Source organism: Sturnira hondurensis, unplaced genomic scaffold (genome assembly GCF_014824575.4).
Source record: "Sturnira hondurensis isolate 20B ecotype Veracruz unplaced genomic scaffold, ASM1482457v3 Scaffold0004136, whole genome shotgun sequence".
Classification (NCBI taxonomy): Eukaryota; Metazoa; Chordata; class Mammalia; order Chiroptera; family Phyllostomidae; genus Sturnira; species Sturnira hondurensis.
Window position 1 is genome coordinate 19,263,430 of NW_028076767.1, and position 249,021 is coordinate 19,512,450.

The window sequence follows — 249,021 nt, forward strand, 5'->3', positions numbered from 1 at the left end:
ATAGTTTTAAAAATAAAAACAAAAAAACAACATGTCCAAATATGTGACAGGAAAATCCATGGTCACTTGAGGATTGGGGATCAGAGAGGAACTACAAAAGGACATGAGGGAAATTTCAGGGGTCATGGGTATATTCACTATCTTGATTTCACCGTATAGTTTAAATATGTACATCAATTACCTCAATAATACTATTAACAGTGTGCATAGTGTTTAACCATTAGTGTCAAAGAAATATACACACTAATCACTGTCTATACAGAAATTATCTCTGAAAATGCATATTAGAAAATGCTGGCCTTCATAAAAGGGAATTAGGGGACTACGAAAAAGTGGTAAGAGGGAAATTGACTAATTATAGATACCTATTGGATTGCTTGAATGATTTATGATGTGGATGCCTTTTTCATAAAAAGTAAAATATCAAAACTTGTTTTAAAATGCCTATTGACTAGAGAACGAAGGTGAAGAGCCACAACAAATGTTTTCCTCAGTAGAAGGTGAACCTTGAGCAGAAATCAATCTTCCCAGGCCAAACCAACACCTGAGCAAGAGGTTCCCAGGCTGGGTTCCCAAAGGCTTCGTGCAGGTCAGTGGAGAGTCGAAGGAGATGAAGGGCAGACACATAATAAAAGCCTCAGGACATCCTAATATATGCCACCTGTTTTAGAAGCAAAATTATTCAATGATTGCTCCCATTTGATAAGAATTACCTATGTTCCATGGATAATGCTAACTAAACTCTATGAGTATAAACTCACTGGACTCCAGATGAGATAAACATTTTATTATTATACCCATGTTGCATGAGAAAACCCAGGAACAGAAGAATAAAGTAACTACTCAGGTTCATACAACTCTTAAGCAATGGAGTGGGGAGTTGAACCAAAGTCCTTCTGACTCCAAATAGTCCATGCTACCATCTTTTGGATTTTTTTTCATGACACCCACAGAATGACACAATCTTAGTAGTGGCTGGGCCAAGAATGAGTGTTCAAAGCCTACTAGTAGCTAATGGTGTCTCCTAAAACTCTAAGTGCCATCAAACCTGAAGGCAAAGAATGAACTGAGGCTAAAAAAGAGGTCCCTAAGTGAAATCTTGAGGTAGAAAATGAGAATAAAGTGAGGAGGTAGCAGGTGAGTCAGTGTCATCAAACCAAAATGTTAGAAAGCTAAAGCAGTTTTTCCCAAGTAAATGGTTTTCCCCACCTTCCTCTGCCCTCAGTCTCCAACTGCTTGCTAGGGTCCAGGGGAGAAAACCAGGAAGGTTAGCAGTGTCCACAGCAGAAACTGGGTTGGGAAACACTTAACACAGACACTCTAGAGTCAAGAGAAAATCCCAGGATCACTAACCAAGGCAAAAATGATAAAAATGTAGAGAGAGAGACCACTTTAGTTTAGATAAATTTAATGATTGTAAAGACTGCTCATATAGCAACAAAGAGACACATTTCCCATGTGAAATAAAGTTGCTTCACCACGTGCAGCTTGTCTTCAAGGCTTCAGTTACCTCTTTCATTACTGACCAGCCATACCTCCCTTTCTGCTGGGAGGGACTACCCAGCTCAACTCTGAAGCCATCACTAGCAGGAGCAATGCGCTGAGGAGTCCTTCAGGGTGGTCCTGCAGAGAACGTGTCCTCTAAGTGTCTGAGAGCTGGCGGAGGTAATCTGGAAGAAAAGCAGTCAGGAGAAGGCAAGGTAACCAAGACTGCACCACAGGGATATAATGTGGGGCCTCGGAGGAAAGGCCACTAACAGGGACCTGAGGGAAAGGACAGGGCAGCAGAGACTGCATGGTCCCTGTATGCACCTGACCCTGAGGGGACAAGATGTCTGACACAACGGTAATGCGTATAATTCAAAAAGTTCAAAATTAGTCAGTCCCAAATAGCCACTTCTTTCTTTTCTCTTGGAAGATGGCTCCTCCCCAGCACCAACTGTACAGGTTCAGGAGTGAGCTGCCCATCACAGACCCTGCACTCCCAACTCCAGTGGCAAGCTGTAATCTAGGTGGGACCTGTCGAATCCTTCCTTAGGATATTTATGCCCAAAATTTGGTGAGAACCATTCTCTTTCCTCTCTAGTTGAGAACTAAAAGCATGTGACCCCAAAGGTACCAGCAGTCTAATTTCTTACCATAAGAACAAGTCATTCCATTAGTAAATATTTATTGAGTATGTATTACATTCTAGGAATAGTCCTAGGTGCTAGAGATACTAAGATGAACAAAAGAGATATTTTCTCTGACCTCAAAGGAGCTTTCAGGAAAAAAAAAAAAGATGATAAATATATAAAGAAACACACAGCCCTGGCTGGTGTAGCTCAGTGGATTGAGCGCAGGCCTATGAACCAAGCAACCGTGGTTCAATTCCCAGTCAAGGCACATGCCTGGGTTGCAGGCCAGTTCCCAGCAGGGGATGCACGAGAAGCAATCATACATTGTTATTTCTCTCCCTCTCTTCCCCTCTAAAGATAAATAAATAAAATCTTTAAAAAAAAAAAGAACCACAAGGATGATTTCAGGCACTGAAAAGAGCTATGAAGATAAAATGGGCTAACGTGGTCAACAGTGACAAGAGCGAGGTGGAAGGAAGCTGCTCTAGCACTACCAGGGCCGGAGGTCTCTCAAGAAGGCAACATTTGAGAGAAAACCTGACGCAGGGGTGTCCAACCCACGGCCCTCAGCTACATGTGGCCCAAGATGGCTATGAATACAACTCAACACAAAATCATAAATTTACTTAAAACTTTTTTTAAATATTTCATTTTATTTATTTTTAGAGAGAAGGGAAGGAAGAGAAAAAGAGAGGGAGAGAAACATCAATGTGTGGTTGCCTCCCACACACCCACCAGGGACCTGGCCCACAAACCCAGACATATGCCCTGACTGGGAATCGAACCGGTGACCCTTTGGTTTGCAGGCCAGCATTCAATCCACAGAGACACACCAGCCAGGGCTTAAAACCTTTTTTTGCTCATCAGGTTTCATTAGTGTTTGTGTATTTAATGTGTGACCCAAGACAACTCTTCTTCTTCTAGTGTGGTCCAGAGACAGCAAAAGGTTGGACACTCCAGTAAGAATGCAGCCGGGCAAAGATCAAGAGCCTCCCAAGCTACACAGCATGTACAGTGTTCCTGACACCGACCATGTTTGAGGGACAAAAAGAAGGCAGCTACAGCTGGAGAAGAGGAAACAGAAGAGTGGAGTAAAGGAGAGGTTGTGAAGGCAGCTGGGACAGTTCACACAAGGCCTGGACACCTTGCATTCCATGCTGGCTCAAATGAGAAGCCTGTGGAGGGTGTTAAGCAGAGGACTACGTAAGCTGACTTTTAAGGATCACACTGCCTACAGTAGGACAGACAGACTAGAGGAGGGCAAGAATGAAAGCGGGAAATATGAAGCCTCTGGAATTCTCATGCACGGCTGGTGGCAGTGTAAAATGGTACAATCACTCCAGCTATTTTATTAAATCAACTCAATTTTAAAACACAGAAGCAGAAGACCAGTAAAGGGGATACTGCAGAAGTGATGGTGGCTTGGAGATGGAAAAAAAGGGTCAGGTTCAAGATATATTCCGTAAAAGCTGAAACAGATGGACTGGATGGGAATATGGAGAGCAAGTATCTAGAATGATTCCTAAGTTTTTGGCTTGAGCAACTAAGTGGTGTCATTTACTGAGGTGGGGACAAAAACTGCAGGCAAGTGGGAAGAAGTCATTCTATTTTGGCCACATTAACATTAAGATGCAGGACAGAGAGGAGATAAATGCAAAACCCTTGAGAAGATGGGGAGGGGTGGAAGAGAAGGCACAAGGAGCAGCACTGACAGAAGATGCAGACGCTTCCTACACAGGGCCAGGCAGGCAGACAGTATGCCGGGGTGGAGATGCCAGTGAGCTGGAGGCCATAATGATGAGACACTGCGGTTTCACCTGACTGTACCTATTTTCTCTGTAGAACACAAGGCAGACGTCAGCTCAGACTAGTGTTTAGAGAGGTAGATGAAGATTTAACAAGAGAGTGGGAAAGTGAATTTACTAGGAAAACATCACAGGATCAGGACTTCAGAGCCATGCTCAGTGCTCATTTGAGTTTTGTGGTCATGACTTTCAACTGAGTGCAGTCACTTTACGTGGGCCAGACTGTTATTGTTACTTTTTCCCCAACACACCTCCTCTTCTTCCTCAAAAACAAGACTCCCAATTTCATTTATTTATTTATGTATTCATTTATAGAGAGAGGGAAAGGGAAGGAGAAAGAGAGTTAGAAAAACATCAATGTGTGGTTGCCTCTCACATGGCCCTCACTGGGGACCTGGCCTGTAACCCAGGCATGTGCCCTGACTGGGAATCGAACTGGCAATCCTTTGGTTCACAGCCCACACTTAATCCACTGAGCTACACCATCCAGGGCCCCAATTTCTTTTTAAAGATTTTATTTGTTTATTTTTAAAGAGATGGGAAGGAAGGAGAAAGAGAGGGGGAGAAACATCAATGTCCAGTTACCTCTCATGTGCCCCACACTGGACACCTGGCCCACAACCCAGGCATGTGCCTTAACTGGGAATCGATCCTGCAACCCCTTGCCTCGCAGGCCAGCACTCAATCCACTGGGCCATACCAGCCAGGGTGAAAACTCCCATTTCTAACTGGACACATGGTCACTCAGAATGAAGACCACATTTCTCAGATTCTTTGAAGCCTGGTGTGCTGTATTACTATGGCAAAAATTGTGAGTAGAACTTCTGCAGTATTCTGAAAGGAGGAGGAGGGCACGCCCTTCTGCCCTTCCCTTTTCTTCTTTCTGCTACTGAGAATATGGACAGGCAGCTGGAGGAGCCATCTTGGACCATGAGGCAACCACGAGAATGGAGGCCACACACTCAGAGAACAAAAACAGAAGGAGCCTGGACCTGTGATGATCGTGGAACCATCACAATCATCACACCTGACTTCCCGTATCTAGGTTCTTATGAAAAAGAGAACTCTTACCTTATTTAAGCTACTATAGTTTGAGTTTTCAATCACCATCATCTGGCCTAATCTATGTAATACAGATGAGCTTTGTGTTTTTTCTCCAGCAATGTTCAGCTGAGAGGGTGCAGATGCAGAGGAAGCAGGTAACTACTTTGACCAGAACTGGAGTTTAGCCAAACTAAGCACCATGGAAGAGAGGGAGACAAGAAAGTGAAATTTATGAGGGAGTGGCCCTAGCGCAGCACAAAGACTTTAAGTGAAGGCAAATGAGAACAGCAGAGATGCGCAACAAAGAGAACGAGCCTACAGACCCCTGGTGCCACAGCCCGGCCTTCATTTTGATCCTTGCACTAAATCTCACTCGAGGGGCTTATGACACTTGGGAATAAAAGACAGTACCGAGTAATACAGCACAACTCTCTCCCTTTCTTAGCAAATGGAATTTTTATATTTTAGAAAAGAATGTCATACTAACACAACAACCCAACCCACCAACCTCATTCCTTTTTTCAAGTAACCCTTAGCTGCAGTGTAAAAGAACCAGGAGGAGGTATGGGAAGGCAACTAAAAATCAAGGAAACAAACATTCAGAAGAGAGAAAAATAATAAGACTGTCAAAGAATACAAGAATAAGCGGAGAAGCCTATGTCAGGTTATTTCTAGATCAATCACATCGCTGCCTCACAGGAATGATGCTACCTAGGAAATTCTAGGTGATGTTTAAACAATCCCCAGCCAGGACAAGGACAGAAAGAACATAAAGTCACCAACCAGCAAGTTGATTGCATTGTAAGTTTTTGTCAGATGGACAGAAGAGTTCTAAGTGTTGGTGAAAATTTCCAGACCAATCCACAAAAGTCATGTGCTGGGATGGGGGTGGTGAGCCTCCCTCAGCTGTAAGCCATGGACCATGGCTCCCATGACTCAAGATAGAGGTGACAGTAAGGGCAAATACAGAAAGCAAAGAAAAGAGTAATGCACTAAGAAATAATAGGTAAGAGGACAAAACACTCATCAACACAGGCAGAAAAAACCCACTCTCTCTTTTGCAGATGCTCCAGAGCTCAGGGTTGGAGGAGCAGCTTTGCTCCCGCCTACCCCATCAGCATGCGTCCTGCCAGCCTCTAGGTGGACACGAGGGCCAAAAGAGAAGGAAGACGGCAACAGCAGACCTGTGACAGTGTAAGAAGAAAAGAAGGAAAGAAGAAAGTGAAGGCAGGAGGGAAGAAAGGATGACCATCCCCAGTGAAAGGGGGAAAAGAAGAAAGAGGAAATTCCACAGTCATTTAGTTAGAGCTGCTAGTCCAGGCAAGGGGCCCAGGAAACTGGAGCACATGTAGGTTAGCGTTGCCTGGAGCATCAGAGACCTTGAAGGGCATGCTAATCTGACAGAAAGAACTTTCAGAAAGGATGAATTATACAATGGTTAAAAATGTGGACACAGACCGGGGCTGCTTCAGTTCCAGTCCCTACTTTACCACTTGCTAGTTGTGTGACCCTGAGCTAGCTACTTAAATTCCTGGTACTTCAGCGAACTATCAACTCACTAAAAAGCACTTCCTGGACTTTCAGGAGCAGGAGGAAACTATATGCTACTATGTACTCCAACCTCACCAAACTCCCAAAAGAACCCTTGCAGGGTAGAAGAGAAGAAAAACAAAGAAGGCATTAATTAAAAACAATCTAAAATTCAATTCAAGGTGTCCTTTCTATGTTCAGGTTGAGGAGAGATTTTTATTTATTTTTATTTATTTTTTATTTTTTAAAGATTTTATTTATTTATTTATCTTTAGAGGAGAAGGGGAGAGAGAGAGAGAAACATCAATGTATGGTTGCCTTTTGTGCATCCCCTGCTGGGAGTTGGCCTACAGGGAACTGACCTGCAACCCAGGTATGTGCCCTGACTGGGAATTGAACCCCGATCCTCTGGTTCGCAGGCCTGTGCTCAATCCACTGAGCTACGCCAGCCAGGGCATTTTTATTTTATTAAAGAATTTCTCCAGGAAAAAAATTCTGTTCCCTCAAATTATCCAATGCAACACCCCATTTCACAGTGCAAGCCAAAAGCCCAAAAGGACATTTTACCTTCACCAGCACATAGTCCCCAGGCTGAGCTCTGACCCTGAGCCCAGAGTTAGTGGCATCCTCCATCTCTGTATCAGGGAATATCACTTTAAGGTTTCCATCATTCCGGCCGCACAGGTCAGTGGCAGCGCGTTTACTGAGCTGCAGAAAGAACAAAAGAGACTTTATGAAACTGCGAGTCATCAGCCCTCGGAAGGCATATGACTTCCGTATCTCTCACAGTCTAAGACCCCAAGGGTCTGACTCACAGAGCATTCCTTAACCAAGGAATCTCTGCAGAAGACTGTTGACCATTGCTCCACCAAAGTACATGGCATACAACAGCAATTCAATCAAGTTTCGCTGACTCTACATTAGTGAAATGACTCAATCAATGACTCTGATCACAAAATTCCCTTCAGCAAGAATGGACCTCCAAGAGGCCTAAAACCAAGGATATATGGGTGATGCCCTTGGCAAAGCAACTTTCACCTTACCCAGCTTCACAGTAATAAGTCAGGAATATCCTGGGGTTGTTTGGCCTGGGTTACTTGCCCCTAAATAATAGGCAGCCTTGAAATCAGAGTCTCCATCACAACACGCAGACAACAAGGTTAGGAGAGTAGTAAAACCAGAATGATAGAATTAACCTCTAGAATATACATAAGTCTTTCTCTTACAGCCATGATGAAGTGACAAGAACCAAATTTATCTGCTAGCCTTAAATAACCAGGAAACTGGACAAAAGGTCTGAAATAACTATTTTCAGACATTGCACAACAGAGACTGCGTGAGACTGTGATCCCCAAGAGAAGGGAGATGAATGAAATGAGTGCTCCAATTACCCCTGTCTGCTGCCAGAAGGCACATGCCAGACAGAGTATGCAAGGCAGGGAGGAAAATCTCAAAGCAGAGCATCATTATTCTCTTTGGATTGAGGAATCGGGGTACAGGGAGCCTGCATAACTAAAAATTGTGTAACAAGCTCTAGACAGGAGGGAGATAAGCAGAAAAAGAGCTATAAAAATGTGTAAGGGGATCCTTTGGGTCTTTGCTAAATATTACTACTACATGCTTCTCTGCAGAGAGAAAGTCAGGCAAAGAAAGTACCTGGGAGCTGTCCCCTGATCAGTTCCCAGAGCTAACTGCTCACACGGGGCTAGGAATCGCTTGATCTACCACCAAATAGTCTTCATCGATTCCCTGGGATATGCAGTACTGACTCCTGAAGAGCCACAAAGTAGTAATGAGGCTAAACTATCCCCACAATAAAAAAGCTTTTCTACTTCTGGTCAAGATGGCACCATAGATAAACACAGCTCGCCTCCTAGCACAACCACATCAAGATTACAACTAAACTACAGAACAACCAACATTCAGAACCGTCAGAAACTGAACTGAAGTCCTGCAACTACAGAATTAAAGAACAAACTACATTGTGACTATTTGGAGAGGCAGAAACACAGAATGGGCTGGTCCCACACCCACATGTGGTGGATAAAAATTGGGAGGGATATGTCAGGAGCGAAGGGCCCCAGGCCCACAACAAGCCCTCCAGCCTAGGGTTCCAGTGCCAGGAAGATAAGTCTCTATAACTTCCAGCTATAAAAATCAGTAGGGACTAAGGCTTTGAAAGACAGAAAATGCTAGAATCCCCAAAGTTGTTCTTAATGGGCCCACACAGACTTACTCAGACTCATACTCACTCTGGGACAGCAGATTAAAAGGCACCAGAAATATACAGGGAGGAACTGAATTGTCCAGCATCAGGGTGAGAGCTGGGAGGCAGCTTTCTCCCAGACAAAAGTGTTGGCAGAGGCCGCTGTTCCTTTTTTGAGCCCTCCCTCCAGAGCCACAGGGCTGGCAGGCGGGCTACAAATGGGAGACTCCACCAACCTGGCTCCCCGTTCGCTCTACCCTGGTGATTCCCTGAGGCCCTGCCCCATTCATCCTGTGAGACAACCCAAGCTGTTTCTAGTGGCTTTTCCATACAAAAGGCTTTGTCTTGGCCCATACTTCAGACTTTCCTAAATGCTCACAAACAAGAAACACCTAGCTTCAGCAAGCTCCGTATCTCTCACTAAGTCACCCCAGACCCTGCAATAACAGCAGACAGCCTTGGTTCACAGCTTGGCCTCGTCTGGGCATCTCCAAGCCCAGCACAAGCAGCAGACATCTACAGATCAAATTATAGCTTATGCTCTGTGACCCAGGACAGAACACAGGCAGTAGCTGACCCTGAACATGTCAAGAGCAATCCAGGCTCAACTATAATAGAAGAGTGTGTACAACCCACAGAGTAGGTGTACCTCAAGTACCCTGCTGGGCAATAGGGGAGGCTGTGCCACTGGGCCGTACAGGACACCTAGTACATTAGGCCACTATGCCAAGCTTGGGAGACATAGCAGCTCTACCTAGTACATAGAAACGGACACGGGAAGACCACCAAAATGAGAGGATAAAGTAACATGGTCCAAATGAAAGAACAGAACAAAACTCCAGAAAAAGAACTAAACATAATGGAGACAAGGAAGCTACTAGATGCACAGTTCTAAACACTGGTGATAAGGATGCTCAATGAACTTAGGGGAAGAGCAGATGAATGCAGAAAGAACTTCAACAGCTTAAAAAAGGATGAAGAAACAAAAAAAAAAAAAAAAAAGGAGCAGGATACACTAACTGAAATGAATAACAATTTACAGGGAATCAATAGTAGATAGTATAAAGCTGAGAATCACATCAGCTATTTGAAATATAAAGAAGCAAAAACAACCAATCCAAACAGCAAGAAGAAAAAAGAATCCAAAAAAATGAGGATAGTGTAAGGAGCCTCTGGGACAGGTTCAAGTACACCAACATTCGCATTATGGGGGTGCCAGAAGAAGAGAAAGAGCAAGAAATTGGAAACCTATTTGAAAAAATAATGAAAGAAAACTTCCCTAACTAGGTGAAGGAAATAGACATACAAGTTCAGGAAGCACAGAGAGTCCTAAACAAGATGAACTCAAAGAGACCCAGAGCAAGATACATCATAATAAAAATGCCAAAGTTAAAGACAAACAGATAATCTTAAAAGCAGCAAGAGAAAAGCAGTTAGTTACCTACATGGGAGCCCCCATAAGACTGTCAGATTTCTCAAAAAAAAAAAATTTGCAGGCCAGAAGAGAATGGCAAGAAATAATTCAAATTGATGAAAAGCAAGAACCTACAACCAAGATTACTCTACCCAGCAAAGATATCATTTATAACTGAAAGACAGATAAAAAGCTTCCCGGACAAGAAAAAAAAGGAAGGAGTACATCATCACCAAACCAGCATTATATGAAATGTTAAAGGGTCTTCTCTTAGAAGAATAAAATCAAAATATGAACAACAAAATGGTAACAAATACATATCTATCAATAACTGAATCTAAAAAATAAACGAACAAGCAGAAGAGAAACAGAATCATAGATATAGAAAACATTTTGATGGCCTGGCTGGTGTGGCTCAGTGGATTGAGTGCCAACCTGTGAACCAAACGGTCACTAGTTTGATTCCCAGTCAGAGTACATACCTGGGTTGCAGGCCAGGTCCCCAGATGGGGGCGCACAAGAGGCAACCGAACATTGATGTTCCTCTCTCTCTTTCTCCCTCCCATACCCTCTCTTTAAAAATAAATAAATAAAATCTTTTAAAAATATTTTATTTATTCATTTATTTTTAGGAAGAGGAGAAAGGAAAGAGAAAGAGAGGGAGAGAAACATCAATGTGTGGTTGCACTCCATTCTGAGGACCTGGCCTGTAGCCCAGGCATGTGCCCTGACTGGGAATCGAACCAGCAATGCTTTGGTTGGCAGGCCCGGGCTCAATCCACTGAGCTACACCAGCCAGGGCTAATAAATAAAATCTTTAAAGAAAACATTTCGATGGCTGCCAGATGGGAGGGGTTTGGGGAGTTGGACAAAACAGATAAAGGGATTAAGAAGTACAAATCGACCTGGCTGGTGTAGCTCAGTGGATTAAGCATGGGCCTGTGAACCAGACAATCATGGTTCGATTCCCAGTCAGGGCACATTCCTGGGTTGCAGGCCAGTTCCCAGCAGGGGCCAGTTCCCAGCCGGGGATGCACAAGAAGCAACCATACATTGATGTTTCTCTTCCTTCCTCCTTCCCTTCCCCTCTAAAGATAAATAAATAATTAAAAAAAAAAGAAATAGAGTAGCCAAAAAACACATATGCATGACCCACAGACTTAGGCAACAAGGTGGGGATTGCCTGAGGGAGTGGGGGTGGGGAGCTGGGTGGAGGAGGGCAAAGTGAGAAAAATTGGGACAACTGCAATAGCATAATCAATAAAATATAATTTAAAGAAAAGAAAAAATTATCCATTATCCATTGAATTGTCTACATACCTTTGTCAAAAGTCAGTTGGTCATAAATTGTATGCTTTGAAATGATTAAAATGGTGAATTTTATATTATGTGAACTTTGTCTTAATAAAATAATCCATCTTTTTTTAAAAAAAGCTTTTCTAACAAAGCTTAAAAACAAGACTTGAGCCCTGGCTAGTGTGGCTTGGTGGATTGAGCACAGGCTCGTGAACCAAAGGGTTACAGTTCAATTCCCAGTCAGGGGATATGCCTGGGTTGCAGGCCAGGTCACCAGTAGGAGGTGCTCAAGAGGCAACCACACAAGCCTTGAGAGGATCAAACTGAGCTGTATCATCACTGCCTATCAAAATAAAGCAAAATACAGACATTCAAAAATAAACACTGCAATGTCCAACATCTGATCAAAAATCACTAAAAATGCCCTAGCTGGTGTAGCTCAATGGATGAAGCATGGGCCTATGAAGCAAAGGGTCACCGGTTCAATCCCCAGGCAGGGCACATGCCTGGGTTGCAGGCCAAGTTCCCAGTAGGGAACACATGAAAGGCAACCACACATTGATGTTTTCTCTCCTACTCTTTCTCCTTCCCTTCCCCTCTCTCCCTCTCCTACTCTCTAAAAATAAATAAATAAATATATTTTTAAAAAAATCACTAAAAATTCCCAGAAGCAGAAAAATGTGACCCATAATCAGGAGAGAAATCAGTCAACAGAAACAGACCAACAAAGTTCTGATCAAGATGGCAGAGTAGGTAAATGGATGGTCACCTCCTTTCACAACCACACCAAAATTACAGGAAATTAGCCCTGGCTGGTATGGCTCAGTTGGAATGTCTTCCCACGAACTGAGAGGTTGCAAGTTTGATTCCCAGTCAGGGCACATGCCTAGGTTGTGGGTTCAGTCGCTGGTTGGGGAATGTATAAGAAACAACCCATCTATGTCAAATTGATATTCCTCTCCTTCTCTCTCCCTCACTTCCCCTCTCTCTAAAATCAATAAGCTTGTCCTTGGGTGGAGCTCCAGAAAGATGGAGCAGACTTTTCCCTAATGCTTTCACCACTAAGTACAAAAATGTCCTTCAGTAATGAATGGGGAAAGCAAGACATTCTAAGATAAAGGAAAACAAAAGGAATCTGCTGCCATAGTGGTTAAAGGAAGTTCCCTAAACAGAAAGGAAAGAATAAAAGAAGGAATCCTGGATCATCAGAAAGGGAAAATAAACAAAATGACGTGATTACACAGAAAATCCCAAGAAAACTACTAAAAAAACTCCTGGACCTAGTAAGTGAATTCAGCAAGGTCAAAGGATGTAAGATAAACACACAAAATTCAATGTTTTCTATATGCTAGCAATGAACACATGGAGACTGGAAATTAAAAACGATAGTAATTACAATAGTTAAAAAAACACCCTGAAATATTTAAGTGTAAATCTAACAAAACATGTACAGAATCTGTACAATGAAAATCACAAAAACCAATAAAAGGAATCAAAGAAGATCTAAATAAAGGGAGACATATTGTGACCCAAAAAAACAAATAAAATATATGTATATACATATGGTCTCACCCCCTCCACCAGCACCAGCTGGGTACAACCCACAGAAGTCTTGTTGGCTTTTGTTGCTTCTTCTCGGAAGACAGTGATAAGTTCCTGCAAACGCCTTAATTTTACGTCTTCCAGGACATCATCCTTCAGCCTGTGATATGCCCGTGTCTTCTATAAAAAAGGAAAAGGAAGAGAGAGAGACAGAGGTCACCAAAGACCTGTAGAATCCATCTTGAGGCACTGCAGGGGACCATGTCCATTCCACCTGCAAGTTACAGGCATATGCACAGGAAACCCAAGCCACACCCCTAGGCTTCTCTCGTTCTGAGAGCCTCCTAAGAGAAAAAGGTAGCTATGCAGTGCAGTCACCATTTTTGCAAAGGCTAAATTCTAAATTTAGCACATGAAAGTCATAGGCTCAAAATTGTTCTTGATATTTTTATAGAATGTCCTAAGGATAAAGGTTACATTTGTACATATACTAAGTAACACATGTACCAGGTTACTCAGCCACAAGGTGCTAAGTAGCCTAAATGTTTACCAATAGGTCACTAGTAAAACAAATGATCGTTTATTTACACAACAGAATATCACATAGCTGTTAAAAAGAATGATAGCTTTATACATACTGATACGATTGGTCTCAAAAATACACCCTGAACAGAAATAAGGTACAAATGAAGCTGTGTAATAACTTTGGTGTAGAAAAATACATATAAATATGTTTTAAATACATGAAATATCCTTGGAAGGTTGCAGAAGAAATTGCTAAGAGCAGTTGCCTTCAGGGAAGGGACTGAAAAACTAGGCTACCTGGGAAGAAGAACTTCCCACTGCATATGATTTTGACCTTTTGAATTTTAATACCATAAGCACATATTAGCTCATCCAAAAAAAGAACATTTTTCCTTGAAAAGCCTTCACATCACCCAACACCAAGTATGTACACACGTTTATATGGACACACATACAAGCTCATAACACAGTTGGGAAACCACTGAGCTAAACAAAAGTATGGAATAAGAGAAAAATCAATAAACCAAAATCTGAACATTCATATCAATCTGCCTCTGAGAGAACTACCAAATCAGAGAGAATAATAGAGAATCCTAAAATAGAATTCTTACAGGGTTTAACTCTGTTGTCTCATTATTAGCAACAACTTGCCACTATTATACACTTACCATTACAAAGCACCATTCTAAGTGCTTTATACATACTATCTTATTTAATCCTCAAAACAATGCAAGGTTGGTTCAATGAAGAACCAACCATTTCACAAATGAAGAAACCAAGGACCCTTCCCAAGGTCACATAGTTATATGAGGGAAGAGCAATTTAAGTGCTTGGTCTCATTTACTAGGCTACTGGATTAAGTCTCTATAACCTTACCCCTAACCTAGGAATTAGATCCCAAAGTGAACATGTAATAGGGCACAGCCAGGGCCCCCCAATGGGGGATCTGTAATGGGGTCCAGAACTTGGGGTGTGGGGGAATATGGGATATCCCCACCCTGACAAGTCCGGCAAGGGATGGGACACGTGGAGCAGGCCTTTGAGTTATTTTGAATATCAATAACAGCAGGATAGCTTCATACCTGATATGCAAAAAGTTATTTTGCATATCAACAAGTGTAGCTAGGGAGATGGGAGTGACTTTGACTCATGATTTAGCTGGGAGGCAACTCACCATTTACACCAGTTACAGTGCCAGCATGAGAGTTTGGAGATGGTTCGCTCTGCCAGGGGCCACACCTGCCTGGGCTTACTTTGCCAGCCAAGAAAGGCTGAAAAGAAATGCATGAGTGCTGGCAGGTGTAGCCCATTGTGGGAGGAGTTGGAAATGGGGTACAGAGGAAGATCTGTGCTTGGGTTTAAACCTAGGTGCAGCAGCCATGCTGGAGTCTTATCCACGTGGTTTTGGGAGAGGGGAGGGGGCTCCCTTGACCACAGGGCTTAGGAAGAAGGAAAGCAAAATGTAGCAACCATGCAGAGCTCTTTCTTAGCAGTTTGAAAGAATGCAGAAAGACAATGCAGGACTAGGGACAGGGACAATGCAGGGCTAGATGGGAAGGACAATGCAAGAACATGCAGGAAGAAAAAGGGTGAAAGGACTCTTGCTGGTGGGCCATGAAAAGGTGCCATGTGGTTTTGGATTAAGAATTGGAGATCGCAGCAACCCAGCTGATGGTGCTGGGACTGTGGGAGACCTGCCCAGTGGAGCACAGATTACTGGGAGGAATCAGGAGTCTAGCTGAGCTAAGGACTTCTATTCCTTTTTCCTGAGATGCGGTACCCCTGACTAGCCCGGTTGGGCAAAAAGGGCAAGGCAGTACTGTGTATGTTCGTGGGTGTTTTAAGGGACTTTGGGATTTTAACAGCAACATTCTGCCATTACCTGTATAACTTTTGAATAAATAGTTCCTTCCCTTTTTACCAAACTCTGGCATTGAGAGCCACAATTCCTAAGGGCAGCAGGCAAGACAAACCTGTCCAGAAAGACCCGAGGGAAGGGGCTTGTTTTTGGCAAACAGTAGCTGGGCCCCCCATAGGTTCATTCTGTAACAAACACTCATATTCACTGCCCACAGAATAGACTTCCACAACACAATAAAAACCCATTTCCCAAATCTAGCACTATAAAGAACTCCTGTGGCATGTCTGGGTGGAAAAGAAGCAAAATAGAACCCAAGAGCTCCTCTGAAGCTTCATCCCTGAAATACTTTTGTAAGAGATATGAATATACACATTGGTCCACTACACTGCCTATAAAACACTAGGCCGTGGGCTTTAAAAGACATGAATTAGCTTGATTGATGACTGCTGAGTTGACAGTGGCTAAGGTCTTGGGTTCACTCAACCATTAGTCAGCTTTCCTGAGCCCCTGGACACAGAAGTTTCTCAGCCTCCAGCCCAAACACAAAGCAAGTTACCCCCAGGGTGACTGTGGGGATAAAACACTGACCTACGCAATTCACCCCTACCACCAAGAAAATGGTAGCGGACCAGGACTATCCTCCCCTCTCTTCAGGACACAGACACAAGATACAGGATAAACATACAAAACTCCTCATCTCCTCCTGCATTGTTTACCTGGGAATCTGTTATAGGAGAAACTACAAAGTGGGTATAGGTGAGTTCACTTGGCCTACAAAAATTAAAAATAAAAATAGCTGAGGATGGCTGGGGGGTGACAAGGAACCTCTGTGAAACAAAGGTCTGTAAGCCAGAAAAGAAGTTCTGCTTGTTGAGAAATGATTTTAGATTTCCCATAAAGAGAATGTCTCCCCCTCCACCTTTCCAATTCTAAATAACCTAAACATAACTTAAAATATTCTAATAAAGAGAAATCTTGGCACAGGTAATTATTTTCATCTTCAATCGCTGAATTATGTAAAACAGCAGACTGGTTGATTAGATAAAACAAAGAAAGAATGGTAAGATCCTTGTGGTTTCTCAAGGACTGCTTTGCTCCCTGACTTACTTTTCTCCCCCATTTTCTCCAGTCAGCCCCGAACTGGTCAGGAATAAGGTCAGTCTCAGCACAGAAGTAGCTCCTCCCCCAACCCCCAGCTCACCTGTCTCATGCTGTAGGCAAAGAGGAAGCCCATGTTGTACCCAACTTCCCGAAGCAAAGACACTGTCTGGAGGTGATCTTCCTCTGTCTCACCACAAAAGCCAGCAATGAAATCACTGCTGAGGCTCACACCTGCAACGCAAAACAAAGGACAAAGGGCGGCATGTCCCTGCCACTTACCAAATTCAAGAGAGGCCTTTGGCACCCATGGGCTACAGAGGGAAGGACCAGGACTGGAAGGCATTTCCTGGAGCTATTCAGCCCATGCACAAGCGTAAGAGCAAGAGGGACATGCCTGTTTACTCACAAAGTTCCCATGCCAGAGCCTGTCTTCTCAGTCTACATTCCCCCCAGTACTAAAAGAAGTATTTTCACCTCAAATGTGGGAGTTAGGAACACAGTAGGAGTTGACAGTTTCAAATTGGTCCTGCTTTTACTGGTAAAACCCTTGCAGTGCCCCCATACAAATATACTTTTGAAGTTAGCTTAACACAATGTTCATTTAAAATAGTGACAATAGCCCTGGTTGGTGTGGCTCAGTGGGTTGAGCCCTGACCTGAGAACCAAAGGGTCACTGGTTGGATTACAAGTCAGGGCACCCGCCAGGGTTGCAGGCCAAATCCTTGGTAGGGGGCACATGAGAGGCAATCTCACACACTGATTATTCTCTCCCTCTCTCCCTCCCTTCTCCTCTCTAAAAAAAAATAAATGAAATCTTTTAAAAAATAGTAACAAGCCCTGGCTGGTGTAGCTCAGTGGATTGAGTGCGGGCCTGCGAACCACACGCTTGAGGTTTGATTCCCAGTCGGGGCACATGCCTGGGTCGCAGGCCAGTTCTCAGCAGGGGACTCACAAGCGGCAACCATAGATTGATGTTTCTCTCCTTCTCTCCTTCCCTTCCCCTCTAAAGATAAATATATAAAATCTTTTTTAAAAATTAAAAAAAAAATTTTAAATAAAAATAAAAACTTTTTAAAAAATTAAAAAATAGTAACAATAACTATTTACTGAATACTTACTAAGTACTATACCTTACTATCTAACTTAACCTATTTGATTATCCCAATAATCCAATGAGGTGAGTACTATTAACTGCATTTTACAAATGAGGAAACTGCAGCCCAGAGAACCTCCACACTATCCTGTCTCATCAAAATGAAAGTATTTATGCATAATACAAGTTATAATAATTAGAAATTTGGAAAAAAATGTAGACATTATTAACCAAATCTAAACTAAAGCAGAAGTACCCAACCTGTTGGCGTCTCTGGGCCACGCTGAAGAAGAGTTCTCTAGGACCGCACATTACATACATTGCAACACGTAATCACACAAAAATCTAATGATGTTTTAAGTAAATTTATGATTTTATGTAAGGCCACATTCATAGCTAGCTGGGCCATAGGTGGCCTGCGGGCCGCAGGGTGGACACCCCTGGCAGGGTAATTCTGTCAGGAGGAAAAGAATAGGGTTAAGATAAATAGGAAGGGAATTACCTCTAAGACACATTTTTTAAAGATACCAATTGCCCTCAAATTGGAACTAATTTAGACCACATATAACTTTGCTAACAAGAAAAAACAAGGTCTCTCCCATATGCTCAGAAATGCAAAAACTATAGAAAATGAATCTCTTTAGCCTTGAAGCCACAAGCTGATCCACACCTCTGAGTATTTCTAGCAAGACCAAAATATTTTTAAAAATCAAGAAGTGAAAAGACAAAGAGACAGACATGAGGAGGAGCAAAAGCAGTGTGAGCGGTGTCACAAGGTGCTGCCACAGGCGCTGCCTGTGTCGGACGGCGACTGCAGTCACTGTGATGTGCTCAGCAGAACACATTCCGTGGATGTACCTGGCACAGACTCTCTGATATGATGAACTAACTCCACATAAGCTTCTCTTGAATAGCTGCAATAAAGAGCAAAAAGACTTAGTTGAACCAATCTTCTTTAAATGAATTCTATAAAAGGGTAACACTAAGAATTACCACATATAATCACTTTCTCACCCACTGTAGGTTACAGTATCCAAAAGGTCTCTTATGAGTCAAATTCTATACTGTAACATAGGCCCTAATCTAGGGCCTATGAATTTTTAGTTCAAGAACATGAATTATTTTAACCTTCTGTATTTAACTAATAATGAAGATAGATTAAATATTTAAAAGGATCTCTAAAACTCTTTGCCAATGTCAAAACAAGGGGAAGCACTAGCTCCATATGGCTTGCCATCTGTCACACTCTTTCAGTCTTATCTTTGCAATATTTATTATTCCCAAAGTGAACACATAGAGTGTACACTTAAATTCCAAGACCTAAAAAACTTTAATGTTAAAAGCTAAAGGATCGTCCTGTCCAGTGGGGCTCAGTGGGTTGAGTGCTGGCCTGCAAACTGAAAGGTCACTAGTTCAATTCCAAGTCAGGGTACATGCCTGGGTTGCAGGCCAGGTCCCCAGCTGAGGGTGTGTGAGAGGTAAACAACTTATGCATCTCTCTATCTCTTTCTCCCTCCCTTCTCCTCTCTCTAAAAAAATAAATAAATTATTTTTAATTGCTTAAAAAAAGCTAAAAGGATTAAAATCTCAGAGTGTATCACATAGTACGTGCTTAATAAAAAGCATGCTAAAGAAATGAAATGAGTGATCCAGTCCTTAATCTATACTTACAACATCCATGGGTTTACTCATATAACACATATTTATTGAGCAATTACTATTTGCCACACATTATGCTAAAAATTTAGACACTGGTTCTTAAGACATTGAAAGGTATGAGATACCCCCTCCCCAAGCAAATCTGACCCCCTCCGCATGGCTTCCAGTACACGGCTACTTCCACTCTGGGCTGGTAGGTGGATCTGTTTACAGATGTTGTCTCTCTCATGAATCAGCTGCAGAACCTGATCAAATAGAATACATTAAAGGTCATCAAAGTCTCACCAAAGACTCTTGCAGAAAGGAATACCACCCCCACTGTTCTCTGCCAAAATTAATTTTCACGTAATTAAGAGGCTAATTAAACTAAACACATGGATTACCGAAATCCCTTACTTTGCTCAAATCACGTTCAGTCTGTCCCAGACAGAAATGCTTAAGAACACTGCCACCACTTTGCATACTTACCTCATCGGGAAAATCCTTGGGATGAGGAGAAGTAAAGCGGATCCTCATCTCAGGATCTATTCTGGAGACCTGATCCAGAAGATACGAAAAACGAAGGCCCCCTTGCTTGGTTTTATAGTTGGTGGAGAAGCCACGGCTGAGGTTGGTGGACACTGCATTGTTGAACTGGACCTCTGAATTGTCCCGAAAACTATTAACATTCTGACCAAGTAGTGTCACTTCTTTCAGCCCCTGTAAAGGAGGAAATAAATATACTGAAAACAATTTAGAAACTAGTTTGGTCATTTCATGCCAAATCACTAGTTAAAATTAGTGGAATCTACCAAGAGCCACCCATAAGCATGTTCTGTCTTTAACCCAATAATTTCATGCTTGGGCATCTTATGTGAAGACTGGACTTCAGAACAAAATCTTATGTAAACATAAGATTTCAAAAAGTTTTTTAGAGTAGCAAAAAACTAGATGCAAACTGAATGTTCAATAATGGTTAATTCATAACACCCTAAATCAAATTAATTAAATGCAATGTGGAACCTGGATTGGATCCTGAAAAAGAAAAAAAGACATTAGTAGGGAAACTGGCAAAATCAGAAAAAATGTCTGAAATTAGTTGCAACTTTTGTGTAAACTTAAAGTTAGTCCAAAACAGAAAGTTTATAAAAACAAACAAAGCAGGATATAAAACTAAGTAAAATATACACACACATATAAAAAGACATAGCAATCAAATGCAGAAGACTAACAGTACAAGTAAGAAAACTTAAGTATGGGTGGGCTAGGATTAAGATAATACTTAGCAATTTTTGTTAGTCTTGTTAGAAGAATTAATGGTATTAAAATTTTTCTTATTTTTTAGACATGCATCATGTTAGAGTGAAATGCCATGTTATACTTTGAAATACTTTACAAACAAAAAATAGATAAAGCAATCACAGCAAAATGTAACAATTATTAAATTCAAGTAAGGGAGATCAAAATACTATTCTCTCTTTCCTGTGTATTTAAATTTGTTTCATATAAAAAAATAACAGAGGCTTTAAAAAAGACTGCTTACTTAAATGACTTCCAACTAGTAACCACTGTTTGAATGAATAAACAACATTCTGTTAAAGCACCATTTTCAACCCGTGTGCTGCAAGAACTGTTTTTTTTTAATTTATTTATTTATTTTTAGAGAGAAGGGAAGGGAGAGAGGAAAAGAAGCATCAATGTGTGGTTGCCCCTTGCACGCCCCCTTCTGGGGACCTGGCCTGCAATCCAGGCATGCGCCCTTGACCAGGAATCAAATCGGAGACCCTCTGCTTTGGCAGGCAGGCCCATGCTCAATCCACTGAGCTACACCAGCCAGGGCTGCCACAAGAATTTTGGAACATGCAATACCTATTTAGTCAGGGACATTGACCTCTTTTCCCTTAGATTGTCAAATTTAAAAATGACAACAGTCAATATAATAGTCATCCAATGTGAATGAATCAAAAGTATATTTTTTTCTTTTTTGTCAGATCAGCAGAAAAATGTATTTTCTGGTGAGCCACAGAATTTTAGTAATTAGTTTATGTGTGCATGAGATAAAAAAGGTTGAATCGCTGTGTTAAAGGAATGATATCCTATTCTCTTTGCAACTGTAGTCTAAAAATTGAACGAAAGAAACATCTTTTAAAAAGTTGTTCTACAAGTAAAATAAATAAGTGACGAACAGATACTTTAAAACACAACGCAGAATCATAATTTTTCACAGTCAACAGGCTTTGAATTCACTAAGATTCACCTTAATGTTAAGTTCCTCCTTTTATAAGCAAATACCTTAGAAAGGTTAGGGAGTTTTTGCCATCACCTCGACCTACTTACACAGAATGTCTCTATGGCTGAGAGAGTGAGTTTTGGTACTGTGAGGGACATGGAAAGAGGAAGGAGACACTAGACCAAGGAGCACTTGCAGAAGTAGACCTTAGAGAATACCTCACAGTACCTGTGTGAGCAGCCAGGGACCAAACCAGGAAACTGAGAATCTGGAGACAGAGGAAAAAGAAAAGAGCATTGCCAGAGAGTAATAACAAAGGCATCCCTGACGGGTGTGGCTCAACTAGCTGGGTGGGTCCTCCCGCAAAGTGAAAGGTCCCCAGTTCGATTCCTGGTAAGGGCACATGCCTGGGTTGCCAGTTCAGTCCCCAGTTGGGGTGTATACAAGAGGTAACCAATTGATGTTTCTCTCTCACATCAATGTTTCTCTTCCTCTCTTTCTCCCTCCCTTCCCCTCTCTCTAAAACTAAATAAATAGCCCTGGCTGGTGTAGCTCAGGGGACTAAGTGTGGGCTGTGGACCGAAGGATCTCCAGTTCAATTCCCACTCAGGGCACATGCCTGGGTTGCAAGCCAGGTCCCCAGTGGGGGCCAGTAAGAGGCAACCACACATTGATGTTTCTCTCCCTTTCTTTCTCCCTCCCTTCCCCTTTCTCTTAAAAAAAAAAAATCTTTTAAAAATAAATAAATAAATAAAATGTTTAAAGGGGGAAAAAAAAGAACAAAGACAAACTGTTGACTTAAAACTGAAGCAGGAGCTATCCTCCCTGGCTCCTGAGCCAAGCAAGAAGGGAACTAGGGAAACTATAGCAAAAGAAAAGCTCCACATCCCCACCTACTGTCCTGTTCTGCACAGATAGAAGATTCGGGCCTAGGGGTAAGGAGAGACCTCAAGGGCTCAAGGGACCAGCTCCCAGTAGGAGGAATGCACTACGTATCTCTCCCCTCTAGCCCCTGATCTGGTTTGCCATCCTCAACTATTCTCAGTGAGCTGGCCCATGGTAAAACGAAGAAGAGATTTGGGAGATTTCCCTAGAATAGACAGACTAATAAAATAAATCATTCTGTAAAAAAATTACTCTGTGCCAGGTAGTTTAAAAACACTTAAACTACCACATCCTCCCAATAACAATCCTTCCCATAACCTGCCAATGAAGGTATTATTTTATCCTCTTTCATGGATGTGGGAACTGTCTCGAAAAAAGAAGTTAAAACCAGTGCCAGGGCACCAAGCCAGAGAAGAGTGGAGCCAGAACTGATACACAATCATCTGATTCTAAACTCACCCTCTCATGCTCTCTCCATTCTACTGTGCTGCCTCCTAAGCAAACTTCCCAGCAGATCTGCCTATATTTTGTGGGTAGCAAACTGACCCGGATCCCAGCTCCTGGGGTCTGTGGTGTTCGGGATGAGACAAGACACATTCACACAGACTACCAAGTGTGTGGAGGACAGTGAGGCTGCTGTCTCGGGGAGAGAGCATCTCAGAGTACCTCAGCCACTCTCTCAAGAGGAGAGCGCCTGGACCCTTGCCTTGACAAGTTTTATTGTGTTCAATTTTCACTGGAATACTCGGTGTATGAGTAAAGCTCATCAATCACTGTCAGGCAAAAATGATCAAACAATAGATAACATTCAAAGAACTCTTGAGGGCTTATTCTGAGTCAGGGTCAGATAGTTAAAGGGCCACAAAACTTTGGGGAACAAGCTCACTTCCTGCTTAGATCCTTATCATTTAAATTGAGGGTATTAGCAAAATAGGTTTCATAGGATTTTTTGCATTCTTTCTTATGCCTGATCAACCTAGGGAACCTGCCCTTTCCAGCACAGGGCCACACCCATCTCCAGAATTGTTTTAGGCTTAAGGCATTGTTTCAGGCTTAAGTCAGGCAGGGGAAGTAAGGCAGCCAAGAGATTAGGAGATTTATAGCAGACAAAATGAGGACTCAGGCTATGTCAAAGCCGAGGGCCGAGGGTCCATCACCCCCTTTTTCTATACATCCCCAAGTCCTTCCCTGAGGGCCCCTTCAAGACCACGCCTGTCTTAGGTCATCCCTCTTTTGAGGAATCTTACCCGTCATTGGCTAACCAGTCATCTGCCCGGGTTCAAGCAGGATGAAGAGAAAAGGGGCAGAGGTAGTGCCCTATAAGGAAGATAAGCTTTGTCTCCTAAGTGGCTTATGGTCCCAAGGTCCTTTACTCAGCCTTAGCCACAGGGAATTACAGCTTCTGAAACCAGGCAGGGAAATTCCCAACATGTCCCCCTTTTTTGTTTGTAGTTGTTAAGCCTGTGAAACCCACTATTTGCTGTTCCCAAATGCAATCTTAAGAAAACAATCTCCAGGCCCTGGCTGGCGTAGCTCAGTGGATTGACGGCGGGCCTGTGAACCAGACGATCGCGGTTCAATTCCCAGTCAGGGCACATGCCTGGGTTGCAAACCGGTTCCTTGCAAGCTAACTACCAGCAGGGGATGCATTGATGTTTCTCCCCCTCTCTCCTTCCCCTCTAAAAATAAATAAATAAATAAAATCTTTTAAAAAAAGAAGAAAATTAAAAAAAAAAGAAAACAATCTCCATATATATATATAGTAAAACACAAATAAGGATTAAGACAAGGAAGCATCCAAGGGCTACCACAACCCAAACTCATAAATTCAATCCATTGAACCAGTTTTAGGCTTCAGCCATTGTAGATTATCGTGGAGAGTCTGGAAAACTTTGTTTGATAAGGCCTTTGCCCTTTTGGAAGCCAGACAGGACCTGTAGGGTTGAAAACACATGCATACCCTCTTCCCCAAGTTAAGAGATCTACAGGGCCCTGCCAAGAGCCATCTCCCAGCAGATCTCTATATAAAACCTGAAGATAAGATGACTTTGGCTCTTTCTTCTGAAAATGTTTCTCAATCAGAGTACAAAGTGATTCATCACAATTTAGAAAATTATATGTAAACATGGCTAACATAATCAGATTTTAGGGGGAGGACTCATGGCTCCCCCTTTTTTGTTTTTTAAGAAGATTTTTAAAAGTATGATGAGCCTGTTCTACAGTTGCCTGACTGGTTGGATTGTAAGGTATTCCTGTCTTATGTTGGTATTCCAACGCTGAAGAAAAACCTGAGTAGAATGGGCAAGGTATCCAGGGTCATTATCAGTTTTAATTTGCTGAGGCCGTCCTAAATGACTAAAGGCCTCAGCCAACCAAAGATGTACACCCAGGTTTTTCTTTCTGGCCACATTCTAAATTAGTACAGCTTCGAGATAGTGCAAGCTACAAAACTAGAAAGTTGTCCTCATCCTCCCACAAACCCACTCTCTGTAAGAAAACCTGGAGAACTTTCACCTGCTCAGAAAGCTTTCTCACTTCCTCTAGAATGGAGGCAACAGGCCGACTCCTCTCCCGGCCACGCGTGAAAGGAACAATGCAGTAGCTGCACATGTTGTCACAGCCTCTCATGATAGACCTGGAGAAGAAAACACCAGAAGTTAGTAACAGCAGCAGGATGTCTTGGTCCAGCCGAAGAAGCAGGTCACAGCCGCCTTGGCATTATCCTGTGGCTCTAAATTCTCTTGGCAACATGCTTACACTGGTCCAAACTAAGAAGAACCAAGGCACCCATTTTTTTTTATCTTTAAAAACTAGCCTTTAACCCCAGGATATGAACCAAACCACTCTCTTCAACAAATATAAACTATTTTGTCAACTACCTCTTTTTTTAATTTAAAAAGATCAGGGAAAAGAGTAAGAATCAGGAAAGTGTAAGGTATTTTCTTATGTGAAAAAATAAGAATATAGAAGGAAGGATAAGAAAGGCCTCATTTTATGTACATGAATATATATGCAGAAAAAAAAACACTGCTCAAAGATTTATACAAGAAACAACTAGGCTCTGGCCAAGTAGCTCAGTTGGTTAGAGTGTCATCCCAATACAACAAGGTTGTAGGCTTGCTCTCCAGTCAGAGCACGTACAAGAAGCAACCAATGAATGCATAAATAATTGGGACAACAAATCGATGTTTCTTTTCTCTCTCTCTCCCTCCTCCCTTACGTTCTCTCTAAAATCAATTAGTAAAAAAAAAATAAGACAACTAACACATCACCTATGAGAGGTGGCCTAGGAGAATGGGGTTGATAGATATAAAGGAGTTTTATATATCATTTTTTGTCTTTTGTACTGTGTACATATATATCAATTTTTTAATGTAATAACATTAACATGTTATTTTAATTTTTGTAATCCTTACCCAAGGACATTTTTTCATTGCTTTAGGAGAGAGAGAAATATCAATGTGAAAGAGAAGCATCAATTGATTGCTTCCTATACGCACCTGGACCAGGAATCGCACACGCCTGCACCAGGAAACGAACCCGCAACCAAGGTATGTGCCCTGACTGGGAATCAAAACTGCAACCTTTTGGTTACCAGACAATGCTCCAACCAACTGAGCCACACTGTCCAGGGCCTAACATGCTATTTTTAAAAGTGAGAGAGAAGAAATTTACTCCCTGTCTCTTGGTCAGTAACTCACACAAAAGCAGAAGTAGCACTGGGGCTCGTCTGTACTGGCATGACATCGGCATAGGTCTCATCCAGAGAGAGCAGTACATTGGCAGCTTGCTGGCCTGACTCAGCAACAGCCAGCAGCCGAGGAAGGTCCCGATAGGCATCTGGACCAGCCAAAATATCCACCACTTTCTCCCTATTGAGGATCTCCTCCTTCAATCTCTCAGCCATGCAACCTGGGAGGAAAAAGAAGTAAACACCTGTTCCCAAATTCATATGGTCACGCCTTCTTAGTATACGTTATCTCCAGCTGGATGGGACACCAGGGCACAGAAACTTCCCTAAGAGTTTGCATCATCCCCTAAATTTGCCCAGCACTCCCACAGCACTGGAACCTCCATCCCCCTGTACAAGAAAGCAAGGGAAAGGGCTTAACAGCAATTCAATTAAATGCCCAGAAAAATTAAACCACCATCGAAAAACCTTTCTGATATGAACCATCTCTTTTTTTTGATCAAAAATTACTCGTTGCGCCCTGGCTGGTGTAGCTCAGTGGATTGAGCGCGGGCCTGGGAACCAAACAACCACGGTTCAATTCCCAGTCAGGGCACATGCCTGGGTTGCAGGCCAGTTCCCAGTAGGGGACACATGAGAGGCAACCATACATTGATTATTTCTCTCCCTCTCTCCTTCCCTTACCCTCTAAAGATAATCTTTAAAAAAAAAATTACTCGTTGCTACAAATAAAAAATATTTTGCATCAGGAATTTATTTTAAAAATAAAATTTAATATACAACTGCACTCACACTCTTTTATTCCCCTCTTCCCCATAACATTTGCTAAAACCTCTAAGAAATGAGTCAACCACCCATACTGGTATCTTCCACAGCCTAAAAAACCACTGTTTTTAGTAAGACTCTCAAATTAATAAAAAGTCCATTTTATTACAAATGCCCTTTGAAAATACTTGTTTAAGAAGTATTCTTGGTTGTACACCCATGTTCATAGCAAAAATATTCACAACAGCCAAAAGGTAAAAGCAACCCAAGTGTCCATCAGTGGAATATTATTCAGACTTAAAAAGAAAAGAAATTGCGTCCTGGCCGGTGTAGCTCACATGGTTGCAGCATCGTCCCACAAACCAAAAGGCTGCATGTTTGATCCTGGTCAGGGCACATGCCTAGGTTGTGGGTTTGCTCCATGGTGGGGGTGTGTACACAAGGACCTGGTCGCGGCACCCACAAGAAGTGGCCAACTGACGTTACTCTCTCTTTCTCCCTCCTTCTACTTCCCTTCCTATCTAAAAATAAATAAATAAAATCTTTTTAAAAAGTAAAAGAAATTCTGACACATAATTGACCATAATTCTAAGTGAAATAAGTCAGTCCAAAAAGGATAAATACTGTATGACTCCACTTACATGAGGGGCCTAGAGTAGTCAAATCCATAGAGGCAGAAGGTAAAGTGCTAGCTGCCAGGGGCTGAGGTGAGGGGGGAATGGCAAGTTACTGTTTAATGGGTACAGAATGTCAGTTTGGAGGATGAAAAAGCTCTGAAAATGGATGGTGGTGACAGATGCACAATAATGTGAATGTGCTTGATGTCACTGAAATGTACATTAAAAAAAGTTAAAATGGTAAATTTTATGTTATAGATGTTTACCATTAAAAAACCTCTTTTGGGGATTTCTAAAATTCCTGACCAAGATTTACCTGGAGATTTCTATAATGAAGGAACTGAAATGGCACAAAATATTTTAGCTAATCCTTCCATCTTCCTGTATCACTTAATACAACAGGATATGCTCCAACTGTGTTTTGAACCACCATCAAAAGGAATTTTTTTAAAGATTTTACTTACTTATTTTTAGAGAGAGGAGAAGGGAGGGAGAAAGAGAGGGAGAGGAACATCAATGTGTGGTTGCCTCTCATGCACCCCCAACCAGGGACCTGGCCCGCAACCCAGGCATGTGCCCTGACCAGGAATCAAACCAGTGACCCATTGCTTCACAGGCTGGCATTCAATCCACTGAGCCAGAGCAAAAGGAATTTTGAATTTATATATTCTACAAGAGACACAGTCCGTTTTAAGGTTAAGTATATTAACCAAATTCTAGAAACAAGAAGGTACAGAATATTTATTTTTATTTTTTTTTATTATTTATTTATTTATTTATCTTTAGAGGAGAAGGAGAGAGGGAGAGAAACATCAATGTATGGTTGCCTTTTGTGCGTCCCCTGCTGGTAGTTAGCCTGCAAGGAACCAGCCTGCAACCCAGGCATGTGCCCTGACTGGGAATCGAACCGCGATCGTCTGGTTCGCAGGCCTGCGCTCAATCCACTGAGCTACGCCAGCCAGGGCTCAGAATATTTATTTTTAAAACATGCTATCTAGATCAGAGCTATGATGACAGAAATGTTCTTTATCAGCGCTGTTCACACTGGTAGCCACTAGTCAAGGGTGGCTACTGAGCAGTCACAACATAGCTAGTGAAACTAAAAAGGAATATTTTTAATATTATTTAATTAAATTCAAATAACCACATGTGGCTACTGGCTACGATATTGGTCAGCACATATCTAGATGCTCACTTGGATATGCTTCAGGAGTCGAGATGAAACATGCCTAGACTGTAAATTTATGCTTGCTGCCCCCTCAGACTCCAAATGCTGCCCTAGCCACGACTGTGCCACCACGAGCCGCATTCGACTCCAGGAAGGACAGACCACTTTCTCAGTACCCATTACCTCAAGGCACTATGAAAAGACCTTTTGTGAGCTTTATCTCATTTTACCCTCCAGCCCTAACATTTAACCTTCACATTTAAGTAGCAGAGTTGCACAGAGTATGTAAAATTTCTTCGCACACTGAGAACCTGGCCACTGAGGAAAACCCCAGCACATAAAGCCCAAGCCTCCAACTCACAAAATTTGCCAAGCACCAGATACCTAGAATCCCAACCTTCAGGGGTACTCGGGAACGGAGCCGTTTGGTCTTCAGCGCTTTAAGCTGATGTAAACGATTCCAGATGGTCTGTTCAGCCTTCTCCCTACAGAGATGAAGAAGTAGACCTGAACTTGCAAATAAACTACAGAGTAATCTAAAAGGGTAGAACAATGGGAATAAAATAAAAACCTTCAATGCTTTAAATAAATACCCAACCTTTAGGCTTAGGGAACGTAGGCAGGGGGCCAGTTGAAGAAGCAACACTTGCTGTAGTAGTCCTGGAACAACACCCTTCCTGCCCATCCTGAAATCCCGACAAGCCTTTAAGCCAAATTCAGAAACAACCCACTTCACAAAGCCTTCCCCAACTCCACTGCGGGAGTTTATTCTCCTGCCTTCAACTACCATATCACTTTAACTATACTTTCCCTGTGCTTAGCATTTACCATTTTTATTGTTTGATTTTTTTCACCTAGCGCTTTTCACCAGATATGGTATCTATTTGTGCATCTGTCTTAGTCCCCATATCAGACTAAACTCTGTAAAGCCAGGTTCCATAAAGAAAGGGTTCATTTCTGAAACCTCCCAAAGCACCTTGTTCTGTGTCTCGTAGCAGAGACTCTCAGAACAAAGATGTTGGATTAACTGATAACACAGCCAGCTGAGGAAACATTAACATGCCTCGTACATAGAAACAAACTTTAAATAGGGTATGTTCACCTCTGACAGATGCCACTGACCTCTGCTCAGAACGCTGTCCCCTAGCCACTGACTGCACGCTAGTCCTTCTGATGTAAACAACATCACAAACATGTGCCATTAGCTACAAGAGAAACCTTAGGAAAAGTTGGGTGACTCAGTACACTCCCAGTTTCTCCATCTATACGATGGGTTTGATAACACCACCTACCTCACAGAGTTGTTGTGAGAAGTAAATTACTTAGTGCGCATATAGTACTCAGCACAGCACCTGACACACAGCACATGTTCAGCAAAGGTTAACCAGTTCTATCATTACTATCTACACTGCGAAAAACTACAAATCCATTGGCCCATCTCCATAGGTAGGCCAGCCTGGCACTACCTATGATCTGGCATTATTATTTAAGATATATTCACTCCTAAGTAAAGAACAAATTCCGAGCCCTGGCTGGTGTAGCTCAGTGGATTGAGCGCGGGCCTGCGAACCAGACAATCACGGTTTGATTCCCAGTCAGGGCACATGCCTGGGTTGCAGGCCAGTTCCCAGCAGGGGCCAGATGAGAAGCAACCATACATTGATGTTTCTCTTCCTCTCTCCTTCCCTTCCCCTCTAAAGACAAATAAATAAAAATATTAAAAAAAAAAAAAAGAACAAATTCCTACCTGATAGAACATGTGACAAGGAGGATCACATCAGCCTGAGTAAAGAGCAAGGAAAAAAAATTATGATGTTTGAAATCAGACTTGTAAAATCACTGCCCACAGCCCTTTTTTTCAATTGTGAGAAAACATACATAACATTTACCATTTTAACCAATTTTAAGTGTGTGGTTCAGTGGCATTAAATACATTCTGACTGTTGTGCAACCATCACCACCATTAACCTCCCAGAACTATCTCATCTTGCCCAATTAAAGCTCTGGACTCATTAAACACTAATTCCCATTCCCACCTCCTTGCAATCCATTTTTTTAAAGAATTCTTTCACCTTTAAAAAAAAACATGTATTTATTTTTAGAGAGAGGGGAAAGGAGAAAGAGAGGAAGAGACTCATCAATTGGTTGCCTCTCACACATGTCCCAGCTGGGTGCCGGGCCTGCAACCCAGGCATGTGCCCTGACTGGGACACCACTGATTAACCTTTTGCTTTGCAGGATGACGCTCAACCAACTGAGCCACGCCGGTCAGGACATGCAGTCCACTTTTATCTTAGTTCCTTGCTTGAAAATGAGTACCACTATAAATTTTTCAAAAATAATGAAATAAATGTACACCTTGGTCCCACGCTACACACTTCATGCAGGGAGCTCATTCCCTGCAGGCCATACTCTGTTCCCGAAACTGCGTCTAAGGACTGGCACAAATGCAGTCTCGACCAGGCCCAGAGAACACAGGGAAACAGGAACGGCGTACCTCTTGGAGGTTATCAGTCCGCAGGTAGCCACTCTTCTGTAAGATGGACCAGGCTATCTCTGTGTCATTCACGTTCATCTGGCAGCCATAGGTCTCAAGGTAGACTGCAATGAGGAGGGTTCCATGGTAGACAGACAAAAAGGGACCACATCTCATAAAGACTCCTCTGCAAATGCCCCATAAATATTTGACGCAACTGGTTATTCACTAAGACCCCAGTTGTCTCAATTCTAAGACACCATTAATTGCAGATGTACCACAAAATTAATGACAGCCTTTCAGAACAAAAGAAATGCTGTATCATTTATACACACCAACTATACACCATGCCATTTAAAATATGGGGAAAACGTGTACCTAAGGAACAAGGAAATACAGTTATAAAAACAATCAGAAAAGGGGGGATTAGCTGACAGCACTGACTGTCAACCCAGAGGAAAAGTAAATTTTTTTAAAAAGATTTTATTTATTTATCTTAGAGGGGAAGGGAAGGAGAGAGAGAAAGAAACATAATGCATGGTTGCCTCTCGTGCGTCCCCTGCCGGGAACAGGGAACTGGCCTGCAACCTAGGCATGTGCCCTGACCAGGAATTGAACCACGATCATGTGGTTCGCAGGCCCGCACTCAATCCACTGAGCCACACCAGCCAGGGCGAGGAAAAGTAAATTTAAATGCCCACATTACACTCCTCCTTCTCAAATGAGGTTCCCCAGCCTCTGGAGGTAGTATCAGAGGCAAGAGTGTACATAAAGCCACAAGATAAAGATGAGGCAACTTTCTAAAGTAACTTCAAACATCTTAAGTGAAATCAAGCGCAGTAATAATCACATAAAACACATTTGCACAAAGCTTTAAGAACAACTTCACACTCGGACTAGCCCCTTACAACTGAATCCCTCTACCAACCCCTGCCCTCAGCAGCATACTTTCATTTACAGACTCAAATAAATTCAAATAAAGTTAAAAGTTGAGTCCTGGCCTGTGTGGCTCAGTGGATTAAATGCCGGCCTGTGAACCAAAAAGGCTGCCAGTTCGATTCCCAGTCAGGGCACATGTCTGGGTTGTGGGCCAGTTGGGGGCATGGGAAAGGCATCCAACTGAGCCCTGTATCTCTCGCACATTTATATTTCTCTCCCTCTCTTCCCCCTTCTCTAAAAATAAATAAAATCTTTTAGACAAAGAATTACATAAAGTCACTAGAAAATAGCAGTAATTTTAAAAAAAGAAAAGGAGGAGGGAAACCATGAAGGAGGGAGGGAAAAGGAAAGATCAGGATTTTTTTTAAACCTTCCTTGGCTTACTTCCCTTGTCTAAAAAAAGGAAACACTAGTACTTACCTCAGAGAGGGACTGAAGGAAACAACAAATTATAAAGGACTGGAAAATACCTAGCAGAGGTCACAAAGCATACATACTCCATGATTTACTAATTCAATTCCTAGAGATTTATTCTGGAAAAAATATTTAATGGAAGCAACTTCTATCTATCTACTCTGTCTACATATGGAGAAAGGGAGAAAGACATAGATGTAGACATAGATACAGATGAGACACTTAGACCACTATTTATAATATAAAAACTTTTCAGCCCTGGCTGGTATAGCTCAGTGGATTGAGCACGAGCCTGTGAGGCGGGTTGCCAGTTCGATTCCCAGTCAGGGCACATGCCTGGGTTGCAGGCCAGGTCCCCAGTAGGGGACACCTGAGAGACAACCACACATTGATGTTTCTCTCCCACTCTTTCTCCTTCCTTTTCCCTCTCTCTAAAAATAAAAGCAAAATATTTAAAAATTTTTTTTCAAACAACCTAATTTCCAACTATAGGGTGCAGGTTGAAAAACAACATGGTTTAGCACAATGTGATATTATGTACCAATTTTTAAAAATTTGCCCTGGCTGGTGTAGCTCAATGGATTGAGCATGGGCCTGCAAACCACATGATCATGGTTCAATTCCCATTCAGGGCACATGCCTGGGTTGCAGGCCAGTTCCCAGCAGGGGACTCACAAGAAGCAACCATATATTGATATTTCTCTCCTTCTCTCCTTCCCTTCCCCTCTAAAGATAAATAAATAAAATGTTTAAAAAAAAAACAATAAATAAATCTTTTAAAAAATAACTATAAAAGGAAATACTTTTCTGAAACAAGGTAAACAGGGAAAGGTCTGACTGTCCCATAATTTCTCTCCAAATTTTTTAATATTTTATTTATTTATTTATTTTTAGAGATTGGGGAAAGGAGGGAAACATCTATGTATGGTTGCCTGACACACACCGCCCCCATCAGGTACCTGTCCAACATCCAGGCATGTGCCTTGACCAGGAATCAAACAGGCCACCCCTTGGTTTGCAGGCTGGCACCCAATCCACTGAGCCACATCAGCCATGGCTCTCTCCAAACTATTTTTAAAGCATTTAATTTGTTGCATAATGTTTCTAAGAAAACCTCTGCCTAAACATAGAGTGAATTTCTACAGCACCAATTGTGAAAGCTGCCTTATAACTTAAAACAAACTAAAAATTAGAACAGAAATTACAGGGTTTCCAAAGATAACCAAAGGGAGGACTACCAGGACTCTACTCCCCGCCCCAGTCATGTGTATCAACAATATAAGTTGCTTCATATTAATGTTACTTGGTGGAGTTTGATGATACCATAGCTTAGCAAGCCTTCCCACACTGTTAACCCTCCAAAGCCAAGTCTGTAATAAAAGCACAGTTAAGAATCAGGCCATGGATACTGGGAAAGAGCACTGCAGAAAGCCCACAGAGAGACAAAAAGTGAAATCAACCTTTTCTTTGTCTTCCTAAAAGTTCATCCACTGTGAGATACGGGGGTGGGTCCACCACATCTGGAGAAGCTGTCTTCTCTGGAGGAACTGAAGAACTTCTTAAAAAATGCTGAAAGGTCGGTCCAGTGGCCAGTCTGGAGCTGAAATCCTTCTGAACTCCATCCTCCTGCTGCCCCTCTGGACTGGGACGTGTGGTGGTGGAGAAACTGCTGTGTGCCCTGCAGGCCCGGAGCAGCAACCAGGACACAGAGGCCAGCGGCCCCCACCCCAGACACCTCTGTGCTTGGAGGATATACTGTAAATGATTCATGGCACCAAAACAGCCAAAGCCTGCAAAAGAATGAGAGACATCATCAACATTTTTGAACCCCGTGTACAGGGCACTATAAGTACTTCAAATATAAATACATTTAATCCTCACAAAACCCAAGAAGAAGATACTTTTAACAATAGTGTCCCTATTTTTACAGGTGAAAAAGATGGAGGCAACTTGCCCAAGATCACCCAGGAGTGCCAGAGATGAGATGCAAACCCAGGCAGCCTGTTTTCAAAACAAAGGGGTGGTAGAGATGAGATGAGGAGCCCTGACAAAAGAAAGTACACCATGTGTAGGAACAATTCCAAAGGCTTTAAGCATATTTACTCTTTAAATCTTCACAGCAACCCTAAGCAATACAGGCAACAGACACTATGATTGTGCTGCACAGAGATGAGGAAAGACACAAAACGGCTGCGGTACCTACCTGCCTGTCACAGCCAGTAAGCAGCAGAGCTGGCCCCCTTGCTATACAGCCTCCCAGTACTATGAAAAGCACTTACTCTTTGAAGGCATCTTCCTTTGAGTTCCTTCAAAAGGAACATACCTAACATGGGGGGCACCATAATGCCTGATCAGTGACTCCTACCCTCCAAGAGTCTCAAGTTACTGCCTTCACACTTCCCACTGGTGGCTGGAGGGATGGAAAAAGACACAACCTTTACAGAGGGCAATTTGCCACTTTGTATCAAAATGACACACACACACACACACACACACACACACAAACACACATACCCTTTGACCAAGCAGTTCCATTCCTACATATTCATCCCACAGATATACCCTGACATGTGCAAAATGACCTCTGTATATCTGTTGCAGCAGTGTTTCTAATAGCAAAAAAATGAGAGGTATAATATCATCAATAGGGGACTCGTAAAGTAAGTTATGGTACATCCACACAATGGAGTAAGACGCAACTGTTAGAAGGTGAGGCTGAACTATACATGACAAAAGCAAGGAAGCAAAGTGCTAGATACTACCTGCAGTATGCCAGCCTGAATCTGTGCAGGAAGGAAAGTGGGAACATTAAGGTACATTCTGTAAGTGCACACAGTATCTCTAGAATGCATAAGAAACAGTGACTGCCTCCCAGGAGCAAACCCAGGTGACTCAAAGTGTAAGATTTGGAGCCCTGGCTGGGTATCCGAGTTGGTTAGAGCATCATCCCAATACATCAAGGTTGTAGGTTCAATCCCTAATCAGGGCACATATAAGAAAGAATCAATAAATACATAAATAGGTAGAACAACAAACTGATGTTTTTCTCTCTAAAAAAAACCAATCAATAATTTTTTTTAAAATTTGGAGACATACTTTCCACCATATTCTTAGTGGACTGCTTCACTCCAACTATACCAGATATCTTTATACTTAATTTCACTCGCTTTCTAGGCTTTTACACATGCTGTTCTCTGGCTGGTATATCTTCTCTCTACTGGCTTGGCCAACTCCTATGCTACTTTTTAGGTCTCTGCTTCCCCCTGGAAGCCTGTCCTGGCCACCACCCTCAAAGTCTAGGCTGGGAGTCCTCCTCTAGGTTCCCAAAGTGTCCTTATAACTCTCTAGAAAAGTTATTACACTTTACTGTTACTACTTAACACTTTGTCACCTCTTATACGCTGAGAGGGCCCTGAAAGCAGGAAACACATCTCATTCATATCTACATCGAGTGCTGTACATGTAAAATGTGCAGATGTGGCCTGTTGCCTCTGGGAGCTGATCGCCTGCTGCTCATGCTACCAGTACTTGAGGCAAAAGCAGTGCTAACCCATGTTCAAGTGTTAGAGAACAGCAGACTTCAAAGAAAACTCACATTAAAAGTGTTCAAGTCATCAATTTCTGCCCCTTGTTATGTGACCTTGAGGAAGTCAAATTCCTGCCCCTGAGCTGTGAAATAAGAAAAGTAGAATTTACCGCCTAGACATGTTGTGAGAATTAAAGATTTTTTTACTTTTGCAAGAGATTTTTTAAAAGATTTTATTTATTTATCTTTAGAGAGGAAGGGAAGGAGAGGAAGAAACATCAATGTATGGTTGCCTCTCAAGAGCCCCCTGTTGGGAACTGGCGTGCAACCCAGGCATGTGCCCTGACTGGGAATCGAACCGCGATCATGTGGTTCACAGGCCCGGGCTCAATCCACTGAGCTACACCAGCCAGGGCAGAATTAAAGATTTTTAAATCCCAACTTGGCATACGGTAAATTTTCTGCAACTTCACTTCTGTAGCCCACACTCCTTCTCATGGTGAGTTTAGAGCATTGTGGTTAAGACCCTACAGTCTGATCCAACTGCTCCCTAGCCAGGTAACTTTGGGCATCTGGAAGCTTCTTAAACTCTAGGAGCTTCCATTCCTTCACGTGTAAAATAGGGATAGTCGTACTACCTCCATGTCCGCTGTAAGATTCAAATGTGTTAATGCAAACAAAATGTTCACATAGCACAATGTAGTGGACTCTGGGGTAGCTCAGAAATTGGTAGTCAGCAAAAACCTTGAGACAACATCTCAGTATAAGTAAACATGTTAAAGGGGCCCCAACATTTTACTGGGCGGTTACAATGTGTCAGGCGTGGTGCTAAGCGTGTCCCGTTGATTACAGTATTAAATTCCCACAGCAACTCTGTGAGGCTGATTCTATGATCCCCACGCCATAGGTGACGAAGCTACAGCGCGGGGTGAAGAAGGGTGACTTGTTTAAGGTCCGCCACAAGTGAGTAAGGACTGGGCTGCGACCCCAGACAGTCGGACACCAGGGTCTGCGCCGTGGCCACCACGCCACACTCCCCTCGAGCACCGCGTTTTCCCGGACTTCAGCCGCCCCTCCTGCCCGCGCGCGGACCCTGGGCGGGTGCGCAGGCCTCCTTCACCCCGCACGCCGCTCACCTCCCGCGGCTCCAGCGCTCAGCGTCGCGCTGCGAAACCTCCTTTCAGCGCCTCTGGCTGCCCTCTCAGTCCACAGCTGCGCGCGCGACTTCCGTTCCGTCGCGATTTCCGTCCGGGTGGTTCTAATGGAGGGGGTTCTAATGGCGGCCCGCCTCTGTAAGTTCCGTATGGACTCAAGTTTCCAGCTGTGTTTTTAATTTTTTCTTAATTGGCTCTAGAGAGAAACACCAAGATGTTGCTCCACCCAAGTCATACATTCATTGGTTATTCCTGTATGCGCCCTAACCCAGGCTCCTTGCTTGAAAAACCTCCACTGCTCTTTGAACCACACGGTACCCAGTAGCAGGCGTGTGGCGAGTGAGCGCTTGTTAAATGGGTGAGTGCGAGTTAAGTGGGCTCTAAATGGGAAACACGACGTCGAAGAATGAAAAATGTCTCATCGGTAATTTTTATATTGATCACTTGTTGAAATAGTATTTGAGATATGTTGGATGAAATCTATTATTTTAATTAATTTCACCTGTTTTACTTTTTAATATGGCTACTGTGAAATTTTAAATTACGTACTCGACTCATTCTATTTCCATTGTTCTGGGCGGCGCCATAGGTTAAAGACTTCCAGGTTCAAGTCTCCAGCTCCCACTTCCCCACCTTCCCTGGAGTTACAGATCCATAGTTCAGTTGCCTACGTGCACCTCCCCTTGGGCGTCTAATGACCATTTCTGACTTTATACAAAACTCTTCATTTCCACACGCACACATCCTCATCCAAAACCTGTACCTGCCCAGTCTGACCCATCTCCGTGAATGACCCAAGCATCCCCCGAGTTGAACTAGGAGACACTGAGGAGTCATTTTTGTTTCCTTTCCTTCAATCTCTACGCCGAATATCTGTCAGCAGATCCTGTCAATTCTAACTCAAAAAAGGCTCAAATCTGACCACTGCCCATTTTTCCATTTGTCTCTTGCCCTTGGCTCCTACAGACTTATTTCCCACACAGAGCCTAAGAGGGTTTATTTTGTTAACGCAGATCACATCACCCCAATGCTGAAAACTCAAGGTGGCTTGTCATTTCCTTTGTAATAAATTCAGATTTCCTGTTGTGTCCCAGAAACTGCATGATCTGGCCTCTGCTTACTCTTCTCCAACCACTTCTTACTACTCACTTCTCTGGGTATGTTTTCTCTGACTAAACTGCAACTATGCAATTTTATTTTACTCCTTCAATACCCCAAGCACATGTTTACCTCAGAGCCTTTGTACTCTTTCTGGAATGTTCTCCCAAGTTGTTTTATGGCTGGCCCCTTCTCATCGTTCATGTCTCAGTTTAAATATCATCTCGTCAGAGAGGCCCTCTCTGAGCACCCCACACCCACTGCCCCCATCACCATCACATCATCATTTTCACAAAACTTATCACTATGCAGGATGATAGCATTTTTTTTTATTTCCCATTGCCGATCCCCAGACTTTTAGCTCCTTGAGAGCAGGGATACATTGTCTTGTTTACTGCAATGTCCTCAGGCCCTAGTCCAGAGTCAGGTTTATAGGAGGCTTTAACANTTAAATATCTCGTCAGAGAGGCCCTCTCTGAGCACCCCACACCCACTGCCCCCATCACCATCACATCATCATTTGCACAAAACTTATCACTATGCAGGATGATAGCATTTTTTTTTATTTCCCATTGCCGATCCCCAGACTTTTAGCTCCTTGAGAGCAGGGATACATTGTCTTGTTTACTGCAATGTCCTCAGGCCCTAGTCCAGAGTCTGGTTTATAGGAGGCTTTAACAAATATTTGTCAAATGAATAAATGATTGCTTTATGTCTTTGCTTGTGTTTCCCAGAAGCAGATCCTGAGACATGGATTTGAATGTGTATAGGTGATCTCAGGAAAAACACCATGATGGGCATCTCCGTCTTAATTCTGTTGGGGAGCTCTAGGAAACACTGTAAAACAGATGCCTCATAATTATTTCACCTAAGGGGAGAGGAAGCTGGGGTAGTTACAGAATAGCAGTCACGGTGGAAAGATGTTGCTACATGTGCTAATTCCTGTGCTCTGCCTACGCAGTGAGGTTGTGGTTGGGAGAAAGCCCTCTGTCAATAAGATGCAGACACTGGCCCCAGCACTCTGAATTTGTAAGGCTCCGGGGACCCTGACAGCCCCTGTTGCAACTGACCTCTTTGGCTCCTTATTAGGACTTTGAGGTTATTGTTGGCCCTTTTTATAGGCAAGAAAACTGAAAAACAAAAGGTAGTCATGGGCTGGAGCTCACACAATTAGTGCATGGCAGAACTGAGATCCACCCGCAAGCCAATCTGATCCCAAGGCGCTATTCTTACCACTGACTGACTAATTCAAAGTCAGACTGGTTGGGTTCCCCTTGAGACCCTGATGCTTACCATGGTAGCCATGGCCAAGTTAGTTACCCCTGCTGAATCCCCGTTCCGTTGCCTATAAAGTGGCTACTGCGTGGAGGATACACTATTTGGAAGTAGGAGGACATGGAAGTAAATCAGGAGAGCATTTGGAGGCTGGGGCAGTTGTCAGAGTGTGGAGTCCTGGACTAGTGCAGTGTCTTGGGGCAGTGAAGATGATGGAAACAAACCTGGATTTCAGGAGTTTAAGCATATTGAAATAAAATTTACACTCTCTGCTTAGATGATTGCCAGGTGCCAATTCAGTCACATATACGAGGGCAAACACAGGCCAGGAATTGTACTATGGTTCTTTTTTATTCACTGTGGTTCTCTAGATAATGGAGATCTGATCATTTGAGGGAATCATCAGCACTGTTGGGAACCACCCTGCCTGGTTTCAGAAGCTGTAACCCACCCCCATGGCTAAGGCTGAGTGAGCTACCTTCAGACCATAAGCCATTAAGGAGACAAGGCTTATCTCCCTGGCAGGGGCACCACCTCTGCCCCTTTTACTTCACCCTGCCTGGCCCCCACTGCATAATCAGTTAGCCAATGACTGGTAAGATTCCTCAAGGGAAGGACAACCTAAGACAGGCACAATCACATGGGCCCCCAGGGAAGGACTTGAAGGGCTCTAGCAAAAGAGGGTGATGGACCTTCACCCCTCAGCTTTGACATAGCCTGAGTCCTCATTCTGTCTGCAAGAAGTCTCCTAATCTCTTGGTTGCCTTACTTCCCCTGCCTGACTTAAGCCTAAAACAACGACAGAGGGTGGTGCAACCCTGTGGTGGAAAGGGCAGGTTCCCTGGGGTGATCAGGCCTGAGAAATAATTTATAAAATCCTGTGAAACCTGCTTTGCTAAGAATGCTCTCAATTAAATGACAAGGGTCCTAGCAGGAAATGAGTTTGTTTCCCAAAGTTTTGTAGCTAACAGACCCTGACTCAGAATAAGCCCTCGTAGTTCTCTGTATGCTATCTATTGTTTGATCCTTACCACCTAACAATAATTAATGAGCTTTACCTGTATTTCTGTGCAAAATGAACCCAATAAAAGCCCATTGAGGAAAAGGCTCTTGGCCCTTCTCCTTTGAGAGATCAGCCATCTTTCCTCCCCAAGCAGATCATGTCTTGGTAGACTTACTCTCATATGTAGTGGCCAGGGGAGCACTGTGGGCAGAGCCCACCCACCCACAGCACCATTTTGAAAGTACAAAATTTCAGAAGTCCTCTTGGAAAACTCTTAGTCTCTAGAGACAAATTCCTGGACACTCTAGGATCTAAAGATCCTCAGTGGAAAAATATTCAGGTTTACTGACAAAAAATTTTTTTCAAGATTTTATTTATTTATCTTTAGAGGGGAAGGGAAGGAGAGAGGGAGAGAAATATGATTGTATGGTTGCCTCTTGTGCATGCCCTGCTGGGAACTGGCCTGCAACCCAGGCATGTGCCCTGACTGGGAATCAAACCGGGATCCTCTGGTTCGCAGGCCTGTGCTCCATCCACTGAGCTATGCCAGCCAGGTCATGGTTTACTGTCAATTTGTTTACTGCACACAGAAGATATCCCCTCCTCATTTGGCCATGGGGAAGCCCCATCACAGGAGCAGCACCTACAACCCAATGGAAGTTATGTTGAGGGCGTTAACCTCCCACCCACCACACCAAGGGAAGAAAATGTTCCTTCTCCTTCTCTGGTGACCCCAAGCACAGACTCTGTCCTTCTAGGCATAGCAGTTCCCTGTTTCAAGTCCTACCTATTACTTCACCATGATCCTTCCCTCTTTACTCTCAGTCTTGTCCTCTTACAATCACAAGAGGGGAATTTTAGAGCTGGTAGAAAGCCACTTTTTAGTTTCCAACCTGGGAATCAGTGAAGAGTTAGGATTTGAATACAGGTCTCCTGGCTTCTTAAGAATGTGCTTTTTCAAATCTGGATCTTCACCCTAACAGCCCCATGAGGAGGTGTCACCTCCTTCCTTTGTGCCTGGAGCAGGAGGCAGCTGGTAAGGGGATGTTTGAGCTACTGTTTTGCTAGTTCTAATTACCCATGGGACAAAGCTGGCAGCATGAGGGATGTCCTCTGGTGCCCATTATGCTACCCCCGCCTACACACTTGCACACTCACATACCCAACAGTCATTCCTAACATCCTTAGTATCCTGCCCCACACACACACCAGCCCACATGAGTGCCAGGGACCATTTCCCACCACCACCCCCATCACTCACCACAGTCCAACCACAAGGATCTACTTTCAGTTGCCATGTAGTGGAGTCTTGTACTGTGTCTTGAGTAATGAAAGTAATAAAAACAACCCCCCGCCCCCGATTCCAGGTGTTTGGGGGCACCATGTTCCATCCCACCTTGGGATCTGTCACTTGGGATGCTACTACTCCTTCCACCTGACTAACTCCTACTGGTTGATGATCATTCTAATTGCTACTGAGCAATTAATCCTCCCCTCCTCCTGCCCCACTGATGTCAGACTCAGTTACAGGACTCATTTTGGCCAAAGGAATGAGTGTGTATAACGCTGAGAGGACATACATATGTTTGTGCAGTTTGTTTGTTTTTGAACACCAGTGATTTGCCATGAGAAGAGCCTGCCCTAAGAGCTTACACCCTTCATTCTGGGCTACAGAAGGACCGAACATAGAGGAGACCTGGGCCCTACCCACAGCCTGGACCAAAACCACCCAGCAAAACCAGCTTCTAATAGTCAAACTGCAGTCAACATGTAGCTTCAGGGGCATAAAAATAAATGCTTGTTGCTATGGCCACTGAGATTGGGTTGTGTTTTTCCACAGCATTATTGCAGTAGTAGCTGATCTTGAGCATGCTCCTTCAGATGGACATCAGCCTCAAGTATCCTTCTATAAACCTTCTCTAACCCCTCCAAGCAGGTCACAGTCCCACTAGCCTCTCTGCTATTTTCGTGTGTCTGTCAAATCTGAGTCACACATTTGGTTGTGAGAGGTGCTGACTTTCTTCACCCTATACATGGAGACCTGTCAGTCTGGCTACCAGAAAATTAGCTCCTGGCTCCAAGGACAAGCACAGAGTAGGTAAGCACTAGATATCTCTCAAATAAAGAGTGGATTAACAGGCCCTGGCAGGGTAGCTAGGTTGGTTAGAGTGTCATCCCAGTGTCCCAAGGTTGCAGGTTCAATTCCTGGTCACAGCACATACAAGAATCAACCAATGAATGCATGAATAAGTGGAACATGTTTTTCTAGCTCTCTCTCTCTCTCCCCTCCCTCTCTCATAAAATTTTTAAAAAAGAATGGAGTAACAGATGGATAGGTAGATGGATGGATGGGTGAGCAAAGCTGGAATATCTCTGCTTACCTACATTTCCCTGGGTTTCTAGAACAAGCTGTAGCTCTTGCTTGTTATGTGACTCCATGTGGGCATAAGTTTCCTCATAGGGAGACTTGATCAGAACCACTTAGCCTAATATTGTAAAATACCCTCTAGCCACATGTGGCTACTGAGCACTTGATATACAGCTAGTATGAATGAGAAACTGAATTTAAATTAAATTCAACATAAAAATTGACACTAAATTTTAGCTACTGGAAAACTTTGGTATGTTTAAAACAAGTTAGGTATGTGAATCTACTTTTTTAAACTGCAAATTTTATGGAATGTAAATGCAAATCAAGTATTTCCTTTGAAAATTTGGCATCGAAATAGAGATGTGTGTGAGTGTAAGATATACACCAAATGTCAAAGACTTAATAGAAGAAAAAGAATGTAAAACACTTCATTGATAAATTCTTATATTATGTGTTGAAGTGATAATATTTTAGATCTATTGGGTTAAACTAAATAATCAAATATACTATTAAAATTATTCTCATCTTTTTTTTTACTTTTTTTAACATGGCTACTAGAAAATTTACAATTACATGTGAGGCTCACATTATATTTCTGATGGGCAGTGCAGGGCCAGAAAGTCTCTAAGGTGAACAAGGGCTTACAGTCAGAAAGACCTGCTTTGAAAATTCAAGCTCAGACTTTTTAGTTGTGAAACTTTGGGCAAGTCACTCTCCCCCTCTGAGTCCCAGTTTTCTTAGTTGTGAGATGGAGAGCATTGTGCCTACCATAAAGATGTGTGGTGAGGATCCAGGGAGGCAACACACATACGGTATCTGGCTGAGAGCAGGCACTGTGTAAATGTGCGCTACCAATACTGTTGTCACTGTGGTTTACTGCACAATGCAAGCAAACAGGTTGTTGCAAACATGGCAAACCCACTTCCAGCCAACACGGTACAACTTCCAGAGAATGTTCCACTAAGCAACTCCAAGTATCCTCCCTTCTGGAGGAAAGGGGCCTAAGATTATCTATGATGGTTTTAAAATAGGTCCATAATGTCATTGACATTCTTTTTCTTCAAGAGATGGAAATAAACTCCCCTCCTCTTGACTGTAGGCTGAGCTTAATGACTCACTCCTAATGAACAGGATAAAGCAGAAGTGATGGGATGTGACATCCAAGACTAGCTCATAAAAGGCATGGTGGAGTCCCCTTGGCCCTCTCTTCCATGTCCCCCACTCTGGTGGAAGCCAGCTGCCTTGTCATGAGCATGCTCAAGCAGCCCTATGGTTAGGTCCAGCTGGTGAGGAGCTGGGGCCTCCAGCCAACAGCAATGAGTGAGCAATAGTGGAAACAGATCCTCCAGCCCCAGTCGAGCTTTTAGATGAGAAGAGCCCCAGCTGACATCTTGACTGTAACCCCACGATCTACACCCTCAGCTTAGCCCTCCTCCAGGTCCTAGTCCGCAGGACTTGAAAGATAAATAAATGTTTGTTGTTTTAAACTGTTAAGCTTTGGGGTAATTTCTTATGCAATAATAGATAACCAGTACACTTTCTGGCCCTATGGTTAAAGGCCTGCTTTTCTCCCAGAAAAGGGGCCCCAGTCTCCGGTCTGCTCCACCACAGGACCCAAAGGCCAAGGCACAAAACACAGACACTAGGCCATACTGCCTATGTGCTCGCAGGCCCTTTATTTAGCCAAGAATATGGAAGAAAGAGAGAATGAAGGGGAAAGCCACATGCCCCAAGGTGATGGAGCTGAGGGTAGAAATGAACAACAGCAAGGCTCCTCCTCTTTCTCTTGCCTCAGACCCCAGGGAACTCTTCCTTCAGATGGGGTCTCTGCAGGTGGCTTGGGGGCCTATAGGAGGGTTGGCAGTTGTTGGCTGGGTCAGGATTCCCACAGGGGCAGGTCCCAGGCTTGGAATGGCTTCTGTGTACACAAAATATCTCTCTGCAAAAGGCACTGGTGGGGAGACAGGGGCAGGGGCAGCAGGGAGACTACCCCATCACAGGCAGGATCCACTGTGTCCTGAATCTGGGTCCCAGTCCCCAAGACTATCCCAGCCTCCTCAGGGGCTGGGTCTCTCTGTATTCTTGTTCCTTTCCTCTCCCTTCGCTCAGCCCAGTAGTGAGCAGACAGTCGGTGGAGGGCCAGGTCAGGCCATGGAGTGGACACCCCTTCTTTGGGGCTAATGCATCTGGCGACCTCTAAGCCAAGAGCCCCAGGCGGGTGACTTTAGCCGAGAGGAAGGAGTGGATGATGAAGACCATGGTTTTGGGGCACGAATGCAGGTCCAGCTGCTGCAGGATGGATGGAGAGAAGGGTCAGGAGCTCTATCTAGCCTGGCATCCAGGAGAACATAGTCCCCTCCCCTGCCACTCACAATCTCTCCTTCGGCACTCCCGAAGTCCAGGAATAGGAGACTGGCACCATCGTCTGAGGACATCTGCAGCTTCTCGAAGGGCTGTCGGAGCAGCACAGCTTGGGCAGCACCCGGCTCAGCTGCCCACAGTGTGAAGCCCTTGTCAATGTGCACGGAGAGGCTGCAGGGACGGCCATTCCATGTGCAGGCTGCAGAGAGGGCACGTGGCCATGGGGAGGGCACATGGAATAGGCACAGCTGGCCCTCAGAGACATAAGCCCCACTTCAAACCCCAACTGACAGCTCCAAAAGTGGGGCTTGAATACCACCAGGGAGGGGAGGCTCACTGTCTGTCATGCCATCTGTACACCCACTTGGCAGTGAGTCACCCCCACCCTAAAATAAGAAAGGTGGGCCCACAGAAAAATTACACCCCACTCCTAGTCCCACTTCCAGCAACACCAAAGGTGGAAAGGGGGACAGGAGGCCCACTCCCTATAAAGGCATCAGCAGATTCATCCACATCACCCTTGGAGACCTTAGAAACTCATAGAATTACCCAGTTAAATGTGAATTCCAGATAAATAATGGGTAATTTGAACATATTTATACTAAAAAAATTGATGTTTATCTGAGATTCAAATTTAAGCAGGTATCCCACGCTTCATTCTAGAAGCCCTACTCCAAAGGCCATCTCCCAAATTCTCATCAGTGGAATCACAAAGTCAGGGCAAGAAAAACCCCAAGGAAAAGAGTCTCTCTACCTACCAGGGCAGCTACACACCCAAAACAAAGGGCCCTCGGAGACCCCAAATCCTACATTCTCTCTCCCTCCTAAAGCATCCTCAAGATGGAAGCTTGAGTGTCTCTAGGGATACAAGACTCACTACCAGAGAGGCACTCCCACACCCACCAACCCACCTGTAGACACCTCCTGCACACCCTCCGCAGCCCGGTGACAGCCATCCACTAGCTGGCGGGTCCAGGCAGCCAGCTCCTGTGGTGACTCCACGCTGAACAGGTGAGTGTCCACACCATGGCGTGTGCCCGTGCGCAGGGCAAAGGAGAGCTCTGCATCATAGGGCACCGAACCCTTGGAAGGGCCTGAGTGTACCAGCCTGGGGCAGGGAATGGGGAGGGCAAAGGGCTAAGTAGGAGGCCTCAGGCAGTAGGGAAATAGTTCTTGGCCAAGGGCAAGTTTTGGGAAGGGACCCTGTGACTCCTTCACCACCTGATAAGGGGACAGGACTTTCCAGACCAGCACTGATTGACTTATAGGAGACCATTTCCTGCCACACTCCCCCTCACTCCCACAGCTCCAGCTGCACCAGTGTCTTCAAACACACCAGCACACTCCTGCCTCAGCACCTTTACACATGCTGTTCCCTATACCTCACACACGCTTCCCTGATTATCTGCATTGCTTACTCCCTCACTTCCTTCAGACTTTGCTCAAATGTCATCTCCTCTGAGAAGCCCTCCCTGACCTCCCTGTATAACACAGTCCTCCTACCACTCACTAGCCTTGCTTTTCATCATGGTACCAGAAATTATACTTGGCTTTTTATTGTCTTTCTCACTAGAACATCATCTAGGGTACAAATTTTTATCTGATTTGTTCATCACGATATTCCCAGCAACTAAAACAATGCCTGTCACATAGTAGGTATGCAATAAACATTTGTAGCCAAAATTAATGAGTCACTTGATCAAGTCTGCAATCCATGACCTACTTATCCCTAGTAGGCAGCAGGCTTCTGATACATGGGCCACGGCATAGCCCAGGGTGAGGAGACATGGGTGACAAGGGCCCAGACTCTGCTTGACTCCTACTTGCTGTGTAATTTTGGGCAACTCACTGACCCTCTCTGGGCAACAGACCTCAGAGTTCTGAATCATAGCTCTCTTAGCTCCTCATTCTATACTCCTCTCTCTCTTTTGGCTTCAGTTTCCCCTTGGAGCCGATGGTGATACCTGGCCCCCCACTTTCCGGCCCTGAGCTCCAGACCTGCAAGTCCCCAAACTTCCTATTCAAGCTCCCTATCCATCCCCCCCACACTGTGGACTCAACTTAGCATTTTGCTCCAACCCTCTCCCTTTGTACTCTCACCCCCAGCCCCACTGCCTGCCCAGACACAAGTTCCTAGCCTCCATTCATCTGAACACCTCACTCACCCTCCCATCTGGCAAGTGCTAAGCTGGGCTAATTTTACCACCCAAGTGTTTTTCAATGCAAATGCGGCCTTTCTTCTCCATCTGCTGCCTCTCCCCACCTCCACAGTCTCTCTGCAGAAGCTGCCCAGCTTCCATCCCACCCCTCAGGTGCATTTCCCACCTGGCAGCCACAGGGATTCTTTGAAAACAACCTCAGTCATCACTCCCAGGCTAAAACTCTTCAACTCTGCCACAACTCTTAAGATAAAGCTAACATTTCTCAACTAGGCAACAGAGGATCTGCAAAATCGAGCCCTGCCAACTCCCTGTCTCATCTCTCTCCATTTCCTGTGTAGTTCTACATGCTGGTTATAGCACACTCATCACTTCGTGAACACACCATGGCCCTTATGCTTCTGTACCTTTGACTATGTTGTTCTTGCTCTGTGAGGTGCTCTTCCACCCTTTCTTCAATAAGAAACTTCTACGCATCTGTCAAAGTTCATCTCAAATGTCACCTGCTTGAAGCTTTCCCCCACAGGCCTCGTAGAGTTAAGTGGTTCCTGCTTCTGCATTGTAAGGGCTGTTCCTAGGTCAGTGTCCCTCACCAGACCTGGTGTTCCCTGAGGGCAGAGACTATGGAGTCAGCTCCCTATCTTCCAAACCATTCAGCCCAAGGTTGGGCCGAATAAGTGTCAATGAATGAGTGACTGGTAGGACTTCATGTCCTTTTGTTTCAAGCCCCTGTTTTACAGATGAGGAAACCAAGGCCCAGGCAGGGTAGAGATAGCTTCAGACCTCCAGGGGATAACTCAGGGCAAAATGGGGCTGAAGTCTCCAGCTTCTAAAGCCCATTAAAGCATCATCCCCTCAAGCTCCGGACAAGACACACACTCCTGCCTATCTGTGGGTACCTGGTGGTGATGAGTGGGGCAGTCCGGGCTGGCTGGCTCAGGGCCTCACGGGTCTGGGGGAGACAGCAGTAGAGGAGCAGCTCCTTTTCAGTCAGCAGGGCCAAGGTGGGTGCTGTACCCCCACTGGGCAGCTGCAGGGGACAGGGCAGAAGTAAAGGGGCAGGGAAGGGGGAGGTCAGAGGGCCAGGGTACAGAGACAATGGGAATAGAGTCAGCTCCAGGGGAGGGAAAGAGAGGGAAAAATAGGTCCCCAGCCCAGCAGGCACCTGCTCAGTCAGCCAGCCGATATGCTTGATGTCCTGGCTCCCAGCTGTGCTGGTAGCTGCCAGCAGTGCCTGCAGCTCGTCCTTGACCCAGGGCATTAGAGCACTGATCTGGACTTGGATGGCAGTTGCCCATGACCTTGCACTAGCCTCATCCGTGGCCCTCAGGAAGAGGGTGTCTTGACCATCTGCTGAACAGATCTCCAGATACCTGCAGGCACAAGGGAGGTAGAGGGGAGCATCTGTCCACTGTTGCTGCTGAGCAGTGGAGATCTGGCCCAAGAAACCCCATCTATCGCAAATCAAAACAAACCACAGTGGTGTCCATGAGAGAATCAGAGGGATACTCACTACTAGGAACCCAGCCACAGTTGTTGGGGCCTTACAGGGTATGGGGACAAGAGATTAGGAGATATACAGACACGTAGGTACACACACACACTCAAACACATGTAACGGGGCCAAGTTATTGCTGTGCGAAGATTTATTATCTTGCCTTTTTTTCCCTGGTTTCTAAGGAGAAGGATTGCCTTGCTGAGCCAGCTCCCAGGTTCTCCTTTGTGGAACAGAACCAAAGTAATGCACTAATTAGAGGGAAAAAAAATACAGAAACCAAAGAGGCTTGATAGACCAAGTTGGTCTACATAAAAAAGCTAGAGTAATGGAGCAGGGGGAAAGGAGGAAGAAAAAAGGCCATACAGGCAAGTGTTGGGGAAGGCTCCTAGGGAGGTACTGGGGGCACAGTGGCAGGGAGAAGATCTTTAAATGTTTTGTGAGACTTTAAATATCAACCCCCCTTTGGTCTTTCTGTAACAGATGAGGTGGGGCCGAAACAGGATGATGGCTCAGGCAACACCCACTCCAACCCCATTCGCCTTTGTTTTCCTCTACTGCACAGCTACAAAGCAAAATACTTTCATTCCCAGACTCCATTGCAACCAGGGCTGGCCACACGACCCAGTTCTGAATGAAAGGCAATGCTTTCCTACATGTGGCAGTTAGTCTCCAAAACTGGCCCTCACCAAATCTATCTCTTCCTGCATACATGGTCCACTTCTCCTCTCCTTGGCTTTGTGACTTAGTTTGACCAATAAAATGTGCCAGAAGTGATACTTTGGCACATTTCCAAGCCACCATGAAATCCAACTACCCCGAGTCCAACCACCCTGAGAAGAAAAACAAGCCAGCCCCCTGGAAAGACCATAGAGAAAGAGGAAGACCCAGCCGGCCCCTAGCTGCTCCAGCCATCCCAGCTAAGGCAGCAGACAGGTGAGTAGAGCAGCCAGCTTGGACCTCTAGCCCCAGCGGACACCACGTAGAGCAGAAGAACTGGACAGCTGAACCAGACAGGGTTGTGAGAAAGGATGAACCATTATCTTCTAAGACACTAAAATTTAGGAAGGTTTGGTATGCAACAATAGAACAAAATTACGGGACAAAAATTCCCTTCCCTTTTGCGCTCATCCTGTCAGGAATGTGGACACATGCTTGGAGGTGCAGCCACCGTCCTGCTTTGGAGTAGAAAATACACAATAAAGGTGGCACAGGAGCAGGCTTTCCCTGGAGCACACCCACGCCTTCCTTCCCGCTCAGGCACACATCTCTACTTTTCTCTCTTAAACTCTAAAGATCCCCATGAGACTTGCAACAAGAGGACAGGCAGCAGCGGCTCCTCCTGGGCTTATCCCTTCAACCTGTCTCCAAGTCTCCCTTTTCTCCGACTTTTCAGTGAGCTCACAGCAGCCCTGCCTCGGCTCACTTCTGCTGTTATGAGTGAATTTTTTGTTCACAGCATACTTCTCAGTGAATTCACGCAGCCCAGCATGGCTCACTTCTTTCCTATAATATTTCTGGAGAGGCAAAGCAGAGCACTGCTTAGGCTCCCTCCTGTTGTTTCTCTACCCCAAGCCCTTCCTTTATCTCACTGACCCCAGCTTTAATAAATATACTCTCAAAAAAATTTTTTTAAATGCATTGCAGAGGAAAAAGCTGGAAGCCTGATTCCTTGAGGGCATTCTTGAGCAGTGAGAGTAGCCTAAATAAACAGTTGCCTCCTGAACTTTTTTAATATGTGGGAAAATAAACTTCTCATTTATTTGAGCCATTACTTACTGGGGTTTCTGCTACATTGCAGCCCAATGTAACCCTAAGTAAAAGTGAAATGTTTTTCATTATATTTTAGTTCCCATATTGTGTTCCTTTGACTGAGATATTAAACTGATATGGAACCCCAGTTATATTCAAGTTACACATGTAGTTACAGATATATTTCTATGGCCAAGCACATGTATATACATGCATAAATATTAACATAAACACACAAACACATATGCACAAATCTATGCCAATACCCTTGCAAATGCTCACACATACACACAAAAATTTGCATTTACATGCCATCTACATGTGCACACATATAAAAATACACGAACAGCCCTGGCCAGGTAGCTTAGTTGGTTACAGCATCATCCTGTTACACCAAGGTTGTGAGTTCATTCCCCTTCAGGGCACATACAAGAGGCAACCAATGAATGCATAAAATAAGTGGAACAACAAATCAATGTTTCTTTCTCTCTCTCTCTCTCTCAAATCAATAAAGAGGTCTTTTTTAAAAAAGAAAGGAATATATGTACACACATGCTTCAGATGATGTCCAAGATCAGGCTGGAAATCATGATTAACCTAAGGTTCTAGGAGTTTCAGGAAGGACTAATACCACATCACCTTCATTCAATACAAAAGGCCCCTTTGGTGGAACTCCTGTAAGTGACCCGTGAATTGCCTCATGGGGCAGAGTAGGGCTAGATCATCAAGTAGGGCCAGGAGATTTGGATGCTGAACACTAACTGGCCCTCCAGGCCAATGTTGGGTATTGACAGACATTGAACCTTGGATGCAACTAGGACCCACAGCTTTTATGCCATGCATACACCACCCCTAATACTGCACACCCCATTGATCAACATGGACTCCACTCAACCACCCCCATCACTCAGGCATCTGCAGCTTCTAAAGCAGAGAGGGCTACCTGGAGAGAGGCCAGTTCCATCCCTTCCTGGTTGTGAGATTAACCTTGGGTAGTTTACTTCCTCTCTTTGTCCTCATCTAATAAATGGGGTAAAATAATAGGACTTTGCTCATAGGGTCGCTGTGAGAGTTAAATAAAGTTACGTGTGGTAAACACAATAATGTTGGCTGGTTTCAATCATATCATCAATGAACTTTTAAGGGCTGCTCAGGTGTGAAGGATGATAACCTTCCACGGCCCTAACACAAATGCTACCAGAGACAGCTCAGAACCTCAGCAAAGTTGGAAGAGAATTCAGGGTTCTCCACAGACCAAATTCCTCCTCGGATATGAACTGCCCAGAGGAAGAGAAAAGCAAAGCACACCCTCAGCCACATAACTTCACTCTTGTACCCATTTAACAAACTTTTCTTCAGCACCTACCATGTTCAAGCATTGTATCTTTCCTTTGGCCCCACCACATAGCAACATCAGAGCTTGTTTGTCTGAGGTGCTCCCCACACAAAGCTTACCTGGGCTCCGGGTCACTGGGGGTACACCTCCTCGAGACATACGCCATCTTCAAGGACAAGTGTTTGGTATCGTTGAGGTCTCGGGGTGGGGGGCCAGGGGAGGAAGGCTGCCGCTGAAGGGGTGAGGCAGGAGGTGAGTCCCAGCCAACCGAGGTCCCGCTGGCAGAGTTCTTGAAATGTGGTGAGACCTCCTTCATGTACTTGACTGGTCAGGGGACAGGTCAGCAGTTACCACTGTGACATGGGCTCTCAGGAAGCACACACCACAATTTTCACTAATTCATTAAGAGTTTAATCTATGTCTAATGTCACTATCCTCCTCTAGGCTAAAGTCTGACTTTATGGTAGAAAATACTAGATGCGTTCCAACATCCATTCTCTCATTTTTCCTCTGGATTGTAGACACAAAACCACCTACAAAACTACATTTCCCAGCCTCCTTTGCAGCTAGATGTGACCATGTGACTATTCTCTAACCAAGTAAGTAGAAGTGTTTGTACATTTGGGGTGGCTGCTTAAAGGTAACAGAAAACAGCTGCAGCAAGGCAGTAAAAGTGCACCGAGATGTGAGTCAGGAGATGTGACTGCGCTGCCACTGTCCCATTGTCTGCCTTTATCTCTTCAGTCTTCTCATCTGCAAAAAGGAGGAGTTGAATGAGATAGTCCTAATTGTCCTCCAATATAGTGATAGTCTCCCAGCTTAAGACTTCATTTTTCAGGCTCTATTGCAGCTATGTAAGTGCTCATGTGAACAAGTCTGGCCAAGAGGATCAGAACAAAAGGGATATGTGAGACAATCAAGTTCTGTCTATTAAAGAAAGAGGCATACTCTTTCTTTCCCCCTCTGACTCCTTGGCAGGGGCTGAGGTGGCTGGAATACAGATGGGTTTAGAGAGAGGGGGAGGGAGGGAGAAAGAGAGAGAGAGAAACATCAATGTATGGTTGCCTCTTGAGCATCCACTATTGTAATCCAGGCATGTGCCCTGACTGAGAATTGAACTGGCAACCCTTTGGTTTGCAGGCCACTCAATCTACTCAGCCACACCAGCCAGGACACTTTCTATTTAATTTTAACTACTTTAAAATTAAATTCAAGCAGTCAGATGGAGCTAATGGTGCCCACATTATGCAGTACAGTTCTAGAACAGCAGTCCAGATTTACTTCTCTGCCCCACTGACCCATAAGTCACGTTATGATACATGGTGCCTCTTGCCTGTCTATGCCAGCTGGTCCAGGGGTGAACACCTGACCCACACTTGGCTTCCCAAGTTGAGACTGGGAGACATTCTAGACTGGTGTCTTGAGCAAAATTGCTATGGAGATCAACCACCTCCTGCTGTGGGGACAAAGAGGAGGGGAAAGCTGGTTGTGGAGAGAACATCAGTGGAGATGCAAGTTGAGGAGCAGTGTCTGGAATGCCTGGCCAGGCACCTGCTAATGTTCCATTTTCTGATACACATCTTTTAAAAAGTCAGCCTGCCATGTCAACAAAAGTTCTAATATTTGCAATCAAAAAAGTCTTGATTGGGGCCTGGACGCCATGCTTTTCTAGAAAAGGAAGATCTCACTAACACTGGCAGCTGAAAGTGAAAGGTAACATGATGACAGGGTTGAGCTGAGAAGATCTTGGTGGGAAGAAGAATTCGGAGACAAGTGGGGAGGCAGGGTGGTGAGCACCTGCTATGTTCCAGGTATTGGACTGGACCTAGGTAGGACTCTGTGTCAAGATGATAAAAAGACTTGCACTGCCACTTCTTTACCCCTTGCTCTTGGAATACATCATGAATCACTCATAGTGTTCTACAGCAGCCATTATCATACCAATCAGTTGAAGCTGATTGGTAATCAAACATTTTAGTCACTCTTGCTATATAAATTAGCTAAGTCTGGCTGCAAATAATAGAATATATGACAATAATGCCTTAAGCAATAAAGATATTTATGATATCACATAATAGTAAGTCTAGAGGAAGTTGATTTCAGGATGGGTTCAGTGGCTCAGTGACACCAGATTTGGGGTAAGCCTCTCCACCATTCTCTTGGCCCTCCCCTCATGACCACAAAATAGCTGCCACAGCTCAAGACAGTCGACAAAACCCAAAGTAGGAAGGGAGGAGACAGATAGAGAGAGGGTTGTAGTCCTGGCTGGTGTAGCTCAGTGGATTGAATGCCAGCCTGTGAACCAAAGGGTCACTGGTTCAGTTCCCAGTCAGGGCACATGCCTGGGTTGCAGGTCGGGTCCCCAGCTGGGGGTGTGCGAGAGACAACTGATGGATGTATCTCTCACACATCAATGTTTCTCTCCCTCTCTCTTTCCCTTCCTTCCCCTCTCTCTAAAAATAAATAAATAAAAATTAAAAAAGAAAAAGTGTTGTCGCCTAATACCTCCTTCTTATCAGAGAGGAAAATATCTCCATGAAGCTTTAGTGGCCCCTATGGGCTGCAGGACCACTTCTAACACAATCATTGCCAAGAGGGAATAATCATGACTTAGACCAATCACAGTTCAGCCTCTGGGACTGTGCACATTCCTACCCAATAAAATCAGGCTTCTCTTAGCAAAGAGGAAGGGGAAATAGTTGGTAGACAGGCAACCAATAGTGTCTGCCACATGTGCCCTGGCATCTGGACTATTCCCAGTTCTCACGAGCAGCAATGTCCTCACCTCTAAAATGAGCTACCAGGAAGACAATCTGTATACCAAGGTGGTTAAAAGACTCGCCCAAGCACTAGTCTCTCTTCCCCCAGCCAGGCTGTCCCCTATGCTGCCCTACTGAAAGGTGCCTATCCCTGCTAGCCCTTGGGCAGGCTCCCTTCCTCGCCCCTCTGCCATCTGGCTTGCTACACATTTGAGGTCTGCTGTCAAGACCCAACCAGTATGCTCTGACTGTGAACAGACAAGCCAGGATGGGGTGAGAAAGCAGTTCTTGGCCAAGCTCCCTGGGGAAAAAAAAAAAGTAAAGCTATTTCTGTCCCAGGAGACTGTCCTGGGAGGCTCAGACAGGAACCAAGGCAAACGGGGGTGAAAGTGAGAGGGAAGTAGAAATGTCTGGGGGTTGGAAGAGAAAAGTTATGTTGAAAATAAGAGCAGGTTATTGTGAGAGAACTAAGGTAATTGTGAGAGAACTAAGCCTAGACCCAAAGTTTTGGTGAACTAGGACTACACATGACTCATCCTCAACATTATAGCAATGGCTTACCCCAAGACTGAATGTTGGATTACGTCTCAATGATAGAGGTGGGACACATCAGTGTCCCCCCTCAGCCACTCCTCCCCACACTTCTCAGAACTCTGTTGTTGTTATTTTGTGTGTTGGGGTTGCCTCTCACCAAAATGGGAGGAAACTGGATTCGATTCAAACCCAGAGTCAGTTTCTGTAACCAGAGAAAGGAATGCCAGCATAGAACAGGTTCATTCAGCAGGAGGAAGAAGGGGCTACGGCCCAGGAGGCCCCAGCACAGCTCATACATCACCCCTCTAGGAGGCCTTCCCAGACACCCACGCTGGATCCACCAAAGCCGTCAATGTGCAGTCTCCTAGAGCCCAGTCCCCTCTGTGTGAGGATCTGCGTCCTCCACCAAACTGGGAGCACTGTGAGGGTGGGGACTTCATCTGACTCATCTGTGTCCCCAGAATGCAGCAGGGATCTCCTATGCTATGTGTCCCACAAATGAGCATTTGGCAACTTCTAAGCCAGAAAAACTGCTAGAGCCCCTGTGCACCCAGGCTGTCCCAGAACTATAAATGGACAGACAGCACACCAGCTGGTGCCCAAAACAGGGCTTGGATTTCACAGACTAATCAGCCTGTCCCAGAGCGGGGGTGAGGTCCTTGGGGCCCCGGAGAGTGACCATAAATAGCCCAGTTCTGGGGCCTCCTCTCTGCTCTGGTTTTTACCTGAGTCACCCTACCAAGAAGGGCAGGGCTGCCCAGAGGCAGTGGACTGAAAAGCTGAGGGCACAACCGTGGCCCTGTGGCCAGCATTCTTGAGACACCATGGATAGACCCATTTGGTAACCACACCCTCCCCAGTCAAGATCCTGGCCCAGGAGCCTGATAAAGTAGCGACACGTGGGCCCTTCCTCCTCGGGGAAGCTGAGACAGACACAAACACTGCCCGTTCCAGAGGCCCCGATTCCCGGCTCTGCCAAGGAGACAAGCCAGGACCCAGGAATAGGTTCCACTAAAAACAAAAGGCAGGACCATTGGCCTGGCCCAGGACAATTGGGAGGGAACATATGTGTTGCAAAGAAAGGAGAATATATCACTTTTGGATCAATGCAATATCCCCAGTACCTATCCCAGTGCTCAATAAATTTCCCAGTTTCTGACTGAGTATCTTGGCTTTGAGTCTTGGCTGAAGACTGTCCTCTAAGCTCAAGCTGTTCATTGTCTGTTCAGTGGGTGATCACCTACTAGCCCCTGCCTGAAATGACATGATCTATCCGTCTGTTTACTAATCTATAGCCTTTCTTGTCCAACCAAAATGGCAGTTCCGTGACAGCAGGGACCTGTCTTCTTGTTTAGTAGGGTATCCCCAGCATCTGGAATAGTACCTGGCATCTACAAGATAATCAGTAAATTTAAAAAATCTGTTAAATGAATGAATATTGACAGGCCTGGGGCTTCTCAGCTTGGAGAGACCATGTAGCATTAAGCTCAAGTGAGGCAAGCTTGGGCTTAAGTTCCTTGCTCTGTGACCTTGGACAAGTGACTTGACTTTCTTCGAGCCTCTATTTTCTCATCTTTATAATAGGAGCAAAATATATCTACTGCCCAGGATATTGAGATTTTGTCCCTGAAAGGCACTTTGCCCCACCTGGCATAAAATAGGTCTTCGATAAGTAGTAGTGTGGTTATTATTTCTGTGGCTGTTCTCAGTGCAACAGCATAAGGGGATAGATAAATGAGGTGGTGACAAAGATTTCACTCCAGGCCCTGTCACTTGCTCTCTGGTCTTGGCAGGTCCCAAGGGGGTCCCTCTGAGCCTCAATTTCTTTGCCTACATAATGAGCACTGATATACCAGCTCTCTGAGTAAGATACTATAACAATTCAAATCCAGGCTGTCCACCCTGCCACCCAGGATGGTACAGAGTGGACGTGGAATTCCAACAGGCTCTGGAAGGAATGACCTTTAAAGTCCTGCTGGTCTAGCTAGGCTGGACTATAAATAGTCCGAGACCCTGGCAGGCCCTTCAGTAGGACTGATCAACAGAGTCTAGGTTGCCATACTCTGGAGCAAAAAAAATCTCACCTCACCACACCCTCATACAGCATGGGGGGCACCACCTAAGATCCTAAAGGCACATAAACTCTTTGAACTAACAATACCCCTTGAAGGAGCCCGGCTTCAGATTAATGCTCATAGGTGCACAGAGGTCACAGCACCATTGCTTTGGTTCAAGGGGCTAGGAACAAGTAGGAAGTCCGTGGGTAAGGGCTGCTAAATACAAGCTATAAGCTTCCTGACTTAGTCTTGTTCATGGCTATGTCACCAGTGCCTACACTGAGCCCTGCCACAGACAGGCCTCAATAAATACCTGTGAAGTTAATGTACAAATCTCAATAATGGGATGTTATACAATCATTAAAAATAATGAGCCCTGGCTGAGTAGCTCAGTTGGTTAGAGCTCCATCCTGATACACCAAGGTTATGGGTTTGATCCCCTGTCAAGGCACATATAAGAATCAATCAGTGAATGTATTAAGTGGAACAACAAATCGATGACTCTCTCCCTATGTGTACTGAGTTGGAAATATGTCCTCAACTTGTTAAATAATAAAAACAAATGTGGAGCCCTGACTGGTGCAGTTCAGTGGATTGAGTGCCAGCCTGTGAACCAAAAGGTTGCCAGTTCGATTCCCAGTCAGGAAACATGCCTAGGTTGTGGGCCAGGTCCCCAGTTGGGGCATCCAAGAAGCAACCTATCAATGTATCTCTCTCAGTCAATGTTTCTGTCCCTCTTTTTCTCCCTCCCTCTAAAAATAAAAGTAAATTAAATTAAATTAAAAAATGTGGAGTGCTGGCTAGTGTGACTCAGTGGATTGAGCACCAGCCTGCTAACCAAAAGATTGCTGGTTTGATTGATTCCCACTTAGGGCATATGCCTGGGTTGTGGGCCAGGTCCCTGGTAGGGGGAGGATGAGATGCAACCAATCGATGTTTCTCTAGCACATTGATGTTTCCCTCTCTCTTTCCCCGCCCTTTCCCCTCTCTGAAAATAATAAATAAAATCTTTAAAACAAAAGAAAAAAATGTGGAAACTTTTTAGAAGAATGTGAAAATATCAACAGTGGCTACCCCTATGAAAAGATGATTGCTTTATACTCTCCTGGTTTTTTTTAATAAGCATATATTACTTTTTACATGTTTTTAATCTAGTTTTTAAAAATGCATATATACCACCACATTCCAAGTCATCTAAGCCAGCATTCAGGAATGAGGCCCTCATCAACCCTTCTAGAAGCAAAAGGTTCTAGGATCTTGGAAAGAAGCATTCATTGAGCACCTACTATGTACCCAAGCACCGAGCTCAACCCTCACAAACACATCTTCAACTAATTGCACCATTTCAGTGAAATGGATCTGTGTCCTTATTTGACAGTTGAGTAAATTGAATAAACAGAGTCTCAAATGGGTTAAATGACTTGCAGTACAGTATAAACATTTAAGAACATGGGTTTTTGCATCTGACAGATCTGAGCTCAAATTCCATTTCTGTTGCTGTGTGGCTGTGGACAAGTAGCTTCACCTCTCTGAGTTTCATTGTTCTCATATGTACAATGGGATTAATAACCTAATTCACAGGGTGGTTTTGAGGAATCAGAGATAGCATATGGAAGGCACCTCACACAGTGCCTAGCACATTATAGATATTTTATGAACAGCAGACACTACCATCACTATAATAATCATATTATCATTATTATTTCCTTTGTCACTCGCAGAAGCCAAGCTCACACAGCTAATTAAGGCCAGAACCCCCTCCAGAGCCCTACAAGAATTTTAATCAAGATCCAGGGAACAGGCCAAGGCTGCATTAAGCCAAAGTTTGTCTGTGGGGAGTCACATGGCCCATAGCTGTGTGTGTGTGTGTGTGTGTACAGGCAAATTATGTTCCCTTGAAAACTATGATTACAACAGGTTCTTGCAGTCATGGGGGTACTGAACGGGAGCTACATTCATGACTCTGGTCCTAGGACAAGAGTCCCACAGGCACCTCAGGAGCATTGCATCACTTGGCAAAGTTGACTCGGGTGACCTCAAATTAGATTCAGCCATTAATAACATCCCGCTTCTGATGGTGGTGATGCACTGAGCCAAATTTGGGCAGGGCACCTGGCAGCGTCCATCTCTCAGGGGAGAAGTCTGGCAGGAGCCTGGACTTGGAGTTACAAGAACTCATGACAGAAAGTCTCAGGAGTCAATCATGGCCAGCTTGAGCCTTTGGCTGCATCTTAAACATTTAGGAAAGTAAACTGCAACTGACAAGGTTAAAGACAGAGTGGAAAAGGTCAGAGATGTACACTAGTGATCATTCCCCAAACACGCACCAAGAGCTAACATGCGCTGGGCTCAGGGCCAGGCCTGGGGCCGTGAGACAAACTGCATGTGATTTCCCGCCCTCAAAGGCCCCTGAGTTTACTGAAGAAAACAACTGCTGATACTGATATGACGATAATAAAGGCTGACTTTTATTGAATGCTTACCACGTGGAAGACATTGTGCTATGCACTTCAAACGCATTGTCTCATCCTTATCGAAAGCAAATAAAACAAATAACTAAGTGTTTACAGTGGGCACTGGCCTCAACATATTACATGCACCTTACATGTATATTTCTTAATTTTAAGAGAGTTTATTTGATCCCTGGCTAGTGTAGCTCAGTGGATTGAGCTCGGGCCTGCAAACCAAAGGATCGTGGTTCCATTCCCAGTCAGGGCGCATGCCTGGTTTGCAGGCCAGTTCCCAGCAGGGGACACACGAGAGGCAACCATACATTGACGTTTCTCTCCCTCTCTCCTTCCCTTCCCCTCTAAAGGTAAATAAACAAAATCTTTTTTAAAAAATATCAATGTAGCCCTGGCTGGTGTAGCTCAGTGGATTGAGCACGGGCCTGCGAACCAGACGATCGCAGTTCGATTCCCAGTCAGGGCACATGCTTGGGTTGCAGGCCAGTTTCCAGCAGGGGTCAGTTCCCTGCAGGGGATGCACGAGAAGCAACCATACATTGATGTTTCCTTCCTCTCTCCTTCCCTTCCCCTCTAAAGAGAAATAAATAAAATATTAAAAATATATATATATCAATGTATGGTTGCCTCTCATGTATTCCCTGCTGGGAACTGGCCTGCACCCCAGGCATGCGCCCTGACTGGGAATTGAACCACGATCCCCTGGTTCACAGGCCCATGTTCAATCCACTGAGCTACACCAGCCAGGGCTAAACAAAATCTTAAAAAAAATTTTTTTAATGTTTATTTGAGCCAAACTGACAACACATGCTAGACATCAGGATCTCAAATTCTCCACATATTATATTTTAATATTTTATTTAATTATGATTAATTTTATTTTTATTTACTTATTTATTTATTTATTTTTATTATTTTTAAGATTTTATTTCGTTATCTCTAGAGAGAGGGGAGGGGAAGGAGAAAGAAAGGGAGAGAAGCAGCAGTGTGTGATTGCCTTTTGCATGCCCCAGCTGGGGACCTGGCCCGCAACACAGGCATGTGCCCTAACTGGGAGTCGAACTGGCAACCCTTTGATTCGCAGGCTGGCATTCAATCCACCGAGTCACACAAGCCAGGGCCTTAGTTATTTATTTTTAGAGAGCAGGGAAGGGAGGGAGAAAGAAAGGGAGAGAAACATTAATGTGTACTTGCCTCTCATGTGCCCCCCACCAGGAACCAGGCCTGCAACCCAGGCATGTGCCCTGACTGGGAATTGAACTGGTGACCCTCTGCTTTGAAGTCCAGTGCTCAATCTGCTGAGCCGCACCTGCCAGGGCTCCACATATTATTTTTTAATCTTGCAAATAACCATAAAAGGTAGGTATTATTCAAGGCTGAGGCAACACTGGCCTCTGCAGCCAGATAGGCCTTGGTTTGAATTCTGAGTTCACCAATTTATTGGTTGTATGACTTGAATAAAGTTATTTATTCTCAGCAAAGCTTGGTGACTGTCTGTAACACAGGGATCACAGCAGTTCCTATTACTGTATGTGCCTTTTATGTACACATTAACTCTACTCCTGTATCTTTTTAAAGTCAGGGGGGATGTACTTTCCTCTTGTACAAAGTACCAAAATTAATTTTATTAATTTTTACTGTCCTTCAGTATTATTTTTTTAATGTATCACAGGCTCAGTGTTGCCCATCTCACCAGCTACATTGGGGGGGGGGGCATTTGGCCATCTCCCCTTTTCCCGCAGGCCTGGTCTTCAAGGGCCCCGCTAGCTCTGGCTCCAGTTCTGTGCACACGATGGGCCTCTCTAAGCAGCAGAAGGAGATGTGTTGGCTGCCAGCTTGGGCTCAGACTCTGGTCACAAATACATCCCTGTGATTGAGAACAGGCTCAGACATTTGTGCAAACCACTGACGTCCCAGAAAAAGGTCCAGGAGGCAGACTGGGGTTGCTGATGCCCAGCTTGGGCCCGTGACTTAGGCCAGAGAAGTAGATACCTGGTTGGCACCCAGAGTTTGCCATGACTTTTGTTCTCCTAGGACATTGTCCAGGAACTCTGTACCCTTTAAGACCCAGGCCTCAGGAAAGATGCCCAGCTGCCCTGCCAAGTTCTCATCCAAAGGACAGGCGCCTTGGAGGCAGCCTTCTGAGTGGGATGGAGGCAGAGAAGTTCTAAACAATGTGGCCAGTGACTAGGCTCTAGCAGAGAACTTAGGCCCAGACAGGCTCCCAAGAGCACTGGCTCCAGACTCAGGCCACTGCCCAGCCCTTAGCTTCTCCACAGACTCCTCCGAATCTCAAGGATCAGCCACAACTCAGGATCTTAGCTCCCTCCCATCCTCAGGCTTCTCAGACAACCCACACAATTAAAAGATTGATCTTTTAAATAATTAAAAGATTCTTGACCCCAGTACCCACCCCCACCCTCATCACTTTGCTGCCTTCGGTGAAGTTACCTCCTTCCATAAGCCTGTTGGGCCCAGAAAAGCAGTTCAAAAAAGACTTCATCTATGAAAAAGCTGGGAAAAATCAACAAAGCCACAACTTCCAGATTCTTCCTCTTACCCACACCTGCTTAGATCAAACCATCTCCCTCCTGTTCATGACTCCAGTCTCCTCATCCATCGCCTTCTGCATCTATCGGTGCCTCCCTCCAAACCAGACTGATGCTGCTAAAGTTCAGAGCTGACTGTGCCAGCCCCTGCTGAGAAACTTTTAACGGTTCTTCCTTTCCCTCCAGAGAAAGTCCAATTCCTTTAGCCTGGCATTCAAGGCCCTGCGGGATCCGTCAGTCTGGTCAGCCTCCTCTTTCCACTCCCTTCCTCACAGCAGAGGCTCAGGTAAAGCTGAATTACTTCCCAGGCAAGTCCCCAGGTAAGTGAAGTCACTTCACCCCTCTATGGTTTTGTTCCCACACCTCTCCTGCCTGTAATGTCCTTCCTCCGCCCCATATACACATCTGCTTATTGTTCATAAAGTGCTAGCTTCCTCTCCTCCAGGAAGTCTTCTCTGACTGCCCAGACAGAAGTGACCACTTCTTATTCCAGTCCCTGGGCAGATCCTGTCTCAGTACCTGTGACATGTTGGTGACCTGGTGGGTTTGCTCAGCTATGAGACTGACAGCGCCCTCAAAACCACTGAATAGAGAGAGCAGGTAGGAAGGGAGGGGAGAGAAAGAAACCAGATGCGAGAATTTGTCTAAAAGGGAGGAATGATAAATGACTTTATGTCAATAAATCTGAAAGTTTGAATGAAACAGATAAATTCTTTGAAAGACATAAACTATCAAAACTCCTTCAAGAAAAAAATAGAAAAAGGATTCATGAACACGGACAACAGTATGTTGATTGCAGGGGAGAGAGAAGGATAAGGGGGATAAGCAGTAATGGAAGAAACTACAATAAATTAAGTGGAAGAGGTAAAACTAAAAAATTTAAAAATAAAGTTATTATAGTATTGAAAAAAATAGATCCTCTAAATCCCCCTATTAAGGACATAAAAACCAGCCTTGGCCAGGTTGCTCAGTTGGTTACAGCATTGTCTGGATACACCAAGGTTGCAGGTTCAATCCCCTACTCGGGCACATACAAGAAGCAACCAATGATGGAAACAAGTGGAACAATGTTTCTCTCCTTCTCCCTGCCCTCTCTTTCTGAGATCAATTGAAAGAAAGAAAGAAAGAGAAAGAGAAAGAGAGAGAGAGAGAGAGAGAGAGAGAGAGAGAGAGGGAGAGAGAGAGAGAGAAAGAAAGAAAGAAAGAAAGAAAGAAAGAAAGAAAGCTTTATAAAAAATCAACCAATGGGCCCTGGCTGGGTGGCGCAGTTGGTTATAGCGTCGTCCCCACATGCCAAGGTTGCAGGTTCCATCCCCAGCCAGGGCACATACAAGAAATGCATAAATAAGTGGAACAACAAATCAGTTTCTCTTTTTCTAAAATCAATAAAAATTGCCCTGGCCAGGTAGTTCAGTTGGTTAGAGCATCACCCAGATGCACCAGGATTGCTGATTAGATCACTGGTCAGGGCACATACAAGATTCAATCAATGAATGCACAGATAAGTGCAACAAAAGTTGATGTTTCTCTCTCTCTTTCACCTTCTCCCTTCCCACCCTTCCTCTCTGCCTCTCTAAACTCAATTAAAAATGTTTTTGTTAACTAAAAAATAAATAAATAAAGGTGGCTAGCTTCCTTAGAGAATGCTACTAAACACTTAAGGAGGAAATACTACCAATTCTATGTAAATGCAATGAAACAAGAGGTGAGTTACTAACATTTCTAGAATGCCTACCATGTGTCAAATCCTATCCTGGGCAAGAGAGAGGTCCAGCCTCAGCTGGAGACCTGGGGTAGGGTTTACCAAGAAAAGTTCTTGCCCTATGAAAAGTCTCAGAGAGCAAAAGCATTAGCAACCCCCAGTCCTGGGATGGTACACATGTTACCTCTCTTCCCTGCTATATTCATGGTAGACCTTGCTAATCAACTCCAGTTCCTTTCTGCTGAGTCCAGACAAGAGCTCCCAATCTTTCTAAATGTGGAACTCCCAGTTCCACCACAGAAGCTGAAACTCAAAATGAAAGCTATTGGTCATCTCTGTTCCAGTCTAACCCCAGCTGATATGAAAACTGAGGCCAAGAGAAGGCAAGGGTCTCACCCAAGGCCAGAGATTCACCAGAGAGCAGACAGGTTTTTAGAAACTGATTTTTAAATAGTTTCTGTAGAGGAGTCAGTGTTTGTGTTTTATCTCTCCCACCATGTAATGAGTTACTTCAGGAGAGGACCTGGGTCTAGTTTCGCTTCTGACTCTTGTTCTGCACACCAGATACACAGTAGGTATCCACAAATGTTTCTTGTCTTAGGAGGGGATGGAATGAATGAGTTAGATGGAAGGTCTGGGTATTAGCTCCCAAACCAGGAGATGCTTCAAGTGTCTAACAGATATGCTACCTTCCCAGAATGATCCACACTGAGAACCTAGAGATATTTTCAACCTAAAGATGAGGAGCTGAGGGTCTAAGGGGGACCTCAGTGTGTATTAGAAATGTGTCTACAGTAAAAATTTTGTAACATGGCTGGTGTGGCTCAGTGAATTGAGTGCCAGCCTGTGAACCAAAGGGTCGCCGGTTTGATTCCCAGTCAGGGCACATGCCTGGCTTGTGGGCCAGGTCCCCAGTAGAGAGCACGTAAGAGGCAACCACACACTGATGTTTCTCTCCCTCTTTCTCCCTCTCTTCCTTCCTCTCTAAAAATAAATAAATAAAATCTTTTTTTAAGTGTTGCCATCTATGGAGCAAACTTTCAAATAGCAGAAACTAAAAAAGCTTTTCAAGTCAACCAAAATATGACATTTTGATGAATTTCAATTGTTCTGAACTGCATTATCGGCTATAAATATCAAAGTAATGAGGCATCAGGGAGGAAAAGTCTCTTACATCCATATCATTTATGTGTGGTTTTGTTATTGAACACTGCTGTTAAAATATGATTGATGTACTTAAGCCTTTAGGGACCAATACTGCAGAGTTGGCTTTTTAAAAATATACATTGTATATATTTAAAGTGCACCAGTATGTCTTGCCTGGTGTGGCTCAGTAGATTGAATGCTGGCCTGTAAACCAAAATGTCGCCAATTGATTCCCAGTCGGGGCACATGCCTGACTTGTGGGCCAGGTCCCCAGTTGGGGGCGTGCAAGAGGCAACCACATGTTGATGTTTCTCTCCCTCCCTTTCTCCCTCCCTTTCTCCCTTCCTTCCCCTCTCTAAAAATAAATAAATAAATAAAATCTTTAAAATAAACAAAAATAAGAAAGTTCACCGGTAAAATATAAACAAATAAATTAAAAGTGTACCAGTAAATAATAATTATTATTATAACTAAAAAGTACACCAGTAGCATTTAAATAGATACAACTAAAATGTAAAAATAAAACAAGACTGAGAGAGAACTGAGGCCTGGGCCACAAGATCACCCAGAGACCCAGAGGCTATTTGCTCCTGTGGCCTCTTAACCAACCCTCATGGGGAAACAAAGGTAACCTGTCAGTATCGGCCTGGGGCTCAGCCCAGCATGGCATTCGCCATCACCCCCACCACTCCCTGTGCCTGTTCTGGGCCAGGAGCCAGACACATTCCTCTGGCCCCCACAACTTCCGGAACTGGCAGCGTGGAGTTTGAAGAAAGGGCTGAGCAAAGCAGAAACCTCCTGAGACAGATGGCGGAAGGCAGATATGCAACAACCACAGCAAAAGGTCTGCAACAACCAGTGAGGAAACTGAGGCCCAGAGAAGGCAAAGGTCTCACCCAAGACCACACAGGGAAGGGATAGTAGAGAGAAACCTCCAAGGTTCTCCCACCCCCCCAAAAACCAAAAACACAAAAACAAAAATAAACCTCCTCTTTGATCCTTACTGGATTTGATATTCTGCTACATAAAGGCCAAGTCCTCTCCCAAATGAGGATGGGTCTCAGGGTTTTAGGACCCCTGAGTACCAGAAGAACCTGAACTTAAGAGCTCTTTTGGTTCCTCAGGAAAGAATCTGAGTGGTCCCATTCTCTCTAGTCTTTTCCTCTCTCTTTGCTCAAGTCACTCACTCACCACAAAGGTAGGGAGTAGAACAGAGGGAATGAAACCCAGGTCTGGCTGGCTGCAGGCTGACCCTCCCACCCCCACCCCTGCTATCTCAAAGCAGGTCCCCAAGTTCTGTTTCTGTTTTCAACTTTGCTCACTCCCAGTCCCCACTGCCTGAGGCCTGAGCGGTAGGGAACAACTAAAACACCCTAGGTTCCCCAGTGCTTACCCTCCAGTACCACCTCTTTGCCTGTCTTCTTCAGAACCTGCACCGCCTCATCGTGGGTGGCGGAGGAAAGGTCTTCCCCATTCACGGACAGGATAGCATCTCCCACAAAGAGGGCCTCTGTCTGGTCAGCTGCCAGGCCCTTGAAGATCTTGGAAATGAGAATAGGCATCTTGTTCTCCCGGCCTCCTGCACAGGCATAGAAAGAGGATAAAACTGAAGTAGACACTCCAACATTTGGGAGTCATGTCAAGGCAAAATTATTTCTGAAGGCCTTTTGATGTGCCCAAGCCAGTCTGGGAAAGCATAGATGGGAGGGTAAAGAGAATTTCAGCAAAGAATCTTATGAGTCTGAACAACCATTTAAAAAAATAAAAAAGGAATTTTAGAAGTTTAAGACATTAATAGTATTAATAAGTCATTTTCTTTTTGAAGGCTAAAAAAACCTTTTATTTATAAAGACTGAAATGATTATATGCACATTTGAATGGCTAGATTATACAAGAAATTGCCTGAAAATTCCTTTTTTGATCTCTTCCAAGAGTTGGAGTCCATTATATATGCCTTGTTCTTTCTTTAGACCTAGAAAAAAATATGCGATCTTTCAACAGGTGATTTATTCTTCCCTTTCCACGTATAGAAATCCTTATGATCCCCCAGACAGTTCCATCTGGAACAAACTTTCCTCTTCTCCCCCAGCCAGCCCCAGTGGGTTCATCTTCACAGGTTCTGCAGCTACAGCAGGATTAACACATGTGGATGTTTTCTCACTGGGAACAAGTCATTTTCTAAATTCTTAATATTATAATTTGGTCACTGGACCTTTTGGTCCAATGCTTTGGGTGTTCACTAGTGTTTGACTAACTTATAAGATGCTTCAGTAAATTTCTCTTGAATATTTTGCATTTTAAGCAATTTTCCCACAGTGAGGGAAACCCATTGATATCCCATAATTTGGCATTATGATAAAATTAGCTATTGCCATGGTTTCAAGTTTCACAATTCAGGATCCAGGCTGGAAGCCAAGGCCATAAAGTCTAGAGATTTCAAAGGCCTATGTGAATCACATCTCTGATGAAAAAACAACAACAACAACAACAAAAAGCTAATGCATTTTACTGAATTGCTTTATTGCCAAACTCTTGAATATCCATCTAAAATAAGAAATAACAGTTCACATTAGTGCCATGTACCAAGTGCCAAACTGTGCTAAATGCTGTCAATGATGTTTCATAGCATCTTCACAACACCCCAATCACATACACCTGCTCAGTTTCCTATCAGGAAAAATTGAAGGGTGGAGAGAAATGTGGAGAGAAGCCCCTTGTCCAAGGTCATCCAGCTGGTAAGTGGCAAAGCCAGTATGTATTTGAACCTAGGTCTCCCAGCTTCAGGACCAAAACTGTTGACCCTATGGCAGACTGAAAGTAGGACCTTCAGATATCACATAGTGGTCCATCTCCAAAATACTGAAGATGGGGAACTAGTGGCCCAGAGAGGGTGGTCATTATTCCAAGGTTACAAAACAAATCAGCGGCAGATGCAGGATTGAAAGTCTCTCCAGACCCCCACTCGGGCCCAACAGTTTGCTTATTGTACTGCACAGAGCTTGAGGCCTAGGAAAGGAAGGGGTTTCTATTTATATCTGCCCTGCTCTGCCTGAAACTGGGGACTTCAGTTCAATGTGAAACTATGATCATTCCTGGCTGCCTGGGCTGGGCTGGACCCCAGAGGGGAGGTCATCGTGGCAACAGCAGCCCAATCTACATATACAAGGACTTGAATGAACCTGGTACTTCTCCCCCACCCCCCATGCCTCCTAAAAGGAAGTTCACCCCCACCTGGAAGTATGGGGCTAGGGTGTAGCTTTATGTGACTTTGGAAAGTCTCTGCTCCTTTCTAAATTTTTTTGTCTATCTGCAAAATGGAACCCTGTATTAACTGTAAGTTCCTGCTTAGACAACATTAAGTGTGCAATATCTGGATTGATCTGTTGCCCTATCCTATGCTGGAGTTTGGGGGTAAGGCTGGTCCCCAATCCCTGGATTCCCCATTTTTCTCCTTTATACCCCTTAGGTTGGCTACATAGGGATTTGCCCTTCTACAGAAAAGATCAACTCCCCAGGGCACTATCTAGCAGCCTGATAATTAAGATTCAAATCCCAGCTTTGCCACTCATCGACTGTGTGATCCTGGGAAAATCGTTTCTTTTCTGAGTCTCAGTTTCTGCACCTGCAAAACAATAATTATGCTCCCTATTTTTTACTACTTGTTGCCTGGATGAAGTGGACTATGAGCCTAGAGTACTGAGCACAGCACTTAGCACACACCACCATACCCACCCCCTCGCCCAGGCCAAAAGGTCTAAAAGCACAGGAACAAAGCTGGCACCAGGACAATGGGACAGTGCACATCCAGGATGATACAAAGGCTGACACCCTTTTCCAAGGCAGACAGCAAACACACAGCTGGGAGCTGAGCCCATGAGAAGTAACTGGGACAGGAATTGTGAACCCAATACCTGGGGTGTGCAGGGATTTTAAGCACTACATCTAGTTGTTTTGGAAATCACTCCTGGACTCCATTTTCCCTCTTACCTAACAGCAATAGCTAACCAGGCACCTACTATGTGCTGGCAGGGTGAGTGCTTTAGACTCCTTTCCTCATAGAAACATCACAACTCTATCATAAGCCTTTGGAAATTGAGGTCCAAAGATGAGAAGTGACTTGAGTTCACACAATTGATCCTCAAATACAGACTAGTTGCACCCTAAAAAAGCTGTATTGGCAGCTGAGAGCTCACAGAGACAAATAACAATTACGTTCACCCCTCTCAATTCTGTTCAAAGTGGAGATGGTCGGATCGAGAAACTCAAACAGCTCTTTGCCTAGGTACACAGCATTCCTGGGTCCTCAGACTTCTATGTCCTTTCTAGCCCCCTGTCTGTAAGCCCAGGCGGTGCCTCATTTCCATGCACTCCCCTACTTTGAACTCAGGCCTTACCCCTAGCCTCCGGACTTCCCCCTCCCTGCCCTAGTGACCTCCCAGGCCTCAATCCCTTTCCTCCACCCTTTGCTCTTCTGGAGGCCCCTCTAGTCCTTCATATCCATACGACCCCTGAGAGATAACCTCTCTCTGATCTCTGTGCTTCCACACAGAACTCCCACCCACGTGTCCTTGGTGCGTCCCCAACCCCCTCCACACCTCTTGCTTTTCCACTGAGACCTCGGACTCTCGAAACTCTCCGACCTTGGTGCTCCAGATGCCCTCGGTTGCCTCCGCTCCCTCAAACCCCCTTACCCCCGGACAGAAGTCCTCCAATTCCATGTCCTTGGTACGCTGCCAGCCCCTGAGACCCATGCGCCCTTGGTGCCCCCTCGCCCACCTTTGATGCTGATGCCCAGCCCGCCAGTGTCGGCCTTGCGCACAGTCACCCGGCGCCGCTGGAGCAGCAGCGCCTCAGGCAGCTGCGGGGGCGCCGCGCCCGGCTCCGCGGCGCCGTTGAGCTGCGCGGGGTCCGGCTCCCGCTGGGCGCCCGGCTCCAGGCCGGCCTCGCCGTCGGCGGGGCTCACGGTCAGCGTGTCCTCCGCCAGACTAAGCAGAACCCTCTGCCACCGCTCGCTGCCGGCCCCCGAGCCCGCCCCGGTGCGCAGCTCCAGCAGCCCGGTACGCGGGGCGCGCCTGCCTGACGCCATCTTCGCCTAGGAGCCCCCGGACCGCCGCGTTCGCCCTGCCCTGCAGTGCCCGGCCCGGTCCAGCGAAACGCCCAGGACAGAGGGCACCGGGGGCCCGGCTGGGCCCGCAGCCAACCTACCCCCGGCCGCTGGGGGTGGAGCCTCTGGGGGCGGGGCTATCTGGGAGTGTGGCTAAGGGTGAGGGGCGTGGCCGCGGGCAAGCTAGCTGCGGGGTGGGGTGAGCCGAGGATGCCAAGGATGTGAAGCGTGGGACAGTTTTGGGGGGTGGGATCACAAGGACGTCGGGGCGAGGCCACGAAGTAAGGAAAGGAGCCGGTGAGATGCGGGAGCTTGGAGGGGCCATAAAGAGGGCAGAACTTCGTGTCGGGATCCAACCCCAGGATCCTGGGGAGGAGAATTTGCTGGGCTTGGCCGTCGGAGTCCGGGTCCGTAGCTCAAGCACGTAGGAGCACAAGAAAAGACACCTGAATCCTGAGGCAAGGCTTTGGGCTTCAGGGCAGGGCTATATATGGTAGAGCCCTCGATCCCAGGGACCCGTCTTGAGTTTCAGGAGTAGACCCGGAGCGGCGGGAGCGGTTGCTGACTTCCCACTGTGGGGCCAGAGCTCTGGTCTGTGGGCGTGGTTTTGGCGTGGGCGTGGCTTTAACGCTTACAGGCCACGCCTACTGGGATGAGAGTGAGCTGTCTAGGGTTCTGGGATGAGGTCGACACAGTCCCCACTTCCACGGGAGTTTAGAAGATTAACTCCCTGGTGTGTTCACGGTCGCATACAGAAAGAACCTGAAGTCCTACACTAAGAGACCTATCTGGAAAACCCCAAACTACTCCTGGTGTGAGGGGAGAGGCCTGGAAGGTGGGACCCTGTGTCAGGAGACCTGGTTTAGGATCCCTGCTCAGACTCGGTTAGCTCCACGTCGACCTTGGTCTCATCACTTCAGTCCCCTAAGCCTAAACTTTGCTCACCTGTGAAATGGGAGTCATGATAGTGCCCACCTCATAGGGCTTGTGTCGGGATTAAATCCATGTGAAGACGTGTTAAAAACTAAATCCCCATGGAATCAATACCATCACTTTCTCTTTTTTTACCCCCCAAAAGCTATTAATTTATTTTTAAATTTTTTATTTTTATTAATTATTTATCAAGTACAGTTTTCTATCTTTTACTCCCATCCCAGCCCACCCCACCCTGTGCTCCCACTTCCCTCCCATTTCCACCCCCCTTAGTTGTTGTCCGTGTGTCCTTTATACTAGTTCCTCTAAACAATACCATCACTTTCATTTATTGAATGCTTACTATTGGCCAGGCATAGATCAGAATATTTTTATGCATTATTTCATCTTTACAGTATCCTCGCAGTGTAGCTATGAATAACCCCCTTCTACAAAAGAGAAAACCTGGACTGAGAAGCTCTAATCGGCCCGGGTCACACCGACCTACTCTGCTTGACAGCTGCCAAATACTGAAGTGAGGCACAATAGTTCTCAGAGAAATCCCACTACATCTGCGCACGTCAGCCAGCCCTCATACCTACTCCTGTCTCCATCCTCCACCCCTAGCTGGAGTGTGTTCAGTAAATAGTGAGGGTCACATCAAGTATGTAAACTCCCTGCATCTTCAGGAAGCATCATCCACAAAAGATACCATCAAGAAAGAAAAACTCACAAGAAAACAGGTGTGTATACAAATTGTCCACAGCAAACTTATGTTTGCAAATAACCAGAGATGAACCCAAGTGTGCGACAATAGGGGAATGGCTCTATACCACCAAAACCCTCTGAGACCACCTACGGAATAACCAATTGAGCTACCTGGCCAGGGCTATGCACTGATATTTTAAAAGCATGACTGTGCTTAAAGATTTCAGAACAGCCTGAGAAATATGGGGGTAAGCACTTGTGATAAATGAAAATTACAATCTACTCAGCTTTGGAAACTTCTCATTATGGTAGGAAAGGAGAGCAGACGGCATCAAGCAGGAAACAAGGGACTGGGGGAGGCAAGACTCTCCCCAGGACCAAAGCCTGGAGCCAGATCTTTAAAAGTCCCCCCACGTACTGCCCTGCTTTAGAAAGACTTAATGAGCCCCAGACAAACTTAGTGAGAGAGCCCTGATACAGAGCTCCTCCCCTGGGGGACTGTTTTCTGTGGTTATAATGGGAAGGGAGGAAGGAGAGGGGTGATGTGTGCAGAATAAGAGTAGGCTAGCAGAGAAGAAGGACGTAGGGGCAAAAAAAAAAAAAACAGTGGTGTGTGTGTGCGTGTGTGTGTGTGATCACACAACATGGCAGTGCCAATCAGCTATGTGCCTGTCAGCCCACCCACAGAAACCCTGTAGCTGGAGGAATGCTCTACTCCTCCCTCCACTGTGGTCAGCTGATGCCTCTCTGTGGGCTCAGAAATTGTCCTCCCAAATGCACACAACACACACAGGCCTGGCTCCCCACCAAACCCCAGGGCAGAGCTTCCAGAGGAAATCAGTTCACTCCCAAGGGATGAGAGAGGGGAAGGGAAAAGGAAGGAGGGAGGGGAGCTGCCCAGCTCACCAGTTTTGAGTTCTCTACTTCAGGCCCTGCAGGCTCAAGCCTTTGGACTAAGAATCAGACAGAGAGGCCTCTATGTACAGGTTCCAAGGCAAGGAGCAGAGATTCCTATACCCCTGGCCTCCCAGACTGTATCATGGCATCCGTAATGACGGTTAACAGGACTAACTACTTGGATCATCTCAATTAACCTTCAAGATAGTCCTAGGAAGTAGGTCCTGTTATCTTCACTAAGCAGATGAGGAAACTGGGGCTCAGGTAAATGATGTAAAGCCCAGTCAGGCACCAGAACTCACTCTGACACCATACTGCACCCTGGGAGAGGTTTGGATCTTTGTGGAGGGTGGGAGGCTTTCAAAGTCTAAAACTCCATTGGGCTCTTTGGGATGAAAACCAAATCAGGTGGTTCCCTTAGATGTCACCTTCTAACCTTCATTGCAGCCTTGTAAGTCGGGCACTATAATCTCCATTTTACAGGTGAGAAAACCCAGGCTCAAAGAGGGAAAATGACTTGCTGATGATCATACAGTCTAACTTAGATCCCAGCTCCTGGGATCTGCAGCATTATGGATGAAGCTAGACAAATTCACACGGACTACCGAGTCCTGTGGAGGAAGAGGGATGGCACAGCTGCTCTCCCAAGAGCAGAGTGCCTTGACCATCCTCTCCAGAAAAGAGCACCTTGACCCTTGCCTTGACAAGTTTTATTGTATTCAATATTCACTGAATACAGGGTGTATACGTAAAGCTCATCAATCATTGTCAGGTAAAAATGATCAAACAATAGATAACATTCAAAGAACTCTGAGGGCTTATTCTGACTCTGGGTCTGATAGTTAAAGGGCCATAAAACTTTGGGGAACAAACTCACTTCCTGCTTAGACCCTTATCATTTAAATTGAGGGCGTTAGCAAAGTAGGTTTCATGGGATTTTTTGCATTCTTTCTTAGGCCTCATCACCCTGGGAAACCTGCCCTTTCCAGCACAGGGCTACACCCACCTCCAGAATTGTTTCAGGTTTAAGGCATTGTTTCAGGCTTAAATCAGGCAGGGGAAGTAAGGCAGCCAAGAGATTAGGAGATTTATAGCAGACAAAATGAGGACTCAGGCTATGTCAAAGCCAAGGAGCAAGGGTCCATCACCTCCTTTTTCTACAGCCCCCCCCAAGTCATTCCCTGAGGGCCCCTTCAAGACCATGCCTGTCTTAGGTTCTCCCTCTTTTGAGGAATCTTACCCATCATTGGCTAACCAGTCATCTGCCCAGGTTCAAGCAGGGTGAAGAGAAAAGGGACAGAGGCAGTGCCCCTACAAGGAAGATAAGCTTTGTCTCCTAAATGGCTTATGGTCCCAAGGTTCTTTACTCAGCCTTAGCCATGGGGAATTACAGCTTCTGAAACCAGGCAGGGCGGTTCCCAACAACGGTCAATATGAAGCAGACTATCTCTGATTCCTTTAGCTTTAGCCCTTTGTACTGGGCTACTCAAGACCCTAGGTAAAATCAGAACGAGAGAATCTCAGAGAATTCAAATCATAGGCTTGTGAAATTTATAATAAAACAATGTTAGCGTGGTAAAATCTTCTTGTGTAGGAGGGGACCCACCAAACATCACCAAGCTGAATTCCCCCACTGCACCCTAAGTAAGAAGAACCTTTATACACCTTTAGAATTCTGCCTCTAGCCTGAGTTCAGATGCCTCCAGTATTAGGGAGTTCACCTCTCCTCAAGACAGCCTATCTCAGTTAAGAAGCCACACCCACCCTGGCTGGTGTGGCTCAGTGGATTGAGCACTGGCCTTCCAACCAAAAGTTTACCAGCCCAGTTCCTGGTCAGGGCACATGCTGGGTTGCAGGTTCAATCCCTAATTGGGGCATATATGAGAGGCAACCAATGTTTTTCTTCCTTTCTCCCTCCCTTCCCCTCTCCTTAAGAATAAATGAGTTAAATCTTGAAGAAAAAGAAGAAGAAGCCACTCCCAGCAACCCAAGACAAGGCAGAGAGAATGAACTCACACTCTTAACGTCACTGTGTTGGTGCTGCCTTCTTAAAATGCCTGTTCAATTAAAGTTGAAAGAAACTTGCCCTGGCTAGTGTAGCTCAGTGGATTGAGCGCGGGCCTGTGAACCACACGATCCAGGTTTGATTCCCAGTCAGGGCACATGCCTGGGTTACAGGCCAGTTCTCGGTTCCCAGCAGGGGACGCATGAGAGGCAACCATACATTAATATTTCTCTTTCTCCTTCCCTTCCCCTCTAAGATAAATAAATAAAATCTTTAAAAAATAAATTGAGAGAAACTTTAATAATTCTCCCACAATCATCCTATTCATTTCCTTCCCAGGACTCATCACAGTTTGTAATTCAGCCCTGGCTGGTATGGCTCAGTGGATTGAGCACCAGCCTCTGAACCAAAAGTTCGCTGTTTTGATTCCCAGTCAGGACACAAGGCTAAATTGTGGGCCAGGTCCCCAGCTGGGGTGCATGAGAGGCAACCAATTGATGTATCTCTCCTTCTCTTTCTCCCTCCCTTCCCATTTCTCTAAAATAAATAAATAAATAAATAAAACAATTTATACTTAATGCTTAAAATATTTGTTTACTTATCCCTGGTCTATATCCCAATAAAATTGTGTATTTATATAATTCTAGTTTTATTACAACTAAAGAAAGGTTTACAATTTTCAGAATCAAAGATTCCACTGTCATACTTCGCTCATATCCCCAAATATGATAGGGAAGATCTATAATGGTTGATACAATTACTCTTGTCCAGTCATATTTGAGATTTACATGTAGCAAGCCTTAACAAATTGATAATCTTTTTATTTACATATTATATATTATATGATCTAGATATTACAGAAATATTTGTGTATCAAAATAGGTTTTGCGCCCTGGCTGGTGTAGCTCAGTGGATTGAGCACGGGCCAGTGAAGCAAGGGGTCACCAGTTCGATTCCCAGTCAGGGCACATGCCTGGGTTGCAGGCCAGGTCCCCAGTAGGGGGACTGCAAGAGGCAACCACACATTGATGTTTCTCTCCCACTCTTTCTCCTTCCCTTCACCTCTCTCTAAAAATACATAAATAAAATATTTTTAAAAATAGGTTTGCATATTCCTTTTTTAATCCTTACCTGACAATATGTTTATTGATTTGAGAAAGAGAAGAAGAAAGACAGTGAGAGAAACACTAATGTGAGTGAGAAGCATCCATCAGTGGTCTCCCACATGCACCGCTACTACGAATCAAACCCCAGCCTAGGCATGTGCCTAAATCAGGGATTGAATTCAAAACCTTTTGGTGTACAGGACAGTGCTCCAACCAACTGAGCCACCTGGCCAGGGCTGATGTATCCCTTTCATTCTTAGCAGCTCAGTAAAGTATTTTTAGATTTTACACAGCATATTTAGTTTACAGGGTTTTTTATTTGTTTGTTTCTCTCTCTCTCTCTTTCTCTCTCTCTTTTAGCAAGAGAATTGTTCAGAGTAACTAATCCTCTGAATTGTTGGCTGATTTATATTTTTAAAAGATCCTTCTGGCCACTAAACAGAGTGTAGACAAGATGAGGGGGATGGTTTGGAAGCAAGGAGACCATTTAGGAGAGCATTCTAGTTCTATACAGGGTCTGGCATAAGTAACACCTGCTTGAGTGTGGTTAGTAGGGTAATAACATGGATGTAATAACTTATAGTTTTAATTTGAACATTTCAACTAAAATGTCATATGGTGTCCTTGAGTGTGGTATTATTGTTACAGAATTACATGCTTATGATTTTGTAATAAAAGATTTTATAATAAAAAGGGAGCATTATTTGTGCAGACCCTGTATTCCTATGTAAAATACAATCCCAGTGAAATGCTAAAAACAATGAGAGTAAATTCTATTTCTTACCATTTGCTTTGGGGCAGGGCTCAGTGGAGACAGCTCGTCTCTCATCCACATATTGTCAGATGGAGTAGCTTGACTAGAAAATGGAAGATCCACTTTCAAGATGCCTCACCACAAAGCTAGCACGTTGCTGTGGACTCTGGCTGGAAGCTCAGGTGGGCTTGGGAACTGGGGCTTCTATTTCTCTCAATGAGCTGCTGAGCGTGCCCACAGCATGGTAGTTGGGTTGCAAGATAGTGTCTCAAGAAAGCAACATGAAAGAACATGGTGTTTTCATATTCTAGGCTGAGAAGTCATATTACTGTCATTTCTGTTGTTACTCTATTGGTCCAGACAATCACAAAGGAGGGGAATTTGACTCCACCTTTCGGTGGAAGAATGACAAAGTTCCAGAAGAGCATGTGGGTTGGGAGCTACTGTTGCAGCCTCCTTTCTAAAGTTCAGCCTTCACAGAGGCTATTGAACTTGTCAGTGGTGGTGACCTAGACTACAGACGTGGCTGCAGAGAGGATGGTGAGGAGTAAATATAACTAAGAGGTATTGAGGAGGTTAAGACTTGCTGGTGGCTGGCATGAAGAAGATGGGGGAGAGTCAACAACAGAAGACTTTAAAGTGGCTCTGACTGGTGTGGCTCAGTTGGTGGGGTGTACTGTAAAGTGAAGGGTTGCTGCTTAATTCCCAGGCAGGGCACATGCCTGGGTTGCAGGTTCGCTCCCCAGTTGGGTTGCCTGCCAAAAATCCTAGGCGTCTATTCTGGACTCAGAACAAGAAAAGAAACCTTGTGGGGTAATGATGATGGTTCGTGCTTGGTTTTGAGGAGGCTCATGTGAGGAGCAAGAGGCCTTTAGAGAATGAAAAAGCACAGAGAACAGGGTCTGTTTTTTTTCCTGAGGATAACGAGGAGTCAGGAAGGTGTTAAAGCTTGGCAGAAACAGATTTGAAGTCATGGTCTAAGACTTTTTAGTCCCAATCCAGCATTTCAGGAGGATGAACCAGAGGCCCTAGATAGTATTACCAGCCTTGTGCCCCCCGGCCCACTACTAGTCCCTTGAAAAAGCCACTGTCACTGAACTGGATGGAGACAGGCTGATGCTAGGGTCACACAGATTTAGCATCCTAGCGCCACATCTGATAGATGACAGCAGAGGGCAGCAGAGAGTCAGGGCTGCAGGGTCTTTGGCAGGAGGGCCATCCAGCCTGGGCAGAAGATGGGAGGGAGTCCAGATAGAATTGGGTGAGAAGTGGAGATCCTTAAGAATGCCACTTCTATAATATTATAATAACTATATGTGGTGTCAGATGGGGACTAGGTTTATCGGTGTGATCATTTTAAGTTATATAAATGCCTAACCTTTATTTTGTACACCTGAAACTAATATAAAATATTGAATGTCAAAAAAATAATCATAATAACATTGGGACTATCAGAACCTTCCATATTAAATTAGTTTTTTAAAAAAAAATTAGACTATTACAGCCCTGGCTGGTGTGGCTCAGTGGATTGAGCGTGGGCTTGTGAACCACGAGATTCCGGTTTGATTCCCGTCAGGGCACATGCCTGGGTTACAGGCCAGTTCCTGGTTCCCAGCAGGGGATGCACGAGAGGCAACCATACATTGATGTTTCTCTTCCTCTCTCCTTCCCTCCCCCTCTAAAGATAAATAAATAAAATCTTTTTAAAAAAATTAGACTACTACACAGTGGTTGACCAATTCTTCTCTCCAACATGCACAACTATTATCTAAAAACCTATCATTAAAAAAATCTTTACCCTGGCTAACATGGCTCGGTGGGCTGAGCACTGGCCTGTGAACCAAAGGTCACAGGTTCAATTCCTGGACAGGGCACATGCCTGGGTTGCAGGCCAGGTGTTAGGGTTGGGGCATATATGAGAGGCAATGAATTGATATTTCTCTCCCTTCCTTCCCCTCTCTCTCTAAAATTAAATAAATAAAATATTTTTAAAAATCAAAATAGTGTTAGCTTCCCTTAAGTCACTTCTCCCCTGCACAGTCCTTACTGCTCACTCAGGTCACACCAACCATCCTTCTTGGATTTACCAAAGCAACCTGGTATCAGATAAGAAGCAAAAACCCAGCATCTGAAGTTGCTTCACAACCTACCAGCTATGTGGCCTTGGCCATTCAGCCTTTCTGTTTTTCAGTTTCCTATCTGAAAAATCAGGATCACAATGGTACATACCTGTTAAGGCTGGCGAGGATGAAATGAGATAAGACCTAGAAAGCAATCAGAACCATTACTAAAGAGTGAGTTGGCACAATACATATTCGGTTATTATTATTATCCTTATTATTACAGCAACTACTACTCCCACGTGATCTTCCACACCCAGCCTGGTGTCATTCCCATGGATTCAACCTCCTAAAAACAATCTCCATCTCCACTTCCCACGCCCATCCCTGCCTACCACTTCACACCTCTTTTAGGAGCTTGTTAAAAAACTCTGCTGAGTCCCATCCCAGAGTTCCTGATCCAGAATTTGCATTTTTTAGCAGGTTCCCAGAAGACAATGATGATATTGTGCTCCAAGAATACACTTTGACACCCTGGCTGGTGTAGCTCAGTGGATTGAGCGCGGGCTTGCAAACCAGGAGATCGCAGTTTGATTCCCAGTCAGGGCACATGCCTGGGTTGCAGGCCAGTTCCGAGCAGGGGACCCACGAGAGGCAACCATACATTGATATTTCTCTCCTTCTCTCCTTCCCTTCCTCTCTAAAGATAAATAAATAAAATCTTTAAAAAAAGAATACATTTTGACAACCTCTGCTTCTCAGCTCTTCCAGCATCTCTAGTTCAGGGGCCTTTAATCCAAATTTTCTCAAGACTAGTGTGGCTCTGGGAGTGAAGAGATTGCAGGCTGGAGTATGAAAAGGGGACTGATCTCTGATTCCAGTGTTTGTCCTTCACCCTATGTCTGCTAGGCTAATGCTAGGGCCTGAAAATCCCACACTCTGGTTCCTCTCTCAATCCCCACCCAAAACACACACACACACACACACACACACACACCACCGATCACTCACTGCAGTAGTCCCAAGCTGTGGAGGGGACACCCCTGGGCTCAGAACTCACCCACCATCACATTGCATCCAAGACGACCCTTTATTCCTTTCCTCACAGATGTTTCACTCACCCTCCTCTCTGCTCTGAAATTCCCTCAAAAGCATTCACTAGTAATTTTTCCTAATCACAGTAATTACCTCATTACTTTGATATTAATAGACTTCACTTGGCATCAAGGAGTCAATTGAAAAGTTCCCAGGCCCTGTGTGTGGGATGGTACTGCTGGAGTCAGTCCCGCAGGAGATGGCCTAGCTGCAGCTCTATGGTTCACCCCGGCTCACTTCCCTCCCCCCAGCCTTCCCCATCCTCTCATCCACGTCAGAGAAGCCTGACTCCTGAGAAATGATGGAGACCAAATCGTCCATTTCCCAGAGACCTGAAGTCACATAGCGAAATAGTGACAGCACCTAGAAGGGGATCCAGGACTCCTGGCCATCTAGGGCAGCCCTTCCCGGAAGCTACGCCTGAAGACAGATCTGACTTGGAGACATTCCAAAGCCCAGTCTAGATAGGAGAGTCTAGGTAGGAATTAGGGGCATCCTGGGCCACTCCCAAGAACTCCTTAACAGGAACTTCTCCGAGCTCCACCCTTCACCTTCCAATAATGACCAATACTTATTGAGTATGGTCCATAAACTTTCCAGGGGAAAACTTACTTAATCCTCATAGCATCCTATGAGGTAACTACTGTTATTGAACCCATTTTACAGATAAGGAAACTGAATCACAGCCCCTGGAAGATGGTTACCCAATTGCATCTGGTAGAATCCTTGCGGAGGACTCCAGGCCTGAACCAGTCAACTGCTGCCCAGGGACTCTACCCTCCCGGTCTTGAGGCTTTCTTATCTCCAGCAGTTCCTCCCACGTCTTTGGGGATTCCAGAATAATAATGAGGTTAGCTCGAGTACTGAGGGTTAACTCCTTATCCAGCATTATCTTACCTCTCTCTCAGGACTATTTTCTGTGATAAAGATTTAATTAGCCCCATTTCAGATGAGGAATGAGAGCTTAGGTGATCTGCCCAAGGATTCACTCTCTGTAGCAGATCTGGAGTAATTCTTGCGGACCTGACTTCCAAATGTATTCTTCTAAACCATGAGACTCTTCTGCAAGCACCCTCCTCTCTAGGCCTCAGTTTCCCCATTTGTAGTAATCACAGGGACTGTTCATTGATGAGTGCTCACTGTTTGCCAGACACCAGTTTGCCACAGTCCCTCCTGGCCTGTTGCACTTGATCTCATTAATGTATTTGAACCTCTGACCCATTACAACCATGGAGTGATACTGCCTTAGTCATACCAGCCCACTCTCAAGTGGATAAGTGGGTTTCCAAGTCCAAGGCTGTCTAGGAACATTGCCTTGGATGGTGGAAGGGACAGCCTTGGCAGACAGGCTACCCAGGGCAAGGCAGGCCAGGGCTGAGTGACTGGGCAGTCAGAGACTAGACTAGCCAAGCTGGTCAGGGTAGGGAGGCAGCATAGAGGATCCTTTGTCAGGCCAGAAGCTGCAAGGCTGCCCCATCCCCACCATCTGGCTCCAGCTACAGCCCAGTGATGCATGATGGGGAAATGGGGTGGGGCTGCTGAAGGCTGCCCACCTGCTCTGCCTCCAGGGATAAGCCAACTCAAGACCTCCCAGGCCCATCTGGCCAGCACATCCCTGAGCCCTGACCACCCCTGGGGACGCCTTTTGACAGGCTGAAATTGGCCAGGAGTGTGGCCAGCCTGTCAGGGTCACAGGTCACTGTTAATCTACCAGAACAAGGGAGGGCAGGCGGGTGGGCAGGCAGCCGTTGTGGGCAAAGCCCTGGCTGTTCCTGCTGTCTGCTCTGGTGGCCCTGGAGGGAAATTTTTCTCTTCTGGGAGTCTGGGAGGTGGGCTAGAAAGAATACAGGACCCTAGGAAATTGCAGATGCTCACATCTTGCTACCTAGCAATTCTACTTCTAGGTGGGGACTCCAGAGAAATGCTCAGGCACATGCTTGAGGTGTCATTGCAACACTGTGTGATAGTGAAACACTGGCAATAACCTAAGTGCCCATGAGTAGGGCATTTAGTAGGGGACTGAGTAAATATAAGAACCTAGACCATCTTCCTTGATACTCAACTATTGGATCTCAGAATTGAGACTCCCCACCCATGTCAACACTTGATTTTTTGTTCCAGGAAATTCTTGCCCAGGAAGACGGAAGATAAAACTGTAAATCAATAAATAACTTCACTATTTGCCGCAGGAAATTTTTGTTTGTGTGTTTGTTTAGAGGGAGGAAAACATCATCAGTTTGTTGTTCCACTTAGACATTCATTGGTTGCTTCTTGATTGTGCCCCAACCAGGGATTGAACCCACAACCTTGCTGCATCAGGACAACACTGACCATCTGAGCTACCCAGCCAGGGCCCTGAGGAAATTCTTGCAAACCAATTTGTTTAGGCAAACACTTTGCTCACCTTGGCAAGTACCTCTCTTTCAGCCACTTCTATTATTAGTAATAATATTGGAAGGAGCAGGTGGGTGGGCAGGCAGCCGTTGTGGGCAAAGCCCCGGCAGTTCCTGCTGTCTGCTCTGAATAATAAATGCGGGGGTAGGAAGGACAATATCATATTATGACTAAGACTCAAAAGGGGAAGAGGGAGAGCTAAGGCCCAGACACAGTCACTCCAGAGTCCTCTGATTCCACGCAGCAGGCGGGGGACTCCAGAGGCCACAGGCCTCAGTGGAGGGAGACCTGGAAACCCGGCCTGGCTCAGCCCAGGTGTGCCTCTGAGCACTATATTTTCACTATCGTCTCTGCTGTTGAAACCGTGGTGTTATCACTCAAAGGTAGAGAAACGGCCCCTTTTGAAATAGGGTGTCTTACCAGTTGAACGGCTGGGTGAAGGTCAGGTTTCTGCTCCCAACATCTCCACCCTCCTTCCACAGGATCTCGTATATGCTACTTGTTCCCTTCTCCTGGGCAGTCTTCCTTCCTTACCTGGTTACCTCCCACTGAACACTGAGAATTTTCCTCCCCAGCTGCTTTCGCAGGGACCCTTCCTGATTCATTAGAATGCCATGGCTTCAGAGTTCTATTAGTTAGAATTCACAACCAGAGAATCCTATTGATTGGAATTTTATGGCACCAGAGAAGTATTGATTAGCATTACATGGCCCCAGCATTCTATTACTTAGAATTTTATAACCTGAGAATGCTATTGATTTGAATTTCATGGCATCTTGGTGTTCCAGCAATGAATGCCTCCCCCAGACAGCCACACTGGCCCCTTCGCTCTCTGCTCAAACTGTCGCCTCCTCATCCTCACCTCCCTGTTTCAAATGATCTGTCTGCCACCCTCCCCTGCTTTATTTTTCTCCATGGCGATCACCACATCGTATCAAATACATTACTTACCGCTTCCTGCACTAGAATGTAAAGAGCTCCAGCAGGGCAGGGATTTTTACCAATCTTGCTCACTGCTATATCCCCAGGGCTGGGACAGTGCNTGAATGCCTCCCCTAGACAGCCACACTGGCCCCTTCGCTCTCTGCTTAAACTGTTGCCTCCTCATCCTCACCTCCCTGTTTCAAATGATCTGTCTGCCACCCTCCCCTGCTTTATTTTTCTCCATGGCGATCACCACATCGTATCAAATACATTACTTACCGCTTCCTGCACTAGAATGTAAAGAGCTCCAGCAGGGCAGGGATTTTTACCAATCTTGCTCACTGCTATATCCCCAGGGCTGGGACAGTGCTTGTCACACAGTAGATAAGAACTATTTGTTGAATATTTATAAATGAATGAACTGCTGGATGAATAAAATGTTGCAATCATTACATAAAGGCACCATATCATTATTTTTATCTTTTTTTTTCTAATCACTTTTAAAACAGTGACTGCAAACGTATCCACCTACCTTCTCTGGCATGCTGTCTCAATGCTTCAGCTCAGTGATGGAGAGGGGAGTGAGTGCCTCCCCCCCAAAGATGGAGGCCTCCTCTGAGTCAAGACCTAGGCTCCTAGAAGAGGGAAAGGGATTAAAATGAAGAGGGGTGGCGGGGTTGAGTCTAAAAGATGGCATCTCAGGACCTGGAACCTACTAATTTTTCACACCTCAAATATTACCACCAACTCCTGCGGGAAGCCCTCTTTGATAGTCAGATTGACTAGGCTCCCCTGTCCAATGCTCTATAACTTTGAAGAATTCTTTTCACAGCTCTCCGTACCTCTTGTGTTTAGAGATCTGACTGATATCTGCAGATAAGGACCACATCTGCTTTATACCTCGTGCCTAGAACAGTGTCTGGTACACAGTAGATGCTCCAGACAGGTGTGTGGAATGGATGCACGAATGCCAGGCTATATCCCTGCTGGCAGGACGGGTAACCTGGGAGGGAAAAGAGCTGCCAAGGGTCAGAGGATGCCAGAGGGAGGAGGACCCTCAGGGGACTGCGAGTTTGGGTCCCCAGCCTCCCCCAGGAAGCCATCTCCAGGGTTAAGAGAGAGGGTAGGGGTAAGGAAACTTTTCTTACCAATGGACAGATAGTAAAGCAGAGGCTGCCTGCTGTCAGAGCAATCAGCCATTGACAATGTATAAATAAGCATCGCTGTGTCTCAAATCATAAAGCTCGAATGTAATGTTTCACGTGTCACAAACAACATTTTTTAAGTTGATCTTTTCAACAGTTAAAAAGTGTAAACACCTCATGAATTACCAAAATCCCGAAATAAGCTTTTAAGTAGAAAGACTGGGAAACTCAGGTGAGGAAGGAACATTTGCTCTCATGTCTATAATGTCCGGCAAGTCACTTGACCACTCTGAGCCTTTGGCTCCACCAGAGGAAAAGGGAAATAAGAAAAGTCTTTGGTTCCTAAAACAGTCTAGAGGATTAACGAAGATAAAGCCTTCAGTTCCAGCCAGGCCAGCTCAGCATGGGCCACTTGGTTACTATTGTTAACAATGATCATTATTATTATCACCAGGGGGATTTTGGGAAGAGGAAACTGAAGGACATATGCAAATCCCCCAGCCTAAAGTCTGTACCTAGGAGACCTCCAGAAATCTCATGACTTCCCCTGTCTCCTACCCTAGGTCACTCCAAACAGACCTCCCCAGCATCTTCCACCAGCCCCCACAGGCTATTATGCTCCCCACAGCCTTCAGCCGAGACCACAGAGGATAACCACAGCAGCTGGCCAGGGTGCACAGAGAGGACCGGGTGTGGAGGGAAGAGGATTCTGACCAGGCCTTCTGCTCATTGTTTAAGCCCGCCAGCCCGCTAGCCAGCTGATATCCTGGGTTGCCGACACCAGCTGGCCAGCCCTACCCCCACCCAAAGCCCTTTCCTCCCAGGTCCCTCCTTGTCACTCAGCCACTACCCCCAACTCACCCACAACCTAGAAAGGCTCTGGGTGTGGCCAGAGGGTCTGAGCTTTTGTCCCCCAAACATAAGCTGATTTGCATTCCTTTAGCAATTTGAACACTTCATTCATTTGTAAGGGAGCTAGATGCTGCAAAGCCTGCAGGGTTCTATGGGTTTATTTTATTTGATTGGGGTTTTGAAGTGTGATTTTGGATGTTCCCTTTCAGCTTCCAGCACTCCCTTATTCTGGGAGTTTGGCCAAGTGACTTTGCCACTCAGATCCTCAGTTTCACCACCTGTAAATGGGGAAGATAACACCTTTCCTCTAGAGTGGTTGTGGAGAATAGATAGGAAAACTCATGCAGTGTACCTGGCACAAAGTATGTGCTCAACAGATGATAACTGTAACATCCTCCAGAGCCAACTCACACTGTGCAACCAAGCAGTCACTAGGTGCACGTGGCTATATAAATACAAAATAAATTATATTAGAATTTTGTTCTTCAGTAAAACACCAGCCACATTTTACGTGCTCAATAGCTACATGTTCTGCTGGCTGTCATACTGAGAAGCACAAGTATAGAACAAGCCCATTATTCGAGAAATTTGTATCAGACTATGCTGATTCAAACCCTGTATTCCCTTGAGCTTCTCTTCCTTTCCCTCCCTTTTGCAGTCTTTCTCCCAACCCCCATCAAGGTGAGGACCTCGGTGAGTGGGTGTTCTTTTGTTCTCTGCACTTGGGCCTGAGGGTGGAAACAGGTGTGGAGCTGTGCCCTGACGCACCTAGAGGGTGGGCGCAATTGTCTGTGTTGTAAAGCAAACAGCTGCACCCAACTCTGTCCCAACCACCAGCAGCAGCTTCCCAGGGCCCAGATGTGGATGAGGGCCCAAAGGCAGTTTAAGGTCACACAACGTGTCTGGGCCTGGGATGAGCTGTTTCCAGCACAGCTGACACCTGGAGAAGGTGTGCCAGAGAGGAGGCCCAGCAGGGAGAGGAGGGGAGCCTTAGCGACCTCTTAACGCCAAGGCCTCAGCCACACTGGAGGATGAAAGGAGTAAGGAAATGGGTCACATGCAGACTATTTCAGACAATATGCAACAGCTTTGCACCAACCTTACCTCTGGAGTTTTAAATTTTTCGGGTTTTTAAAACTAATTTGAGAGAGAAAGGTAGAGAGGGAAACATCGATTTGTTGTCTAACTTATGTAAACAAGTGTTTTAAAATTTTGATTTTAGAGAGAGAGGAGGAGCAGGGGAGAGAGAGAGAGAAAGAAACTTCGATTTGCTGCTTCTCCTATCTATGCATTCATTGGTTGCTTCTTATATGTTCCCTGACCTGAGATTGAAGCTGCAACCTTGGTATACTGGGATGATGTTCTAACCAACTGAGTCCCTGACCAGGGCCCTTACCTCTGGAGTTCTAACAACCACAGCAAGAAATGTAAAGCATCACCATGTGACAGTCTACTGTATCGATTTCCAACCAGTGTGCCGAAAGAATTTTTAAAACATGCCCTACCTGATTATTTAGTCAGGGCCACTGACCTCTTTTCTCTCAGATGGTCACATTTTTAAAAATGACAACAGTCAACATAATAGCAGCCATCTGGTGTAAATGAATCAAAATTATACCTATTTTGGGGGGTCAGATTGGCTATAAAATGTATTTGTTGGTGTGCTACAGAATTTTAGTAATTAGACTTACGCATGCTATAAGATGAAAAAGGTTGAAAACTGCTGGTCTATTGACATCTCTAAACCTGAACTTTTAAAAAAACTTACTCATTTTTGCCCTGGCCGGTGTAGCTCAGTGGATTGAGCACGGGCCTGCGAACCAGAGGATCGCGGTTCGATTCCCAGTCAGGGCACATGCTTGGGTTGCAGGCCACTTCCCGGCAGGGGACACACGATACATTGTGTGTCCTTGGCAGAGGCAACCATACATTGATATTTCTCTCCCTCTCTCCTTCCCTTCCCCTCTAAAGATAAATAAATAAAATATTTAAAAAAAAACTTACTCATTTTTAAAGAGAGAAGGGAGGGAAATCTCAATGTGTGGTTGCCTCTCTCAAGCCCCCTACAGGGGACCTGGCCTGCAACCCAGGCCTGTGCCCTGACTGGGAATTAAATCGGCAAACCTTTGGTTCTCAGGCCAGCGCTCAATCCACTGAGCCACACCAGCCAAGGCTGAACTTTTTTTTTTTTTAATTTATTGATTGGGTGGGAAGGGAGAGAGAGAGGAAAATCAATTTGTTGTTCCACTTATTCATTCACTCATTGGTTGATTTTTGTGTGTGCCCAGGGATTGAACCCACAACCTTTGTGTATTGGGAGAATGTGCTAATCAAATGGATCCTAACCTGTCCAGATACTACTATATTGATTTATTTTAAAAAAAGGATTTTATCCCTGGCTGGTGTAGCTCAGAGGATTGAGCGCGGGCCTGCAAACCAGACGATCACGGTTCAGTTCCCAGTCAGGGCACATGCCTGGGTTGCAGGCCAGTTCCCAGCAGGGGACTCATGAGAGGCAACCATACATTGAGGTTTCTCTCCCTCTCCCCTCCCTTCCCCTCTAAAGATAAATAAATTTTTAAAAAAGGAATTTATTTATTTATCCTTAGAGGGGAAGGGAGGGCAAGAGGGTGAGAAACATTAATCTGAGAGAGAAACATCAGTGGGTCACCACCCTTATGCACCCTGATTGGGGACTGAACCCACAACCAGGCATGTGACCAAACTGGGAATTGAACTGGCAACTTTTTTTTTTTTTTTTTGGTGTCAGGAGTGGGATACAAACCAAACTGAGAACCTTTTGCTTTGCAGGACAAAGCCTAACCAACTAAGCCACATGGGTCAGGGTGGACTTTACATTTAAACAGAGTTTGTATATACTCTTTTTTTAAAATATTTTATTTATTTATCTTTAGAGGGGAAGGGAAGGAGAGAGGGAGAGAAATATCAATGTATGGTTGCCTCTGCCGAGGACACACAATGTATCCTGTGTCACCTGCCGGGAAGTGGCTTGCAACCCAGGCATGTGCCCTGATCGGGAATCGAACCGCGATCCTCTGGTTCGCAGGCCCGTGCTCAATCCACTGAGCTACACCAGCCAGGGCAGAGTTTGTATATACTCTTGAGTCCGGCATCTTTCACTTAGCATGTGAGATGCATCTCTATTGTCTATATAGTTCATTTTCATTGCTGTGTAGTATTTCACTGTATGAATAGATCACAACTTATCCTTCTCCTGTTGACAGACACTTGGGAACTTTCTAGTTTGGGCTTTTCTAAATAATGCTCTGGGGAATGAACTCAAAAGGAGTATGGAGGCTTTGGCTAGAAACAAGTGATAAAGATTTATTTTAAAAAAAGATTTACTCAAGTCTTAGAGTTTACAAACTGGGAAAACAGACAAAACCCCAGAAGTCTTCAAAGAAGAAAGAAAAGAGTTCTTACAGTCAGAAGTTAATTCTAAAAAAATCAGTCGTGCATTCTCAGCCCTGGGGTTGGTCCAGGATGGTGATCTGTCAGATGTCAGGCAGTCTGGAAGAGAAATGCCAGGTGGTCTGGTCACATCCAGTGGTCTGGAGAATAGATGTCAGGTGGATGTCTTTGGCCTGGATACCTGCGTCCTTCAGCGGGTAGTCAGAGGGTTATCTGGAGGTCTGGTGTATGTCCAGATGTATATCCAGGCATTGACACAGGATTGGAAAGTTCAAAAGTTTACGTTCCCAGCCTAGGTAGAACAAGAATAGGGCCTTTCCTCGTGTCTCAACCTTCAGATGTTGATCATTTTAGCAGCTTGGCTAAAGTGACTCCATTTTATACATCCCCTATCTTCACTTGTTCCTCAGCTCCTGTGCACAATTGTATACACATGCTTTCATGCACATAGGGTACCATTCCTTTCCGGTATTTGCCCAAGAGTGGAAATGCTGGGTCGTAGAACCAGTATGTGTTTGGCTTTAGTAGATACTGTTTTCCAAAGTGGTTGTACCATTTACACTCCCAGCAGTTCAAGAGGATTTTAGGCAGGAATCAATACAATCTGAGGCCTAGTCCACCATCAGTACTATCAAATGTTTGTTGAGCAACTGAGAGAATACACAAACACAAGCTGGAAAGGGAGACAGTTCTGACTGAGTCAGGCTAGACTCTCCTGAGTGGCACTTCCTCGTCAGACACCATCCTGGGCCCAAAGACCCAGGATATAAATAAGAAATAAATAAGAAAAGAGCCCTGGCACTAAGGAACACACAGTCAATATGGAAGGTTTAAAACTGTGTTCCAGTGGGGGTTTTGTGTTCAGTACATGGGAACTTGTATTGTCTGAAAGGCCCAGGGTATTTGATGAAACAGAGGTGGAAGAACATGATAACAGCTGGGTAGGACTTAAAGGTCTGTCTCTAGGCCTAAAGAAGGCCCAGGGACCAGTTTGGGCAAAGGCCTAGAGGACAGAGTGTTATCTGGAAAAGACCAAGTATGGTAACCTGGGGTTCAAAACACAGGTTCAATAGAATCGGCCACTTATCAGCTGGGTGCACTGAGAAAAATCACTCAGTTTTTGTGAGCCTCAGTCTTCTCACCTGTGAAAAGGGATAATATGATAGAACCAAACCTGGCAGGGCTGTTAGTTATGCTTTGAGCTTTGTGTATGTACTTGGCACATACGAAACATTTAAAGTAGCTCTTGTGAAGTATTTCTTTTTTTTTTAAAGATTTTATTTATTTATCTTTAGAGGGGAAGGGAAGGAGAGAAGGGGAGAAATATCAATGTATGGTTGCCTCTCGTGGGTCCCCTGCTGGGAACTGGCCTGCAACCCAGGCATGTGCCCTGACTGGGAATCGAACCTGGATCCTCTAGTTTGCAGGCCCACGTTCAATCCACTGAGCTACACCAGCCAGAGCTAAAGTATTTATTTTTAATTTTTTTATTTATTGATTTTGAGAGAGAGAGAAAGAGACATAAACATCAATTTGTTCCACTTATTTATGCATTCAATTATGGCTTCTTACACGTGCCTTGACCCTGGAATCGAACCTGCAACCTTGGCGTATAGAGATGACACTCTAACCAACTGAGCCAGCCACCTGGGGCCATCTTGTGAAGCATTTCTGTGTGGCTGGACAGGAAGGCAGGGCAGGCAGAAGGTAAGCAAGGTGAGAGCATGTATAGCTTTGAATACCATGATGAGTTTAAGTAGCTCCTATCAAGAAATAGGAGCCAGTTAGGATTTTTAAAGGTGGCTGGAAAGTCGGCAGGGAAACAAGTCAGAGGTGAGTTGTGGTTAGATCCTCTGACAGCAGAGGACAGTTAGTGAAGTGAGACCTTAGAGGCAGGGAGGCCACTGAGGAGACTGTTACGAAAGTAAAATGTACATTTCTGCAAGTATGACAGATTTCATAATGAAACGTCTAAAAGGAGACCAAAACCATAAAGAGCTGCCGTGGCTGGTATAGCTCAGTGGATTGAACATGGGCCTGTGAAGCAAAGGGTCACTGGTTCGATTCCCAGTCAGGGCACATGCCTGGGTTGCAGGCCAGGTCCCGAGTAAGGGACACCTGAGAGGCAACCACACACTGATTTTTCTCTTCTACTCTTTTCCCTTCCCTTCCCCTCTCTCTAAAAACAAATAAATAAAATATTTAAAAAAATAAAGAGCTGATGAGAACCTCACCCGGGAGCTTGGAAGTCAGTATGAAGAGGAAGATGTGGATTCCCATGGCACTGTCACTAAAGTCACTGAGATGATTGGGTGTGGGAGTTGAGAGGAGTAAGCCTCTGTACTGTTATCTGCTGGCAGGAGGCCCACTGCCTCGGACTGGCATCCTCTTCTCCTCTTGGGTACTTCTAAGTTTCATGGATTTAGTTACCTAACAGGGAGCAACACTGGCCATTAGCAATGTCCCACATTTTCACCTATAAATTTGGAAATGTTGTAAAATAATTTTAATGATAACACATTGATAAGGGTGTTATCAGGTGAGTGCACTTAACCAGCACTGGTGGAAATATGATTTGGTAAAACCAAAAATATTGCTATAACTTGAACCAATGATACTGTAGTAGGCAGTTAGACAGGCATGAGCAGCATAGGATCCATAGGCCAGGTACTGAAGGTCAAGAGGGCAGAAAGCCTCAAGTGCCTAGCAACAGATAATTGTAGGGTGGGACCTCGCGCCCGGGGTGACCTTTCCTCTCCTATCATATCACTGGTCGTGTGGTTTAGACCCCCTGATCTTTCTTATCCCTAGTCCTAAAGTAAGATTCTCTGAGAATTGGAACAAAGCAGCTGGAGAGTAGCCTCAGGTGACTCCCTTGCATGACTACTACCTCAAGCATTAAGCCCTAGGGATAATCTAGGCCTCAATTGTGTTTTAGCTCCAGACCCAGAGAAGCAGCAAGGCCAGGTGGGAGATATCTATCGTGGCTGACATCAGGACTAGCTTTGCTGACTAATGACCCCCTGCCCTGGCAAGGACCAATCAGTGGAGACCAGGACCTGGACCCTCAAAGGACACACCTAGAAAGCTGATGAATGGTCTATTGAGATCCTCCACTGAGACTTCCAGAAAAAACCCCTTAGGATGAAGGACCCAGTGCAGCTCCCACTTTCTCTCTCTCTCCTCATATGCCTATGTTCTTCCCCACCTCCTCCTTTCCCTGGATGCACACACTCTCTGGAGCATGCTCTCACCTCTCCCCCTTGCCTTCCCCCAGGTACTTCCTCTCTGCCTTTCTTTTTCCTGAGCTCCAAGGGCCCTTCTCTCTGTTACTTGTTTCCCGAGCCCACACTGCCCAGCTGGATCACTTTTTCCATGGCTCACGTCTTCTACCTCTGTGTCTTTCTAAATAAACTTTTGCTTGTATTTCAGTCTCGTTTCTGAATTCTTTCTTAGCCAGAACTCAAGTACTGAGGTTGCTGAACAGAAGTCCAGTTGCTGATAACATTCTAGTGCTGTTTCACTGCTAATGATACTATTTTGAAAAAACCTATTTTAAGAATCAGAAAATAGAAAAATGTGATGCACAGTGATGTTCATTCAATAAGGCATAATTATAACAAAAAAGAAAAGGCAGCCCTAATGACTTCATATCAGATTCTACCAAAAGTGGAGTGTCATGTGACCATCATTGAAGTGATGTTTATGAATAATTCTTAGTGTCATCAAAAAAGGCTGATGTAGCCCTGGCTGGTGTAGCTCAGTGGATTGAGCGCGGGCCTACAAACTACACAATCGCGGTTCGATTCCCAGTCAGGGCACATGCCTGGGTTGCAGGCCAGTTCCTGGTTCCCGGTTCCTGGCAGGGGACGAATGAGAGGCAACCATACATTGATATTTCTCTCTCTCTCTCTCTCTCCTTCCCTTCCCCTCTAAGATAAATAAATAAAATCTTTTTTAAAAATGCTAATATATATAATAGTGAAAAAAGAAAAAAGGCAGAATGCAGAAATGTACTGTCAGTATGATCTCAATATGTAAATACGATGAATAAAAATAGTTAAAAAATACTTGAGAAGGATATATAATAAAATGGTGACAGCATTTTTTCCCTCAGTGTCAGAAATTAAGAGTGGTTTTCTTTTTTTTTTTTTAATTATTTATTTATCTTTAGAGGGGAAGGGAAGGAGAGAGGAAGAGAAACATCAATGTATGGTTGCTTCTTGTGCATCCTCTGCCAGGAACTGGCCCCTGCCGGGAACTGGACTGCAACCCAGGCATGTGCCCTGACTGGGAATCGAACCCCGATCGTCTGGTTCGCAGGCCCGTGCTCAATCCACTAAGCTACACCAGCCAGGGCTTGGTTTTCATTTTTTTAAAATTGATTTTAGAGAGGGAGGGTAACACTGATCTGTTTTTCTACTTATTTAATGCATTCATGGACTAATTTTTTTCTTAAAAAATTTTTTAAAGACTTCATTTATTTTTATAGAGAGGGAAATGGAGGGAGAAAAAGAGAGAGAGGGAGAAAGAAACAGAAACAGAAACATCCCTATGCCAGAGAAACATCGATTAGTTGCTTCTCTCATGCCTCCAACCAGGTACCTGGCCAGCAACTCAGGCATGTGCCCTGACTGGGAAGAGAATGGTCGACCTTTTGGTTTGCAAGAACCCTTAACCCACTGAGCCACATCAGTCAGGGCTCATTGGTTGATTCTTAAATGTGCCGTCACTAGCGATTGAACCTGCAGCCTTGGCACATCAGGATGACGCTCTAACCAACTGAAGTACCCAGCTAGGGTTTCATTTTCTCCCTAATCTTGTTGCATAGTATACAAAGTCCTCCTCATCAGTATGCTCACATTTGCCTCATAATCATAAACAAAAATTAATTTTAATAATACAACCCATGTTCAAGAAACTCTACTTGTTTATCTCCCCCTCTAAGTTCTTGTGCTCTTCAGCCGCCTATGGAGAAGAAAATCTTGCTTATTAGAAATGTCCCACCCATGCCAAATATTTCTCAGGTGTACAGACAGGCTTTTTAAAGTGCCATCAGCATTGCAGGCTCCTGTTTACTCAACAGGACCATACACCTTTAAATTAGCTTTCCCTCACTGACTGTCATCTGGCTGGGCCTTGTGTTTATCATTCATTAGCGGAAGAGGCATGGCCAGGGCAGATGGCAGGCAGAATGCATTTCTCCCTGCCACCCATCTTTATCCTCCTTGTTGATAGTTAAAGAAAAACCATTACTTGGTTTGGACAAGAAACAGCCAGGGCCCTGAGCAATTTCCTTAGGTCTGTGGAGACTGTAATTCCTTTATGAGGTTGGGAAAAGAATGTCAGAATTCAATTCTGTCACCTGAGGCTAAGCTTTTTTTTTTTTTTAAAGATTATTTATTTATTTATTTTTAGAGAGAGGGGAAAGGAAGGAGAAAGATTGGGAGAGAAACATCAATGTATAGTTGCCTCTCACATGCCGTCCCCCACTGAGGACCTGGCCGCAACCCAGGCACATGCCCTAGACTGGGAATTGAAATGACGACCCTTCAGTTTGCAGTCCAGTGCTTGATCCATCGAGCTATATGAGCCAGAGCAAACTGTGCCTTTTAAATTGATGTGGTTTTTTGTACATAAAGTGTACCTTAATAAAGTTGATTTTTAAAAAAGATTTTATTTATTTTATTTTTAGACAGGGGAAGGGAGGGAGGAAGAGAGGGGAAGATCAATGCGTGATTGCCTCTCATGCACCCCCTACCTGGGACCTGGCCCACACCCCAGGCATGTGTTCTGACCGGGAATCGAACCTACTACCCTATGGTTTGCAGGCTGGCGCTCAATCCATTGAGCCACACCAGCCAGGGCTAAAGTTGATTTTTTAAAAAGCAGTAAGAGCTGGGGGAGAACAGGGTGGGAAGTGACTGCTAATAATGAGTATTGGGTTTCTTTCTGGGATGATGAAAATGATATAAAGTTAGATTCTGGTGATGGTTACACAGTTCTGTGAATATACTAAAAAGCCTTGAATTATACACTTTATTTTTTTTTATTTTTACTTTTTTTATAACTTATTCCTTTTATCAGTTGGTACCATAAATAATGTAATATTGACAGGCTGGCTGACAGGCAGACAGCTGAATACAACAAAGTATGCTCAGCATGGGGCTAGAATTATACACTTTAAATGGGTGAATATATGGTATATGAATCATATCTCAATAAAGCAGTTAAAAATCATTCATATAACTACAGTGATAAATATTAGAATAGTAGAGAACTCTGGGTGGGGTACTGACTAGAAAAAAGACTACAGAACCTTTTAGAGTGATGAAAAATGAATTTTATGTTGATATGAATGGTGATTACAAGGTGTTAAGCCTGAAACAAACTGATTGAGCTGTATGCTTGTGATTTGTACATCTTTTTTTTTTTTAAAGATTTTATTTATTTATCTTTAGAGAGGAAAGGAAGGAGAGGAGGAGAGAAATATCAATGTATGGTTGCCTCTCGTGCATTCCCTGCTGGGAAGTGGCCTGCAACCCAGGCATGTGCCTTGACTGGGAATCGAACCGCGATCATGTGGTTCAAAGGCCTCTGCTCAATCCACTGAGCTACCCCAGCCAGGGCGTGATTTGTACATCTTGTTATATGTTTATTATACTTCAATTTTTCACTTTTAAATGCACTTTAAAATTTTTCATAAAGTCACTCACTTTTTAAAAAAGACTTTTAATTTTATTTTCATTTTTAGAGAGAAGGGAAGGGAGAGAGAAAGAGAGTGAGAGAAATCTCTATCCACTGGTTGCCACCCATCCCCACCTGGGGGACCTGGCCTGCAATGCAGGCATGTGCTCTTACCAGGAATTGAACCAGCGACCTTTCAAGTCAGAGGCTGAAGTTCAACCCACTGAGTCACACCAGCCAGGGCTAAAGTCACTCATTTTTTTTTAAATGCACAATTCTAAAAATGTTGGCAATGCATCAATCATCTAATCATGACAATTAAGATGCAGAATAGTTCCATCATCCTCAGAATTTTCCTGTGCTCTAGTAACTGGCAACCACAGATCTATTTTATGTCCGTATAATTACGGCTTTTAAAAAATATCCTACAGCCCTGGCTGGTGTAGCTCAGTGGATTGAGCACAGGCCTATGAAGCAAAGGGTCGCCCATTTGATTCCCAGTCAGGCCACATGCCTAGGTTGCAGGCCAGGTCCCCAGTAGGGGGCAAATGAGAGGCAACCACACATTGATGTTTCTCTCCCACTCTTTCTTCTTCCCTTCCTCTCTCTCCAAAAATAAATAAATAAAATATTAAAAAATATCCTACAAATGGGCCCTGGCTGGTGTGGTTCATTGAACTGAGCGCAGGCCTGTAAACCAAGGAGTTGGCAGTTCAGTTCCCAGTTAGGGCTCATGCCTGGGGTGCCGCCCGGTCCCCAGTAGGGGGCGTGTGAGTGGCTACCCCACATTGATGTTTCTCTCCCACTCTTTCTCCCTCTCTTCCCCTCACTCTAAAAGTAAATAAATAAATCTTTAAATAAATAAAAATATGTTATAGAAAAATAAAAATAGTATCCTACAAATGGAATTACAGAATATGTAGCCCATTGAGTCTGGCTTCTTTAATACTTATATGCAGTGTTGTGGGAATCAAGAAATTTGTTCCTTTTTATTGCTGAATAGTGTTCGCTTGAATGAGTGTACCACAGTTTATTTACTTAACAGATCAAGAACATTTACATTATTTTCAGCTTTTGATAATTTTGATCTAAGCTGCTATGAACAATCATGTACTGGCTTTTGTGTAAACACAGTGTTTACACCAGCCTTGCATTTGCAGGGTAATCCCAATTTGACTCTTTATGACTCTTTGACTCTGGCGTATTATCTTTTTTATAAATTGTTGGATTCAGTTAATGTTTCATTGAGGATTTTTGCATATGTCTTCATGAGAAATATTGGTCTATAGTTTTCTTGTAATATCTTTGTGTGGTTTTGGTATAGGGTAATGCTGGCCTCATAAAGTGAATTGGAAGTACTTTTTCCTCTTATTTCCTGGAACAGACTTTATAAAATTGATATTATTTCTTCTTAAATATTTGGTAGAATTAGCGAGTGAAGTATTCTGGGTCTGGAGGTTTCTTTGTTGGAAGATTTTTAACTACAAATTAAATCTTTAAAAATTTATTTATTTATTTATTTATTTATTTATTTAGAGGAGGGGAGAGAGAAAGAGAAAGAAACATAGATGTGCAAGAGAAACATCAACTGGTTGCCTCTTGCACATCCCCAACTGGGGACATGGCCTGCAGCCCATGTATATGCCCTGACCAGGAATCGAACCTGCAACCTTTCAGTTCACAGGCTGGCGCTCAGTCCACTGAGCCACACCAGCCAGGGCTTAACTACAAATTTAATCTTTTTAATAAAATAGGCCTATTCAAATTATCAACCTGTTGAGAAGTTTATATATTCTAAGGAATTGGTCAATCTCACCTAAATTGTCAAATTTCTGGGCATAAAATTCCTCATAATAATTCTTTATTATCCTTTCACTATCTGTATCTCTCACTCTTAGTATTGATACATTATGTACCCTCTTTTTTCATCGTTAGTCTTGCTAAAGGATTATCAATCTTATTAATTTTTTCAAAGAATCAAACTTTCATTTTCATCAATTCTCTCATTGTTTTCTCCTTCCAACTGAGTTCTGATTTTATCTTTATTATTTCTTTCCACCAGCTTGCCTTGGATTTAATTTGCTTTACTTCTCCTATTGTTTTTTTTAATCCTCACCTGAGAATATGTTTATTGATCTGAGAGTGAAAGAGAGAAACATCACTGTGAGAAACATATCTTGGTTGCCTTCTGTATGCAGCCCAACTGGGGATGGAACCAGCAGCCCAGGCACGTGCCCTGACCCGGAATCAAACCGGATGACCCTTTTATTCTCAGGCCAGTGCTCAATTCACTGAGCTATACCAGCCAGGGCTATTGCAAATATTTTATATCAGTTTTTTTTGCTTGTAAAAGAACTTCTTTGCTTGTAAAAGAACTTTGTTGCCCTGGCATGTAGCACAATTGGTTCGGGCCTTGGCCCTGTATACCAAGGCTTCGGGTTGGATCTCCAGTAAGGCACATATAAGAATCAAGCAATGAATGAACAAATGAGTAGAACAACAAACCGATGTTTCTCTCTTTCTCAAATCAATCAATCAATCAATTTTAAATAAAGAATTTTGATTACAGTATCATCGTACATAGAATAATTTAGAGCTTGCTTTAATTTTAGTCCCTGTGTTTGAGCACTTAGGAGGCATAATAGTTCAGAGTAGCTCAAGGTATTGGGTCTGAAGTCAAGAATTTCTAGGTTGCAATCCCATCTCTCTTTTTAAAATTTTTTAAAATTTATTTATTGTTTTATTGTTGTTCAAATTCAGTTGTCTCCATTTTCACCACTTATCCATCCCCCTTTGGCTTTTTCCATGTGTCTTTTATATTCGTTCCTTGATGGCTCTTCCCCTATTCTCCCCCATTCTCTCTCTTCCCACTCTCCTCTGGTTGCTGTCAGTTTGTTCTTTTTTTTTTTTTTTAATTTTGTGTATTTATTTACCTTTAGAGGGGAAGGAGAGAGGGAGAGAAACATCAATGTATGGTTGCTTTTTGTGCATCCTCTGCTGGGAGTTGGCCTACAGGGAACTGCCCTGCAACCCAGGCATGTGCCCTGACTGGGAATTGAACCACGATCCTCTGGTTCGCAGGCCCGCGCTCAATCCACTGAGCTACACCAGCCAGGGCTGTTCTTTTTTTATTATTGAATTTATTGGGGTGACTTGGTTAATTACATAGGTTTCAGGGGAAGTACATCTGCTTTTTGCAAAGAGTAGCCNCATGTGTCTTTTATACTCGTTCCTTGATGGCTCTTCCCCTATTCTCCCCCATTCTCTCTCTTCCCACTCTCCTCTGGTTGCTGTCAGTTTGTTCTTTTTTTTTTTTAATTTTGTGTATTTATTTATCTTTACAGGGGAAGGAGAGAGGGAGAGAAACATCAATGTATGGTTGCTTTTTGTGCATCCTCTGCTGGGAGTTGGCCTGCAGGGAACTGCCCTGCAACCCAGGCATGTGCCCTGACTGGGAATTGAACCACGATCCTCTGGTTCGCAGGCCCGCGCTCAATCCACTGAGCTACACCAGCCAGGGCTGTTCTTTTTTTATTATTGAATTTATTGGGGTGACTTGGTTAATTACATAGGTTTCAGGGGAAGTACATCTGCTTTTTGCAAAGAGTAGCCAGGGGGCAACTGGCTGGTTGGAAAGCCCTTCCCTTTGTGCAGAAAGGGAAAAATAATACCTCTCTTCTTTATTGTTAGGATTTAACCCGATGGAGTGTATAAAAGGACCTGAACGCTAATATAATGAATGACATTTTAGACATTTGGAACATGATAGGCCAAAAAGTGACTTACCCAATGATAAACTCAAGTGCTACCAGGCTTTAATATATAGAACACAGGTGAGGAGTCGTCTCCTCCCTCGCTAAGTTCCGTCCCCTAGGCCTCTGCCCCTGTCCCCTGGCCCGGGCTGCTGCTTGGCGCTCACCGTGGAACTTAGTACTTGAAAGTGGACCTTGCGCGTGACAGGCTCCGTGACGCAGGAGGGGCGGACTTGAGAAGCAGTATGCTCGGGGATAGGGCTCAGAGGTTTACGTGGAAGGGGTGGGGCAAGTCAGGGGGCGAGGTTTAACGGCAGCTGGTCTCTGGGCCAGGCTTCCTTCCGCAGGCGCTGGGTTTACAGGAGGGAGCGCGCGGAGGGAGCGCGCGCTGGGGGTGTCCCTGGCGGGTGGGGCGGGGCCAACCGGGAGGCGGGGCGGCGCGGCGCGCGGCCTAACGGCGGCGGTGGTACCAGCAACTGGAACGGTTTCGCTGGGGTTAGCGAGCTCCGCGGCTGCAGGTCCGGGCGGTGTCTGTGAGCGACCCTGGCCGCGGGTGGAGGCGAGAGGCTTACAACCCAAGGCACTTGGCGATGGTTGGCGTCCCTGGAGCGGCCCCCTTCCAGCGTAAGTGGGGCGGGAAGGCGGGCATGAGGGGGGCGTGTGAGAGGCCTGCGGCTCCACGGGCGCAAGCTCCCGGCGCGAGGCCGGGCTGGGGAAACTGAGGCCAGGAGTAGGGCGGCGGATCCAAGGTCACGCGGCGGGCAGGGCCTTCCTGGGCTCCCGAGGCCACCCAGCCGCTTCCTGTGTGGCCCGAAGGGCTTGGGGGCTCACAGTGTGAGCCTAACTGTGGGCACCGCGGCCTCGAAGCTCAGGCTGGGCCGGCGTCCACGGTACTTTCTCGCAGGCAAGAATTGTTTTGTTCTGATCCCAGTGCTGGGGCCACTAGGTCGGGCTCCCGGGGTGATATTAACACACTCCTAATTTCAAGGGGTATGTGTCCGATTGTGGAGGAGGCGAAGATGGCCCCTCCGAGAGGGGCCTGTTGAGTGCAGGCTCAGAGGTCGGACTGTCGGGATTCAAATCCCGGCTCCCCCACCTAAGTGGGTCTCTATGAGCCTCACTTCTCCCATCTGTAAAGTGGGGGTGTGAAGATCATCTCCACTACCCCACCCTCCCCCCACACCCCGTTTCTTGGATTTTGTGAAGCCAGTAGAATGCCTGGCACAGACTGTGGCACGTACACAAGTGTGAAAACTGTCATTGTAATCTCTAATAAACCTCATTTAGGGTGAACCTCACTCAGAAAAGCCCGACATTGGGCTGCTGCTGTGTATTTAAGATTTTATTTGGTTTTCGTTTAAGTCCTGCTTTATGATCCAGCCGATTTTCTTATCTCCATTCCTCCATTCCTCCGTTCCTCCATTCCAGCATTCCAGCATAATGTTCCTCCTGGAATTGTGAGATCCTTGGGGGAGGGGTGGGGTCTCTTAATAACACAGTACATTTTTTTCTCGTTACAAAAGCAATAAGAGTCAACATTTTTTGAGCAATGGGCATTTTGCATTCTATTCATGTAATATTTATTAAATAATCTATTAAGTAAAAAGTAGCATTCTCTATCCTGGGAATATAGCAACAAACTATATAGACCAAACTCAGGCTTTGAACTTAGGTGGTGGGGGTGGGGTGGGGTGGAAAGATTTGGTAAATGAGGAAACGAATCCATTTTGCATGTTTTCTTTCTTTTAATCCTGGTGATTTACAAATAAGAGTTAAGTATTTGAGTGTGCCCATTTTGCAGAGGATGAAACTGGACCAGAAGAAACCCAGCGCACTAATGTAGCCTCCCTCAGAGCCCATCTAAAAGGGAGGTTTTACAGCCTCTCTCCTTTGTTTGATACCCAGTAAATGTTGGATTGAAGAAATGCAAAGTAGACGCTCCCAGCATTTATTTTTCTTTCTTTTTTTTAAAAAATATTTTATTTATTTCTCTTTAGAGGGGAAGGGAAGGAGAGAGGAAGGAAACATCAATGTATGGTTGCTTCTGGTGCATCCCCTGCAGGGAACTGACCCCTGCCGGAAACTGGCCTGCAACCCAAGCATGTGCCCTGACTGGGAATCGAACCGCGATCGTCTGGTTTGCAGGCCCGCGCTCAATCCACTGAGCTACACCAGCCAGGGCCCAGCATTTACTTTTCATAGTCAAGTGTGCAGTTGCAGCTTTGGATAGTTTGATTCCCTTCCTCTTAAGAACAGCAGACAGAGGTGACCTTTAGGTCTGCGAAGGTGCACCATCTGGGTAGTGAAAGAACCTTGTAACTAAACTTAATTTTTTATGTCCATATCTCTTTAATGCAATTTTCAGTTTAAAGTATGCTCCAAAGTACATTTTTTAAATTTTATTATGCAACGAATGAGGACATATTTAAATTTTATTTATTAATTTTTGTTGTTGTTTCTAAGATAATCCTATATACCTAAGCAGTGTGCTTCATATACATTTTCTTTTAACCTGGAGGTATATAGTAAGTTGCATTAAAATATTGAGACTCTTTTTCAGTGAGGTTCTCATGGTACAGTTAGATTCAGCATTGACCTCTCAGCATCTGCTAAACCCAGGTTCTGTGCTGATGTAGGGTTTACAAAGATGAATGCAAGAACAGACTCTTGCTTCTGGAAGCTTACCTATAGTCTAAACATTTGGCTAATGTATTTAACTGAAGTGCTAGGCAGAGAGAATGTCGGAACGCAGAGTCCCTGGGGGAAGTCATCTAGAACAGTAGCCTTAAATGTTTTTAGTGTTCTGTCATTAAATAGCATTGAGTATACACACATTATGTGAATGTTTGTTCTAAATTACAGGTATAGTGTTGACTACTTTGTATAATGTACATTTTATAATGTGCAAAAATAGACATTTTACAAAAGGCTGAGCTAAAACAAATATGACTAGAAATTCCAATATTGTCCTCCCATATTCCAGGGGGTGAGTAATAACTATGCTCCCTGGGGTGGACACCATTGGTCTCATAATGAGACCTTCTCAACCCATTAGGTCTGTTGAAGTTCAGTTCTGGAGGTGTGCCCAAGTTGGAATCTTGGGGTCCAATTTTTGCTAGCTTTGAGACTGAGTAAGTTACTTAACCTTTCTGTGTACTTTATTTTTCTCGTCTGTAAAATTGATATGATGAGAATTTCTACTTCATTTGCAGTTTTATTATGATAGTATGTACATGTTAATATATGTGGTAATACATATAAAGTACTTATACAATATTTGACACACTCTGGCCCCTGTGAGAATACACAGCGGCTTTAAGATCTCAAAGGTCTAGTGGGGCCCCTGCACAGGTACATGGATAATAAGTGCTTTAAGCGCTTGAAGCAAAGGCTTTTGGGAATGCAGAGGAGGCATAAACTAAATGTTCTTGAGGCTCCAAGTAAGGTTCACATAATGAGGTGCCATTTGAACCAGCCTTAGGAAGCAGAGGGACTTTTTCCAGGAGGAGGAAGGGTTGATTTGTTGGCTGAGGGTACAGTGGAAATTGGGAGGCTGTGGGGGGTTTGGTGAGTAGTTCTCCAGATCTGGGCCTGCAGGGAACATGATTGAAGCTTCTATACTTTGTTAATAGGATAACAGTGAGTTCTGGCTGGAGTTGTGCCTGGTAGGGGCCAGATGGCTAGAAAGCCTGTTCCAGAACTTTTCACAGCACCACAGCTTTTTTCTCTCTAGTGGTACTCAACTTATTCTGCCTTCTTAGTTATCTAAGAATATAACCCCCTAAATATCCTTGAGGATTCTGATTAGTAGTTGCATTTCTGTGATTTTTATTTTGCCTAGCAAGATAAGTGGAAAGTTCATAAGCATGGGGAAAGGCCTATAAGTCATTGGACCATCAAAGAATTCTGAACAGTTACAAGTGGAATGGTAAATGACAGTGGTTACTAGTGAAAAACATGCTTACAAATATTTTATGGTAGATAGGACCTTCAAGGGGGTGAGAATTGTCATGTTCAGTAACTCTTTCTTTATCTGGCACTTACCTATTAGGACAAAGAGATGTGAAAGTAAAACCAGAGACTTATCTGAGGCTGAATTAGGTGCCTTCCATTTGCTCCTCTAGATCCACTCCATCCTTTCCCACCATGTTCTGTGCCTTGGGAGGCTGACTTAACTACATGGACTGAATCAGTAGGCTTCCTTCCCCTCTGAAGTTGTAGAATTTAATCACCTCACTCCCTTTTTAGGGGTGTTGTCTCTGGCTGGCTACATCCCTTGGTTGAAGATTGCTGTTTTTTTAAGGGGTGGTTCTTTCTATATAACTCACTCCTTTTGGGTTTGGAAAGTTCTAATATTTCCTTTGTTCCTTGGGCTTAGAGGTGCTCTCACTAGTTCCAGAGTGCTAGAACTATCCCTTGAGATTGTCTTGTATCTGCCTGCCCACACCTTTTTTTACAGTTCCCTTATTAAACCCTCCGTGGATTATCCTTGTTGAGGTCTGCTATCTTACCTGCTGGGACCACGACTGATTGAAGCCAGTGCCTTGTTTATAGGATGCCTCCTCAAACTTCCATTCAAAGCTTACTATATTCTGCACATACTACAGACAAAAAACTTTTCTCAGTCCAGCTTATAGCAGATTTAAAAGCAACAAATCAGATGGAAAGAGAGGGGCTACCCCGATAAGCATACTAACAATGAGAGGCAGCATCTCATCCTCTTCTGTGGTCCTTACCTGCTGTGCCACATTAGTGAATTTAAGTCATCCACACCACCCCTCCAATATTTGGGGGTAAGAAAAACAATGGAGTAAGAATAAAAGTATCATAATCTGTGACTGCACAATCAAAGCGAGTTAAACTGCAGTGAGTAGTAGCCTGTCTAAAAAGGCAGACATGTATGCAATGTGAGTGGTTTGACATAATGGAAGAAGGATTTGGAAGCAGACTTTGGGTTTGAGGTCCAGTTTTACTAGAAAGTTATTCAACCTCTGAGACTCAGTTGTTTGTTTAATCTATAAACGGGGATAATTCATGCCTGATAATAATGATTACGCGAAATGTTTATTTTAGGCCAGATAACATGCCAAGCATTATACTCACCTTGTGTTTCTTAATTTTCCACTGTTTTAGATTGGTATAAATCCTTATTTTACAAATTGGGAAATTTTTTTAAAAAATATTTATTTATTTATTTTTAGAGGGGAAGGGAAGGACAGAGGAAGAGAAACATCAATGTATGGTTGCTTCTCGTGCATCCCCTGCTGGGAAATGGCCCCTGCCGGGAACTGGCCTGCAACCCATGAATGTGCCCTGACTGGGAATCGAACCTCGATCGTCTGGTTCACAGGCCCGCGCTCAATCCACTGAGCTACACCAGTCAGGGCCACAAATTGGGAAATTGATTAAGGTGTCATAGAGCTAATAAATAACCAAGCCTAGATAAAATCTAGATCTTTCTGACTACAAAGCCTGAGCTCTTAGCATTAAGCTAGCTATTTAAAATGTGTTGGGCCATCAGTAAATAGGAAAATCGAATCCTTGTTCCTACACCATGTCACTGTGAAGTTCCTACATTTTTTAAAAGATTATTTATTTATTTATTTATTTATATATAATTTTTTAATAAAGATTTTATTCATTTATCTTTAGAGGGGAAGGGAAGGAGAGAGGGAGAGAAATAACAATGTGTGGTTGCCTCTCGTGTGCCTCCTGCTGGGAACTGGCCTGCAACCCAGGCATGTGTCCTGACTGAGTATCGAACTGCGATCCCTTAGTTCGCAAGCCTACGTTCAATCCACTCTCAATCCACTGAGCTACACCAGCCAGGGCATTTATTTATTTATTTATTTATTTATTTATAGGGAGCAGGGGAGGAAGAGAAACATCAGTGTATGGTTGCTTGTCACATGTCCCCTACTGGAGACCTAGCCCACAACTCAGGCATGTACCCTAGACTGGGAATCGAACTGGAGAGAGACCCTTTGGTTCACTGGCTGACACTCAATCCACTGAGTCACACCAGCCAGGGCTAGTTCCTACTTTTTGAAAGCTCATTTAAGTTATCAAAACATGGTGCATATAAGGTGGAGGAAAGCAGAGTTTTGTATTTTATACCTCCCATCTCCCAACCCTGCCCCCTGCTGGCAGAGTTGAGTGAAGTGAGCTGAAGGCTTTGAGAGTAATACTTTTACAAAACCTTAATTGCTTGATCACCCGCTCTCTGCATATTAATTGAGAATTGACAGTTTAGTGAATTTTTAAAAATTAAACTTTTGAAGGGATAGAGAAACATCTATTTGTTGTTCCACTCATTTATGTATTCAGTTGGTTGCTTCTTGTATGTCTGCTGACCAAGGAATCAACCCATAGCTTTGGTGTATTGAGATGATGCTCTAATCATCTGAGATACCAGGTTTTGTGAGTTCTTGTGTAGAATTGGCATAAGTTTTCCTATTAGGAACAAAGCTATCCTCTGAGGTTGTTCTGAAGGTTTTTGACTTTGCTTAGTTTGAGACTTGGGACTTTAATAAATTGAATCATGTTTTGGACACTTGTAATGATGTCTTTGTCTTTTAGTTTTGAATACATTTATACTGGTTTCAGATTGGTTGGCTTTCCTACTTAGCAATAGATTCTAAAAATAAGCAGAGAGACTTAATTTAAACTTGTTCTTTTTTAAAATAGATATTGATTTTAGAGAGAGGAGGTGGGAGAGGGAGACATCAATTTTGTTTTTCCACCTATTTATGCATTTATTAGTTGAGTTTTATGTGTGCCTTGACTGGGGATTGGACCCTCAGCCTTGGCATATCAGTGATGTTCTACCCAACTAAGCTATTCTAAAGCCTGTCCAGGGCAAAGCTTGTTCTTAAGTATTAAGCCTGTTATGTAGGTTATGCAAATCTAGACTTTATGATCAGTTACTTGAATTTAATGAATACTTTTAGGCAGGGAGAATCATTTATATGATCGTGTGTACTGAATGAATGTAGCACTGTAATCAAGATGAGTTAATTAATTCACTAAGCCTACACCTCTTCCAGGGTAAGGAAAAAATATAGAAGGAAAGAGATGGGGAAGAAATATTTCTCACCTGCCAGTTTTATCCTCATTGCTTAGTTTTAGAGTATTGCTTTGAACCTCATACTATAGAATAAGCTTTTACTCAGTTGTAAAGATTTGTTTCAAATCCCCGAAAGTTTGAAAGTTAATGAAGGAGAATCTTTCCCCTGGTTATTATTTCTGCTTTGGTAAGAATACCAATAGGGCGGTCTCACTAGCTCTGTACTGACTGGCCCCACTTGCAACATGAGCTAGGGTATGTTCATGTGACAGAGCCTGTCTCTGGGTTTTATTATAGCTGGTTAAGTAGCTTTTTGCCTCTGTCTCTGGTTTCTGTCTCTGGTCCACTAAAGGCCTTGAGGCTATCTGAAGTTATAGGGGCTGGGGCACCGTAAGTTAGACTTGTGAAATCAGTCTGTCACAGGTATGTCAACGGAACCTGACTTTTTAAAAAGTCCAGTTGAATTCTTTTTTTTTTTAAGATTTAATTTATTTATCTTAAGAGGGGAAGGGAAGGAGAGAGAGAGAAATATCATTGTATGGTTGCCTCTCGTGGGTCCCCTGCTGGGAACTGGCCTGCAACCCAGGCATGTGCCCTGACTGGGAATCGAACCGCAATCGTCTGGTTCGCAGGCCCGAGCTCAATCCACTGAGCTACACCAGCCAGGCAGTTGAATTCTTTTTTATTTTGAAAATGTATTTATTGGTTTTATAGAGAAAGGGAGAGAGACAGAAGGGGAACTTTGATTTGTTGTTCCACTTATTTGTTTATTCTTTAGTTAATTCTAAATACGTGCCCTGACCGGGGATCAAACCTGCAACCTTGGCATATTGGAACAATACTCTATAAACAACTGAGCTACCTGACCAGGGCTTCGGTTGAAATCTCCAGAAGAGAATTTGCTAGATTTTCTGCTGGGCACTTTTCATGTTTTGTCATCTCTTATAATTCTTAGAACAACCTTGGGAGGAAGTTAGTATCTGTTTTACAGATACTGAAATAAGGCTCAGAGAAGTTAAATTGCTCAAGGTCACACAATTAATCAATAGTAGACCCACCATTCAAACTTAGTTTATCCTGGTGTTGAGTTCATTATACATTGAGATCTGAGTCCCAAACCCACTATTTCTGAACTCTCTGTCATGTCACATGGCTTCTTTTTACCAACTACACTAGAAGTCTTTATTCTTATTTTTTAAAATCCTCATCCAAGGGTATGTTTATTGATTTTAGAGAGAAGAGAGGAAGGGAGAGAGGGAAAAAGAGAAAGAAACATCAAAAAGAGAGAAACATCTATTGGTTGCCTCCTATATGGGGCCCTGACTGGATAGGGGCTAGTGAGGGGTGGGAGGAGGCAGGGCAGGGATGGCAAGCCAGATATGTACCATGGCTGGAAATTGAACCCACAACCTTTTGATGCACAAGAATGATGCTCCAACCAATGGAACCACCCAGCAGGGCTAGACGAAGTTTTTAGGCATATGTTCCAGAGGATCCCAGAACTCCCTGAAGATGCTTAATGTCCATCTTCTTCGACAACTTTTTCTGAGATCTTACTAGGAATTGGGATGTGATTTATAGACTACTGTGCTCTGCTAGGTCTTGGTCTTGTTCAGGGGTATCCTGAATTGTTCTTAGAGGTTAAAAAAAAAAAGATAGAAACTCTCAGAGCCTTTGCCAATGCATCTTAATGTGTTTACTGATCTTAGGAGCAAAGCAGGTAAGTGATGGCAATGAATGGGGAAAGCCCAGGAAGTGTCCATGCTAATTTTGCTTGGCCCTGTGAGGAGCTGTCAAATACGGATCATTTAGCATAAGGTATATGCAGTGAACCTTTACTTTGTGGCTCTTTAAGATTTGCATTTTTGTATTGCTTTTTATTAAATGCAAAAATCAAAGTGACATTCAGAATAACCCAGAGCTAGGTATTCTTTTCTCTGAATTTATAGCTTTGGAGTTGGCTAGGCCTTTCAATTAAATTAGCTGATGGAGACAAATATGTAATCTGACTTCTCCAGCAGCTCAAGTGAAATGTTAATACCAGCCATTGCACAGCTCCCTTGACACACTACTTTGACCTTTTCCTTCCTTACAAATGTTTCCCTTATTCTTTTGTTAACTTAGCCATCTCCATGCAGAGGTCCCGCCTGCTTTTAATTTTTGAAGCCACATGAGAAGAGACTTTCAAACAGCACAGATTTGTTCATTTTTACCTTAGATCCCTAGAGCTACACTAATCATACTATGTCCTCTAATTCACATAGTTTTTAGCTAGTTTACTGTCCCTTACCATTGTCTGTCCTTGATCCTCCCAAATCCTCTCAATAAAAGCTAAAGTACTACTGACATATTCCTCCACCGAATATATGGTAGGATTTTTTTTTTTGTCCTTAATATTAAGAAAGTGATTGTCTTTCATTTTGTGGTTCCCCTCTACGCTGCAGGGAGGAGAAGGGGGAGGCAAGCAAAAAAAAGCAAGTCCTCTTTATGGCTAAGATGAAAGGTAGAGGTCGGTTAGGAGAGGGAAGTGCTGAGTGGTGAGGGAGAAATAGGGGAAGAGGCGGTGATGGTCTGAGTTCCTCTGGCCTTCATTGCCAGCTGCGAGAGCTGCTTAGAGCCCAGCAGCTCCAGTTTTCATAAGCTCCTCCTTAATCTTCCCTTGGTGGGTTGGTCTGGCTAAATGGTGAGCAACACTTTTATCTCTTCTTTAAAAAAATTATAAGATAACATATGCAGCTTTAGAAAAACACAAACGTATTGAAGGATGGTGATCTGCATTATAAAAAACTTTTTTACTCCTTTTTTAAACTTTGTATTTTTATTTTTCAAACTTAAGAAAAAGTTGCAAGAGTAGTGTTAATATTCCTGTATGCCATTCACCTTGAGTCCCCAAATGTCAATGTTTTATCATATTTTATATATTCTTTTTCTCTTTATATAGGCATATTATTTTTCTGAACTATTTTAGAGTAAGTTACACATGTGCTGCCTCTTTACCCTAAATACCTTAGTGTGTATTTCCAATAAACAAGGACATTCTCTTATGCACCTGTAACATACTTATCAAAATCAGGAAATACAGGATTGATATAGTAATATTATCTAATGTAGAGACCTTTTTCAAATTTAGCCATTTGTTCCAGTAATTGTTTAAAATTTTTTTCACTCATTATTTTACTTAATTAAAAAAATTAAATTTATTTTTATTTTTAGACAGAGGAGATTGGAGGGAGAAAGAGAGGGAGAGAAACATCAATGTGTGCTTGCCTCTCGTGTGCTCCTTACTGGGGACCTGGCCTACAACCCAGGCATGTGCCCTGACTGGGAATTGAACCTGTGACCCTTTGTTTCACAGGATGGCACTCAGTCCACTGAGCCACACCAGCCAGGTGTCCTAGTAATTACAAAAAAATAATTTTATTCATTCATTCATTTATTCATCCCTTGTTAGAAATAGGGGAATGGAGGGAGAGAAGATGATGTATGAATTTGTCTTTCTTATGGGAGATTCACTTGCATTTGGCAGGAATATCACAAAATGATGTTGTATCTTAGTGCCTCACTCACATCAGGAGGCAGATAATGTCCATTTGTTAGTGCTAATGATGTTAATCTTGATCAGTTGTTTAAGGCAGTGCTTTTCACTTTTTTATTTTATCTATTTATTTTTAAAGAGAGAGGGGAAGAGAGGGCGAGAAACATTGATTGGTTGCCTCTTGCATGGGCCCCAACTGGGGACCAAAACCACAGCCCAGGCATTGCCTTGGCTGGAAATCGAACTGGCAACTTTTCACCTTGAAGAATGGCACCCAACTAACTGAACCACACCAGTCAGGGCAACAGGTTTTGTTTTTTGCAATTTCTATTACAGTTAGCTGTTGTCCATTTTAGTATATTAAATGGAAAATTCCAAAAATAAACAGTTCATAAGTTTTAAATTTCTTTTGCCATCCTGCTCTGTCCCGCCTGGGATGTGAATCATCCCTTTGCCCAGCGTATCTATGCTGCATATGCTACCTGCCCCTGAAGTCACTTAGGGGCCTTGTCGGCTACAGATCAACTGTTGAGGTATCACAGTTGCTTCTGTTCAGGTAACCCTTACAGTTGCTGAATACTAGGCCAAGATCCCTACATCATTTCCTTCACTTCATCTCATTGTAGGCATTATTGTATTATATTACATCATCACAACAAGGGTGAGTCCAGTACAGTAAGATGCTTTGAAAGAGAGAGACAGACCACATGCACATAACTTTTATTACAGTACATCGTTACATTTGTTCTTCTCTATTATTAGTTATTGTTAATCTATTACTGTCTAATATATAAATTAAATTTTACCATAAGTATATAGGTATAGGGAAAAACATAGTATACATATGGTTTAGTGCTGGGGTGCGTTGGAACATATCCCTCTTGGAAAGGGGGGACTACTGTAAAGGCTGGTTGAGGCAGAGCTATGGGAGACTTTGAACATTAGGCCAAAGAATTTGTCCCTAAGGGTAGATGCATTGAGGAGTCACCTCTTGTATTGGCACCGATGGTGACATTTTGCCTGGTACTGTAAACTTAACTGTTTTAAAAAGCCTGGCTGGGAGAGTTGCCTTGCTTAGGTATTTGTGTGGCATATGCTGCTGCTGATGTCATGTTTGCCTTTAACAGGAAGTGCTGAGGTCTCATCCACTCACTAGGACCGTGAGTGTTTTAGTGAGTGGCTCACCTCAGACTCAAGGCAAGGAAGTAGAAGAATATTGTAACTCAACATTTCTGGGATTCTATAGTTATTGCTAAACCTTTCTCATGATTTTTTTTTAACTCCACATTTTGAAGAAGGGGAAATAAAATGTACAACAGTTTAGCTGATTGTTTCATTAAATAGTTCCCCTAACTATACAATCTCTTAAGCTTTCCATTGTTTTAAGCCTCTGGTTCTAGACAACTGGAAAACTGGTTTCCCTCTGGGGTGAGAGTCAGGGTATGTGATCAGAATTATGGAACCTGGGGGATTCATTAGAATATCAAGACGTATGTGACATACGTCTTGTGGTACATCCAGAGGGAGGATGTCTGGTGTGCTTTTGGAAATAGCCTCCCAGGTGGTTTTCCATCATGTGTTCCCCATTAAAAGCCACTGTTTGAACAGTGGCTTCCCTTTACATTCCCCCTTACATTCACCTTGTATCAAGTGATGCTGAAGGATTGCATTCCTTTATCTTCTAGCATGGAGACTAAGATGGAATTTTGCTCTTATAAAGACTGCTGACCTCTGGTATGTCTATTGGCCTTGGTGATTACTAACTCATGGTCAACTTGTGGTCAGCTTTTTCTGATGAACTCTGACTTTATTTTCAGGTATTGTAGATTATATTTTGTCTTCAGTCTTGTTTTTTTATAAGCTTTGTGCCTGTGTTACTAGGAAATCATCTTCTTTCTCATTTTTGTAAAACTGCTTTTTAAAAAAATTTATTTAATTGTTGTTCAAGTACAGTTTTCTTTTACTCCCATCGCAGCCCACCCCCCAATGTGAAACTGTGTTTAGAGAGCACAAAGACACGGGCGGTGAGTAGGTACTCTGCTCTTACTGTCCTGAGTCAAACTGACTTCGGGCAGCTATTATGTGCACATAGTGGTGTGCAGATTTTTGTTGAGGTAAAAAAATGCATTGAATATAGAAAAACCCAGAGATAAAGGGGTCTCTGAGGTCTTTCTGATTCCACAGTCTGTGGTTCCTTGAATTAAAGGGCAATCAATCCTGAGGGAACCCTGGTAAAATCCTCAGAGCAGGTTACACTATACAAGGTATCTGACAGCTTTGTCAGTTGCTTGTTTGTTCATTTCAGTGACTGCAGGTAAACAGGATAACTGCAGATTATTAAGACGGAAAGTTTGGAGACAACATTTGGGTCAAATTTACTTATCTTTTCTAATGAAGGCTATTATTTTCATTTTTAAAGCAATTGAAGTTCCCCAGTTTTTTAAAGTACATGTTGGTTGTGACAGTGAAAACTTTTTTAATTTTACCACATATTCATAAATGTAGATTTGGAACTAAGTATGACAGGATTGTCTGAATAAGGGTTTATAAGCCAAGAGTGGTTTATTTAAATTTCTGCTATCATAAATAGGAAATTGGGATCCCATTAGGGCTTAATTGGTTTGACTCTTATTATTTTAGCTTGGAGACTGTTGAAGAGTTAATTTAGTGTGTGATGGTTTGGCCATGTGTGGAGCACAACTTTGTTTTAGGGGAAGAATCTCTTCATATGTTTATTCATTTGCCAGATCAGTTCTGTTTACGTGTGAACCTTCTCAATTACAGCAAAAACAGGCAAACAATCCATGCCAATTCAGTATTAGAACATGTCAGACTGATACCAGTCCCACAGATTAAGGGGAAAACAGGGCTTCTAGTTTTATTAAATTTACCCTGATGACATTTAAAACAAGAAGCCTTTGGAGAAAGATCTGTTAGTAACAGAGGAGTAAATTTTTCATATTTAAATAAGTCCTTGTATGTAGGTAGATCGTATGGTGTAGTGAGAAGGGATCTTTGGGTTGGTTTTCTCCACACTTGAAATGAAAGTGTGAGCTATAATAGCTATTTGGAGGACAGCTTGGCAGTGTTTTTTTTTCCCCTTACAATTTTTTCTATACTAACCTTTTATTAAACAAAAATGCATAAATCATAAATGTATGGAGTTTTCTAAAAAATAGAACATTAACAGCAGCTACTTCACAACCCCACGTCTCACCTGCCAGTCACTATGCTTCCCTCTCCATAACCAGGATACTGACCTCTATCACCAGACATTCATTTTGTCTTTAAATAAAGAAGAACATTATATAGAGTCATGTACTGTGTATTCTCCTGTATCTGACTTGTTTTGCTCGATAGTAATGACACATATGCTAGGTGTCAGAAGTTCATTTTCATTGCTTTATAGAATTCCACTGAAAATATGCCAGTTTATCTGTTCTGTTGTTGATGGATGTGTTGATTGTTCTCACTTTTTGGCTATTAGGGACAATGCTGTAAGGAACATTCTTCTGTGTCTCTGGGTATATACCGAGGAGTGGAACTGCAGGGTGATCGAGTGTGTCTATAGATAACTGTCAGAAAGTTTCCCAGAGTTGTAATAGTTTATACTTGCATGAGGAGACTTAACATTTTGCTGAGCCTGTATTTTGTACAAGGCATTAGTAACAAACAAAACATAGCTCTCTCACAGATCTTGAAATCTAATATGATTAAAAATGTATTTTATACATGTTTTAATATTCAGGAGGTGATAAAGTATTAAGGTGTGTTGTATACAGAGAGGAGGGTGATGGGGAGTGGTATTAGATACAGTTGTTTAAAAAGACTGACTGATCAAGCCCTGGCTGTGTGGCTCAGGTGGTTGTGGCGTCATCTCATAAATCAAAAGGTCATGGATTCGATTTCCAATCAGGGCACAAACCTGATAAGGAACTTGAGAGGCAGCCAGTTGATGTTTCTCTCTAACATTGATGCTTTTCTTCCCCATCTCTCCCTCTTTCCTCTCTAAAGTCAATGAGCTTGTCCTCCGTGTAGAGGGGGGGGAAAGGCCAATAAAATGACATTGGTGCAAACACTTTAAGGACGTAAGCTGGCCATGTGGATATCTAGAGGTCAGCAGTCCAGGCAAACCAGCAGGGAGGTTAGTATAACAGGAGCTCACCCAGTAAAGGCGATGTTGGTAGAAGTTGATCTTTGGGAGATGAGTAGGTGCCAGGACCAGTAGGACCTTAAGAGTCAATGAAGGGATTTTGGATTTTCAAAATGGGATAGGAAGCCATTGGAGGGTTTTGAGCCTAAAGACATTATCTCCTTTACTTTTTAAAGAGATCATTCTGCTCTGGGAGAAAACACTCTAGTGGGATAAAGGCAGAAACAGCTGAACTCAGAAATTACTGCTGTAGTCCAGGAGAGGAAGGTTGGTGGTTTAGATCAGAATGTTACTGGTGGAGGTAAGGAGAAACAGATGGAGTCAGGCTATTTTGAAGATAGAGTGGATAGTATTTGTCCAGGTGGACTGGATATGGGGATGGGAGGTTGTCTGTCAAAGATGACTCCAAATTTATTGGCTTAAGTTGCTAATTTACTGATTTAAGAAAGTCTAGGGACCCAGTCAGGGCACATGTCTGGGTTGCAGGCCGGTTCCCTGCAGGCCAACTCCCAGCAGGGGATGCACGAAAGGCAACCATACATTGATGTTTCTCTCCCTCTCTCCTTCCCCTCTAAAGATAAAAAATAAATAAAAATTAAAAAAAAAAAGAAAGTCTAGGGAGGTGGGAGGGGCTCCGTATAGGTTTGGGCTGGGGTTGGAACCAGGAATTTGATATGGGACTATGAGATGTCTATTACAAATCCAACTAGAGATGTTGAATAGGCAGTGTGATATGTAGGGTTGGGAAAAGTAGGTTTATAGTTGTTCATGTGGAAAATAATACAATAAACAATAATGCAAGAATAAACTCTGTTTTTCGTACTCATAACTGTAAACCTACTTGTCCCTCCCGTATAAATAACACAGTGAATGAAAATGAGAGGTTGGCCCTGTCTGGGTAGGGGTGGTTTGGTTAGAGCAGCCTCCTGACTTGCTAAGGTTGCAAGTTCAGTCCCCGGTCAGGGCACATAAAAGAGGCATCAGCAAATAAAAAAATTTTAAAATAGAGGTGAGACTTAACATGGCTTTTGGAGTAATATAGAGGGAATCAGATAAATTCTCTTCATCATTTGAATACTTCTGAAGATCATTATTTAGGAATTAGATTGTGCAGATTTCTATTACTGTGAGAGGTATTTACCAAGGAAATAAAATATCAGGAATTTATTGATTCAGAAAGTTCCTGTATACTTCTTTCAACAATTTGTGACTGAGATTTACTAGAGTTTGCATAAACTTTGTACAGTCATTTCTACTACTGTTACTCTGTGAAATGATCATTGCCTAGTGACCTTAGGAAGCTCTATATGACTCATTGTGAGTTATCTGAAGAAAGCTTTGTCTATGTAGTGTATTGCATTGTATTTTAAAGCATATCTGTAATGCATAATTTTTTTTTGCTGTAATTTTGGTGCAAATCTATGGCTTTCTTTTTTTATTTGCCTCTATGTTGTTTTGTTTTATTTTATTTTAAATATATTTTATTGATTATACCATTACAGTTGTTCTATTCTCCCCTTCATTCCCCTCCACCCGCACACTCCCTCCCCCACCATTCTCCCCCCTTAGTTTATAACCACGTGTCTCAAGTTCTTTAGATTCTATATTTCCCCCACTATTCTCGCCCTCCCCCCTATCTATTTTCTACCTACTGTCTATGCTATTTTCTGTGCCTTCTCCCCGCTTCTCCCCCTCCCACCCCCTGTTTCTAACCCTCCATGTGTTCTTCATTTCTATGGTGCCACTCCTGATCTAGCTGTCCTCTTGGTTTGCTTTTGTTTTAGGTGTGGTTGTTAATAACTGTGTGTTTGCTGTCCTTTCACTGTTCATATTTTTCATCTTCTTTTTCTTATATAAGTCCCTTTAGCATTTCATATAATAAGGGCTTGGTGATGATGAACTCCTTGAGCTTGACCTTATCTGAGAAGCACTTTAGGACAGCCTTCCATTCTAAATGAAAGTTTTGCTGGATAGAGCAATCTTGGCTGTAGGTCTTTGGATTTCATGACTTGGAATACTTCTTTCCAGCCCCTTCTTGCCTGGAAGGTCTCTTTTGAGAAATCCGCTGACAGTCTGATGGGTACTCCTTTGTAGGTGACTGTCCCCTTATCCCTTGCTGCTTCTAGGATTCTCTCCTTCATTTTAGTCTTGGCTAATGTAATTATGATGTGCCTTGGTGTGTTCCTTCTTGGGTCCAACTTCTTTGGCACTCTCTGAGCTTCCTGGATTTCCTGGAAGTCTATTTCCTTTGCCAGACTGGGGAAGTTCTCCTTTATTATTTGTTCAAATAAGTTTTCCACTCGTGGCTGTTTCTTTCCCCCTTCTGGTACCCCTATAATCCGGATGTTGGAACGTTTAAAGATGTCCTGGAGGTTCCTAAGCCTCTCCTCATTTTTTTGAATTCTCATTTCTTCATTCCTTTCTGGTGGGATGTTTTGTTCTTCCTTCTGGTCCATTCCATTGATTTGAGTCCCAGTTTCCTTTCCATCACTATTGGTTTCCTGTGCATCTCCCTTCATTTCAATTAGTTTAGCCTTCATATGTTCCTCTAATTTGTGACTATATTCCTCTAATTTGTGACTATAATCTACCAGTTCTGTGAGCATCCTGATAAATAGTGTCTTGAATTGTGCTTCTGAGAGGCTGGCAATTTCTTGATCGCTTAGAGTTATTGGCTCTGGGACTTTGAGTTCTTCTTGAGCCATCTTTTGGGCTGTTTGTGCCTGTTCCGTAGCAGGATCAGAGCCCTAAAATGTTCACTAGAACAGGGCAACTAAGTCGCTGGGTTGTGACGTTGTATGTGGGGGCGGGGTCAAAGAGGGACAATGGCTTCCCTCCGGCGCCCGCCTCCGCGACCCCCACCAGCACCACAGCCACCACTGTCACCAGGCCCACGCGTTTCGTTCCACTGGACACGAGTGTGCCACCGCCATCAGCCCTCCACCACTGGGTTCGCCCCCTGGGGCCTGTGTGGTCCGTCTCACCGTGCGCGAATGTGCGACCACGGTCAGTCTGCCCCGCACCCCGACTGGTTCCGGGCTGCCTGCGCGCCTAGGTCGGGGGATCTGTCCTGCCCGACGCAGCTCTACTGCTGGCTCCGCCTCTCTTACCGTCCCCCTGTTGAACGGTTCATAGTTGTCGGACTTCCGTATAATTCCGTTTTCTGGTCTTTGGGTGTGTCCTAGTTCTCCAAACCTTTGTTGTGTTCAAACTTGGTTGTGGGAGAAGGCACAGTGTTTCCACCTATGCCTCCATCTTGGCGGAAGTCTCCATAATTTGAAAAATAGTAGTTTACATGGGGGTTTTACATACATTATTTTATTCACTGCTGACAGTAGCCTTTGAATCAATTACTGTTATTATCTTCATGAGGAAATAGGTTGCATGGGTGATGAATTGACTGACGCAGGACATGTCTCTGGTTAGTAGTAGAGACAAGATCTGACCAGGTCCTAACTCCACAGCACTGCTACCATGTTCCATTTATCATCTGTGTGGAATGAATTGTAATTTATTGTATAGTATCTGCTTTGACTCTTTCTTTGTAATTTTGAGAGTATATTCTTTGAAGCTGGAGACAGTGAAACAAAGGATTAGGGCAGAAGTCACAGGAGAGAGCCTAGGCAGGGCTGCTTTGGCCCACTGAGAAGTCAGAGAAAGGGGACTTGGAGACAGGTTCGGTAGGTTAGCCCCGGACAAGATGCCGTATTGCTCCCCTGGTTGTCTTTGGTGGGCCTTTAGACTTAAGGAGATGCATGCCTGTGATGGAAGAAGAGGGGGAAGAAAAAGGCGTGGAGTGCTACTGGGAGGGAGAGCGCATGCTGGCAGTATAAATTTTGAAAAATATCTTTTATGAAAGTAATATAAGGCCTGCTTATAAAAAGTGCAGCAAAAGAGTAAAAAGTAAAAATTCCCTTTTACATCATCACTGAAAGTTTGCATATATCCACACTTTTTTGGATACCTTTACACTTGTCTGTATTACACAAATGTTTAGTATTTTTCATAAACAGAATCCCACGCTACATAATTTTGTGTTAGGTCTTTATTATTTCCAGTCTATGGGAAGTCCACAATACTGTTCTGTCAGGTCTTTGCTTTAAACAAGAGCAAAGACATTTATCTCTTCTGTTGTTTTAAGTACCTTGGAACAGATTTTATGAACTACAGCAACATTCAGTATTGATTTGTTCAATGTTAGTAGTGAGATGCCTTTAAAATGATCACACCTTTCATTTCAGAGAACTTTCCAAATGCTCTGATAAAAAGGCAGGTATATGATTGACTGCTTAATGAAGCTGCCAAGTACTATTTAAGTCCTTTTCCCTTTCAAAGAAAGTGCAAGGTTGTCCATTTTGGAGCAAGTGATGCTGTGGTTGTAGGAGATGATATTTCTCTGTCTGTCTACTAGTGGGAAAAGGAATTAATGAACCCATAACTAGACAGAACTGTCCTGGAAATGAAAATAGGTCTTTTCTACCATCAATGACACAGAAGAAGAAAAGCTTTAGGTGAATCAAACTCTGCAGATATTTTGATGATTATTTCCACCATTGTAAACTAATACATATGACAGATGATGCATTTTGCTTTTAATATCTAACTTTTTAAAAAGATTTTGTTTATTTATTTTTAGAGAGAGGGTAAGGGAGGGAGAAAGAGAGGGAGAGAAATAATCCTTGTGTGGTTGCATCTCAGTCCAGGCATGTGCCCCAACTGGGAATCGAACCAGTGACCCTTTGGTTTGCAAGCCCATGCTCAAGCCACTGATCTACACCAGTTGGAAAATATTTAACTTTTCATGATGCAGTCATCAAGTTCCCATGCTGTTAGTAGTTTTCTCAGAAGCAAAAAGGAATTGAACTGCTATTGTGAGATAAGTTCAACATTTACACAAAATTGTGCTCTGGAGGAGAGAGTGGACTAGGAATTTATGTTGGAGGAAGAGTTACAGGGAGGAGAAACAATTTTGGTATAGGATACTTTGTGGTCAGAGTAACGAATGGAGATGTCTGAGAAAGTATTAGGGAGCGGAGCTATTGGTTAATGCTGACCGAGGTAGGGAGGAGGGACTGAGTGTTTGATTTTTTTTTTTACTCAATTTGGTTGTTTTATATTTTCTATGTATGTGTATATATATCAGATAATGCTGTATTGTCTTTGGTAATCAAGCTTTTTATCTGTAGTTACTATATTCCTGAGACATCCTTAATTTCCAGTATTTCACACCATTTTCTGCATAAGCCATCAAAAAATCGTCAAAAGTGTGACCTCAACATTCAGAGTAACTCATGGCATAAAATAAGCTATTACCTTGTGAGTGTTTTTATTTGCTCAGGAAATAATCATTGTTTTTCATTATCACTATTGATGAATCTTCCTTAATGGGGAGAAAATTCCTTTGAGGATTTAAGCAGAGGTTAATTTAAGGTTCCCTGGGGGAAATAAAACAATTTCTAAATTGTAAATCTTCTTAGGTATAAAACTTGGAAGAAATTCTTTTTTTTTCACATGCTGTTTACTTTGCGTTAACCACTCATTCACCACATTTACTAGTATTGACATTAGCATTCTTAACACGAAGCACTGACTGCTGGGCAATAATAAGCTCATTTTACTTATTAGCTTCCTATAAATATTCTAAATTAAGTAGTTGAGGAAGTTGTTAATGACAGTCATGTTTATATCCTAGGGTTCTCACTATTTATAACAATTCTTTGATGTTATTATGGTAACTTCTTTAACATCGTTGTATTGGGGATGAAGGCATACTTTAGCATCCAATAGTTGAAAATGACGTTGGTTTTAATTGGGACAAAAAGATGAAAATGCTGACCTGAGCTTGCCTGATCTGTAGTGAGCATTGTTCTAGCAAGCTTCATGGAATGGATGTACACAAACCAGGTGTTTCACTTTAACTGCAGGTGTACCATCTGTGGAAGCAGGTGGACAGAGTCTTTGTCATCAGGAAAACACAGCTGATGAGACTTAGGAAGAGAGCTAATTGACTGGTTTTCCTCAGCTACAGCTCTCTTGAGTCACATCCACCTAAGCACAGCTTTTACCTGTGCACAGGTGTTGACACTGATCAGGATAATAACAACAAAAGTGAGCAGAAAAGGTGTACATTTGAGTGTGTATTTATTGGATTGACACTGAGAATTTAAGGATTTCCTAAGTTTAGTTTTTATTTTTGTTTTTAATTATTTGAGACTATTTCTAGCTTACTATATTAACTTCTGAGAGTGTCTTGTAAGGATAGTTAACTGTGTGTAGTGATATGTATATATAGTTTATGGCAGGCTCTTCTTTCTGGAGGACTGGGAAGTAAACAGAAAGGGCTTTCAGTTCAGCAAAATAAAGGTCACAGGTCACATGCACGGAAGAGTAGATGGGAAATGTAGACTTTAAGTCATAGATTCTTGGAAGGGGGGACTAGATTGCATTCATAATCCTCATCCCTTTTCCACAGATGAGAAAACTAAGACCTAGAGAAAATAACTTCCTCATATACCAGGGCCAGGTTTCTTAGAGAATTGGGTTAAAATTCAAAGTAACTTTAATTCTGAAAAAGTGGATCAAATCCAGTGATATTTTACAAAGAAATAGGAAGTGAGTGGGCAAATTTAATCTAGTGAGCAACCAGCTGTGTACATAATTTCAGCTCATCTGGGACTACAAACTAAAAGTGATCCTGTGTACAATGTTGTCTCAGAAACAGTCTTCGTACTCCTGGGCTGGTGAAGGAGCTAGGAGTTTGCCCTATCATATTTAAGGTTCAACTTCATGTTTACACACCTCATTTTAAGAGATAAATGTGGGCAACATTTAAGAGGGTTCAAAGAAGATCCCCAAATATAATTGATAAATGGAAACTCCAGTTGAAAAGTTCAAGAAGCTGTTGAAGAGAAAGCCTTAGCGGATTGATAAACCTTTAAGGACTGTTTTTGCAGAAGTTGTCTTGTATACTTAGTCCCTTTAGAACTAGCCAAGCAGGGGCACGCGGCATTAAATTGGCCTTAGTCATGAGGAAAGTAGATACACATATATGCTAAGGATCAGCCAGCCACATCAGTGTCACCTAGGAGCCTGTTTAAAATACAGGCTCTGGCTCAGACCTTCTGAATCTGCATTTTAATAACATTTCCCCCCCCAGGTAATTCCTATGTACATTAAAATTTGAGCTGTATAGGATTAAACTATAGTCTTTATAATTAATTAAGGTGATTAATTCTCATTTTCCAAGAGCATTTTTAAAAAATACCAGGATGAGTCTTTGTTTTTTGTTTTTAGTGTTTACACCTTTCTTGAGATGAATTAAGTAGTAGAGTGAGATAATAAAGGGAAATTATATCAGTCTGAGCAAAAGCACAGTAATTCAATACAAAGTTGATGAGGTTCTAAGCAGAGAAGGCAGAATAGGAACCACTGTGGAAAATATGGGTTATATGTACAGCCTTTACTTTTCCAAGCAAGGGCACCATACCAGCTCATTCTCCTGGCTTTGATTCTAAAGCGAATCCATTACACTGTCCTTTAGGAGACTTTGAGCAATAATGGAGAAAGAATTTTAAAGACAATGAAGGAAGCATAGTGTGTGGTTCTGGTGCCTCTTACCTGCAAGGTTAAAGTGAAGGTCTATGAAGATTGTTCTGCAGGGAAGCCAGAGAAAAACATCTGAGTATTTGGCTTCATTCATCAATATAATTTATTTATTTAACAAATATTTATGGATTGAGTGCCAGCCTTGTGAACCAAAAAGGGTTACCAGTTCCATTCCCAGTCAGGACACATGCCTGGGTTGCAGGCCAGGTCCTCAGTGGGGGCCACGTGAGAGGCAACCACACATTGATGTTTCTCTGCCTCCCTTCGCCTCTCTCTAAAAATAAAGAAATCTTTTTTTTTTTAAGGAAAACATTGAGCATAACTTTTCAAAAAAACAAAAACAAAAACAGCTTACGTGCTCTGGTAGGGCTCATAGCCTAGTGAGGAGACAGCCAATAACAAGCAAAGAAATGCATGCTAAATCCCTAGTTGGAGATTAATGCTTTGAAGAAAAATAAAGCAAGCCAAGGGATTGGAAAATAGTGGGAGGAGAGGGGAAGTATGGAGAGATATTCTGCTGTTACATGGGGTTGACTTTTAAAAATATATATATTATTTATTTATTTCTAGAGAGAGAGGAAGGGAGAGAAACATCAGTGTGTGGTTGCCTCTTGAGCATCCCCTACTGGGAATCTGGCCTGCAAATCAGGCTTATTCCTTGACTGGGAATTGAACTGGCAACCCTTTGGTTTGCAGGCCCGTGCCCAATCCACTGAGCTACACCAGCCAGGGCTGGAGTTGATTTTCGGAGACCGTTTGGTTTAAGAGCTAATTTATTTCCCTAGACATTTTTAAAAATTACAGTTATAATTTGTCTCAGTTGAGCATCATTCAGTTGTAAGGCCACACAAATATTTATATTTTTTGGTTAATGAACTACAGGTAACTCAGGTTAATGAACTACAGGTAACTACAGGTAACTCTGTGTGGCACTTATTAAATGTGGCACACATTTAATAAAATTGGAGTGTATTCTAATAAACCTCAAGTAAGATATTTTATAAATAAAATAAAAACTATCCTGCAGTGAGTCGTGGGCTGAATTTTGGTTGGGTAGGAAAGAAGAATGTGGAACTTACGTAGACTAGGTGACCTTCAGATGACTTTTGAAGTTCCTTCTTTTGTTCCCCTTTTCATATTATTGTGACTTTTGGATCCTTGAAAAGGGAGCTAGAATCTAGCATTTGAGGGTTTGAACAGAGAAGTGGTTCTTCTGTTGCTTATAGAACTATCTAGGTGGCTGTGGTTTTGGAATAACTAACAGGTTTTCAGACTGTGTGTTTTTGAGTGATAGATAACATCTCTTTCCTTTGTTGTTCTCATTTTCTTCTGGAACTTGCCTAGGTGGGCATGCTACAACCTTGAAAATGTTCTCATTTTCAAATAATTTCAAAATAATTTTGTTACAGATTTATTTTAAGCATGTTTTATTTCATACATTTTAATTTATTTTTATCCAGAATTCATTTAATTTGAAAACAAATACAAGCTATCGAGTTACTCTTCTTTTTTTTTAAAAGATTTTATTCATTTATCTTTAGAGGGGAAGGGAAAGAGAGGAGAGAAATATCAATGTATGGTTGCCTCTTGTGTGCCCCCTGCTGGGAACTGGCCTGCAACCCAGGCATGTGCCCTGACTGGGAATTGAACCTCAATCCCTTAGTTCACAGGCCCGTGCTCAATCCACACTGAGCTGTACCAGCCAGGGCGTGATTTACTTTTCTTAACTGGATAGTCTACATATGGTAGTTGGCTGGTTATTAATAAAGGAACAAGTGGGATTGGAAATTGTTGAGTATAAGTCTGCAGCTTCACACACTCCAGGGGATCTTAGCATTGCTCTCAAAGGGGATTAACAGCCCTTTCTCCCCTGTACAAGGAGGAAGGAGTGGCTTTTCAGTCTCCTTGGTCCACTCCCAGACTTGGGAGGGGAATAAGCACTTGCTCAGAAGTCAAAATGGCACAGGGTGAGGTGCTTCTCTGAGGCATGCATAATAGGAGCCAAAATGGTAACCATAGAGATCTGTCATCCTAGCCTGGGAAAAAAGGAGATTGGTGTGGAGTTGGACCCATCAGAAGCTTGGGAAAGCTTGAGAAGTTGATTGGTTATTTTGAAAGAGCTCCTGGTGCATCCCATGTGGGAGGTAACATAACCCAGTTTAACAAAGAAGCAGTCTCTCTGTCTCTATTCTGTGCCTGTCTCTTGATCAGGCCACCCTCACCCTGTTCATCATACCTCCTTTCAGTTCTTTCAATAGTGACCATGTGGGTAGTCTAGCAGCCACAAGCACTGCGAAGGCAGGCTGTAGGTGGGAGCCTGGGTATAGCAGCAGCTGGTTATAGTGCTAAGCTACCTGGACTGGGACTGAGACTGCTAGTGCTGGAGCAGTGAAACGGGAATCCTGGACACTGGCCTTTGTTTTGGCCTTGCTGAACATAGGGTTGGACTTTTTCTGTGGTGGGATGGACGGAATGGGACATAGGGGCAATATTCTATTTCTCCCTGAATAAATCTTGCCACCCCGTGATCTCTTGTGCATGGGTCCATGAAATACTTGTCAAATTGCAATCCTGTAAAAGACACCCACTTCCACCATCAACAGTATAATTGTCAGGGGTGAAAATATACATCTTCACAAGTTAGTGGTCTTGAGGGTTTTTTTTTTACCATTTTACAGAAAATAAAGAAATAATAAAGTAAAAGTAAAGTAAAGAAAACAGCTCAAGCAATACACAAGCAAAATATATGGGGAAAGAGGAACATGTAGTTTTGACTTAAGAAATTGAGAGGAAGCTGATCTATATAAGAAAACATGTATTCTAGAAAGTCAGATACGGAGATTTTACAGTATGAATTTATATGACTTGAATCTCCTAATTCCTGAATAAGTCACATCTTGTAGTACTTCTATTTCATGGCTCAGTGACCTACCTCACTTGGCTCTATTCCTTACTTAAAGGAGTCTGAAAAACTTTAGGATACAGCATAAGAAGATAAACAAGATAACCACACACAACATTCCCCTTTTGGTGGCTACTTTAGATCTTTTTTTTTTTCATTTTTAAAAAGATTTTATTTATTTATCTTTAGAGGGGAAGGGAAGGAGAGAGGGAGAGAAATATCAATGTATGGTTGCCTCTCATGGGTCCCCTGCTGGGAACTGGCCTGCCACCCAGACAAGTGCCCTGACTGGGAATTGAACCGTTATCGTGTGGTACACAGGCCCGTGCTCAATCCACTGAGCACATTAGGCAGGGCTAATCTTTGTTATTAGAAGATTTGAATATAAGTCTGTGGCTTTGCTAAATCAAGTCCCCCAATTAGAAAACACTCTCAGTTTGGACTACCAGTCTTGTTGGTGGATACCTGTTATAGAGGGATAGCTGAGCAAAGTCTGTGTCTCAAAGCCAGTGTTAAATCAGTATCAGGGTTGAGAGGGGAAAAAAGGGCAGTCTAAAATAAAAAAATGCAGAAGTATCTAAGACCCTGTCCTTTTGGATCCACACTTCCTTCAGGGTCTTCATTATTATAAATGTTCTCAATTTGCATGATACTGTATTGTGATAAAAACAGATTACCCGAGGTTCATTGGGTTTCCAGGAGAAATCAGAGATTTCTGATTTCTGGTAGCCAGTGTGACTACCATGAATAAATGACTCTAATGGCCCATCTTCTGCATCTTCCAGGAGTTGTTCCTCTCCAATTTTATTTAAATATCAGTCAGTCTGTTTGCAATCAGTATGACTAAAAGCCAAAATAGTCTTCTTGTGAGGCAACCACTGAACCTGGAATATTTCATCTTTATGTGATTCAAAGAAATGCAACCTAAGCTTCAGATTTCTCAGATCTCACAAGGCAACAGTTTTATCAGCTGATCCTGTGGCAAAATGAATTCACTATAAGGATTGAAAGAAGGGCATTTTACATCTCAGTGTGAGCATAAACTGAGTGGCTTGGTTTGAAAGCATTGTTTGACCGAGTGTCCCAGATCATGAGTTTCTGATCATCAGCAGCTGACTCAAACAGACCCTCGTGGAGCAGAGGCCAGGAAACACGTACTGCTCTATGCCCTGTGAAGACGACCATCTTTACATCCACTTTTCCTTCCTTTGGAACAGCACTGGTGTCCCATAGGCAGATGGTATGGTCATCTGAAGCACTATGTATAAATGCCCACAGAGACTTGGTTTCCAAGAAAGCCCATAGCCTTCCTTCTGATGTCCACAGAGGTGCAAGTCTGGGTTGCACTCTCCAGAAGGATCTGGTTTATTTATTTACTTATTTTAAAAATTTTACTTATCCCTGGCTGGTGTAGCTCAGTGGATTGAGCACAGGCCTGCGAACCAAAGGATTGTACAGGTTCGATTCCCAGTCAGGGCACATGCCTGGGTTGCAGGCCAGTTCCCAGCAGGGGATGCACAAGAGGCAACCATACACTGATGTTTCTCTCCCTCTCTCCTTCCCTTCCCCTCTAAAGATAAATAAATAAAATCTTTTTTTAAATTTTAAAAAAAGTTTTAATAAAATAAAATAAACTTTATTTATTAATTTTCAGGGGGAGAGAGAAATATTGATTTGTTGTTCCACTTATTTATGCCTTTGTTGGTTGATTCTTGTATGTGCCCCAACTGAGGATACAACCTGCAGGGTTTTAAAACTAAAAGTTTTAACTTGTCAAAACTCAAAATCAGAATTACAAGCTTATTATAGGATGATGATAGATTATTGTGGGTAGTATTCCTACTTCTTTTCACTAAGGCAAATAAAAATCACAAATTGATTGTAATAAAGGAAGTATGTGTCTTAAGCCATATTTCCATGTGAAGAGGACTGTTCTTTGAATACCACTTTGAGAGGAATTTATCCCAATCTCCGTGTGTGTGTGTGTGGCGGGGGGGGCAGGGGGGTTGGAGGCCTTGAAAGTTCTAGTTCCATATTTTACTTACCTGGCTTGCATTGCAGTGTTTAGGGTAGGAGTTGGGCCACGAAGCTACATGCCCAAGTGAGTACAGGTATGCATTTGAATTCTGGGCTGAGTGGATCTTTCTATCTGCCATTATATAAGTGTGATCATTCGTGTGATTCTGCATTTGGTAGCATCACTTGGCAGTAAGCTGCTTTTTTTCCAATACTCAGCTCCTTTGCAAGATTTGTGGGGCCAGGTTAAGCTAGCTCTCTTTATGTATGCTTGATAAAGTTTGCTAAATCCAGGAACCTTATTAAAAGAATTATTCTCCTCAATCTCCCAGATACAATTATATACACCATTTAATTTCTCTGTGTTTTATAATAAGTGTTTGTTTTCTGGTTATTAAAACTTTATTCCTATGAGTTCTGTATATTGTGATTTGTCCGAATTTCAGAAACCAAAGAAAAAATACACATTTAGCATATTTTTCATGAAAGGCAGAGAGGTTAATTTTTCAGATCTTAAGAAACTTGATACCCTGTTAGAGGTATATGGCTTGTGCACTCAAGTAACTGAGTGAGGCAGGTTAATATGAAAACATACAGAGGAGATGATCAGTAAAGGCTGCATGTGGAAAATGTCATCAGAGTCAGGCCTTGAAGGATAGTTTTCAGATCTAAAGAAGAGCAGATCATCACACAAATCCACACTTTTTTGGTTGACTCAAGTTGTTTGGCTGGGTATTTCCCCCTCTTGTCTGAATCAGATGAGGCCTTTATTATCAACCCTTGACTCAAGTGTCAGTTACATTTCTCTCGGTTATTCTTATGTGTGGAATCTGGGATATGACTTATAAATCATATGCTCTACCTTTTTGCCAGAGTTATGTATACGAGTATAGCCTTCCTTAATGTGGCCACTCTTTTGAGTGAGAATCAAGGCTATCTGAACAAGAACCTACTTAATCAATCTGTTCAATCCAATATCAAGTCCTGGGACTGATGTTGTCACCAGTTGGCTTATTTAAGGAAATTTGAACTTTTTTCTTTCCCCACTGGGAGTCTGTACTGCCTATGACCGGGTTATTTTCACATTGTGACATTTCTTTCACATTCATGTTTTTTTGGATAACTTCCTGTTACTCTTTAAATTCTAGTTTCATTACTGCAGATCTTTCCATCTCTGTCCCGTTTGCTTTGTTCTCTTTGTGAGTTAAGAAAAAGTAAAAAACAAAACAAAAAAAGACCCATGCATAATATTACTGCCATTATCTTTGTATCAAGAAAGAAAACAATAATACTTAAAATATTTTTTAATGATTTTATTTTATTTTTAGAGAGATGGAGGGAGAAAGAGAGGGAGAGAAACATCAGTCTGTTGCCTTTCCTACATGCCCAGACTGGGGTCAGAACCTGCAACCCAGGCGTGTGCCCTGATTGGGAATCAAACTGGTGACCTTTCTCTTTGGAGAACGATGCCCAACCAATTGAGCCATATCAGTCAGGGCAATATACTGAAAAATTTTTTTTACTGAAAACAGAGATTCAGTTGTGACCCAGGCCACAATTCCAGGCATAAGGGAGAATGTTAACAAAGGCTAAGTGCTGGAAAAGCACAAGATGCACTTACACGATGGCACATGCTCTCATTTAGGCCAGCGTGGATCTCACATACTGTTGTTGTACATCCTCATTTTGTGCCTGGGGATTTGGAAAATGCACTTTTGTTGGATTGTTGCCCCACTAGAAAAAAACTCTGATCTGTTGCAATTCCAATTTGAAACTGCTTCATTCTGGATTCCTTATCCTTGGACTCTCCCAATAATGTCTGAGGTCTCACTGGGTCTGCCCTATTCCTCTGCTGAACGATAGCGCATGGGCGCAAAGCTGTGTAGGCATAAATGAGAGGCATATGGGAGTGGTGTAAAAGGACGGAGTCTTCATGTGCCTGGGTGGGCGAGCTGAACTAATAGCTCCCAGCAGTTCTTTGAATCAGACATTGTGGAGCCAAGAGTCTAGCATTTGGAATTCCACCGCTTGTGTAAAGGGTCTGTCTTTTATCCTTCAAACCACTATTTGTTAAATGGCTAATGACCCAGTGGACCTGTTGACAACAAAGGGGGGAGGCTGGCAAAGATCAAGTTTAAAGGAAAAAGGAAAGAAAAGTTCAAAGATAGGAAAGTATGAACAAAAAGGGTTTGATCATAACTTTACCTACCCTTTATTAATATTTTTAAACAATTTTTTCTGGAGAATTTTGAACATCAAGTTGGCAGAATAATGTAGTGAACCCCTATGCACTCATCCCCTCGGCTTTGCACTAAATGAAGGAAAACAAGAATTCTGGTGAGCCTTGGGTTTGGTTTCTAGGCCTCTTGAGATCTTGGCACTTGTGACCCAGTGCTGTACTATCCGACTCCCCTTTTTCCTCTTTAGCACCTTGTCTATAGAGAACACTGTGTTTAGGATTTGTGATGAGTAGATCAGTACTTAACCTCTAATAGCTTAAGGAACTAAGTGCTGTTGTTCAAGTATAGTAATTCTATCAAAGGGGCACAGTGAAGAGGGGACTTAAGAAGGCTCTGTTGAGAAGGTGGCATTTGTGTTTACTGCAGGGAGGGTGCAACAAGAAGATAGGGACTGGCTATTTGATGCAGATAGCAATATAAGCAATTAGCCCTTTTCTTTGAGCTATTTATTTAGAACATGACATTTTTGTTAATGTATATAACACAGGATGTATTTTAGATGAGCTTTTCCTCCTTGATTTAAGTAATGTAGATGTATGTTGGGTTCAGATATTTTCTGCTAAACTGTGTATCTCCCTGAATGCTTATTATTAAGAAGAATTCTGTAAGATGTTGAGAAAGACCATTTAAAAGCAAGTTAAGTCAAATTTGATTGCTTAGACAGGACTTGTGAGAGGATGTGGGCTTTGGCTGAATCTCTTGTTTCAGATGTTTTTATCAGTGAAATAAGCCAGGAGAATAGTCTTTTGCATTTTAAAGATTTTATTTATTTACTTTTAGTGAGGGGAAGGGAGAAAAAGAGGGTGAGAACATTGATGTGGGAGATATATCAATCAGTTGCCTCTCCAATGCCCCCAATGGTGACGCAGCCCACAACCCAGGCACGTGCCCTGACTAGGAATGGAACCTGTGACCTTTCGGTTCCCAGGTCAGCACTCAATCCACTGAGCCTCACTATCATCATGGGCATCTTTTGCATTTTAAAAAGCTAACAGCTTAAGGGGAATGCACCATAAATAATGTTATAGCTTAATGAGGTATTAAGCTAACTTGACACCTTCCTGTGCCTTGTGTTCTGTTTTCTGCAGTTTCTCAAGGAGTGATTCCTTTTTGTGTTTCAGACCCATGTTTCTCAGTGCCCACAGATGATACTGGGTTTGATCCGCTGTCTTCTCATATCCAGTTGTTTCAAACTGCGTGGAATCATCAGGGATCTACCCCCTGCCCCCTAACAAATAGTACTTCTTCTTGACTCTTTCTTCTTAAACCTTGATTACTTTTCCTTTATATATACTTTATTTTGTTCTTTCACTTTTTGAGAAACTGAAATATCATGATCACACAATAAACTGTATATGTTTAAAGTATATGCTTTGATAGTTTTGACATGGAAGAAGAATCTGTGAAAGCATCACCACAATCAAGATAGTGAACATATCAATCACTCCCACAAGTTTCTGTTAGCTAGGACAACAGTCTCAAGGACAACAGTTTTAAACATTATTTCTTGCTAAATTTTAAATTGTAGCATAGTATTTTGGAGATGCAGATGTAAACAGAATGAGCTGACATGAACTCAACCTGATGAAAGTAGTCAACTACAAGGAAGAAATCAACATGTAATGGACCAAATAATGTACTATATATAAGCAGGGGCTAAGGCTCCCTTCTAGGAGGCAGAGCTCTGGATATGAACTACCTGGCAACAACCATCTCTTTTTTGAACAGAGCAAACCAAGAGGCAAACCTCTTGAGTTTGGTAACATTTCCTTTTGCCCCTTTGTAAATTTTTCCCTTTCACACTAAGTTTGTTCCTTCCTTCCTTCCTTCCTTCCTTCCTTCCTTCCTTCCCTCCCTCCCTCCCTCCCTCCCTTCCTTCCTTCCTTCCTTCCTTCCTTCCTTCCCTCCTTTTATTTACTTATTTTCAGAGAGAGGAGAAAGACGAAGAGAAACATCAATGTGTGGTTGCCTTTCATGCATTACTTACTGGGAACCTGGCCTGCAACCCAGGCATGTGCTCTGACTGGGAATTGAACCTCAATCCTCTGGTTCACAGGCCCGCTCTCAACCCACTGATGATGAAGCCCATCAGCCAGGGCTTCATTCCCTTTTATTTTTGTAGTATAACACCAAATGGATAAATCTCATTTGTCTATTCACCTGTCGATAGATGCTTGAGTTGTTTCAAGTTTTTGGCGATTACAAATAAAGCTTCCTTTGTAAGTACCTCGGACTGGCATGGCTGGATCACATGGTAGATCTATGACTATTTAAGAAATTGGCAAACTATTTTTCGAAAAAATTTTCAAGTTCTTATTTGCCATCCATGTATCTTCTGTGCTGAAATGTCTGGTTAAATCTTTTACCCATTTAAACAAATTGGGCGCATTTCCCTTAGGCTATTTATTTTCTTAGTGAGTTTTGAGAGTTCTTTGTATTCTGAGTGTAAGTCCTTTATCAGATATTTTCTCTCAGTCTATAGCTTGTTTTTTTATTCTCAGTCACAGTCATGTTTTCTGAAGTACAGAAACTATAAAAAAATTTTAAAGTACAGTTTATCAGGTTTTTTTATGGGTTCTGCTGTACTTTCATTGTTGTATCTAGGAAATATTTGCCTAACCCAAGGTCACAAAAGATTTATGGGTTCTTCTGGTTCTTATATAGGTTTGGTCTTATATTTAGGTCTTCTCTCCACTTTTAGCTCATTTTTCTTTTTTTTTTTAAGATTTTCTTTATTTATCTTTAGAGGGGAAGGGAAGGAGAGAAGGAGAGAAATCTCAATGTATGGTTGCCTCTCATGAGTCCCCTGCTGGGAACTGGCCTGCAACCCAGGCATGTGCCCTGACTGGGAATCGAACGGCAATCATGTGGTTCACAGGCCCGCGCTCAATCCACTGAGCTGCACCAGCCAGGGCAATTAGCTCATTTTTCTTATGCTGTGAGATATACATTGAAGTTTTTTTCTTGTCTTTATACCTATACCACACAGTTTGGTTTACCATAATGTAAAATCAGGTACTATTAGTTCTCCAGATGTACTTTTCTTTTTTTCAGAGTTGTTTTGGATATTCTAGGTCTTTTGCATTTCCAAAGCAATTTTTAGAATCAACAATTTCTACCAAAAAAAAAACCATTCTGTGATTTTCATTGGGAGCTCATTGAATTTTCTTTTTAAGATTTTATTTATTTATTTTTGGAGAGAGGGGAAGGGAGTGAGAGAGAGGAAGAGAACCATCAACGCACAAACAAACTCTGACAGAACAGACAACGAATGGCCACGCAAACTAGGGCCAACAGCCAAGGCGTGTGCCACGGTCAGGAATCCAACCAGTGACCCCTTGGTGTGCAGAACAACACCATCTCATTCAGGACCACATTGAGTCGTTTTGAGGGGAGAATTGATACCATAACAATATCGAATCTTCCCATTTGTAAACATATAGTAGTATATCGCCATTTATTTAGGTCTTCATTAAATTTTTTGGCAATGTTTGAAGTTTGGAAGTACCTTTCTTACAGATCTTTGTCAAATTTATCTCTCGTAAGTATTTCACAGTGTTTTATAGTATTGTAATTGTTTTTGTTTTCAATTTCACCTTTTGATCATTGCAACTATGCAGAAGAAATACAGTTGGTTTTTGTACACTGATCTTATGTTCTGCAACTTTGCTAAATTATTTTAATAACCTTTTTGTAGATTCTCTATCAGGTTGTCTACAATATTCATAGATGGTTTTTACTTCTTTCAGTTAATTATTTATTTTACTTGTTCAGTTAATGCCAATATTTTCTGTTGCCAGTACCTTAGAGTCTGTCCTCTTCCATTCCTTCTTGTTTTCATGTTGGTCCTAGCCATTATCATATCGTATATTTTTTTAAATCACAATTTAATGACTCTAATACCAGACATTCTTCTCTCACATCTGTCTTGCTTATGACTATGAAAAATTGTCTTCAGAAAACACTGATTTCGTTGTGTTTAAAGCTACATCATGGTTCCAGGTATCCCCCCACAATGAGATCTTTCTCTTCCTGCGAATAATTGACTGTGTTCACCCATCCAACTTACTCTAGTCCAGTCTCCCCACCTAAAAGATTATTAATACATATGAGGTGAGCATAGAGTTGAGAATTGGTTTGAATTCCTGCACTTAATATCTTTGCAATCACCTATAAAGTCCTTAACCTCTGGACACTATGTGCTCATCTGCAAGAAGATACTAACATGAGAAGGTCCTCACAATATGAAGATTAAAAGGAAACAACCCTGGCTCCGTGCCAGGAACACAGTGTGGGTTGTCAGTAAACATTTAGTCTGGTACTACTGGGAGCACTGGATCAGTGAATGAATGCTTGCTTGCTTATCTGTTTCTGTACTGTTGTTTATCTTGTTATCCTGTCGCAGGATACCCCCTTCATTTTTCAGGTCCTGTGAATTCGTCCTCATGTGTCAGGGTCAATGCACTCTACTTCAGTTACTCATTTCCCTCCATTTTTCACATCCCTTTTGAGTTGCCATCTTACTCAATTATGGACTGGGACTTTTTGAAAATCTTTGTATTCTTCAGAATGCCTAGTAGAAGTGTATCACAGTTTCTAAAATAGTTGTTTCTATAGTTAATTTAGAAGGAACAAAATGCTTTGTAAAATTTGGGTGTTCAGGGGGTGAGATTAGAGTTTCAGGGGGAAAGAAGTTTAATTTATATGATATGAAAATGGTAGGAATATATTTTATTTGATTAAAAGTTAAATTTAAAAGAATAATTAACTTTGTGTGTGTGTGCTTTTTCTTTTTTAATTAATTATTTATTTATTTTTATTTATCTTAGAGAGGAAGGGAAGGAGAGAAGGAGAGAAATATCGATGTATGGTTGCCTCTCGTGAGTCCCCCGCTGGAAACTGGCCTGTAACCCAGGCATGTGCTCTGACTGTGTGTGTGCTTTTTAAAAAATGTTTTATTGATTATGCCATTACAGTTGTCCCATTTCCCCCCCCTTCATTCCCCTCCACTCTGCACACCCCCCCATTCCCCCCCTTTAGTTTATGTCCATGTGTCACAACCTCTTTAGATTCTATATTTCCCATACTATTCTTGCCCTCCCCCCTATCTATTTTCTACCTACTGTCTATGCTGCTTATTCTCTGTACCTTCTCCCCCCTTCTCCTCCCACTCCCCTGTTGCTAACCTTCCATGTGTTCTTCATTTCTATGGTTCCACTCCTGATCTAGCTGTCCTCTTGGTTTGCTTTTGTTTTAGGTGTGGTTGTTAATAACTGTGTGTTTGCTGTCCTTTCACTGTTCATATTTTTCATCTTCTTTTTCTTATATAAGTCCCTTTAGCATTTCATATAATAAGGGCTTGGTGATGATGAACTCCTTGAACTTGACCTTATCTGAGAAGCACTTTATCTGTCCTTCCATTCTAAATGAAAGTTTTGCTGGATAAAGCAATCTTGGCTGTAGGTCTTTGGATTTCATGACTTGGAATACTTCTTTCCAGCCCCTTCTTGCCTGTAAGGTCTCTTTTGAGAAATCCGCTGACAGTCTGATGGGTACTCCTTTGTAGGTGACTGTCCCCTTATCCCTTGCTGCTTCTAGGATTCTCTCCTTCATTTTAGTCTTGGCTAATGTAATTATGATGTGCCTTGGTGTGTTCCTTCTTGGGTCCAACTTCTTTGGCACTCTCTGAGCTTCCTGGATTTCCTGGAAGTCTATTTCCTTTGCCAGACTGGGGAAGTTCTCCTTTATTATTTGTTCAAATACGTTTTCCACTCGTGGCTGTTTCTTTCCCCCTTCTGGTACCCCTATAATCCGGATGTTGGAACGTTTAAAGATGTCCTGGAGGTTCCTAAGCCTCTCCTCATTTTTTTGAATTCTCATTTCTTCATTCCTTTCTGGTGGGATGTTTTGTTCTTCCTTCTGGTCCATTCCATTGATTTGAGTCCCAGTTTCCTTTCCATCACTATTGGTTTCCTGTGCATCTCCCTTCATTTCAATTAGTTTAGCCTTCATATGTTCCTCTAATTTGTGACTATGTTCCTCTAATTTGTGACTATAATCTACCAGTTCTGTGAGCATCCTGATAAATAGTGTCTTGAATTGTGCTTCTGAGAGGCTGGCAATCTCTTGGTCGCTTAGAGTTATGGGCTCTGGGGCTTTGAGTTCTTCTTGCGCCATCTTTTGAACTGTTCGTGCGTGTTATGTATCAGGATCGGAGCCCTAGGTGTTCACCAGAGCAGGGCAACTCAGTTACTGGGTTGTGACTCTGTATGTGGGGGTGGGGTCAAAGAGGAGCAATGACTTCCGGCTGCCGCCTCCCGCCGCCGCTACCGCCGCTACCGGTGCCGCAGCTGCCACCGTCACCCGGACCCTCGCGTTTCGTCCCACTGCACTCGAGTGTGCCACCGCCGTCAGCCCTCCGCCACTGGGTTCGCCTGCTGGGGCCTGCTGGGGCCTGCACGGTCCGTCTCACTGTGCGCGAATGTGCGACCACATTCTGCCCCACTCCCTGACTGGGTCCGGGCTACCTGTGTGCCTAGGTCGGGGGATCTTTCCTGCCGGACCCAGCTCCGCTGCTGGCTCCGCCCCTCTTACCATCCAGGTTGAACGGGTTCTTTGTTGTTGGACTTCCATATAATTCAGTTTTCTGTTCTTTGGCTGTGTCTTTATTTTCCAAACCTTTGTTGTATTCAAACTTGGTTGTGGGAGAAGGCACAGTGTTTCCACCTATGCCTCCATCTTGGCGGAAGTCCAGTCCTTGTACTTTAAAATAGTAATCTGATTAGTATGTGTGGGGAAACTTCCCTTATAACATGCTGTTTGAAAAACAGCTTAAGACTGTTAAGGTTCCATTTAAAAGTTGCTGTGGTAAGACTGCATATTAGGAAAAGACTTATTGAGCTATTTAATAAAGTAAGGGACTTCAAAAACAGAAGATGATACAGTTTACTTTTATTTGTTATGTTAAATAACATAGTAATCAATTATAAACTGTTGGGCTTTTCCTTAGTACTCTGAGAATAAAGTACGCCAATAAAATCCTTGTATCCAGGATGCTTGTTGAAACATTGGACTGGCTATAACTAGCCATAGCCATTAACTCCTGGTTTATATCATATTCTGGAGTTGTTCTCTAGGGGGTGCTGTTCACATAGAATACAGTGTAGGAAGTAACCTCTAAGGGTTGTGCAAGTAGGAGGTATTAGTTTTAATGCCTTTGGCTCTCGTAAGTCAGTAAAGCAGTTTGAACATTACTGAGAGCTACCCAGGTATATGCCCTGACTAGGAATCGAACCAGTGACCTTTCTTTGGTTTAGAGGCTGGCACTAAATCCACTGTGCCACACCAGCCAGAATCTGATGTCATACCATTTTATGTTCCCTACATCAAACCATTTTTTTCTTCCCTTAGTTCTTTTCATTTCCCTCAGTTACAGGTATCTTTCTCCCAACTCATCTGTACTCAAAAACCTACCTACGTTCTCTGTGAAGCCTGCCTTTTTTATTTGCCTAGCTAGAAGAGATGTTCCCGTCATGTTTGGTATTTTTTACTTTATATTTCATTATCATATTGTTCTATGTGTACATTTATTCCTTACTGTATTTATAGTCATATTGGAGGGAGGAACTTTCTTAATTATCTTTGCATCTCTTAGTGTGTGATTTTTCTTAAACTTGAGTGTGTAGAACAATTATCTGAAGAACTTACAGTTTGGATTACTGGGACCTCCCTCCGTATTCTGATTCACTGAGTCTGATATGGGACTGAGAATGCAAATTTAACAAGATCCTCATGAGTGTTAGCCAGAAGGGCTAGGGGCCTATATGATTTACAGCATTTAGCCCAATACCTTGTCTTGCTCTTCAGAGAGCATAGTTATGGTCTCTCTCTTTCTCTCTGTTTTTTAAGATTTTATTTATTTTTTGAGAGATGGAGAGAAGCATCAATGTGAGAGAGAAAACATTGATTGGTTGCTTCTGGTATGGGCCTTGTCCAGAGATGAACCTGGCAACCATTTACTCTGTGGGACAACACCCAACCAACTGAGCCACACCAGTCAGGGCTTAGTAATTCTTTATTTTCTCTATTAAATCATTAATTTCTACTGAAACTATAAAAGAAGAAAAAAAGATTTTTCTCCATATTATAGGGGAAAACAAAAGAAGTATATATTGGGTTGGCCATAAAATTCATTTAGTTTTTTCTGTTCAATGGCTCTAGTAGTGCTTAGTTGTGTTTAGCTTCCTTTGAAACAATTTTGTTAGATTGTATCACGACAACTGTCATATCAGCATGCATTTAAAAAAACCATCAAAACTTGTGAATTTTTATGCAGGCATTTTAATATTGAAGATAGAAGAAATGTACAACTTTTTGGCAAATTATACTTTATTATTTCAAGAAAGTAGAAACACCACGGAAACACCAAAAAAGATTTGCAATATGTGGAGGAGGTGCTGGGCCTGTTAGAACATTTCAGAAATGGTTTGCAAAGTTTCTTGGTGCTATTGACATTTTGGGCAAATAATTATTTGTTGTGGGGCTGTCTATGCATTGAAAGATGTTTAGCAGCACCCTTACCCTCTACCCACTAGAAGCCAATAGTGGGACATAGCCAACATACTCAAAATATCCAAGTCAGTAAAGTTATTGGTGAAAATGAAAAATGTGTCTTTCATTTTATGGAAAAAACTAAATGGACTTTTTGGCCAACCCAGTACTTAAGATTTTCTGGTGCAATGGGGGTGCTTAAGATACACACATAAAACAGCTAAGAGAATGCACACTTGAGGCAGTATTGATACAGGGTCAGATGAATAGTCTGTTACATAGTGAAAGTAAATGATTGTTGGGGTTCAGAGAAGGGGGAGATGAACAGGGACTAGAGAATCAGGCAAGTCTCCAAGGAGAAGATAGGTATCTTCTTTGGAATTTGATCAGAAGAACATGTCATTCTTAGAGGGAAGAACATAATGAAGATTCATTTTACAGGTAAAAAAACAAATGGAGGCTCCGAAAGAGAAAAGTGATTGGCAGAGGATGTACGAGTTTCCTGATCGCTGTCCTTATATTTTTATGCAGCATTCGGAGGTTTCCATTGTCACCAAGTAGCAGACAGCAAGTGTTATTTATGGTGGTCATATGTCAAAGCACTGCCAATTTCTGATTTTAGCTGTGATAACCTGAAAGTTCAAAACAAAAAGTTTTTTGCAGAACAATTGTGAATTTGATAAAGTTGATCTTTGATTAGTATGTTTAGTTTGATGCATTTTCAATAGTGACTTTCAGAAGTATTGAAGAGAATTTGAAATAATGATGTTATGATATTTTGCATTGTATATTCACTGAACACATATTGATTGCGATAAGTGCATGTCTCATCTTCCCTGTGGGTGAGGCTATCCAGTAGTAATTATTAGTTTTCTTCTTAAAGCAATTGACCCAGTTTGGTCATTCTCCTTGAAACACTTGCTTAATTTCGTTTCTAGGGCACCATCACACTCTGTAGTTTTTCTTCTTATCTCACTGGTGGTTATACCATCTCAGTTTCCTTTGCTGATTCTTCCTTTTCTTCCGGATCTTCTTAGCATTGGACTATCCAACGCCCTATGTTCAGTACTGGAATCTCTTGTCTTTATCTTTATTCCTTCCCCTTGGTTAACTCATGGAACCTCATGGCTTTAAATACTGTCCATATGCTAACAACTTCCAGATTTATATCTCTAGCCCATTAACTCTTTTTTAAAAATATATTTTATAGATCACGCTATTATAGTTGTTCCGTTCCCTGCCCCCCTTTCCCCTCCGTCCTGCACCCGCCCTCCCACCAGCACTCCACCCCTTTACTTCATGTCCATGGGTCCTACATATACATTCTTTGGCTTCTGCATTTCCTATACTATTCTTAACCTCCCTTGTCTATTTTGTTCCTACCATTTATGCTTGTTGTTCCCTGTACCTTTCCCCCTGTTCTAACAACTTCCAGATTTATGTATCTCCAGCCCTTTAACTCAAACTCTGTTGCTTTGTCCAATTGCCTACATGACCGCTCCACTTGGATATCTGGTAGATGTCTCTAACTGAAAAATGTCTAAACTTGAACTTCTGATTTCCCCCTCAGATCATGTCCTTCTTCAGTCTTCCCCAACTCTAGTCTTTAACCAAAAGCATTGGAGTTATTCCTGAGTGTTTTGGATTTCCCCCCCCCCCCCATTTTCCACATCTGATCAGGCAGAGATCCTGTTTGCTTCACCTTGAGAATATATACAGAATCTGAATAGCATTTTATTTTTATTTATGTTTTTAAGATTTTTTAAAATTTATTTTTAGAGGGGAAGGAGAGAGGGAGAGAAACATCAATGTATGGTTGCCTTTTGTGCGTCCCCTGCTGGGAGTTGGTTTGCAGGCCCGCGCTCAATCCATTGAGCTACACCAGCCAGGGCAAGATTTTTTATTTATTTATCCTTAGAGAGGAAGGGGAAAGGGAGAGAAACATCAATGTATGGTTGCCTCTCGTGGGTCCCCTGCTGGGAACTGGCCTGCAACCCAGGCACCTGCCCTGACTGAGAATTGAACCACAATCCTTTGGTTCTCAGGCCTGCGCTCAATCCACTGAGCTACACCAGCCAGAGTTTAGCTTTTTAATTTCACTCTTCCTATTCTTGTCCAAACCACACCTCTGACCTGGCTTATTGGAGTTGCATGCCAGTTGTTTTCCCTGCCTCCGTTACCGCCTCACCATCTGTTTTGAACATAGCAGCCAGAGTGATCAATTTAGTTAGTTCTTGTAAATCTACTGCTTAGAACCCTGTTAATGACTCTCGCTTACTCAAAACCAAAGTTTATTCAATGACCTACAAGTTTTCCATGGCCTAAAACATCCCCCTCCCTTTACGTCTCTGAACTCATATTCTTGTGCTTTCCCAGTTCCAGCCACATGGATCTTACAGTTCCCTGAATACTCTAGTCCCCATTTGGAGTCAAAACCTTCACCTAGACTGCTGTGTCTTTACCTGTCTCATGGCTTGGTTCTTCACTTCCCTTCTCAATGGGGCCAACCAGGCTACCACATTTAAAATTGCACCCCGCCTTCCTTCCTCATCCAGCTTTACTAGCTTTTAACCTTCTAACATACTGTGTATTTTATTCATTTTGTTTATTGTCTGTCTCTCTTTGCTGGAAAGTAAGTTCCCAAAAGGACAGGGATTTTTGTCTGTTTTGTTTATTGTTGTGTCTCCATTGCCTAGAACATTGTCAGGCATGTGATAGATGATTAATAAATATTGGTTGAATAAGTGAATAGAATAGAAAGCAAAGTAAACATATTGTCACTAAGCTCGTGAAGTTTATAGCTTATAATTTGCTTTTTCTTAATGAAGTTATCTGTATTTTCTATACTTTTTGTTTGGTTTAAATATGTGTAATTCAAAAATTTTTGTTAACCAATCAGGGCACATGCCTGGGTTGCAGGCCAGTTCCCATCAGGGGACACACGAGAGGCAACCATACATTGCTATTTCTCTCCCTCTTTCTTTCCCTTTCCCACTAAAGATAAATAAATAAAATCTTTAAAATATATTTGTTAGCCCTGGCTGGTGTAGCTCAGTGGATTGAGCACAGGCCTGCAAACCGCACGATCACGGTTCGATTCCCAGTTAGGGCACATGCCTGGGTTGCGGGCCAGTTCCCAGCAGGGGACTCACGAGAGGCAACTATACATTGATGTTTCTTTCCTTCTCTCCTTCCTTTCCTCTCTAAAGATAAATAAATAAATCTTAAAAAATATTTGTTAAATAATAGGCATTTAAACTTTATAAAGCATCATTTCTTTTTTTTTTAAATTTTATTTACTTATTTTTAGAGAGAGGGGACGGGAGAAAGAAGAGAGGGAGAGAAACATCAATGTGTGGTTGCCTCTTATACATTCCCTACTGGGGACCTGGCCTGCAATTCATGCTTGTGTCTTTGCCTGGGAATTGAACTGGCAACCCTTTGGTTGGCAGGCCTGTGCTCCATCCAGTGAGCTACACCAGCTAGGGCTATAAAGCATTATTTCTTAAAAAGAATGCTATCTTGAGTTGTGTATGGAATTATGTGAAAACTATTAAATGTTAAAATAGAAAAGCCAGCCCTGACTGGTGTGGCTTAGTTAGTTGGGTGTCATCCCACAAAGTGAAAGGTCACCTGTGTGATTCTATGTCAGGGCACATGCCTGGGTTGCAGGTTTGGTCCCCAGTCAGGGATCGTGGAAGAGGCAATGATCAATGTTTCTCTCTCACATTGATGTTTCTTACTCTTTCTCCCTCCCTTCCCTTCTCTCTAAAAATAAATAAGTAAAATCTTTGAAAAAATAGAATAGAAAAGCCATATGCCAGAAAAGGAGATGATGTGATGATTTTTAAATTTTATTTTTTATTACCTTTTTGCCATTACCATTTTTATTCCCCTTATACCCTCCACCCCTGCTCTCACCACATTGTGTGTTGTCCATGTCCATGAGTCCTTTTTCCTTTTTGCTCAATTTCTCTACCCTCTAACTCTCCCCTTCCCCACCACCCTGAGCTATCAGCCTGCTCTCTATCTATGAGTTTGTCTCTGTTTTGCTTATTAGTTCAGTTTGTTCATTAGATTTCACATATGAGTGAAATCATATGTTATTTGCCTTTCTCTGATTGGCTTACTTCACTTAGCAAATTTTTGAAAAATACTGTTACATTACCTGGGATCTTAATACATTGCTATAGAACACTTAATTACAAAATGTTCTATTTCCTTGGTATAAAAAGCAAGTTTTTTCGCTTGTAAATGGGATTCACAAGTGAAATTATTTGAGCTTTCATTAGGGTGTTTTATTTATTTATCCTTTTGCAATGTACCATTAAAAAATCCTATATTATATTGAAACTCCAATTTCTGTAGTAGAAATCAAATACGGAATACTTTTGAACAAATATCCAGTGTTGAAGCAAACATAAATAGTAGATACCGTATTGATGCCAACTGAGGGAATATGATTAGACTTAGTTAATAAATAAATCTGTTAACATAATCTGCCATGTGCCAATTTAAATAATGAAATCGTTAACTGTAGGAGGCTGTTTTGTTAAGTGTCCTACAAGGTCTGTGTCTTCTGCACAAGCCTACAACTTAATAATCATTGGGAAATAATAAGACTGAATTTTCTGCTTCCTAAATTGTTTAGCTGAGGGAGAAGATAGTTATTCGTCCATGAATCTTTAATGACACTGTTAATATATTTTGTTCATGTGTGACTGACACATTTTTCTTTTTTCCTGAACATTTGCAATGATTTCATAATAAAGTACAACTGTAATGCCTTTTGCATTTACAAAAATTAGGATAGCCTGGCCAGGTGGCTTACGTGGTTGGGACACCATCCTGTACACCAAAAGCTGTGGGTTCCATTCCCAGGCAGGGCACATACCTAGGCTCAAAAATCTATAAATGTATTCTCAGGTGAGGATTAATTTTTTAAAAAATTTAGGATAATGAAGCCCTGGCTGGTGTAGCTCAGTGGATTGATCGTGGTTGTATTCCCAGTCAGGGCACATGCCTGGGTTGCAGGCCAGTTCCCTGCAGGGGACTCATGAGAGGCAACCATACATTGATATTTCTCTCCTTCTCTCCTTCCCTTCCCCTCTAAAGATAAATAAATTAAAAATCTTAAAAATTTTTTAATTTGTAATTAAAAACCTTTAAAAAATTTAGGATGATGAAGGTTATAAAACCTTGCCTTAGTGGCCATAACCCTAAAGACTAAAGGAAAGAGATTTTCAGTTGATGTGAATTTTGAATTTGTTCTTTTACTCTGAAAAATTAGTTTAGCTCACCATGGCCTGTTTGGATGTATTTCTTTGCAATTAAAAGTTTACTATATATACCAGCAGAGAAAATTAAGGTTTTATTGACTCTCCATTTAGTTTTATTTCAGAGCTAGAGAATTTTAAAGGGATGTGGTAAAAGTAAAATATTCTATGAAAACACACAGGGATAATTGGAACAAACTGAAGAATTTGTAGGGTTTTCCAGCAGAATGTATGAATATTTGTCTGTAGGTTTTATAGTTATTTTATGAAAGTAGAAACTATTAACCTTAATATTTTGTTTCTCTAACAGATTACTGAGTGCTTTACTTTTTCTTACGTCTCATGAATCTTCTTCTGTTAAGAGACAGGAAGTAAAAAGGCTGCTTGGCAAAAACTTAGGTGTAATAGAAAAATCCATGTAGGCATTTTCACGTTTTGAATGGAAGCATTCCAACAAATCTAGTTGTAAAAATCTCTCTGAAGTGAGTATTTTTTCACTGACTTTTATTATAAATCAGAAACACTTTTCTGAAGAGTTAAAACAAGAAATAACCCCAATATGTAAAGTGGAAAATTTATAAGGAATGTAGCATCTCTATTTTCTGGTTGTTGTATAAGTGTTAGGCCTCTTTCAAGGGTGTTTGTTGTTGTTGGGTTGTTGTTTTGATCCTCATTGGAGGACATGCCTATTGACTTTAGAGAGAGAGGGAGAGAAACACCGACTGGTTGCCTGCCAGTTGCCTTCTGTAGGAGAGCCCCGACTGGGGGTGAAACCTGCAACTCAGGTATGTGCTATGACCAGGAACCAAAGCCGCAACCGTTGGGTTTGTTGTACGGCATCCCAACCAACTGAGCCACACCGGCCAGGGCATTTTGTGTGAGTTTTAATGTTCACCTAAAGATACTCTTTCACCTTGAGAACTAGGAGTTTTGGTCTTTTAATTAGTACTTCTGTGGTCTTTGGATTTTAATTTCCTTTGGGTAAAAGGCTTCAACAACAGGTTTGTGTATCTTAATAAAACCCATATTTTGGGCTTTTTAACCTCAAATTTTCTATATATATCAAAATAAATTCTATTTAGAATTGGGAGTGAACTAAAAAAATGCACCTGTGGTAATACTAGAAGAACATATAGTTGTATGCTACTACAATCTTTCTAAACAAAACATCAAAATCACAAACTACTTAAAAGAACATAATCTCAGAATAATCAAGAGAAATCACTACTTAAAAAACTTGGCTAAGGTGGAAATTCTTGAATGGTAGAATGAGGAGCTTGGCAAATCCTCTTCTTCAAAAGCAGATAAAACTGGGCAAAATTGTTAAAAACAAGTACTCTTTCAAACTTGTACTGTTTTGTTCCCAGCAATGTAATTCGGTAACCACAAGTTGGTATGTGGTGTGTTCATCCGTTGAACACTGTGGCAGTGAGAAGGAATGAATACTGATAATTCCACAACACGGATGAACCTTGGAAACAGTATAAGTAAGTTAAAGATGGCAGACTCAAAAGACAGCATGTTCTATAATTCTGTTTGTCTAGGAATGGTTAATTTATAGGGACAGAGTGAGCAGGTAAGTGGTTGTCTGGGACTGTGGTTTTACGTGAGATTTCCTGTAAAGCGACAGAAGGGATTTTTGGGGGGTGATGGAAATGTTCTAAAATGGCATTGTGGCCCTGGCTGGTGTAGCTCAGTGGATTGAGCACAGGCCTGCAAACCACACGATCATGGTTCGATTCCCAGTCAGGGCACATGCCTGGGTTGCAGGCCGGATCCCGGCGGGGGACTCACAAGAGGCAACCATACATTGATACTTCTCTCCTTCTCTCCTTCCCTTCCTCTCTAAAGATAAATAAATAAAATCTTAAAAAAAATAAGAAAATAAAATGGCATTGTGGCGATGGTTGTAAGAACTCTGTTAGCTTACTAGAAATCATTGAATTGTGCGTTTAAATCAGGTGAATTTATGCCTCAGTAAAACTTTTATTTTGAGTGTTGGGTGTTTTTATTTTTTCCTATCCTAAAGGAGTGGCCCAAGTATAGCATGTCTCTGAGGGTGGCATTTACTTAGGTGGCTGCTGCTCTCAGTTTATTTAGTTAAGGTGTTCTGAGAGCTTGGTACCAGTGTGAAATAGAACACCAACTTTGTTAGGGTTCATGTTATAATTTTAGGCCCATCAAACACAACAATCTTCTTCATTTTTAAATTTACAAACTAGGCTTCAATAAATACCTGACTTAGAGTCTTACAAGAATTTGGACGTTCAGTTTTGTTAGTCACATAAAGCCTTCCGAAAAAAGATAGTAAGAGCTGTCGGTCCTAAATTAAAAACTTGACAAATGTAACTCTATGTTGTCCTTGCGCACAGGTGCATGCCCCTAGAATATCTTATTTGGGACAGAGCAAGGTTAGAAAATGTCATAGTGTTTGGGAAAACCAAGTCTGGGCCAGTAATTTTCTTTTTAAAAGATTTTATTTATTTATTTTTAGAGGGAAGGAAACATCAATGTGAATACATGAGAGATACCTCAATCTCTCCATCCATTGGCTGCCTCTTACATGCCCCTAACTGGGGACCCAGCCCATAACATGCCTTGACTGGTAATCAGACCGGCAGCCACCTGTCAGTTCACAGGCCAGCACTCTATCCACTGAGCCACACCAACCAGGGCTGGGCTAGGAATTTTTAATAGTTATTAGCAAAGTGGTCTTGAAATTATTAAGTTTTTGTCGTTGCAAAAACCAGTAGCTCTTTAAGTATTTAATTCAACTTTCCGGACTCTATCCTCCCTTGCCCCATTTTTTAATTAAATGAAGGGGTTATGTTAAATTCTAAAGCTAATGTTCCGGGGTTTGAGCCTGTTAAATTTATTTTTTAAACAAATAGGATATTTTTGTTTATTCAACAAATAAGCATTGAGTATGTTAATCAAGACATATCCCCTGTCCTCAGAGAATAGTAATGGAGACTCAGGTCAACAAATAACTGAAAATCTGAAGTACCAGTATGGTATTATATACTATCAAGCCGCCTGGATAGTACCAAGAGGGACCATTATCAACTCTGTTTGCTTCAGGTTCATCTCTCCCAAAGGGAAGAAAGAACCCTGAGATAAGTCTTGAAGTCTTTTTTTTCTTCTAGGTGTGTAGAGAAGAGCTTATTTGACCTTAGTATTCATAGGAAAGGCAGTTGGATCCTCTAATTTGAGTAGAATAACTGGGTATCATCCCTTATGCTTTAGAATGTGGGGTTACGTGTTGGTTTATTCCAGCAAAGGGTAGTTCCTGCTTCATATATTTTCTCTACTCCTGATCCATCAACTTTAAAAGGTCTGTTATCACAATTTAATTGAATTCCTGATTCTAAGTGATGACCACAGCTGCTGCAGTCTGACTTGTGTCCCGTTAGGGCTGAGGACTCAGATATCAAGAGAATTGTTTTTGTTTGTTTTCAGGATCACTTGTGGATTTGATTGTATCTCGTTATTTTTTTAAGTGGACACAAAATTTGTCCAGGCTTTGTAGTGCTAATTGAATTTTTATAAATCTACAAATAATAGTTTTAATAACTGGTAAAAAAGAAATTTATACATTGTCATGTAAATTGGAGAGTTAGAACCTCTTTTTATTATCTCATTTAGCTTAATAATGTTATTACTAGACCACACTGAGGATCAGTTTAAGAAAGACAAATAACAAAGTTTAAACAAGATAGAAAGAAATCTTTTGGTACATCTCCTAACAACCACCTCGTCCTGTCCTCTGATTTGACAGATAAAAGGGTCAGTGATTTAGAGAATTCACTTAGTAGCAGAATTGGAACAGTCAATCCAGGCTCTTTTATTGAATTATAAAAGAAAATCAGTGTCTCTTAAAATGTGTGCTGTAAATTACCTGAAAAGGAAGATACTCCATTTTTTGGTCAGTTGTGTATTTCAAACTTTAAACAGTTGTCAGGCCGGTGAAACCCAAGAAGGCAAGTGAGAGACAGCCTTTGTCCTTGAAATTTGAAAGATTATCTGACATGGAGAAGCTGAGACAAGTTGGTGTGGTCCACCTACTACCGCAATAAAGCTCTGTGTGGTCTGTCCCCTTGCTTATCACTCAGCTTAATCTTCCTTCTACAGGTGTAATGCTGTCAAACCGTGCTGACCTCCTTCCAGTGTTTTGTGCCAGTCTTCTTTCTTCCCATACATTCTCTTCCCTCTACCTGAAGTCCTTGAAGTGCTCTCCTCCTTTTAAAAACAACAACAAAAGCCTAGTTCACGTCTCATCTTTTAAGTTCCACTTCATCAGAGAATACCTCGTGTAACACACCCCGCACTAACCTGCCCTTCACATGCTGATGTGAGGCCCATCTTTTTCCTTGATTTATTTTTCCTTTACAGCACTTCCTTCATTTCATTATAATGTCGATGAGATGTTTGAGTTTCTGGTAAAATTGGTTTTGTTTTACATAGTTTAGCTACAGTTCCAAGAACCTATTGACCTTGTGAAGTGAGGATTTAATGGACATTTATTTGTATTATGGTTCTGTTAGTTTTCTCGATGTCCCAGTTCTGCTGTTGTCATGGGAAAGCAGCTGCAGATAGGCAATATGTAAAGGAATAGACATGGTCCTCTTTCAATAAAACTCTATTTACCTAAATAGTAAGCAGGCTGTAGTTTGCTGATTACTGCAGTAAAAAATCATCTCCTAATGCTGTAAGTAGTCATTTTGTTGGACTTGAAAACTCTCATTTTGCACCCTGGCTGGTGTGGCTCAGTGGATTGAGCACTGAACTGCGAAGCAAAGGGTCACTGGTTTGATTCCTGGTCAGGACACATGCCTGGGTTGCAGGCCAGGTCCCCAGTGAGGGGCGCACAAGAGGCAGCCACACATTGATGTTCTCTCCCTCTCTATCTCCCTCCCTTCCCCTCTCTCTAAAAATAAACAATAAAATCCTTTTTTAAAAAAACCCTCTTATTTTACCATCTTGAGGGTGTTTTTTAAAGATGATTTTATTTTTGTATGGTAGATTTAAAATGGGCCTTATTTATTTATTTATAGTATTGATTTTAGAGAAAGAGAAAGGAAGGAGGGGTAGAGAGAGGGAGATCAATTTCGATTTATTATCTCACTTATGCACTTATTGGTTGATTCTTGTATCTGCCCTGACTGGGGATCAAACCTGAAACTTGGGCGTATTGGGGCAGTGCTCTAACCAACTGAGTTATCTGGCCATGGCCAGGAGATAGTTATATTTATTTAATATATAATTATTTAATATAATATTTTAAGATAGTTATATTTATTTAATATATATTTTACTTTACTCAATTTAACTAGTATCTTGTATTTGTGCTAACTTTACATTTTTGTTTAAGTAGAACATGATTGATTCTTTATATTAATTTATACTTTATCTTAGCCAAAAGTCTGAGAAGCAATGATTTTTTAAAAATATATTTTATTTATTATGCTATTACAGTTGTCTTGTTTCCCCCTTCATTCCCCTCCACCCTGCACACCCTCCCACCCACATTCCCCGCTTTAGTTCATGTCCATGTGTCATACGTTTTTTAACTTCTACATTTCCCACACTACTCTTGCCCCTCCCACTATTTTCTACCTACTGTCTATGCTACTTATTCTCTGTACCTTTCACCCACCCTCCTCCCACTCCCCTGTTGCTAACCCTCCACGTGATCTCCATTTCTATGGTTCTGCTCCTGATCTAGCTGTCCTCTTGGTTTGCTTTTGTTTTAGGTGTGGTTGTTAGTAAGTGTGAGTTTGCTGGCTTTTTAACTGTTCATATTTTTTGTCTTCTTTTTCTTAGATAAGTCCCTTTAACATTTCATATAATAAGGGCTTGGTGATGATGAACTCTTTGAACTTGACCTTATCTAAGAAGCACAATGATTCTATAATTCAAAAGTGAAAAGATTGTTTTGGTTTTGGGGTATAGACTAAAGTTTTGTAATGTGTTCAATTTTTTTAAAAAACACAATTTTTTAATAACCTGATTGTTGAAACAAAAATATAACATTGTTTTTAATAGATATAGAAATTTATACACCAACACATTCATATATTAAAATTCCAAGTATACAAGTAAAGGCAATCTGAAATGAAAGGCAAATTGACTATAAGTATCAATGCTTGCTTATTTATTATTTTTGACACCATTGAAGGTCTAGAGTCATTGTTTTTCAAAGATTTTATTTATTAATCTTTAGAGAGAGGGGGGGAAAAGGGAGAAAGAGAGGGAAAGAAACATCAATGTGTGGTTGCCTCTTCTGCACCCCCAACTGGGAACCTGGCCAGCAGCTCAGGCCTGTGCCTTGACTGAGAATCAATCTGGTGACCCTTTGGTTCACAGGCAGGCACTCAAGCCATTGAGCTGCACCAGCCAGGGCCCAAAGTCATCTTTATATGTGCTGGGTGAGAGATCTGAGCTGGTAAGTAAGTCCAAGTGGAAGGCCTACATTTAAAGCATATTTGTAGAATCATTTTTATGCTTCTCATTAACTTATATTTAATTGTATATTATATACTTATATTTAAGTTTCTTGCGTTTTGTTTTTTAGCAGTGGCCCATTATATGTATAAAATGAACACTACATGACTAAAATGATTTTAATAACAGTGTTCAGAACCATTGTGGCAGTAGTAGTGATCATCAGAGGAAGAAACCAGAGGGGAGAGAGACTGTCATGCACGTCTTCACTGGAATGCCATGGACTGCTGCATGGGTCATTTAATGCCCCAAGGGCATTTTCAAACGGTTTTGTTGTGAATGGGGACTTTTTAAAAAATAAGTATATTTGCTACAATAGAAAACTTATAGAAAGTATAGATAGTTGCAAGGATTGTAAAAGGAACTCTTGCCCACCAGTTGTTTACATTTTGCTCATTTGCTTTATCATTGTGTGTATGATACATAATATTTTTTCCTGAACCACTCTGAGAGTAAGTGGGAAGTATGCCTCTTTTGCCCCCAAATACCTAATGTATGTTTCCTAAAATCGAATGCATTCTCATACATAACCACATAATTAAAATCAGGAAACTTAATATTAATACAATGCTGTTAACCTAATTCACAGGCTATATTTAAATTTTATCAGTTATCCCAATAATGCTTTTTATAACTCCTGTACCCCAGTCCAATTTAGGATCACACACTGTGTTTAATTGTCATGTCTCCCTAAACTTATTCTGAAACAATTCCTTAGTCCTGACTGCATTTTTACTTCCTCTCTTATTTCCTTCATCTTTTTTGTCTTTCCATCTTTTTCAGTCTTTCTCGAACCAGGCAATTTTGAAGAGTACAAAATGTAAAGAACGCCTCACTCATGTGATGTTTTCCCTAAGATTAGATTCAGACTACTGATTTTTGGCCAGAATGCTATAAAAGTAATATTATATTCTTAATATGTCATTTAGGGAGGCACACGATGTCATTATGTCTCAATATTGGTGATTGGTGATATTAACTGGTATCTGTTCATTATGTTAAAGTTGGTCTATCTATTTATTTCTCTGCAAAGTTACCATTTTCCTCTTTGAAATCAGTAAGTAACTTGTAGGGTGTATTTTGAGACAATGTATCCTGTTTTTCATCAATTTTCTATCTACTAATCTATACCAGTGGTGATTTTCTACTTCCATCATTCTGTATTTTGAGTTGAAACCTATTAAAAGGAATAGTTTTCCTTTCTTCAATATTGATTCATTTTTAAAAATTAATAGTTTGTTTTACAATCATACTGTAATCCAACCTTTACTGTCATTGATTTCGATGCTCCAATTGTCCCACACTTGACCATGGCAGCTCCTTCCACCTGGCTTCAGTGTGTTTTTGACGTGTCCCCATCATTTCTGAGTAATTTTTACTTTGTTGGACAAGATGCTACATGTTTATTTTGTAATATCTGCCCCACCCTGGACTGACCATTTCTCCACAGAGCCTTGGTTTCAGTAGAAAACATGGTCTAGAAACCAAGATCTGTAAGATGTGTTCATTACTCTCAGGTGTCATTGCATCTAGATCCTGTCAGCCAACAGCTAGGAAGTGTATGTATGAATGTGTGTGTGTGTGTCAGTGTCAATCAATTTTAATATAAAATATATAAATAATGTTCATATTGATACCTCCAATTCAAATCTAACACATGTATTCTGATTTTCCTATAGGAGAACATGAAAACATTTTTTTAAAGAACAACCCCTAGGAACATTTGAGATCTTGCTCGCTGACATATTTCTTCAGTTGGACTCAATTAAAATCATAAAAATTCAACTCCTCTCCCCCCACAAAAAAGAAAACCCAATGCCTTCATAAATTCTGTTGTACAGCAACCAAGTTAGCAGTTTTGTTCACTATTCCTAATATATTGCAGTGCTGGCTTCCATCCTTTATTTTTAAAAGTTGATGGTGCATCAACTCATTATGTGGTCAGTGAGGTAAATGAGTGTGCTGGTGCCACATTAAACCTGATGCTGGACTTGAATTTCTTTTGTCTGCATGACCTAAAAAAATTTCTACCCTATTTATCTGCCAGCTTCGCCCATAATTTGGCGCACTTAAATCGCTGCACCCCGACTGGTGCGTCTCAGTTGCTTGGGTGTCCTGCGGAGCGAGAGGTTGCCTGTCTGATTCTGGTCAGTTCTGGTTGGGGGGGGTGGGGGCGGTGGGCTCGTTGTGTTTCCCCGTGTGGGGTTCTTGTGAGAGTCGATCGATTGGTGTTTCTCACATCAGTGTTTGTCTCCTCTCTTTTTCCTGCCCCCCTAAAAATAAATAAAAAAATATTTTTTAAAAAGAAATCACTGCTTTTATTTTACTTTGTATTATGAAAAATATCAGGCCTTAAAAATGGACTCTCATGTCCTTAGACATCCAGCTATAATAATTACCAACTGGTTCCTCTTGAAGGAAACCCTAGATAGCATATAAATATATCAACAAAACATTTCTGTATATATCTCTTAAAAGATAAGGACTTAAAAATATAAATACAAATCTATTTTTAAACCTTTGAGTCTTAAAATGTTCCCACTTATTTCATAGTTTATTTTTTATAGTTGGTTTGTTCAAATTAGAATCCAAGTAAGGTTTATATATTGCAATTAAGTCTTTCATTTCTCTTTTAATGTGTAAATTCTCCTCCAGCTCTCTCCATTCCTTCCACTTTTTCCTAAAAATAGGGGTTGTTCACAGTATAGATTTTCTCGTATTTTGGACTGTGCTGTCATTAACATGTGCCCTGTTCCTTCAGTGTTCTAGAAACTGGTTATTAGATATGGTGCCATTGTGTCCGAGTTTACTTTTTTCTGTTAATAATATTTCATGGGTGATTGGATACTTCTGTGTAGCTCTCATCTCACTATAGTGGCAGTTGATTATTACCTAGATTAATTTTTCCATTTGGGATTTGCAGAATGATAGTGCAAGTATATAACCTTTTCATTTTAGTTGGAGTATTTCAATAGGGATCAATTTTATGTGAAGGCAGACAAAATGGTTCACTAGTTTTAGAATAATGGATTGGTTCTCTAGTTATCTTTCAAAAAGAGATTAGTTATTTCTGTTTTTTAATTTTAGATTTTAGAGAAGGGGAGGGAGAGAAAAATAGAGGGAGACAAACATCTACCAGCTGCCTTTACATGTGCCCCAACCCACTGGGGACCAAGCCCACAACCCAGGCATGTGCTCTGACTGGGAATCGAACCGGCGACCTTTCAGTTTGCAGATGATCCCAATCAACTGAGCCACATTTGCCAGTATGAGATCAGTTAGTTTTTAAATAAATACCATTATGAACTCATAAATTGAAACATTTTGCTATTTAAATCTACTTTAAATCTACTATAGTTATTTTTTATTGATATCCAAATTATCTCATTTCAGTTGGTGGGAAGTAAACCAACTAAACGCCACTCTTAGTTGGTTGGCAACCCCACTCTTCATGTTGGTTCCTAAGTCTTTTGGACATGACTCCAGAAGTCTTTGATACCTTTATTGCTTTCTGACATAAGTTTTGTACATTTCCTGCTCCATACCCGAAGTCAGCTTTTTCTAAAGAGCCCTGCTTCCTTTTAGTGGAAATGGTATATAGAATGCATAATCTAGGTGCAAGAAGTGAAAGAACCACCTCTTTTTCCGTTTTGAATAAAAATATGCTCTGACACAGTTCCTGTGGGTGAGATTTTGAGGCAGTTTACCTGGATGGTGGTGGCTAGGTATGTGAGCAGGTTGATGTTGACCTTGGCGTTTGATTTCCATTTCTCACCGTGTGGGCCTCTCAGTGCAGCCTGAGTGTCTTCCTGACATGGTGGGCGGCTTCTCCCAGAGCTGGTGGTCTAGGGCAGCCAGCAGCATCCTAAGATTCATTTTCCTACTAGGCAATAGAGGGTGATTTGGTGCTCTGGCTCCGGACTCAGACTACCTGGTGCTGATACTAGCTAAGTAGTTAAGTGGGTCGCTTTACTCTTCCTGCCTTACTTTCCTTAGCTGTAACATTGAGATAATGATAATACCTACCTAAGAGGCATTATGTAACATAGGGCTTTTGTGAAGATTCAGAAATTAGAACAGTCTTGCATACTTAATCCCCATGGCAAGTGCTCAGCCTGCTCCTGTTGCTATTATTCCAACCCCTGGGCTGAACTAAAGACCTGAAACTTGGTCTGTGAGTTGCCCTTGACAGAAATAGTCTCCCTTCCTATTTGCCAAAACTTGCTATGACAGAAAAATTGTTTACAGACTCCCGGTATTCCAAGTATGTTTTGGAAGATTAAGGGTTAGAGAATTACAGCCTCGCCTCCTTGTTTATGTGTGTGGAGGATCTTTCATTTCTGATCTATGTTTATGGAGATTTTATTGCAGGGTATGTATTAATGTAATGTGATCCAGGAAGCAGCCAAGCCTTCCCTTGCCCTCATTTTAAAAAACTTTTTACTTGTATTTTAAAATATAAATTCATAGGAAGTTACCAAAGAAAAAAAAATACAGGGAGGTCCATAGGACCTTTCAGCCAGTTTACCCTAATAGTAGTATTTTGTTTTCAATGATCAGTTTTTGTGTAGCAGAAATTGCCTGAGCAGCTATTATATGCTAGGTACTTGGGGGTGTAAGTGATTAAACTCTGACCTCGAGCAATTTAGTCCTTCTCTCTGGGTTCTCATTGTTGTATTTCTAAAAAATATTTTTAAAAATTTTGTCTCTTTGTTAGGACTTGCATTAACAGTTTGTTTCATGTGAAACATGTCATTACATTCCTACTTGGCTTGTTTTAAAACAATTTTTGTGCCGTGTCCCCATCTTTCATTTTATGATCTTTACAGCATCAGAACCACGTTGCCTGCATTGTCTTATTTTAATCACGTGCTGGTTTTGCAGCGCTACCAAGTCTGGATGTGAGAGGCAGCTTGTGTGAATCATTTACATACATTTCTGTTTATATTCCCCAAATTAATTTGCAACTTTACATTTTTCATCTAATTACATGTCCAAAGTAGATGTTAATAATTCATTTTAAGAAGGAATTGTCACATGTAGAATTTAAAACCTGACTTAAAGAGCAGAAGCTCCGAAACAATAGCAGAAACCAGGCAATATGTAGGACTTTAAATGGTAATTATTAAACATTTGAGTGTTCCCCAAAATGCAAACCTGTATTTCTGTGTGTGTCTCTACATGTTATTCCACTAGGGACTTGTAAAGATAGGTTTTGCACAATATCCTTGCTGTTATTGTCAGCCATAAACAAATTACACGTATTTAACAAGTTAATGTCAGATTGGCCAGGAGCCACTGGGAGGTGTGTACTTAGTGACATCAGCTGGCAAAGAGCCCTGGTAACGGGGAGGGTTGGAAGAGTAGGAGGGAGGGAAAAAGAGACAGAGAGACTGTGACTGTATCTGGGGATTCTGGCAAGGTGAAGAGCTGGTCTGTTTGGCAGGACCTTCCCATCTGGGATCCATCTGTGTTTCCCTGGAATGGGACAGGCAGCTCCAGTCAGTGAGAAACCGCAGATGTGAGAGAGCTGACACATGTCCGGCTAATGAAAGGAGGAAGGCTGATTTCAGGTTGGGCTTTGAAGATTAGGAGGAGAAAAAGAGGAGCTTTTTTATATCCATTTCACATAAATTTGGTATATTGGTATATTAAGAATCTGGATTGTTATAATTGGGCATTTGGGGTAAGTACATTTTAATTTAGTTTCGGGGGTAAAATAGGCCATTCTCTGCCTTTCAGAGCTTTTTACTTATTTCAGATTATGATGATATGTTTTTTGGTATTTGATAGGAGTTTAGAATTTAGCTATTCAATGTTTTGCTGCTTCATTTTGTTCGTGTTTCTGTATCATTTTTCATTTGCCACTTTTATTTGAATGATATGCTTTTTTGAATGGAATCTTGAATCGCATAAAATATAGAATTCTATGGCTAGAAAAGTAGTTTCACGAATATTTCTCTAAGGTTTTCTGTGATGTTTTGACAGAAATTTTTCTCTGTCAGTGCATAATACAAGTAGGCGGTATTAAGGTGATGGCTCATAAAATAATCTTATGGTTAGATTTTATTTCAACGTGTTCAGGTGAATAACAACTAAAAGATGTCACAGTAAAATAACAGTATCTTTTAATTTTAATATATTTACCTCCTTTTTTTTGCATTACATTTTACCCCTATGCTGTTTTCTTCTGTTCACATACAAAATAAATAAGTAACATCAACAGACCTGACTTGAATGGTGAGTTTGGAGTAGTTTTGTCATGCAGTAAATTCACATGCACGTAGCTACTGTGTTCTTTGTTAGTTTGTGATGCATAATGTAGCTTTTTGCTATTTCTGTACGTTGTATTCATGTTTCCAGGCCTCCGAATTCAGAGAACTATGGAAGAGCATGGGTTTGAGAGCAACATACACTGCTCAGCAGTTACTCACTAGTTCTCTGATCTCAAGCAAGCTAGTTGTTCTCTTCGAGTCTCTATTTTGTACAGTTCCTGCCTCATGTCATCATTGGGGAAACTTGTCTGGCACGTAGAAGACATACAAGAGATTTCAGAGGTTTCTAGATAATCATTATTCTGCTGTGATTGATTCCTAAATCACTTGAAGTTTTAACTTTAAATTTGGGTTTAAGAATGGATCTTGTCTGTATCGCTTCAGTTTCCAGGGTACTTTTCTCTCACTATCCCTACTTCCCAGATCATCTGTACCTGTTGTTAAGCCTCATTATGGTAATAAATGATTTGAAAAGCATTCTGAGTATTCTAATGTAAATGAGCATCTTATATTATACCAGAACTTCAAAAAGGCAACAAACAAGAATGAGGTACTGAATTGTACTGTTTTATGACTATACAGTTTAAATTGTATTTTTTGACTTGAAAATTATCCTAATTCTCAAATAGGAACTTTAAAAAATACTTTTATTCCTTGGAGCTCTTTAGCCTTCACCTATGTCTGCTGGACAGTACAATACTACTCAGTTTTTTCAACCTTTTAGCCAGATTTTTTAAAGGTGGGGGCCACTTTTTATTCCTTTTTTTGGTGGGGGACACTTTTTAAATGAACCTTCCTTTTAATAAGTATTCTCTTATCCAAATTGACTAAAGGACTTAGTAAGACTTTTCAAGTTTGTGTTTTCATAGGTCCAATGTTCAGCATCTTTGGGGACTTACTTGAATATTTGAGAAGTTAGAGTGTTAAGACTGAATTTACGTGATAACCCTTCAGTGAGCAAGTACTTTTCATTGTACCCTAGGAGACATGCTCCTGGTTGCAGTTGAAAGAAAAGGACTTAATGCTGAAGTGTAATGTAGGCTGGAGTCTGCCCTGCTAAAAAGGGATTTGCATACTGCTGTATGTCCATACTAGGACTACTTTTGGTAGTAGAGTTTCAAGAAGCATAAAAAATGGTGAATAATATTCATTTTAAGATGTGAGGATCCAGTGGATGCAAATAAAGGTAGTTGATAAAAGTCCTACTAGAACCACACAGTTCAGGGGAGTAGTTGCTTGTTACCAAGGTAGTAAGATAATCCTTGAGTTGAATGCTGGAAAAAATATCATAGTATACTCTGAAGACTGTGAAAGTATTCGGAGAGCCCTGGCTAATGTGGCTTAGTTGGTTGGGTGCCTTTTGTCAGAGTGAATAATAGTGCCCTTTCGGTTCCAGTTAGGGCAAATGCCTCGGTTGTGGGCTCGGCGCTGGCAGCGGCGCTATAATAAGCAATTGAGGGTTTCTCTCTTGCATCCACGTTTTGTTCCCTGTCTTTCTCCCTCCCTTCCCCTCTCTCTATAAATAAATAAATAAATAAATAAATAAATGCATTTTAAAATATAAAGTATTCAGAGAATCTCTACTGTTATGAAAAGAGGAAACCTAAATTGGCTGCTGGAATGACCCAACTAAGGATTTTTTTTTCATAGCAAGGGGGAAATGATGGGCTGGAGGTATGTAATGCAATAATGTCAAAGTGTGGAGCGAAGATAATGACATTTAAATTGTATCTTTGGGACATCAGGAAAGAATGCTTTGGAGTTTGAATGAACATATTATATACAAACTTGCAGGAATTCAAGGGGATCTGAAAGATTGTTTGATTCATTGAAGTTATTTTAAGGCCTCTCTGTGCTAGAAGTGTTGCTCATAAGTCCTCAGCGATGACCTGTGGGAAATGTTAGGATTGAAAGGGATCTTAAGGATGACCTGATCAAAGGCATTATTTTCTAGATAGGAAAAGTTGAGGGCGGATAGTGGAGCAGTAAAATGTCTGCCTGGACCAGAGCTGGGCACCTTAGTGTAGGTGGCTGAGCTTGGACTTGAATTGTCTTCTGAGTTTCCAGGATATTCAGTTTAAAGACATTTTCTGTTGCCTGTTGTGTGGGGTAATATGGTAAGAGATTAAAAAGTCTCTGAGAAGGTAAAATGAACATGAACACACAAAAATGGTAAGCCCAGAAGTTACTGCCAACTCAGAGTTAGAACTGTTTTAAAAGAGGTAGTATTGGAAGAAGCATAGTGAATGCACAGTAAGGTTCGCTTTCCATCAGACTCCTCCAGTGCCTTAAATGAGACCTCAAATGCACAGCTACAGTGTTAATTCTACTTTTTCAGTTATGCCTAGCTATTGTTGCCATCTTTACGAATCCAAGAGGAACTGTTTCCTTCTGAGACACATATCTATATACACGTATTGTGCATATCCTCCTACCCATCTTTTTTAAACTTGTAATTTATGCCCGATAGCTCTAATTTAAAAGGTTTCTACTATGATGGACTGTGTGGGATATTTAATTCTTCCCTCCAAGTTCAAGTCAGTAAATATAGGAATGAGTGGTGGCTGTAACTTGCAGGAGGGAAAAAAAACCCTCACTATATAACTTTTTTATATTTTCACTGGTTGATGTGTTTTCCAAACAGACTAACTTTTAAGTCCCACGTGGTGTCGCATGTATTCCGAGAAGTTTAAAATGCCTGTGGATTCACTTTTCTAAAGGATCCCAAAACCTGCAACAGCAGCTTTTTTTGCCTTGTTTAAAGCACCAGCTAGCAGAAATCCTGTCACCATGCAGTCCTGAGCAGCTTGTTCCAAAATGTCTGGCAAGGGGTGGGGTGCAATCCTGCATAGGATATACTTGTACATGTAACTGCAGTTGCTTCGCCTAGCCAGAGATCTGAAGCAAACACAATATTTGGTGATGGTGATAAGGACAGGTAGAGAGGTAGTGGAAAGACTACATAGGCTTTGGCCCCAGGGTGAGTAACCATGAGCTAATTTAACCTTCACCTCTGAGCCCAAATTCTCTCACTTGTAAAGCAGGAGTAAAAATAGCTGGTATTGTGGGTTCTAAGGATGAAGTTAAAAATAGTAAGTGTGATATTTGCTACATGAATACTTCAAAAGATTTATCTTTTCATGTGATTTTTCTTAGTCCCCCCTACATCAGAGTCACAATAACTAAGAGACTTAGTTACAATGTGTTTTTCGTGTATATTCAAGTCTCTCCTCAGACTGTCAGGGAACCAACCGTGTTTCCTTAACTAATTCTTAGTGATGGGAGAAGGGTGTGTGTAGGGAATGTAGCATCCTGAAAAACGCAAACCTGTTGCTGTGTGGCAAGCTGTTAATGTTTAGGGACCGTCATTACTTATTCTGCTGGAAGAGCGGGGGGATGGGCTGCTTTGTGGGTGACAGATGTGCCCTGTGCTGCTGGCGGGCGCGTGCCGGCTCCATCCCTCGGCTCCCAGCACCAGGTGCAGGCATTGTTCTGGCTGGTCTCTCTTCATCCGGCCTCGTCTGTTACTCTGCTCTTTCTAGCTCATTGTTTCTGTAGGAAATTAGCATTAAAAACCCATCTGAAACCCCCATGTCCCTCAACTGCAGGTGACTGTTATTGGCCCCAGCTGCCACCCTTGCGCTTGATTACTTCCATATGGGTCTCTGCAAAGAAGTAGTAGCAATTTATTGATTTCCACCACAACCCCCACCTCTATTACTCAAACTATAATACCCTGAAATCTATTAGACCCCCAATAGGCTGTATAGCTCAGTTGGCACTACAACTGTAATGAACGTTTTACAAGCAAAACTAATTACACCCTATTTCTCCCTGCACCACCTCCTACCTAAATATTAAATGTAAAAAACCCAGAGTGTCACAAGTGGAATATAGTAAATCTTTTAGCTATCTGAAGATAAATTGCTATCTGAGTAGTAAAGCTTTTAGACTTTGGATGGACTTCTAGGGAAAATTTTAGTCACTAGTATAAATATTTTATACCACACCCTTAACAGTCAAGCAGACCATGACCCAGAGGGCCCCTGGGGTGGGGGTGGGGGACACAAAATTTTCTGTCATTTGCTTTTTCGTTTATTAAATTTAATCGAGATGGGCGGTTGTTAGGAAAGGGGCCTTGTTTAAAATGATTATATTTGGTGGGGAAACTAGATGCAATTAGAATTAGTTAAGTCCTCTAGTGTTGCATTATTGTGTTGTTTACACAAATTGTTGTCTCAGTTTCTTTATTGGGATAAATAATACTAGGAGGTTGATGTCCTAGAATTTTGTCTTACTTTATCAGTTATCAAATCAAGTGTTCTATTTTGGTTATTGGTCTAAATCAAGGTTGTAATCTCAAAACAGGTTACCAAGCTTAAAACCTCAAATTGAAATTGTTATTGGCTCCCAGTGAATTATATTGTGATCTTGACAAACACACTGCCCCTATCCATGAAGAGTATTCACGAAGGAGTAGCCTTCAGAAGTAAAGAGCCCAGAAGATCGTGTTGGAGGTAATTAACTAAGATCTTTCGACTGCTGAGTTTAGCTGTGCAAACCAGTTTTAAATTTTGGGTGTACACCATTTCAACTTGTTATTTAAATGAACAATTTAATTATGTTGAGCTTAGCTACATGGTACATAGATCATAAGTACAATAGTTATGGAACTTAATGCTATTTCTGTTAGAGAAATGTCCTTTTGCTTTTTTCTTCTTTTTTCTTTTCCTTCCTCTTTTGGAATTTGGAGTTTAAGAGGGTCCTAGCATTTGAAGAGCTCACGACAGTCACATTTTACATGATCTCTCTGATGAACGCAAGTCTCTAGTTAAAGCCACGTGATTACATTTAGAACAGATTAGGATTTGTAGTTTCTGAAGAGTATTTTGCAAGCTTTCTAATTCACCCCCTCCTTTAAGCAGTGGAGAAATGGAAAGTTGGGTTTAGGAAAGGGGAGAGGTGGGTCTTCTGACTAAAAATAAGTGTGCTTTCATTTGAAGTTTGGAGCTAGTAAAAGTTGGGGCTGATTGTAAGCATGATGTGGCTATAGCTATTGTTGTCTTGAGGTGTGTGTACATGTGTTTTAAGGTTTTCTGGTATTCATAAAGAGTGGGGTTTTCCTTTACTGTTCTGTCTGACAAGAAATATGGTTCTTTATTCTGTAATGCTAGGCATGATGGAAACAAAGTTGAATAGGAAAAGGAGTTTGCAACCTAGCCTGAGGCTAATTTTCTATTCAGCCCCAGGAATGGTATGAAATGAATTGTCCCATACCTTTCCTGAGGCTAATGCTATGATGAAGCTAACAGTAGGGGTTTTTTTGTCTTGTGTTGTAGTTGTTGTTTGAATGGGAAGGGCAAAGCTTTCTTCTCTTGCCCCACGTGGAGAAGCATGGCAAAAGACCAGGTGTGTTTTGATTGCCCAGATAACAGTCGAGGTAGATTCTTCAACAGGGCTGGGACTGGGGTGAGATAAATGAGATACTTAACTGAAAGATTTGAGGCACTCATTCTCTGGTCAACCCTACACGTAAGTTTGAGGCCTGACTGTCCATCCCAGCCCTGCTCTTCAGTAGTGTCTAAAGTAGAGGTCGGCAGGCTTGGTGTAATTGATCTAGAAATGTTATTTTCCATCTTTGTTTTTGGAGAGTGAATAAAATTAAAGCCATTCCTTGGTTTTCCAACCAAAGGAACCATCTCTAACATATGATCTTTTCAAAGTGTTTGGAGGGAGGGGCCAGGAGAATCAATGATTTGTCTTGGGAATTTTGTTTTTTTAGAGTCAATTTCAAATACTGTAGTACATATTTTTGAAGGTCCTTCAGCTTTCTTTGTTCCTTTTTAATTTGCCACCTTATTTTCTTGGCGTTTTGAATGTACAAATCAATATATATATACACTGCACTGGACAAACGAAAGTAGTGGGTGAGTTTGAAGATGGGCATGTAGACATTAGAGGATATTCCGTACTGCACTCTCTCTGCTGTTGGAGAGATGACTGCTTAATACCTTTTAACTGCATCTCGTATTCCTGTGGCTTTAACCACATATGTGCCGATGATCCCCAAATTTGTATCTGAACCATGTTTGTCTTTTGACTTCCAGAATTATCTCATCATCTTACTGCCTAATGATGACTGTTTCCATACATAACAAACTTGTTGATTGTATTGTTCAAATATGCTATAGCCATACTAATTTTTCAGTTGTATAAGATTTTCAGTGTGTCAAAACCTACTATGAATATGTTTTCCATTGTTCTTGCAGTTCTGTCAAAATGTTGTTTTTGAACGTGCTGTTGGATACATACTTTTTCAGGATTATTATATTTTTCTGATGAATCTCTCCTTTATCATTTTGATAATGACCTTTTCTGTCCCCAGTACAGCTTTTTAAATTAAAACCTATTTTCTTTAATATTAATATTGTTCATCCATTTGGTTTTTTCATCATTTTTTCTTAATCTTATAGTATCACTATGATATAGACATTAACCTTAAGAATAGCAAATACTTGAATTTTGTTTGAATTCAATTTAAAAATTCTTTTACTTGGTAACTCTGGTCTGTTTATATTCAATGATTCTGTATTGGGACTTAATAGTATCTCTTGAGGTTTTTAATTTTTCCTTACTTTCCTTTTTCCCTTGGAGATTAAACATTGCTTTCTGTATTTCTTTTTGTTTAGGTGTCACATTTCCCTTATTTTTATGGTTATTCTTAAAAGTTTTTAAAATTTTAAAATATTTATTTATTTATTTTTACAGAGCGAGGGAGGGAGAGAAACATCAGTGTGTGGTTCCCCCATACTTGTCCCTGGCTGGGAACTGGCCTGCAACCCAGGCCTGTGCCCTGATTGAGAAGCGGACAGGTGACCCTTTGGTTTGCAGGCTGGCACTCAGTCCACAGAGTCAGACCAGCCAGGGCTTATTCTTTTTTTTTTCTTTTCTTTTCTTTTTTTTTAGGATTATATTTATTTGTTTGTAGAGAAAAGGGAGGGGAGGGAGAAAGAAAGGAAGAAAAACATCGATGTGTAAGAGAAACATCAATTGGTTGCCCCTTGTATGTGCCCCAGCTGGGGACTGACTGGCCTGCAACCCAGGTTTGTACCCTGATCCGTAATCAAACCAGCGATCTTTTCACTTTGCAGGGTGATGCCCAACCAAGTGAGCCACACAGGTGAGGGCCAGGGCTTATTCTTAAGATTTTAAACACTTAAAGTTTAAAACGTTAGTATACACACCTCCCCCTCTTTTTAAATAGCGGTCAGAGAACATCTCAAAATCAGCAACTTTTCTTCTTAATATATTTTGTCTAGGATTTTATTTCTACTTTATCTATTATACTCACCACACAGTTAACAATAATTACTGTTATTCTTTTTATAGCCAATATTAATGTGGGTTTACCAATGTACATCAAGTTCATCTTTATTGTTATTGTTTCCTCTGTTAGGTTAATTTTCCTTCTGTTCAAAGTATTTCAGTTACTAGTTCTTTTTTTTTTCCTTAAGAAAAAGGAAGGGAAAAAGAAGCATCAATGTTAAAAAATTGTTTTATACCTCTGGCTGGTGTGGCTCAGTGGATTGAGCGCTGGCCTGTGAACCAAAGGGTTGCCGGTTTGATTCCCAGTCAGGGCACATGCCTGGGTTGCAGGCCAGGTCCCCAGTGGCAGGTGTATGAGAGGCAACCATAGGTTGATGTTTCTCTCCTTCCCTTCTCCTCTCTCTAAAAGTAAATGAAGAGTTTTTAAGACATTGATTTTGTGTATGTGAGAGAGAGAAAGAAACATATATCTGTTGTTTCACTTACTGATGTATTCATTGGTTGGTTCTTGTATCTGCCCCCACTGGGGATCAAACCCAAAACCTTGGCGTATCAGAGGGACACTCTAACCAATTGAGCTACCTGACCAGGTCTGTCACAAGTTCTTAGAGAAAGTCTATGAATGGTAAACTCTTTGTATTAGTCTGGAAGTAATTTTTTTCTACTCTTACTTGAATGATGAGTAATGAGGTTAGAGGGTAAAGGCTGACATTTATTTTCCATGAGCCTTAGGGAGTGGTGATTTCTTTTGTTCTGGCTTCCAATTTGTGGTGCTCAGGACTTACTATACTCCAAAAATTCTTGTCTGTGATGTGTTTGAATAGTGTCACTTCCCCATTTGCTCTCATTTGCTCTGTTATCTTTCTAGAATTTGTGTTAGATTTGTTTTGGACCCCCTTCCACTGCTCTCCATGTTTCTTATCCTTTCTTTTGTATTTTTTACATTATGTTTTTGTACTGTATTCTAGGTGATTTGCCCAGCTCTAGCTTCTAATAGTCCTTTATTTTTTAAGCTCTGTGTGACATGCTCTTCTAAATGTTCATTGACAGTTCCTTTCTCCAAATTTATATAATGCCTTTACAAATACGCTTTTAAAAAACCTGGTTCCTGTCCTCATTATTTTTAAAAATATCCTTAATCACTTTTTTCAAGTTAGATTGAGGTAGAATTTGTATACATAACATTCACCCTGTTAGATGTATAGTTTTATGAATGTACAGTCATGCAGTTACCACCCATCAAGGCATAGAGAATATATCCATCGTCCCCTTGTGCCCCTTTGTAGTCAGTCTGCATGCATAATGCACTTTGAAATTCACCCATGTTGTTGCATTTATCACAGTTTGTTTTTATGGCTGAGGAATCTCCATTTCTTAGGAGATCCCCTCAGTCGTCCCCCCCCCAAAAGCTTTATTGTTTTCATTTGGTCCAGTGCAGGGGAGAGGGTTCAAGGTGGTTCAAAGAATGACCAGTGGGTTCAGGGAGAGGCTTAGGCTAAAGCCAGACACCAGGGGAATGCATAAGGGTCCCTCAAAGATTTCTGGTCTCCGAAGGTTCCTAGCCAGCTGAGAGTGAGCCTTTTGAAGAGGTTCTCGCCCAGACCCGCCAGGGGGCTGGCCAGCCTGTGGAGGTTAGTCAGGTGGTCACCCATCTTTGTGAGTTTCACCTCCTCATGCAGAAAATCACTCTCCAGAAAGTCATGGAGATGAGGGTCTGTTCAGGTAGAATCCAGGGCACCTTCCATAGCATCCTGAGTTTATCCCACTCATCTTGGTCTTTACTCCGTCCTGGAAGAGAATGCAGTCACTGTGCTGGTTTTGCATCTTTAAGAGCCACTGGCACCCTTGCATTTCTCTTTGGCCAACTCACTGAAGAAGTGGTCTATACCTTCTGGAACTACATTTTCGCAATCAAAATGCCTGGAGAAGAGGTAGTTACAGGAGGCCCAGAGATGCAGGTTGACCAGCACCCTCCACCTCGTTGCAATAATCCTGACAAATTTTGGGACTCATAGTTTTTCAGCAGTTAGGAGTTAAGGTCAAAAAATAATGTTGCTTGCCCTGGCTGGTGTAGCTCAGTGGATTGAGCACGGGCCTGCGAACCAGACAATCACGGTTCGATTCCCAGTCAGGGCACATGCCTGGGTTGCAGGTCAGTTCCCAGCAGGGGCCAGTTCCCAGCAGGGGATGCATGAGAAGCAACCATACATTGATATTTCTCTTCCTTTCTCCTTCCCTTTCTCTCTAAAGATAAGTAAATAAAATATTTTAAAAAAATAATGTTGCTTGATCTTGGAGGCTGAGGATGGCTGATGTGATCCTGCAGGCAGTGACTGGTAAAGAGGTTGGTGGGTGCTGGGAGGCCAGAAGAATGGGGCATCCCTGAGTCTGTTTTGTCCAAACAATTTTGAAACAATGAGACAGTTTGGGAGACCGCCAACGGCATATGACCTCTCAGTTTTACTTTTCCATATGAATTTTATCTTATTTTTTATTTTAAAAATGCATTTATTTCCATCTTATTTCTGTACCGCTGGTGCTTTCTTTTACCTGGATCACCACAAAATCCTGTTCACTGACCTAGCTACTTTCTATCTTTTCCCACTGTTCCATCATTCTTGTGGAACTCAGGTGATCTTTCTAGAAACACACACAATTTTATCACTTCTTTGCAAAAATCTCTCAAAGAGCATTTTTTTTGTTGTTGTTGTTGTTCTTAGACTAAAATTTAAGTTTAGAAGGAATTAAAATCCTTTTCATATGTGTTTCCTATCTGCTGTCAAGGCAACCAGTATTTCCCCACCCATTTTCATTGCTCTCAACCCTAAACAGTGTGTAAACTCCCTGAGGGGGCCTGTCTTTATTTGTTATTATTGAATTACTAGCGACTAGCCTGGTTTTTGTTCCATGGTAGGTACTTAATAAATGTTTGTTGCAGTTTTTGGTGGAACTGTTTCTGAGATGTGTTGAATTAAAGTGACTTCCTGGGCGGCTGCCACTTTTTTCTGTCTCTGCTGGTGATTGGGATTGAAGGGTTCTGGAGGCCAGGATGTCAAAGATCAAGGTCCCACTAAATTCCATGTCTGCTGAGAGCCCATTTTCTGGTTCATAGATGGCTGTATTTTCAATGTGTTCTCTATACAAATTTTAGAATAAGGTTTCTAGATTACATAGTGGTACAGCATTAACATTAATTACTTTGGTAATTAAACTGTGCTTGTGTAAGTAAATATCCTATCTCTTAGCAATTACACACCAAAATATTTAAAGGTAAGGAGGAACTACCTTAGTTTCAAGGGGTTTAGACCAAAAAAGAGGTAGCTAGGTAAGTAGGTAGGTCGGTCGGATAAAAGAGGTAGGTCAGTTAATCAGTGAATTTAGGTGAATGGATGGTATCAAGGGAGTTCTTTATACTGTTTTTCCACTGAGATTTTTTTGAATGTTAATAGAAATATAGTACTGAGCAAGAGATTCCATTAACAAATAAAGAGGGTATGACAGTGAATGATCAGTTTAGGCTGTCTGAAGCAGTAAACAGAGTTGTTGTCTGACTGACAAGTAGTCTAGGAGATATCAGATGGAAGAATATTACAGACAGAGAAAAGCAGTGCCAATGTACATGATAGTCATGAGCTTGATGTGTTCAGTGAGCAGAGAAGCGGTCACTGTAGTTACAGTGTAGTAGGGAAAAGAAGATAGGGAGGAAGAGAGATAGTAGATAGCTTCTGTAAAGCTTTGTAAGCCGAAGTGAGGAATTGGGATTTTATTCTGAGTGATGGGTGAGCACTGAAGTGTTAGTTGGGGCAGTAAAGTGATGTGATTCATATTTTGTAAAGATCTCTTTGTGTGGCACAGAGAGAAAACTGTAGGGGCGCATAGCTGAAAGCAGGAAGACCAGAAGTGAAAAATAATGAGTTTGGAGTAGATTTGTGGCAGAAGATGGAAAAGGTGATTTGGTATGTTTTCAGAGGTAGGTTGGATGTTCTGGACTCGTTGATGGATTTAATGTTGAGCGTGGGAGAAGACTGCTTTCAAATGACTGTTACATCTGCCCTCACTGTTGTTCTCCATTCATTTAAATATGTATTAAGTCCCACTGTGTGCCAGGCACTATTCTAGGCATTGAAGTTACATCAGTGAATAAAACAAAGACCCTACCTTAAATTCTTCTGGGAGAGACAAATAGTAAAGACGATTGATATGTAATATATATGTAGGCTAAATTACATGTTTTATATATGTATTTAAAATGTTTGATAATGTGTTACAAAAATGGGAAATGCTAAGGAGAAAGGGAGACAGTTTAAGATCCATGACCAGCTGGGGAAGGTCTGTGAAGGTGGTTAAGGAGAGTCTCTCCTGGAAAGACGCTGACTGAGTGTGCAGGAGACGATGAGTATAAGAGGTGTCAGCACTTTTTGGTGGCACAGTGTGCCTCTCACCTTCTAAGTATGTATTTTGACAAAGATTGAGGATGAAAGTTCCTTGTGGGGTATAATTTTGACTCTGCCTGTGATGTTGCATTCATCTTTTTTGAACATAAGCAAGAAATCACCAAAATGAGAGGCTAAAGAATTTTGAGGAAGGTTTAAAGAAATACAGGTCTTAATGAGGCATGGAAAGTTGCAGGTGAAACATTCATTTACTGTAGGGGATTAATTTAGTAACAAAAACACTCTTCTCTAAAAGCAATTGGCAAGGTCTTTTTAGTCTTTTTAGTCTTTTTACTCTAACATGCATCTGTATCCAAATGGGTTTTGAGGTGGCATACAGTCAAAGACGTTTTAAAAAACAGCCCTTAAATCCAGCAGCAGATTAAGACCCAAGGAATTTGGAGAAGGATTCTGAGTGGAATGAATGAAGCTGTTGCCACTCAGCCCTACACTAACATTTTAGATAAAACCAAAAGGAAAAACCTCCAGGTTTTTACCTTGCTATGGTTAAAGAACACATACCCAGAAGAGTCTTTTATCCTGGCATAATGAATCAGGAAAAGTGTTCCCGTGAAGAGATGATAACCAGGTCAGTTTTTCATGTGTGAATAAACATTAGCCCGGAAGAGATGGGAGAATGAGTCCCAGTAAAGTATGAGGTCAAAGTAAGTGGAGGACACTGAGACTGGAGAGGTAGTGAATGTCTAGGTTATACACCGTATTCTGTCTTACAGTTTTGTTGTTGTTGCTTTATGCTTTTTTTTTAAAACAGGGAAATGTGAGTTGGCATTTAGGCAAAAGGAGAATTTCAAGGGACAGTCTTAGAGTCAGGGAGACCATTTTGAGATGATTACTGTATGTAGTCAGTGGAAGATATGAAGGTCTGAATTTGTCTGTTGAGGACTTGAACTTGGGGTGGCAGTGGGTGGGGGGAAGTGAGGGTGGAGTGGGAGGTGATACAAAGTAATGATTGGTTATTTTAAAATAACAAGGAAAGTGAAAAGAATGAGCAGATCAGTTCTTAATGTAGCCTCTATAAGGGATGTTTGTGCATTCCGTAGGAGGTTTAAAAATGGTGAGTAAACTTGGGTTCATTAGATATTTGGTGAAATGATTTCTGAAGTATTTCTAGCAACTTTATTTTCATTTCTATCTGCAGAACGAAAAAGTAAATTCTGGGGTTCTTTTTGACCAAATTAGCAGACCATATGGTGTTTGCACAGGCTGCCTGCTCTGGGAGGTGGCGGTGTTATTTTTCTCTTTCAGGATGTGATGCTTTACCTGATGCCAATATTCTGAAACCTTTATTTTCTAGTGAACAATATGTGAAGCAGTTATTCTATTCATTGTATTTTTTTCTTGATGCCGCAGTTGATGTCACCATTTGTATAGTGTTTAATCCTACTTTTCTGTTAGTTTAGTATTTTAAAAATAAATCTTCACTACAGGTTTATGTAGTACTTCCCAACCTTTCCACATCACAGCACACAGAGAAACTGGTAAGTTCTGATTGGCCATCTGAGGAAATCAATGATCTCAATACGTTTGTAATCATTCACACCTTGCAAGTGTTCCTTAGCACACAGCTTGAGAAGTTCTAAACAGAAAAGGTTAAGAAACCTTTCTGTATTGCAATTCCAAGTTAGTTAACTTGCATTAGGAAAGAGTTACAGTGTCTATACTATGTATCAGATACACTAGTTAGGTGCTCTGGTTATAAAATTTGAAGATCTCAAGGAACTCACTTGGGCTAATGGAGAAAGACAGGCCCAGAAACAAATTACAGGTGGTACAGTATGGCAAATGATATTGCACAGGTGTTTTTAAGGGGCCTTGAGTGCAGGTAAATGGGAGAGTTTAATTCTGTCAAGGTTCAGTTAAGTGCTTGGGAGGGCTAATGGAGAGGTGAGGTTGGGTGAGACCTTAAAGTAGGAGTTTCCAAAGGACCTAAAACAGGGAAGGCGGGACAATGTAGGGCGAGGGCACAGCTTGTTTTATAGGCTTTAGGCCTCTTCAATTCCTGTCGGCGATCTCCTCATAATCTAATAAGTGGGTATTGGAACTTAGAAGTTTGCTCTGATAGCAGACATGGTTACTTGCCCTGCCAAAGTGCCCATCTACATTCCATTTATGTTTGGATTCAGTCCCCACTATAACCTAGCCTTATATTTGCATTGTGCTTTTAATTTTCAAAGCTTTTTATCCTCATAATAGTCCCTCAGGGATAAGAAATAAAAACCAGGTGGTAGTATTTCTATTTTTATGGAGAAAACTGAGACATCATTGTATCGGCATTTTCCCCACTTAGTTTTTTGTTAAGAGGCAAGGCTATATATAGCAAGTTGCAGAGAAATTTCTGTGACTATCAGTTTAAGGTCTTTTTTCCTTTGTTCAATTACAAAGGGTGCTGCCCAATAGGAAGAACCTCTCTCTGTCCCCTGGTTACAGCAGCGATTTTCAACCTGTTTCATCTCATGGCACACATTAACCTAATTACTAAAATTCTGTGCCACACCAAATACATATATATATATATATATATATTGCTGATCTTAAAAAAAGATAAGTATAATTGTGATTCATTCACAACAGACTGCTGCTATATGTGGCTGTTGTCATTTTTTATTTGATAATATAAAGGAAAAGTGGTCAGTGTCCCTGACTAAATAATCAGGTATTGCATATTTTAAACATTCTTGTGGCACACCGGTTGGAAATTGGATGGGTTATAGCACTGATGAGGTGGTGACCTGGAGGGAGCCAGCAAGGCAGACAGCATGGTTGCTGATCACAGAGCTAACAGCCTGACATCTGCAAGCTGCAGCTGTAGCCTTTTGCTACAGCGTATTCATATTTCTGTTCACACTTGTGAAGAATCCCAGGGTTTGGAGGAGGAATGCAAGTTAAAACGTTCCAAACTTAAAATGTACTCCATCTCTAGGACTTATATTGTATATTGGGTGGAGATCCCATATTGGTACTTTTCCTAGTTCATTTATCACCATGTTTATTCCGTTTTCCCTGTACCGATTTTAGTTTAATGCCAAAATAAGATTGCACTGTCTTAACAGATGAGTTGAGTAGGTGCTAATCGCGTCACTGAAATGTTTGCCAAAGAGACTTTATTTTCTAGCTGGTTTTGATCTGCCCTATCCTTCAGCCTCTCTTGGAAAACAGAGTAAACTACCTGGTTATGTTTTTAGGGTGTTGTTATTAAAATAGTCTTTTCAGTGAGCCATGACAGTGGTTGACCCTTTATATTTGTATCTATACGTAGTATTTACCCATTTTTCTAAAGGTACCTGGATTTTTGGAGGTAATGAAAACTTTTTGGATTATTAAATTTGATGCGCCATACTGGGAAGAAAAGGATGATCTTGATGTGGAGCCAACATTTTCAAACCATGATTTCTTTTTTCTTACTCCTCAAGCCTGTTCACTTGACAGGATGGGCCTGCTTTGTCAGAAGCCTCTCTTATTGCCTGTTGAGAACATAAACCGGTTCCTACATAATAGCTTCTACTAGTCAGTCTTCTAACTTTCCCAGGGCCCAGTTAAGCTGTAGACTTTATATATATACTTGTGAAGAAAGACATGAACTATAGAACATGAAGTATCTCTGTACTATGATCAGTGTTCGTATCTTTCATTAAATTCTTGGTTACACTGTACAAACTTCATATAATAGCAATTCACTCTTTCAACATCATTCAATGTAGATTCCTTTTGCTATAGTTATGGGCACTGGAGTCCAGCAGAGCTGTCAGCTCATTTAAGCTATATGATGACCTTGAGCATAATTTAACTTCCCTAAGTGTTAGTTTCTGGTTGAGTAAAGTAGTAATGTCTCATACCATTGTCTTGGTGTAAGAGTGCTTAGCACCATTTGTTTCATATAATACATGAATGTTATAATTTACAAATGAATAAATGGAAATTGACAGTAATAGTAGCTATTATGACACTTGCTTCCTGACTTACCCTTCTCAGCAAGAAAGTCTTGCCCAATTCAGATCTTAAGTACATCGGAAACCTGGCTCATCATCCTCATGGAGTAAGGTATATAGTGCTCCTAGGCATCCGAAGAAAGGCTTAATACAAATAACATTAAAACATCACAATATAAGAAGAATGCAAGCAATTGCAGAAACAACAATATAAGACCCAAAGTAAACAGCCTCCCAGCCCAACCCCACTTTGCCCCTTTACAGCCGACTACTTTGGTGTTTGTATTCCTAATTCAAAATCTTCCTACATCTCGAAACTTCTGTAATGTTTTCTAAGGGAGTTTATGAGATTGTTTTTGTTTGTATTGAGTATTAATTTTCTTGGGAGTGTTTTTTTTCTCTTATTGATTCTAGAGAGAGGGGAGAGGAAGGAGAAAGAGAGGGAGAGAAACATCGATCTAAGAAACATGGATCAGTTGCTTCTCCTAACCACTCTGATCAGAGACTGAACCCACAACCCAGGCATGTGTCCTGACAGGGAATGGAACCTGTGACCTTTCTATTTGTAGGACAATGTCCAACCACAACTGAGCCACACTGGACAAGGTGGGAGTATTAATTTTTAAAAAATGGATCCCAGAAAAGTGGTAAAGAGTTGAGAAGGCAAGATTGTGAAAAAAGGAAGATTACAGCCTAGTTGAATATAGAAATGAGATAATTCCTATTTGTTTACAAAAAGAACCATAATGAAGAATTTTATCAAATGAATTCTGCTTTAGTAAATGACTTTTATTCACACCCATTTGCTACTGCTTTTCCTTTGAGCTTTTAGCACTTTCTTCACACTGCAAAGCCTCGGAGTTGCTATGCTCTGCATTGTCCCTTGAGGCTGGCACAGCAACCCTTTGCTTGCAGTGCCTACAGCTATCATCCAGAGGGGCCAAACACATGGCGTAGCAGTGAATTTCCAGATGTCATTCTCTCTATTTGGATGACTTGGAGCTTAAGAAGGATATTTGCTCTTGAATAGGAGCAAAATTGTTACTTTGGCATTAGGCCCACCCTGGCACCATTCCCACATCTGTTATTGATTAGATGTGAATGCTGGTCAGTCAGGATGCAGGAGTGCTGGTCTGATTATCAAGCTCGACCTTCAGGACAAAATACCGCAAGATCTGAAGGACTGCATAAACTGGTTGTACAGAAGATCGAAAGAAGACCCTTTCATAGCTATTGTGCAGAATAACCTCATGTACTGGGAAGGTACCATAACATCTACATGCAGAAACTGCCCTTAGAGTGTGCCTGTGGAATAAGTGGTAGAAGTCTTTTGTTCTGATTTGTTTAAATATGTATAATTAATGTAAAATGTGCAGATATTTTGTTTAAAGCAGTTCCTTTTCATAGTTGTTTACCCTTTTGTAAACAAAGTATTGAACAAAATTTAAAGTACTTAAATTTATCAGAAAATTTCTACTTTACCTCCTACAACCAATGACTCATTTCTCCATTGTATTTATGTTCCATGAAAATGGAATCATGCAATGTGTATTTTTTGGTATCTGGCTTTTATGTTTTTAAGTTTTATACGTGTAGTTGCATGAATCATTCTTTTTTAATGCTGTAGTATTCACTGTGTAGATATAACTTAGTTTATCACCTGTTGATGGGCATTTGGGTTATTTCCAGTTTTCAGCTGTTACGAGACTGCTGTAAACATTCCTGTAGTTTTTGTGAGCATGTTTTAATTTCTCTTGGGATGGGATTAGTCCGTCCCTGGGCAAATACATGTCTAAGTGGTAAACAGTTCCCCAACAGTCGAAAGTGGTTGTACCATTTTATACTCACCAGCAATGTATTGATAGTTCAACGTGCTCCATATTCTCCTTAACATGATCAATCTTTAAAAAATTTTTTTACATTAATGTTTCTCCTCAACAATTTTTTCATACCTTGTTTTCAAAAATTAGGTTATTTTTATTATTGACTTGTCAGAGTCTATTTACATTTGAGATATGAGGTCTTTGTTAGATTTATGTGCTGTGATAATTTTTTTTTAACTAAGGCCCATCTGTCCATTTTCTTTTTCTTTTGGTTTAATCTTTACTGTATTTTTTTTAAGTCCATGTTCTTAATGGTATCTTTTGGTGTGCAGAAAACCTTAACTTTCATAAAGTCTAATTTATCAATTAAAAATATATACTGCTTTTCTGGGTAAAGAATTGTTTGGATGAGGTCATGAAGATATTGTCCTGTTCTTTTTGTAGGAATTTCCTGATTCTAGGTTTTAGACTATGATCCATCTTGAATTAGTTTTTGTAGAAGGAGTGGCATGGGATTAACTTTTTTCACTTGAATATTCAGTTCCATCGATAGTTGCTAAAAAGGTTTTCCTTCCCACCTTGATTGATGTGGCTTAGTTGGTTGGGTGGCAGTCTGCAAAGCAGGGGGTCGCCGGTTCAGTTCCCAGTCAGGGCATGCAGCTAGGTTGCAGATTTGGTCCCTGATCAGGATATGTCTGAGGGGCATATCCTGATCAGTGTTTCTCTTTCCCATTGATGTTTCTCCCTCCCCTGCCCTCTCTCTAAATATAAATAAATATAGTCACTTATTACATGATTTTATTTATATTTATAGAGAGGGGAAGGGAGGGAAAAGGAAAGGGAGAGATAACATCAGTGTGTGGTTGCCTCTTGAGCACCCCCTACTAGGGACCTGGCCCGCAACCCAGGCATGTGCCCTTGCTGGGAATTGAACTGGTAACCCTTTGGTTCACAGGCCAGTGCTCAATCCACTGAGCCACACCAACCTGGGCAGTAAATAAAATCTTCAAAAAATTTAAAACTAAAAATATGTCTTTTCTTGACTGAATTGATTTCACGTTTTTACTGAAAATCCCTTGCCATTGAGGGTTTGTCTTTTAACCTTGTTCTTTTTTGAGATTTTGATTATTCTATATCTTATATCTTATTATTATCATGTATCTTTTTAAATTTAAATTGTATTTTATTGTTTATGCTGTTAACAGTTGTTCCAGTTTTTCTCCCTTTGCTCCCCTCCACCCAGACCCTCCCACTCCCTTTGGCAATCTCCTCACTGTTGTCCATTTCCATGGGTCATACATATGTATATATTCTTTGGCTCCTATATTTCCTCTGCTGTACTTTATATCCCTATAATTATTCTGTAATAATAATCAATTTATACTTATTAATTCCTTTACCTTTTTCACCCGTCCCCTGACCCCTGTCCTATCTGACAACCATCAAAATGTCTGTATCTGTGATTCTGTTTCTGATCTGCTTGTTTAATCTTTAAAGAAGAACCTTTAACATTTTATATAATACTGGTTTGGTGATGACGAACCCCTTTTTCTTGTCTGGGAAGCTTTTCACCTGCCCTTCAATCTAAATTATATCTTTGCTGGGTAGAGCATTCTTGACTGTAGGCCCCTACTTTTCATGACTTTGAATGCCTCTTGCCAAACTCTTCTAACCTGCAAAGTTTCTTTTGAGAAATCAGCCGACAGTGTTATGGGAGCTCCCTTGTCTGCTTTTCTCTTGCTGCTTTTAAGATTTTTTCTTTGTTTCTAACCATTGGCATTTTAATTATGATGTGTCTTGGTGTGGGCCTCTGTTGTGGTTCATCATGTTTGGGACTCTGAACTTCCTGTATTTGTATGTCTGTTTTCCTCACCAAGTTAGTACAGTTTTCTATCATTATTAGTTCAAACAGGTTTTCAGTTTCTTGCTTTGTATCTTCTTCTTGTAGTACCCCTATGATGCAAATGTTGGTGTGCTTGAAGTTGGCTCAGAGGTGCCTTACATTACCCTCATTTTTTCTCATTCTTTTTTCTTGTTCTGAATGAATATTTTTTATTTCATTATATTCTAAGTTGCTGGTTTGATTCTCTGCTTCATTCACTTTACTGTTGATTCCCTGTAAATTGTTCTTCATTTCTGATTAGATCTGTTTCATGAGTTCCATGCCCTTGATTATACTGTTGAAGTTCTCACTGAATATACTAAGCATCCTTATAACCAGTGTTTTTAACTCTGCATCTAGTAGATTGTCTCCATTATGTTTAGTTCTTTTTCTGGAGTTTTATTCTGTTCTTTCATTTGGGACATGTTTCTTTGTCTCTTCATTTTGGCAGTTTCTCTGTGTTTCTATATATTAGGTAGAGCTGCTATAAACCCCTGGCTTGGAAGAGTTGTCTAATGTAGTGAGTATCCTGTAGAATCCAGGGTCACAGCTTCCCCTATCAACCAAACTAGGTATTTAGAGTGTGCCCAACCTGGGTGTTCAGGGTGTGAGTTGTGTACACCCTCCTCTTAACAGTTGAGCCTTGATTGCTGTTGGCAGGTCTGTGGGAGGGATTTACCCAGACTGATCAGCTGTGCAGGGGCCCACTCCATAGAGCAGGGCTTCAGTAGGGCTCTGGTGCTCACCTAAGTTCACCCCTTGAGTGTGTTCTTTGTCGAAGTGGTTGGGTCACAGTGTTCCAACATGCTCTATAGCTGTTCACTGGGTGTGCAGGCTCTGGGGCCTCCCAGGTGACGCAGATCAAGGTCAGCTACCACCTATGTAATGATGGGGGCCACCCAGCAGACTAAGCTAGAAAGTGATCTTCAGTTGGCTGCTACTTGTGCTGGTTTTGGAGGTGCCTAGACGAGTCCAAGTTTGAACTAAAGCCAGATGCTGCTAGTGCCAGGCCTGGGCCATGCTGCGGCCAGATGATGTTTGTTTGAGAAATTTTAGGAAATCTGAACATGAGCCAAGATAAGCCATCGTAAGGAAAAACCACTGGTAATAGCTTGCGTTGGCCTGAATGTTGGGAGGGGTGGACCCTTAGGGAATCACCAGAGTGGGGCAAACTTTAAGTTAGGTTGATGGAGTCTCAGTAATGGCACTCCCTCTGCCCACTCTATTGGGGGAGGGCTCAGAAAAGGGACAATGGCCTCTGCCAGCATTTCTGTCCAGGAGAAAGCTGCCCCCCACCTCTTGCCCTGATGCTGGATGCTTCCATTCCTCCCAGTATGTCTCTGGTGCCTTTCAGTCTGCTGCTCCCATGCTGGAGCTCAGAGGGAATGAGTTTGAGTAAATTTGTGCATGAGCCCATTAAGAGGAACTGCCTGGGACCCTAGCGGTTTGTCTTTCATAGTCTCGTCTCCTCTGGTTTTTACAACCAGTAGTTGTAGGGCTTTATCTTCCTAGCACTGGAGCCCTGAGCTAGGGGGCCTGGTGGAGGGTTGAACACCCTGCCCTGAGATATTCTCCCAGTTTTTATCCACTACATGTGTTCTAGAACCAACCCCATCCAGTCACCTCCTACCAGTATGGATGTGGTTTTTTCTTTTAATTTCAGATTTGTAGGACTTCCATTCAGCTCTATTTCTGGCAGTTCTGAATGGTAATTGTTCTCTAGTTTATTGTCATCAGAAATAACTTCTTAATATCTACCTCTCTTACCCATTTGCTTTTAAGCAAAGATATTGCTACATTTCTAAAATTTTTACAAAATTGGAAATATATATTTAATGTAGATTTATTGAAAAGTTGGAGAGTAGCCCTGGCTGGTGTGGCTCAGTGGATTGAGCATGGGCCTGCAAACCAGAGGGTCATGCAACAGACAACCACACATTGATGTTCCTCTCCGTCTCTTTCTCCCTCCCTTCCCCTTGTTCTAAAAATAAATAAGATATTAAAAAAATAAAAGTTGCAGAGTAATATTACCACACTGTATAATTTCTGGTTTGTGTTTAAAATAAACTGTATACATGTAAAGCTGTGGAATAAATTACTTTAAAATTGAAGCGTGCTTTGGGTTATCCTCCATTATAGGTAAAGCCAACATTTACTTTGTTTTTATTTGGATTTAAGTCAATTTCTAGTCCTAATTTCCCATCCTGATTTTTCTTAGTACTAGGAAAGTGTGGTCATTTCTTATAGCTCACAAAGAAATACCTAACAGTTTACTTAAGCAAAAAACAATTTTTACTTATTCTTAGAGGGGAAGAGAGGGAGAACAACACTGATGTGTGAGAGAAACATCAATGGAGCTCCTCTTGCGCACACCCCAACTTGGGGGTGGGGTGCTGCAGTCCAGGCATGTGCCCCAACAGGGAATTGAACCCGTGAGCCTTCAGGTTGCAGGATGATGCCCAACTAACTGAGCCACACCGGCAGGGCAACTTAGACAACAATTTTTTTAAATTAAATAAGAATCAAGTATGTGCTATGTTCTGGCCATTGGACTGCGCACCTTTAATAGAGCAGGGATCAAGATAGACATGGCCCCAACTCTCAAGGAACTTACAACACAAGAGGTAGAAGCCGTTCTCTTCTGAAACAAAAATTACCAAATTAATTCATTTGGGGTCTTATGTTAACAGGAGAGTTTTTGATGTTCTTAATTATGCAGCAGCTGATAGAGTGTCAAAAATATCACCCAAGAAGGTGATATTTCTTACCATTTGGGTAAAACTCATCTGCAGCATACAGATAACATTGCTATTATTTTGTTTTGTTTTTTAATAAAATATGTTCTGAAGCCATACTATACAGAATGAACATCGGAATGAGTGGGGAGGTATAGTTATGGTTTTCTTTGTTGCTTATGTAGGTTTTAAGCATTTCTCACCTTTTAAAAATTTATTTGTAAAGATTTGTTTTATATCTGTGATTGGTATTGTAACTCAGGTTCTTTGTTTTATGTTTTGTTTTAATCCAGAGGAACCAGAGGTGTTAGCCTGTGTTTTAAAACTCACATTTGGTAGTGATACAAACAGCTGTCGCACTGAATAATTGTCAAGTCATTGTGAGGGTTTCTGTTGCTCACTAATCTGTAGGTATAAATCTGGGTTTTAACTACATGTGATTGGTAAAAATTAGTTCTTGGGAGAGTTTATGCTGTGTAGGCCATCTGTTCCCTCTCCTCAAACACAGAGTGAAAATTTGGCCTTAAAATTTCCAAGCCAATGAACTAAGATGTTGAGATGGACATTAGGAAGGTAGACTGAGTGAATGGATTCTCTAGAGCCCGTCGTGTAACTTGGGGTCTGTACATAGACACTTCTGGATTTGGTTGCAGAAGCATTAGTGCATGTGGATATACTCTCCATTTGGTGGGAAGGAGTCTTCATTCCTGATTCTCAGTGGTAGCCATGAAACATCACAGCATCATAGATGATAAAACAATGTGATTTGACTGTCTTTATAAGATTGAGCAAAATCTTTTGTGTGTGTCTCCACCAGCAGCCTACTTGAGGTAGCCCTCCTTTAACTCTTACCCCCCAGGTACACCACGAACTCTTCAGGGTTGGGGTTGCAGCTTAACCTTTGTATTCTGAGCACCAAGTGCTTGGGTCGTGTTAGCCTTTCAGTGATGATTGATTTAAAAAATGAATCATCATAGCAACTTCTTGCTTTAGGAATGATCACTACCTTTTATTAAAAAGGCAAAGAACCCTGGCTGGTGTAGCTCAGTGGATTGAGCACAGGCCTGCGAACCAGAGGATCGCGGTTCGATTCCCAGTCAGGGCACATGCCTGGGTTGCAGGCCAGTTCCCTGCAGGCCAACTCCCAGCAGGGGATGCACAAAAGGCAACCATACATTGATGTTTCTCTCCCTCTCTCCTTCCCCTCTAAAAAACATAAATAAATAAATAAAATCTTAAAAAGGCAAAGAACATCATTCTTCCACATTTCCTTCCAGTTTTGCCTATGAATGTGTATCCATGAATATATTATATCCTGCTCTTTCCTCTTGCATAATTATATTAAGGCCTTTTCTGTGTTGTTATATCTACTGTTATTTCAGTGGAAAAGTAGACCCAGAATGTGCATTGTTTTGCCATGTATTATTTATATTTACATTAGATTGTGTTGCCATTTACCAATTCTTTGTAATGTACAAGATCATTATTGTACTAGTTATTTTGGTTTAGTAATCACTCTAAAATTGTTCTATGAACATGGTAAAGGGCCTTTCCCTAGGGCCACGGCCCAAGTCCCGTAACTTTGTCTAGGTATTATTTTCTTTGGTCAGGCTGACTATATGGCTCTCTAGTTTAAAGTTCTTCGACTAATTGTAAACCTTTTTGGGGAAGATACAGTTGTATTTATGAACCAGTAATTTAAATATAAGGTTTTAGGTTATTTCTAAAATTATTTCTGAGTTGAGTATGTGTATATGAAAAGTCATAGTATTTTGTTAAGTAAATCATATTTAGCAAATATTTTCAATAAACTTGTTTCTAAAAAGTATTAAATTATATACAGGTGAGAATGAGTGATTTGTGGAATTTAAATGTTAAATCATAGAATGCTGTTGGTTGGACATATTTAAGGACCGCTAGTATGTGCTCGTGTTTGGGTTTCAGTGGTGGTCAAGTCTCTGCCAGCAGTGCGTGTAGAAATCGTTGTGTCAGATGTGATCTTTCTCCAAGGAGATCTGCTGTGCAGTCGGCATTCATTTTCAGCACTTTCATACCCAGAAGACAATTTTCTCAAAATTGGAAGCACTTTCTTATACCCCCTCTTAAACCAACCATGTCTTCCATTTAATTGTGGAGTGCTATTCCCCTACTTGATCACGTAGTCTCATCTTTGTTATTAGGTTTAAGTGACATGTTAGGGGTTAGATGCTTTCTCTTTTAGCCCAGTAGGTAAATTCTAGCCAGCTTCTTCAGCTGGCTTCTTGGTAGGAACAATAATGGTAGTAATAACAGTAATAGTGGACAATCATGATGGTGGTGATGGTATGTTTTAAAAAATGATTTGCAGTTTATAAAAGGACTATTAACTTTGTTTCCAGATGCAGATGACAAAACAGGTTAGAGACAGAGGCAAACTTAATTGCCTCTCTTATAGCAAACCAGTATTTTAGGTGTGCTTGTTTGTTTAAACCTTTACTATATACTAAAAAATGGTATTCTTTAAACTCACAATGAGGTTTTGACAAGTTAACTGACATGTCTTTGGTCTTACAACCAAGTTGTTGGGGTTGTAACCTAGGGTAGTTGGTCTAAATTAAGAATGTGTTTTACCCATCTGTGCTATGCAGGCAGAGGAGGGTGGCATCTAGGGCTTTTGACTTCCTTCCTTCCTCATTTTTAGAGAGGGAAAGGGAGAAAGAAAAAGAGGGAGAGAAACATCAGTGTGTGGTTGTCTCTCACATGGCCCCCTACTGGGGACCTGGCCTGCAACCCAGGCATGTGGCCTAGACTGGGAATCGAACTGGCAACCCTTTGGTTCACAGCCTGGCACTCAAGCCATTGAGACTCACCAGCCAGGTTTAGGACTTCTGACTTTCAGGTATTGGTTTTCTGTCATGCCTTCTATTTCAAATAATCTGTCTCATTGTTCCCTAAACCTAACTGCTTGTCAAAATTTTTATTTCAAAAATGAGGTCACTGTAGCTAGATCACACTACTTGTGTGTGAAGAAAGACTTAACATGTTAGGAATGCTTGGCAGCCCAGTTGGGTGTTTTATAATTCTAATGTAGCAAAGAAAATTTACTGAGAGCAAATGAAAATATTTAACAAGCAATGTTCTGAAATGATTCAAAGGAATTGGTGTTTATTTGTCATGCCCACCATGTCTTCAATTCATTTTCAGATTCTTACTGTGAGCATAGGTATCAGTTTTTTATAAATAATTGCAATTGTACTGCATTAGGCAGTTTTCTTTCTACTACTTTTGTATTGTATGCATTCCCCCAAGTATTGAATGATTTTTATAATTATAATTTTTAATGTGTTCACAGTTCACATTGGCATGCAGGTCTACCATTTAATTAATCATTCCTTTCTGGTATAAATTGCCTTTTCCCTTAGTTATTTTCCTAAGAACAAATTCCCAAGAATGAGGTTGCATAATCAAGTGATATTAACATTTTTCTGGCAGAAAAATTATGTTTTAACCCACTAACTGAATGTTGGTACTTAGAAATACATTTATTTCTATACTCTTTCTTTTCAGTATATTAGTAATCAAATACTGTAACTAATGGAAAGTAACAAGCATATAGACAATCTAGAAAGCCTTACAGTTTGGACTGGAAATACATCATTATTTTCTCTCAAAATTCACCATCCAATTTTGTTATGGTTTGGCTGAGCAATGGAGGACTGACTGACTAAGAAATGTAGAGAAGTTGGTATTAAAACCTTGGCCATGGTAAATTGAAAGTTAGAAAAGAATGATTACTCTTTATGGTTGGCTATTGAAATGTGTTTGATTCTTTTGTTCTTCTTTGCATACTTGATCATTTGTCCCATTTCCCTAAAAAGTCAGCTGAGTAATGGGTATGGGACTTTACAGTGTGAAAGGACTGACAGTGTATGCTCGTGAAATCCTATCAGCATTGTTATTAATTATCATCATTATCTCTTATTTTAGAGATGAATATAAACTGAGGTTCCTATTGATACTGGTTCATTCCCCAAAACAGTGGAACCTGCTCATTCTATCTTTCTCTGAAAGTTATAAGCAGAGACAGGATTCATGAAAGCCATTCATATTCTGTAACAGATCTTACTTTGGGTATGAGTTTAAAATAGAGAAGGTCCTAAGATCCTTCATAGTAAAGAATTTTTAGGTAATAGTGGTTAGATCATGAAGGGCCAAGGGGACTCATAACACGGAAGTAAAGAGAGAAACGTAGCTCTGAATCAGGAAAAAGTTCTGCAACTTGACTTTTAATTTTTGTTTTTCTCAGAAGGTTCATAATTAGGGTACAGAAATTCAGGATTGCCCTAATTGGGAAGCTATAAACTTGATTGCTAGCTTTCTAAAAGTATATGGGAGAGTCTTCTAGAGTTGTCCCTACCTAAATCTGAATTTCATTACTTAAATATGTAATACTCTTTGCCTTTGTTGATTGAAATTAGTTTTAATTACATTTCCTTAAGTGGACTTATATGAAAAACATCTTGGATGTTTCCAAGACCAAAAGTTGAGTCATTACATATATTCATTTTTAACTTGTTATGTCTGGGCTGTTTGGGGTTTAAAGCCATTAATTTTAACTCAGGATTTCTGTCCCAAGACAAATGAGAGGCAGATGCTCACATCTGGACCATTTCTTGCAAATGTTGTTTCATTCACATAGTTTAAATTGCGTTAGAAGTGTTTGATAGTGATGCAGCCAGGAATTTAGAGTGAATCATTGGACCTTCCTGTTAAAAGGGGAAGATTGAAACTTCCACCTCAACGTGGACGTAGAGACTCAACTATTATTTTTGTTGATATTTTAATTTTTAAAAAAATATTTTTTATTCATTTCTTTAGAGAATGGGGAAAGAGGGAGAAAGAGAGTGAGAGAAACATCATCAATGTGTGGTTGCTTCTCTGCTTCCAGAACTGTGTACGGGGCCCACAACCCAGGCATGTGCCCCTGACTGGGAATCAAACCAGCAACCCTTGCAACCCTTTGGTTCCCAGGCCGGCACTCAGCCCACTGAACCATACTAGCCAGGGCTGATACTTTAATTTAAAATGTGTTGTTTGTGTTTTAACATTGCGTTAGTGTTAATTAAAATGATGAACTTACAGAAGAAAAAGGAAACATTTTCGATTACTGTCTGTGATTAAAATAGAAAGCTGAGAGCAAATAAGTAAATATATATTTTAATCAAAATAGTACTGTTGTCATTCAGGCTATGTTTCTTTCCTCCTTCTTCTGTCCTCTTTGAAAGCCTAGTACTGTGTTATCTTTTCTCTCTGTTCCTTGGTTTATTGTCAAGAACAACACTGTGTTTGAGAGTAATACAGCCTAATTGAGCAAAGTGATCTCATAATGCAGGGATGGTTTAACATTAAGGGGCCAAAAGGAGAAACAAACAACCGTTCCTATAAATAGATTCCTTTCCCTTCATAAAAAAAGCTTTTGATTAAACTAAAGACCTATTTCTAATTAAAAAATAAATGAAAAGCAAGTTTGTGGTAGATGGAAACTTCAAGGGTGTAAATGCAAAACATATGGCTTAAACTGGAGCTGAAACTTAAAAGTGGCGAAGAAAAGCAGAAGACATAGTTTCAGGCTATGGAAGAAGCAGAGATGAATGAATCCGACATAGAACTTCAGGACTGGAAGTCATATACAACAAGGCCAACCAGGCAGAAAGAGCATCAGGAGACTGAGGAGACACCTTCCCTGGTCTTTATCTGTTGGAGATATTTATCTGATACTGCTTCCCTCAGATTTGTTATAATAAAGCACCTTATTTGTATATGTATCATACATTCCTCAAAGATTTAGGCCCATAAAATACCACTTAGGTGAACTCTATTTTGAGCTTACATGCTGAAAAGGAAGAATAAACCTAAACTATCCTATCTTTAATTGCTTAGCCTAAAACAGTGTGAGTGTTGTTGTCCAGATTTTCCTCAAACAGAAAAAAATAAAATGAATTTGTTTCTTTGGTGTATGGAGTCTGTGCTGGGTTGTACTGTTTTTACTTCATTTGATTAGCAACAGCAACTCTGGCCACTGGCCAGTACTGGCTGCACGTTATAAACAAGGAAACTGAGACCCAGGAGCAACTATTCCCCCCAAAATCAGCAGATCCCCAATTCGAAGACTGATTTGTCTGAATCCGGAGAGTTTGGTTTTTCTATCACTGTATCCACATTCCTATGTCATAGCTGTCCAATATAATGCAAGCCACAAATAGGGACCACATATGTGAAATTTTCTAATAGTGTTATTTTTAAAAAAAGAAACAGGGGAAGTTACTTTAATATATTTAAGTTAATATGTCTAAAATATTCCAGCATATTATAAAACCATTGAGATTAATTTACATTACCATTTTTAGTACTAAATCTACAAAATGTGGTATTATTTTACTTATAACATATAGCCTCATGTGGCTAATGGTTACCATATTGGACAATGCAGTTCTGTATTATGAAATCCTATGCAAAAATACTCTTAGGAAACATGTGAATTTATACTAAGTTTTACAAAGTTCCAGAAAGAATCTTGGCCTTATACCTGGATTCTACAGAAGCTTTCTCTAAATAACCAAAATTCATCGCACACTTGTTAACATGACTCAGGAGAATAGCTGCTCACAAACTCAGAAATGCCCGTGATGCCATTGTGCTGGCCACAGAGAGCTTCCAGAAAGTAGCTGGAACCATGAAGCCCTCAGCTAGTTTGTTTTTGTTGCTGTTGTAAAGTCCTTATTTTCCTAGAAAGAGGATTGAATAGGTAAACTGTTAGAACCAGATTGAATCAAACACAAAGAGCTTCATTTCCCCCCCTTAGTTTCTAGTGGCTATCTATGTGCAACAAGAATATGAGATTTGGTGGTTTTTACAGTCATTTATCTTTTGATTAATCATAGTAAGGTAATTTTCTTCAAATTTGACAGTAGAAAGACCCCAGAAGGCAGATTTATTACCAGTCAGTCACCATTGCCAGGAACCCTTTCTAAGTTGTCTGGCAATGGCATGTTCTGTATTTGTGGTGAGGGAAATTCCCAAGTGCCCAGAGTTCCCCAGCGGAAGCTGGGTGTCAGCCATTCAGGTGGTTTGTCCAGGGGCTTCCCATCTTGGAAGAGAGCTTGATCGTTGGTCCCTGACAATTCCAAACCTGCAGTTCTGTTTTTGTTTTGTTTTTTTAAGACTTTATTTTTAGAGAGAAGGGAAGGGAGGGAGAAAAGGAAGGAGAGAAACCTCAGTGTGTGGTTGGCTCACAGGCCAGTGCTGAATCCACTGAGCCACACTAGCCAGGCCTGCAGTTCTGTCTTTGAGGGTGTTCACCCCAAGGCAGACGCTTGACTGACTGGCTCTTCTTCACACTGGAGGAACACGTGAATCAGTTTTTCAAATATTAAAAGGCATTGGAACCCAGTGAAGCCCCAGCACTGGCAAGCTCTTTTTAAAGTTTGAAGAATAAATCTGTACAGAAGAATGATATATTTGTACATCCAAGTTCACTGAGCATAGTAGAGATGTACAAAAAAAATTTTTTTAAGTCACATTTAACTTGATAGTTACCTTACTAATACTTGAAAGATGGTACTGGGCACATATACCTTTGCATTGGACAAACATTTTTACTTTATAGAATGTAATTAAAATGGCAAAAGTTAACAGCCTTTTAAAATTTAATATTTTTCAGTCTGAAAGAGTAACAGCTGTGTGTATATGGGGGAGGATGGATTTAGATAAATATAGCATCTTTGGGATGGAAAGGCCTTATGAAGGGAGTTATATGAACAAAAAAGATTTGATGTCTATGTTAGTCTGTGATGTTCCTGGCAATTTAAAAACAGTTATTCAGCTTCTTGTATAGTTAACACAGTTAATAGATTCATGATTTATATAACATACTTTCTTCATTATATGCATGATGATGCATTAATAGTACATGTATTCTGAGGAGTGATTTTTTAAAATTTATCTTTAGAGGGGAAGGGAAGGAGAGAGGGAAAGAAATATCAATGTATGGTTGCCTCTTGTGAGTCCCCTGCCGGGAACTGGCCTGCAACACAGGCATGTGCCCTGACTGGGAATCGAACCGCGATCGTGTGGTTCGCAGGCCCGCGCTCGGTCCACTGAGCAACGCCAGCCAGGCTGAGTGATTTTTACAAAAGGGGTACGGATGGATTCACCTGGCTCTATTTTTATATTTACTTTGTCTTCTTAGTGTCAAGTACAGTTGTATGAATTTTTAATATTAATGGGACACTTTGTGGCTTAGAATTAGAGTAAGCATAATTTGCTAATACTTGTGCTATTAATATTAACATCATACTTCAACAGAACTAAATAGTCTAATTTATGTCTTTTTTTTTCTGTTCATCAACTAACAATTATTATCAAACCCTGATTCTTGCTTATAGGGTCTTGTACTCTTACATGGTGACAGATAATGAAAACAGGGCTAACCAATTGGAAGAGAAGTATTGGGGAATATTTAAATATATTTAGAAAAGGGGGGAGGCGTTTTGGGAAATGAAAATAGTATGACCACAGGATGACCACAGCTTATAGGAAACCCTCCTAATAGGGATCTGTGTAGAACTATTCATGAGAACACATGCTATGCATGAGTATTTAGCAGCTGAGAACAGTGAAGATCAGTGTAAAGAACTAAAGACCATCAGAGAATGGGGATTCTTGATGAAACAGAGAATAGGAGAAGTCAGAATAGGTTGAATTCCAGAGAAAGTCCAGTTAGAGAAATGAAGGCTAGTCTAAGACAGCAGCTCTGAGAGTAGAGAGAGGGTTGAAGATAGTTATGGCAAGGCATCAGAGACAAAATTGTGCTGACTTGCTGCAAACAGAGAGCTGTGAGAGGGAAGATCGCTCAAGTTCAGACGAGCTTTGTGGTTATACCACTTTTGATCATTGTGATTTGGTGTTGCGTGCTCTAGGTGCTGCAGCTGTGGTAAAGAAATAGAAAAGGCCTTTATTTCCCCCAAAGATGAGCATCAGTCACTTGCTTGATTGGTGCAATGATAATAAGCAAAATGAAAAAAATAACCAACATCTCGGGGTGGTCTGGTAGGAGAGCAGAGAACAACTTTAGTTAAGGAAGCTCCCTCCGAGAAAATGACAGTTCTGCTGACTCATCTGAGTGATGAGTCAGTCATGTAACAACTTGGTGGAAGTCATCTCTAGTCTGAAGGCACTGCAGTAGGTGTTGTCTTCGTGTATTTGAGAAGTAGAAAGAAAGGTCAGCATAATTAATGCATACTGAGGGCAGGATAGGTACAGGAGATTGGAGAGATAGGCATGGGCTAGGTCAGCAGCAGGTTTCAAACTCTGGTTTTAGGATCTGTTTGCACTCTTGTTTACAAACTTTTTTTATGGGAAACATACCATATTCACATTGGAAATTAAAACATTTTAAATATTGTTACCTTTAAAATAAATAAACTGATTATATGTTTAAGTAAATAACATTTTTATTTAAAAATTTTTTAAGTTTCTGGGAATCTGTCATCCATCAGTGTAACTTTTTAGAGAGAGAGAAACATTGATTTTATGTTTCATTTATTTATGCATTAATTGGTTGATTCTTTTATGTGCCTAGACCTGAGATTGAACCTGCAACCTTGGCTTATCAGGACAATGCTCTAACCAGTTGAGCTAACCAGCTAGGGCGAAAATTGTTTGTAGAAGCAAACTTTAATGAGAAGAGTGGCAGTTTTTCCAGCTTTGCAAATTTCTAATGACTAGCTGAAGATAAAATAACTGGACTCTCATAGCTGCTTCTGCATTAAGTCTCTTAATGCTGTCATTCATTATATAGTCACTAGAAAAATATCACAGTACACTCACAAAAGAGTAAGAATGAAGAAGGCAAATAACCCTTTATTAGTATGAAAATTGACCCTCCCAGTGTGGGCGTGTGCATGCGCGTGCACACACGCACCCAAAGGTTTTCCAGAATGCCCAACGGTTCCCAGACCACACTTTGAGTACTGCTGGGTAAATCTTTGTATTTAAGCCAAAGTAAAAAGCTTTATTTAATGTAAGAACATTGGGAAGTCATTAGAGGAGTCTGTGAAAAGATCTATATAAGGTTTTTAAGTCAGCTGTTTTGGCTGCTACATGGAGAATGGATTGGAAGGGACAAAGCAAGAAGCAGAAAGAATAGTTAAGAGGTAGCTGTGGTAGTACAGGTGGGAGATGAGGGAGGCTTGAGCTGAAGTAGAACAGTGGGGATGGAATAAGTGAGATTATTGTGATACATTTTAGAGCTGACTTGTCAAGATTTACTGAAGTAATCAGTGTTCTAGAAGGTTCTGTGTTACAGAGAAATTGTAGCACAGATGCATCGGTAAACAGAACCAGAGAGACTTAGGTTTGAATCATAGGAAAGCCATGTGAGACATGTATATCATTTCTCCCTGTTTCCAGAAAAATACGTAAGAAGGATTTTATTTGAGAAGGACTAGAGTTACCTCATTCTGTGACAGTCTCACTTCCCTGAGACATCTGACTCCGGCTACATGTGTTTGGCCAGAGCTGTCAGGCTGCACAGTGTTAAGAGGTGGAGGTTCAGTAGGTTGGAACTGTGGTAGGGATAACCTCCGTGGGAGGGCGAGATGGTGATCAAATGTAATTTTAAGTCATTTCTCTTCATGTGAGAAATATTAGCTTGGTGGAGACTTGAAACAGATGGTGTGCAGTTGGAGTAGATAACTGTATTATTCCAAATAAACATTTGCTGGAGCTGGGAGGCAACAATCCATATTTCACTTTTCCCTATTTACATTATCAAGTCAGCTAGCTATGTTGCTGCTGCTTTTAACTTGCATTAAGGTTATCAACAGGGTTTTGATGTTGGCAGGCAATTACAACATATCTTTAAATATTAAAATCATTAGCATTGGAAGAAACTCTTTAGTTACTTTCAACATATTAATGGCATAATGATTGTTGATACATTTCTAATGGATAGCTATCTAATAATATCTTATACTTTGATAGTGTAACACAATACATTCTTAGTTATGACTTTATTGTCTTTTCAACACCTTCCTCCCCTCCGTGTTACAGATGAGAAAAGCAAGGCTCTGGAGTGACTGGTCCAAGAGCCCGTGGCTGACAAGTCACCAGAACCATCAGGATCCAGGCACATGCTATAGTTCCATGACCAGCCATCTGTATTCTACAGTAGCCTGCCTTTGACTCTTTAAGGACATAAATATCCAGCTGGTTTGGAGTTTGGTCCATTGGCCAGTTTGGCCAATGGACCAAACTCCCCTTTTCATCTTATCTTTTGCTGCAAGTAATCTTTTTCACATTTACTGTACTCGTATATTCTGTTTTAGCTAAGAGATAGTCTTAAATTGGGGGCAGAAGGAAAATTTTATACTAACTCTTTGCCCTGAAGTACTGTGGCCATTGTACTTCTCCAGTTAAACTCTGGAGCACAGCTTGTTATGCAGTCTCTTAAATGCTTTTAAACTTTTGCCACAAATAATATATTTGTTCTGACCTTCTTTGTAATTATATTCTTGTTTCCTTATACTTTGACAAAAGCAAAAGTTTTAAAATAATTGGTTTTAAAAGGTATTTTCTTAACCATAGGTCTAATCTCTACAATAACTTAAACAGCAATCATGTATTCATATAAAGCATGTTTATATATTTTGTTTTGGAATCCACAGTGTATGCCACCCAGCAGATCATACTGTCTACTAGGCTTCTAGGTTTTTTCCCTATTTCCCTAGCTGCTCATTTCCTTTCCTTTTAAAATTTTTATTTGGGTCTTACTGAGATATAATTGACATATAGCTCTATGTAAGTTTAAGGTGTACTGCATAAGTTCAGTCCTTGGACCTCCACTCTCTATACTTATTTCTTGTAAAATAATTCAGTTTCAGGCACTTAAAAAAAGATATTACTTCTTACTTACTTACAGAGAGCAGGGAAGGGATGGAGAAAGAAAGGGAGAGAAACATCAAAGTACCAGAGGAACATTGGTGGGTGGCCTTTTGCACACCCCTTGCTGGGGACCTGGCTCAAAGCTCAAGTATGTGTCCTGACTGGGAATCGAACAGGTGACCTTTTGGTTTGCTGGACGCCCAGCCCACTGATCCACATCAGTCAGGGCAGTTTCAGACTTTTAAATAATATTTTTAAATTGATTTTACAGCAAGCGAAAGAAACATCAATTTGTTATTCTACATATTCGGGCATTCATTGGTTGATTCTTGTATGTGCCCTGCTGGGCTCAGACTTTAGATAGCATCGATATTTCATCAAGTGACAACATTTAATCAGAAGCTCAGACTTACCCACCCCAGGCCTCAGCTGTCCGAACATCCCTATTTGAATATCTACTGGGCATTTCAAATGCAGTCCTGGTCTGGAACTACTGCTCCACCCATCTTCCCTTCACATGTTCTCCCTTCTCACTGAATGGCATCCTTCCAGGCTGAAAACCACAGAACTGCTCCTGGAGCTCTCCTGTTGTGGTGGTGGTGGTTGCTGCTGCTGCTGTTGCTGTTGTTGCTCTGTCCTCAGATGTAGGCTACCGTGAGGTTATCCGACTGTTTCTGAGTGAGTGGTTGAGAGAATACTAAAATTCAGTTCGGGACAATCTGCTCAGTCTCTTCAAGCTGCTTTTTTCACCCTCCATGCCTCCAGTGTTCGGTTAAATTGTGTTCTGTAAAAATTTATATGTTGAAGTCCTAACCACCCCCCCAGTACCTTGGAATGTGACTGAATTTGGAGATCGGGTCTTTAATGTAGTAATTTAGTTAAAATAAGGTTATCAGGGTGGGTCAGTCTGACTGGTGTTCTTATAAGAAGAGGAGGTTTGGATCTCAATCTAGTATGACTCGTAGAAAACAGCCACCTGCAAGCTGAGGAGAGAGAGGCCTGAGAAGAAAACAACCTTGTCAACTGGACTTCTACTTTACAGAATTTTGAGGAAATAGATTTCTGTTATTTACACCACCCAGTCTGTGATACTCTGTTATGACATTCCAACAAACTAATAACAACAAAAAGTTTTTCACAGAAAATAACTTTTTTTTTCAATATTCTAATCTGGAAAGGTAACACCTCTCCTACCATGTTTCTTTTTCTGTCCTTTCTTGTCTTATTTATTCATACTTTCCCTGTGAGTAGAATTATCCTAAAAGCTATTGATTTGGACATGGGTAGCTGAGCCTGGCTTTGTAGAATTGGGAACTGAAGGTATCAGCAGAGAAATGCAAAGCAGGATTTTCTGTTGAACAGAATGAACAAATTGCAGAACATGGGAAATGGTGAGAGTTAGGGTGTCGTAAACATATAAATCTTTGTACAGTTAATCTGAAGAAACCAATTCCTAGCTTGAAGAACGGGATCTGAATAAGCTTTTGAAGTATGAACATATATTTAAGTGTACAATAGTTATTAATCCACACTGAATGTGGAAAAAAAAAACCAAACCACTGAATATGGAATAGAAGTCCACAGGGAAAAAAATCAGCAGACACAATTCATTTTAGTTGTTTTGAAACATCAAATCTTTCCTTTCAATTTCTCATAATCAGGAGTTGTACTGAGTAACTCCCAATTCAAAACCATATTTTTCTTTTCAACTCCAGATTTCTGAGTTTATAAACTGGAAACCCCTTCGCTATCTTAGATGCATCGTGAAAAGCAGTATGTTCAGTATGTACGGAACTCATCATCTCTCCTGTCTGACATACTCCCTCCCCCTAGTTGCCTCTATCTCAGTCAATAATTCCAGATGTTACCCTGATTTGTCTTCCATATCTAATCAGTCAACAAATCCTATTCTAACTCTATCCTGTTCTAATTATAAATATCTTTGAAATCCACCCCCCTTTTGCTATTCCTATCCATGGTTCTGTCTGAGACCATAATCATCTCTAATAGCCTTGTAAGTAGTCTGTGCTTGCACTGTGATCTCACCCTATTCCTCATGGCAGCCAGTGAAATATTTCTCTTTTTTTAAATATATTTTATTGATTATGCCATTACAGTTGTCCCATTCCCTCCTTCACTACCCTCCACCCTGCACACCCCTCCCCAACCATCCCCCTTTCGTTCATGTCCATGTGTCACAGGTTCTTTAGATTCTAGATTTCCCATATTATTCTTGCCCTCCCCCTGTCTATTTATTACCTACCATCTATGCTACTTATTGTCTTTATCTTCTCCCCCTACTCCTCCTCCCACTCCCCTGTTGCTAACCCCCCATGTGTTCTTCATTTCTATGGTTTTGCTCCAGATCTAGCTGTCCTCTTGGTTTGCTCTTGTTTTAGGTGTGATTGTTAATAGCTGTGAGTTTGCTGTCCTTTCACTGTTCGTATTTTTCATCTTCTTTTTCTTTTTCTTTTTTTAAAGATTTTATTTATTTATGTATCTTTAGAGGGGAAGGAGAGAGGGAGAGAAACATCAATGTATGGTTTCCTTTCGTGCGTCCCCTGCTGGGAGTTAGCCTGCAAGGAACCAGCCTGCAACCCAGGCATGTGCCCTGGCTGGGAATCGAACCCCGATCGTGTGGTTCGCAGGCCCGCGCTCAATCCACTCATCTTCTTTTTCTTATATAAGTCCCTTTAACATTTCATATAATAAGGGCTTGGTGATGATGAACTCCTTGAACTTGACCTTATCTGAGAAACACTTTATCTGCCCTTCCATTCTAAATGAAAGCTTTGCTGGATAGAGCAATCTTGGGTGTAGGTCTTTGGATTTCATGACTTGGAATACTTCTTTCCAGCCCCTTCTTGCCTGTAAGGTCTCTTTTGAGAAATCCGCTGACAGTCTGATGGGCACTCCTTTGTAGGTGACTGTCCCCTTATCTCTTGCTGCTTCTAGAATTCTCTCCTTCGTTTTCATCTTGGCTAATGTAATTATGATGTGCCTTGGTGTGTTCCTTCTTGGGTCCAACTTCTTTGGGACTCTCTGAGCTTCCTGGACTTCCTGGAAGTCTATTTCCTTTGCCAGACTGGGGAAGTTCTCCTTTATTATTTGTTCAAATAAGTTTTCCACTTGTGGCTGTTCCTCTTTTGGTACCCCATATAATTTGGATGTTGGAATGTTGAAAGATGTCCTGGAGATTCCTAAGCCTCTCCTCATTTTTTTGAATTCTTATTTCTTCCTACTTTTCTGTTTGGTTGTTTCTTTCTTCCTTCTGGTCCACCCCCTTGATTTGAGTCCCAGTTTCCTTTCCATCATTATTGGTTTCCTGTGCATCTCCCTTCATTTCAATTAGTTTAGCCTTCATTTGTTCCTCTAATTTGTGACTAAAATCAACCAATTTTGTGAGCATCCTGATCACCAGTGTTTTGAACTGTGCATCTGAAAGGTTGGCTATTTCTTGGTCACTTAGAATTATAGGCTCTGGGGCTTTGAGTTCTTCTTGAGCCATAATGTTTGGTCTGTTCCCACCTGTTATGTATGAGGGGCGGAGCCTTAGGAGTTCACCAGAGTGTGGCAATCTAGTTGCCGAGTTGTGATGCTATACGTCGGGGGGCGGGGGCGGGGTGGGGGGAAATGGCGCTTTGCTCTGCTCTCTCTCAGATTTCTGTTTCCCGTGTGGCTTCCCACAGGCAGATGGGGCTCCTCTGGTGCTGATTCCTGGGTGTGTATGCCTGTATACCCTCCAGGACCCTGTGGGTCTCTCCATCAAGCTCTCAGTGAACCTGGGAGCCTCTCCCAGCACCTCGACCCCAAAAGTCTTGCCAATTGGTGCTTTCAGGCTCTAATTCCCATCGCTGGGGCCCTAGCCTGAGCGGTCTGTCTCACTGTTCACTCCTTCGCTTGATTTATCTGCGTGTGAATGTGTGACCTCTGTCAGCCAGCCACCTGCGCCCTCACTGGGTCCACCCATTGCCACCCCTGCCACCCCATGCCTGGGATTTGCCAACTGCCGCTGCCTACGCTCCTGGGTTGGTCAGACCGAACGATCTTTCCTGCCCGTCCCACTCCGCTGCTGATTCTGCCCCCGTTACTGGTCTGGCTGCATGGTTCGTTGTTGTCGGACTTCCGTACAGTTTAATTTTCACTGTTTTGGCTGCGTTTTTGTTTCTAAAACTTCATTGTCTTTAAATTTAGTTGTGTGAGGAGGCACAGTGTTTCCACCTACGCTTCCATCTTGGCCAGAAGTCTCAGTGAAATATTTCTTATGAAATAGAAAACTCTTTATGATTTAGACTTTATAAAAGTATTGCAATAGCCATATTTTTCCTGTAAGCTCTTTTTTTTTCCTTTTTACAAAATTTATTGGGTTAACACTGGTTGTAACCTATTCTTTTTTTTTTTTTTTTTAGATTTTATTGCTTTTTTAGAGGAGGAGGGGAGAGAGAGAGAGAGAGAGAAACACCAATGTATGGTTGCCTCTCGTGTCCCCCCCCCCCCCCCACACACATGGGGACCCAGCCAGCAACCCAGGCATGTGCCCTGGACTGGGACTTTTTAAAGACTTTTATTTATTTATTTATTTATTTTGAGAGAGGGGGGAAAGGAGGGAGAAAGGGAGTGAAATGTCAGTGTGTGGTTGCCTCTCATGCATCCTCCAGTGGGTACCTGGTCTGCAACCCAGGCATGTGCCCAGACTGGGAATCAAACCGACAACCCTTTGTTTCACAGGCCCATGCTCAATCTACTGAACTACAACAGCCAGGGCCATAATTATTATCTTTCAATTATTCGTTTACCTTTTAATGTCTTTCCATTTACTACCATATGTTTTTCTGTGGTCATATATGGCTTGTGTTAGGTTTATTTCTAGGTGGTTTATAATTTTTGTTGTATATTCATATCTTTTTGAAGTTTGTGCAGTTTTGCTGGTATAGAAATGCAATTCTTAAAAGACTGGACTTTTAGCCCTAGCTGGTGTGGCTCAGTGGATTGAGCACCAGCCTGGGAACCAAAGAGTCACTGGTTTGATTCCCAGTCAGGGGCACAGGCCTGGGTTGCAGGCCCGGTCCCTAGTGGAGGCTGCATGGGAGACATCCACACATTGATGTTTCTCTCCCTCTCTCTTCCTTACCTTCTCTCTAAAAATAAATAAATTCTTTAAAAAAAAGACTGAACTTTTATCCAGCAATCTTGCTGAGTCTACATATTAATTCTAATACTTGGGTTATATATTGTTTTGGTTTTCTATATTGAAAGTTATCTGATGTATATAAAAGAGTGATTGTATTTCTTTTTTTTCCCAATTCTTTTTAACTGTCCTGTTGCTCTATCATGAATCTTGAGTAAATGTTTAATAGAAGCATTGATACTGGACAACTTTATCTGTCTGAGCTGAAAGGCAGTGCTTACGATATTTCACCAAAGAATGACATTTGGTATGAAGTTTTCAGAGAGGCCCTTTATCAAATTAAGGAAACGATCTTCTGTCTATTCCTTTCTATAATTATTGAGGTGATTTTACAGTGTTTCTTTTAATTTGTCAATATGGTGAATTATATTAGATTTTTCTAATACTGCATAATTTTGCTTTCTTGGATGAACTCAAATTGATTGGGATCTTTTTTAAAAATAAAAAAAATAAATCTAGCAATTATTTTTATTTATTTTGCTGGGTTTTTTTTCTTACCTTTATTGTGGTTTACTTTTTTCTTTTTATTAAAGATTTTATTTATTTTTAGAGGAGAAAGGAAGAAGAGAAGTGTGTGGTTGCCTCTTGTGTGTCTCCTACTGGGGATCTGGCCCACAACCCAGGCATGTGCCCTGCCTGGGAGTCGAATCAGTGACCCTTTGCTTTGCAAGCTGGCATTCAATGCACTGAGCCACACCAGCCCGGGCTAGGGCATACTTTTTTAAAAGATTTTATTCATTTATTTTTAGAGAGAATGAAAGAGGGAGAAACATTGGTTGCCTCTTCAGTGTGCCCCTACTGGGCACCAAACCTGCAACCTACCCATGTGCCCAACTGGGAATCAAACTGGCGGCTTTTCACTTTTTGGAACAATAACCAACCAACTCAGCCACACCAATCAGAGTGTGGTATACTTTATATATAATAAAATATACCCCTTTTATGTATACCGTTTGACTTTTAGATATTGTATTTAGTTGTTAGTGCCATTGTAATCAAGTTACAGAGTATTTCCACTCTGGCCAGTGTGGCTCAGTGAGTTGGGCACTTGCCTGCAAACTGAAAGGTTGCCAGTTCGATTCCCAGTCTGGGCACATGCCTGGGTTGCAGGCCACGGTCCCATTTGGGGACACGTGAGAGGCAAGCTATCAATGTTTCTCTAGCACATCCATGTTTCTCTTTCTCTTTTTCCCCACATTCCCCTCTGTCTGAAAATAAAAAAGTAACATCTTTTTTAGATAATATTTCTTTTTTTTAAACATTTTATTTATTTATCTTTAGAGGGGAAGGGAAGGAGAGAGGAAGGAAACATCAATGTATGGTTGCTTCTTGTGCATCCCCTGCAGGGAACTGGCCCCTGCTGGAAACTGGCCTGCAACCCAAGCATGTGCCCTGACTGGGAAGATAATATTTCTATCACCATAGAAAATTTATCGTGCCCCTAGTATGCCCCTTCATAATCAGTTTTTTCCATCAGTCTCAAGCAGCCACTGACCTGCTTTTTGTCACTGATCTTTGTTTTGTCTGAATAGTTTTGCCATGGATCTGGCATCTCTCACTTAGCCTAATGCTTTTGACATTTATCCGTGTTGTTGAGTGTATATCGGTAGTGTGTTCCTTTTTGTTGATGTGTTGTAGTTTCTGTTTCTTTGATGACTAGTATGTGAAGCATCTTTTTATGTCTTCACCAGCCATTTATATACCTTCTTTTGTGAGTTACCTTTTATTTATTGGACTGACAGTCCTGCCTCATGTTTATTAGTACAAACAGCACAGAAGTACACCAGCTTCACGCGGTCAGCAGCATAGGGGTCGCACCAGTTCTTCCTTCCTCACATCGGCAGACAGAACCCATACTGCAGATGGGGCCTCAGCTGCAGCTGCAGCCAGGCTTGGTTTGAGCCTTCGTTTTGGACTTTAGCTTGCAGAGCCTGAGATCCTTGGCAACTTGGGCCTGAGCACATTTCCCAAGCTTGAGTGAACAATGTAGGCAAATTGACTGAAGCTTGAGGCTGCTGCCCTTTGGGGAACTTGAGCCTGACCTCCTCTATCTTTATCCGGGCTTTGATATCCTTGGCACATGAGCTCATGGCTTTGTTGGCCTGCATTTTCTTCATGCCCTTCTTTTGCGCTTCTTGGCAAAGTGCTTGTTCTTCAGGAACTTGGTCTGCCCCCTCAAGAGATTCACATCTTGGTGAGTGGGGTTTCTTGGTGCTGTTTCTTTGCCATTTTGGGGACTGATTGTGTGTGGTGCAGTTCCAGACTTGGCCACGTCTGCACCGAAGCCTGTCGCTCCCAAAGTACCTGAGACAGGAAGAGAAAGGATCTAGAATTGTTTTGTCTTTTTGCTCATTCCTAAAACTGGGTTGTTATTGTCAAGTTGTTGGAATTGTTTATATATTCTGGGCAAGTCTGTCTCAGGTCAGATGGTCCTGGCAGAAAGAAAAGGGGTGACTAAATTAGCGTAATTTACTGATGCAACAAGTGCTTTTTCACAGACACGCTGGTCATCTGTGAGGTTTTCTTATTTCTGTCTGATTTTTGATAGACCATCAGATAACTAGCATCTTCTCTGCTCTCAACTCTGACTTCATGTTGTTAGAATTTTCATTTTTTAGTTCTCATCCAAGGAGTTTTTTTTTCAACGTGATTTTCTTAAAGTTTTAATTTAATTTATTTTTAGAGAATGTGGAAGGAATAAGAAAGAGAGGTAGAGAATCATCAGTATAAGAGAAATATCAATGGGTTGCCTCTCACACAGCCCCAACTGGGGACCTGGCCCACTACCCAGGCATGTGCCCTGACTGGGAATCAAGGTGGCGCCACAGATGAGAATAAGTCTACCAAAACATGATCTGCTTAGGGAGGAAAGGTGGCCAGTCTCTCAAAGGAGAAGGGCCAAGAGACTTCTCAATGGGTTTTATTTGGTTCAGTTTACACAGGAATATAGGTAAAGCTTATCAATCGTTGTCCGGCAGTAAGGATCAAACAATAGATAACATACGAAGAACTACTAGGGCTTATTCTGAGTCTGGGTCTGTTAGCTAAAGGGCTATAAAACTTTGGGAAACAAATTTATGTCATGCTTGGACCTTTATCAGAAAATTAAGAGCATTGTTAGCAAATCAGGTTTCACAGGATTTTTTGTATTCTTTCTTAGGCCTGATTGCCCGGGGGAACCTGCCCTTTCCAGCACAGGGCTGCACCACCCTCTGTCATTGTTTCAGGCTTAAGTCAGGCAGGGGAAGTAAGGCAGCCAAGAGATTAGGAGACTTTTCTCAGATAAAAAAAGAGTATTCAGGCTACATCAAAGCCGACGGGTGAGCATCTATTATCCTCTTTTGCTATAGCCCCCCAAGTCCTTCCCTGGGCTCCTACCCCGTAATTGTTCCTATTTTAGGTCATTCCTCCCTTGAGGAATCTTACCCATCATTGGCTAACCAATCATGCACTGGGGGCCAGGCAGGGTGAAGTAAAAGGGGAGAGGCAGGGCCCCTGCCTGGCAGATAAACTTTGTCTCCTTAGTGGCTTATGGTCTGAAGGTCACTCATTCAGCCTTCTTCATGGGACGGGGGGTGGTTACAGCTTCTGAAACCAGGCAGGGCAGTTCCCAACACCTAGGTGTGTGCCCTGACTGATAGATAAGTAAACCCCCATCTTTTATATGCATAGAAAAACAGTAAGAGTTAGTCATTTTAATTTTCCCAGTGTTTTAATCAGCCATAGAGGGGTCATTAGACTATTGCCCACTGCCTATTTTTTAAATTAAAGTTTTATTGGAACATAGCCAAGCCCACTTGTTTGTTTTATCTAGAGCATGCTACAACAGTAGAGTTATATAGTTGTGAAGGACCATGTGATCCACAGTGCTAAAAATTTTTACTGTCTTGCTCTTTGCAGAAGTTTGCTGATCCTTGAGCCATAGAGATGTAGTAGATAAGTTAATTTTCCAAAGTATTTATAAATGTGAGAAAAAGTTATTTTTTAATCTGTATTGTTAGTATACAGCAAACCAGTCATTTATTTTAATTGAGCTCTGTCTTCAAGGTCCCTTTTAAGGCATTTTTCTGTTGACTTCTTTGCTTGAGTCATTATGCTTCAGTTTTTATTGCATGATAAATTATCTGTCATTGTAAACAGTTATTCCTGGCTGTGTCTGCATAGGAAGCCTGCCTGTTGTTAGAAAGTTGGATGTATTCTCAGGTTGTGACAGAGCAACAAGGATGGAAAACATGTGCTTTGCCTATAATCGTGTTAGCCAGCCTTATGAGCCCTGTGTAAGTGCAACAGTCATTTTGATGTTCTTTCCTCTATCTTTAGCAGATTAGGATTGTCAGTGTTGGAAATGCTTCTCATCTGATAGTACTCCTTCAGAACATTTACCTACCCATGCAGTGGTTAAAGAGAGACTATGGTCAAGGAAATCTTTGTACTGATTTTTCTCTTGTTTCTGATCCCAGCTTTACCCACACTGTTCAAATTACATCTATAGTCTTCTAGCTTTTCTCCTTAATGTGCTGCGTGGAAAGCCCATATTAGTCTTCCCAGTAAATTACTTAATGGTTTGCAAAGACTTCTGTGGGGTTCGTGGAGAGTAACATTTCTACTTCTTTGTTTTCTTAGTACATTGTACACATTTGAAAATACCTGGCTTTCCTATAACTCAGGGCCCTGTGTTTTGACAAATACAGGATAGTCAGTGGTATAGGATTTAGAGTCTCAAAATTCAACTATAAATGATTAGAAATAATCCAGTTGTCCATCAGTAGGCAATTGTGTAAATAAACTATGGTACATTCACATAATGAAATATTGTGCATCTTAGTTTTTTAAGGTTATGGAATTAAGAATTTTAGGCCATATTTTGAAGTTACAAAACAGTGAGAACAATTAAAAACTAAGGAGCAATACAATTAGTATATGGTATAGATCAGTTGCCTGCTGGTCTATTGCTATATAACAAACCATGCTAGAACTCAGTGACCTGAAACAATAGGCTTTTTAATTTTGTTATTTCATTTTTTCCCTTATGAGTGAGGCAGTTCTCATTTGGGCTCACTCATTCATATGTCTGCAGTCAGAAACCTGCAGACTCATCAGCTTAGGCTCTCACCTGTTCAGGGAATCAGCTGACTTTAGCTGGTACAACTCATCTCTGCTCCATGTGGCCTTGTCATCCAGCAGACTAGTCTGGATTTGCTTTAATAGCAGGTCAGGGTTCCAAGAGAGTTTCAGAACCAACACCCTCACTTCATCACATTGCATTGGCCAAAGCAAGTCAGAAAGGCCTGACCAGATTTAGAGGATAAGGAAATAGACCCCACTTCCTGATGCATTGCAAAAGCACTGCTATAGAGAGGCCATTATTTGGAGCAGGCAGTTAAATGTAATTATGCTACCCTTGTATAAAATGGGGTGAAATAAGAATTTATATTTGAGTTTGCTCATTTTGTACAGAGAAAGATTGGAAGGATATACAAGAAACCAGTTAAAATGGTTTCCTATGGGGTGGGGTATGTAGGGACATGGGCAAGGAATATTTCTTATTATACTGATTTTTAAACCATATAAATGTATGCTTATACATTTTTTAAAAATTCATCTGTCTTTGTCCTCTGCTACCAAAGATAATTCTGTTTAAAACTCCCTGGTTGTTTTTTTTTAGTTAGGAGTCTGATTTGTTTTTGTGGTTTTTTGTTTTCCTTGGTCAGTCTGTTTGGAATGACCAGGATTCCTGCACTGTGCATCTGAAAGATCTATATTCAGCTCATTCTGTTCAGTGATGACAATCAGGAGCATTTGACCATACCTTCTTCTACTCGGCATATACGTCCCATAGCCAAATAAAATCATTAATTCATATAGATTCTTAATCTGATTCAAGTAGGTTTTTAATCTGATTTCCCTCACATAATTGCATTTTTACTCTCAAATTTATACCTTTTTGTTCCTGTCATTATCAAAGTAATTTTTTAAAACTTTAAAGGAAAAGCAGTTTATTATAATGATTTGAAAATGCTCTCATTTGTGGGCAACTTACAGGATTCTTCTCAGGGAGCACTTATCTGGGATGTTTTTGTTCATCATTATTTTCTCTTGGAGCTACAGAATAGATCTACTCTTTAGTGTTATGTTTGATGCTTCAAATTTATATCTGGATCGCATTGCTATCACACAGAAAGAACTGTTGCTTCCTATGTTCTCTTTTCGCAGTGTACTGTTTTCATGACATCCTTAGCGTGTTGTACATGCAGCAATAAAGTCACTATCCAGACCTATTTTTCTGTGTTCGCCCCTCTTCTTTAGTTCATGTTGTTTTGCTTTACATGGTTAGATGTTGAAACATCAGTGACTTTGTAAATGAATGTATGTGGTCATGTGTTCAAGTTTTATTTTTTAACCTGTATATGTCCAAATATTCAAAATAACCAAGGCACAAACTGATAGATTGACTAAATTATCAGTTACTTTGATTCTTAAAAATCAATGTCTAGAATTGAATTGAACTTTCATGACAAAGCTAGAAGTTATTTTTATTTTTCTAGGACTCAGCATTTTAAATCTCTTTGATAATCCAAGCAATACTGTTTATGGGCTGAAGTCACACATTAGATAAAGTAACTTTTTCTCCTTGAATTTTATCTAAGGTTCTCTGGAATTAAAAAGAGCTCAAGATATGGTTGGTTCTTTCACAGGATACAGCTAGAATATAAAACATCAGTTTTATAAATATTTAGAAATGAATTCATTCTAATAGTGATGACATAAAAGCATGTCATAGCCACCTAGGAGAGGGTTAAAATACCTACTTGGAGTGTACCCCTTATCCACCATCCTAGCAGCTACTGAATTTGTCAAGTTATAAGCCATCTGGATAGATCTTTCACACAACTTGTGCGTTCGTTTCACCCAGCCTTTAACCAAAATACCATCTTATATTATACTTGGAACTTTTGCAACAGTTAATTTTTCCATCATTCCATGTAACATCTGTGTCATTAAATGGATTAATCGTTGGTAGTATACTTGTTTTCTGTGGGAAACAGATGTTAATATTAACTTGGGCATAGTCACATGGCCAGTTCAGTGATAAAATCAGCACTTGAAACTGGACTTCGTGTTGTCCAATTGTTACTGTGTATTAAGTACCTTTTTTATACCTAGCACCAGTCTAAGCATTATCTCTAATCTTTAAATCTTTCCTGCCAGATAGGTCTTATTTTCTCTTATTTTACATATGTTAAAAATGAGTCCCAGTGCTCGCTTCGGCAGCACATATACTAAAATTGGAACGATGCAGAGATTAGCATGGCCCCTGCGCAAGGATGACACTCAAATTCGTGAAGCGTTCCGTATCAAAAAAAAAAAATGAGTCCCAGGGCCCTGTCCGGGTAGCTCAGTTGGTTAGAGCATTGTCTCCAAATGCCAAGGTTGCAGGTTACATCGCCCTGACATGGCGCATACAAGAATCAACCAATGAATGGGTGGTCAGTAGACAACAAATGAACGTTTCTGTCTGTCTGTCTCTCTCTCTCTCTCTTTCTCTTCTTCTTCTCCCTCTCCCTCCCTTTCCCTCTCTCTCAAAATAATAAATACAAATTTTTTGAAAAGTAGACCCAGAAAGATGAAACAATTTGATAAAATTTATGTAGGCCTTTAGCAACAACAGGAGAATTCCCACCACATCTCTCAGTCTCTGTACTCATGCTTTTTCTACTAGACAATGTTACTGCTTGAAACATAAGGGATAACACTAGTGTTGCAGGTTTGTGAGTAGTGACCTGACCAAGAGATGGCTAGTTTTAATTTGTAAGTAGGAGTCTGAGGGCTAAGTTTTTCCCTGTGTCTGAACTTTTACTCAGTGTATTATTCAGTGTTCTGCAGTGGGGCTGCTCTGAGTTTCTCATTCTGCCAAGTACTGAATGTGAAAACACATCTCACTGCTAAGCCCTCCTCAGGCCTTTGGCGCCCTTGCTGTAAAGGCAGGTGGTCTGAAGAAAGGCTGCCTCTAGGTTGTTGCACACTATACACAACACATAACAGTGTGAGACAACCGTCAGCTCCTTCCTTCCCCTCTCCCCCGCCATCCTCCCAAAAGCTGGTCCCCAGATGGAAATGCTGGAAACGTGTCAACTGTTCTCTGAAGGGCATTGAGAAAATACTGTCAAGAAGAAAAAGGCAAACGCAACAGCTCATTAGTCCACCAATCAAAGAGGACAATCATTGGTTTTACAAAGAAAATGTCCTGGACACAGAGATGGGGAAAGCTGGCAGAGTGTGGCCCACGTGGCTCTTGGAGAGCTGCACGTTTTTGCCAGGGAATTTGTGACTTAAGGGCATCAATTCTTTGATTGACTTCTATAGGCATTATATCTCTTCCCCAAAATATGCCAAACTAAAACATTAAAAATAATATTTGAGCATATTTTCCTCATTAGACTGGGCCTGTGGACGTGTGAAGATGTGCCTGCTGCCCTGTGATGAGCGTTCTTGTGCATGTTGTGTTTACAACAGAGAGATCTTTGAGTTAACTTTTTCATTTGAACCTTTGGTGTTAGGTTGAATTTGTTGGAGAGTAAGTACATGGTACTGAAGTGAAAAGCTTGGAATCATTGAGAGGAAAACAGCTCAATTTAAAGGTGAATATGGTAGCCCTGGCCCTAGTGTTAACCGAGTATATAAATAAGTTCCCTTTGATGTGGAAAAATAACTTTGAAGATATTAGAATATTACTCCTCAGTATCATGTCTTATCCATATTAGCTCAAACTTAATTCTAACATCAGTGAGTTTAATCTGTTAAATTTCTCTTTCTAGAATTTGTTGCTGTCTACTGTTATCAAATAGCTGCTTATGAATTATCCCCATGGGTGAAGTAGCCTGTGCTTCATTTAGAATCGTCTGCACTTTTTATCTTTTTGGACAAATGTTGTAAGCGACATTTATATGCTTGATGTCAAAGATGTTGAACCCACCTCTTTTTCCCTCCTTAGAGTAGTTGATATGTATAAAAATTTAGTGCTTCATCATTTACAGTAACTTATATGCAACTAATGATACTTGTTTCTATGCCATCAGTTGACTCCTACTAATCTAAATAGTCCCCGCATTAGCTTTTTCCCCTCTGCTAATTTATTTGATTCATTTATAAAGAGAAATTCTGGGGAGAGAATCATAGGGGGAAAGGGGAGGGACTCACACGAATAAGTATAAAGGACACGTGGATAATAATTAAGGTGGGGGGGGCGGAAATGGGAAGGAGGTGGGGAACACTGGGGGGGCAGGGCAGGGAATATAAAACAGAAAACTGTACTTGAATAAGAATTAAATAAAAAAATAAATAAAACTAATGGGTGTAACTACTAAGAAGAAAAAGAAATTCAGAAAGAATGCAGTTGAGATAACTAGAGTTTATAACCTGGTTTCTTTCTTTCTCAGCCACTATCTTCACTGTTAACTTTCTCGTCTCATGAATCTTTGACCTTCCTGCCTTGTTTTAGTTTTCTAGGATTGCTATAACAGAGTTCCACAAACTGGGTGGCTTAGAACAACAGTCTTCTCACTCAGTTCAGGGGGCCAGGAATCCAAAATCAAGGTATCATCAGGGTTGATGCCTTTCGTGGGGCCTCAGAGGAAGAATCTGCTCCATGCCTCTCTGCCTGGCTTGCAGTGTTGCTTATGATCCTTAGCATTCCTTAGCTTGTAGATGCGTCATTTCAGTCTCTGCCTCCATTGTCACACTGCCTCCTCTCTGTGTGACTGTCTTCACGAGGTCTTTCCTTTATGTATGTGTCTTTAGCTCTTGTTATGGGGTTTTCATTCATATTGGATTTAGAGTCCACCAGATAATCCAGGAAGATCTCCTCTCAAGATCCTTTACATTTTCAAAGACCCTTTTTCCAAATAAGGAAACATTTGTAGTTCAAGAGAATAAGAGGTAGATATGTTTCTGGGGACCACTATTCAGCCTTTTAAACTAAGCATTTTCTTTTTAATCCTCAAGGAAAATATGTTAGTATTTCAAATTATCGTCACAATTTTCATAATTTCATAGAAAGCTCTGACCTCCATTTTTTTTATTCTCTACAGTTGGTCCTGAAAAAAGGGTGCCAGCAATGCCTGGATCGCCTGTGGAAGTGAAGATACAGTCAAGATCCTCACCTCCCACCATGCCACCCCTCCCACCAATAAATTCTGGAGGACCCAGGCCAGTGTCATTTACTCCTACAGCACGTGAGACCTCTTAATTACTTGGGTTTGTGGTTCAGAGCAACATTTGTATCTAACTAACTGACTGCCATTAAGCCTTCTGCATATACTATTCACAAGATTTTCAAAATGGCAATAAAAAGATATATATGTCAGAAATGTATATCTGGTTATTTTATAAATTGCTTTTGCCCTCTGAGAATAGTGCTTAGCTAATTTGGGCTTTTGGAAATTTAGTGGTCCCAATACTTTTTTCATACTTTGTCTGGTAATTAGCTATTTTAATTTCTCTGGCCCTAAAACAGTGAATTAAAATTATCATATTGATTGATAGGAATTAAAGTAAGTTTTATAAAATTATCAAATTACTTCTAAAAGTTTTCCAGGGCTGTTATGGTTAATCTCTTTACAAACAAGAGAATAATTATTGCATTATTTTACTAATGCCATAGGCTAGAGGATAGAAGTCCAAGATCAAGGTGTCAGCAAGTTTGATACTTTTTCTGAGGGCTCTATTCTTGGCTTGCAAAACCACCTTCTTGCTATGTCCTTCCATGCCCTTTCCTCCATGCCCATGCATTTATGCTGTCCCTTTCTCTTCTTACAAGGACAATAGTCATACTGGAATAGGGGCCTACGCATATGACCTCATTTAACCTGTACAGGCCCTATCTCCAAATACAGTCACATTCTGAGGCACTGAGAGGTTAACTTCAACACAGGAATTTGTGGGGGGATACAATTCAGTTCATAAGAATTATATTAGCCAACAAATCTAAGGCATTCCGATTTACTAGTCATCAAGGAAATGCAAAAGAAAACCCAGTGCAATACCACATACACCCATAGGAATGTTCGAAATGAAAAGAGAATATCAAGTTTTGGTGAATATGTGTGGAGCGACCTGAACACTCATAGATTAAGTATGGGAAAATTGTTTTGGCAGTATATACTAAAGCTGAATTTCCACAAACCCTGCAACTCAACAGTTTCGATCCTACACACATACTAAAAGAATAAAACCCTTCAATTTAAAATCTAAAAATCTAAAGACGCATAAATTCATACCTACACAAGTCCAGATATTGAGTCCTGCCTTTCCATACATGCTACCTCCATTTCGCACTGACCCTAACAGGTATTTTACCTCGTAAAGCAGAAGAAAATTGCCATTTGTGGAGAACCAAACAGCCTGTCAGAGCACTGTACTAGATACCACATGCACTTTCTTATTCAAACACCATTGCACAAGCTTGCACACTACTTTTGCTCAACCATTTGTTTTCTGTGCTAATTTTTTTAAAGAGAAGAGAGTCTAAGAGGTACAGCCTTTAAAAAGGTTTAATTTTTATTTTCCAAAACATTGCAGTTGAGTGAGTGGTAACTGCAGCAGTCTGAGCGAGAGTGAAAGAAATGCATTTTCATATCCTTTTTCCTAAACCATGTTTTCGGTCTCAAAGCGATGCATCCTTAGATATAAGTACCATCTTGAAATGAAACAGATTTAAACCCAGGCTATCATTCTGATATAGAGATACAGATGACTGGGATATATGTGTGTGAATTTAGCTCTTTTTACCTCTGTATTTGACTACTTGGAGGTGGATGTATTTTATTTCAGAAATTACAATCATACGCTTTCAGTATAGAGGCCGTGAAAAAGCTTGTCTGGGCATCAGGGTGGGTGAGAGCACAATGATGTATTATTTTAATGGGCTACTTAAAAAAAAAGGCCACCCTCCAGTGGCAATTGACCTTTCTGTGAACACAAAGAAATGGCAGGCCACTGTAGCTCATTTTCTGCATTGCTAAGGTTGAGTGAGTGATTAAGCTTTCTTTCCAGTAGCTCTGGTGATCTTTTTTAATGGAAGACACAGAAGAGAAGTCACCCTTTTTCCCCCCTCAGCCTGTCAGTCTTTTAAGCACTGAGTCATATTCAGCAGCATTTTTTCTGAATACTTAGCATTGCTAGCTTTTGAACAAAGCCAATGTATATACATTATACATACTTTACAAAGCTTAGCTAATTTTAGTGTACACAGATGTATAAGTGTTCATCAAAAAGTGTAAGATCTATTAAGATAATGCAAATAAGTATAATTTGGCAAGTAACATAATGGAAGCATGTGTAGCACAAAGAAGAATTACTAAATTACCCAGGGCTTACCATCACATGGATCAGCAGAGTCTCAAGGAACCTTCCTAATGCAGCTGTTAGATGCAGCAGAGCTTACAGACCGAGTCTGAGTTCAGGTCAGTCAAGAAGTGGGAATGGTGACAGTCAAGCAGCTGTGACTGGCTTGGAGGAAGAAGGGAAGTGGAAGATTTTTCATGATTAACAGTTGGCATTAAGCAAAATATAAATAAATGCTTTATTTATCTTTTCTAAGTTAGGTAAACATTAAATGATTGCATTCTTTAAATTTGGCTTAAGTTTTGACTTAAAATTTTTCTTGTTTTTAGACACAGTTTAGCTTCTTAGAAAAGTATGAGTAAACGAGAATCTAATGACTCTTAGGCACTGGGTAATTTTATTTCACTGTTCAGTGAAAAGGGAAGTTTTTTCTGAATGCTGCCAAGAGTGTAGCTCTAACACTGTGTTCCAAATTAAAACTAGCAAAAAATTACTAAGGACAATAGGAAACTAGGAAAACTGAAACTAATCACGTGGATCATAATTTGTGCAGAAATACAGAATTGAAGTGTCCTCTGTGGTGTCTAGAAAAATGCGGTATCAAATGACCAAGACTTGGGCGGTGTTAACCTAGCACCGTCGAGGCAGAGATAATACTGTTCCGAGGGACACGGATATTCTGAGTGGTCAAAGAGATACATTCCTTACTGCAGGACTAAGTCATTAAATGTTTACTCTAGAAAAAAACACTTTTCACAGTGGCACAGTTCTGTGTTTTCTGTGTGTCTTGTTCACACGCTACATTCTAATCGATTGCTTTGGCTTCCGTGAGACCCTAAGATTGGGAAGATGTGACATAAAAAGTGGGCATGAGTGTCCATTCATTGGAAATAGATGTCCTCCAACTCATCTCATGCAGTACCTGTTAGAGGAAGTCTTAAAACTCCCTACACCTGCCCATGGTACCTGTAGGGTTACACGTCCCTTCTCTGTGCTCTATTAGCACTCTCCTCTTCTGCTTTAACACGTGTGTGTTACTCTGTTACTGTTTTTCACCTGGAAGTCTGTCTCACATGTATAGCAATCTTGTTGGGCAGAAACAGTGTCTTAATAACTCTCTTAACATGTGCTTCACAAAATTGGAGTGAATAAATGAAGGATATTGCAGAGTGAATCAAAGATTCTTGTATTTAGACACTGAGGCTTTCTTTTTGGCTTCCTTTCAGTAAGCAATGGAACCAACCATTCTCCTCCTACCCTGAATGGTGCCCCGTCACCACCACAGAGATTCAGCAATGGCCCCGCCTCTTCCACATCATCTGCACTAACAAATCAACAATTGCCGGCCACTTGCGGTGCTCGGCAGCTCAGCAAGTTAAAACGCTTCCTCACCACTCTGCAACAGTTTGGCAATGACATCTCACCCGAGATTGGGGAGAAAGTGCGGACTCTTGTTCTAGCGCTGGTGGTAAGTACGGCATCACTGTCAGTGGTTACCTGAGAATATGGCTCAGAACCAAAGCCAGCAGAGAAGCTGTACATATTTCTTCTCACTCCCAAACCTGTAGCACTGTGGCAAAATCTACAGACTAGATTAGTTATTAGTATAATTTGTGCAAAACTGTTGATTTGTGAATTTCAGTTGTGTATAAAAGTGTTTATCAAAGAAACAAATCTATAATGTTTACCTATTTCCTATGCTGTTGATTTAATTCCATTAAGCAGCTTAATTTTTAAGAAAAACTATTCATTCGTTCGTTCATTCGTTCATTCACTTGTTTATTTATTTATTTATTCATTCATTTATTTATAGAGAAGGGGGAGGGAAGGAAAAAGAGATGGAGAGAAACATCAATCAGTTACCTCTGCCACACATCCCCACAACCCGGGCATGTATCCTGACCAGGAATTGAACTGATGACCTTTTGTTTTGTGGGATGACACCCAACCAACAGAGCCACACTTGTCAGGGCCATTAAGTGGCTTTGAATATGTTTTAAAACTGAGTTTCATCAGGTCACTAAGGTTCAACCAAATTAATGCCAGGCTTTGTTTAATATATTCAATGTCTAGTACATTTTTTCCAAGCCAGACAGAAAGGAAAAGTAGCAACTTTAATTTTCAGAAGAATAACTTGAGAAATTGTAAATTTCGTGGTCTAAACAAATAGTATCGAATGGATTATGTTCTTCAACTCATCATGCAAATAGTTTCTTTAGAGTTTTTAAGGTACATATAATTTTAAGGTTCTGTACAGAGTGGTGAATCCGTGGTATAATGGAGTAACTTTCTGACCGGGACAGCAGGGTAGAGTTTGACTCTCAGTTTATATAAGGGAGGTTCTGCCAGTTCCCAGTGTCTGCATATTGAACTCTTTAAGATTGACCTCCAGTAAAATCACCCTGGGCTCCTGCATGTTAGCCTCTATATATGGTAAAGATGAATCACAGTATTAAACTTTCTTTCATGTTGCAGTTCTCAGAGTGTAATCAGGGACCCCTGGGATTCCCTCAGACTTTTAGAAAGTCCAGGAGGTAAAAATTATTTTCATAATCATACTAAGATGTTACTTGCCTTTTAACTCTTACTCTCGTGAGTATATGATGGAATTTTGTAGAGGCTGCGTGATATAGAATGTTGCAACAGATTAAATGCAGAAGCATCTTGGTGAACACAGCTGTCTCTTATTAAGTTAGATATGAAAGAGATTTGCAAAACTGTAAAAGCAATGCCATTCTTCTCACTGCATTTTGGGGGAAAATATAGTTATTTTGTAATGGATTAATATTTTTCAGATTCTCAGTTTTAATTTCTGATATGGTTAGTGATTGATAGAGGCAACCCAAATATATGAGAAGGATTCTGAGACTAAAATGTTTAAGAACTGCTACCTGAAATCAGTCTTGATATAGTGTGGAAAAAACAACCTCCATGCTAGGCAAAATGCAATAAGTGATGGTTTAATTATTTGACATTCAATCTCTGTTGTTTCATATAACTGTAAATTGTTCATTTTCATTGCAATGTTTTGTTGTAGAATATAGCACAATTTGTACTTTTTATGATCCCATGTTCTGAAATTCACTAGAAGAATTCCAAGGACCTGGCCTATTGTTGTGCTCACAACTAAGATTTATTGGAGAGGGATTATAAGGACACACAATTGGATCATAAAGGAGAGAGACACAGTTGGCATCTGTAGGAGTCCATGTACAGACTTCCTATGATTGGGCACACAGAGCTCACTCTTGCACCAGCAGTGAAGGTGCAGCAGTGCGTGTGCAGTGTTTCTGCCCAGGGCAGTGTGTTAGGGACTCAGTGCCCAGAGTTACCGTGGTCTGGACACAGGCTCTCTCTGCCCAGCACTTAGCAAATTGCAGACTCTGAGAAAGAGACCAGTGTCCAGTATAAACCATCTGTTTGCAAAAATAGATCCAGACATAGTGAGTCACCTTCATCAGGTAGGGAAAGGTTTTTGTTTTGGAAAAAAAAAAGCGTTTATTGGTCAAATTTCAAACTATTATGGGACAAATCTTACTGGATCTAGGCTAATAAAATTGGCTGTAAATGTCAAAATGAGTTTGAACTTAATTGGAAGCAAAGCAGACATCAGAATAGTATGCCAGTTCCAACAACAAATTACTTTCAGTAGAGTCTGTGCCTAAAGATAATTTTAATAGTAAAAGAAAAAAATAAAAGGCCTCATTTGCAAAAAAAGAAAGAAAAGAAAAAGAAAATTGAACCATGCATCTTTTTTTAGCCATGAAAGTATATGCAGATGTAGCTAGTCATCTCTTTTTATTTCTTGATCCTCTCCCAAGGATATGCTCATTGACTCCAGAGAGAGGGAGAGAAGCATTGGTTGGTTTCCTCTCACACATTTCCTGACCATGCGTGTCCCTATGGGGGCCAAGACCCCCATCTAAGGCATGTGCCCCTTCCAAGGATTGAGCCCACAACTGGACTGCCCATGGGACAACGCTCCAACCAACTTAGTCACACCAGCCAGGGTGCCAGTTATCTCTTTTAAGTAGTAATGCTTGGGTTATCTTTTTTTAATTTAAGAAAATGTTGGTATCATTAGGAGGTAGTAAAATACACATAAAATTTACCATCTCAACCATTTTAAAGTGTATAATTCAGTGATATCTAATATATTAATTGTCATATAACTATCACTACTATTCTACCTCCAGAAATCTTTTTTAAAAAACTGATTTCAGGGTTGCAGGCTGGTTCCCTGCAGGCCAACTCCCAGCAGGGGACACACCAAAGGCAACCATACATCAATGTTTCTCTCCCCCTCTCCTTTCCCCTCTAAAGATAAATAAATAAAATTTAAAAAAAAAAAACTGATTTCAGAGAGACAGAGGGACACTTACTTGTTTTCCCATGTATTGATGTGTCATTGGTTGAGTCCTGTGTGTGCCCTGAGCGGGATCAAACCCACAACCTTGGTGTGCTGGGATGAAGCTCTAACCAACTGAGCCACCTGGCCAGGGCCAGAGCTCTTTTATCTTGTAAAACTGAAACTACACTATTAAACTGTAAATCCCTATTCCTTCCTCCCCCCAGCTCCCGCCAGCCACCATTCTACTTGACTAATCTGGGTATCTCATATCAGTGGAATCATACAGTGTTTGTCTTTTTATGGCTGCCTGCTTCCTCTCTCTCCCTCTCTCTCCCTCCCTCTCATTTTCTCTTTCTTATTATAAGACAAAGTTGATTTAGGAAGGAACAGAGACAATAGAAGTGAGCCAGCTGGGCTGCATGGGCTCAGGAAACAAGATACAAAAGCAAAAGAAGGGCCCTTGGAACTCAGGAGAGAGTAAGGGGAAGGCTCAGGCATGGGCTTGTGCCCCCAAAAGGGAGAGCACACCTGGGCGGCTTATTGTTTCATTTTGCATAATGTCCTTAAGGTTTATCTGTGTTGTAGCATGTGTCAGAATTCTCTGCTGTTTTATGGCTGAATGATATCCTATTATATATATTATATGTATATAATAGGGTATATAATAGGATATCATTAGGAATAGGAAATGTGGTGTGTGGGTGTGTGTAGGTGTGTGTGTGTGTACACACACACACACACACACACACACACACCACATTTTGCTTTTTCATTCTTCCATTGATCCAATGGTGGGGGGATTGCCTGAAGGAGTTGGGGTTGCTGGTGGATGGGGGAAAAATCAGGGCAACTCTAAAAGCATAATTGATAAAATGTAATTTTTTTAAAAAGTGAATGTTTTCCTCAGGACCACCCTGCTAGCCAGAGGTCCAAGCAGGATTTGAACTCAGATCTAAACATTGAATCCTGCTGTCTTATCCACTCTACTACCATATCCAAATCTTTAAAAAAAAGTGTGCCAATCAGACGATTTGTTACAGTGCCACCATTTGGTAGAAAAGGAACCCTGTTCCCAGGTCACTTGGTCTCCGTGCCATTTGTCAGGCAGGCAGCCGAGTGTCTGGCAGGGTAGGTAGTCACCCATCTGAGGGTTCCATCGGAGGATGCCGGGCCCTCATTGCAGCCTGGCGCTTCCACCCCTGCTGTAAAGAAAGAGTCTTGCAATATCAGGTTGGATAAAAGGAAAATGGAAAAGTAAATATAATAGACTTTACTTCTCCTCTTGAGTTTTCTAAATTAGGTATTGTGGTTAAAGTAAGAATTATAGAATTGTCTAATATTGTTGTCAGTGTATATAAGGGAAATATTTCAGATAGTTATATTATAAACTCAGGAGGATAAAGGTAGATAAAATTTCTACATTTTTACATTTTGATTGCTGTGGTGGTTTACATGAATACAATAAAATGATACAGAACTAAACACATTTTACCTACATTAGTTCTCTAGTTTTGATATTGTACTTCTGGTGTATGAAATGTAACCATTGGGAGAATCCGGGTGGAGGCTGCATGGAAGCCTGTCTGTTCTATTTTCACAACTTGCTGTGACTATAATTAACTCAATTTTAAAAGAACAAGTTTTGTTTGGTCACCTGTCTATACCTGTTGTCTTCTCAGACCACTATAGGTGTTACCCTTGCTCTGCTCTTGCTCTCTGTCAAAAGCATTTTCCCCAAGGCTCTGTCTTCACTTCTTCAGATGACATTTCTGTAATCCTTCCTTGTCCTGCGAAGTCTGATTGAAACATGTCTTCTCCGTGTACCAGGAGCATTCTGCACATGTGTACCTTGATCATATTGCAATGAAGAGCTTGTTTATCTGTTTTCCCACTAGACCACGGTGTGCTGACCACGGTGTGCCGCAAGAATCCTTAAAACATGCAATACCTATTTAGCCAGGGGCACTGACCTCTTTTCCCTTAGATTGTCAAATTAAAAAATGACAGCAGCTCTCCTGGTCAGTATGGTACAGTTGGAGCAAAGTCCCGTTAAGAAAGTTTGTGGGTTCGATCCCCCGTTGGAGCGTGTATGGTACAAAAAGCAACCAATCCGTTTCTCTCTCTCTTCCTCCCTCCATTCCCCTCTCTCTTAAAGAAAAAAAAAATGACAACAGCCAACATGTCAGTAGCCATCCAGTGTGAAGGAATCAAAATAATATATGTACATATATATTTTGTGTGTGTGTACCACAGAATTTTAGTCATTGGTTTATGTGTTGCCATAAGATAAAAAAGGTTGAAAATCACTGCACTAGACTGTGAGTTCTTAGAGGGGAAAGAACAATTCTTTTATTTATTAATTAATTGAATGAGAAGAAAGGATAAACAAAACAGTGGCCTATCATCAGTCTCAGATAGACAGTATTGCATCTTTAGTACTAACAGCCCCGAGTCAGTTTCACTGGCCTAAGTCACTGTTTCTCTGTGCCATACAGTTTATTCTTTTCATCCTTTGTCTATCCATGAAAACTTAGTCATTCATACAGTCTTCCTACTTGTTTTTATCTTATGAGGCCTATTCGAATCTACTATAGTAGGGAAAGAATATCATTCTGTTACATTTAATTTTTATTCCTGAACGTTGGTACCTTTGGTTACATTATACAAGTGTCATGTACTTAAAACAGGTACTTAAAGTTTAAAGTACCTCATTTTTAGTATGAAATGAGCTAAACTATTCAGATATTTTTATTTAACATGGTTAAATCTTATATACTCTTTTTCCCTTAAGGAAAATAATTTTATTTTTACTGAATGTTGATATATTTGGAATATCCAACATAATGTCACATCCAGAAATAACTACTGTTATAATTGTCCATCCAGACAGTTAAAATACTATGTTTGTATGTATGAGTTTTATTAAATAGATTTTTGTAAAATAGACTGTTCTGATTCTGAGTTTTCATTTAAGGTATTTTATAGGCATCTTTCCTCATTAATTCATACAAATTCTGAGTCATGACTGTATTATAATTTTTAATGGAGTTTTTTGTTGGTGGACCTATGCATTTCCCATTTCTTATTGTTAAGAAGCAAAATGTTACTGATGAGTAATGTATGGTACATGTTACATTTTTGAACACTTAAAGGTTTTTTAAAGATCCCAGAAGTGACGATGGTTCTCAGCGGGATCAAGAATTCAGATTAATGCCAAGTTGGGTTTGTTTGTTTGTTTGTTTGTTTGTTTGTTTGTTTTTAAAGATTTTATTTATCTTTAGAGGGGAATGGAAGGAGAGAAGGAAATATCAATGTATGGTTTTCTCTTGTGAGTCCCCTGCTGGGAACTGACCTGCAACCCAGGCATGTGCCCTGACTGGGAATGGAACTGTGATTGTGTGGTTCGCAGGCCTGTGCTCAATCCACTGAGTTAGCCAGGGGTTGTTTTGTTTTTATTTAATTATTGTTCAAGTACAGTTTTCTGTCTTTTACTCCCTTCCCAGCCCACCCCCCTATTTGTTTGTCTTTTAACTTCTTTTGTACTTGCACAGTGTTTGGGAGAATTGAAATAAAAGTATTTTGTGTATGTTGAGAAAATACAGTAGCTTTATTTGTGCATTCCCTTTAGCAGAGGAACTGAGAATCCTAGTTTTAAATCAGACTTTTGAAAAAAAACACAGAGGAAATGCTAATAACTTTGCTGGGAATACTAAAGTCTACCAGTGGAAGTGTTCCTGTTCAGAGGTGCTCTTACTTGCAAACAACATTCAAAGCAAAAGTTCCCTTTTAGGTGTGTTTGTTTGTTTGTTTTTAACTTTGAATTTAGAAGATTTGGGGGACTAATGCTGAGATGTAGGCAGGACCTATGAAGAAAAGAACTTGTAAAGAAATGCAGCTCATGCCCTGGCTGGTGTGGCTAAGGGGATTGAGTGCCAGGCTATGAACCAAAGGGTCTCTGGTTTGATTCCCAGTCAGGGTTCATGCCTGGGTTATGGGCCAGGTCCCCAATAGGAGGCACATGAAAGGCAACTATACTTTGATGTTTCTCTCCCTCTCTTTCTCCCTCTCTTCCCTTCTCTCTAAAAATAAATAAATCTTTAAAAAAAATAGAAAGAAATGCAGCTTTGGCTTGATCTTTAAGTTGACATTTTAGACTGATGGGGATCTATCTGTTCAGCTGGAAGAATTACAAGCTTGGGTTTCTGTACCCGAGGTGGCTTGCCGTGAATCCTGCAGTACAAGAAAGTACCTGTCATCATCAAGGGTAGTGAGGAAGGCAGTGTCCTGTTCTGCAACCCAGTCTGCAGAACATAGAGGGGAACTTAGATTTGGGGTAGTAGAGAAAAGAAAATCAAGGGGGCCGAATTTCTTTTATAGAGGAAATGATTTGGTTAACCCTTGAGAAAGATCTGAGTTCACAATAGTGCTCTTGGAATTAACCTTTTCTTCATGATTTCAAAGGGATTTATATAAGGATGGTGTCTAGTTTCAGAGGTTGAACAAGGTTATTTTTCTTTTCAGAATTCAACAGTAACAATCGAAGAATTCCATTGCAAGCTCCAGGAAGCTACAAACTTTCCTCTTCGTCCTTTTGTGATTCCATTCCTCAAGGTAATTTTTATGAGAGAATTACTGAATATAATCTTTTATCTTAACACTACCTCCAAATTTGCTACTGATCCCTGTGCTGTGAACTAAATCGGGGCAGCTTGCCCATTTTCATATCTTTATTTGTGTTTGGGCTGCTAGAGAAATGGGGGTGCAGTTTGCAGGTGATTCTTACACCTGGTGAGAATTGCAGAAGCCTTAAGTTTTGGTCTGTACGCAGACTCTGCTGGTAGCACACCGGAGAAAGTAGAGGGCGGAGGAGGAGGTGAGTGGGCCAGCGGTGTAGGGGTGGCGTGGAGGCCAGGCTCTCCGCAGAGGCCGTGGCCAGAGGGTGAAGAGTGCCTTGACTGAGAGGAGGCTGTCGGACAAAGCAGAGGCCTTTGCAGCTCAGACTTGCACCTGCAGGCAACAAATTTCAACCTTTTTCATCTCGTGGCACACACAAACTAAAGAATAAAATTCTGTGGCACACCAAAAAATGTATTTTTTGCCATTCTAACAAAAAATAGATATAGTTTTGATACATTCACACCAAATGGCTATTGTTTTGTTGGCTGTTGTCATTGTTTTATTTGACAATCTAAGGTGAATGAGGTCAGCACCCCGACGAAATAGTCAAGTGATAATTAAGACAATGTTAGATTTATATGTAATATATTCTTTTTAAAAATCTTTCTTTTGAAATGATATTATGCTCACAGAGAAGTTAAAAAATGGTATAAGAAAATTTCTGTACCTTCACTCAGGTTCTCCATATATTAATATTTTACTGCATCTACATATTATTCTCTTTATCTTTAAATTTAATTTTTTCCTCAGAAGCATTTGAGAGTTAGCTACAGACATGGTACATCAAATTACTTTAGTGTACCCCTAGCTGGCATGGCCTAGTGGGTTGGGTGTCACCCCACAAATCAAAATGTCGCTGTTTTGATTTCCGGTCAGGGCACACACCCGAGTCGCGGGCCATGTCCCTGGTTGGGGGCGTGCGAGAGGCAACTGATCAATGTTTCTCTCCCTCTCTTTTCTCCCTCTCTTCTGCTCTCTCTAAAAATAAAATCTTTTTTAAAAATTACTTTCGCATAATTATCAAATCAGGAAATTAACATTGGTAAGACACTGTTACTATAAACCTTATTCACGTTTCACCAAATGTCCCACTAAGAGTACAAGATGGTTAATTTTTATATGTTCCTCGATTTGGGTTTTTCTGACACTTCTTCATGTTGAGAATTGAGTTCTGCATTTTAGGCAGCAGATAGCAGGTAAGGCATCACTGATGCTGTCAAGAGACATATATGTTAGTTAGTCTCATAATTAGGTGTTGACTTTGATCACTTGGTAAAGGCCATGTCTGTAATGCTTTTCTACTGAAGAGTTGCTGTTTTTTCCTATTAAGCAATAATTTTCCAAAACAGGTATCATTATGACTCACAGAGAACAAAAATGAACCTGTATCAAAGATTTTATTTGACTCATCGATGAATAAGGTGCTAGAATCAGTCTGGGGGGAAGAGCCTAAGGACAGACACATTTGTAGATCAGGGTTGCCAATGTGGGTGGGCACACCGGGGTGTGACCGGCTTTGGGTACGGGGAGTCAGCTGAACCTGTACTGGACATGATTTTATGTGAGCCCATAGACAACAGTTATTTTGCATTGCTCTCACCTGTCTGTAGTCTACAGAGTTGTGCATAGCTTAAAGGCAGTGAAAGGCTATAGTCAGACACTAATGTGCTCTAGACCAGCTAGAGTTGAGGTGCCGATGACCCAAATCCAGCCTACTGTGTGGCTTTATACAGCCCTGGAGAGAATCAGTTTCACAAGTGAACATTTGTAATTGGTTTGAGAATAGGGAACACTAACTTTGAATCCTAATTAAGTTGCTTTTCTTAATCCACCCCCTTGCCAAATGAATTCTGTTCTTTTTATTGGCCTGATATTACCAAAAAGCTACTGTTTTTTTAATTTTCACTTTTGTCAATACAATATTTGAAAATTGGTTTTCTGTCTTGTCTATGAGTATCTACCCAATACCTTCAGTTGTGCCTCTTAACCCACAAAGCCTAAATATCTGGCCAATAATAATATCAAGAAGATGGGTCACCACCCTACTGAAGTACTATACAGGTATGTGTGTGTGTGTGTATATATATATATATACACACACACACACATACACATACATATACACACACATAATATTTTATTTATTTATTTATTTATTTTTTAGAGGGAAGGAGGAAGAGTGGGAGAGAAACATCAATGTGTGGTTCCTTCCCATGTGTCCCCCACCAGGGACTTGGCCCGCAACCCAGGCATGTGCCCTAACTGGGAATTGAACTGGTGACTCTGCTTCACAGGCCCATATTCAATCCACTGAGCCAGGGCTATACGGGTTTTTACAAACCTTTTAAATCAGAGCATAGCAGACATATAGGAGAGTGCATGGGTGCGTGGCCAGTGGTACAGCTCTGTTCTGACAGCATGGGAGCCCCAGCCCTCAGAGCTGTCTGTGGCACCTTGGTTAGCCTTTGGGCAGATGCGCTAGTTCTTTCTTGGTCTGTTTTCTGTGTGTCAGAGCTAGTAAACGATTATTTCCCCCAAGACTCCGGAATCAAGAAGGATTTGTGAAATTTGTGTCATTAGGAAAGAATTAGTTCTTTTTAAAAAATAATTCATCAAAGGGTACATACACATCACAGATGTAAGGGTCTGGCATGGTATTTTTTCAATTAAGTTTTTACAGTTGCTATAAATTGAGATTATAGAACAGACTTAAAAAGTATCTTATATCATCAAATTCCCTATTCTTAACTGTGTTATTTTGGAAAACAGCATGAGGTAGGTTGTTATGGCAGATTTTTGGCTAGCATTTGGGTTTTTGTTGATTTATTTCTGCTTTAAAACAGTCACTAATTAAGGTGCCTAATAAATTAACCCTTGGTAAAGGGATGACTGCTTGCCTTTCACTTGCTCATCTGTTTCCATTGGAATAGAGACTTCTGTTGTGGGCTCAGTCTGTGTTGTTTGTGAATGTGGGGTGGGAATATAATGCCTATTTTATTTTTTAATAAAGGAATATGGGAAAAGTACATTTATATATGAAGAAATTAGAGTTCAGCTGAGAGTATGTGGGTTTTTTTAATGATTTGTCCACATTAAAGGTTTTCTCAGTTTGAGAAGGAAAAATAATCAACACGTAAGTAATTATCCTTTCACAAAAGGAAGAAACGTGCCCAATGAGGATGCCATGCCAAGAAGTCAGTTCTGCTGACTACCTGGGCTACCACGGGGCTACCTGTGGATCCTCAGAGCCTAGTGTCAGCCTTCATTCCAGTCATTCCCAATACTTTTGCGGGGGGGGAACTTCATGTTTCAGCCAAGCTAGAATAATCACGTTTCCAGAATCCCATGGCAAAGAATGTGCCATGGAAGGGAAGAATGTGAAGGGAAGGTTAAGTAGTACACAGAGAAACCAAGCCTTGTAATGATAGATGGAAGCTAATGTCTCCTACTCCCATGAAGGTACATTAATTCTGTAACCGACCAAAGTCTTCAAAAATGCGTAAGTTTTTAAATTATGTTCAACAAGCGTCTATTGAGCTCTGTTTAAGTCTGTATTAGGTCACAAAGGTGAAGAAAGCACATTCTCTTCCTTAGGGGACTTAAATTTTGTGAGGATAAGAGACAAGCTTTTCCTGTTCAGTGTAATGGGTGTCACCTTACTCATGGAGGCATATGAAAAAATCAGACAGAAGGAAAGAAGGGCTTTGGTCTTATGTCTTGTCTGCGAAAGCCTTTGGGGGTGCTGGGCCCTGTTGTGTGGGCCCAACCCCGGGAAAACTGCGTCCAGACCCTGCCTTTCCTTGTCTAGGCCAATCTGCCCCTGCTGCAGCGAGAACTGCTGCACTGCGCTCGGGCTGCCAAGCAGACCCCGTCCCAGTACCTGGCTCAGCACGAACACCTTCTGCTCAACACAAGTATCGCCTCACCTGCTGACTCCTCTGAGCTGCTCATGGAAGTGCATGGAAATGGCAAGAGGCCCAGTCCAGAAAGGTGAGCAGTAAAGAGCTTGGTTGTCCTTCCTGTTTGGAACCATTCTGAGCTTCCCTTTTGCTTGTGAATTAGTATTTGATTACTGTGCTTATATTATAGGTATCGACTCAGAATTCTAAGGTTAGTATTGTTCTGTCCCAATATCAGGCCACAGAATGCTCCTCAAACCTATAGGTGCAGCTCTCAGGCATGAGTATATTTCAAAAACTTTCCAGATGACTCTGTGTGCCTCTGATGAGAAACTCTGCTCTAGAGCATTCTGTGTGTGTCCATTGTTCCAGAACCATAAAGAAGTAATCTGCCCAAGGCATTTTTCTGATGTGTGAGGTTTTTTTAGTTTGAGCTTTTCTTAAAATATTTTGTTTGTTATTTAGTTTTAGAGAATGGGGAAAGGAGGGAAAAGGAAAGGGAGAGAAACATCAGTCTCAGACAGAAACATGGATCGTTTGCAACCGTACATGCCCCCACCACGGACCAAACTACAACCCAGACCTGTGCCCTGACTGAGTCTCAGACCAGTGACTTTTTGCTTTGCAGGACAGTGCCCACCCAACTGAGCCACACTGGTCAAGACTGCTGTGTGAGGTTTTATAAAAGTATAACAATTAGCCCTGGCTGGTGTAGCTCAGTGGATTGAGTGCGGGCCTGCAAACCAGACGATCACGGTTCAGTTCCCAGTCAGGGCACATGCCTGGGTTGCAGGCCAGTTCCCAGCAGGGGACCCATGAGAGGCAACCATACATTGATATTTCTCTTCCTCTCTCCTTCCCTTCCCCTCTAAAGATAAATAAATAAAATCTTAATTTTAAAAAAGTATAATAATTAATTATTGATACTTACTAATGAATCACCATTACTTTGAAGACTGAAATTATATTAAGTTATTTTGGAAATTTGAATATGAATGTCTACCACAATATTTTATAGTTTGTCAGGGAAGCAGTATTTTAACATTATTATAATTGAAGGTAAGTGACCAAAAGCCCTACCAATTCACAAGTGTTATTCATTATTGAGCCCCTTTTTCTCTCATGTGGAGAATTGTTTTCAGTAACTGACCTACACAGTATCGTATTCTTACCATGTGAGCAAGTGTCATCATCTCCTTAATCTCTTAGTTTGCTTCATGAAGTTTAGATGTTTCTGTCTTATTGTGGATGAATTTGACCTCATTTCATGCTGAAGTCAATTGGCGATTCCCATGATCTCTCTGGCCTCTGAAGACATTTCAGTTCACACCTTATGTCAAACCTTTCCTTATGGTCTTCCTGTGTGCGAAAGCGGGTAGCACAATATATAGCACAAAGTCGATGCTCAAAGGCACGTTTGCGTGAACACTTGTCGAAGGACTCAGATGTGTACCTCCCGTTCTTGCACAGGAGAGAAGAAAGCAGTTTTGAAAGAGATGCAGTTCCTCCTGAGCCTCCCGCCAAGAGAGTGTGCACAATCAGCCCTGCCCCTCGGCACAGTCCTGCCCTCACTGTGCCCCTTATGAATCCTGGGGGCCAGTTCCATCCTACACCCCCACCTCTTCAGCACTACACCTTGGAGGATATCGCAACTTCCCACATGTATCGCGAGCCCAACAAGATGCTAGAACACCGCGAAGTTCGTGATCGACACCACAGTCTTAGTAAGTGACATAAGCCTGTTTTTCTTCTTTTTTTTTCCTTTTTTTCTTTCATAATCAATGTATGTGAGTCTCTAAATATATTCTCAGTAGCAATTTTTCATATTTCTGTCATTTTTGGGGTCTCACACTCTTGTGAATCACTGCCTTAGTGTAGTATACACATAGTTGATATGAATGCATGTGTGTTTACTTAATAGGATTCTACCCACTGTATTCTTCACGCTACCTTTAAACTTACTCTCAATCTCTAATAGGTGTAAATGGAGGTTATCCAGATGAGTCGGTAGACCACCGTTTGACAGAGCGAGAATGGGCTGATGAATGGAAACATCTTGATCATGTAAGAATTTTTAGTGTATAATTTTCTTAACTATTTATTACTTTTAATTCTTAATATTACCAATAGTAATAGGATATGTATGTTGCTAGTGAACATAACCAAATCTACGGTGTCTTTGCAATAAAAGCCAATCTCTCTACTACTCACCCAGCTAAGAGGTAAGAGTAACTCCCAACTCTTTGTGTTGGGGTGGTTACTTCAAGTCATAACCAAGTAAAGTCATGTAATAGAGGTTAGTGAGTTTTCGTCCCAGCTTTGCCACATTCTCCCATTGTGTGGCGGGGTAAGTTGCTTCACCATTTTTAGCCTGAATTTTTATAACTTAAAAAATAATCCATTAAATTCATTTTTTTTAACTCAGCCATAAAAAAGAATGAAACCTGGCCATTTGCAACAACACGAGTGGACTTAGACGGTATTATGCTAAAGTGAAATAAGTCAGAGAAAGACAAATACCATATGATTTCACTCATGTGGAATCCAAAAAAAAAAAAAACCAAAACAACATAAATGTACACACAACAGAAAACAGGGAGCGACTCATAGGTATAGAGAACTTACTGATGGTTGCCAGAAAGGAGGGGCTAGGGGCAGGGGGTTGGCACAAAAGGTGAAGGGGGGGTTAAGAGGTACAAGCTCCCAGTTATAAAATAAATGTCATGTGGATATAATATACAGCATAGAGAATATAGTCAATAATATTGTAATAACCTTATATGGTATCAGATGTTTACTAGACATGGTGATCCCTTTTGTAAGGGTCAAGTCCTTATATTGTACACCTGAAACTAATAAAATGTTGTGTGTCAAAATATATTCTCTTTTATCACCCTGGCTGTTGTGGCTCAGTGGATTGAGTGCCAGCCTGCAAACCAAAAGGTCTCTGGTTTGATTCCCAGTCAGGGCACTTGCCTGGGTTGCAGGCCAGGTCCCCATTTGAGGGCATGTGAGAGGCAACCACACATTGATGTTTCTCTCCTTCTCTTTCTCCCTCCTCTTCCCTCTCTGTGAAAATAAATATATATATTCTTTTTTTGATTAAAAGAAATGTTGTATTTGCATTCACTGGTGGGTTGGAATACATAAGGTGCTAATCACAGCGCCCGGTACATAGGAGGTATTATGTAAATGGAACTTCTCCAAAAACCAATGAGAGTTGGCATCCTATTACAGAATGTAACCCCAGGTTCTTGTCCCATCATAAGAAAGAGTTTCCCTTCTCTCTAAAAGGGGAAAAGAAGATGTAGTACTTCATTAAAATGTACATGCAGTAACTTGCTCCATCTTCAGTGATACTGTCTCTGAACATTATTTCTGATTGCAGTTTTAATAAATCTCCAGCTTTTTCAGATGCCTTTAGGCAGATACATAATGTGGTTTCACTGTAGCCTTTAAAGGGCCATATTACAATGAGACCCCAGAGTTGGTTGAAGAATCCAAAGTGTTCATTAGAAATCCAAACAAAAAATAAGTGATGTGTGTGTGTATATATACATACATATTTGTATACACACATATCTATTTTAAAAGAAGTGGTAAGAAAGGCTTTAAAATGTAGCCTTGTTATTGCTAAATCTGTGAGGTACTTAAACCTTCATTCTTTGTATATTTTGTTTACCTGCTCTTTATTTGCAATGTTGGTGTTTGCATATCCTCATCCTGTCAACTGCCTGACTTCCTCTCTGGTCCAGGCCCTGAACTGCATCATGGAAATGGTGGAGAAAACAAGGCGCTCCATGGCGGTTCTGCGGCGCTGTCAGGAGGCTGATCGTGAAGAACTCAACTACTGGAAGAGACGATACAATGAAAACACAGAGATGAGGAAAACGGGGAGCGAACTGGTCTCCAGGCAGCACAGTCCTGGGAGCGCAGATTCCCTCAGTAATGGTAAGAGGGCAAGGCCGACTTGTTATATTTTACTCTAAAGGAAGATGGTGCTAGAAGGTGGAGTTAGAGAAATCTAGATGATTATGAAGAGGAAATAATAAAATGGGGTCTGTCCAGAAAGTATCCAGCCAAGTGATGTGCAACATAGAGGCATTTATTGAAGAAGATACAAGGAACACTGTGCAGAGGACAACACCACCTCAGTCCCCTTCAGAGTAGGCCCCCCTGGGACAGTTCTCCTAATTACCATCACCTGCCCTGTCATATTCTCCTGAATCTCATCAATAGCTTGAAATTTCTTCCCTTTCAAAGGTGATTTTAGTTTTGGAGAAAGCCAGAAGTCACAGGGCACCAAATCTGGGCTGTAGTGGGGCTGAGTCACCTGGGTGAATTGATGTTTCACTAGAAAACTCTGCACGACACATAATGCGCGAGTGGGCACGTTGCTGTGAGGACGCTGCCAACCACCAGTTGCCCGCAGCCGCAGCCTTCTGAGTCATCTCAGTAGTTTGCGTAGGGGAATGTTCAAGCTTAATGCAGAAGTTGATGTTGATTTGTGGTCTACTCACTCAGTCACTCTGAATGTGACAGCTACACAGTACACATACTACTCAACGGCATCTGCCACCCCCACCAACTAATACAGTGAAATCATCATTGTTCACACATGCACATTCCAGTCCACTCTCCTTGGCTACCAGGTTGCATCCATGTTATGCAGGCCATTCTCATTATAGTAATAATGGCTGGATTTTTTCCAGACAGACCTCATATGTCAAAAACTCAGTACCTGACATGTTCAGGAAATAATTGTCTTCCTCATGAAGAATTAGGATATTTTTTGTTCTATTTTTAACTCTATATATACATGCTAAAAATGATGATCAAAGAGTATTTGGTTATTAAATTCAGCCTATACAAATGTACTAGGTACTTTGTCATATATCACATTTCCCATATTTTGCTATGTATAACATGCATTTTTGGGGCCAAATTTTTATGAAAAAAATAAGGGATGAGCATTATACATGGGTTGTGCTAAACCACAGGAGCCCATTACGCATGGCAAAATAGTGTCCCTCACAGTAGCCCTGTGTGTGTTTGCCTCACTTTTCTCTCACCTTTTTCCCAGTCCCCATCAGGAAAATGGCATTTATCCACCTCTTCCTGGAGGCCTCTACAGGAAGTTTTACTATACCGAGCTGGGTTGTCCCGTCTTCCCTTTTCCCAGCCTGAAGCAGCAACTGTTCTCTCAATCCAGGGTACATCCAGATGCCACATCTATTTCCTACAAAGTGATCATCCCATTCACCTAATAACTGAAAAGGTACCATATCCAAAGACAAAGATAAATGAGAGGCCATCTGTGATGAGGCTCTTTCCCCACCTACCCACTTCAGGCTCCCAAGTCTCACAAGGTAGAATGAATCTCTCATGACAGCCTAGCCTGTCCCATAGGCGACAGCTGTTAACCTCAAAAAGACCACCAAACAAACTGATGCAAGACATTGGGATCCCACTCCCCCACTTCGTCCACAGAAGTGACTCCTGCACCAGCCATAGACTAACAGCACTGTGTGGAGTATCTAGCACAGTAAGACATCAGAGAATATTTGTAACACCTAGCAGAAATTTACCCAAAGTTCACCATCCAAATCACAACCCTTCCATCAGGGAGTCTGCATGAATGCCAAGTGAGATGTATAGTCATGAGTCAGCTCTTCTCCAGCCAGCATCGCAGTCCTTGCTTTGTGTTAACTTCTCCCCTTTCTCACTGTTTGCTTGGGGACTCAGCTAGGTTGACTGTATGTTCCAATTTACTTGGCAAAGTCCCAGTTTATGCCTGTTACCCTGTCATAACAACTACTAGCACCTTCCTCACTCTCAGATGAGGACAATTGGGATGATAAATTGTCATTCTAGGATATCTATTTATGTATATTATATGTATTTAATATTTTTCACTTTTTAAAATAGTATTGTTACAGTGTAGAAGGAAAGCATAATTCCTATCCTAAACAAGTGTACTATTTAAAAAAACAAAAGTACTTGTTGCTGGTCTGTGATAATATGGAAAGCCTACCCCAGGTTGTATTGGGCTCCATTAGCTTCACTATAAGAACAGTCCTCCAAACTAAGCAGTGTGCTTAGAGACCGTTGTTTTGCATGCTGGCATAAGTTCCATATCTCTTCTTGGACAAAAACATTTTGCAGACCAGCACTTCTGAGTAGCACTGTCCTATACTGAATAGTATTTTGAGGCATAACACACTTACCAAGTACTTTCAAATAGTTAGGTAATTTATGTTTTGAATGTTTTGACTTTTGCAGAAGCCCCTGGTGAATTTTAATTTAAGTATTTAGTATTTAAGTGTTCTGATGATTTGAGAGAAATTAACTGAAGACTGAATGGCATTATTACCTCACCCATTAAAAATAATGGAATATAGCTCTGGCGATGTGGTTCAGTGGATTGAGTACCAGCCTGCGAACCGAAAAGTCGCTGGTTCCATTCCCTGTCAGGGCACATGCCTGGATTGCGGGCCAGGACCTTGGTTAGAGGCATACAAGAGGCAAACTGATTGATGTATTCCTCTCGTATTGATGTTTCTCTCCCTCTCTTTTTCCCTCCCTTCCCCTTTCTAAAAGTCAATAAATAAAATCTAATAATAATAATAATGGATGTAGAGTCCTTCTATCCGAAAAAACTTTTTAAAGAAATATTTATTTTTTAGAAGGGGGAAAGGGGGAGAAACAGGGATAGAGAAACATTAATATGTGGTTGCCTCTCATATGCCCCACACTGGGGCCCTGGCCTGCAAACAGGCATGTGCCCCAACCAGAAATGAACCGTGACCCTTTGGTTTGCAGTTTGGCACTCAATCCACTGAGCTATGCCAGCCAGGGCTGAAAATTTTTTGAATCATAACTTTTTCAGAAACAGCTTTTATTCAGGCAATAAGGGGTATATTTTGGTATTTTATTTAAGGATTCATAAATAAGTGCAAAAACCATAAGGAAAAACATTGATTATCATAGAATTCAGGAGAGGGCTTTTCTCTGTGGGGTGGTGGAGGATGTATATGTAGTAGGTGATGCAGAGTGAAGTCTCATCATCTTTATCAGCTGTTCTCAGAACAGGCTTAGGGGTCTGGCTAGCATCATTTAAACAACACTGGATTACCACTCTACTTCTTAGGGATTTTGGGTTTCTGGAAGTTTCTCCAGAAGTTTCTGGGTTTCTCTTTCTTGATACGGAGATTTGTGGCTGTTCACTTTGTGATTTTTCATTAAGTCATACATTAAAATTTTTATGAAGTTGGTAGCCAATCTAATGTGTTGGCAATTTAAAAAAATTTTAAAGGGAAGAAACCAGCTCAGCTGTCCATTTTTCTGTTTTCCTGAGAAAGAGAGTAACCTGACTATTTCAAATGCACTTTCCAGGCCTTTCCCTGGAGGTTATAATTCAGGGACCAAGGAATATTATGTTTAATGAATCCAGTAATCAGGTAAAGAGAAAAATGACTTAAAACATTAGCAGTTCCATCAAGTTTTGTGTATCCAAATCATGAACTTCAGAAATGTTGAACAGAACAGAAAGAAAAGATAGAGTAGTTGTTGAAATAATTCAAAAAAGTACTCAGAATTGAAAGAGAGTATTGCAGGTTGAGCTATTCTATCAAATAAACAACACAGTAGAAGAAACAGACTTATCTGTGAGCATCGCTGAAAAAGTCAGAATACAGCCCTGGCCGGTGCGGTTCAGTGGATTGAGTGTCAGCCTGGGAACCAAAAGATCACCCGTTCACTTCCTGGTTGGGCACATGCCTGGGTTGCAGGCTAGGTCCCTGGTTGGGGTGGTGCAAGAGGAAACTGATGAGTGTATCTCTCTCATATTGATGTTTCTCTCCCTTTCTTCCCTTCTCTCTGAAAGTAAATAAATAAAATCTTTAGAAATATATATGGCTGCCCTGGCTGATGTAGCTCAGTGGATTGAGCACGGGCCTGCGCACCAAACAACCTCAGTTCGATTCCCCGTTAGGGCACATATATGCCTGGGTTGCAGACCAGTTTCCAGCAGGGGACATAGGAGAAGCAACCATACATTGCTATTCCTTTCCCTCTCTCCTTCCCTTCCCCTATAAAGATAAATAAGTAAAAAAATGTTAAAAAAAATAAACCACTAAAAAATATATATATATATATGTCCGATACTGAATTTTTTAACACATATTTTTAAAAAGAAAGAATACAAATCTGAAGGAAAATTACTTTTACTTAAAATTCTGTACTCAATTAAAACAAGGGTTAGCTTAACGACCCACAGTTTTTCATGGAGTGACACCTCCTGTCTACCCTTCGTTGCAGTGTCTACTGTGTTCGGGAAGGGTATGTCCCAATACAGGGGAGTAAACCGGAAAGCGGAAGATGGAGAATTGATGAAACAGGAACTAGCTCAAGAAATAGTGCAGAAAGGAGCCCCTAGGACAGTGAGGGAGGGTCCCGAGGAACAGGGACATAGTGAGATGTATACAATAAGAAGAGAGTCTGAGGTTCTGTTAGAAATAGTCGCATAAGAAACTTAGCATATGAATAAATACGGCAGTTACTTAAGAAAAACATCAAACTTTTTCAGGAAAATAAAAAGATTCTCAGAATCCGAACCACTAGAATCAGCTGTGATAAGTATGCACACTGAATACCATAAATACTGACTATTGCTGTAACAGAATTCGGGGGGCATGGAGGGAGATGGAATTGTGTGTCTGTGGTGGGTTGGAAGTAGAGGTTAAAAAAACGAAATCCCTACTGAAATGGCTAGTCAGTTAATAATTCCCAAAACTGAACAAATCAAGCTGTTGCAATACCAGTAGAATCACCTTTTAAAAAGACACTTGATCATTTTTACAATAGAAGCTACATATGACCTGCAGAGAGGTGATGCTGCAAGTATGGTTTGGAGACCTTTAAACATGAACACTGTTCTAAGCCAGGCACTTTTCTTCTGTGGTTAACCCGGGCTGCTCATTAGAACCCACGTGGGCACTGCTGGAAAAGTCCTGATGCCCTGGCCCCCCTCAAGTTTCTGATTTAATTGGTCTGAGATGGAAAGTGGGCTCCCAGTGTTGGATTTTCCTTTATGTGTGTTATCATTTAATTCTCAGAGCAACCTCACGAGAGGTAAGGATCATCTTTTTTTAGCTAAACTGCATGGCTCATTGTAGAAAATCAGAAACATACGATTCACTAGCTCATTATCCCACACTGAAGACTTTTATCTCCATCCTTAAATGCTTCATTCTACTTTTTTCTAAGAACTAGAGCATTCTCCCACATAACCACAATACCATTAGCCATCCTTTTTTGACCAGTTTATTTGCATTATCTGTCTAGCTTTTGATGACAATAGCCTCTGAAACTACATAGTTTTCTTAGTGAACCACCTAAAATCCTGACTTCTGTCTCTTTCTAGGTTAGAGATGTAAAAATAGTTACTTTGGCTTCAGGAAATACCATGAAAATGTCCCTATCTTCCAGGCATTTCCTGAATAAGCTGAGAAGCTCCTTTAGAGTCAGGTGCTTCTCACCCTTTACATCTGTCCTAAAGGTGAGATGCTGAGAACTGGGCAGGTCCTCGAAGGACATGGCGAAGGGTTTATTGGTGACCAAAGTAGAGTGCCTATTCCTCGATTGGTCAAGACTTATCCACCTCCCCACAAGTAAACAAATGTTTCTTCTGTTATTTAACATCAATGATGGCTTATCTACATACTCAAAACCCCTTTTTCTTACTGGCTTCCCTTATGTAAGACTCAGCTGGGTGGGGGGGAAGACTGTTGAAATTGATTTACCACCTTCTCCTTAGCTTGTGTTACTTTGCCTCTTCCAGTCCTAGATTTTTCTCCGTGGCTCATGAATCTCACGCTTAAGTCTGAGATTTGAATCAGGGACCTCACCCATGTTGAAGAGAACCCTTCAGGGTTGGTTGGTTGGTTGGTTGGTTGGTTGGTTTTGACAGTGATAATAGCCTTTCCAGATGGCACAATGTCACAAAAAACATTCATACTATCAGAATGTCTAACTTGCCCTGGTTGGTGTAGCTCAGTGGATTGAGCGCGGGCCTGTGAACCAGACGATCATGGTTCGATTCCCAGTCAGGGCACATGCCTGGGTTGCACGCCAGTTCCCAGCAGGGGCCAGTTCCCAGCAGGGGATGCACGATAAGCAACCATACATTGATGTTTCTCTTCCTCCCTCCTTCCCTTCCCCTTTAAAGACAAATAAATAAAATATTTTAAAAAAATAAATAAAAAATAAAAATAAAATAAAAAGAATGTCTAACTTATGGAATTTTCTTCTGGGGTGATAATGTTCTGAAACTAGATGGGGGTGATGGTTACAAAACACTATGACTGTTCAAAATATCACTAAATTATACACTTTAAAATTGTAAATGTTATGTATATTTTCCAGGATTTAAAACATCTCCCGCCTACCCCCTCACCATAGCTTCAAGGGAATACAAAAGTAGGTTCTCTGTGCAGATTCCCTCCCTACCCAAGACCAGTTTGCAGCCGGTTCTAGGCGTTCTCATGACAACTGGCCATTTTGTTAAGCCTCTCAGGCAAATGCTGTGTACCAGGCCGGCCTCCCCACCACACTGGCTGTTCTGATTCCTCTTTACCCCATGGCTTGGTGAGTGTACAGAGCATAAAGTGTACTTTGCAGATTAGCCTCAACAAAGCGTAGGAAACGAGGGAGTCCACTAGCACTGACATTAGAAAACAAAAACAAAATCCTCAAATTACCTTTATTAGTTTTCACACTTCTGAAAGCAACGGACCCACTTCTTACAGAATATTGTGTCTTAAACCCACGATGAGTGTATATACAGAGAAGTCCCCCTCCACCCCTGTGTCCTCCCCAGCAACCCTAGAGTGCCTCTCGGGGTACATTTGAAATACACTGTTCCATATCAGGGGTTTTTTTTCTTCACTGCTTGTTCGTTTGTATGTTTGTAAGAAATTTAAAGAAATTCACAGGAAACCTCCTTAAGTCACGTGTAAGGTTCAAAGTTGCAAAGAAACAAAAGCTCTATTTCCAGACATGCCTGCAGAGCACTGGCCAGTCAGCGCTGTGTGCATGATGGGGCAGCTAACTGGGTGTGGAAATACATTTGTGTAACACCTAAGTATGCTTGTTTACCTTTTGGGGAAGTACCCCAAAATACGTATATGTTCATAAGTGAAGGTCTGTTTTAATCTCACTACCCTGAAATACTTCCAGTGTTTGAGGCATGTGAGTGCGTGTTTTAATAGTAAAGACGAGGTGTGCTAGAGAGGCCGCGGCTGGGAAGGACTGCACCCCTGTTGGGCCTGCACCTCCAGCGTCTCCCGAGAGACAGACAGACAGGTTGGCCATGCTGCATCAGAGGCCGTCTTGGGTGTGGTTGCAGAGTTCGGAAGGAGTCAGCGTGCTCCGTGGTGCAGACCCGCGCTATTGGTCTTGCATCTTCCCGCGGCAGAGAGCAACAGACAGCACAGTGGGGAATTCAGTGTCTCTCAGCAATGTCTTACTGCCCTGGAAATGCTTACTATTTGAGAAATTGAATTTCCCAGTGGAAAATATGGAAGTGATTGACCACTAGGGGGACATTAAGAGGACTGAGGACAGTTTCTTAAAGAATAGTAATATGGCCTTGGCTTGTGTGACTCAGTGGATTGAGGGCCAGCCTGTGAACCAAAGAGTCACCGGTTCAATTCCCAGTCAGGGTACATGCCTGGGTTGCAGGCCGGGTCCTCAGTTGGGGCAAGAGGCAACCACACATTGCTGTTTGTCTTCTGTTCTTTCTCCTTCCCTTCCCCTGGCTCTAAAAATAAGTAATTAAAATCACTTTTTAAAAAAGAATAGTAATATGTTAGATGTTAGATCTAATTGATGTTTACAAAAAATGTGCTATTTTCAGAACGGGACAGCAGTGAGTGTGGTTCCACTTTGGAATGAATTGGGCTACTTGCCTCCATTCTGTTGATATTTTCGGTTTCAAAACAGATATACATTGAAGAAATTATGTTATTAATTCAGTAATTTTTAAAAGTATTTCTTATATTTACTTTTTGATACAAAATTGTTACCGTGTACAAAAAATACAGCATAAATATACACTCTATTGGCATAAAGAGAACCCTCGGGTAACCACAGGGGACCTCAGGAAATACAGTGTCGTCATGTCCCAGAAGCCATTCAGGTCTTCGTGAGTCACAAAGGGCTCTGTCCCTGATCCAATGAAAATGAGGCTAGATTTATTTTAAACTCTGGCTTTAGCATTTGTAGTAACTTGATACCACTTCCACTTTTTGTATCATGTTAAGAATAGAAAATTTAGCTACTTGAAAGAAATGTTTTGGTGGTAAATTTCGTTGAACTTGTGTTGTTATTTGGATGAAATATAAGTATAGTGGCTTATTAGATAAAATTTTTAACAAAGAAATCAGTCCCAAATGCATGGTTTCTGTTTGCTGTGTCAAGGATTACTTTTCTATTTTATTTTCTTGGTTTAATGTGCATATCTTCAGTTGGCATCTATTGTATAAATGATCACAACCGATTAATGTTTATCTCACACATAGATGTTTCTCTCCCTCCCTTCCCTTCTCTCTAAAAATAAATAAATAAATGGCTGCTATGACTCTTTCTGTGGATTAATAATATTTGTCAGAATGAGTTAATTATCCCCTTTTTGCACACACATAGTCACTGTCATTTTCTTATGAAGTATAAATTTTAAAAATTAATGGAGTAGCAACCATTGACATTTGGTTTTGTCTCCATTAGACTTAATAGACTGGTTTAGAATATTTTTTAAAAAGTTATGTGCTATTTTGTAATCTGGTTATATCCCTTATCAGAGTATATTTACATTAAATGAGCATACATGTTTGAGGTGAATGAGCGGTCTGATAAATTCTCATAAAAATAAAATATGCCATCATAGATAGCTTCTAACTTTATGCTACTTATCTCTCTCCTGTAGAGTCACAGCGTGAATTCAGTAGCAGGCCAGCAACAGGATATGTGCCTGTGGAGTTTTGGAAGAAAACTGGTATGTGTCTGTCTGCATATGTAGGGTTGCATGTACTGATCTGTGCCCATGTGTAGCGCCTATTTGATGGAAAGATTGTTGTCCATAACTTCCTCCCCGTAGGGCTCTAGGCTTCTGCCTCTTCCCCTCCAGCCTCCCCACACATCTGAACGTGTCTCAGGTCACTTTGCAGGTCACGAATTTGGAATGCCTCCCTACAGTCTATCCAGAAAGTAGGGAGGAAGGTCCCTTTCACACCCTTCTTCTGGGTCACACTGAGGCATTGAATAACCAACTCTTCCTTCCCTGTTTATATGCCCTGTTTCTGGGCATGTCGTTTAAAATTCATTTCTGCCTGTTCGGTAGAATCTGTACACACTGTTCACATTTCATTCATTCTGCTCTTGGAACCAGCCGGCTGTTCCTTTAGCTTCACTGCCCTTGGCTTCATCAGGACTGTTCTGGGGAGGCCTCAATTTCCACAAGAATAAAGAAGGGTGGAGCTGCCTGTTGTGGTGAGACTGGGGATCAGACTAACCTCACATTCCTAATCCTTCCCTTAATCCAAATCCTAGCTGCCTTTTCTTCTTGCCTCCTTCTCCCAGTGACATTTAAGTCCAATACAGTTTTTGCTTTTCTTCCTGAGATAAAATTTGCTTCAGCAAAATGTTAATACTTTTAACTGACCCAGGCAGAGAACAATGGGCTGTAGACACAGGTCTGGGCAGGGTGCCAGGAGCCCTGATCACTGCCTCCCACCACCATCCTGCTTGGTGTCCACAGGACAGACACTCCAAACGACACTCTAGGCCTGAGCCTCAGCCCTGAGTCCCAATGTAAATTCCTCCCTTCTGAGGCAAGGATGGAGACTCCCATCCTTTGGGAGTTTGTCCATGACGACTTTCAAGAGCATCAAGACCATAATAAACAAATGGACAAAAGATAGGAGCAGACAAATTATGAGAAATGCAAATAAACATTGTAAAATGTTCATTCTTACTGGCAATAAGAAAAATTAACATGCACAAGATCTCTTTGGTAACTGGTATTTTCTACTTGGGAGGTACCTTTGGTTAACAGCCAGACTGTGGCACTGGGCCAGCTAAATTCGAGTCCTCGTTCTGCTGTAGTGCCATCTGTACGTGATCTTAGATAACCTTCAGCAAGGTAGTTATCCAAACTGTGATTCGTACCAATCCTTAAACTGAGAGGATAGGTGTTCTTCAGGGCATTGTTATGTTGGCTCAAAAAGAGAGACAGTACCTACCTGACGACTAACAGGAGTATTTGGAAGGTAGCTGTGCTGGGCCGCAGTGGACCTGTGTGGACATCAAGAGTAAATGGAGTTAGGTGTCAAGTCAACCGAACATCGTGCTTGCTTGACCTTTGAGGTGAAAACTTTCTTTTCTTAAGGCTGGAGCAGTAAAATGGAAAGTTCAAGGATGGCAGCCTAGAATGCTGTTTAAACCTCCTCTGAGCCTAGGCCACTTGCAAGAGCCACGCAGTGAGGGAGTCTCCACCCCTGCCTCAGGAGAGAGGTACTTACATTGGGACTCAGGGCTGAGGCTCAGGCCTAGAGTGTCGTTTGGAGTGTCTGTCCTGTGGACACCAAGCAGGATGGTGGTGGGAGGCAGTGATCAGGGCTCCTGGCACCCTGCCCAGACCTGTGTCTACAGCCCATTCATCGTTCTCTGCCTGGGTCAGTCTTCTACACCTGCCTCCTGTTCCTTTGTACCTGGGTGCCCCAGAGGCACTTCAGCCTTACTCGCCTCCACACCAGCATTTTGCTTTATGTCCATTTCATTGCATAGCACCACCACTCATCACCTTGACCTCCGCCTTCAGACCCTAGGTCTCTGCTGCCAGTCTCTGCTCCATCCCCTCCTCTGTGCCACTTGCTTCTGCCTAAACTCATAGTCTCTTTTATCCCTTCTGAATTGCTATCCCAGCCTCTCAGTTGGTATCTCTGTCTTAAGACTTTTCTCCTTGCATAGAACACTTTGGAGTTCAGTTTCTTTAGAAAAGGGGCCAGATTCTTAGCATGAGATGCAAGACTCCAAAAACTCATTTCTACCTACCATGACAACCAAGACACATTTTCTTGATCCTCCCCTGTCACTTGTAAAGCTGACCGCTTTCCCCTTGGGTCTCATCTCCTACTGACACCTAAGCCACCTTTGTACTTGATCACAGTCAGTTAGGAGAACACGGACTACAACTTAGTCACCCAGACATTCCCAGTCCCTAGCACAGTGCCTGCCTCCGTCTATATACCCAGCAGATGGTTGCGTGAACGGACAAGTAAGTGTGAGCATAAAAGCTGAACACATATATGTTCATCTTTGTGTGTTTTTAGAAAACAGTTGTCTTGTTTCATTTCTTTCCCTTTTTAGAAATGATGCGGGTGGGAGGGAAAAAATTTCTTGGCCAGTTGATTTTATTGTCACTTTCTTCTAGAAGAAGCTGTGAATAAGGTGAAAATTCAGGCCATGTCAGAAGTACAGAAAGCCGTTGCTGAGGCAGAGCAAAAAGCCTTTGAAGTGATTGCAACAGAGAGAGCTCGGATGGAGCAGACCATAGCCGACGTCAAAAGGCAGGCTGCAGAGGATGCCTTCCTGGTCATAAACGAGCAGGAGGAGTCCACGGAGGTCAGAGTCCCACTAGCCCTGGGGGCCGGGCTGGGGTGGCGGGCCTGGTGCAACCCACTGCTTTCTTCTCAAGTACTGGACAATAAGCTAGAACCGTCCACTCTTTTTTTTTTTAAGATTCTATTTATTTATTTATTTATCTTTAGAGGGGAAGGAGAGAGGGAGAGAAACATCAATGTATGGTTGCCTTTCATTCATCCCCTGCTGGGAGTTGGCCTGCAGGGAATTGGCCTGCAACCCAGGCATGTGCCCTGACTGGGAATCGAACCGCGATCCTCTTGTTCGCAGGCCCGCGTTCAATCCACTGAGCTATGCCAGCCAGGGCCTAGAACAGTCCACTCTTGAACTAGACGGTTATGGCTTTTATCTGGGAGCAGAAGGGTTTTATTTCTCAATTATACGGGACAGGGGGAGCAAAAGTAGGTTCACAGTTGTTCATGTGGAAAATGATGCAATAATTAACAGATAATAATACAAGAGCAAACCCTGTGTTTAGCATACTCCCGACTGTAAATCTACTTTTGCCCCACCCTGTTCTCTGTTCTTCTATCTATTAGCTCACTAGACTGGTTTAAATTTTGAGAACTCACCCTAAAGACAGAGTGCATGGGGTTGCACGGCAGCAGTGACCCTCCCTGTGAGTGAGGGGCCCACGCACTGTGTGCCGCCGCGGGTCTGAGTGCTGCCTTTTGATCCTCCCAGGGACCCTGTGAAGTGGGTGGTGTTGGGTTCTGATCTGACAGGAGAGGAGACTGTGCATTAGGGAATTTAACTGCCGTGATCCCACAGTGCTGAAGCCAGGGTGCAGGAGGAAGGCAATGCTGGCCCCGGTAGCATGCGGTCCACTTCTAAGTAGGGTGGTTCTTTTATGGATCCAAGCGACAGATCAGACAGACCTGCCCAGCTCTCTAAGACCCAAGGCTCAGGAGTTAGTTGGTGATGCTTCTAAGAGAAACAACTCCCTTGTCCAACGAAGTAGGTAAAAATGAAGTAACTGGCGGCGGCGGCGGGGGTGGGGGGAGTGGGGAGTACATGACAAAAGCACCATAGCAGTCCTTTCGAAGATAGTGAAGTTTTTCTGTAGCTTTCATTTTAGTTGCTCTTCAGCTTTAAGAGTCTTAAGCAAGCCTGTTTTTCTCCAAGTAGGTTGAGTGATTAACTATCTTTGGGACATTCTCTTAAAGTTGTAAAGAACTGGGTATTTTGGTTGTGTTTGTTTGTTTGTTTGTTTAATTTAAACAACAGGAAGTTTATTTTCTCAATCTGTTTACATGATCCCTTTCAATATAGCAATGCTAAGCATGACGATGTAAATATGAAAATGTCTGTAAGTATCATGTGTCCATCACAGAGGATGTGAAAAAATTCCTTGTTGTAGCAACTGTGAAGACACTGAGTTGTGAGAAAATAGTCCCTTTAATTTACTCTGTAGACTGTCTAGTGAACCTGGCATCAGGGGAGTGAATGGTCATATTGGTGAGAAAGTGATTTCTCCAAATTCATGCTACCTTTTTTGTTTGCTCAGAAATGTATGCTGCATATGTGATCAGAAGTCATATTTAAAGTTGAGACTCAAGGGGAAGAAGAAATCGTTTCTTTAACTCTCCCCTCCTTTTTCTTTAGAGTTGTTTCTGAGCAAATGATATCTTTTTCTGTTGTGTGTATTTAATTCTATACCTATATAGATATCTAATTTTACATCTACAGCTATTCATATCAATATCTATATTTGTCCATGTTTATCTACTTTTATATCTGCATTTATATTTTTCTATGCCTTTCTCCAGAGGCGTGTGTGTAGCATTTGGCTAAGAGCATGAGTCCCAGACCTGGACTACAACATGGTTTAAATCTCAGCTCTCCGTTTATGGAAGTCTGCTTTTAAGGGGCTGTGATTTTAAACATTGTACACATTTAAAGTCCAGCAGGGCCCCAACTGGCGTGGCTTGGTGGGTTGGGCGCCGGCCTGCGAACCAAAGGGTCACTGGTTCAATTCCCAGTCTGGGCACATGCCTGGGTTGCGGGCAACCCCCACCCCCAGTGGGGGGTCACTTGAGAGGCAACCACACAAGTCTCCAGCAGGGCAGCCCTGGCATTCGTCATTCATCCTGTGAGGTGGCTGGGTTATCGGGAGGAGTCCTGACCCTGAGTTGCCATTCTTGTTGCCCCTCACTAACAGTGTGTGCCCTGAGGAATCGGTTTACTTCCCTATATAGTGGGTGTGTGGCAGCCCCTGTCCTGCTGATCTCATAGTTTCTCCAGAGATAACAACTCAGTTGTGATGGTGAAAGTGTTCTTGCACCAGGCTGCCCGCAGGCAGGGCACAGATGGGGAGGATTTTATGATGTGGTTAACGACGTGTGTGAAAGCCGAGGCAGCCCCTCTCTTGCAGAACAGCTGCCTCCTCTGAGGCCAGACCTGAGCATCTCCCCTGGAGTTTAATATTAAAGACTCTTTGGCCCAGTGTTTGCCTCCAGCTTTGAGGAATGCTGACTTGAAGGGCGACTGCAACAAGAAACCTTTTTTGTCTTATGTTTTGGCAAAAGCCCGCATGGCTGAGTCAGGAAAAAGTCACGGGGAAAGGGAACACAACAGTGTCCTTTTCACCCTGGCTGCTCTGGCACTCACTGCATCGCTCCTGCATGCGTGTGTGTGACCCTACCTCAGTGGGAGGCTGTCTATTTTGTTTTTATTGTGTGTCATAAATTATGAAATAAGCTATTTTATGTAGAATGGCAGCCAAGGTGAAAGTACCAGCACCTTCATACCCTGCCCCGGTGCGCAGCCTTGGACAGAGGTGCTGGGCACTCTCCCCTTCAGCGGGCTGACCCACTGGCCTCTTCCCACAGCAGCCCCCGGAGACAGCCCCTGGGGTCTTCCCCGAAAGTGGCATTGTCTTCCCGAGGCATCTCTGGGAGTCAGCCTGCCAGACTCCGGAGCACCACATTCTCTGGGGTGCTCGAGCCCTAGCAAGTGCTCCAGCTCCCTTTTTGGTCGTCTGGTGTTTGTGTTGGCCATTTGGGACGGTCCCTGGCATGTGTTTCCTGAGAAACCAGTTGTGTTAGAAGGGAGTGCACAGCCCTTCCTAATGTGCTTTGAAACTGAACTCACACAGTGGGCATAGTCGGATCACGAGGTTTGGGTTCTAGGCTTTGCACAGCCAAGTAACCGTTTATAACCTGAGGCAAGCCCTTGCCCACTGGCCCTCGGTGTCCCAGCCACATGATGCAAAGGGGGGGCCAGGTGGCCCTTTTCAGCACTTACTGTCCATTGTTTTTCGCTTGAACAAATGTCCTGATTTCACGAGGGCTGGCGTCTCTCCCCTGAGGAGTGTTCAGTCCGGGCCTTGTGATGGGCTCCTGCTGTTCCAGAGAACTTGGGGAGGGAGGGAGGGGCTGTCCAAGTCCTTTTTCTGATACCTAAGCAGTCCTTGCCACTTCCTCCTTCTGGCCAGTGCCATAGTCTTTTTTCTTCCTGTAAGTGGTTCCTGGAGACCTTGGGTGCAGAAGAAACACCTGTGTCACTGCTGGAGTCATCATGGTAACCTGGAGGAAGGAGAAGAGGCGGGTCCTGAGCTTAGTCTCCTCGTTCTTCATGATGCTAAAGCTTAATGTTGGCCAATGATTGTTTCAGCTGCTTCTTTCATGGCTGCTGTTTCTAGCTCTGAGCATACCTCGCATAGCGTGTATCCTGTCACAGAATTAGAGCATTTTCAAATGGGGCACGCTGCACCCCTGGCTCCCCCACCACCGTGGTTTCTGCTGAACCACAGCAATGCCTGTCTCCCTCCAGGAAAGTTCAGAGTAGCAAGAAAACTCCCTGACCTAGACCTCTGGGGCCCTGAGCTCTGAGATACTATGGGGACTCCCATCAACAAGTCAGACGTACCTTCATGACCCCCAGGCCACCTATGACAGGGTACATCTGTGAAAGGAGAGAGGGCATAGCCACCCTTACTCCTGTTCATCAATCCTGGTCTCCTGGCAGGTAACTTATTTTTTAAAAATTGGGTGTTGTCAGTGAAAATAAGATTATTCCTCTGTTGGGGAGACCAGGAGAGAAAACCATGTGTGGTCTTAGAATAGATAGCTGTGGGGGTGGGGGGTCCCTGGAACAGAGTTAGGTTTGGTTGCTGAGGAATAAGATGTGAATTGGTGCCTTCAGCAGGAGATGGAACTCCCACCTACCTTACGATGATTCTCTTTGGGTTTTCACATCCCCCCATCTCACTGTCCCCTCCTTCAGGGTAGATACCCTTCTGTTTTTCTCAGGAAACTGGGAAGGCAGACCTTGAAGGCAGAACAAGCCCGGTGTGTGGAACTCTAAGCCCAAGCTGTCTGCCTGCAGGCCCCTCTCAGCAGTGCAGGTGACAAGCGATGACAGGTCTGCCCCGCAACACCCGAGCAGCTAACTGATGTCTGTGTCTTGCAGAACTGCTGGAACTGCGGCCGCAAAGCCAGCGAGACCTGCAGTGGCTGCAACATCGCGCGGTACTGCGGCTCCTTCTGCCAGCATAAGGACTGGGAGCGGCACCACCGCCTCTGTGGCCAGAACCTGCACGGCCAGAGCCCTCATGGCCAGAGCCGGCCGCTGCTTCCTGGAGGGAGGTCGGCCAGGTCTGCCGATTGCAGTGTTCCAAGCCCAGCCCTGGACAAGACCTCAGCAACCACCTCACGATCCTCAACACCTGCCTCTGTGACAGCCATCGACACCAATGGACTCTGAGCCCCGGGCCCACTTCCCCCTGATGACCTCACAACACGAAGGCTGGCTGTCTGGACCGGTACCAGTAGCTGTTGGGTCATCAGTAAGAAGTGAAGAGGTGCAAAGAGTCCCAGCCCAGCAAACACTGCGCCATAGCCTCTGCAGACATTCATTCATCCCAGTTTCCCATCCGTGTTCTTGGGGGAGCTAGTGCGTGTTCTCTCTGCACACAGGCAGCTGGCTAGAGTTGCCTCCTCCAAGGCTTCTGGTTTGCTCCTCTCCCCGCTAGAGCTGGTGTGGCTGGGCTCTTTTCAGTGTAGACCACCAGCTCCCCTCGCTGCCTCTTGGGGCAGCAGACTGTCCAAGGTGCCCAGCCAGGCTGGAGGCAGCTCACCCCACATGGTCTCCTACCCCACTGTCCTCCCTTGAGGCCTGGAGGCTGACCGCAGGCCGTGGGGAGGTCTCATGACGGGGATGGCCCCTTGGACTCCCAACAGCTCAGATGAGCCCCAGTCTGCCCTCAGCACGTGCCACCAGGACTCCGGGGGGCAAAGAGCGACTCTCAGGACTCCCTTGACCCTGCTGTGCGGACTCTTGACGATTCTCAGAAACCACGGGAAAGTCACCAATTCCATGAAAGTACCTGCAACAATAAAAAATAAATAAAACTTCCACCAAGCATCACAGAGAATTTCGGACAAGATTTTCCAGCCTGGCTGGATGCTTCCGTTTGGGACCCAGTGTTCTCACCCATTTGATTTTGCTTGTGCAGAAAATAGCCTCCGGCACCTGGATCAGTCTGAGGGAGAATGAGACGCAGCTGCGGACAGTCTGTTCTCTCTGCGCATGTCGGCCAGCTTCTGTCGTCCAGTCACTGAATGGATCGCCCATCAGAAACGCAGAACCTTTCGTCACCGCCTGGCTGTCTGCACAGTGGTTCTGTGTCATTGAATCAGAACACGAGTGTCCGGATCATTGTGTGGATCTCTTTCTGGGGTCTCTGGCACCTTGCAGGCCACAGTTGCCCCATAAGACATGAGGTGGCGTGACGAGGCCGGTCACTTCCGAGCAGCCCTCCGGACCCGAAGGAATTCTCAGACCTCATGGTTTCCCATCACTCACTATACGTAGTATGTCAGCTTATTCCTGGGCAGTCTCAGACTCCCTCGTATGTTTGATAAGTACCCTCTTTGAGCTAAGAAATGTGAAGTGTGAGAACTATTTGGAGAGGCCTGGCCGATTTTCTTCCTGCCTCAGGGAGTTTCCCAGCTGCTGCCCTGGCTCTCCAAATAAGACATCACCTAACCCCCTTTTGAAATATTAAAAACTGCCACACACACTTTCCCCTGCCGTTCGGGTTCTGTTGGGAGCCCAAGGACCCTGACCTTTCCGCACCCCTCCGGCACCCTCCCCCGGGATCAGTCGGGGTGAGTGGGTCTGCCCCACTCCTGTGGGTGCTTGTAAACCAGCTTTAGGTGCCGCGTCCCAGTTTGTGACGGGAGTCGGGAAAAGCTCTGTCCTGTGACGGAGCAGTAATGGGCATGGGCAGCATTGCCCTTCTATGTGGTGTATCTTACTTTACGAGTTTTTACTCCTTGATTTACCTTACCCAAGGGCTTTCTGTCTTCTAAAGAAACTCAGTACCAGACACCTATAAAATACCTGTATTTCCACCACACAAAGTAAAGTACTCCCAGAGAAGGGACAGCAAAGCAGCGTTACATTCATTTGGAACCCCTGGCACTGCGGCTGTCGGCAGGTTGCGGCTGCAACAGGAATGAAATCGGCACCCAGACAGGACCTGCCCACACCTTTGTTAAGATGCAGGATGTTCCATAAGGTGGTCGGGGAGCCTATAAATCAGTTACCACAAGGTCACATGGTGTCCACGGGGTCTGTCTGCAGCTCGCTCACATCTTTTTGGCAAGTTGAATGAACACCTTGGCAGGCTCTTTAAACTTCGGTGGCTGCAAGACTAGTCAGGGTAGATCAGGTTTTTCTTGGAATAAAGACCCCAAACCAGCCCTGGCTGGTGTAGCTCAGTGGATTGAGCACAGGCTGGGAACCAAAGGGTCACCAGTTTGATTCCCAGTCAGGGCACATGCCTGGGTTGCAGGCCAATTCCCAGCAGGGGGCGCATGAGAGGCAACCATATATTGATATTTCTCTCCCTCTCCCCTTCACCTCTAAAGATAAATGAATAAAATCTTAAAAAAAAAAAAAACCAAACCAACAAAATGCTATTCATCAGAGCTTGATGTCATTTTTTAAAGCTAAGGTTTAGGTTTGGTTGTGCGGGTCCTGGCTGACTCTGGGCCTGGTTCCAATGACAGACAAGTGTTCAGAGTCGTTCTGATGCTGTTTGACACTGCTGCTCGGGTGCTGCCCAGGTCCAAGCTGGAAGAAAAGCTGGGCGGTGTTTCCAGCTGCAGTTCAGTTCACAGACCTTCTGCTGTGTTCTTTTTTGTCAGTTCCACACAGGCTGCAGGCATCTGCCAAGACTTACTGTTTAAGTGCAAAGAATCCCTTTCCCCGAGGTCCCTCCTTTCTGAGTTTCTCCGGCTGTCTGGTGGGAAGGAGGAAGGGCAGTGTCTTGGGGCGGGGGGGGGGGGGGGGGGGGGGGGGCGGTGGTCACGGTGCCCCACTTGTTTCCAGTCTGCTGACACCACCCCAGCTACCAGGTCGGGGGTGCATTCCCCCTTTCGTCTAGTTGAATTTTAAATAATAAGGCTGCTTAGAGGACCCACTTTTATAGTCAGTATTTGGGGGGACAAAGAGTAGATGGGTTAGAGTGATGTTTCTGAAGGTGTCAGGGCTGTCACGGGCTCTTCGATGACACCCGAAGAATCAAAACCAGACGTGACACGAGCCTGCCCAGCCGTCAGAGCAGATCAAGAGGACAAAGCCAGTGTTGAGCATCAGCCACTGAGGGATGCTGACAAGTGACAGGATGTCATTGTCCTGCCCGGTGAGGAGTGGTTGCTGGAACCAGAGAAGACCAAAAGCGGCCAGCATGGAAGGCGTCTTTCAACGTGTTCCCAAGGATACTTGAGGGCTGGATCCTCATGTCTCCAGTCATCCTCTAGGTCTCCACTGCCTGTAGCTCACCCAACTCAATCTACCAATGAAAATTGACTCTGGAAGAAGGTTGTTAATTCCACCTGCATAGAAATGGCCCTTCTACCTTAATGGGATGTGAGCAGTCCACTCCGGAGGGCCCTGAGGTCACAGAAGGAGTGGATCTTTCCTTCGACGGTGCCAAGCTCGGCATGTATGTCTCAATGGCTCCAAGTCTGGAAACAGGACCTATCTGCCAGGCATCAGTGTGCTTTCCATGTTCTTTGCCCATCCAGGCCAGTTAGCCTACCAGGAGCGTCTCACTTCTTGGCGTCAGTCAGTGTGAGTTGAGCGTCTTCAGTTTCTAGACAGGAAATCACTTCCTATGACCTTGTTCCCAAGTCAGATTTATACCCAGTGCTGCCTCCTGCTTGCAAAGGGTGCAGACCTTGTTCTGGGAGTTCCAGAAAAATAGCAAGTGGATTTGAGGTTCAGCAACACAAATTAGAATTGTATTGTAGTGAATTCTTCAGAATGAAATCATAGGCAGTGAGCAGGTGGCTGCTGTGGAAGGGATTGTGGACAGAATAAATCATTTATAATAGAACACATCTTGGAGGCTTTCTTCAGAACTGAGTTTTAGACTCCCAGGTCAGTAGACCAAGTCAACTTTCTTAAATTGATTACTATTATTTTTAGCTGTTTGCAGAGAACTGGGTGGTGGTGCATTTGAACCAAATGTAAGAAAAGCCAGAGGAACCTGGGCTGTTGCAGCGTGGGCCGGCCGGCCCACTATCGGGAGGAGTCCTGGCCAGGGCGGCGTGGGGCGCTGGGCTAGCTGCCTGCTGGGGCCCTTCCAACGCTGGGTATCTCCTTCTTGTGAAACCAAAACACTGACTCCTGCCTCCTTGCCCACATGCGTTGACATGCTCATTTCCAAAGAGGGTGGTGCAGGCGACCTCTGCCACCGAGAGCCAGGAGAAGGTTAGGAGCTCTAAGGGCAGCGGGCCTCACAGGCCCCCTTCCCTCCAAGCTGCAGAGATGGCGCTTCCCTGCAGACCCCACCTGGCCAGACCCAGGACTGCCCGGTGCACACTCATTGATGCTTATACCAAATAGGGCGTGTACGGCTGGGGCTGGTGGGACAGCCCCGTCCCCACGTTGGAGTCGGCAGAGAGGCAGCAATAAGCATTGGGTGAGTGAGTGACAGTGGTGTGGCTGAGGGGCCTTCAGCCCACCCTCGCACCTTTCCAAGTTCCGAGGAGGCTACAAAAGCTCCGTTTATAAAAGAAAGCCAATAATGTAAATAAACTTAAAAACAGCCTCCAAGCATGATTTCTAAAGGAAGATGATGAATGTGAAACCACCCACAGGATGCGGTCCAGTCTGGTTTTTCTGTGCTTTGTCATTTCTATGATAGGAACTTTTGTTACTTAACTCTGTGCATAACTTATTTAATGTACTGTATAAATGAACCAAAACTGGTAAATATGTATTTAGTTTGTTCTACTTAAAGTAGTCAATAAAAAGGCTATATTCCTTTTCTGACTCGGGCTGGAGTGCTGCTGGGCAGGAGGCTGGTGCGCTCACTGCAGTGCGGGGGGGCAGCCCCCCCCCCACTGGCGGTCCCCACTGTGGCCTGAAGAACAAGGGGGGTGGGGGGTGAAATCCGGATCTACCGCTGAAGAGATGGCTCCAGGCGCTGGGCCTCTGGGAAGCCGGCTGAGGGCCCCGCCCCACTCGCGCCTTGACTCTGCCTCCCTGCACCTCAGGGCCAGTAACCGCTTACGGACTCTCCCAGTTCCTTGTTAGCTTCTTCACCCTTATGTAATTGAATAAGGAAACTACAACCAGGAAGTTTAAAAATTGTCATGTCCTTCTCACAATGATGGATTTAACTAAGTTGATTATTGAAATAGGGTTTCTACAACGGAACGCGTCTCAGATCCCTGCAAGCCTGCCTGTTTGCTGTGTCTCCAGCAGGCCCCAGGTCTTCAGGTATTATTACAATATCAGATACAGAAACCTCTAGAAAAAAAATGTAAAGTTTGAGAGTAAAAATAACTTGGCAGACAGCCCTCCCTAGGCTGCTAATCTAGGAGAGAGAACACAATAATCAAGCTTAAAAAATTAAAAATAGGCAGATTTAAAAACAATTCTAGAATTGACAATCACTGAAATAAATACAGCAGATTCAATGAATCTGAGCGTGCGTGAAACATTACTGCACGATTTTTTGTCATAGACAAACGGAAAATAGGTTGTTCCTTCTGGAAGGTAGTTGCTAGGGAGAAACCTTTCAAAGTTCACCTAGTATGGAGTCCAGAAACCTGTTGACTTATGTTTCTCAGTAGAAAGGGAAATATTTGGTACCAGGTGACAATATAATCTCAGAAGGAGCAAACACATCTATCTATAAACCCATCTTGCCCGTCTGTGCTTGTTTCTAACTGCTGGAATTTCAGGCTTGTGAATCGAGTGTGTAGCCAGATCCTCCCTCTGGGGGGCTGGGAAAACCAACAACAAACCACCACCCACCATTGTCCAGGACGGTTTCATTGCCTGGTGCCGGGCGCCCTCTAGTGGAAAAAGTCAGACATGCTACCTCTGCCGTCTCCATCGACAAGCCAAACACACCTGGCAACTTTTCCTTCTTTGCTCCCACCTTTTCTGAGCCTGCCTTTCTGCCCCACAAATTCGGGTAACATCCTCTGGGTGCTTCCTAGGAAGCTGCAGAAATGATCAGGCCTTGGCCCCACCACACCTACCTGCCGAGGGGGCAGCCCTAGAAAGCCCTGGATAGCCCGCACTAGCACCAGGCTCCACCTTGTGCTCTGCGCTGTGCTCCAGTGGCTCTTTCTTGCTGCCCCATCTGCCATCCTGCAGCTACAGAGCTCGGCCGCACTCCTTCCTGCGTTCAGCTCTGAGCTGGCTTCCGTTATCAGAGGATGCCCAAGATCTCCCTCCGTGCTGTTCACGTTTGATAAGCTATCAGTACCCGGGAGAGGGTCCAGCTGTGTGACCCTTGCTCACAGAGCTTCTGTGTTCTCCATCTGTTTCGGGGTTCAAATGATGCCTACACCATTGGGTTGTGCGGTGAAGTATGATCCTGTGGGAGTCACACCAACGCCCGGGGCTGCCGTCACAACCTGCTTCTCTCTCTGCCGGTATGTGATTTCCCTGAGGATTAATCTTTGTTCCAACATTCTGCCTGGAGCCTGGTTTTTTACCGAAGTAGTGTTTGTTCTGATAATAATTTCGTGAAGGCCCACCTAATTCTTAGTCCCTCTGTTTCACTCTGTCACAGGCTGTGTTAAATGCACTTGGTGTGCGTGTTTCTCACTGAGGGCCAGAGGCCAATGGCAGCAACCTAGATTCTCTGTAACACCTGGCCTGGCACTAGGCCAGTCCCTAAGACAGGTTTGAATGTGTGCAGGTGAGTCACGGGCACAGGTGGGAGGAAGGTGAGGAGGCAGGTGCAGGGAACGGGTGGAAGGGCGGGGAGTGGCAGCTACTAGATGGAGCCGGGAGCTGTACCAGCTTCAGCACTCTGCCTACCCTTGACCTGGGTACTGCCATCAGCCCGGGACATTTCACCATCCCCAGCACCTTTCACAAAGCAGGTGCCCAGTGGCTGTTGGTATGAGCTGAAGAGCCAACAAGAGCAGGGTATTGAGGATAAGGATTGGGAAAGGTAACCCAGACCTAATGGCTTTTACCCGGTATATGAAGGCTAAGGAGGTGGTTTTGTCGTGAGTAGGGGTGCAGGGGGAGCAAAGGCCAAGAGTGGGTGTGACTAAGGTTGTAAATAACCCAGCTCATCTGGAATGTGTTTTACAGACAGGAGGCTGCACATACTAGGAGTAGGAGGCTGATTGATAAGGGCCTTGAATGCCAAGTCAAGATTTCAAAGCCCTAGCTGGTGTAGCTCAGTGGATTGAGCACGGGCCTGTGAAGCAAAGGGTCACGGGTTTGATTCCCAGTCAGGGCACATGCCTGGGTTGCAGGCCAGGTCCCCAGTAGGGGATACAACCTCCCCAGGAGAGGCAACCACACATTGATGTTTCTCTCCCACTCTTTCTCCTTCCCGTCCCCTCTGAAGATAAATAAAGTGTTTTTTAAAAAGATTTCAAACTTGATTTTTAATTTCATTTATTGATTTTAGAGAGAGGAAGGGAGAGAGAGACATCAATTTGTTGTTCGACTTATTTAGGCATTCATTAGTTGTTTCTCGTATGTGCCCTGACTGGGGATCAAACCTGCAACTTTGGCGAGTGGAGCCGTGCTGTAACAGACTGAGCTATCCAGCCAGGGCCCAGTCAGACTTGATCTTGATACTGAAGGCAGTTCCAGGGGATGGGGGGTGGGTTTGGGCATTGAAGGGTCTTAGCAAAAGGGGTGTGATCACAATGGGTAGCATTGTTTTGAAAGCGCCCTCTGGCTGTTCCATTATGGGGAATGCACTGTTGAGGGTGGGGTGGGGACAAGAAGCCCAAAGAAGAGGTTAGTTACCATGGTCCTCCAAGCCAGACATGATAGTCGTCAAGACCTGGGGAGCAGAGGGATGGCAAGATGGAGATGAAGGGGGGCTTGCTTGAGAGAGTAAAGTAGACACAGTACAAAGGCCTGGCGCCCCCCTCTCTGCCCCCACAGCTCCAGCTCAGAGCTGTGTTCCTCCTGTGGCTCCAACTCCAGCCCCGCCCCCTGTCCAAGGTCCAGCCCCCTTATCCACCCAGAAACTCCTGTCTGGCAATTGCCTGGCTGTCCACTACCTGCAAGGTATCACTAAAACTGCCTCTGGCCTGGTCCCCCAGGCTCGCCTCCAATTCCTCACAGTCAGATTCCACCTCCCACTCCTTTGCCGCATTCTCACTGCCTGTTGAACCCCCACAGCCATCTGGAGACCCTTACTCGTCCTTCACAGCTCAGAGCAAACACTGTCTTCAAGGGGCCTTCCTTCCCCAACCTGGCAGGACCCTCCCCAGCACCTCCAAGCCTTCAGCAAGGGAGGGAGGACACAGTCCATCTTATTAACTTATTTTATTGATTTTTTTGAGAGAGAGAGAGAGAGAGATCAATTTGTGGTTCCACTTACTTGTACATTAATAGGTTGATACTTGTATGTGCCCTGACCAGGGATCAAACCCACAACTGTGATGTATCTCAACAACATTCTAACCCAGGGGTCACGGCCTGGTAGGCACCAGGCTGCAAGCAAAGGTGGCCTGAGCTCCGCCTCTTATCCTCTCCCTGTTTTTTTAAAGGTGTTAAACTTGGACAGCTCCACAGCAGAGCGAGGCAGGCAAAACCGAAGGAGCCCCTGCAGAGATGGCAGCTGGAGGATTTCGGCATCTTTGTCCAGAGAAGGCAGTGGGGAGTTTTTAGTTGTGAAGCTTGGCTGTGGCTGTGTTTGTGGAGAAAACAAAGGAATTAGAATACGGAGCAGAAAGACGGTTATTTCTCCTGGGTGGGCTTCTTTAACAAGGACAGACGCTGCAACCCCCTCACGCCCACCCAGAGCCCAGTGGGCTCAGGTGCTGGCAGCACTTTCTAGGAAGCTAGTCCAGGGAGCAGGGCGGCGGAAGGGCGGGACGGCAGCTTCTCTCCGGAGACAGGTTTCAGGAACCCCATGGCGCTGGGGGGGGGGGCGGCGGGGGGGGGGGGCAGCCTGAGAAGGCTCTGGGCTTAATCCCCAGCTCCCCAGTCAACAGCTGAGGGGCGCTGAAAGCACAGAACACATTCACTCCCAGAACCAGGCCTTGTGGGGGTGAGAGGGCCCTGAATTGAGGAAAACAGGGTCAGCGGTGATGACGGCGTTCCCACCACCTGCAGGCTGCGGGGCTTGAGATAAACGGACTGATTTCTGAAGGAAGGCTTCCTGCCCTGAGCTGTGGTCTGAGACGAAAACCAGCCCCACCACCTGGCCTGCTTGCCAAGGGAGAGACAGGACAAGACCTCAGGGGTGACCATTGCCTTTACTGTCCTCAGCATGGGGCGGGGGCTGGG

General features: G+C 42.2%; 3 protein-coding genes, 1 long non-coding RNA gene, 2 other non-coding genes and 1 pseudogene across 7 annotated transcripts; 2 read left to right on the forward strand and 5 right to left on the reverse strand.

Annotated features, from left to right (window-relative positions):
* Window positions 1-1,391: 1,391 nt before the first annotated feature.
* Window positions 1,392-37,107, reverse strand: CDK5RAP1 (CDK5RAP1 mitochondrial tRNA methylthiotransferase). Its single transcript, XM_037043878.1, has 14 exons — window positions 37,020-37,107; window positions 33,818-34,147; window positions 31,026-31,129; window positions 30,276-30,310; window positions 28,913-29,013; window positions 25,989-26,199; window positions 24,802-24,922; window positions 19,662-19,892; window positions 19,341-19,438; window positions 18,393-18,448; window positions 16,542-16,672; window positions 12,985-13,134; window positions 7,064-7,204; window positions 1,392-1,670 (listed from the first exon to the last, which is right to left on the reverse strand). Exons 2-14 carry the CDS (start codon window positions 34,125-34,127, stop codon window positions 1,584-1,586), a joined length of 1,776 nt encoding a protein of 591 aa, XP_036899773.1. The 5' UTR covers window positions 34,128-34,147; window positions 37,020-37,107; the 3' UTR covers window positions 1,392-1,583.
* A 7,327-nt stretch (window positions 37,108-44,434) lies between these two features.
* Window positions 44,435-70,307, reverse strand: SNTA1 (syntrophin alpha 1). The gene is made up of 8 exons (XM_037043879.1): window positions 69,876-70,307; window positions 66,493-66,678; window positions 52,007-52,211; window positions 48,470-48,677; window positions 48,204-48,334; window positions 46,057-46,253; window positions 45,157-45,344; window positions 44,435-45,073 (listed from the first exon to the last, which is right to left on the reverse strand). Exons 1-8 carry the CDS (start codon window positions 70,183-70,185, stop codon window positions 44,981-44,983), a joined length of 1,518 nt encoding a protein of 505 aa, XP_036899774.1. The 5' UTR covers window positions 70,186-70,307; the 3' UTR covers window positions 44,435-44,980.
* On the reverse strand, window positions 67,141-67,265 carry LOC118986029 (small nucleolar RNA SNORD22). The gene has a single exon (XR_005066266.1). It is a non-coding gene; the product is annotated as a small nucleolar RNA SNORD22 (small nucleolar RNA).
* A 13,294-nt stretch (window positions 70,308-83,601) lies between the features above and the next one.
* LOC118985896 (uncharacterized) lies at window positions 83,602-99,070 on the reverse strand. The gene is made up of 3 exons (XR_005066222.1): window positions 98,961-99,070; window positions 90,722-90,917; window positions 83,602-83,693 (listed from the first exon to the last, which is right to left on the reverse strand). It is a non-coding gene; the product is annotated as an uncharacterized LOC118985896 (long non-coding RNA).
* Window positions 99,071-99,371: 301 nt separating this feature from the next.
* On the forward strand, window positions 99,372-241,980 carry CBFA2T2 (CBFA2/RUNX1 partner transcriptional co-repressor 2). 2 transcript variants are annotated; one of them, XM_037043880.1, is made up of 11 exons: window positions 99,372-99,550; window positions 204,393-204,536; window positions 207,873-208,114; window positions 215,519-215,608; window positions 219,483-219,664; window positions 221,044-221,297; window positions 221,552-221,637; window positions 223,329-223,524; window positions 232,559-232,627; window positions 235,064-235,254; window positions 239,686-241,980. In XM_037043880.1, exons 1-11 carry the CDS (start codon window positions 99,517-99,519, stop codon window positions 239,977-239,979), a joined length of 1,782 nt encoding a protein of 593 aa, XP_036899775.1. In that variant the 5' UTR covers window positions 99,372-99,516; the 3' UTR covers window positions 239,980-241,980. The 2 variants fall into 2 exon arrangements, with proteins under 2 accessions (XP_036899775.1, XP_036899776.1); XM_037043881.1 differs by having other exon boundaries at window positions 235,067-235,254.
* LOC118985819 (histone-binding protein RBBP4-like) lies at window positions 124,510-125,554 on the reverse strand (annotated as a pseudogene).
* On the forward strand, window positions 201,561-201,664 carry LOC118986009 (U6 spliceosomal RNA). Its single transcript, XR_005066252.1, has one exon. It is a non-coding gene; the product is annotated as a U6 spliceosomal RNA (small nuclear RNA).
* Window positions 241,981-249,021: the final 7,041 nt, after the last annotated feature.

Bases quoted from the DNA above. Each gene is read 5' to 3' on its own strand.
- CDK5RAP1 (XM_037043878.1), bottom strand. From the start codon at position 34,127: ATGAATCATTTACAGTATATCCTCCAAGCACAGAGGTGTCTGGGGTGG. The intron at 26,200-28,912 runs GTATCTGGTGCT...TTTTCCTCCCAG, and splicing joins CCTGAAGGTTGGGATTCTAG to GTTGCATGGCTGAGAGATTG. The intron at 7,205-12,984 runs GTGAGACCATAT...TTCTTTCTGCAG, and splicing joins AGCTGGTGCTGGTGGAGGGG to CTCAGTAAACGCGCTGCCAC.
- SNTA1 (XM_037043879.1), bottom strand. From the start codon at position 70,185: ATGGCGTCAGGCAGGCGCGCCCCGCGTACCGGGCTGCTGGAGCTGCGC. The intron at 66,679-69,875 runs GTGGGCGAGGGG...ATGCCTGTGCAG, and splicing joins GCTGGGCATCAGCATCAAAG to GAGGCCGGGAGAACAAGATG. The intron at 46,254-48,203 runs GTACCCACAGAT...TCCCTGCCCCAG, and splicing joins GCCCCACTCATCACCACCAG to GCTGGTACACTCAGGCCCTT.
- CBFA2T2 (XM_037043880.1), top strand. From the start codon at position 99,517: ATGGTTGGCGTCCCTGGAGCGGCCCCCTTCCAGC. The intron at 221,298-221,551 runs GTAAGTGACATA...AATCTCTAATAG, and splicing joins TGATCGACACCACAGTCTTA to GTGTAAATGGAGGTTATCCA. The intron at 221,638-223,328 runs GTAAGAATTTTT...TCTCTGGTCCAG, and splicing joins AATGGAAACATCTTGATCAT to GCCCTGAACTGCATCATGGA.